At 41.2% G+C, this 276,311-nt stretch overlaps 9 protein-coding genes, 1 long non-coding RNA gene and 102 other non-coding genes across 128 annotated transcripts; 106 read left to right on the top strand and 6 right to left on the bottom strand.

Annotated features, from left to right (window-relative positions):
* The first annotated feature begins 357 nt into the window (after window positions 1-357).
* Window positions 358-7,272, top strand: LOC114136385 (uncharacterized). The gene is made up of 11 exons (XM_028004251.1): window positions 358-448; window positions 563-792; window positions 1,382-2,445; window positions 2,551-2,764; window positions 3,013-3,594; window positions 3,753-3,965; window positions 4,070-4,332; window positions 4,796-4,921; window positions 5,453-5,715; window positions 5,960-6,217; window positions 6,306-7,272. The coding sequence occupies exons 2-11, from the start codon at window positions 675-677 to the stop codon at window positions 7,090-7,092; spliced, it is 3,888 nt and encodes a 1,295-aa protein (XP_027860052.1). The 5' UTR covers window positions 358-448; window positions 563-674; the 3' UTR covers window positions 7,093-7,272.
* Window positions 7,273-10,327: 3,055 nt separating this feature from the next.
* On the top strand, window positions 10,328-10,399 carry trnag-ucc (transfer RNA glycine (anticodon UCC)). Its single transcript has one exon. It is a non-coding gene; the product is annotated as a tRNA-Gly (tRNA).
* A 3,992-nt stretch (window positions 10,400-14,391) lies between these two features.
* Window positions 14,392-44,037, bottom strand: jcada (junctional cadherin 5 associated a). 2 transcript variants are annotated; one of them, XM_028005009.1, is made up of 5 exons: window positions 43,914-44,037; window positions 30,803-31,315; window positions 25,060-25,989; window positions 20,393-23,871; window positions 14,392-18,335 (listed from the first exon to the last, which is right to left on the bottom strand). In XM_028005009.1, the coding sequence occupies exons 2-5, from the start codon at window positions 31,171-31,173 to the stop codon at window positions 18,301-18,303; spliced, it is 4,815 nt and encodes a 1,604-aa protein (XP_027860810.1). In that variant the 5' UTR covers window positions 31,174-31,315; window positions 43,914-44,037; the 3' UTR covers window positions 14,392-18,300. The 2 variants fall into 2 exon arrangements, with proteins under 2 accessions (XP_027860810.1, XP_027860811.1); XM_028005010.1 differs by lacking the exon at window positions 43,914-44,037 and adding an exon at window positions 34,876-34,984.
* Window positions 44,038-78,541: 34,504 nt separating this feature from the next.
* On the top strand, window positions 78,542-86,330 carry LOC114136567 (uncharacterized). The gene is made up of 2 exons (XR_003593836.1): window positions 78,542-79,936; window positions 83,763-86,330. It is a non-coding gene; the product is annotated as an uncharacterized LOC114136567 (long non-coding RNA).
* Window positions 86,331-87,954: 1,624 nt separating this feature from the next.
* Window positions 87,955-101,081, bottom strand: mtpap (mitochondrial poly(A) polymerase). Its single transcript, XM_028005675.1, has 9 exons — window positions 100,880-101,081; window positions 99,316-99,482; window positions 98,978-99,211; window positions 98,657-98,881; window positions 97,704-97,915; window positions 95,603-95,829; window positions 91,983-92,075; window positions 91,005-91,078; window positions 87,955-88,781 (listed from the first exon to the last, which is right to left on the bottom strand). Exons 1-9 carry the CDS (start codon window positions 101,058-101,060, stop codon window positions 88,443-88,445), a joined length of 1,752 nt encoding a protein of 583 aa, XP_027861476.1. The 5' UTR covers window positions 101,061-101,081; the 3' UTR covers window positions 87,955-88,442.
* Window positions 101,082-101,791: 710 nt separating this feature from the next.
* Window positions 101,792-111,485, top strand: map3k8 (mitogen-activated protein kinase kinase kinase 8). The gene is made up of 8 exons (XM_028005585.1): window positions 101,792-102,435; window positions 102,933-103,301; window positions 103,389-103,559; window positions 105,680-105,941; window positions 106,695-106,801; window positions 107,705-107,857; window positions 109,516-109,762; window positions 109,850-111,485. The coding sequence occupies exons 2-8, from the start codon at window positions 102,960-102,962 to the stop codon at window positions 109,972-109,974; spliced, it is 1,407 nt and encodes a 468-aa protein (XP_027861386.1). The 5' UTR covers window positions 101,792-102,435; window positions 102,933-102,959; the 3' UTR covers window positions 109,975-111,485.
* A 4,002-nt stretch (window positions 111,486-115,487) lies between these two features.
* On the top strand, window positions 115,488-115,559 carry trnas-gcu (transfer RNA serine (anticodon GCU)). The gene has a single exon. It is a non-coding gene; the product is annotated as a tRNA-Ser (tRNA).
* A 483-nt stretch (window positions 115,560-116,042) lies between these two features.
* On the top strand, window positions 116,043-116,114 carry trnag-ucc (transfer RNA glycine (anticodon UCC)). Its single transcript has one exon. It is a non-coding gene; the product is annotated as a tRNA-Gly (tRNA).
* A 107-nt stretch (window positions 116,115-116,221) lies between these two features.
* trnag-ucc (transfer RNA glycine (anticodon UCC)) lies at window positions 116,222-116,293 on the top strand. The gene has a single exon. It is a non-coding gene; the product is annotated as a tRNA-Gly (tRNA).
* A 456-nt stretch (window positions 116,294-116,749) lies between these two features.
* On the top strand, window positions 116,750-116,821 carry trnag-ucc (transfer RNA glycine (anticodon UCC)). The gene has a single exon. It is a non-coding gene; the product is annotated as a tRNA-Gly (tRNA).
* Window positions 116,822-117,447: 626 nt separating this feature from the next.
* Window positions 117,448-117,519, top strand: trnag-ucc (transfer RNA glycine (anticodon UCC)). The gene has a single exon. It is a non-coding gene; the product is annotated as a tRNA-Gly (tRNA).
* Window positions 117,520-117,621: 102 nt separating this feature from the next.
* trnag-gcc (transfer RNA glycine (anticodon GCC)) lies at window positions 117,622-117,692 on the top strand. Its single transcript has one exon. It is a non-coding gene; the product is annotated as a tRNA-Gly (tRNA).
* A 466-nt stretch (window positions 117,693-118,158) lies between these two features.
* trnag-ucc (transfer RNA glycine (anticodon UCC)) lies at window positions 118,159-118,230 on the top strand. Its single transcript has one exon. It is a non-coding gene; the product is annotated as a tRNA-Gly (tRNA).
* A 102-nt stretch (window positions 118,231-118,332) lies between these two features.
* Window positions 118,333-118,404, top strand: trnag-gcc (transfer RNA glycine (anticodon GCC)). Its single transcript has one exon. It is a non-coding gene; the product is annotated as a tRNA-Gly (tRNA).
* A 113-nt stretch (window positions 118,405-118,517) lies between these two features.
* On the top strand, window positions 118,518-118,589 carry trnag-ucc (transfer RNA glycine (anticodon UCC)). Its single transcript has one exon. It is a non-coding gene; the product is annotated as a tRNA-Gly (tRNA).
* Window positions 118,590-118,691: 102 nt separating this feature from the next.
* Window positions 118,692-118,763, top strand: trnag-gcc (transfer RNA glycine (anticodon GCC)). The gene has a single exon. It is a non-coding gene; the product is annotated as a tRNA-Gly (tRNA).
* A 103-nt stretch (window positions 118,764-118,866) lies between these two features.
* Window positions 118,867-118,938, top strand: trnag-gcc (transfer RNA glycine (anticodon GCC)). The gene has a single exon. It is a non-coding gene; the product is annotated as a tRNA-Gly (tRNA).
* Window positions 118,939-119,041: 103 nt separating this feature from the next.
* Window positions 119,042-119,113, top strand: trnag-ucc (transfer RNA glycine (anticodon UCC)). Its single transcript has one exon. It is a non-coding gene; the product is annotated as a tRNA-Gly (tRNA).
* A 695-nt stretch (window positions 119,114-119,808) lies between these two features.
* Window positions 119,809-119,880, top strand: trnag-gcc (transfer RNA glycine (anticodon GCC)). The gene has a single exon. It is a non-coding gene; the product is annotated as a tRNA-Gly (tRNA).
* Window positions 119,881-119,982: 102 nt separating this feature from the next.
* On the top strand, window positions 119,983-120,054 carry trnag-gcc (transfer RNA glycine (anticodon GCC)). The gene has a single exon. It is a non-coding gene; the product is annotated as a tRNA-Gly (tRNA).
* Window positions 120,055-120,156: 102 nt separating this feature from the next.
* trnag-gcc (transfer RNA glycine (anticodon GCC)) lies at window positions 120,157-120,228 on the top strand. The gene has a single exon. It is a non-coding gene; the product is annotated as a tRNA-Gly (tRNA).
* Window positions 120,229-120,330: 102 nt separating this feature from the next.
* trnag-gcc (transfer RNA glycine (anticodon GCC)) lies at window positions 120,331-120,402 on the top strand. The gene has a single exon. It is a non-coding gene; the product is annotated as a tRNA-Gly (tRNA).
* Window positions 120,403-120,683: 281 nt separating this feature from the next.
* Window positions 120,684-120,755, top strand: trnag-ucc (transfer RNA glycine (anticodon UCC)). The gene has a single exon. It is a non-coding gene; the product is annotated as a tRNA-Gly (tRNA).
* Window positions 120,756-120,858: 103 nt separating this feature from the next.
* Window positions 120,859-120,930, top strand: trnag-gcc (transfer RNA glycine (anticodon GCC)). The gene has a single exon. It is a non-coding gene; the product is annotated as a tRNA-Gly (tRNA).
* A 276-nt stretch (window positions 120,931-121,206) lies between these two features.
* On the top strand, window positions 121,207-121,278 carry trnas-gcu (transfer RNA serine (anticodon GCU)). Its single transcript has one exon. It is a non-coding gene; the product is annotated as a tRNA-Ser (tRNA).
* Window positions 121,279-121,559: 281 nt separating this feature from the next.
* trnag-gcc (transfer RNA glycine (anticodon GCC)) lies at window positions 121,560-121,631 on the top strand. The gene has a single exon. It is a non-coding gene; the product is annotated as a tRNA-Gly (tRNA).
* A 107-nt stretch (window positions 121,632-121,738) lies between these two features.
* trnag-gcc (transfer RNA glycine (anticodon GCC)) lies at window positions 121,739-121,810 on the top strand. The gene has a single exon. It is a non-coding gene; the product is annotated as a tRNA-Gly (tRNA).
* Window positions 121,811-121,923: 113 nt separating this feature from the next.
* On the top strand, window positions 121,924-121,995 carry trnag-ccc (transfer RNA glycine (anticodon CCC)). Its single transcript has one exon. It is a non-coding gene; the product is annotated as a tRNA-Gly (tRNA).
* Window positions 121,996-122,097: 102 nt separating this feature from the next.
* trnag-gcc (transfer RNA glycine (anticodon GCC)) lies at window positions 122,098-122,169 on the top strand. The gene has a single exon. It is a non-coding gene; the product is annotated as a tRNA-Gly (tRNA).
* Window positions 122,170-122,276: 107 nt separating this feature from the next.
* On the top strand, window positions 122,277-122,348 carry trnag-gcc (transfer RNA glycine (anticodon GCC)). The gene has a single exon. It is a non-coding gene; the product is annotated as a tRNA-Gly (tRNA).
* Window positions 122,349-122,461: 113 nt separating this feature from the next.
* Window positions 122,462-122,533, top strand: trnag-gcc (transfer RNA glycine (anticodon GCC)). The gene has a single exon. It is a non-coding gene; the product is annotated as a tRNA-Gly (tRNA).
* Window positions 122,534-122,635: 102 nt separating this feature from the next.
* On the top strand, window positions 122,636-122,707 carry trnag-ucc (transfer RNA glycine (anticodon UCC)). The gene has a single exon. It is a non-coding gene; the product is annotated as a tRNA-Gly (tRNA).
* Window positions 122,708-122,988: 281 nt separating this feature from the next.
* On the top strand, window positions 122,989-123,060 carry trnag-gcc (transfer RNA glycine (anticodon GCC)). The gene has a single exon. It is a non-coding gene; the product is annotated as a tRNA-Gly (tRNA).
* A 102-nt stretch (window positions 123,061-123,162) lies between these two features.
* On the top strand, window positions 123,163-123,234 carry trnag-gcc (transfer RNA glycine (anticodon GCC)). Its single transcript has one exon. It is a non-coding gene; the product is annotated as a tRNA-Gly (tRNA).
* Window positions 123,235-123,507: 273 nt separating this feature from the next.
* trnas-gcu (transfer RNA serine (anticodon GCU)) lies at window positions 123,508-123,579 on the top strand. Its single transcript has one exon. It is a non-coding gene; the product is annotated as a tRNA-Ser (tRNA).
* Window positions 123,580-123,684: 105 nt separating this feature from the next.
* On the top strand, window positions 123,685-123,756 carry trnag-gcc (transfer RNA glycine (anticodon GCC)). Its single transcript has one exon. It is a non-coding gene; the product is annotated as a tRNA-Gly (tRNA).
* Window positions 123,757-123,859: 103 nt separating this feature from the next.
* On the top strand, window positions 123,860-123,931 carry trnag-ucc (transfer RNA glycine (anticodon UCC)). The gene has a single exon. It is a non-coding gene; the product is annotated as a tRNA-Gly (tRNA).
* Window positions 123,932-124,039: 108 nt separating this feature from the next.
* trnag-ucc (transfer RNA glycine (anticodon UCC)) lies at window positions 124,040-124,112 on the top strand. The gene has a single exon. It is a non-coding gene; the product is annotated as a tRNA-Gly (tRNA).
* Window positions 124,113-124,219: 107 nt separating this feature from the next.
* trnag-gcc (transfer RNA glycine (anticodon GCC)) lies at window positions 124,220-124,291 on the top strand. Its single transcript has one exon. It is a non-coding gene; the product is annotated as a tRNA-Gly (tRNA).
* Window positions 124,292-124,393: 102 nt separating this feature from the next.
* trnag-gcc (transfer RNA glycine (anticodon GCC)) lies at window positions 124,394-124,465 on the top strand. The gene has a single exon. It is a non-coding gene; the product is annotated as a tRNA-Gly (tRNA).
* Window positions 124,466-124,567: 102 nt separating this feature from the next.
* trnag-gcc (transfer RNA glycine (anticodon GCC)) lies at window positions 124,568-124,639 on the top strand. The gene has a single exon. It is a non-coding gene; the product is annotated as a tRNA-Gly (tRNA).
* Window positions 124,640-124,916: 277 nt separating this feature from the next.
* On the top strand, window positions 124,917-124,988 carry trnag-ucc (transfer RNA glycine (anticodon UCC)). The gene has a single exon. It is a non-coding gene; the product is annotated as a tRNA-Gly (tRNA).
* A 103-nt stretch (window positions 124,989-125,091) lies between these two features.
* On the top strand, window positions 125,092-125,163 carry trnag-ucc (transfer RNA glycine (anticodon UCC)). Its single transcript has one exon. It is a non-coding gene; the product is annotated as a tRNA-Gly (tRNA).
* Window positions 125,164-125,268: 105 nt separating this feature from the next.
* On the top strand, window positions 125,269-125,340 carry trnag-gcc (transfer RNA glycine (anticodon GCC)). Its single transcript has one exon. It is a non-coding gene; the product is annotated as a tRNA-Gly (tRNA).
* Window positions 125,341-125,626: 286 nt separating this feature from the next.
* Window positions 125,627-125,698, top strand: trnag-ucc (transfer RNA glycine (anticodon UCC)). Its single transcript has one exon. It is a non-coding gene; the product is annotated as a tRNA-Gly (tRNA).
* Window positions 125,699-125,979: 281 nt separating this feature from the next.
* Window positions 125,980-126,051, top strand: trnag-ucc (transfer RNA glycine (anticodon UCC)). Its single transcript has one exon. It is a non-coding gene; the product is annotated as a tRNA-Gly (tRNA).
* A 455-nt stretch (window positions 126,052-126,506) lies between these two features.
* On the top strand, window positions 126,507-126,578 carry trnag-gcc (transfer RNA glycine (anticodon GCC)). The gene has a single exon. It is a non-coding gene; the product is annotated as a tRNA-Gly (tRNA).
* A 277-nt stretch (window positions 126,579-126,855) lies between these two features.
* On the top strand, window positions 126,856-126,927 carry trnag-gcc (transfer RNA glycine (anticodon GCC)). The gene has a single exon. It is a non-coding gene; the product is annotated as a tRNA-Gly (tRNA).
* A 102-nt stretch (window positions 126,928-127,029) lies between these two features.
* trnag-gcc (transfer RNA glycine (anticodon GCC)) lies at window positions 127,030-127,101 on the top strand. Its single transcript has one exon. It is a non-coding gene; the product is annotated as a tRNA-Gly (tRNA).
* Window positions 127,102-127,203: 102 nt separating this feature from the next.
* Window positions 127,204-127,275, top strand: trnag-gcc (transfer RNA glycine (anticodon GCC)). The gene has a single exon. It is a non-coding gene; the product is annotated as a tRNA-Gly (tRNA).
* Window positions 127,276-127,378: 103 nt separating this feature from the next.
* trnag-ucc (transfer RNA glycine (anticodon UCC)) lies at window positions 127,379-127,450 on the top strand. Its single transcript has one exon. It is a non-coding gene; the product is annotated as a tRNA-Gly (tRNA).
* Window positions 127,451-128,141: 691 nt separating this feature from the next.
* On the top strand, window positions 128,142-128,213 carry trnag-ucc (transfer RNA glycine (anticodon UCC)). Its single transcript has one exon. It is a non-coding gene; the product is annotated as a tRNA-Gly (tRNA).
* Window positions 128,214-128,326: 113 nt separating this feature from the next.
* On the top strand, window positions 128,327-128,398 carry trnag-gcc (transfer RNA glycine (anticodon GCC)). Its single transcript has one exon. It is a non-coding gene; the product is annotated as a tRNA-Gly (tRNA).
* Window positions 128,399-128,500: 102 nt separating this feature from the next.
* On the top strand, window positions 128,501-128,572 carry trnag-gcc (transfer RNA glycine (anticodon GCC)). Its single transcript has one exon. It is a non-coding gene; the product is annotated as a tRNA-Gly (tRNA).
* Window positions 128,573-128,674: 102 nt separating this feature from the next.
* On the top strand, window positions 128,675-128,746 carry trnag-gcc (transfer RNA glycine (anticodon GCC)). Its single transcript has one exon. It is a non-coding gene; the product is annotated as a tRNA-Gly (tRNA).
* Window positions 128,747-129,027: 281 nt separating this feature from the next.
* trnag-ucc (transfer RNA glycine (anticodon UCC)) lies at window positions 129,028-129,099 on the top strand. The gene has a single exon. It is a non-coding gene; the product is annotated as a tRNA-Gly (tRNA).
* A 103-nt stretch (window positions 129,100-129,202) lies between these two features.
* On the top strand, window positions 129,203-129,274 carry trnag-gcc (transfer RNA glycine (anticodon GCC)). Its single transcript has one exon. It is a non-coding gene; the product is annotated as a tRNA-Gly (tRNA).
* A 276-nt stretch (window positions 129,275-129,550) lies between these two features.
* trnas-gcu (transfer RNA serine (anticodon GCU)) lies at window positions 129,551-129,622 on the top strand. The gene has a single exon. It is a non-coding gene; the product is annotated as a tRNA-Ser (tRNA).
* Window positions 129,623-130,077: 455 nt separating this feature from the next.
* On the top strand, window positions 130,078-130,149 carry trnag-gcc (transfer RNA glycine (anticodon GCC)). The gene has a single exon. It is a non-coding gene; the product is annotated as a tRNA-Gly (tRNA).
* A 107-nt stretch (window positions 130,150-130,256) lies between these two features.
* On the top strand, window positions 130,257-130,328 carry trnag-gcc (transfer RNA glycine (anticodon GCC)). Its single transcript has one exon. It is a non-coding gene; the product is annotated as a tRNA-Gly (tRNA).
* Window positions 130,329-130,615: 287 nt separating this feature from the next.
* Window positions 130,616-130,687, top strand: trnag-ucc (transfer RNA glycine (anticodon UCC)). Its single transcript has one exon. It is a non-coding gene; the product is annotated as a tRNA-Gly (tRNA).
* A 281-nt stretch (window positions 130,688-130,968) lies between these two features.
* trnag-gcc (transfer RNA glycine (anticodon GCC)) lies at window positions 130,969-131,040 on the top strand. The gene has a single exon. It is a non-coding gene; the product is annotated as a tRNA-Gly (tRNA).
* A 102-nt stretch (window positions 131,041-131,142) lies between these two features.
* Window positions 131,143-131,214, top strand: trnag-gcc (transfer RNA glycine (anticodon GCC)). Its single transcript has one exon. It is a non-coding gene; the product is annotated as a tRNA-Gly (tRNA).
* Window positions 131,215-131,487: 273 nt separating this feature from the next.
* trnag-gcc (transfer RNA glycine (anticodon GCC)) lies at window positions 131,488-131,559 on the top strand. Its single transcript has one exon. It is a non-coding gene; the product is annotated as a tRNA-Gly (tRNA).
* Window positions 131,560-131,846: 287 nt separating this feature from the next.
* trnag-gcc (transfer RNA glycine (anticodon GCC)) lies at window positions 131,847-131,918 on the top strand. The gene has a single exon. It is a non-coding gene; the product is annotated as a tRNA-Gly (tRNA).
* A 286-nt stretch (window positions 131,919-132,204) lies between these two features.
* trnag-ucc (transfer RNA glycine (anticodon UCC)) lies at window positions 132,205-132,276 on the top strand. Its single transcript has one exon. It is a non-coding gene; the product is annotated as a tRNA-Gly (tRNA).
* A 287-nt stretch (window positions 132,277-132,563) lies between these two features.
* trnag-ucc (transfer RNA glycine (anticodon UCC)) lies at window positions 132,564-132,635 on the top strand. Its single transcript has one exon. It is a non-coding gene; the product is annotated as a tRNA-Gly (tRNA).
* A 281-nt stretch (window positions 132,636-132,916) lies between these two features.
* On the top strand, window positions 132,917-132,988 carry trnag-gcc (transfer RNA glycine (anticodon GCC)). Its single transcript has one exon. It is a non-coding gene; the product is annotated as a tRNA-Gly (tRNA).
* A 281-nt stretch (window positions 132,989-133,269) lies between these two features.
* Window positions 133,270-133,341, top strand: trnag-gcc (transfer RNA glycine (anticodon GCC)). Its single transcript has one exon. It is a non-coding gene; the product is annotated as a tRNA-Gly (tRNA).
* Window positions 133,342-133,454: 113 nt separating this feature from the next.
* Window positions 133,455-133,526, top strand: trnag-gcc (transfer RNA glycine (anticodon GCC)). Its single transcript has one exon. It is a non-coding gene; the product is annotated as a tRNA-Gly (tRNA).
* A 102-nt stretch (window positions 133,527-133,628) lies between these two features.
* On the top strand, window positions 133,629-133,700 carry trnas-gcu (transfer RNA serine (anticodon GCU)). The gene has a single exon. It is a non-coding gene; the product is annotated as a tRNA-Ser (tRNA).
* A 282-nt stretch (window positions 133,701-133,982) lies between these two features.
* trnag-ucc (transfer RNA glycine (anticodon UCC)) lies at window positions 133,983-134,054 on the top strand. The gene has a single exon. It is a non-coding gene; the product is annotated as a tRNA-Gly (tRNA).
* Window positions 134,055-134,335: 281 nt separating this feature from the next.
* Window positions 134,336-134,407, top strand: trnag-gcc (transfer RNA glycine (anticodon GCC)). Its single transcript has one exon. It is a non-coding gene; the product is annotated as a tRNA-Gly (tRNA).
* A 102-nt stretch (window positions 134,408-134,509) lies between these two features.
* trnag-gcc (transfer RNA glycine (anticodon GCC)) lies at window positions 134,510-134,581 on the top strand. Its single transcript has one exon. It is a non-coding gene; the product is annotated as a tRNA-Gly (tRNA).
* Window positions 134,582-134,862: 281 nt separating this feature from the next.
* Window positions 134,863-134,934, top strand: trnag-gcc (transfer RNA glycine (anticodon GCC)). The gene has a single exon. It is a non-coding gene; the product is annotated as a tRNA-Gly (tRNA).
* A 107-nt stretch (window positions 134,935-135,041) lies between these two features.
* On the top strand, window positions 135,042-135,113 carry trnag-ucc (transfer RNA glycine (anticodon UCC)). Its single transcript has one exon. It is a non-coding gene; the product is annotated as a tRNA-Gly (tRNA).
* Window positions 135,114-135,394: 281 nt separating this feature from the next.
* trnag-gcc (transfer RNA glycine (anticodon GCC)) lies at window positions 135,395-135,466 on the top strand. The gene has a single exon. It is a non-coding gene; the product is annotated as a tRNA-Gly (tRNA).
* A 281-nt stretch (window positions 135,467-135,747) lies between these two features.
* trnag-gcc (transfer RNA glycine (anticodon GCC)) lies at window positions 135,748-135,819 on the top strand. The gene has a single exon. It is a non-coding gene; the product is annotated as a tRNA-Gly (tRNA).
* A 113-nt stretch (window positions 135,820-135,932) lies between these two features.
* On the top strand, window positions 135,933-136,004 carry trnag-gcc (transfer RNA glycine (anticodon GCC)). The gene has a single exon. It is a non-coding gene; the product is annotated as a tRNA-Gly (tRNA).
* A 102-nt stretch (window positions 136,005-136,106) lies between these two features.
* Window positions 136,107-136,178, top strand: trnas-gcu (transfer RNA serine (anticodon GCU)). The gene has a single exon. It is a non-coding gene; the product is annotated as a tRNA-Ser (tRNA).
* Window positions 136,179-136,460: 282 nt separating this feature from the next.
* trnag-ucc (transfer RNA glycine (anticodon UCC)) lies at window positions 136,461-136,532 on the top strand. The gene has a single exon. It is a non-coding gene; the product is annotated as a tRNA-Gly (tRNA).
* A 281-nt stretch (window positions 136,533-136,813) lies between these two features.
* On the top strand, window positions 136,814-136,885 carry trnag-gcc (transfer RNA glycine (anticodon GCC)). The gene has a single exon. It is a non-coding gene; the product is annotated as a tRNA-Gly (tRNA).
* Window positions 136,886-136,987: 102 nt separating this feature from the next.
* On the top strand, window positions 136,988-137,059 carry trnag-gcc (transfer RNA glycine (anticodon GCC)). The gene has a single exon. It is a non-coding gene; the product is annotated as a tRNA-Gly (tRNA).
* A 107-nt stretch (window positions 137,060-137,166) lies between these two features.
* On the top strand, window positions 137,167-137,238 carry trnag-gcc (transfer RNA glycine (anticodon GCC)). Its single transcript has one exon. It is a non-coding gene; the product is annotated as a tRNA-Gly (tRNA).
* Window positions 137,239-137,509: 271 nt separating this feature from the next.
* On the top strand, window positions 137,510-137,581 carry trnag-ucc (transfer RNA glycine (anticodon UCC)). The gene has a single exon. It is a non-coding gene; the product is annotated as a tRNA-Gly (tRNA).
* Window positions 137,582-137,694: 113 nt separating this feature from the next.
* Window positions 137,695-137,766, top strand: trnag-gcc (transfer RNA glycine (anticodon GCC)). The gene has a single exon. It is a non-coding gene; the product is annotated as a tRNA-Gly (tRNA).
* Window positions 137,767-137,868: 102 nt separating this feature from the next.
* On the top strand, window positions 137,869-137,940 carry trnag-gcc (transfer RNA glycine (anticodon GCC)). The gene has a single exon. It is a non-coding gene; the product is annotated as a tRNA-Gly (tRNA).
* A 281-nt stretch (window positions 137,941-138,221) lies between these two features.
* trnag-ucc (transfer RNA glycine (anticodon UCC)) lies at window positions 138,222-138,293 on the top strand. Its single transcript has one exon. It is a non-coding gene; the product is annotated as a tRNA-Gly (tRNA).
* Window positions 138,294-138,396: 103 nt separating this feature from the next.
* trnag-ucc (transfer RNA glycine (anticodon UCC)) lies at window positions 138,397-138,468 on the top strand. The gene has a single exon. It is a non-coding gene; the product is annotated as a tRNA-Gly (tRNA).
* Window positions 138,469-138,573: 105 nt separating this feature from the next.
* Window positions 138,574-138,645, top strand: trnag-ucc (transfer RNA glycine (anticodon UCC)). Its single transcript has one exon. It is a non-coding gene; the product is annotated as a tRNA-Gly (tRNA).
* A 281-nt stretch (window positions 138,646-138,926) lies between these two features.
* On the top strand, window positions 138,927-138,998 carry trnag-acc (transfer RNA glycine (anticodon ACC)). The gene has a single exon. It is a non-coding gene; the product is annotated as a tRNA-Gly (tRNA).
* Window positions 138,999-139,279: 281 nt separating this feature from the next.
* Window positions 139,280-139,351, top strand: trnag-gcc (transfer RNA glycine (anticodon GCC)). The gene has a single exon. It is a non-coding gene; the product is annotated as a tRNA-Gly (tRNA).
* A 107-nt stretch (window positions 139,352-139,458) lies between these two features.
* Window positions 139,459-139,530, top strand: trnag-ucc (transfer RNA glycine (anticodon UCC)). The gene has a single exon. It is a non-coding gene; the product is annotated as a tRNA-Gly (tRNA).
* A 281-nt stretch (window positions 139,531-139,811) lies between these two features.
* Window positions 139,812-139,883, top strand: trnag-gcc (transfer RNA glycine (anticodon GCC)). Its single transcript has one exon. It is a non-coding gene; the product is annotated as a tRNA-Gly (tRNA).
* A 281-nt stretch (window positions 139,884-140,164) lies between these two features.
* On the top strand, window positions 140,165-140,236 carry trnag-gcc (transfer RNA glycine (anticodon GCC)). Its single transcript has one exon. It is a non-coding gene; the product is annotated as a tRNA-Gly (tRNA).
* A 113-nt stretch (window positions 140,237-140,349) lies between these two features.
* Window positions 140,350-140,421, top strand: trnag-gcc (transfer RNA glycine (anticodon GCC)). The gene has a single exon. It is a non-coding gene; the product is annotated as a tRNA-Gly (tRNA).
* Window positions 140,422-140,523: 102 nt separating this feature from the next.
* trnas-gcu (transfer RNA serine (anticodon GCU)) lies at window positions 140,524-140,595 on the top strand. Its single transcript has one exon. It is a non-coding gene; the product is annotated as a tRNA-Ser (tRNA).
* A 282-nt stretch (window positions 140,596-140,877) lies between these two features.
* On the top strand, window positions 140,878-140,949 carry trnag-ucc (transfer RNA glycine (anticodon UCC)). Its single transcript has one exon. It is a non-coding gene; the product is annotated as a tRNA-Gly (tRNA).
* A 281-nt stretch (window positions 140,950-141,230) lies between these two features.
* On the top strand, window positions 141,231-141,302 carry trnag-gcc (transfer RNA glycine (anticodon GCC)). The gene has a single exon. It is a non-coding gene; the product is annotated as a tRNA-Gly (tRNA).
* Window positions 141,303-141,404: 102 nt separating this feature from the next.
* On the top strand, window positions 141,405-141,476 carry trnag-gcc (transfer RNA glycine (anticodon GCC)). The gene has a single exon. It is a non-coding gene; the product is annotated as a tRNA-Gly (tRNA).
* Window positions 141,477-141,583: 107 nt separating this feature from the next.
* trnag-gcc (transfer RNA glycine (anticodon GCC)) lies at window positions 141,584-141,655 on the top strand. Its single transcript has one exon. It is a non-coding gene; the product is annotated as a tRNA-Gly (tRNA).
* Window positions 141,656-141,926: 271 nt separating this feature from the next.
* trnag-ucc (transfer RNA glycine (anticodon UCC)) lies at window positions 141,927-141,998 on the top strand. Its single transcript has one exon. It is a non-coding gene; the product is annotated as a tRNA-Gly (tRNA).
* Window positions 141,999-142,111: 113 nt separating this feature from the next.
* On the top strand, window positions 142,112-142,183 carry trnag-gcc (transfer RNA glycine (anticodon GCC)). Its single transcript has one exon. It is a non-coding gene; the product is annotated as a tRNA-Gly (tRNA).
* A 102-nt stretch (window positions 142,184-142,285) lies between these two features.
* trnag-gcc (transfer RNA glycine (anticodon GCC)) lies at window positions 142,286-142,357 on the top strand. Its single transcript has one exon. It is a non-coding gene; the product is annotated as a tRNA-Gly (tRNA).
* A 281-nt stretch (window positions 142,358-142,638) lies between these two features.
* trnag-ucc (transfer RNA glycine (anticodon UCC)) lies at window positions 142,639-142,710 on the top strand. The gene has a single exon. It is a non-coding gene; the product is annotated as a tRNA-Gly (tRNA).
* A 103-nt stretch (window positions 142,711-142,813) lies between these two features.
* trnag-ucc (transfer RNA glycine (anticodon UCC)) lies at window positions 142,814-142,885 on the top strand. The gene has a single exon. It is a non-coding gene; the product is annotated as a tRNA-Gly (tRNA).
* A 278-nt stretch (window positions 142,886-143,163) lies between these two features.
* Window positions 143,164-143,235, top strand: trnag-gcc (transfer RNA glycine (anticodon GCC)). Its single transcript has one exon. It is a non-coding gene; the product is annotated as a tRNA-Gly (tRNA).
* Window positions 143,236-149,181: 5,946 nt separating this feature from the next.
* On the top strand, window positions 149,182-219,400 carry svila (supervillin a). Of its 16 annotated transcripts, none has more exons than XM_028005702.1 (43): window positions 149,182-149,248; window positions 178,922-178,985; window positions 180,514-180,593; window positions 181,244-181,307; window positions 181,421-181,563; window positions 181,638-182,355; window positions 184,686-184,769; window positions 186,339-187,202; window positions 187,613-187,780; window positions 188,391-188,425; window positions 190,625-190,689; window positions 191,611-191,747; window positions 193,098-193,181; window positions 193,526-193,814; window positions 195,521-195,589; window positions 197,242-197,692; window positions 199,046-199,208; window positions 200,227-200,359; window positions 201,929-201,982; window positions 203,580-203,654; window positions 204,437-204,493; window positions 205,438-205,603; window positions 205,727-205,807; window positions 206,486-206,572; window positions 207,280-207,457; window positions 207,551-207,723; window positions 208,015-208,170; window positions 209,414-209,550; window positions 209,657-209,804; window positions 210,679-210,824; window positions 210,949-211,124; window positions 211,819-211,969; window positions 212,059-212,338; window positions 212,694-212,848; window positions 212,950-213,055; window positions 213,190-213,397; window positions 213,512-213,645; window positions 215,475-215,630; window positions 215,785-215,928; window positions 216,361-216,482; window positions 216,556-216,711; window positions 217,795-217,815; window positions 218,564-219,400. In XM_028005702.1, exons 1-43 carry the CDS (start codon window positions 149,227-149,229, stop codon window positions 218,648-218,650), a joined length of 6,987 nt encoding a protein of 2,328 aa, XP_027861503.1. In that variant the 5' UTR covers window positions 149,182-149,226; the 3' UTR covers window positions 218,651-219,400. The 16 variants fall into 16 exon arrangements, with proteins under 16 accessions (XP_027861503.1, XP_027861513.1, XP_027861498.1 ...); XM_028005712.1 differs by lacking the exon at window positions 149,182-149,248 and adding an exon at window positions 151,815-151,964; XM_028005697.1 differs by lacking the exon at window positions 149,182-149,248 and adding an exon at window positions 160,115-160,137.
* A 12,293-nt stretch (window positions 219,401-231,693) lies between these two features.
* Window positions 231,694-233,759, bottom strand: LOC114137143 (tripartite motif-containing protein 16-like). Its single transcript, XM_028005715.1, has one exon. The coding sequence runs from the start codon at window positions 233,694-233,696 to the stop codon at window positions 232,029-232,031; it is 1,668 nt and encodes a 555-aa protein (XP_027861516.1). The 5' UTR covers window positions 233,697-233,759; the 3' UTR covers window positions 231,694-232,028.
* Window positions 233,760-234,360: 601 nt separating this feature from the next.
* On the bottom strand, window positions 234,361-236,524 carry LOC114137144 (tripartite motif-containing protein 16-like). Its single transcript, XM_028005716.1, has one exon. It carries the CDS (start codon window positions 236,457-236,459, stop codon window positions 234,798-234,800), a length of 1,662 nt encoding a protein of 553 aa, XP_027861517.1. The 5' UTR covers window positions 236,460-236,524; the 3' UTR covers window positions 234,361-234,797.
* A 1,318-nt stretch (window positions 236,525-237,842) lies between these two features.
* LOC114137145 (uncharacterized) lies at window positions 237,843-258,512 on the bottom strand. The gene is made up of 6 exons (XM_028005717.1): window positions 258,216-258,512; window positions 257,347-258,117; window positions 256,880-256,939; window positions 249,802-249,978; window positions 243,545-243,726; window positions 237,843-238,093 (listed from the first exon to the last, which is right to left on the bottom strand). Exons 2-6 carry the CDS (start codon window positions 257,509-257,511, stop codon window positions 238,057-238,059), a joined length of 621 nt encoding a protein of 206 aa, XP_027861518.1. The 5' UTR covers window positions 257,512-258,117; window positions 258,216-258,512; the 3' UTR covers window positions 237,843-238,056.
* Window positions 240,880-242,589, bottom strand: LOC114137142 (tripartite motif-containing protein 16-like). The gene has a single exon (XM_028005714.1). The coding sequence runs from the start codon at window positions 242,560-242,562 to the stop codon at window positions 240,895-240,897; it is 1,668 nt and encodes a 555-aa protein (XP_027861515.1). The 5' UTR covers window positions 242,563-242,589; the 3' UTR covers window positions 240,880-240,894.
* Window positions 258,513-276,311: the final 17,799 nt, after the last annotated feature.

The following is a 276,311-nucleotide window of genomic DNA, read 5'->3' on the forward strand; positions in this document are numbered from 1 at the left end:
CTGACACTCCATTTTGGGTTTTCATAATAATCATCAAAATTTTAAAAATCAAAGACTTGTATAATATCACTTTGCATAATTATTATATATATATATATAATATGAGCTTCACATTTTGAGATGACTGGCAAGAAATATTGCACTTTTACACAATCTAAGTGACACACTACCTAGTATATAAGACGAGACTGATGACGTCACTGACATGTGATGTTGTCGTGCCGACTGGCCGTCAATCCAGTTCCTAACAAATTTCTAACATTCCTAACAAAGTCCTAACAAGTTCCTAACAAAGTCCTAACAATTCCTAACAAAGTCCTAACCAATCCGAACAAACTCCTAGGATTTTGCGTGTTACGTCATCACGTATGACATGCGCAGTGACCTGCGCGGAAAGAAACGAATGTTGTTGCTCCTCCGTCTCCTACTTTTTGACTGTTTAATCGAGGTAAAATGAGTATTTATGGTTAATAGTTTATTTATATGGTGGATAGTTACTGTCCACCATAAAAAGATACTGTTGCTTGGAATATTATTCTAACATCTGCTGTGATTTGTACAGTTTTAAAGATGACGAAGACAGGAAAACCGGACTCTTACTGGGCTGGTGTTATGCAGCTGTATGCTCAGGGCAAGTTCCGATTTACCACCGGGAAGAGACCTGGAGCCAGAAGATGGAAATCTGTCATCCAGCGGATAGACACATGCCCACTGACTCCTGCCTTCAACCAAAAAGTCAGGACAATCGACATATTTGGGAAAAAAATTCCCTGCAACTGTGGTTATCATACGGTAAGTTAATTTCTTTTATTGTATACAATAGATTAAAAAAGGCTATGTTGCATACCAGTGACTGTTGACATTTTTAAGTGTTTCACTTAAGTTTTTGTTATTATTTTGTTACCTATCTTAATATGTAAGACAAAAACAGACAATAATTCGAAATGGCTATAGAACACCGGAAAGAATTTAATGATTTATTACACAAGTTTATTCAATGTTGTTTTTCCACAGTCAGCTGAGCAGGCAAATACAACAGGGATTGAAGCAGAAAGCATGCCAGGTGCAGGGAGCAGCACAGATGTACCTAGGGCTGCTGCAGATTCAAGCCCACAAATCAGTTCAGCTTTAAAAACAGTTAATCCTGCTATGCACAGGAGCTCAAGCATAGTTGAAGCTGCAGCAGATCCAGCCACACAAAACATTTCAGGTGTAGGCACAGTTCCAGCTGACCAGACAGCGCAGAGGAGCTCAAGTTCAGGGAGCTGCCAACTTCCCACTATGTCAGTCAGTCAAACTCCAAATCAGATAAAGTGTGCATTATGTAGTGAAGATGTCAATGTGGAACTTTTCTCTGAACATTTGTCTGACTTTCATGCAGAGCAATGTTGTGAACATTGTGGGAAAAAGGTCATGGGTGCAGTTGGTTTGCTTCATCATATTGAAGAAGGTCATGAGCCACCAGGCAAAACATCACCATCTATGCCAGACCAACATCAAGTATTTAAACTACATGGGATACCAGCAACTTCACCCCATAAACCAGCAGCATCTCCCCAGAAACCAGCACTTGAGCCACAACAGTGCCTTGCAACAGTGCAACACCCCCAGCCAACTCCTTCAGTTGCTTCATCTATTCCCCACCTTAGGCCTCCGGAGGTGAATTGGGTCAGCTTTCTTCCCAAGCAGTTTTTGCGGGTCATCAAGCCAGCAGACCAGCAATGGATTGCACAGTGCCTTTATAATTCTACTGGACAGTTTAAACAACACTTCTCACAAAACTGGTTTCATCCACCCTCTCTACCAAAGATAATGAATGCACCTCCAGATCCCCTGGTCTACTTCAGGCAGAGGATGTTTTTATGGGCACCTATGCGGATGTGGGGTATTTCTCTTAAGTGTCATCAATGCAACACCAAGATGCATCACTCTGGGATCTACACAAAGGTCAGAGAAGTTATAGATCTTGATTCAAGATATTATTTGATTGGGGGAGATTATCCACGGTGCAGTAAATGCATGATTCCTGTTTGTCCATGGAGCACAGAGGTGCTAAATCAGTTAGATCCTGCCCATAGAAACAGGTTTCCAGCCATTCTCACCACACAACTGGCTCTGGACAAAAGGTGTGTGACTTTGCTGAAACCACGCACTGTTGGAAATAGCTCCAGTTACGTGCAGCAAGCATTAGAAGAACTGCACAGTGAGGAGTGGGCAAAACGCACCATCGATTATCTGACTGACTGTGAGCTTCACAAGAAGAAGAGCGCGTTAAGTAGGATCCATGAAGTGGTCTATCAGAATCCACCAGAGTTTAGCCCCCTTCCTCTTGCACAGTGGTTTGAGACTGTGCATGCCAATGAAATACTCTGTCACTTGTCCGAGATGAAGGGTGTCATCACGTCAACATATGGAAGGATTTTAAAGCTTGATTCAACCAAAAAGGTACAGTAAAACACCTCTAAAATATGTTGTTATTCTGATTATAATTTGCATTCCAAATTCTAATCAGATTATAATTACCTTTTTTTTTTTTTTTTTACCAAACAGATCACCAAGAAACTTGCTGGTGGAATTTCTGAGACCGCTACATGGATGACAAACATCACCAATGAATATGGCCAGGTTCTGAACTGTGTGCTGACCACAGGTGAAGGAGCAGGGTTGGAGGAACTGTGCCAAGGAATTGTCATGCGCTTCCGGAATGCTGGGGAACCAGAGCCACAAATCCTTTATGTTGACAGAGACTGCTGTAGTGAATCAGGTTTGTGATTTTTAGACCTCGTTGCACTTCACTGTAACATTTGTTTACAGTTCAAAGTTTAAAATATTTTAGGGTCACTTTAATTATTTTATTAAGAAATGTATTTTGAACAAGGTATTGTGATCTATGTAGCAGTTATGTTTTATGTAGCAACATTAATACAATCAGCTGTGAGTCATAAGGTAAATTAACTGCTGTAGAATTGATTAATTTGTGTTTTATTTATATATTTATTTTTGCTTAAACAGGTGTGCCTCCAGTGCTTGAGTGGTTTCGACCATGGAAAACTAAAGTGAGGCTTGACATCTTTCATTACATGAGACGATTCACAACCGGTCTCACCACAGAACATCATCCTCTTTATGGAACTTTCTGCTCCAAGCTGTCCTGCTGCATTTTTGAATGGGATCAAGATGATGTCAGCTGCCTTAAAGAAGCAAAGAGGTCAGAGCTGAAGAAAAAATATACTGGTCATCCTCCCACTGACGCCCAAGTTTTGGCCAACATTAATTCGAGTGAGCTTGCTAAACATTGCAGAAGAAGGACAAGAGGGGTAGAAGAAACCCGGAACCTCATTCAGGAATTATTAAACTCCATGTGGGAACTGACTGACACCTTAGGTCTCCGCCTGATCAACCCTGAGAGCATGACTCATGTGTGGCAAGTGCAGCAGAAGCACCTGCCATGCATCCAAGATCCACCTGGTGTTGAACTGTACACCAAGCTTCGCTCAACACAAAAGGGAGACAAAGAAGTTCAAACCTTCAGATGTAGCAGGGGCTCGTCTTCAGTTGAAAGCTTTCATCGACACCAGTGCTCCTTCATACCAGGTAAACTGTGAATTGGTATATTTGATGTCATTCATTTTTGTAACACCAGAATTTTAACCTTACATCTAAAAATGAGAGTAAGCATAATTTCTGAAAAAAATTCCATAGAAGTTATCATTTCATAAATGCTGCCAATCTTTGCAACTCTGTTTTTTAAGGATGGAGAAGCAATGCCATGCACACTCAAATGTATATGCTTGAGGGTGGATCCAGATGGAACATGAAAAGAACCCAAGAAGCTTTAGATATGAGTCGCAGATCGCACAGTAAACTCTATGATGTTCGTCTGATGTCCAACCTCAACACTCTGAGCAACAAAGTGCTGGGTCATGCCCTCTTGCCAGAGTTTGTTCCCCCAGGCTGTCCCACAGGTATTGGACATTTACCTAACAAATTCCACAAAAATGCTGATTTTTGTACAGCAAATTTGCCACTTTCAAATACAATTGTCAAATGTCCTTTATGTTCCTTGAAGGTGAGCGGATTGCTGTGGAGTATCTTCTTGCACAGTCAGACAGAGGAGACCTCTTAGGTCCCCAGCAGGACAGCGAACTGGGAGTTATTTTGCCAGAGATGCCAGCTAACGCTCAGGAGGACAGTCCTGATGTCACCATCAGTGACGTCACTGACATTCTCTCAGAGAGCCCCCACGACATCCTACAGTGTGAAAGCCAGTTGGAAATGCCATCCCCTAACATTCTTTTTCTCCAGGAAGAATCTTCTCCCATGTCATCTCAGGTAATGCTTTAATTACATTACACTTGTATTTAGTGAGTAATTTGTCTTATTAACAGAGCAAATTACCCTCATGTGTTCCATGCTTCTACATTGGCATTTACAATCTATTGTTATAATTTATGAGATTATCATCAGTAACTGAAGATGGTTGTTATTGAATAGTTTGGTGATGATCATGTAAATGAGATGAACAAAAGCAAAAAAAAAAAACATTTCAAACTTTTATGTTATAAATACTGTAAGAGCCAAAAATGTCAGTTTGTAACATTGTTTATTATTGTGTACGCCATTTTCATATTTAGATATTTTCTTAAAAATAAGATTCCATTGTCACGTTAATATAGTGGTTTACACTGAAACAAATAAGCAGCCACTATAAATACCTTGCCATCATGAGTGCAGAGAAAAAGGTTTTTTTGGGGCGATATAAGGAACATTTGCTGTCGCTTCTGTGTGTTTACAGGAAACCAGTATCGACTCAACCCCTGCCTCTCCCACTCATGCTGCTGCTTCAGTCGGAGGTCAGCTTACTGATGACCACTCCTTTAGTGGACCAAGTAGCTGTTCCCAGGTGGACCAAGTATCCCAGGTAGAGTGAGACCTATGTGGGTTCATTTTGTTTCATTACAGCATGCAACACTTTGTTTGGTTGCTGGATTATGTTCAATAGACAATTTTGGGATGTAGTTGTTGTTATAAAATCATATTTCCAGATTAGGCTTTGGCTTAGCTTGATTTACTTTCCCTTTTCCATCTTTCTCAGCATCTAAACATTTTTTCTTAATAAATCTGAAACAGTACTTGATTTTATGCTTTAATCTACTTTATTTAAACCAGTAGTTCCCTTACCTGGTCCTCATGTACCCCTTCCCTGCATGTTTTTGGTGTCTTGCTTGCAAACAGCTTACTTAAATGATTAAAAGGCTTCTGCAGCACTTGTTTGGGACCACTGTTTTAGACTAAATTATTTCTTTCTTTTTCTTTTGTGGCATGTTGGCCTTTTTCTTTGGTAGAAATACGGATTATCCAATCCGATCAACCATCAGTTCCAGGAAATTGTTTCAGATAACATAAAGAAATGACTGTGTGCATATCTGTATCTATGTATTTTTCTTTTAAGGAGACCCGGTGTGACTACAGAGGTTTTCCTGGATGGGAGGCAGTTGACAGCTTGGCAGAGTACCTTTTGAGCCTCAACAGAACAATAACTGCATTGTCAACAACAGAGGTAGAAAATGTCTTGCAGCTGTATTCTAACCTGCATGCTATGGACAAGCAGCCTGCCAAATACACCTTAAAAACCAAGAAGAGCACGTTACCAGGACCTTGGAGGGCTTCCCGGAAACGAAGTGGCTCTGCACCTGGTCAGCAAGCAGCTGAAAGGTAACCTGTCTAATATTTGACACAATGGATAACTTGATTGCATATTCACTGATGGAAGCCAAGTCATGAATTGCAAATACAATATTTTTTTTCTCTTAGCATTAAGCTTAGGAGATTAATATGGGTTTGCTGAACTCATCAAAATGAGAAGAACTTTTCTACTGCATTTCATTACTGCTCCAATCAAATCAGTGTTAATGAGCTTGTGTTTTTCTGCTATTTGAATGACCTGTTTGTTACACAGACTCTTCATGACCCATGGCCAGGCTGCCCAGAGACCTGACGCAAACAGAGTGTCTGAGTGCGTTTGCCTCAAGCTGTTGAAAGAATATCAGCAAGCAAGAAACCGACCAAAAGACAGCAAGGGGAAGGTTTTACCCATCCCACAATCTATTGTTCAAACGTACTGCCACTTTAAACAACTACTTGAGGACTCCAGGCCCATACAGGACCAGACCAACTTGTTGTTGGTCACCATCAACAATACCACTGTGTGTGCTTGGTAAGATGTCCTTTATTTTTAACAGATATTGCACTTTAAAGATGGCTTGATTTTGAAAGGAAACAATTTATGTTGTATTATCTTTCAGGCTACATGAGCGGCAGAAGAGAACAGACAGGGACACTCTTCTCCAAGGTGTGAATCTTCCTCCGAAGGTGTCCGTGGCTGACGCCTCCTTTCCAGAAGCGAGACAGCTCCCCTCCCTTCCTGTGGAACATGGACATAAAAGCATGGAGTTTAAGGAACCTGAAAACAGAGAAGGCGAGGCACTGATCCGTCAACGGGTTGGTGGTAAAGCTGGCTCCGCCCAGCAATGTCCTCCTTCATACCAGCCAGGACTCTTTTCACAGGCCCCAGTTCCTGCCAGCTTCCTGTGTCCACAGACTAACCAGCCACCATCATCTGCTTGGTCCTACTGTGAGCAGAACCAGATGCCACAAGCGCCATCCACTTCTTTGGGTTTCTGCTACGGTCCACCAGCTCCAGTTTTGACCTCATTTGGACAAGGACAGTTCCCACCCCTGCCATCTCCTCTGGGTCCATTATATCAGTACTATAGACCACCACTTCACTCATCAATCCCAGCAGCTGCTGCTGGTTCAGCATCATCATCACCATCAGATCAGGCTCCAGCCAACATGAATCGCTACAGGAAGTGGAGACAGAATAGGGCAGAATTAGAAGACCAGGAACGCCTGGCAAGAGGGGAGCCTCCCAAAAAGCGCCAATGGAAGCAGGACTACCACTATCAGTGTTCAGTTTGTGGCCAGGCGAAAAACAAACGCACTGGCCATACACAGATTAAGGGAAAATGGTACTGTCCAGCCTCTGCACAGACCATTTTGGAATGGAAAGAGTCTCTTGGGAAGCAGTGACTGTTTGAAAGATTTTCTTTTTAGTTTTCATCTTTTAATATCTCATCATTTTTGTTCTCTCTGTTGCTATCTGTATGTTTTTAGTGAGCCTTTAGGTGCTGCTTTATACATGTTGAGGTATATTGTTAGTCCTCTGTGAATGTAGTTGTGTAAGAGTGAATAAATGTCACTGATCATTTATTTGTGTGTTCTATAATTTTGTTGGCCCTCTCAAAAGTGATACTATCAACAGTATAGTAATTCAGTAATTCAGAATTAACAGTAATGTGGATGTTATGCTATATTGAACTTGAAATTAGTGTAAAAAATGCTTTGTGGAGCATAAAACAGGTATTATTACTACAATAATACAATAATATCTGAAGCATGAACTTAAGAAGAAGCTTCAGATATTTCCTCTCTCTTTTTTCTTTTTCCCCCCCTTTCTTTCCCCTCTCCTTTCTTTTTCCCCCACCTCTAGCAGTCCCTTTTGCCCCATTTTACATGTAGTGGTTAAGGCGATGGACTAGAAATCCATTGGGGTCTCCCCGCGCAGGTTCAAATCCTGCCGACAACGAAAGGAATTTTTTATTTTTTATTTTTTTTACCAATCGTGTTGAACCTACACACCCGTATGACACCATCTTATCCATTTTCTATTTTTAATCAATCAACAAATGTAATTTTCATGACATCACTGACAAACAATGTTAATATTTCAAAAGCTAAAAAACATGTATGTCTAAGGTAAATGCCCCACCCTCTCTTCAGTCAACATGAGGGAAAATATGGCAACCCGATGACACGAATGAATAAAATACCTCCTAATACTTAAGGTTACGGGTATCTTAGAGCTTAACTAGCATATTTATAAAAATTAAAAATGAATAGCTTTGTCTCTACCTTACCACTTGTTGCATGGCAGCACTTTTCTCTTCTGACAAAACAAATTACGGTAGGTGTGTTTTTCTGGCTTTCCTAAAGAAAAAAAGAAAATCAGATATTAGAATGTGATCACTTTTATACATCATTTTACCCACCAGCAGTCATTAAGAGGCGTTTACAGTCAGGCTCCACTAGATGGAGCTGTAGCAGCAGTATTTATTGCCAACTTTTCCAAGTATTTTGGGAGCAATGTGTCATATGGCAAAGTGAAGCAAACCAAAAACACACAAATTAAACAACATATGGCTTTTTATTAAAAATTGAAAACTTTATATACATTTTTAGCTTTGTCTTGTTTTTATTTGTTTTTTTTTATGGAGCACCAAAGGTATTCTAGTGGTCTAGACCTGCCTTTAGGTGAACAGGAGCCAGCCCATACACAGGTTTGTGAACATTCAATAAAATCCTACAAATCCAAAGGCCAATTGTGTTTAAGAAACTCATGTTCATGTTTTCACACTCCTGTTATCAGGTGGCCATGATTAGTGTTTCATACCAACTTTAATAGCAAAGACCCAAAATGATTCTGTGTCGTTTTTCAGTCAACTTGACTAAAATTCTTTTAAGCTAAGTTACAAGTTCCATCTTAATCCATAATGGCTGCAATGAAGTGTTTAACAAAAGTACCAAATTTTTAATGAAAAATACTGTTGATATCATCTAAATAGCAATGAAAAATAAATCTTGGACAGAACATGCAAAGAATTCCAAAAAGAAATGATAAAATAATGTTTTTTGTAGTGTCACAAACTGGGCTGCTGTTGATAATGCTGTGCCGAGACCTTAAACTAGCAGTTTGTGCTTGGAAACCTTCCAATTTATCCAAAATAAAACGATTCAGAAGAGGCTCTACTACTTCTTAGTGTGCTTCGTGTTCTGGATTATGAGTACAAGGCAGGAATCTGGCTCAAGTGTTTAGTAAAAATGTGTTGCATGTGGCTTTGGAGCTATCACACCATTTATGCCTCTTGTCATCTCCAACAATCTCCATCTTTCTACTTTAGTTTACAAAACAAAATATTAATACCACGACTTCCATTAGTGAGAAACACAAACATTGACTTTCCAGAAAGCCACCATGTGGGATTATCCTAAAAACCACAATTTCATGGATTAGGAATTAGTCAAATATTTTATACTGAGATTACAGTATGAAATACATTACTGATAACCTTCATTCTCTCTGTTATATAATGTAAAATGTCACTATGCCAAATGCCTAAATATTATTCTACCATAGAAACTTGATTGCACTTAAATTTATATAAATATTTATTGCGCACCATTTAGGTGTGGGCGATACTGCCAAAAAATGACATCACCATGTATATTTTTAAATACCACGATAACGATATCACAGAAGATACTCCAGAAAAAACAATTACATTTGGTCAAAAAATATGTAACATCGAAACCGTTGTTGTTGTTGTTTTTTTTTTTGTTTTTTTTTTTCCTTTGCAAACAGTCCCCAGAATTAAAAAATATATATTTATATGAAGCAGCAGGGACCAATACAGCGCGCAGCAGCAACTTAAAATAAGAAAGGGGTTCTTTATTATCCAAAAGAACTATTTTCTTTTGCAAAAATAAAAATAAAAAAATTTCAAGAGCAAAAATACAGTCTTTTGTTACGTAAAGAGTCTGTAAGATATTAATTTAAAGCTCCTAACCAACAACAGCTTCAACAAAATGGCGCATTAATAGCGTTGCTACGATACAGCTTCACGGAAAACTGAAATAAGACCGACCGTGTAAAAACGGCTGCGGCACCTCGACAAAACAGAGTGACATTATGTCAGCAGCGTTATTACTTTAGCTTTTAAATGGAAAGTAAAACATTAATTACCGAAAATCCTTCATCTTACCGTAAACGTCGTCTTTCCCAACCAGTCCCGGTCTTGTGCCGTCCTTCTCTTCCGTTTTCCCAGGCCAGAGGCGCTAAACAAGAGCTTTTTTTCAACTGTCCGTATTTTCAGACCTCTCTCTGTTTAGACCTCAGTTTAGACGCCCCTGTTTTTAGACAGATGATCTTTATTGTTTTCCTTTAAAAACAATTTTTTAAAAATACGTATTTAGCAAAAAAGATACAGTACGTCTGGACAGCTGTACAGAACTGCTCAGTCATTTGGAGACAGAAACATTTTACTTTAAAATGTTTCAATTTTTGCTACAAATTGAAACGTTCTTGTTACAAATAAACTATCGGAGTTCCTCCAGACTCATTCTCATTCTGCACCCTCCCTCTTCTTTTCCCTCAACCGAAAAAACGGGGCTATTCCATCTTATTGTCGAGGATTACAGTTTCTTTCATGCGATGGTGGTATAGTGGTGAGCATAGCTGCCTTCCAAGCAGTTGACCCGGGTTCGATTCCCGGCCATCGCAACTTGCATTTTGTCCATTTCTCCCCGGCTTCTTTTTAATGTAATTACTAGTGCGTCATAGCCGTTTTTACATTAGTCAGACTTTGATGCGGGTTTTGTCCTGGCATTAGAAAACGTTGTTTTTCAATCGATGAGCTCTTCTAAACGAAGTTGAAATACTCGTTGTCTCCAGCAGATGGCGCAACCCAACAGAAAATATCAGCAGTAATCTTCAATTAAACTGCAATGACTTGACAGAGTGCTTGGCGTTATCTAGCCTGAGGCAATCTAGTGTGTGAGCAATAAAACAAACGTTTGGTTTGAGACAATAGCACATTTTTTAAAATATTTGTTTAAAAACATACCTATTTTAAAGCTTACAGAGTTGAGCATAGCGCCAGAACGTGATTAATCTGGTAATTAAAAAAGAAAATCAAATGACAGCACTAATTTAAGAAAATATGGATACAGCTAAGTGAGTGCGCATACTTCACTTATTCTGTAAGGGAAACACTTTTTTTTTTTTAGATTACAGGAGTCACGTGATCGACAACCGGCTTTTACTTCTGGCGGAAAAGACGGAGAAGCCGACAGGAAGTGGTAGAAGGAGGGGTTTTTTAACGACTTGTCACGTGAACAAACTTATCCACGTGTGGTTTTAACTCATATTTAATAAAAACATGGCAATTGTGAAATTGTGTATTTTCAATATTAGCGGAATATAGACAAAGTTTTGCGCACAATTGTTATGGAAACGGAGCTAATGCGGCCAAGTTTGAAAGGGAGAGGAAGGAGACTTTCAATAAATACATTTGGAAGGACTCCTATGATATTTAATAGTGAATATTGGATCACACTCCTGCTTGATCTACTGTGCTTCATATTACCTTGGAAGATTGAATCCCTCAGGTATGATGCAGAATGCCGTATGATTGGCAGCGGAGTCACGTTGAAACATTTCTCTGTTGCTTCAATCATGTGAAATAAAAGGCAATAAAGTTTTAACCTCCAAATAAAAGAATAAAACTAGACTACACTGCAATATTTAGATATACTGGGGGGGGGGGGAACACAAAAAGCTGAAAAGCCAAAAGTCATTTTTAAAAGCTGCTGTATTCAGTTTACTTGCCTCATGCATAAAAGCGCATGAAAGATGTCGCATTTAAAGACCGTCCTTCCACATTAACAGCTTCATCAGAAATAATAAATCATGTGGCATATAGGCTGCAACGCTTTGATGTGAACGGAGAGGAATCAAAGCTCCACCTACATGTTTTCTGAAAGTGTTCAAAGCAGTGATTCAGCTTTTTGATGCTCTTTTAAATACGGGGCTGCAGCCAGTGGGGGAGGAGCGGCGCTGTCAGCCGCATTCTTAATTGGAATTTTATCATGTTTACGCTTCTTTTATCCCGTTTTTGATTGAAACCAAACACACTCCAGGCTTCTGTGACGTGCAGCATTCAAAGCTCGCTCTTTTTGTAATGCTCATATTTAGACAGGGATGCTGTCAGTCCAGGTTCGTCTTATCTAACAGGCTTTTAGACTGTATTTGTCAAGAAAACACCTCACACTGTTGCAGTTTGCGCTTCTCTGCACGGACGCAAGTGCATTTATTGGACATCCAAAAAAATGTCATGTTTTGCTATTTTTCAGACTTCATCTCTGCAAAATGTCATTAAGCCAACGCTGCATTCCAGTTCCCTTGGAAGTCAGAACTCCGATCTTGGTTTGACGTCAGAAATGTGGTCGGAGACGTCAGGTTTCTAACATGGCGACCCCCATAGACATTGTTCTCAAATTCTCAATACTCCTTACAAGCATTATTTTAAGCTTTACCTTTCATAAACAAACGCCACTTTGAATCACTCTGATTTGACAGTTCCAGTCAAGAATATGCATGACAGTTTAAAATGATTATTGTAAATGGCCTTACTAGTATTCTGTGCTTCCTCATGTAAATAAAGAGTATTTGTTGACACGACAGTCGATGCTTTTATCTTGAAAGGGCTTGAAACAGATGTATGTACGGCACGAGAACAATTAAAAGGAGACATAAACAGTCAAATTGTTTCACTCATGGACATCTTAGAAAAAGAAAGAGATGGTGTCATAAACTTATATACAGGAATAAGGGAAATCTTTACTCCCTGCAGTGACACAAGGCGACTTATAGATGCACGCGAAGCCGTCACCAATGACATTATCAAAGTTGCATATAAAAAACTGTCAGGCATAGATAACTATGACAGTGAGAAAGTGAAAACACGTCTACGTGAACTTAAAAACTATAATTATCTCTTCTAACTTTTGGGCAGTTCGAGTCAATTTTAAAAGACAGACATCAACTCATTTGGCTCCTTTAACTGCCATAATGTTTAACACTGTCTCTGGTTTGCGTGATCATGTGTGGCTGGTCTTATTTCTTATTTTGAAATATTAATCCATGCTTTTATTACAACACGACTGGATTACTGTAACTCCTTATATGTGGGTGTCAGCCAGTCTTCTTTGTCCCGTCTTCAGCTGGTCCAGAATGCGGCTGCTCGGCTCTTAACTGGATCGCGGAAGAGAGAACATGTTACCCCGATTTTATATTCTCTGCACTGGCTGCCGGTACATTTCAGAGTGCATTTTAAGATTCTTTTATTTGTATTTAAATCTTTAAATGGCCTTGCTCCCTCCTATCTCTCTGAGCTGCTACATATACACTGTCCTCCTCGAGCTCTTAGATCAGCGAGCCAAATGAACCTGGAGGTGCCGAGGACTTCCAGGAGGCAGAGAGGAGACAGGGCGTTTGCTGTTGCAGCTCCCAAACTTTGGAATTCTTTACCTATGTTGGTAAAACAGGCCCCCTCTTTAGCAATTTTTAAATCTGCTCTTAAGACTTACCTTTTTCGGTTGGCCTTTGATTCGGTTTGAGATGCTGCTTTTCTGTATTTATCTGGGTATGTTTATGTATTATATAGAGTGTTTTACGTCACTGCATTGTTGGTTTTGATGTGTTTTAATTTTGTTTTTATTTGTTTAATTTTGTGATTGTACAGCACTTTGGTCAGTGGTACTGTTTTAAAGTGCTATATAAATAAACTTGCCTTGCCTTGCCTTGCCTTGCCTTATGCTGCTGTTTGGCCATGTCACTTTTGGAAAATAGGTCTTAATCTCCATTGCGTTTTTTTTTAAAGGATACAAAAATACATTTGTGAGCAGAGCAGCAAGGTTGAGTCAAATACTTACCGATACCAAGGAGCATAGTCTGCCATTGACTCTTGTTTGGTGACACTCATTGGATCGGAAGATGAACTAGTGATTTTTAACTCCATTCATGTAACAAGCAGTGAGGTCACCGGCTTGGTCACATGCTACAGTGAGATGGAGTCCCTTTCTTCAAACAGCACATTTCTTGCAAGTGAGACTGGCACAACCGGTGCGCCCAAGCTGATGCTACGAGTCTTCAAAGAGGTTGAAGTCAGGAGTGCAGAGAGCCAATTCCAGCATCTTCCCCCAAATGCAGAAGCAATTGCTGATCAACTTCGCTCGGTGGGGGAAGAGAACAGAGAAGAGAGTTTTCTCCCTAAGAGTGGAGATATTGCTCCTGACTTTAGAATCTCATCTGGACGTCTCCGAGTCTGCACTGATGTCACTTTTAATGACAGCAAGCCTTGCTCTTCCAATTAGAGGTTGAGACCTTCACACTGCTTCCACCCAAGTTGCTTAAGGATTTGGCAACCCGCATCCAACTCTGCTGCTCAACTAATAAATTCATTTCCCTTACAAATATAAATAGACCTTTCAACGGTGAAAGACTTATTGCAAAGAGGCAACCAAAGAAATAACCAACTGAACCCATCTGTCCTTACCTTGTCTACTATTTGTAGATATATTTTTGGGAGGATTGCAACATTCTTTCAAAGGACATTACACTAAACTAAGTTCTTAAGTGTGTCATTGTTAAAAAGTGTTTTTGAGAGTTCAAACTCTTTGTAAAAGACATGAAACTGACACACTGACAAAACATTTCATGCAAAGACTTTTATTTATGAACAGTCTGTAGCACGGGTACAACAGCACAGATTTGTCTCGATTTCTGATCAGCCTCAATAATCATACCAAGTACGGACAAATACTGGGCCTCCGAAAACATCTCCGCCTTCACAATAATCTAAAAATACCTTGTTCTGTTTTAAATATGTAGCTTAACATTTTGTAAAATAAAATATACATTGTATGAAATATAACAGTTGTTTATTGGATAGACTATATTGTACCAAATGCAATTATTATATTCAAATACACCTCCTCTGTGGCTTGTTGCGTTGTTACATGCACCGAAATAAAGAGGGGAGGGAAGGAGAGATGCGGCACTTACAAAAAAAAAGCTGTACATACTTCTGTATGAAAATAGAAAATATCAAAGCAGGATGTGCACCAGTTGTCTAGATTATGTTACAAAGACGTCGCGGTACAAAAAGACCTAACGGGGATGAACCGGATAACGCCTCACCTGGAGCACGGAGGTGCAGGAATACTGAGCTGGAGCCCGGACCGACCGGCACGGAACCTGGTTGTGAACCGCCGACAGAGCTGCTTCCAAGCAAGCCTCACGCCGGTCCAAACAGGCTTTTACCACACAGTTTAATACAGCTGGATCACAGAGTAATATGGTTGCACAAGCAAAGTGGATAATAGCATTTTAGCCTTGAACTTTGCTAGTTTAAAAAAAAAATCCAAAAAAAAAAAAAAAAAAAAATTCAATGCATAGCATAAAGTTCGGTTTGGCATGTTTGTCCATTTTTTTTTTCTATTGCTAACCAACTGCCAGGTCTACCCGCAACTTTTACAATACTGATATGTCAGCATCAACTTATGATACCGTGACTAGTATTCCAACAGCAAGATTCTGTACAGCATCGTTACTAAGCGTCTTTAGCTTAATACTATTATTGCCTAAACAACTTCACGTGTCTTATCTGTTGAGATGAAATGGAGTTGCTGCTGCCCAAACTGGACAGGGGACACCAGACAAACATCTCCACTGAGACAGTGTGTACAAGGCACACTGCGATCTGCAGCGCTACATCTCTGTCTTTCTGCAAAAAACAACACAAACGCAACAAACTGGCGAGGAAATCTCAACGGTTCCAGTCGGATGTTTGCATAAACCCATCCCGGGCTTTGAATATCAGAGCACTTTTTTGGGCGTTTAATGATTTATTGTAGCCACTCTGTGGAATATTTATGCAACATACAGGTTCAATAATTTTTAAAAAAATAAGAAAAATAAGGTGCATAAGTTCTATGCTGTCTTCGTTTGGCAGCACTCAACGGAAAACCAATACTAAGAACAATGGAAACGTCCAAGGGAACAACCAAGAATTGGAAAGTTTTCGGAGTCATTTCTACACAACTAGGGCTGCTGTGGTGGTGCAGGGGTTTAGCACAACCCACATATGGAGGTCTTAGTCTTTGTTGTGGCCGTTGCAGGTTTGATGCAGGTTGCAGGCCTGATGACCTTTGCCGCTTTGTCTTCCCCCTTCTCTTGTTACCCACTTTCCTGTCAGTTCACTATCAAATAAAGGCCTGTAGAGCCAATGCAACCTTTAAAAAAAGAAATTCACAACTAAGACTATTTGTTTCAACAAATATATTTAATTTGTGTGTAAGTTATTCGGATACGACTCCAAATCAGTTTGCCGGGTCACTGTACCCCTCGGATCAACGAAAACTGGTCAGGAACAACCCAGACACCAACAAAACTCAAACCCACCATAAACTGGATATTGCTGTATTATCGGTGTAACTGTTCATAATTGAAAGATTTTTACATTACCACTGATTAACAGGTTACCAACCAACAATTATACCAGTCTGCATATTCAACACCTTCAAAACATGGCTGTTTTTTCCCCGCTAGTTTCTCACATGAACAAATCAAATAAATTCTGGAGAATTTTAGGGTCAGACAGAACAAAAACTGAGCTGCGCTTCTATTGCAAACGTGGGCAAAACTTCGTCAATATCGCTAAATATTGACAAATCTTGTGAAATTGTGTTGAAAAGACACAACTTTTGAAATGTTTTCATTGACTAAAAAACACAAAATCACGCGTGAATATGTTTATTCACACAATATTTATAAAACATGTTACCCCATCATCCTCCTACCACTTCCTGCCGTTTTCTTCTTCATGGTTTGTGCCAGCGGCTACATCTGCTTGTTGATCATGTGGTGCGAGAAAAGTCTTTCCATTGCAGTTTCGCTACTGCCAAATAAAAACACCTCATCCTAGCACCAAAACCTTTCATCAAAAATTAGTTGTTTTTTTTAACTTGCCGCATTTCCATTAAGTGAAAACGTCAAATTGCGCAATTATATGATACTAAACATAGAAGGGGCAGCAACACGATGCTGTCGCTCTGCTGCCAGTGGTTCTGGTGTGTGAAGAAAGAGAGGTAGTTCCAAATTCTACAAATGCATCTCAAATAACAACTAGACGACTGAAACTTGCTGACAGTAGCTTGATGCACCAACACTGATTTTGAAATGGAAGAAAGATGGCTACCAATAAACGCCTTTAATGCCCTAACATCAATTAGAAAACAACCATTGCTGGTAAGAGGCCAAAGTTATGCCAAAAACGTGGTTTTGGCCATGACAAGTTTCTGCTTGAGGTAAATTTAACCAAAGATTAGTCAAAGCATGTGGATACATATGAGCCTGCAAACATATAATTTGACCCTTTTATTCAAACCCAGGCACCTAAATCCCTTTCTAAAGTTAGTCGCTCTGGTGGAAAACCTGGTTGAAATAAATCATTAAAAGCCCAAAGTTAAGATGTAAACTTCTCGGCAGAACTGCATGTACAGATCTCTTAATGCCACACATTACGCATGGAATGACTTTTTTTTTTCTTGGAACAGTATGCGGTTTAACTAAAGACATTTCTAACACAGTGAGGCTGCTGATACTGCGAGCGAACAAAGGGGGATCGCTCTGAGCGTAATCTCCGAGTACGTGAGGAGATTACCAGGTGTTTGGGAATAACACGGAGCCAATAATCTCCGCAGTGCAAATCTAACACTTGTACCTAAAGGTAGAGCTTCAAAGCAAATGAGATTAGCTCCTTGAAATAGACTTTACTACTGGTATTATGCCCTGTATATGACGACTATATTGCTCTTGAGTGAAACTATTCAAGGACCACAGTGTTTCTCTTTGCAACCCAAACTCTTTTAGTACATTCTCGATCACACACGTATAGGAGGGGGGAACAAAAACGGTTAGGAGTTTCATTACTGCTCATACACGTAAGGATTACACTTTGAAAAACAAATCTAATCTCTCAACATACATAAGAAAATATACATTTCAATGTATTGTCTTAGATTGATATTTTTTTCTTTATAATCTTAATAAAATCTTATAACTCTTTTATTTACATTTGGTGTAGGTTAATACTGATTGTAATGCAATACTGTCACCTTGTGGGCGTGTGTGGTTTTTTTTTCTGTTACATTTCTTTTGCTCGCTCGATAAACAGAAGCACTCTTACATTCAGGTTTCGACAAGGAAGCTCCCAAGAAGTGCGGACGGGAATCAACGACACACATTCTTCTGAAACGGAAAGACGACTTCTGAGAGGAGGAAGTCCACTTGCTTGAGTTCTTGCCTCTTGGTTTAGAGGCGAAGACGACGGGGTGACATGTCTGATACGACCTAAAGAAGCAGCACCCAGCTGTAGCTTTTATTGGCTGTAAAAATGCTCTTTCAGCACCAGGACAGTCGGTTCTTGGAGACGTTGGAAGGAGGTGGGAGGGAGAGCCGACTGAGCTACGAGGCAAGATGGAAGTCTTTGTCGGTGGTAAAAAAGCTGTTAATGGGAGAAAAAAACAGATTTCCACAGTGGTGAAGGCAGTGGTTGGAGGTCACACCCTTTCTACTCGACTGGGGTCGTATGAGTCTGATGAGAAAAGGAGAGGAAAGAAGAGATGAGAGGGCATTCCTGAAAACGAGGGCAGACATTCAGCAAATGGGACCTGAAAGGACGAGTTCAACAGTGTTTGCTTTGTTACAAAGAGAAAGAAAGAGAGAGAGAGACAGAGCTGGAGTCACAGCCTGGTCAGATTGGGTCCAATAGTCATCTAAAAAGATCAGATTTGTTTTTATTTCATTTCATCTACAGAAACGTGTGTTTCCATTTCATGCCGAGGCTAACTCAGTAAAACGTCGGAGAAAAAATAAAACAGACACTGTCAACTATGATTCTCTTTTCATGGTAGCAAATATTAGCAGGATTCAGGGCCTGTCCACACTGACCTGGATATTAATACTCCACTTGCTTCTGGGTTTAGGTATACACAGATCATCAGGCTTTCCAAAGTAAACGTTTGCTATGATGACCTCAATGATGCAATGTCACAGGGGCCAACATAGAACATGCCCACTAGTTTTTCTGTTTACCTTTTCACATTTTCCTACTTTAGCCAAGCAGTGGTTTAGCTAGGCTCAGCATCTTTGTTTGAATTTTAACATATGGTGAACCTCTGGTACTCGCAATGACTAAGGACTACACCCACCCATGAACTCCCAAAATACTCGAGATTACCTCTAGACACACTCTGAACTGCCTATTTTACAGTCTTCCTCATCTTTGCTCTTGGGGATACAACCAATCCGCATCAAGGAGAGTGAATGGCACTTTCAGATTGGCTGCTTTGCAAATGCCGGCCAACAGAATGCCAATCTTTTAGTTACAGGTTCCCGTAACTAAAAGATTAGTGTAGTGCAAAATGAACCAGGTGCAAAATTAACCCACTTTTCAGACAAAAAACATCATACAAACAGTCAAACATGGTGGTGTTGTGTGATGCTCCGGATGTTTTGCTGCTTTGAGACCTGGACGACTTGCTGTAACGAATGGAACAATGAATTGTGCTCCCTTGCAAAAACCCCTTATAGGAGCCAAATATGTGTATTTTTGGGTGTGGTCACTAGATGGGGCTCTGGTCTCCAGTATATAAGCCAAGGGGTGACAGGAAGTAGACAGGTGTTGAACCCGGAAGGGCATACAAGTTTTTGACAGTTGTGGTGGAGTCATTTTTAATGCTGTTGCCATGCGGAGTAACTGGATTTGTGCACAACTGGTTTCATCTGAACAGAATAAATTCTGAATTTGCTCTTCGAAAAAGACCCCTGGGATTGACTTTACACACCCGGAACAGCGTACGGTACACACGCTCAGCATGTCATAACAAATGAGCAACGGATCAACACTTAACTAGTACAGCATTAAACGGGCTAGTATACCCCTAATTGTCGAGCCACCATGCAGCAGGACAACATTCTGAAGCACACAAGCAAAACCACCTCTAAATAGCTTACCACAATGCAATGGGAAGGCTTTGGACTGGCCTAGTCAAAGGTTGGACTTGAATATGACTTAGAAGCTATGGGATAACTTCAATCAAATAAGTTCATGCTTTTTATTGAATAAAACAATTCTGCAAAAAGGAGTGGGCCAATAATCCTCCACAGTGATATAAAAGGCTCCCTGTCAACTGTCTACATTTTCACAAAGGGCCAGGTTGGGTTGGGATAGCATGTTTCTCTTAACATTTTTGCAGCACTGTATAACAGTGACTGCATGCAAAAAACAAGCACATTTCCACAGCCACTAATAATACAAGACTTCATGTCAGACAACGGAGTAGGACAGATGGCAGTCATTACTTCTGCAGGAAGGGCATTGAACCTTTGGACACTTTACTAAGTCAATTAATCTAAAGTAGGTCTGGTGATGATGAAGCTATTTTTCAAGATGACAATGCATCCACCCAAGCTGCTGGGCAAAGAGCACCGACGTTATTCTTCACATATAACTTAAAGAGAATGGGTAATATCATATACATGTAAAAAGTAACAAACATGACATATTTATGTTTTTATAATGGATGACTCACTATGATGGGGACATGTATGTATGAAAAGTCATAATCCTCTAATGATTTTCACACCCACCTGAGACAGAGAGCATTTCTTCATCCTCCACATCAGAGGTGCCACAGGTTCCGGTACTGAAGCTCAGTGGCAGAGTGATTTCTCTCTTGGGAACGCTGCGAGGTTTAGGAAGCAGAGGAGGCTTCTGGAGCTTGGTGCGCTGCTTTGGTATTGGTAACTTTCCTTCCTCTGCATGTTTGGTAGTCTCAGCTGTACAGACCAATGCTTCTGGCACGTTCTCCGAGGTGTTTTCAACATCTTCTACAATTCTCAATTCCATCATTCTTTCCTCAGCTTCATGTTTAAAATGCTCTTCATTTATCTCGATGCTTGCCTTTTGTCCAGTTTCATCGGTCATGTCATGTACCACCTCTAAATGTCTTTGCTCTTCCCTACAGATTTCATCAGCCACTTCTTTTGGTTCTTCAAACTTCTTTAAGCTGACACATTCATCCTGGCTTTCCTCTTGACTTATTTTTCGATTCTCTTCCTGCTCCTCCTTGTCAACGCCTTGCTGCGCAACATTCTCCCTTGTCTCGTTACAAACTTTCATTGTTAGATCTTCTACTACTTTAGATTCTGGTTCCTGTACAGGCTCTGGGGTTTTCAGGCTAAGACGTCTTATTCTAGACACAGAGTCCAGTTCTTTAAGACGGGCCATTCTGTCTGTAGTCAACCCAGTCGAAGCAGCAGCAGATGAAGCTGCAGAACAGTTCAGCTTATCTTGCAGCGATTCAATAAGTTTGCATGTTCCGCCTCTCCCTTTCTTCTCCCCACTACATATGCTCAGTGATAAGGTCTTGTCTGGTGTGACGGGTAGGGACAGAGGAAGCTTACTTGGTGGGAACTCGGGGATGTCTAGAACTGATGGAGTTTCTGTATCCTGATTCTGCTGGCCATCATTGTGGTCATTTGTGTGCTTTAGTCTGTCTTCTTCCTCTTGCACCACTCTAGACCCTGTCTCCTTGATCTCCTCCATATCTGGTCCCTGGACTATCAGGGATCCCTCTTGGACTTGCACAATCGCTCTTGTTACTTGCTGTGTTTCTTCATTGGAACTTAGCTGTTTGTCAACCAAAGCAGTGTCTATTTCAGGCTCGTCGTCATCAGACTGTTTGTCTTCAACACATAAAGCCTCAACTGGAACAGTAATACCTAAGATCCTTGCAGCCCTCTCCTCTATAGACTCATTTTCAGGGATTCCTTTTGCAAATTTCACCTCATACAGGTTGCTGAGGTCTTCCGTAGGCAAAGTGTTAGCTTTTTCCTGAATAAGTAGGCTCTCTAAGTGCTTATCTGCTATTGTTGAGTCATTTTTATATGTTAGAGGTTCAGAGAGCGCATATCTTTCATCATTATCATCATCTCTAAACGCATAAGACACCTCCATTGTCCGTCTTGTAGTATGTAGCAAGTTGCCTTTTTCAGGCGATATGCAACTTTCCCTGTCTATTCCGCAGACCTTTGACTCACCACCATATGGTGAGAGGTCTGATTTAGAGTGTCCTTTCAAGTTACGATCAAGTTCTTCTCTTGAATTGTGCTCAAAGCTGCCACTACTTCTCACAAGAGCTGTCACGGACTGACTATGATCTTTATGATTGAGTGGAGATGGGACTGAAAGTGAGCGCTGCATTGGCTCTCCAGGACCACCAGGAGTTTCTGTATAGACAGTAAGCCCCACATCCCTCAACAAGGACTCTTGAGGAACTGGGATGTCCTGCCTGTAGAGATGGTTTGAATCACTGCAAGGGGGGACAAAAGACAAGAGAAAATTGTTGCTTCGGGTTGGTTTGGGAAGAGGGGACTGCTTACTTGTTAGTGGGATGTTATTGGCCTGTGGCTTGGAGAAAGTTCCACGCATTTCCATCGATTCTAGATCAGCACTAGAGGCAAAGGACTTTGATCGCTTTTTTATATTATTGGGCCTTTCGATGTGCATTGGTGGGAGACTAATTGCTTCCCGGCCTGGTTCTGGCCCACCAGTGAAATGTTCTCCTGATTTAAAACAAGCCAGTCTTTCATCCACACTGTCATTTTTAAATCGACTCACATTTGGTCTTTTGCTAATCGTATCTTCCATCTCTTTGTTAATAGTCTCCAATTCACCAATTGCGTCACAGGGTCGTCGGTTCACTGGCTTCAAGAGAAATTGCCCAAAGACCAGTTGTTCTTCACTTTCAGGTGGACTGCTCTTCTTAGGAGAAGATAACTGATGTTCTCCCTGATTATGTGTCTTGGTAGGAGATGATGAGTCCTGTTGTGTGTGCTGAAGTGATTCTGTTTGTGTTGGGCTTAGGTTAAGACGGGAGAAGGCGCTGTTACTGGAAAGATGAAGGTTCTTTTGACCCGTCATTGGGTATCCATAAGAGGAGGCACTATCCATAGTTGTATCTGAGGCTGAATGAAGAGCCTCCTGTCTCTTGGTGGGGCTTTGGGTTTCTGGACTTTTAAAACCTGTCACGGGTGAGCCTGTTTGGGTTTCCTGGTTACGGTATTGGTTTCCAGGCCAAGATCCACCATAGCCTAACTCTTTGTCCTCATTTGCTTGAAGTACCCAGGCGTCTATGACCTCCTTTCTTAAAGGAGCTCTTTTGTAATTCCTCATTGAGGACGTGCTGGTAGTGTGGTAGTGAGAGTAGTGTGACTTGATAGGTATCTCATTCACAGACTTGCTACGGATGTTGGGGCTTTCTTTGAGACCTACAGCAAAAGTGTCAGTGTTCGTAACGGTCAGGTTTGGCATTGCCTCATTATTGTTCTGATCAGCTGCTAAGCCTTTATTAATGTTTGTCGGCGTGTGAACGGGGACGGACACGAGGCAGAAAATGGTTTCACTCACTCTTCTTTTGGTGTTCCTTTGGATTTCTTGTCCTGACTCTGGAACAATTGTCTTTACTTGTGTGATGGTTTCTGCAAAGACCTGGTCCGAACTGGACCCCTGACGAGAAAAGGTCCTTGTTAATGGGAGCTGAAAAGCTGAAGAGGGGGACGACGGCGATGGTAGAGTGTTGAGATGTCTGTTGTTGCAGTTTTGGTCAGGTGCTCGGAAGTTACTTATAGAGTCTTTGTGCAAATCACTTCGCCACCTTTTATTTTCATTGTCCACATTGCTAGAAGACGTCTGGTTATTTTCACCTGCCAGTTTGGCAGAGACGAAAGGCCCCAGTGGCGGGGGCAAAAAGGCACTGTCGTCGGGTGCAGGCTCTGATACGGTGACGCTGGGAAGCTCATTACGGATGTGGCGGATTTTGTCAGCGTCCGTCAGAGAGTTACCACCCAGAGCTGAGGAAATGTGACGAATGCGAGGATCATCAAAGGAGATATACTGAACTCCTCCTCCTGAATACTCCTGGGTCGAATACACAGGGTAAAGCTGCTTCTGGCTGGATGAACTTCTGTCTCTGTGGGGACCAGGCCAGGAACAAGCTGGATGCCTGATGAACCAATGAGATCCATCAGGAGCCACTTGTACCTGTGGATACATATCCCCTCTGTACCTAAAAGTTAAAGGAACAAAGAAAACATGAAAATCAATACAACGGTTTTATGAACAGATACACTTGAATAAATATGTAGCACTATTCTGCTGCACATTTAGACATATAAAGCATCAATAATGAAAGATTATTAATAAAAAAATGTTTCCGTCTCAAATATCTGATTGGACTACTGTATTTTTTTATCTTTATGCATTAAGCCCACACCTTGTTACAGCTGACAATGTTTTCATCTGAATTAGTCGATTGAAATGACTGACAATTTGGCTCTTGAGATAGTTTAATGCAGTTTTCGTCAGTTGGACAAATAGAACAAGTTGCTTGCCTGCTTTTTAATCTTAGCATTTTGAAATTTTATTGGCTTATGTTTAAATTGTCTGATAATTCACTTACATCACTTTGATACATGCATGTATTATGAGAAATGCACTAGGAACTGGTCAAATTGTTTCAAATCGGATGTGGATTTTTGAAACCCATTCGATGCTGCTGTAGCTAATACCACAGTGTTAGCTAGCAGGATCTTTTGCTAATCAACACTATGGGTGCAGCAGATTACAAAATTACTTATAGCAGACTAACAACAGTCGATAGGATTTGCATTTCATGGGGACTCTCGTGTCAATCTATTAAAATACCCTGAATTGGACCATCTTAGCTTTACTTCAAGTTTTATATTGAGATCTTTTCCTTTTGTTCTTCTCTGAGAAGATAATGTAGAACCCGCTGCACTGGTTAGGCTGTAGAGAAAACATCCTGTCTGTAAGTGAAAGGCAGAGGTTAACACACATGAATGATGTTCATGTGTGTTAGACACAGACTGAGGCTTAAGGGGCAAAAACATATGTTTGAAATTATTACTAAGCTGATTCAAATATCTTGAATGAGAAAGGACTATGCTGAGATGTTATATAATAAAACTAAACTATGATCCTTGTTTCTGCTTAATAAATGAATTTTCATGAGAATGAGACCAAATTTAAATAAAACAGATGACAGACAATTAAGTCAGGTCCTAAAGTTTTAACCAAATACCTGATAAAAAGATCATTGTAAAAAGTGTCTGTTGTTATTTTTGTGATTATTTTCAGACATTTAAATCCAACAGTGGCTCTTTTAAACTCAGCTCTCCCATCTTTAAGTTTAATAATAGAATGCAAATGTCTTATGAAACAAGGTGATAATAACCTGTACTCAAAAAGAACATCTCCATATCCTCGGAACGCCCCTCCCATTATTGGAGCTCTTTTATAAGACGGAGGAGGGATATACCCCGGAGGCCGAGAATCCTGTGCAAAATAGTCCAACTGAGGGTCTTTACTTCTCGATGTGGGGATGGGAGTTCTGTCTCTTGCCATGGGGGTCACTGACTCTCTGCCGGACAGAATCTCGCAGCTTCCCCTGATCTGCTGGTGCATCTCGTAAGAAGGAGGTCTGGGGGGTCGGGTGAAGCGGGCCTTTGGTGTGATTGAGAGTTGGTTGGCACTGGCCGGCCTCCCGTTTTCTGGCCAGCGAGGTGCTCGGTAAAAGTCTTGGTGGGTCAGCGGGTGGCCGTTGACCCGCCTGAACATTTCCTTACCAGACAATGCTATGTCCACGTATTGCAGGCTCTCGGGCTGCAACACTCTGGGCAGAGACTGGGACTTAGCTTTGGTCCTGGGGTGGACTACCATGCCCTCCGGCGTTCTGGCATGGAGTCGCTGCTGCTCCTGTCCCCAACGCTCCGCCTCGCTCTGAGACATCTGACGGCCGAAGCTCACAGCTGGGTGCCACTCCTCCGTCCCCAGGCTCTGGCATTTCCTCTCAGTTGCCATCCTCCATTCCTGGAGGGCGGCCTCCCTTTCTCTAGAGCGGCCCTGTGTCTGGGCCAGGGCTTGGGCTTGGGCGTGGGCTGCCCAGCGCTGCCTTTCCTGAGCTGCTCTCTGACGGTCCTCCACAGAGAGCTCTTGACCTCTGGCCTGCTGAGGCCCTTCTGGCCTGCTGTACCCTCCCTGTCCCTTTCCATGGGGTTCCCTGATGTCAGCGTAGTCCAGCAGCACGCTGAAATCCTGTCCTCTCCTCCTCCAGTATGAAACATCCTTGGATTGTGGCTGTGGGCCTCTGTTGCCATCACAAAACCTTGAAGGAAAGCCAAATAAATGAAAATGTCAGAATGCCTTCTGTGAACTGAACAAAAAGTGGACAAGATTCGAGAGGTTTCATACGCCCGTTATAGACACTCTGTAAGACTTTTTGGTGAGAATCTTTAGTCAGTGCTGATAGTAGTCATTATAAAATGAATACCTAGAAAACAACAATAATGCAAAAGAAAAAAGAAATAATAAAGCTATACTACGGCTGGACAATAAATCAATAACAATTTGTATTGCAATAGATCAGTATCAATATTCTGATAGAATATTAATTAATTTCACTGAACTCTGATCCAGAACTGCAGAGCATTCTGAAACAGGAAAGCTCAAATCAATTTGGCATTTCAGATATTTAAAACAAAAAATGTATAAATAATTACTGATATTGATATGAAATGCTAGTATCGTGGTACGTTTTTTCAGCCATATCTTTCAGCCCTAAGTTATACTGAACAAACTTTTGTCATTATCACAATAGAACCACAAAATATCTTGATAGAACTGTAAATCCAAATCGCCCACTCCTATTTGGACAGCTAATTTCCTTTAAAGGGGCAGTATTATGTACTTTCCTGGCATAAGGTGCCATTTTATAGCACAATTGCTTTCAGTTGTTAAACAAATGCTTTATATACCAAATATGATTTTTGTATTCACTCAAGTTGACTATTAGATTACATATGTATTAGATTTGTTTGATGACCTGAAACATTTAAATGTGACAAATAAAAAAGAAAGTCCATAAGAGAACAACAAATTTTCACAGCAATCCAGGTACCATCATATTGACAAAATACTCAGAAACATAAACAGATGGGAAAAAAACAAAATAAAAAAAAAAACAGAAATCCTGTCCCACTAGATGGAGACAGATGCCTATAAATAGCCGTGTAATGTTAGGTAATTGAGCTTTCCTACGAGCACAGTGAACACATTACACAATGACACACTGTGTCTGTTACTCCTACACCGCCGTCCTGAACACATCAGGGCTTCAGACGCCGTTTCACTGACGGCCTTTCTGTCGCAATTTCATTTTTTCGCTCCCCGCCTCAAACAGCGAGCCAAATTTCACTCCGATGACGCTCGACCGCGGGCCGCATGGGCAACAACGCAACACAGTCGTTTCAGACCGTTCCTGGTGATCCAGACTGACTGGAAATGTAAACAAGACGCAAGCGCACATGTGCACATCCTCCAGAGGCCTCAGCTGCCGAGCGTCCTTGACATTTCCATCTGCGATCATTACCGGCCAATGAATGTTTACTGGAAGAGATTGGGGAGGGAAGAGGAGGATAGAGGAGGGTAGGGGCGGAATGGGGCCACAACAGTCTGGTAAATCTGAGGATATTTAATGATGAGTTGCCATCATCATCAGTCTAATTGGGTTAAACAGAACTGGTCTGGAGGGAGTGTAAAGATAGGTCTGGTCCTTATCTAAACCAAAGCTGCCAGGCTAAACACGTTGGGGCCGAAGATGGATGAACAAACAACAGATTGAAATTGCGGAACATATGTCTGTAATTCCCACATTCCCAACAGCAACGGCATCCCAGCTACACGATACAACAAAACAGCTGAGAAAACGCACAACCACCGAGGCTAATTATGGGTTACATGACACATTTCAGGAGTCTGCCTCGGTAGCAGTTTGTTGAGGAAAAACTCAAATTTGCCCTAACAACACATTTTGGGGGGGAAGTAAATCCAGCAGCCCGGACTAATTATGTAGACAAGAAAACAGCTGTATTGACTTTAGTCTTATTTACAGTGAACAGATGCAAATATACAAGATCAACAGCTTTGCTATAAAGTCCCAGACTGGCTAAAGTGGGGCAACATCCCTGGAAAATATCCCACACTCCAGCGTCTCCCTATCAGAGAGGCTAAATATAGCCAATCCTCCATCTGCATGTTTAAATATTCCCTATAAAACTGCTGTTTAATTCATGACGTATCCATTATGGAGGCAGGTGCATTACGTGTGAAACACCGGGAGCCAGTTAGGCATATTGGTTTATGTGAGTGGAAAACACGGAAGCGGGGAGGAATCCTGACAAACCTGGCAACCTGTGTAAACGTGGGGCGCGCTGAAACGGGGGGTTGAGGGGAGCAGCGCGGGTTTGCCCAAAAGCTGTGATTACAATTCCAAGAGGTCCCACAAGGGAGATTAACACACGAGCATACATTATTCCTCTCCTGCTTAAAAAATAAAAAAACGGCCTTAGAAGAAGAGGAGAGATGAGAAGAGAAAAGTAATGAGACGAGTTTACACACAAGGGTGAATTTTAGAAGTGAGCGACGGATCAAGCTGGGGTGTTAAGAAGTTTCGCGTCATGATGTGAAGTACCCACATGCCTCTATTATCTGTAATATTACAACCACCAGACCAAACAGAAGGAATATTGTCAATTATCAAAGTTTTTAAAGACATGTCCTCTTTACTCTGATACTCCTAAATACAATTCCGACCAATCAATTGCCATAAGAAGCCACCTAATTAGTAAATGTCTTCCGCCTGCAACACAAATAATCGTTCGACCATAGCACACAGTGCTAAGTAGTGAAACATACTTTAACAAAGCTTCGAGGCAGATGATTTGCCTGGAGGAATTTTAATAATAGAGGCTCTCAAATCATTCAATGAATCACTGCAGAACTGGTCTGATTAGTTGCAGTGGAGTGGCTGTGAAGAAGCGGTGGACGGGTCTGTCAGTCAAACCTCTGTCATGGCAGAGCAACAGAGGATGGTGAGTGCTGCCATTATTACTTTATGTTCTGTCTCAGATTTGTTTCTCTTTTAGAAGTGTAGCTGTGGTGCAGTCAAAGACAAGGCCAACGTCTGAGCTATTGCTGCCAATCACTTTATGCTCTCTTAGAAGTCTGAGGAACTCATCAATCAGGTCAGATACAGTTGTGGTGAAGTTTAAAAGCAATTTTCCAAGGTTTTAACATCCAACAGAGCCCTGCTCAATCCATCACTCAAAAATGGTAAAACCGCAGTACATCTGCACTTGGCCTTCCATGTACACCGGCTGGCCAGGCAAAAACAGAACTAATTAGGGAAGCAGCCAAGGGGTCCAGGTTATTCTGGAGGAGGAGCCGATATCCACAGCTCAGCTGGGACAATCTGCAATTATTAGATGTGCACTCTGCTAATTTGTTTTTTATGTAAAAACTGGGGAGATGAAAGCATTTGTGGAAAGAAAGCCATTACAATTTTTGCCACAAGCAATGGAAGAAAGCGTTCTGGTTAGATGAGACCAAAATTAAATTTTCTGGCTACATATGGAGGGAAGCTGACAAAGCACATCACCTGAAACACAGCATCCCTACTGTGAAATCATCACCATGGTGTGGAGATGTGTTTTTTTTTGGGTTTTTTTTAATAACAGATCAGAGTTAAACATGGAGCTAAAGTTAATCCTGTGGTGGAGGTTTACCTTCCACCAGGAGAGCAATTCAGAACACACAGAGCTACAGTGGACAGGTTTAGATCAGAATGTATGCATGAGTCAATCTAAATCCACTTCAGAGTCAGTACCAAGGATTTTAAATTGATATTCTGGCGCCCTGCATCCTGTCGGACTGAGCTTGACCTATTTAGGAGGACGAATGGATAAAAAGTCTTCAGACATGCGAAGCAAATACAGACTGCAGCAAAAGTGGCTCTAGAAAACAGAGTTGGGTCAATAAATGAATGCCACAATTGTTAACTTTTAATAAAAAAAGTTAAATATTTTTGCTAAAGTTAAATAAAAGTTATGCCCTACTTTGTGTTGGTCTGTCATACAAAATTAGTGTTCAGTAATTAAAACTATATATGTAATTTTTATAAACAAATTTTTTTCTAGATATTTATAAAAACTCCCGTATGTCATGACATTTAATGTCAGACAGATCATCTGAAAAACATCAAGCTCCGCCTCCTTCCTGTGGTCCTACAGCCATCTGCAGAAATACACAGCCAATCAGAGCTGGTGAATCTATTGTCACAACAATAGATTCTATAATCTATTGTTATTGTCCCAATAACTATTGAAATAAATGTTGTTTGGAGATCATTTTCAAGTAACATGTCGACAGACCTTCCAGCTAATGACAGCATTTCTTCAAGATCAATAATTAATTCTGTAACAAAAACTCCACACTGGACCTGGAAGGTTTTTTAAGCATCCAAAATAAAACACAATAACAAAAACAATAAGTAAAACACACACACACACACAACCCAAACCATAAAGATAAAATAGATTAATTTTGTCTCTGTAAACATAACTACCCTTTATAAAATATAAATCATCAGTATAGTAGTTATCAAGCTCATTTTAATTTATTAGGTGATTAATTGAATAATTGCTTATTACGAAACTCAGATCATAGTCTCCGCATTGCTCAATTATGCTACAATTTTCCATAACATAGGAATGCTAAAGCTGGTTAGCTTGGCTGCTGATGACGACGGTATAAACAGTTTTCCTGAAACAGTACATTGTTTCTCCACCATTAGCACACTGAGCAATGCGTGCATGAGCATGACTAACAATGCTAAGACCCTCCTCTTTTCTATGATTGGCTGTTTCTATCCAAGTGGTGCATCCCTGCAGATGGCAATAGGATCACAGGGAGGAGGCAGAGGAGCTCTAATTTTTCACAGATATCTATCTCATGTTGTACTGTCAGGATACGGTGGACAGTTTTAACAAATATGTAAATAAAGAAAACCACACCGTTTATGAAAATCACATACAGAAATATGTTTTTACAGTACAGGAAGCCATCGTAGCATCAGGTCTTACCCGCTGTCCGACGTCAGCGACTCCCCCAAGGAGTGGGTATCGGTTTGGCCCCGGTTCTCACCGTCTCGTTTCGGCTGGCTCCCCTCCCTGGGTTCATTGTTGTTGCTGGGGCAGCCGCCGACGTACACCTGGGGCTGCCTTGTTCCGCCGCTGTTCCCCATGGCCGACGCGGGCCCCCGCTCGTAGCCGTTCACTGTCCTGGGGCCGGACCTGTTCTCCAGGATTTCGTGGTGTTTGCTGTAGGACGGTGGCGAGGAAGAGGGTGGTTGACGGGCAGATGACGATGCGGGGACTGGCGTAGGGGTGGAGGAGGCGGCATGTCTGGGCAGTTTGTATCCATGAGAGATGAGGAGGTCCTCCACGCTGTACATGGTGGCATTTGCTTCTGCTGGTGCTGGTGTTTCCTCCCACCCCCTCTCTGCCTTTAGGAAGGTTGCTTTTCAAGGCGTCTCCTCTTCTTCCCTTACACACACCGGCAGGATTACCGGCACAGCTGCACAGCGGAGGCCATCACTGGGAGAGAGACAGACAGAAAAGAGGTTAGTGTGAACACACTTGAAGAGAGACAAAAGGGGAAAAAAAGGTGAGGGTAAAACTATTATCCTCGAAATCCGTGTCCGAATGTTGTCAAGACCTTTATGGAAATTTGAGACAACGGCGGGGAAAAAGAAGGCGCCAGGACATAAGTGAACCCCCGCCAGCTTCCCAACTGTTCCCTCGTCTCCTCCTGTGCGGCATCATCAACAGCTGCAAGAGGAGTTTCAGATTCTGTGCCGTTGCGTTAAAAAGCAAGGCCACTGTTTGCGTTTGGATTCCCACAGACTTCCAGCTGGTACCAGCATTCCCAAGCCCATGTTTTGCATCACCAAAACTGCTGGAGGACAGTATCCCTCTTGTGTTCACCTCAGCATCACTAAAGTGTGTCCGCAAGCAAGAGCCTGTGTCCAACTCCCGGGACAAAGTGGAGCTTGTTCAAAGCACTGGTTGGACTCCATCAGGGCTGCCCCCTTGTCCCTGATCCTGTTTGCGAGGTTCACGGGTGGAAAATTAGTCGCAGAGAGTACACGGGTCTGGTTTGAGACTTTAGGGGTTTCATTTTTGTCCTTTTCAGATGATATGGTTCTTTTGGTGCCTTCAAGCTATGACCCTCAGCACCCTTCCACTGCAGCTGAATGTGAAGGGTTGAGGTAGCGTAAAATCATGACTTAAAAGCATGACTTTCAGTCTCACATCATTGGAGACATCTCTTAGATCAGGTAAAGACTTTGACAGGAACGTTGCACCCTGTGATTGTTTATCAGTCTTTCCATTGTAGATTTGCTGCTGTGCTTGGGATCATCGATGTGAAGTTTGCTGCTGGTAGAAATTTCTTCACACGCTTGGTGACGATCACTTAAGTGAATAAATTAGCAGCACCTAACTACTACTTTCCCTTACAAATTCTACAGAAAGAGCCAAGGACTATTTCGTATTTTCACAAATAGCTTTTTCCATTCTGGGGTTCCATTTTTGGTCAGGGAATAATAACTGTGCGGAATCTGGTGTGTCAAGCTACGACCAGATCTTTTTTTTTTTTTTTAATTAAATATGTCCTCATATGTAAAACAGTAGAAATGAAGGGTGTGTTAGAAGAACAGCTACTGGAACATTTTCTTTTTCAATTCTAATTCATTCGCTAGCAGCAAATACTAAAACAACTGCCTTATTAAACAGGAGAAAGTTGTAAAGGATTCAACTACAAAAATCTCTTCCTACCCATTAAGTAAAGCCAAACAATAAATGTTTTACAAAGTCATAACTTATACATACTCTCTGTGCCCCCCCCACAAAAATTACAATGACTCTTATCTTGAAGGACTAATGAATGATTGCATTAGGGATACCCAGTGTGCATCCTCTCATGATGTAATGCCCTTGATGAAGTCATGCTTGATGCCTTGTCAGAGGCAGAGATGCTGCTGCAGCCCACTCATTCATGCAAACAACCTGGCTGTCCTCAAAAAGAAACGGCATAAAAGAAAAGCGGCGTGTGACTCGCTGCCAGAATCAAACGCTGCGCAGACGGTTTTAAAGCCAATCACACTGGGATTGTTAAAAGGCAGAGCCAAATCGCTTGTTCTCACCCATCCCTCCTCCGTCCCCCATCTTTTGAAAAAACAGACGGCTGACGCAGCCTCGACAAAATGTATTCAGCTGCAAACTGATTAGCATTTGTTTTGCTCGTCTGTGTTTGTTTAGCCATCATAGTTCCATACAGGCAGAATGAAACGGAGCTATAAAAAGCCATCTGAGAGGGCAGCATGGCTTCCTCGTACCTGAACCCCGGGACAGCCCGCTAGGTGATTAGGTGATTAACGGGATCCGGCACCGTGAAAACGCCGCTCCCTTTGTGCGTCTGGCTCTCTAATACGATTATCTCTTCTTTTTTTTTTCATTTAAAACCTTAAACCTGTTAGTTTTGGAGGATTGACTCTTGGCGCTTAGCCAGTTAATACTTTTGTTGAGTTTAACTCTTCCCGTTTGTGATTTGAGTAATCCCCTCAAGAAGAGGCCGGTTCGGAGTTTCTAAGGACCTTCCTGTTGAAGCAATGTCAATGCTAAAGAAACAAAGGGGAGGGGCTGCAATTAATTTGTTTACGGATGAGTGCGCAGACATAGGATGCGCAGCATTTTACTCATCATTATTTCCTGAACTTCAGCTGAACTTGTGTTGGGCAAAAAAAAAAAAAAAATATGGTCATGATTCCTTTGATCTGACATTATCTCATGGAAACGCTACAAATGGCAGTAAAAGATCATGAAAGATAATGATAGTGGGAAAAATAAACACTGAACTTGACACTTTGACTGGAGACAGAGACTCGTTACACCTTAAACTGGCCATGACCAGGTTCTTCTCACAAGAATTTTGACAGAGGAGCCAAAAGAATGATTAGAAGAGCCAATGACAACTTCCAGTGAGCTTTAAAAATATCTGGAATTAGCAGGGACAGTTTCTCAACCCAATCACTGCACAAAACTCCACTGCCGAAGGAAAACTGAGGAGAACTTGGTTTCAAGATAGCTTTAGAACATGCAAATAAGCAAATGAGATACTAAAACTAGTTATGCCACAATGAGACCAATTGTAACTTTTTTGGACACGTTTGGAGGATGAAGCATGACCCCAAAAACACCATAGCAACAGTTAAGGTTGGAGGTGGAGAAAAATATCATGGTGTGGGCTGTTTTTCCAACATGGAAAGGAGAAGAAACCAAATCTGGTTTGGTGAAAGGAAATAAAGCTAATGGCCCAGTCAAACTCCCGACTCCAGGTCAGCAGGTCTTTTGCTGATCTTCATTTCAGCAAAAGATCTGAAGGTTCAATTGTGTGCATTCAGGTCTCCAGTCATTGCACACAATTTGAAAGTGTATTCACAGAAGCACCAGAAGCATTTAGACTAAAATGACTCTTTGTGTGGAAGAAAGGGTCAAAATGACACAGTAGTATTTCATCCATTGTGTCTCTCCAAACAGGAAATGTAATGAGGTTCTCATGACCAAAGAAACATTTGCCTAAGTATTGAATACATTTCAGTGAGTATGTTCAATACTTGCACCATTCCATTGTTATTGCACATTGGACTAAATTCAGTTGATTTCTTATATCATTCTGTCTTTGACTGAGCCATATTATTAAAACCACGGTTTGGGTTGTTACTTAAATCTGATGCGACTTTCATGTCAACAGTCCCATTAAGATCATATTTCTTGAAAAAAGTTGACGTATTCAATATGTATTTTCCTATCCCTAGCTGTTGAAAACTTTCTTCAGTTGAAATTTAATTTCAGAACAATCTGCAGGTTTGCCAGCAGTAGATGAGGACTATCATTCCAAACAGGCAAAGGCTTAATAAAGAGAGTTGTAGGTCACCTGTCCTTAATGTTACCAGATATCAACCTGCTTTAACCAAGGTCAAACAGAAGGTCACAACAAAATAAATCTAATCTACAATAAAAACTATTATAACCCTGGTTCTAGCTCACAGCCCCTGGGTTTCCCTCTAGCCGAAACCCAAATCTGAGCCACTTACCCCCGGAGTCATCACTAAATGAGGATTATCTCCAATATCGGTGAAAAGTTGAGTATGTCTTCCTCTAAGAGTTGAGCTGTTGTCGTACGTCCCGTCCACCTTCCCTCTTCCTTTCCTCCTCCCCCCTCTGCCAGAATACCGTTAATGCCATTACACAATGGAATTACCCGTTTTATATCACATAAAAATCGTGATTCATGCAACAGTCCACAACAATGGCCAGCTTTCATCCCCCAAAACACAACAACATTGTGTTCCTCTACAATGCCCGCTTGTGTGAAAAGACACCACAGCCATCCGGATTTGGCATCGGGGAGACAAAAAAAAAAGAAAAGAAAAGAGGGGAAGATGGATTGGCAGTGTCTTTAATGATATGGCTCAGTCAAAGACAGACTGATATAAGCATATGGATAACACATGCAGCTATGTAAACTAAAAATATATCTAACCATATGTGGGGCAGCAGCGTCCTTACAGGATTCAGTAGGAATGGGTCAAATGAAGGGTTGTCAGGGGTTGTTAGGTTGATAAAAAACCAGGGAAGCGGCGAGGTTTTGGCTGAACGTTTGAAATGTTTTGCCCAGGCTGCAGGGGTATGACAGGTTGCAGGTTGACAGTTTGGTGTCAGCTACTTATTCCTGGCCCCGGCAGAGACGAGGGGCATGGTGAGGAGCCCGAGGGGTGCGGGGGGCAGCCTGGGTAGGACAATGCAGCACAGATGCCTAAATCAGGCCCTCGGGGGGAGGAGCTAACTACAGAGCAGAGTCGGCATGTTTAAGCAAACATCCGAGAATAGACTGATAAGGCGCATAATGTGGCGAAGGATGGCTGAATGATTTAACTCACTGACGCTTATGTTGTCATATTGCATAAACTACATGAAACAGTCAAGAAATCCTGACTGAAACTGAAGGAGACCGAGCAATGGATCTCAAAGGAATCTCATGTGATAGACCAACACAGACTTAAGTGAGAAATCGAAGGAGAATGATGCATAGTTTGAATAGTTTCAATTAACAATCAGGTGTAGAAGGCATAAATTTGTATTAGCTAGGAAGAGTATGGCAAAACTCTTCCCAGAAAGGGAAGGGGGAGTATATGAAAAAACTCTCAACTCAGACAATCAGTCAACAGGAAAACTGTTGACTGATTTAAGATAAATCTTTTTTTTTTTTGTAAATAATCCAGAACTTCTCAAGTGGCATAGATTTAGCTTAAAAATCTTTGGTTCAAGTTCTGAAAAAAAAAAAAAAATCTATTAAGCACCTTTTTTTGTCCAGTTATTACTCATTTAGTCCAAAAAATAACCAACAGATCAGCCCTATGCTGTATTGATGTTCGGTAAAACAGATAGGGCCGAGCTTTTCACATGTTGATGTTAGCAGTATTTTTATCGGCAGATGCATTCTTTGCCACACTACAAGAATTCAATGTTATTGCATATTAGGAATTTTTTTTTTAGTGAACTGTTTTCTCACTTTCTTTTCTAAAAAGGACATACTTTAAAATATTTATAATATTGCGTAAAATAAGCTTAAGTGGTTCAATGATACATCTGCAATTTTTTGTTAGAATAATCAGTAAAATAATAATAGTTACTATTATTATTATTTAAAAAGTCATTGATTGCAACTGAGGGTGTCACGGTACAACTTTTTCACTTCCGATACGATACAGATATTGCAATTTTGAGCACTGGCCAATATCGATGTTGACCCGATGCAATATCAATGCAAATCATACATACGTTTGTCACTTATTTTGTACTGTGGAATGTCACAAAAGGCTTGGTCTAGCGATATTCAAAGAGAGAACAATAGTCAACAACAGATTATTTTTTTGTCATGACAAACGTTTTGATTTATCGTTGACACACTAATTTTCAAATAATGCTTCAAACCTCCCAAAACTGTCTATCCTGTTAGTTTTGCTATTTCTTGAAAAAAACAAAACAACAACTACGTGCTTAAACACTGTTGCCTGGAACCAAAAAAAAAGACAACTAGCCCTCGTTCTAAAATAACCTCAGAGAGCCGCGCCTCTTCAGCACATTGTTCCTGGTCTCCTTGGATCTCTAAGCGACCCGAATGGGTGTGCACTTGGCAGGACTCTTGTGCTGCATCTGCTCAGAGTGTACAGGCGTTTCTGAGGCATGACAAGCCCATCGCACTCTGCGAGCAGCGCCGCTTGGAAGACTGTTTATCTACGTGACATCACTGTGTCCAGCGGATGGGCCGCCTCGCTTCCTGAGGAAGCGCGTCTGTTTTCAACTGGAGGGTTGTCGCAAGTGTTTCCAATCAGGGACTTGTTTGTCCCGAGGGGAAGAGGTCGGAGGCATGGTTTTTTTCTGTTTTCTGAAGAATAAAGCGCCTGAAGTGGTTCGAGTCATATTTCACTAAGAGCGACCCTGCGTTTGTTTCCCCCTCTACAGGTACGGCAGTGACTCAGCAGCAAAACGTGTGGTTTACCCAAAGATTCATGTGCCCTCTGGACACTTGCCATCCATCAAGAGAGTCCTATTGATCTCGGCAGACATTACAGTTTGGCACAGATACAGCATGACCTACTGAAGCAATGAAAATTTACCATCACATCAATCCAAAAAAAGTTAAATATAAAGCAGAGCTCACCACCACGTTGCAACCCCATGTGCTTTCTCAATAAGGCACGCCCTCCTAGACAGAGCAGCACTAACGGCACCATGAGCTAATGAACAAAGGTTTAGCCAAAAAAATAAATAAAAAGACACACCCACTGGCATAATTTTACTAAACATACTCCATGGCACCAGTTGTTTTGCTTTCATGAACGGCAGACAATAGTGTGTGGGCCGCTGAGATATTCCCTCTGCATCATTTCAGTCCAAAACTTATTACAGTCAGACTCTACTGGCACAGAAATCAAAGGCAAGATGGGTTAGAGAAGAAAAAAAGGGGGGTTGGAGTCGGGGTGTGTTTTAGTGAGGCGGTGGGTGGGGTAGATTTATCCCACCGTATTCCAAAAGATCACAAGTCTGCAAGATTCATTTTAGGCTTTGGAGAAGCAGCCCAGTCTTGGATTTGTCTTCCAGGCTCAAGGCAGAGTAAAAAACAGAAGGATACTGATGATGTGACGAGAATTGTGTCAGTGGAATTCTCTTCCATTGTGCAACGAGGCTTAGCTCGGTCCAGCTCTTACGCAGCGATTTGACGTCAAGAGATTTTCTCCGTCTGTGCGCATCCTAAAGGGGTGTGAAAGGCATACTGCATCTTAAAAGTGTGCAGCTCATGGTGTGAAATACACTTTTTCTTACCCTTACTGTGAAATCTAGCTTGCATAAAAATAACTGAGAAAAACCAAACAAATCTAAGGGAAACATGACAGAACAATAAAGCTGCCATAATCTAGCTCAATTAGTATATACACCCTTAATCTAACTCTTTGTTCATGCACTTCTTCAGGTGATTTGAGCATTAGATTTTCTTTAGCACAAAATTATCAGCATGCATAGTTGCTAATAAAGGTTCTCCAAATCAAATAGATTTTGAGGACATCTCTTGTCCACAGCTAACCATGTAGACTTGCTGCAAGATTTAGTTCTGGACTCGACTACAACATTCCAAAAACTTTAAACATTCTCTTACATTATACTTTTTTTATTTGGTTGTATGATTCAACTCAAACTGGTGCTAGAGAATCCTTCTTCATCTTTGGCTTTCTGGTAGACACCTGAAGGTTTTGTATCTAAAGTGACCGATATTCAGAGCTGCTCATAATTTTATTGACCTATAAAAATATTAAAGGATGGGGAATTATGCATTTTCCAGTCACATAGTGCCATTTTATACTATAATCAAGTAGTGTGAATATTACATTCACTTGTTATGAAAATACTATTAAAAGAAAGTCAAAAGAAATTTCACTTTGCATCTGATGCCTTAAAATTGGCTTCTGTCTCTTTAAGAACCTTCCGACACTGCTGCTTTTAGCACACCATCACAATAACGCTTCTTCATGCCATCCAATGATGTTTTCAACCGTTTTTCGGAGAGTGGTAGTTTGCATGAGCTCAGCAGACGTGCAGTTCCTCTAGGTGTTGGCTGATTGCTGCTGCTAGTTTAGAGGAGCTGTGTGAGAGACTCCTGACAAAGGGGTGCTGTGTGGGGCAGGAGTTTGGCTGTGAACTGAAGTTCCAAATAGGAAGTGCATTGTAGGAACAAGCGCTAAGGCACCACGTAATGGCTGCCACGGAAGATTCAAGAATTCCTCCAACATAAATGAATGAGTGAAAGTGGTACTCTGAGCATGTGTTTGATTCTGTACCCACCGTTCACCCCCATGATTTACAGTGGGCATGGAATGTCTAATGAAGCCCAGTGGTATTTTGGTCCAGAAATTTCAAAATGCCAAATGACCTGTGCTTGCATCGCGTTCTATGTAGTCCAAGGGACTCTACAGCCCTTTACCCTACAATTATTCACACACTGATGGCAGTAAGCTATGTCGGAGCCACAGCTTCCCTGGGACTGATTGATAGAAGTGAAGCTGTCAATGCCATTTAATTGACACCACGGATCCCTCTGACTACCTTCTTTGCTTGCTGATGGTGAAGTGTCTTGCCCAAGGACACAACAGCAAAGTGACTGAGATAGACTGTTCAAATTGGTGACCCAAAAGTTAAAGGAAGAAGCCCTACTTCCTGGTGTAAGTCTGATTTCATCTGACCATAGCACAATTGGCCAAAAGGTTTTGGGAGGTTTAAGGCAGACCTGGGTATTTTCTTTGAAAGAAAGGCCTGTTTTGGACTCCAAAGAGCAAAAGATTGCCGTCACCTGTAGAACACAACCAGCGCTTGGCTCGTGCAGTTTGATGTCTTGGATGCTTCCCGTGGCTTATATGCTGTGGAATTGTTTTGTGTTCTTCTCCCGACTGAGACATTTGTACAATGAGATCATTTCAATGCTTTGTAAGCTCTCTGGAAAGAAATGGCTGAGGGATATCTTTCACAGGAAAACTGGTAAAAGTTCTAAAATGACTTAGGGTTAAATAAGAAAAACGTATTTTTTTTTCAGCATAAACTTTTTGAGAGCTGCTTTAACTCTTAAGTATAGATTACTAAGCATGCTAATCTCCACCACCACACATGGCCCGTAGGCTCCACCTGCCCTGAACTACTCCGAGCCCTGCGCCTGTTCCAGAGCCTGCCAAATGGGCTTCATGGTAATTAGTGTCTGTCAAGGTCTGGGGCTCTGCTAGAGATGACAGTGGCATGGTTTATCAGCCAGAAACAGTATGATCAAAGGGGCAGCACGCTCTGCCTTTCTGCTAATCAGATGTGGACTCGGCATGCCTCCTGCTCAGCACCACGAACGGGAAGGCAGCAAACAATCCGGCAAAAATATGTCCTCCCCAACACAGAATTGCACTCATGCCTCATCAGCAGCAACTTTCACAAATCGGGAGTCGACATGCTGCAAAAACAAGCATGTTTCACCTGAGGAAACGAGAAAAAAAGGCCACATGAGCGCATAATAACAAACAGGCTGGACCATGTCGTGGAACACTGTTCCAACGTTGGAGGACGAGCAGAAATCAGAAACAAACACCGCCTTGGTCCCCCCCCCTTCAACCAGCAGCCGGGATCCAACAGAATTTACGCCGAGCTGTAATTTTATACCACTGATTCTGCCTCCTCCCACAGTCAAACGTCAGGAGCTTTCACACGTTTCTGGCTGGCTTCATCCGCCAGAAGCCCGGCTGCGTCACCTCTGCTCTGACATCACCATGCGACATCAGGCAAGACCTCGGAGGGGGGATTCCAGTAGCCGGGAAAAACATTGCATGACTTTCAAAGGCTACGGCAACCCGGTGGCAGACATGCTTGTTCTACCGATGTGACACTACGGATTGGAAAAGAAAGGACAAAGCTGTTTACCGCTGTAGAAACCATGCACACGTATCATTAAAGAACTTATCTGGCTACTAGGAGCATTAGTGAAAACTGAACCCATGCCATTCATTTCATAGTCATGGAGGGCCCCTCCACTTTTTGCTGACCAGGCCTTTTCCTCTCACTGCTGGAAGGAATTAATGAGCTTCTTCCCCTCCTAATACGCTCCCCATCCCAGCAGGCTCCACGCCCTTCTTCCTCAGGGCAACTCGCAGGGTCTCTTGTTCCCACAAGATCCCAGGTTTAGGAGGTGTGCAAAACATCCCTCCAGCAGCACCTCTGTACAAGCCTGTACTTCAATCACAATTTAATATTCAAGATGCCAACCCAGGAGTGCTGACGTGGGCTACATTTCTGTAACGGTTTAGCTGTTTCACTCCCCACTTTCTACAGCTCACTATGGAGATCAGAAAATAATGTCTGTGCTGACATTTCCTAACAGCTTTTGATGTTGGCTCTCTCAGCTGTGAAAAGTCCCAGTGAGCAGGAACGGATCACTTCTGGCTGATGTTAAGAGTCATACTGTAAAAACAGAACCAAAAAGCCTCCTGTAAGTATCGGCTCTTTTGTGAAAGCACATGTACGAGTGATCAAGTGAGAGAATGTGAGGAATGTTTCCAGTTACAGAAGCAGTACTGGAATAACCAAATAATAGAACAGACTAAAATGGAAGTAATGGAACAGACTAAAATTATGAAAATCTGTCCTCTAGAGGTCCCCAAGGGTCCTGCACACCTTCCATTTGAAAATGTCACTTTTCCAGATTTAAATTGACAAGACGCCGCAATCACTTTTAGGTCCACTTAGAAAGTGTATACTAAAAACAAAACAAAAAGAAGGTTTGTTAAAACCTTCAGTTGATCAGGCATTCATTGTGAAACCACAGACTAAGGATAGATGGATGGAAAGATGGATAGATGGATAAACAGTTATAAACAATTAAATGGCCAGATAGATGAATGAAAGGGTAGACAGACAGATGGATGAAATAATCAGTTTGATGATAGATGGACAGATGGATGGATAAACAGACAACTGGATAATGGAAGGACTGATGGATGAATGGATGGTTGGATGGAGAGATGGATATAAACAGTTTGATGGGTGGACAGATGAACGGATGGTTGTATGAATGAGCTGACACTTGAACGGATGGATAGACGGATTGATAGATAAATCGCTGAATAGCTATACAGATATAAGGAAACATACAGATGGCTGAACGGATAGATTGATGGATATATGAACTGATGGAGAGATGCAGGTGGATGAATGGATAGAAGGAGAAGCAGAAAGGTCACATTGACAGACGCACATATGGATAGATATGACACTTCCAAGAATTTATGTGTTTTCTCTAAAAATTAACGCCTGTTATCAACTGTTCTTCTGACCTTCAGAGGTGCTTGAGCGTATAAAGGTGAGTTTTCAGTAACAACCTTAGAAACTGAAGATGCTTTACCTAAAACTCAAGACCTAATGTAGATATAGATAGAAGCTAACATTATACTCATTGACAATACAAGGATCAAAGTCTAAAAATAAAGATACTTTTCCACGCTCCCATTTTTCTTCTTCTACCCTCATCCCCATCTGAAAAATATCCGAATTTTTAATTGACTTCTTCCACGCCTGGCTCCTGAATTACTGAGCCATTGTAAACACAGACACAGAAGGAAGATCAGAGCCAAGTGTTTTAGGTCATCCACCCTTGAGTGATATTTAAATCAGCAGCTAAATTCAGGGCCGAATTCCGGAGAACCAATCACATCTTTAAGCCGTTTCTCCACACTAGACAGCAGGGCGGCTGCTTTAACTCGCCCCGCGTGCAAGCGAGTGCGTGTGGAGGAAGGAGAGGAGAGGTCAAGCATCATTATCACGCAAACATGCTGCAGGTGTGACAAAGTGACAACATGCAAACATCAAAGCAGCCTAAACTTGGCACACCGTTTTGCCAGAGGCGGCTATTCAGCAGCTCATTTCCATCGCCATTTGGTCGCTCCCCCGCATCCGGCCAGAACCGTACGCGCAGCCGGGGCCGAAGGGGATGGTCGCCGCGTCATTAAGGGAATGATTGATGGGTTCGGGAGAGATGCTAACCTCGCGCTCTGGTTCCGTGGCAGGTCGGTGTCTGACTGCGGGCCACCCCGAACAAGCGCGCTGTGAGCAGATGTGGAGAGATGGCGAAAGTCCCTCTGAATATCCGTCTGAATAAGGTTTCACCGAGTAAACGACATCCCGATCAGATCGACCAAAGTCATGAGTGCACCAGCGTATCGGAGAGGGTCCCTGGTTGAATTCGGCGTGTTGGTGCTCCAGCACACATGCAGTGTTTTGATGACAGCGGTGGTTTTTTTAGAACTCTGCCTCCATCACAGAAACAGTGAGAGCAGGATACAAGGCAGAGCTGTTCCACAAGTTAAACCTGGATGTCACTAACTGTAGTTTGGAGTAATTAAACATTAAGCCCAATAAAGTAGCGTTTTAATTCCACTCTCCAATCAGTGTTCAGTTTGATTTTAGTCTCTAAGCGTGAGCAGGGGGGGAAATAAAACCGCGTAATTTTTGGAGAAATTAAGTGTTTCTCCGACATATTCGGGCTAAGGCTAGCCCGGTTAGCTCCATCGGCAATCTTTAACCTTCAGCTGATGGGAGCGCGTCCGCAAACAGCAGCTGCAAGTTTCAGCTGAGAGAGAAACGGAGAGAGAGAGAGGGAGAGAGGAAGAGACGGGAGGGGGAACAGACCGCCATCCTCTCCAGCTGGCGTCGCCTCCTGACGCCGCGTCTGTCCGGGGTTAGAGACGGTTTCATTCTCCGGAGGATCAGGAAAGGACAGCGAGTAAGGGCACGCGCTCAGTCCGAGACAGCTGGCTTTAACTTGTGGGGAAAACCTCTGGAAGGTTGTTGAAAGCAGAGCGACTATCTGCTTCCACACAGCAGCGGCAGCAGCAGCAGCAGCTTCCCTCTTCAGTCGCTGCATGTGTCGTGACACGAGGACAAAAAAAACAACAACAAAAGAAAAACATAACACACAAACACGCGCGCGTGCAAACCCCCTACAAATAAATGTCAGGATATAGAGCGTGGCTCGACTTGGAGCCACTTTTACCTGTGAAATGCGTCGCTGCGTCGCCGCCTAGTCCCCAGCTTTCAACCCAGCCGCTGGTCTGGACGGACTGAGCTGAGCTGGGATCTGCTGAGGGAACAGCCCCTCTTTACTACAGCACAGCTCTGTGGAAACATCCCTCTTCTCTAAACCGGTAGGCAGCTGGATTCTGCCCAGCAATAAGGTCACTTTACTTCCCGCACTTCAGGACAAAACCTTAAATGTATTTCAACGCACGCACGCGCAGCGCGGAAAATCAAATCTTGCACAATTTGCATGCCTGACATGACATTGATTGATGTTGGCCCTTACTGAGGTCGGAATTGCTTGATATGAAAAAATAATAATAAAAAAGTCACCTTCACTGAATGTTTATCATCAGGGCTGATCCAAGATTGTGTGGGACCTGGGAGAATTTTACTAGAGGCCACCTTTAGTTAATGGTGCGGCATTTTCTGAAGTCAGAATTAGAAAGGTAAAAATCAAAAGGCAGGTTGTAACATGTAACATGAGAAGGTTTTTGGCATGTTGGTACTTGAAAACATGAATTTAGAGACTTTTAAAATGTTTTAATATGTTATTAAAAATCCTTAGAAGGCTCCTAAATTTTAACTTCTGTCATAGCAACAAGCCAAATGTGAAAAAAACCAAATCTGATATTCTGTTGCCAGTTTTGGTTGTGTTGTGGCACCACAAGAGTATTAATGGGCCCCCATCTGACCCACTCTTGCAAACTTTTCTGGAAGCCCGACCAACATCCAGTTGCATTTTGTAAGTATTCTGATTAACTAACTAAGAAACCTCAAGTCATTGTATGATAAGCAATTCCTTTGTCACATCTTTAACAATTTAATGTTTAGTTTAGTTGTCTCTTGGAGACTTGACATTGATTGGGCCAGAGTTCTGAAGGAAAATCCTACTTGGCGAACCATGCGCCTTTGTGGTGCAGAATATGCGCAGACCAAAATTACACAACTTATTGCTGTCATAGGAAACATTCCATCATGTGGAAGGTTCATTTAATCAAATTATGTTGAGTTTTGAAACCCTAATTTATGCTTATGGTTGATAATTTTTCTTTTGACAAGTAGCTATATGTTTGTCTCCTTACAAATTTCTTCTATTGTTTTTTTGTCACACTTAAATGTTTCACATAATCAAACAAATTTCATTATTAAAGTCAGGGTGATTACAAAAAAAACCCCCTCTCCAAATAATAATTTCTTTTATTAGGGAAAATCTTATTTAAACCAATCGTTTTCCTCTTCTTTTGATTTCTGCAACCTTGTAGAATAGATAACTTAAATTGGACGTGTCTGACAATTTAAGCAGTTGTGACACACTTGTCGTGTCTGACAACTTGAAGCACTCTAAGTACACCTTAGAGTGAAAAACATTCGAAAAACAAGTTAGAAACAAAGTCACTAACATCTATTAGTCTGGAAACGGTTGCAAAGATAGTTGGAAAGTTTTGGGACTCCAGCAAACTGCAATAAGAACCATTATCCACAACAGGACTGTTCACGCTGCAGATTAAAACTCACCTTGGATAATGATTGCGGAGGAAGCTGGTACCACTGAGCGAGCCGTCAGTCTATCTGCCAATCATTCATGGATAATGCAGTTTTTCTACAGCTGCCTGGAAGGGAAATATTTGGTACTTTAACATAAAGTTAGCCAATTTCACTGGGGCCCTCAATGTGAAACTACAAACAGTTGTTTGTACAGACTAATTTATTATAGTCTGTGGTGGAGAAGAACGACTAATATGACGTCTCAAGCTTACACGCATGAAACTGATTTATTGTAAAGTTAAATTTGATCACTAACTCCTCATTTAGAACAAACTAGCAAAATAAATTAACCTCCCCCCCAAAAAAGACAGCTGCTGTTTGTTTAATTTTCACTCCTAATTAGCTAATTAGCTAATGCTAATTAGCTAATTGCTTAATTGTTTAAGCACTTTAGCAATGTAGCTAAATAGTTAAAACACTCCATAGTTACAGGAGTGCTTAAACTAGCATAGGTTAGGCACTGTTTGAGCATAGGAGTGCTTAAACAATTGTTTGTTAAAAAGCTAACAATTAGCTTACTTAGCATTAGCTTAATTTATGAGAAAAAAAAGCAACAATCTGGTGTTTTGAATTTTTCAGTGGGGTTTCTCATTTTTTCAATTTTCAAAACTCATTACTACTGATCGTCAGCTATTGTTTTACTAATTTAAAAAAATCCTGAGTTCTAACATTACATTGTGGCCTTCTCATAATAAGCAACAAGTGTTCGCGTGCTCCACTGTTATTACAAAAAGTTATTTGCAACAGTTAATCAAGCCTTTCTTATTTGTTGGTTCTCCGCGCAACTTTGCCAAAACCTACTTCACGCCCATCTGGCTCCGAGCTCTTCAGAGCTGGAGACCCAGAGGACCTGTAACCCCCCCTATAATATTGACACAGGTGCTCCATATCACTGAATTCCTCCAAATGTAGGAGGGTGGGCTTCAGTTGTCCCCGGCTGACCGCTGGGGTTTGCTTTGACCTCCCGTTTGGACTGATCGCAGCTGTTACTGGGCTTGTTCTTAACAATAAGAGTCGTGTTTACATAAACGGTGGTTCGCTTTGAATCGCCTGCTACTTGATTATGTCGCTTCCTGTAAAGCGAGCCATTGTTGCAGTTATTGGCTTTTACATGTCCTGCAATAGAGGAAGAAAAACATCCATAATTACCTCATAGAAGCAAAGAGCAACACGTTGGTAATTTCTTAAAATAGAAGCTCTAATTGCTTTATTAGCGCCGTTTTGGAAAGGGGTTTTTATTGGAGTCAGTCGCAGGGGTGCGTCTCTCTGCGCTTGTTCGTACAGTAGAGGCCTTTCCTGCTACGCCGCCCGGCACCCGACGCCCCAACACCACAAGCCATGTCTGTTTTCTATTGTGCCACACATATGCAGCTCATGTGTTGCGCAGAGAGAAACGTGGTGCAGAGAGACGCTGATGTCATCTCTCTTTTAGCCAGCTGTGGCTTTTGAGGCTGAGCATTTCTGGGCTCTGGGAGCAACTTTGCCCACAGCAGGCTGTTGCCTCTCCCCAGGTTCCTGGAACCCCCGGTCTAACATCTTGACTCCATGGAGGTGGGAGGAGGGGCTTAAATAGATATCACCCTACTCCTCCAGTCATCCAGCAGCACCTTAAAGGAATTTATGGATTTATGTAGCTGCGTTTACATTACTGATGTGCGCAAATCTTTGTAGATATTCTGCTAATGTTGAAAAGACTTGTATTTCCATTGAATACGAAATAAAATGAAAATCACAAGCAGCTTATTGTTCACACGATAAGCCATTAAAAATCATGGTGGTGATGGATGTAAACAGAGATATATTCATAATTCATGCAATGCGTTAGCGCTCTTCATCTATCAGCCATGTTAGGAGACGTTGCCGTGTTATTGACCAAATATTATTCAAGCGTTGGAGCGACAAGCCCCGCCTTATGCGGCGTTTTGTGGAAATTGCAGTCTGTGATTTTACAGAAGGGTTATGGATCCAACGCGTTCAAAAAACACGCAACTTTTTATGAACTATGTGATGATATGAGAGCTCTGGTGGAACCAGCTACACATTGTCTGTAAAAAGCAAAAACAAACCAACATCCTCGTACTACTTCCTGTCGTCATCTGCTTTGTCATTTTCGCCAGTAGTAACATCCGACTGTTTTCTTTGCAGTTTTGCAAAATGTACCCATTTCAATAAGACCAAAGGACCACCTCATTCTAGCGCCAAAACTTTTTATTTAAAAAAAGTATTTTTTTTGTTTTTTCAAAATTGCCATGTTTTCATTAAGCAAATTTATTTTTGAGATGTCAAATTGCGCAATTATATGGTCAATAGATACACAGCTACTGTTGCAGTAAGAAAACTTAGCAAAATTAGCATTGCGTCCTTTCCCAGGAATCATCTCAAGTCCTCGAGGGTTTACAACTTTAGATTTTTGTCTGCTCCAACAAACTTGAATCAGTTCATCAGATCCTTAGACTCTGAAGAACTTGACCACATGCTGAAGCCATTTGATCCAAAGGTGTTGGACTCTGGACACCCTCGAGAAGGTGCAGGGCGTCGGCCTAGGAGCACTGCGGTTTGACACCCAACACCAATCTCTTTTACAGCAGAGATGGAAAGGCCGAACTTATTGAGGAATAGCTTTAGGGCCAACTGCGTCTGTCGTGGGTTTACAAATCAGAGGTTTTCAGACTTCTTCTCTTTGGGCATAACCGACCTCTAAATCAAAGAAAGCATTTCACAGAGCCGAGGCTGGAGAGCTGATGCTGCTGCTTCACAGTCGGCTGCAAATCACAGCGAGGCACGCTGCGCCGCCGAGTCCTGTCTGCTTTTTATTGTCCATGTTGTGCAAGGGAGATGCTAGTGCAAACATATTCACATTCTTAGAAATGTATTACAGTTTATCTCATTACATCCACAAGCTTCAATATATTTGATTCTGTTTGTTTGTGATAGACCAACTCAAACTAGTGCAAATTGTGAAGTGGAAGGAAAAGGATAGCTGGTTTTCCTGGAGTTGTGCAAATGAAAATCTGTCAAAGTTGGTATGTATTTGTAACTCACCTAACGTGCAAATGTCTTCATGTGTACATTAACATAAACAGCATAAGACCAGCTGCTCTGGGAAGGTCTCCACGGTTTGTTGGAGAACAATGTTGAGCAAACAGTGTCAAGAACACCAAGGAACACATCAAACAGGTCAGAGAGAAACTTGTGGAGGAGTTTGAAGTAGGGTTGGGCCATAGAACAACATGTCAAGTTTTGAATTTCTCCCAGTTTAAGTCATCATGTCAAAACGAGAAGAGCATGGTAAAACTTTACACCTGAATGAAAGGCGTTACAGACGTATCAGTAGGTGATGGTCCAGGGCTCAAAGCCTGCATTGCAGATATACTGGATTTACAAACCATTTATTACAGCATTTTGACCCCAGTTGGATCTTTGTCAGACATTGACAAACATTTCTCTACCTTTAAAACCGGAAACATACAAACACATGGTTTATGTGACTGACGGGGCAAGGAGATCATTAGGCAAAGATGAAGATAAAAGACCCATGGTAATATTGGAGGAGCTGCAGAGTTATAGTTCACCAATCTGATGGTTGAATAATCCAAATAACAGATTAAAAACAAATAAATATATTTATTTTGAGCTCATATGTCTATTTATTCAGTGATTTAGCTGCAAAAAGGGTTTCTAAATAGAAAATGTTGCTTATTTTGTTCATATAGGTTTTGATTAAAAAATTAACTTGATTAAAAATTGTCTCCTACCATACGTTAAAAGCATGTTCATGTTTTAGAATGGCACAGTCAAAGTCCAGACGCCAATTTTATTGACAATATGTGCTGACCCTGATTATCAAACATTATGACTGAAGAAAGGGTCAAAATGTCTGTTCCTCCACGTGCTAAGACCTGCAGCTATAATGTTGACTGAATATAAATGCATGCCACACTTTTCAGGTTTTTGTTAGTTTGTCAGTATTATGTACAGTCAACTTTTTTTGAGCTTCACATTATGTTACAATGATTTTCCCTCATCAAAAACATGCCCTAGAGTGTTGCCTTCATTCTTCCATGCATGTGTGAGAAATCCTTTAATCTCCATGGCAACCATTTAGGTGTGAAAAACATCTGGGTAGACCTAGTACCGTCTTCAAGATGCCGCTCCTCTTTGGATCCTTCCAAACTACCATCTCATTCCCTGCAACTCCCTCACTCAGCTCCTCCAGACTAGCCAGCAGCAATTAGCAAACACCCAGAGGAACTGTGCATCTGCTGAGCTCATTATAGGAGCTACTCCTCAGTGAAAAGCTGGTGAAAACGTTAAAGGGTTAATAGAGGAGCCATGTTGTGATGACTTTCTGAAGGTGGAGTTTTAAAATTAGCAGGAGTTTCTAAAGAGAAAAAGGCCCAATTTCAAGGTGTTAAATTACAAAGTCAGATTTCTTTTAATTAATATTTGATTTATATCACATTTTTATAACAACTTAAGGTAACAGTCTCTTGATTGTGCTATGAAATGACCCTCTGTGCCTGGAAAACACATAATACTGTCCCTTTAAATCCCACTGATATACTTTTGCGGTACATACTGTGGATTTTTGTACGTAGAACTTCTGACGCTATCGAATTTAGTTGAGAAACATCGCATGTCATGCCCATAATTTCAGTCTGAATGTCCCTGTTATTATCTCCAATCAGTGAGCGGGGGTCACTGTGTTAGTCAGCTGCGCTCATATCCAAGGCAGCATGTGGAGCAAGGCTTGCTACAGTGGCTTTAAATAGCTCTGCAGGTAATGAGCTTTAGAACGCTGTAACAGTAGCAGTCCCAAAGTCAGGAGTCCAGCCACCTTTAAAAAGCTCAACGCAAGCCAGACTGATTACCGTCATGGGGGTTACCATGCCACCTGGCAAACACCGACGCTCTCTGTGATCAGCTTAATTTACGACCAGAGCTGCCGTTTGTCTCTCCATTTGTTCTGAGTCCTGTCAAATACTTGATCACCGGCGGCACCAAAATAGCTCTGCTGGGCAGCCGAAAGCAGCAGGGCAAGCACAACTTTCTTTTTAACCTCATCCTGATGGTTCTCTATCAAAGCGAAGGCCAAACAATGAGTTCCCGCCGCTGCAGGCCTGCGCAGAATTTATAAGCCGGACATTTTTTCATGCAGAAAGAATGCGCTAAACTTGGCCGAGCCATAATAACTGCGCGTTTGTGAGGGCCTCTTGGACCAAAATTGTCCATTTCCCATCAGAATCCGTCAGCAGACCTATAATTAGGTTTATTTTAGGAACGTCGGCATACGGAGCGGTCACTCCGCCTGCCGAATGGATCTGGCACAACCACAGGAGCTGACCTGTGAACCCAAACAATTGTGCCGCAAACACAAAACTGATTCCGTGTTACATTCCTAAATCCGTCCACTGCCAAACAGGATGAATCATGAGCACAAAAAAAAAAACGTTTGCAAAGTTTTGGGCTGTGGCTGTTGATTATGAGCATGTGTTCCACGTTTGCGTCCCTGTTACACTGTTGCCCTTTGTCTGCTGGGAGAACGTCTAAATCCAACCGCGCCAGTGACCCGTCATAAGATGCGACTTTGTGTTGGGAGGAATGGCAACAAGTGAGCTCACTGCGTTTGCAACCCCTAAGCCGGTTATCTAATCTATTCAGCGTCTTCCTCCGGAGAGCTTTTATTTTTTCTGGGCTGCCAGCCCAAAGTCCGCAACTGTTCAGCTACTAGCTAAAACTGTGGAAAGCTGTTCGGGGACAAAACAGTGATATCCGAGCAGGAGCAACCAAGGATACGCACAGAAACCGAACCTGGAGGCCTCTACCTGCTGAACACGGCGGCCAGCAAAGCGAATCCCCCAAACAGCTGGGCTCTGACGGGGTCAAGTGCCTACCGTAACTCGGGCCAGATGTGAGGAGGACCTCGCCGTATGAGGTCTGAACCCTGGTACCGCACCGCCCAGAGAGGGTTCTGCTGAGCAGATCTGAGGAGGCTTGTGTGCATAATGTGTGCCTCGGTTCGGCGGTGGGTTCTGGTTATTGTTGTAAGGTTGGAGATCAGCAGGCGAGAGGGCACTCTGGCCACTTTCAACACATGAGGATCATGTAAAGCCCCCCTCACCTCTGAACCACCGGTGTGAACAGCTGGATGGTGTTGATGCAGAGGTTCGCTTTGATCCACCTGGATCCGGATCCGGGCAGACATCTGTGCCCGTACGGTGCAGGAGAGCTGCTCTGGGAGAAGGCCAAGCTGTTCGCCGAACCTGTTTTTATTACCTTCAAGTGGATGTGAAGTACTCTCCCACCAGGACTGGCTTAACCTGCTGATAGGCCCACAGAACAATAAGTTAGCAAAGGGGCCGCCTCCTGATCTCACTGGCTGCCATTGGCCACAAGCTTTATTAAATAATCTTTAAGGATTCTGGGTTTTATCCTGTAGAAATGTCTTCAGATGTGGGAACAAGTAGCTTCCAGTGTACTGTACTGCATGATACATTACAGTCCTAAAGCGCTGTATGAAAGACAGATTAGGGCTATCAAAATCAAGTTATTTGTTACGGCGAAGGAAGAAAATAACAACAGATTGACTCACAATCATCTCAATTTCAGGAAGTGCAGTATCGCAGTTGCAAAGGACCACTTGGGCTCAGTTATTAAATGTACATCATATTTCAAGTGTTGACATTCATGCCCTGTCCGTCAATCATATTATTTGGCGTTTTGGATTCACCCCAACGGCCCTGGATACACACACCTTTAAAAGGTTTTACATGTCATTACACAATGTACAAACAGGTTGGCTGGACGGCCTTGGCTACTCATGGACTCTGTCATTGGCATACTTTTATTTGTAAGGCCGTACTAGGATTTCTTCTTCATATTTGTTAGAAATATTGTCTTCGTTGTCAGAACTTGTTTTTGCTTTCGGTGCCGAGAAGGTCCCAGCTGAACTTTTAAATAAATCACTTCAGCTTTCTGCTCCATCTTCTTGGAACCAGTTTTTGATCTCAATGGGATGCTCCTGGTGAAATAAAAGTAAAGTAAACCACAATAACAACAACACAAATCCATCTCATATATGTTGGTATGTATGGTTGAGATGTTAAAGTTCATGGGAATCAGTGGGGATGATTTGGTCATTTCTATTAACCATAACCACTGCCTATCTTTACCAGTCTACACGTCAATAACTTCAGCGAATAAAGTGACAAGTCACAGAAAAAGGGTCCAAAATCTTGGACACTTTAATTAGGATGATATAACTGAAGTTCAAAAACTGTATATTTTAGTTGTATTTTTTTTAATATAGTTTTTTTTTTAATAGTTGGGGTTCAGGTAAATAACACATAATTACCTTGTCATATTTTTAAAATTTCCTGTCAACTTTAAAAAAAAATTTAACTCAAAAACATGGCAGGCCGCTGCCCTAGCATCCCTACCACCAAACTTATCAATTTTTCCAGTGGGAACCCTGGACTCAAATGCATAAAGTGGTTATTGTCAATTAAGCTAAATATCTTGCCATTTCTAATTGCTGTGAAGCGTCCTGACACTTGACTTTTTCTAGCAGAGCAGTTGTCAGTTATTGCTGGGAAAAAGTGGGATGTCGAGTTTCAGCTGCAGTGAAGTCGTGTCTGTTTTTTGTGCCTGGAATGTATTGCATGATGGATACAATGTTAGATTGCGTTGCCAGTATCGGTTTGCTTCCTGTTGACAAAAATGTGTGTTTTGTGAAACACTTCCGTCCATCAGCTCTCAGTCGACAAGGACATTAAAGCGCCGTGGGGGCTGGAAAAAAAAGGCCGCAGAGCACTGGGAAGGAGTCTACATCAGTAAAATCCTTGTAGTTAATTGCTTCTTTCAGTGGATCTCAGATATTTAGCCAAGGACTGCAAAACAGTGAGCCATCTGGCTGCGGACCTCATCAGCTTTTCTCCCTTGCTTTTGCTAAGATTTCATTTAATCTGCTTTAATCTGCTTGTTTAAAACTGGTCGCAATAATTGGTGGAAGTGGAGCCAATAGAGTAATAATAATAATACAACAAATCCGCTCCTCCGTCAGGCTAGCCGGAGATTTTCTTAAGGAGGCTGTGAGGTCAGAGGACACTCTTGGTTTAAACTTCTCATTATTATGTCACCATCAACACAATCCAGAACTCCTGGACTCCTCACCAACTCGGAGTCTTTGCTCTGAGGATCTGACACATCGGATGAGCCTTTGCTACACTCAGTGAACTGATAAAGCAAAGGGTAATCGCCCGCTGTTTTCTCCGGCCTCCTATACGTTGGGGGAAGAGATGTTTGGCGAACGCGGGGCCGAAGACCCCGAGGGCGAGATGTGTGACCTCTGTTTGCTCGTGAGTCACGCTGATAAGTGCTTTCATGCAGAGATTGTGGCTAATTTAGTATGTCCACACTGAGACTCCTCATACCAGAAGTGACATTGTGACATTTCACCAGGGGTTGGTCGTTGGTCGTCCAGCTGAGCAAATGAAAATGGCCTTATCTTAGTCCAAAAAAATAAAAAGGGAAAAGGATCACGAGGGTGAAAAAGTGACATGCGTTCTTTTTTTCTTCATATTTTTCTTGTTTTATGTTTGGGGCATTTGAATTAGTAGTAAAAACAGTTCTGTTAAAGCTTCAGTATGTACCTTTTATAAAACAACAACAAAAAAAAGGGTTTGACATATTTGTTAAAACTGTCACCATGTCGTAACAGTTTATGAGACAAATAATTTGTGAAAAATCAGTTTCCTAATCCCTGAACTACTATTGCCATTTGAAGAAATGCTCAGCTTTAGACCAAAAACAACCAATCAGAGCGAGGAGGAGGGTCTTAGCGCTGTCAAACAAACTCATGTACTCGCTGCTAAATACGACAATGCCAGAGAAACAACTCAAAATCACAGGAAAACCATTTATCTGTAGTCATCGGTGGCTATGCTAACTAGCCTGAGCATTCACAGGCTATGATAACTGTAGCATAGCAGAGAGAAAGGGGGGGTGGAAGACAGTTGGCAGGGTGTTTGACAGCACTAAGACCTTCCTCTTGACTCTGATTGTTATTGTTGTTATTAGTTGTTGTTATTAGTTAGCACTGGGAGAAGGCAGAGTAGTTAAATTTTTTTCACAGATTATCTGTCTCATGCCAAACTCTCAGGACATGGTGACAGTTTTAACAAATATGAAAAACCATACATACTGCAGCTTTAATAATGGCCTTTTTCACCACATACATACAGTCATATTTCATTAAATTAGCAAATGTGATGCAGTGAGGCTCATTTCATGTGATAAAGTCTTATTTAATTAATGGCTGTTGCATTTTGCCAATTGAAAATCAAAACACCCAGCAATTCCTAACTTGGGATTCAGTTCACTGCACATATTAGGATGACGGATTTGGTCGAGGCTGGTGACTCCAAAAACTCCCTCATTGAGAAAATGCTTGGACAGTCTTGGCAGAAAATGCAATGAAACTTTGTGTGTTTTTCCACCCCAGTGTCTTGTTTGTCCTTTCAGTATTGGTAGACTGTTAAATGGCGAAACACACAGTCCCAGAAACTCAAACACGTGGTCAGGGTAATATAGCCTGTCTCCTTTTACTCACGGGACCAGTCTGGAGCGCAAACAGCTCCAGACAGGCAGAGTAGAGAGGAAAGGAGGATTGTAACAAGCCTGAGGAAAAATATAGTCCTATTGTTTAGACAGATCAGGGTTTCCAGTCAGCAGGAAGTTTTATACATTTGCAGTAACGTGTAATTACACCACAGCGAGCCTAATTACCAGGGTGATTATGTAGAGAAAGTGCATTATTTCGGGGCCACGTTGTGGAGGTCGCGAGGGTAACAAGCACAGAGCTGCAGAGAGGAGAGTTTCTTCATTTAGGAAAACACGCATGTGTTTAATGATGAATCAGATCCAGCCAAACATCAAATTATGTAACTATATCAGGGAAACTGAATTGTAAGAAACAGTCATTTAAATGCAACTTTGTAAGTGGTCCGCAAACCATAAAAAACAATTCCAAGATTGTGGATGATTAACCAGTAGAGTGTTTTTGTGAGATGATTTTTTAAATTATTTGAATATTGTAATTGAGTGTTAAGGCCTGCGGTGTGAACATAGCCTTAGACACAATCACTTGAATGAATGTTGCATGACACATATTCCTTTCAGTCTTTTTGACATCTCTGCATGTTTTCTGAAAGGCAAGGTGGGTTGAAGTCAACCTTCTTTTCTCTTCCGTTAGCCACCAAGCAAGGAGCAACAGCCCTGTGACTGATGAGCATGTTGGGCAAACTGATGTTAACACATCAGGAGCCACATCTCTACATGTGACAAAGCTACTAATCAAGACAACACTTCTCAACTTCAATCGCATGTAGAACGTCTTTTGATTAAACCTCAGTTATGTGAGAGTTTCTTTTCCTCCTTTCCTGATCAGTAAGAAAGCCGTGGTTTATTTAACCAAGAGGCGAGAACTGGAGGACAATGAAATGTTTGTGTATTTCCTACCAAAACCAGCGGAACAATTCAAAATGGCCGAAAGGTGACGATGGTGTGTTTGTCAAACAAAAAAAAAAGGCAAACACGAGGGTATCCGAGGCGTTTTCACAGATGGTTTAGACATCCAAAAGTTAGGATTCACTCTCCTGTGTATTCCTTACAGTCTCCATTATCGCTCAGAGAAACTACACAAGAGCACAAGCACACATAATGACATCCATCCTTCCCTGAGGAGGCATTAGGGATATGATTTGCTCCGGAGGGGCCAACAGGCATGAAAGATGAATGAGAGACAGGGCTTGATGGAGAGTGCATGCACGCAGGTACACGCACGCATACACACAAGCACACACTCGTTCACTTACAGAAACACAAGATGAGCAGAGATGGTTGAGATTCCTCAGCAGGTGCTCTCCCTTCTTGACATGTTTGTTCTTTCCCCCAGCCTGAGTGCTTACAGAGCCGGGAAAAAAGTATTTTGTAGATTATAGATTTCTTCTGGGTTTCTTTCTAAGCTTTACACAAATCAACAGACTTTGAAATCAGGCAAAGATACCAAGTTGTAGTTTTCAAGTAATTGTTTCATTTCTTAAGGGACAAACAGCCAAAAAAAGAACAAAAAACTAGTTTGTTGGAGAATTAACTTTGGCTCACTTTTCTTTGCAGAGTCCCTTCATTTCAGACACTTTTGAGACTTTTCAGACTTGATTGGTATGGTAAAGATTATGCCAAAGCATTTCAAGCAGCTTCATGTTCAGACTTTGACTGGGCCACTCCAGTCATACATTTGCTTGTTGTCTTCTTAGTTTTTGAGAGGTGGACCTGATCATAGTCGTGTTGCATGAAAACGTGTGTGAATTTCAGATCAATAACCTGACAACATTCTCCCTCGGGGTTTTCTGGTAGATAGCAGAATTTATGGTTTTGTCAATTGAGACCAATCGTTCAGGTCCTGAAGCAGCAAAACAGCCCCGGGTCATCCCACCACCACGACCTCCACTGGACAGCAAATACAGGAAAACTGTATTGGTTTAACGGTAGATGTGCACCTTTCACCTTTGTCTCTTCAGTTTGCAGAACATTTTCCTTAAAAGTCTCAGGGATCCTGAAGACGATTCTGCCAACTGTTTGACGGGTCTTTGTTTTCTTATTTGGGGGATGATTATGGCCTTAAATTCTCAAGTGTGTCTTTGCTTGTACAATTAATATGTTTACTGTAAAAAAGTAGCTTTATCACAAAGGACGTCTTGGGTAAACATCTATTTCAAGACATGGAAAATTGGAAATTTTTTCCATGCTATAAGTAAAATAATCTGTTTTTAATTGACTTAAAACAAGCCTCTATATCTTGCCGAAAAGTAACTTGTAAGTTAGTTTTGTTTTATTTCAGGTGTAATAAGATATTTTCACGAGAAACTATGAAAAAATTCTTAATAAGGTTTTGTATTTTTGCAGAGTATCTGAACTACGCTCTCAAATGTTCCATAATCGCCCCATCCTGCCCATCCAAGGAGCAATTCAAACCAACTTTCATTTCAACATTAGCAGCAGAATCAGACCTGGCAGCATGGAAAGCACTTCCCATAATGCAACACAAGGCCCATTCCTCCTAAAGTCTACCTTTCATGTTTGTCTTCCTCTAAGGAGATAGAGAGGAAACGACCACAAAGCATGGAAGAGAACGACAAGTGCCAGGAAAAAAAACAAAACACCAAAAGCGAGAGATTTCTGAGCACATATCTCTCTGAAGTAAGAGAAATATATCGTGATGTATTCCGGAAGAGTTCCAAAGAACCCTGGGGAGGTAAAAATGAAGGGAAGAAGCTGAGTGGAGAGGACTAAAAAGCATTTGTTGGGTTTTAGAATGTGTTCCTGAGAGGAATTTAACCTCTGTGTGCCGTCGATGCAGCACAGCACCGGAGCATTAAATATTAAGCAAAAGGTTAAGTTTGTAACCTAGCCCATTCCTGAATCATTGTTGGCTCTCTAACCCAGGGGCCGGAGAGGCTATGGTCTGAGTCAGACTGTACCATCTCTCCGTCTGCCTGCTAGCGCCTAGCAGGGTTTGTCGGTGCAGATGGGACGACACAGTGGGGAGCTCCGCCGCTGTTTCTGGATGCTCCATTTTGGTTTTGGTTTATGCGCCGAGCCCAACCCGGTTTAGTCTGTTTTCAAGTCTGCGGTCCTTCCGCAACGGCGCTCAACACATTCGCATCGACTCGTCCAATAGCGTCGTCGCTGACCCGTCGCCCGGGTCAGCGAGGGTCCGTGGCCGTGGACAGGAGGCAGCCTGCAGGGTCAGACACGGCGCAACACCGCTGAATCATCCATCCAGCCATTACTCAGAGAGACACGACCAAGGCTGTGGAATACATATCAAAGTGTTGGAACAATGCAGCATGTCTGCTCTTAACCCCAGTAGTAATCCCTTCAGTACTCTACCACTAAAGTGTTCACACATCTTGAACTTTTGCACATTTGATCACTTGGCAACCATGAACTTGGATGAGCCTAGCTCAACACCAAGTACTCCGTTTGGGGCATGTATGTCACACTTTTCACATTTTTACATATGTTTATATATAAAACATTGACGTCTACAATTATCTGCTATTTGTGTTGGCCTCTCACATAAAATTCGAATAAAATATATGACAGTATGTTAAGTTCTGGTATGAATATTCCTGCAAGGAACTGCATGCATTTGCAAACTGGTAGACGTACCATTTGCAGAGAATAATAATACACTTACTCAACTCTAGAACATTTCTGCTGCTTACCTGAAATTACTCCGATGTATCAAACACCAGCTGTTATGTCAGAGGTTATTATTCTACAAAATTAAAGCAATAATTACCTCAAGTCCAAGTGATAATTCACTTGACCGCTGCAAATGCAAATGAATTTTGTTGCTTGATGAGGAAACGCTGCTCTTTAGTATGGAAATTTATGCAGTAGGTGATTATTATGCAATCAGATCATCTGCCCAGTAGGGACAGCATCGAGTGGTTAGGCCTATTGTAACTCACACAACAAGCACAAAATGTTTCCACTCTTTATTTGTTGAGTTTAACCCTGTGATTGAAGCCAGATGTTCTGCCTTCATCCCGGAGCTACACATGTAATAGATATGATCTGATCTTCATACATCTACAGAACACATACTAGCTTTTGTGCCTCGAAGTCAACATGCCGAGTCGTCCATTCCTGGGAAGATTGGGAACTCTCTTTAACATTTTTTTTTCTGATCATCAATACTTTTGGTCATTGTAGAACAATAGACTCCCTATTGTTTAGAAGAAGCTTTATAACCCTTAACAGAATGAGTGGCAACAGCAGTTGCTTTTCTTCGATCTTCTGGCTGATGCGTTTCCTGCCTCGGATTGTTTGGACTGTCGGTCACTTTCCTGACGGCCAGTCTGTGTCTCTCTGGCAGTTGACTGCTGTCTGTCTTCATAAACATTTTAACAGCTGGTGATTTAAATGAACATACCAAGGTGACATCAATAAAAAAAATATCTGGAGGTTACTCACACTTTGGTCGTCTCAGGAGACATTTAAAAAAAAAAAAACCCACACATAAAATGAATTTAAAAGTCACGATAACATCCCAGCAAGTAATAATTACAAAAGGATTGCTGGTGTGGTAAAGATTAATGTTTCATATCTGATACATCTAGGTAATATAAAGTAAATTAATATCTAATGGTGGAAGTACAATGTGGAATAGTTTGTTTACAGGTAGAAAATGAAAGTAGGAAGAGTCAAAATGGGTGTGTGAGAACTGACCTGATTACAGGTTTGGAATTAAATATTATAAAATGAACTTTTATGTTATTTGTCTGTTAAAGATTACTTATCCGGCTTTAGGTTATAGTATTGGCTTCTTTTAATTCCTTACTTTTAAAATGATCAATTTCCTGATCTTTTTGTCATAAGGTCACACAGTTATACTGCACCATATAAAATTTACCACACAGTTCATTTTACTGTGAGTTTTTAGCTCATATTTCCAACAGCTGAGGTCTCCTAATCATGTCTTTACTTCTTTTACTGCTGATGTAGCAGCTGTGGATGCAGTGGGACTCAGGGTTGGGGTAAACGGGTGTGGAGTCAAGCCAATGATGATTCTAACAGGCTCCTCACTAACAAACCCAAACTAAATCCTGACTGTTAAGGAAACTACTTAGTATTCATACTGTTTATTGTAGAGCTAAATGTGTCTGCATTTAACTTGGCCTTGGCTGATTTGATCCGTGTTATTTTACGAACATACAGAGTAGAATTAGATTTCTTATCCGTCTGTGTTTATCATTTTCACCAAGTCTGGGATTAGATTCCATTATGTCAGAAAGACGCTGTCTGATTGGCCAAATGTTCAGAATCATTGGAATTCTGAACATTTGGCCAAAAGCTACGACAGGCCTGTCGGTCCTGTCGTAGCTTCAGGTTGACGGGCCTAATTATAACTCCGGCTCCTGGCCAGCCGGGAAAGCAAGGACTTTAACGCAACTTAATTGTAGAAATGACGCTATCTGGTGTCCCAAAGAGCTCACAAAGAAGTAACGGCCGCGCCTGGAGATGGAATGACTCTTGAGAGCTCGTGTTTCAGTCCTAGCAGAAGCACTCCTCCGTTCCAAACAGATTTACACCCAGGCGTGATTGCAAAGAGATAATCACATCCATTCCTCTCCTATGGGACACGTTCGGCACGTGGTTGCAATAGAAAGCCACGCTAGAGTCATTTTTGTAAACAATCAAAATGGCTGCTGCGGATGAGGAAGCTGTCTGACGACTTTCCAGTTAGTTAACGTTTGACGGTTCATGAGTCTGAACCTTCATGTGAGCTTACATGAACGTCAAAAACACTCATTAAAGAGAGAGTTTAAAAATTCAGGAATTAGTTTGTTTGACGTGCAAATGCAATCAATTGTTCTTTTATTATGAAAAACAAGACAGAGATGTCATGGAAAAGTGGCGTACCAGGTCATGATGCAGCAGGACCCTGGAAATACCACTCCATGGATGTGAAGGTAAAATAAGGTCATTTTATTTATATAGCACATTTTTAGCAACAAGGCGATTCAAAGTGTGAATTAGAAGTAAATACATCAAAACAACAAATCAAAGGAAAGAGCGGAAGAAAAAAAAAAGAAAACAAAAAGCATAACCCCATGTTTAAGAATAAGTAGTTTGTGATTTATAAATTAGCAGGGATTTCTCTGGATTCTTGTCCAAAGGTAATGAGTAGTTTATCTAGATGAACTAATAGGAGTTTCAATAGATTCTAAGTTTGTTCTAATTCTTGTTGTGGGTTTAGTGAAGTATACTAAATGTTCTAAAAACATTTAGCATATAGAACATTAAAGATGTATTAAAATTAACGAGTATTTTTTACAGAATTATTGACTTAAAACAAGCTCCAATATCTCGTTGGAAAGTTGTAAGTCAGTTTGGTCTCATTATTAGTGCACTAAGATGGTACCTGATGACATTTTGTGTTTTTGCGGTGCTGCTGCAAAATTCCTTGTTTAAAGTTGCAGGAGTGGAGTTGCTGATTCTCCACTGGTGCATGTGCTGGTCATGTGTGTTGTTGCACATTTCAAGATTTAAACGTTGGAGGGCAGATCTGGGTTTGACTGGCTGGCACAGTCTATTTTTTTGCTCTGAGGCTAGCAGGCCAGCAGGCGCTCAACCTGTGATCTGAAGCCAGCGTCAAACTATCCAAACAAGCCACCTCCAACATCTCCCACCCCACCGCGATGAGCAGCCGTTTATCTGCAGTCCAGCTGCTGCCCAGGGACAGAGGCGGGAATTCTGGTCACACCATGTTTAATTTGTCATCCTGGTGTTACTTTTTTCCCCCCAAAATAAGCCCTCCAAACAAAAAAAAAAAACCCTGACTTCTCCGAGAGCCAGCTAGAGCAAAGTCATATCAATACCCCACCTGCAAGAAATTACAACATTCCACTTTTACTTGCCTTTTTCTGAACGCCCCAGCCTAGAAAGCCCAGAGAGCTCTAACTAAAGCGTTGCCATAAAATGCGAGGACCACCAACGTGGCAAGGCCCTTTTGGAGTGTCGGTTTAGTGGTTGCTTTGTACCCCGCCCTCCTCCTCCTCCTCCTCCTCCTCACTCTCCCCCTCCCCTGGGCCGGTTCGGGTGCATTACAGGGTTTTACTGTCCGGCGGCTGCAATTTTTTGCTGATGTTTGGGGAAAACGGGACCAAGAACAAAAAAAGAAAAAGAGACAACTATGAAAATATTGATCCATGTGGTTTGTAGAAGTGGGTGGCAGTCAGGTCGATTTTGTGATAACGCCGCTTCCTGAGCGGCCGTTTATTCAGGCTGCTTTTTGACTTAGCACTGCGATGAAAATATGAGATGAAGTAACATATTATTTATCAATAGGAGCAGCTTCATAAACACAGGAACACTGAATTTTTTATTTAAGATTTTAAATTAAAAATGACCAGAAACTGTTCTAAGGTCTGGATTCAGTTTGGGCGATTGGATGAATTTATCGCCTATCAACCTTCAACGGTCTTCTTTTCTTTTGGCTTACTTTTACTTACTTTTTAATTAATAATGATGTTGACTGAAGCCAAAAGACGCAGCTCATGGAAAAAATAACTAATGCCGTTTTTAATGGAGCACACATACTTCTTCCAGCTGCAAGAAAAACCTTTTATTTATTCCCAGGGAGCCTCCAAATGCTATATACTCAGATTTATAACAGAATGGCAGCACCTACCTACGACTAGGTAGGTGCTGCTTCCAAAAATGAAGTAAATTTCTGCCACAAAAAAATGCTCAAATTTTGAGATTAATCTCAGAAATTTACTATGAAAAAAAACTTGGAAATTTTCAACTTTTGAAACTCAGAAATTTCCACGTTTTCTTTCTAGAAATTTTCTAAAATTGATCTAAAATTTTCTGAGTTTTTCTTGAATTTCTGAAATGTTCTTGTTTTTTCTAATCGCTACATTTCTGAGTTTTTTTGGTGAAAATCTATTCAATCTTTCTGTGCACAGTGGCCCTAATTTGGCCTGTCTTACTGTCCTGTGTCCAGAAAGTACATTTATCTAAACTTTAAACGCAATGTTTGGACTGTGGCAAAAGCACATAGACTAACTTTCCCCCAGCTTAATCGTGCTCACGAGACGTTCCACTATTTATACGTCTTATGGACCAAGAATGAAACAAGCACAAAATTAAACAAAAACTAAAATAAAAATGGTCTCCTCTAGCAAAGGCGTGCACTATCATAAAAAAAAAGTAAATAAAAATCTCTGCGACAGTTTTAAGTCTTTTCAGGCAATTTGGTACATTCAAAATCAGCACGACGGAAAAATCCAAAAGCTTCCTTTGACACGGAAAACAAGAAACGAACAAGAAACTAAAATTGGTAGTGTACTGTACAAGTGGTCCAGTGTCACCATTTTAATCGCATAAACTGAGAAATGCATCTCTACACAAAACAATCTGTTGGCTGCTTCATTCGAGCCAACAGAGCAGGGCCATACAGAGTTTCTAGTAGGAATTTACCTTTCGGTACATCCGTCTGCATGTGACCTGTCAGGTCTATTCCACAAATGGAAATCTGGCGTGAGAGAAGCAGCGTTTGCGAGGGAGTGACGCTGGCTGAAAAGAGAAACAACACACACACACACGCGTACACACACATCCTACAGAAAGGAGAAAGGAGGATGTGATTCCAGCTGGATTTCGTTAATATGTCAGCTGTCCTTAATGTGAACGCTACCTTGGAGTGATGATTTAAGCAACTCTCTGCTGCTCCCTGCAGCTTAGGAAACTATTTTATATGTCACTGCCCCCCCACAGACACACACACTCCCACAGACACACACACCCCCACACACGCCAACTACACCAGCCTTTATTTGCAAAGCAGAACATTCTCATTTAGTTCAGATTTGCAATCAGGCGTAAAATACAGATGTGGATAGATTTGTTGTCACCCCTGGTAAAGATGTAGAAGAAGTCTTAAAGGGACAGTATTATGTATTTCCAAGGCACTGTCAAGAAAATCCGAGCTCATCCCGCTTCCCCATGCTGGAGATTTAAGTTTAACAGTAATAATAAATAAAGTTATCTTTAAAATGAATGACTCAAGTGACATCAAGGCCCAACAGTAGACTTAAGTGTCAATAAAATAAATCTAGTTGTGTGTGTTGTTTTTGTCTCATGCAAACTTTGCTTTAATTCTACTTTTTTCTATCTAATCATAAGAAATCATAGTCAGTCAGAGAGATTCATGAAACAAGAAAAGCAGGTTTCCTGGAAAAAGAGGAAGTTTCCAGCCTGCAGATTTATAAAAATAGCTGAGACTATTTTAAAGCATGAAAGTTTTAAAAAATTAAATCTAAACATTTTGAGTAATTTGATAAGACTCAAAGTAAAATACTTATATTAATATTGATTTACTTGTAATAATACTTACACTTATATTTGTGAGAACACTTATAAGAAAAACAAGCAAATGTAACTTTGGTATTAAATAATTAGAATCATGGATTATTCTTGGTTTCTTTTCAGAAAAACATCTGTAATAACTCACATTAAGATTATAATAAGAATAATTAATAAGTTATGGTTATAAAATTATAAATGAATGCTAAATCAGAGAAGCTAAAGAAAATAAATGTGATATAAATGTGATTTTGACATTGAACTTGAAATGGTGTAAAAAGGTGTAACTGCAATTAAACATCACTGATATGTTGGAGGTAGATGGTAGGTGAAAGGTGACAGGCTAAGGGAGACAGGGGAACTAACAGGAGAGCAGAGATGATCAGCACCTTATTTGGACATAGGAGGTTGAGCAACCCTGAGACATTGGCACAGACATCATGACATGATGTCTCTTAAGACAGTGACGGATATGAGATCATCTGTCTAAGCAGACGGATAAACCCTATATAAGGTGGGTGCAAAAGAGGAACCTTTTGTTGGATCCTCCGGGCAGCTTCGAGCCAAGATCGAGATGGACAAAGAACTCTGCAGCTGAAGAAGAGCCGGGGCCACGGAGCCGAAGACTGTCCTGCTCATGGAGACCAACCCGTCTGGCCCACAATCTGTGGCTTCGAATCGCACTTCTCTCATCGGCTGGGTTCTGACCCCAAAGACAAAGATGAAGACAAAGGCAAAGACAAAGAAGAAGAACTGGTGCCTTTTTTCCTGCCAGCACCAAGTCCTGTGTGACCTCACCATCCATGCGGAGAAGAAATTCATCGGACCTGCGGAGATCCTGGCCTTCGCCGATCAACATCTTCCTCCTGCTGCAGCACCTTCTTCATCATCAAGCCAGGTCTGGGGTTCGAAACACCAAACTCCGTCCGTCTCTCTCAAAGGTTCCCTTTTTTAGTTCTCAGTGTCAGCAGTAGGGAAAGATAGACTAGATGATTGATTTTACTTATTTGATTATTTCTGCTACTGAATTAAGCTGTACTGACCCTTGCAAAAATGCCTTACTAATAAAATATTTAGCATAAAGAAAATCTAAAAGATGTTGTGGACATTCAGTTAATGAGTCACCTTAAAGTTCTTTGATGGTTGTAAAATAGCTGTGATGTTTGATTCTGGAGAGGAAAAAGTGGAAAATGTTTTTAGGTTGCTGGTAGCCCATATGTAAAACATCATCCTTGGGACTCGCCCGAGTCACTAAAACCTACCTGGTTCAATAACAAATGCAAGTTGTAAAATAGAGAACGAGCGACCATTAACAGGTGTGCTCTGTGAAACTAGTTGGCTGTAGGCTGCTCAGTCTGGCTAATTCACAGGGGGAAGAAGGGTGGGACACCTGGATGTAGGCCGTCAGATAACCAGGCGAATCGTTTCTCGAAACCAGCTTAAACAGAGTTTACTTCAGTTCTGGACAGGGTAAATCCCAGCAGATTTAGGAAACTCAACGGACCCGTTAGACGGAGAGCTGGTAGCACATCTCCCCTCTCAGAAGAGGAAGTACGAGAGTGAGAGAGTAGAGACAGAAAGGAGGGGGGGGGGGGGTGTTGCGCAACAACAGCACATAGTGCCATCTCATAGCATAATCAAGTAACTATGTTGCCTTCAGTTGCTATAAAAATGCATTATATAGATATATATATTTATATATATAAATATGACTTGAAAAGAAATTTGACTTCGTAATTTAACGCCTTGAAATTGGGCCTCTGTCTCTTTAAACCCCCCAGCTCTATCTGAAACTCTGCCTTCAGGAAGTCCTCCTTACATGGCTCCTCTATTAATTCTTTAACAACGTTTTTTCCAGCGTTGCACTGAGAAGCAGCTCGTTCCACCAGGTGTTTGCTTATTGCTGCCGGCTAGTCTAAAGGAGCTGAGTGTGGGAGTAACGGGGGGAGGGCTGATCTGTGAGGTGGAAGCTCGGACGCTGGGAAACTGCAGCTCAGAAGAGGAGCTTCGTCACCAAAAGCGGGGCTAGGTGCAGCTAGGTGTTTTGCACAGCTAAATGGTCGCCATGAGAGATTAAAGGATTTCTCAAACATGCATGAAAGAATCAAGGCAACACTCCAGGTCTGCTTTTGAAAGGGGGATAACATTATAACATGATGTAAAGCCCTAAGTAATAGATATTACATATTTCTACTAATTGAAATGAATCTTTTTACAGCAGCACCAGATTAAGAGGTAAATGCTTTTACAAAAACTAAATCAGAGGTTCCACAATTGTCAATTCCCTTCTTGCTAAGCTTTGCACCATCCCCATCTGCCAACAGGATGGCGACTGGTCTTCTCCTCTAGCATTTTAAAGGTTGGGGAGAGGGATCTTTGACCATTCCTCTTTGCACAATCTCTCGAGATCATCATCATCATCATCATCATTCTCTTTAGGTCAATAGAGGTTTTCCGTGACATTTAGTTCTGAGGACTGAGATTGTCATAGTGGAAGGTTATTATTGCGCCTGGTGAGCCATTTCCGCGTTGATACGGTCGGCAGTCTGGGATCATTACTCCGTCGAAAGACCAACGTTTATCTAAACTCTCCTGGTATTTCAACGACTTCATAGTGGCATACAATCTAACAAGGTTCACAGAACAATTTAGGCCTATAGCATTTCCTCATTTCCAGACATCATTTGTTTTACACAAATGCAGCGTCTGTGGCTAAAAAGCTCCACCACTGTCTCATCTAACCAAAGGAAACTGTTCCCGTGCCTTAAGAGTTAAGCAAACGCTACACCTTTATAATTGTGATGGTAGGACAGAAAAGGATTCTGCTGACATCTGAAGGTGGAAGATTTCCATTACTTTATGAAAATGATACAATGGTAGAGCTGCAGTACAAAAACAGAAGAACAAATAACTCAGCTCTTGTGAATATCAAATCACAATATAGCAGCTACATGTAAGACATGCTTGACATCAACTTCAGTTTGTGTCAAGTCATGACATAATGTGGAAAAGTTAAGGAATGTGAAGACTTGCACATCTCTACATCCTTAATGAAAACTAAGGCTGTTTTCACACCTGATAGTGTGGTAGACTTGGATCGATTCACCCCCTCACTTGTGGTGGCCCTGCACCAAGATCTCAAGAAAATATGAAAACCTCCAAAGAAGAAACTGAGTGCATCTTCCTTCTTAACAAAATGTGAACAAAAATGGAGTTGTGTCAGATTTTAGGGGTTGTAAGATTTCTCATTGGTCTTTAGTAAACGGCCATCAATAATTTCTTCAGCCAGCGGTAGACTTGCAGGTTTGCTTTGGTTGTATTGACCCAGGATACCCTGTGCTATAGTTCACTTCTTGCTTTGGAGCAGTACCAGGTCCGGATGGCGTTCACATATGCATTCGAACTGCAGAGTTCGCTTTTTTGGTCCACATCAGAGTTAGATTATGTATTCACACCTCCCCAAGCGAACCAGACTTTCTACACAAACGAGAATTTGATTAAAGCAGATTTAACAGAACTGTTGTGAATGCACCCCGAGACAAATGAAACCATAAAAAAAGACAAACAGATTCAACTGAAGGAGATTCACCTCTCCTTCACCCATCTTTATCCAGCTTCCAGACGTCTTCCCTGCTTCTGGACTTCCTGGCAAACTGTGAACTCTGTTGCGTCCCTGCTGACTGGTCAGCCTCAGTGGTGAGGGAAACATGTTCCTGTTGTCTCTGTGGGAACCCTGCTTGTAGAAAGCTGCATTCCAGGAGATAACGCCATGGGAACATTTTCGATAGGTCTTTGTGCTAAAACCAACCTGGCACCATGCTTTAAACTGCCGGACAGCTTGATTCTGTCACTACGCGCTTTTTAGGCTGACAGCTACTCTGAAGAAGTACAGTAACCAAAAAAGGCACCCATCATAATTACGGCGCAGGCTTTTAAGTTTCACACCCACATGCCGGTTGTTTATAGAGCAAAGGCATTCCATTTGTCATGTGAGTTGAATAAGCTACCATGTAGGTCGGAGGAGGGAGCATGTTGCTTCTTGGCTGTTGCGGTTATCACCTTTCTTGGAATAAACGTACACTCATTACTCACACTGAGACTGGTTTCAGGAGCTTATGTTAAGTGCCAAGTCTGAGTTGGCAAATGTTTGACAGGAAAACAAACAGAAAAAATACATTTCCATAAACAATGTATTAGAGCCACCGTCGCTCTCTTCCCCTTCCCAAAAAACAACTGGTTGGAGCGCTCTTTTGTTCTTTTTTTTAATCTGGAAAACTGAATCCGCTTCAATCTGCTGCTCCGGTAGGGTATGAAACCGCAGAGAGTTTGTTGTTCCAGAGGTGGGGAGGACATTATACTAATAAACTCCTCTGGGACAAACAAAGGGGAGTCAAGTCTGAAAGGCTGCATGCTGGAATAAACGCTAAAGTTCATCTCGTGGTAGCAATCTGAACCGCAGTGTTTGGTCTAACCATAACGTGAAACCCACGCCGCCCTGAATGTGGCTCTGGCCAATACGCAGTCAGGAAGTCTATAATCTAACAGGGGCTCTGTTATGTCTCTGAGAGGGCTGAGTGGAGGTTAGATGTTTAGTGGAGGTAGAGGTCAGGGGTTACTCTCAGAGGGCAGGGTGTCCACGTTTGGAGGTTAATGCGAACAGCCTTTTTTTGGCCTTGGGGGTTCCAGCGTTTAAGGATCCAAAGGGTTCAGAGAACTCCTTTCAAGCATCTCTCTTCTTTCAACAAATGACAGAAAGCTACACCTTCAGCTGAAAACTCTGGCGAGGAAACCTCTGAGGATCATGTGTAGGAGGCCAGAGGCAGAGAGGGTATCATTACGGCTTAATTACAGCAAACGAGCAGGTACGGGAACCCTTCTTCATCCTGCAGACAACAAAAGGGCATCTGCAACCTCAAGCACCCACACCTTCTACACACTAGTCTGACTCTGCAGATTGCTCACACATGTTCCTGGCTGACCGCCACACACCAACTAACTAACCCTCAGAAGGCAAGCAGGAGCGGCGAGCGTCACGGAGGACGTATAGGCCGAACCGAACTGGAGTCGACCGTAGAAGCGCACAGTGTGTAACTCTGGCCTCCAAAAACAACAAAGACAGACTGCTCCACATCAGCAGGAGGAGAGCACAGCCTCCCCAGAGAGCGGCAAACGTTTAACTGAAAGACACGGAAAGACGACTTTGCCTTCCGTCTGCACACTGGTGGGGTGGGAGGGGGAGGTTGAAAAACTGAAATGAAGTTGTAATCTTTGGATCTAAGGAGGAATGATCTACAGTCAGAAACCAGCGATCAGGCCCAAACTTGGAGTGTGGTGATGGACTCAGACTGGAACCTTCAGAGACACGTAAAGACAGTTACCAAGTCGGTCTTGTATCACCTGAAGAACAAGTCCTTCCACTGACAGAATATACTTTAAAATACTGTTGTTAGTTTATAAAACACCACAATACGATACAGTAAAGACCTGCTGTTGTTGTATCAACCGTCAACCGTCAGATCTTCTGGTTCTGGTTCTACTCTGCATCCACAGAACCAGAACCAAACATGGAGAAGCAGCATTCACCTTCTATGCACCATAAATCTGGAACAAACGTCCAGAAAACTGCAAAACAGCCGAAACACTGAGTTCCTTTAAATTAAGACTACAAACCCACCTGTTTAGCGTTGCCTTTAATTAGTAGCAAGTGGAACATTGCTCAACATATTTGGTGAGTATTAATGATTTTGATGGTGGCATTTGACGAAATGCAATGTTTGTTGCATGTTTGTCGATTGGTGACTTTGAACTGCCTTCCTGCTGAAGTGTGAAACGAATATATAGTACGTTATAATAATAAGTAAATTGACTTGACTTTTAAACTGCGAGGTGAGACGTTGCGTACAAGAATTCATCTGTTTTTGTCATAATGTGGTTAAAAACTTTTCGCAGCTGATCAAACAAGCCAACCAGGCTTCAGTTGAACAGGAGATAGACAAGGACACCAACCGGCTGAGCTGAAATAACCAGAAAAAAGAGAAGCACATCCATGTAGACTTTTTTCAGTCTGGGGATCTTCAAACAGGATGGTTTCCACATGACACAGTGAATATTGAGATACAGAGAGCTGGAGTTTTGGATTTGGGATATATTAGTTTTAAAAAAGCCAGGAGATATTTGAGAGTTAAAATCCTTCTCTTCCCAAACCGCATCCTTCTGCTAATACTGGTATTTCTTGTAACACTCACTGCACACATTCATTCCAGTTTGAATAACCTCCTGGCTGGGTTGACGTTTTTTCTAACAGACATGGAGTAACCGTTCATACCATAGTCATATGCTAGAGAAGAAGGTGTTTTCTGTGTACTTAAAGAAAACATAGCTTAGTATATTCATTAGACAACATGTGCTCATGAGGCCAAATATGGAGAGAATTGTTTGTGCAAAGCCATAACCGAACTATACCTCGACATATCTTGTGATCTTTTTGTTAATACCACTAATATGGTAATCCATTTGTAACATTCCAGAGAAACATCAACGTTCAGACCTACTTACCCAGTGTCTTTCATTTATAATGTTCTTGCTTTGACTTTTTGATGACAGTCCGTCAACTTTGATGCATTTGCTCCTTTGTGAAAATGACTTGTTCTGAGTGACGTCAGAAAGACCTTTTTATGGATGATAATGTCAGCAACACTACTATTCATTGTTGGCAGCCTCTTCAGACAATGACAGTGATGTCATTTCTGAATTGAAACACAGCAAGTCAGCACTCATAAAAAATACTCTGATATTAATAGCTAACGACCTGATTATTTAGGCGTTGCCAGGCCTATCAATATGCTGAAGACTGGACTTTTACAGGCATACAAATATTCCATTCGATCAGTTTTAAGAAAATTGTAGTTGGTGATTTTACAGAAGAGCAACGGATTCAACACTCTGGAGTGACACATAACTTTTTATTAAGTGTGTGAGCTCTGGGGAACCAGCTGCACATGGTCCAAAAAAACAAAAGCAAACTATCATCCTGCTGCTACTTCCTGTTGTCTTCTTCAGCATTTCCATCTGTAGTAAATGTTGACCATGTGACTCATGTGATGCAAAAAAAAAAAGTGTTTCCGATGCAGTTTTGGAAAATTTAAATACAGCTGAAAAACCACATCATCCTAGCACAAGAACTTTTAATAAAACAACAACTGAACATTAGAAGACGAAAAGGATGATGCTGTGGTATGTTTTTTTTTTTATCAACTTTATCACGTGAAAAAGTAATTCTTGTGTGATTTTAATTGCGTTTCTCATTTAATGGAAACACTGCAATTTTGAAATTGCGAACGTTTCTTCGGCATTAGCGGAATAACGGACAACCTTTAGCACACATTTGTAAAGGAAACACAGGTGGTCTTCCACATCCATTTCACAGTCACATGGACTATTGGAAGGTCATCTACCGTCACCAAAACTGTCTTTGGCAAACTTGGTACAGCAGGAACAACATACTTTAAAATTTAATTCATAAGTCAGTCAAGTCATGTTTCTACACATCTAATGCATTTTGTTATTAAATTGGCTCTGATCTAATCAATATTTTAAAAACCACCAATATATGAAATTAGAACAAACAGTTGGCAGACAGCAGACCATGTTTTAGCTTCTTTTAGCTAATTATTCTGGTTTACAGTCCTTCAGCTTTATTGCTTCTGTTTGCCGTTCCCTATAGGCCATAAACCAAGAGCTGAGAGCCACTGTACAGCACTTATGGAGCATCAATATTGAATGCACCTCCTGCAGCAACAACGCAGTGAGAAAGTAAAACAAATGTGTAATATTTTTTTAAAATGGCAGCACAGAGTTTCGTGTTTTGAATCGGCGTTATTACGCAGTGAATATCTTACCTATAGAAGACAATGCAGTCAGCGTCTTCACCTTAATGAAACAGCGATCAGTCCTGGGCTTCATATGGAGCTGTCAGATTGGGAGTGAAGCCTGGAGCGGGACGGGTGCAGATGGAAAAAATTGTGTAATCAGTGCTTTGTGGTTGACTTTAACAGACTGACATACCGCTGTTAAAGTGCAGAACTTTATTTGCTCTCAGAGCTTGGCAGCCTTCCCGGGATGCCTCCTGGTCCAACACTGTTAATAAAGAACTGGGCTGCCACACATGCGGACGACGCCGTTCTTAAATATTGATTTGTAAATGAAGTGATTTGTGGATTCCTGATAGAATTTACCTTTGATGCTGAGAGAGAGGAAACTCACCCTAAATCAACGCGTCCCACGTAAAATTCTAGAGCAGCAGCACTGATTCGTACGGACAGTGACCCTACAAAGACTGCGAGCATCTGCAGAGCAATCAGAAACTCGTAGAGAGCTATCTGAGTGAAACGAGCAGCAGTAATGGAAACGCGTCATGCTCTCGGAGTGCAGGAACTTTCCTTATTTAGAGTGAGATTAATGTAGGCAGAGCAAGAGAGTGAGAAATAGAGTCTCACACCAAACGAGTGAGTTAGCAACCCAGGCTAACAGCTAGTTAGGGTTTTCTACAACTGGTAAGGAAAGTTAAGTTTGGTCAGGAGGAGTGACCTGACACTTTGGAACATCCATAGTTTACACCTATACTTTATACTCACAACATGGCGCTGAGTTAAATGACATCACCGGTTGATATCGCCATATGCATTTTTTCACCAGTGTCAAAAAAATCCAGGTGAGACGATATGGCACCAAAACAAACGCTCGAATCTATATCGCTAGCAGGAGAAATTACTTACGGTCTTTTGCCAAAGACAAAAGAGAAATTCTACGATGCTAAAATTCTGCTAAAATTTCACATTTCACAAAAAAGGGACTTGCGCTCAGAGTCTTCTTCAGAGGTTTTTTTTTGTAATTTCTCGGTTATTCTTGGTGCAGCGCCGCCACAGGTGAGGAGGCAAACCGGTTGTCAAAGGGTGTGTTTTGTTTGGCACAGTGCAGTGTGACAGCGAACCGCAGCAGCTGAAAATGGAACAAATGTTGCAACTTTGGTCTCTAATCAAACCAAGTCTACAGGACTATCAGGTGTGAAAACACCCTTAAAATGTGAAAAAAGGAGCAAAGTAAGTGAATACTTCCAGTGACTGTAGCAGAAAGGACAGATTTTATAAGGTAAGATATTTTCCGTTCACAACTTCTTAACAGATTTCCCCTTAATTATCCCCTTTACCAACTAAAACAGTTATAATCAGTCAGTTGTAATCCCAGCTTAAATAAAACAGACTTCCAACATCCAGAATAACCAGGAGCTTTCGGGGAGATGCTAAATATGCTGCCTTCAGCTGTTTGCTGACAGTGATGTATGAAAATGCCACACCATGTATATTTAATCAGCTGCAGCTTGACAAAAGCTGTAATTCAGGTGAAGATTCAAGGTCACATCCAGCATGTTTTCTGGGTTTTTCTAACGTCTCTCACACATGTTTCACATTCACACATGAATGGTATCGAAGTGACATTTTCCACCAGCTTTAGAAAATATCTAATGAGGGAAAATAACCCATCAGCGACAGAAGGACTATTCTGGAGTTTTGCGTTGGTGGTATATTTATAGAGGGCCCCAGCCTTTAGCAATAAACCTCCTGTTTTATCAATTGTTAAGAATAGAAAGAAGAACAAAACGGCTGCCCCTCCCACAAACACCACCCGCTCCCTCCCTCTTCCATCGCTTACTTCTGATGCGGTTATTGATATCGGCTGTTGTGAGACGAAGAGTTGTGTCACCTGCCTGAGTCTAAGTTCAGGGAGAGGACAGACTCTGGGCTGAGTCGACAGCCGGACCCGACGGCCCATAAGCGCCACCGCTCACTGGGTCTCTCTCTCAACTCATCCAGGGACTGACCTCCGTTTCATCCCTCGCCATCCATCTTGCACTTTGTCAGAACTGGCCTATCGACATTGTTCTATGAGCCTTTTTTGTTTTTTGTGCTCAACAACCAGCATGAAAGATTTCAATTTCTTCCTCCCTTTCCTTTAACTTTGGACCACATCCTTGTTTTCATTTGCAGCACAGGGTGGGGAGAGGGAGTCGGTCAAACAGCAGGGGTGGGTTTCATGTAACAGAAAGGGGCGCCAAAGGGTAAGAGTCACTCTCTCTTCACTTCCTGTGAGTACATCATTGAGGCACAGCCGTGGATTTTCCGAAACATAGATGGCAGAGGAGATGTCTACGACGGTGTATTAGTTCCATGGTAGGGAGCAAGAAAGAAAAAGGAAGAGTACATTTCTGCCAAAAAACAAATTTTCTGAGTTCATAAAGTCTGAAATTTTTGACTGTCAAATGTCGAACATTTTTGACTTTTGGATTTCTGATTGGATTTTATAATTGAAAGAGGTTGAAAACAAGCAACACAATTTTCAGAATTGATGTAAATGTACTTTTCTTGTTTTGTTTGTTGCATAAAATCTGAACAAAAACCATTGAAGTTGACAAAAATGTGAAAAATGTCAATAAACGAGATCACTTTTGATTTTCTGAGATTAAATTCTGAACGAATCTATGATCGTTATTGAAACCTTTATGCTTTGGTTTATGGCGTTGTGCCATCAGTGGAGTGGAAAAAAAGAAGAAGAAGAAGAAGAAGAAGCTGGTCAGTAGGCTCAATATCAATTAGTGCTTCATGTTGGGATTTGCGAGGGAAAGGGGGAAAAAAAACTCCTCAGAAGTCACTTTGGAATAAAGCTTTTTCCATGCATCAGTGCGGTTATTATCCAAGAGATTTCTTTTCCTCTCTGTTCCTGCACTGAGAATAGGAGACTCGAACGCGCTCTCCCAGTATCCAAAATATCAAAGCGTTAGCATAATTACTATTTCAAGCAGAAGAGACCCAACTGTCTCCCCTATCCTCTCCGCCGTTTGCCGGAGAAAACTTCAAAGGCCTTTTATTCAGGGTCCCTTTAATAACCCATCTTTTTCTCTGGTTAGACAAAGGCGGGCAGATGCCAAGCTGAGGACGTGGAGCACAAAAACAGGCCAAGTGGTCAAATGCGCATGGAGCGCGACTGTAAGATCCATCGCACGGCGAGTGGTTGGGTTATGGGAGACCCCAGAAGAGAAGCGCTGAAACAGAAGAGCTCGTTTTTTGTTTTTTTTTTGGCGGGGGAAGCAGAATATGTTGTCCTTTTTGGTGTTTTTACGTAACAGCCGTCATTACTCTGTTGGGGGCTGAAAGCCCATTAAGAGCCGTGACTCAGCTGAGATTTGTCTCATAATGTCAGGGGTAATGGGCGAACGTTTTCTGAATGTGTGTTTGGGAGTGGGTGGGTGGGGAGGATAACGAGCAGGGGTCATTCAGGTCAAGATAAATATTCTTTTTCTCCTCCTTTCTGCCGGCCGGATTCATCCCTCTGTCACCTCTCACCTCCGACTCGTTATCTCGCCCTCCCCAGCCCCGATGCTATGCCGCAAACAAAGGCTTTGAGCAAACAGCAACGGGTTTTGCGTTGCTTTTTCGTTCCCACTAGCCCCTCCGCCCGTTGATAGCAAACTCTGCATCTCTTTTGGTCTAACGTCGGAGGCGAGGGTGGAAAATTCCACAACCGTGAGACAGCTTTGCTTCTGAACAGCCTCATTCCAAATGAAAGGCATGTGTGGAATTTCATACCAAATGGGAAAAAAGTAGGTGATGAGGAAGAGGAGGAATGTGAACATCTAAATGAATAATGTCAAGGAGTCTCAGAAAGCAGCAATCCACAGGCACTTCTTCTTCTTGATTCACTCTCACCTCTTCCTTACTCGCATCCCCCCTCCCTCTGCCAGTTTTTTGGAGAATAAAGGCATTATAGAGAGGTGGGCTGGGCTGCACATGCCCCAAATGCCTATTTAATCAAAAGAAAATAAACCCAGGCCAAATCCACATTTGGTGTCTGCTTAAGATGACCTGCCTCGCTAACGGAGAAATGAAAACCTGCTGTTGGAGTGTGGAGTGTTTTGGCCCGCGCCTCTACCCCCGCGCCTGCTACCTAAGCACAGCTGAGGGAGGCACGCCCTGCAGTCACAGCATAAAAAAATGAACACTATTACTCTCGTTTTTACGTTCTTACTTGTTGTCCTCATGCACGCATGGAAGGATTGGGAAATGGATCTGCTTTGCGTCGTACATGACGAGCAAATCCAAAGTGTAGTCTCTTTCCGGAATCCCCCGGCTGTGTCCTCATCAGCTGGATCTGCATTCACCCTCCGTTCCCGGCAGCTTTCTGAGGAAAAGTCCTCCGTCCATAAGAAAAGCATCAACACCATGCTGTTACCCTGTCTTTGCCTGCATGGCCTCTTCCTCCCACATCCCAAACAGTGCTATCCTGTTACCTTAATGATTCCCCTTGGAGGAAAGGCCAGTCTCTCTTGGTTCCCCCAGTAAGGTTTCTGTCTTCAAAATGCTTTCATTCTCTCGACTTTCTTTCTGACCTACTTGCCATCCATTGCTGCCCAAAGGGCAAAGTAATGAACTCCACTCTGTCAGTAGCAGAAACACACAGTACAATGCCAACACTGGCCTATATGGAACTCCCAGTTGGATGTTGGGATGCTCTGAGGTAAAGGGATCCTGATTAGCTACTATAGGCCCCAAACCCCAGAGTCTCAACTTGATGAATAACCTTCAGACGTTGTTTGCTATTGCAAGGTTTCATCTCTCTGCAGAAGCAGTTAGAGATGATACAGTTTCCTAAAGTGGGGTTCTACAGAGTATATTTTTCATACTCCAATCCAATTCTTGCGTTTCAATGGCTGGCATAGAAACGTGATGTTTTTGTGCATCGGCTGAGCTTATCATAGGAACTAATTCTCAGTCCAACGCTGGTAAGAATGGTGTTAAAAAGCTTTATGGAAAAGATGTTGTTGTGATGACATACTGAAGGCGGAGTGTCGGAAAGAGTAGAAGCTTCTTAAAGAGACAGAGGCCCAATGTTATGGTGTTAAATTGTGAGGTCAAATATATTTTTTAGTCTTGTTTGATATATATGGCATTTTTATAACAAGTGAAGATAACAGTTTCTTGATTGTGATATAAGATGGAACTATGTGTCTGGAAAATACATACTACTGCCCCTTTAAACAGCAAGTAATATGGCTGATGAACTTATAAGTGTTTCATATCGGTCGATATCAATAATTATGGGTGTCAATAATTATTGATTTAAATATTTGAAATACTGCCAAGCTAGTGCTACCTTTCCTGTTTTTTCCCAGTTTATACTTCATGTCACTGTTTATTTTGAAGCAGTTGAGGCACGGTGGTGAAACCTGAAACTGCTGCTGCTCAAGCTACTCAACAGGTGGTTGCTAGGTAACTAAAGAGTGAGTGAGTTAGTTGAGCCCACCAACCATGCTCAGCTTGATGTGAAAGGTTGAGCAGTTCATCTGCCTACATCTCCCATAATGCTGTGCGGTTCTAGATCAGATTTCAGTGACTATTCTATATGTTGAATATGGAATATTCCATCAGGTAGCCTATTGCGATATACTGTATATTGTTATTGATTTATCATCTAGCCATAGTTTCTTCCTTTTTGTTTTTAGGAGAGAATCTAACACTGTTTGCATAAGATCCCAGAGTAGGAAAGACACAAAAAATAAATAAATCTGAAAGGGAAAAGAAGGCGAGGAAAAGGGGGGAAAAAAGATTTGGTTGTGCTGTGGTTCTTGAGTGGGATGTCAGTCTGATAAGGCCATTAGTATGACCCGACCCTAAACAAGGCGCGGGATGACAGAGCGAATAAGCACAAAAACGACAACAAACAAACGGACGAGTAGGTCAATCACAGTGGTCAGCCAGGCAGCCAGGACATCATCCAATCAGCCGGCCGGGCTCCAGATGATCTCTAATGAGCTGGCAGCAGCCTGGGATCCACGGGGGCCCCGCCGCATTCCTCTGGCTCTAATAAGACCCCCATCCTGCTCTGGGAGCTGATAGCGGCTTCATTAACCACACCGTGAACCTGCACAGGAAGCCGATACAGGGCTTTAGAGGGACTTTATTATGCAACAGGAAGCAGATCCAGTTTAATGGGAGCACACAGGGAAGGTGGGAGACGGTGAGGCGCGATGGGAGGGGGGGGAGGGGGAGGGAAGCAGAAGAAGCAGTTTGCATTTGATCTCTCTCCTTTTTTCCCCCCTCTGTTCTCCACACTGTGGAGGTGGAGGAAGAGATTACTAGGAATGTGTTGTAGGAGCAGGGCAAAACTCCCGGGGACGTGTTTACGTTTGCTCTCTTTTTCTCGGATTTGTACGCAGTGGCTGTAACCTCCTTTCTGTTGTGTGGAGGGCGTCTGATGCATGCAAGCAGATGTGGTAAGAAAGAAAAAGAACACACAACACAAAGTGTTTTCACACGTTTAGGGAATTTGGGTTAACTCTTAAGTGCCGATACCTCCACCAGTCGGTTGGGCGGTCTATATTTATCCGACCTTTCTGAGCAGCCTTCTCGCATCAGAGAGCAAGAGGTGGCGCAGGATCTGTGCTCCCAATTACAGCAGCGAGAGATAAAACGTGCAGGTTCTGCGACAAAAAAAAGAAAAAGGAAGTCGCTGCGATGCCGCGATCAAAGCCACGCAGAATCCGTGCTCCATTTTCTGCGAGTGAAAGCCATCTCTCTGTGCTGCACACATCTGGATGGCTTCATGGGACACTGTGGGGGGTGACCTAATGCGAGGTCCCACAGGAGATCCACACACACACACAGTGCAGGTCTGTGTACATCTGCCAGCTTACACACACTGCTGTCTTTGTCCCTCCCACTCTCACACCCAATATTGTTCTCCAGAACTACAAGTCCTCACTGCATTTTCCACCCAACATGTAGGAGTGCTGTTTAGCACTTTGATTAATACCAAAACATCTGTTAAATTTTGGCTAAATGCTCTAAAAGTACATGAGTTGAACTATGTCAGGCTGAACACTTCATCCAAAATACGTTGCCGGTCAGTTTGGATGACTTCAGTTATTCCTACTCGCTAATGCTGTAATAATAAGAGAAAACATTTGCTACGATTTTTGTAAGAATGTTCTTCTGATTCTGAGAATTATGAAGTGTTACTGCTGCAGATTGGTTGGACCCAAGATGGAGGCAAAGTGAGAGGCAAGAAATAAAACAAGGATATTAAAACTTGAGGGGGCAGCTTTATGCAGACACATAGTTGCATTTTATAGCATAAAATCACTATATTACCTTCAGTTGTTATAAAAATTATCTATGTATCAAAGAAATTTGACTTAGTAAATTAACGCCTTTTGTCTCTTTATGAAGCTCCTGCTCTTTCTGAGACTCCGCCTCCAGGAAGTCACTACAACATGGTTCCTCTGTTAGCCCTTTAACAACGCTGAAGAAGATTGGAAGCTTGGAAGCTGCAGCTCAAAAGAGGAGCTTCGTCCTCAAAGGTGGGGCTAGGTCCACCCAGGTGGTTTGCACAGCTAAAAGGTTGCCATGGAGATGAAAGGATTCCTCATACATGCATTAAAGAATCAGAGGAACACTCCAAGTATGTTTTTGATGACGGAATAACATTATAACATGATGTAAGGCTAAAAAAAAGGTAAATTTTTACATAATACTCCCTCTTTAAAATGTCATCATGATCTTGGTTTAAAGTGGACTTATTGTTGATTCTAATGCAACTTCAAACATTCATTGACTTTAATTGGGTTTGGCATAAAACCTCTAACATGCTTCTCTGTAGCTCAGCTATTAGCAGCAGCTTGAAGCTCAGTTCTTGTCTGTAGGTCCATGGAAACCCAGATTCTTTTTTTTCTGTCAGTCTTGGTTCATTTCTGCCACTCCTACTCATGTACTGATTTCCAATTTGCACTTCCTCAGGAACAATGAGGGGGCAGAGGGGAAAAAACATCTTCAAGGTTAAAAGTTTTCTACAAAGAACACATGAAATAAATTGTGCACAACCCTGGAACTTTTAAAAGGAATTCTGTAGTTGTTGTACAGGTGGAAGTCTCAATTTATACAGCAAGAAAAAATAAATAAATAAAACTGTAGATGAATATCAGAGAGAGGGAATGAAGTCGTTTTGTTTTGGATGACAAAAATAATTGGAGAAAAAAAATGAGCCAAAAGTTTCTGACCAGAAATACAGAGATACTGAATTTGAATTGAATCAGCAATGAATGCCATTATGTCTGCAAGGCGGCGCAGGGAATAAAAAACCCAGGTGCATCTGAATAAATTAGAATATCATCCGAAGGTCAATCCATTTCAGATGTGAAACTCTTATATCATAAAGAGTCACTCATTTTTAGGGTTAGAAAATAAAAGATCCCAAACCCTGCTTTTCAAAAAGTCTATTGCATAATTCCAATACAAAATATTTATTTTTATTACATAAATGTTAAGCCCCTGTTGTGTGGCCCTCCCACACAGGGGTCAGTTCTTGGTCCTCTGTACATAAACTAATTGCCTGAAACCATTCTTGGGTCAGGTTTTCAAATGTATGCCAATTATGCTCTTGTATAGACACATTGCGTGTTATTGTTTATATCCAGAAATTTTGCCCACGCACACAACGCTGGAGGGCAAAGAGACGATTCTTTTACTCGCCATCCATGACGAAGCAGAGCAATTCGGTTCACAAAAGGAAACCTGGAGATTTAGGTTTTATTAATTTAGTGCAGTGTGCCACAGTAAAGGGGAAAATAACGCAGAAACGTCACTGAAGAAGAACTCCAAACCGCTTGTATTTCGTTTGTTTCTTATTGGTCAGTTTCCATAGCAATTGACAAACAACAGCGCCACTAATGTATCAGGACTCAACACCGAAAAACGCGCAAACATTTCCCACACAGAGAACAGAACATTCGGTCCAATACAGTGTAATATTAGCAGGTTTGATGTTTATTTTGTGATTATTAGTAAGTGATCATGTGACACAGCTATGTTTGATAAGCTAATGTAAACATCTACTGATAATCTGTCAGAAGAGCCGATGTGTGGGTTGCCTTTTTTTACTTTTAACTGAACCGAAACATACACCGAATTCTGCAGCACGTCTACGGGTTGAGGTTGTCAAAGTTAAGCTAGCATAACTGACTTCCTTCCTTCTCCCCTGCTATTGTTTTTTTTAAAACGTTTTTTCTAACCTTGTTCCAGTTGTCATAGTATTAACAATTAGCATCAAAGCACTGCATCCCTCTTTCTTTCATATGTCACCCGTAGATTTAAGATTTAATTTGTTATGTTGTCAATGTGACAGATCTTGGGTGTGTGATGTCACGCTCAAAGAACAAATAGACACTTTGGAAAAGAATATCTTGTTTTTTATCTCCCATCTGAAAACGAGTGCCATGATTTTAAGCATGGCCAAAATATTAGGTACTTTGTAATAAGTCTGTCTTTATAAAAGAAAAGACAAATCTCAGTTTTGAATGAAATTTTAGCCAATACGTTGGCTAAAATGATAGAAAAAGTCTCCTGCAACAAAAATAAACAAAACAGAGTAGCTGTTGATTCTGAATGAAATGTGTCAACTGTTCAGCTACCGCGAAGCAATATTGATTTTGATTTAAAACCTCACAGTTATTAAGCACACGTTAAACTGTTGTCTCCAATCCGAGTTTGAACTTGAACTGACTTTGTGACGGGAGTCCAAACGCGGGTACGTGTGTCTGCTCAGGCAAGAAGACCGGCGAAGAGAGCCAAGGCCGGAGCAGACATGCAGGCTCTGACACAGCTGATAAGGTTCTCTCTGGCCGTGGCGCAGACTGTAGATTAGGCTCTAATGGAAAAGAGGGGAGACAAATCAGCCTTACGGAGGCTGGGCCGGGGGGCGTGGGGATACGGCCAACGTTATTATCACCACCACCCCGACGGCGAATCCTTCACCTCTTCTTCACTCGCACTCTCCTTGGAACAGGCTTGATAATGGAGTCTTCCTGGTCACAGATGGCCCAAACGGCCCGGACCGCCCCGACGCTGGCTCACCGAGCCAAATCTGAAGGGCCCCTATAATTTAGTTACGTTGTAATTAAAACTTCTAGCAAGCTGCTGTTACGCATTAGTTATTTTTGGCAAAGTTGTTGAGGGTTTTTAAATACTTGAGTTGTGATACAATCTGGTACTGGAATGCTTCAAGATGGTCTTGCCTAAAAGGAAAATCTGAAGTTGGTTTTAAAACAGACCTCACTCCGCACCGCCAAGCAGATTGTCGGCATCTATACATGTACATGTTCCGTCACACAGACATTCTCTAATTGTGGCATGAAGACGCTCACGAGGGCTTGATGCACCACGGCGGGACAGCAGTTTCCATAGATACCCATGACTCACAGCAGGGATACAAAGATGATGTATGTCTGAGTGCAGTGCTGTGGTAAAGTAACGTCTCAGCAAAAAAAATAAAAACCTGAGATATTTCAATGGGATTTTATCTAATAAATCAACATAAAATAGTGTATGATTGTAAATTGAAAGCAAAATATCACTTTTTTTTTTTTTAAAGAAACTTTGTTTAAAATTAAATACTTGAAAAGTGTGATGTATATTATTTTCATCCCCCTGTTTACTCTGATACCCTTAAAAAAGTCCAACACAGATATTCACGTCTTGGTCTCTCGGTCAGGTAGGATCAAAACGTAACTTTTTGACCTACATGAAAAATTCTATGCGTTTTGAAAACTACGCTCTGCACAAACCACTGTAAAACCTGGTGGTGGCAGCGTCAGGCTGTCATGAGGATTTTTGTCAGCAGGGAGTTTCAGGGTTTTTATTTTTAGAAGATGGATGGAGAAAATGTGAAGTAATCACAGAAGAAAATGTGTTAGGGACTTTAAAAGACTTGAAAGTTCACCTTTCCTTTCCGTCACAACAACCCTAAACACAGCCCGAGGTAATGATTAAGATCAACTGATATTCAATTGTTTTTGGGTCTTTTTTGGTTCTACAAAGAAATCACTTCTAGGTATAATGCCCCCCCATTGTGTTTTCTTCCTTTCGCTTCCCAATTAGGGGAAGACTTTTTGTTGGTCTACCATAATTCGCTGAGATTTTAATGTCTCAGCAATTAAAGCCGCTGATCTAGTGACAGGTGAATGCATAATGCTGTTGTGTGGTCTGATTAGAAAAGCCTTTGTGATAAAAAACCAAAACATCTGCTAACACTTTGTAACTTGCCTGAGCCATAAACTCCCCAGGCTCCAGTGAGGCAAACCAGCTCCGCAATCAAACAATGGTTCTGTTGGTGGGTACAGTTGGTTCTTGGCACCGACTTTCACTGTAAAAGAAATAATGGTTTTCGATTGTTGGAGGGTGCGCTTTTGGACTCTTATGTTACTTTTTCACCTCACATCTCTGCTTTCACACAGCAAACAACGCTAACCTACAGTGGGCCTCAACGTGTGGCGAGTGCATTCATGGGCACTCCACAGAAACCGCAAAAGCCAGCCGTAGCGCCGATGGTGCTGGGACACTCGTCTCCAAAGCATGGAAACCCACATCACTCACAATGCTGTGAGGACAATTCATGGAACTGCGAGGGGAAGTCCTTTGGAAACGATTTCTCCCCTTGGCTCAGGTCTACGTGGAGTCAGCGAGGGGAAGTGGAAGGAGTGGCGCAGCGATTGGTTAGCGTGATAAAACGACTTCTGAAAGTCCTCCAGCTGATAAGGCCTCCAGAACAAACACAATGCGCTAACACTCTGGTCTTCCAACCTCAAACAGCTTTTCCTTGAATGCTAAAGTGTTCTTTGAGAGGGGCTTCAGCCAATATCCCACTTCTCTCCCCCACCTTTTTTCCCCTTTAACATCTTTCCTCACATTCCTCCCATGTTTTTCAAAACCTCAAGCCACCGTCTCATATTCTTGCCGCCTCTGAAGGCGTGTTAAAGCAGCAGCAACGCAACCTCTGGCCATTGGTCTGGCTCTGAAAGGGGTGATCCATCTGGCACTTCTCACCAGTTTTCTTAATAAATCAGAAACTGGGGTGGGTCACTCTGAAGACACCCTGGGCAGAGGTCATTACTGGGAAGGTCAGGCATCGCAGTTTTGTGGTTCCCTTGCAAACAGAAGTGCTCTATCTCTGGAAGACGGTCACATAAAACCTTGACTTTATAACGGTTGGGAAGAGTTGGGGAAAAAAAGGCTATTAACCTTGACGACAGTACGGTGTAACCTTTTGGCAAGTGGCCACAGATTCTATCTGCCCCTGTAATTATCCCATAAACAGCTCAATAAATGGGGGAAACGCTATTGCAGAGAGGTCTATAAGTGCAGAAAAACAGTACTTTACATTTTCTAAGCTATCAGCAGTGACTTGTAGCTGGTTTTAAATCAACCCTGCTATCACCCCTGCAGTCGCATTTCATCCAGATCCCTTGAGGTGATGGTTTCTCCACCCAGTGCCTCGCTAACTGCCGCGTTTCGTAACCGCTCCGTTGCTCCGGCAGTCTGAAACGCACCCATGGAAATAAACAAACCTCAAAGAAGCCTGCCACTCCGCGAGGAGACGAAAGCAGATGACTTGAGATAGAGAGCAGGGCATGCTGAATTTGAAAAGCGAAATTGAAGCTAGACTCGAGGAGACGGGGACATTGAGTGAAGTTCAAAGCGAGCCTCTCCTCTCATTTTTTATTTTTTTTTTCTGAGCCGTGGCCGGGTGGCAAAGGGCGGAGTGGCAGCTGGAGGAGCGGCGGAGGTAGTTAAAAGCCTATCCTCTCACCCCTCGGTTGACCTCCCAGTGAAATTAGCAAAAAAGCAGCTGTGGGCACTGCAGTACACTCCCCACTCCTCAAACGTTGTCCCAAGGGCCTCAACCGGACATATACAAACACACTCAGGCTCTCTCTTAGGACGGGAACCTGTAGATGCACTCGTAACACATAAGACCCGGAGGTCTTTTTTTTTACCCCTCCCCTCCATTATCTCCCACACAAACACGCTCAGAGGAATAAAAGCACATGGGTGACCTTTCCGACTAACACCAACTCTTACTTTATGGGATTTAAAGGCAGACACTGAAAAGTGGAGTTAAAAACCGTCTTTCTGTCAGGGAGTTTAAGCAGATTGTCTCATCTCCCATATTCAGAATGGAAAAAAATCAGCCGGTAGGTTTTTCTGAAGAGTTAATCCGTTCAGCAGACGTCACCACAGAGCTGGCTGACTTTGCCTTCAATGAACCAATAATCGGCTCAATAGCTCCATGCTAATGTTACGACAGCTGACAGTTTGATGTCATTGTTTCAGAACATTTTCTGCTTAAAATGCCCAATTCCAACTGGAGTATTTAATTTAGAAAAATGGAATTCTGACTGTTTGCTATAAAATGTTTGTTTTAAGGACTACATGGTGGAGCAGCTGGTTAGCTGTTGCAGAAACAAGGTTCTGGATTCAGTTTATAGCCTGGGGTCATTCTGTAGGGAGTCTGTACTCTCTGTGCATGTGTGGGTTCCCTCCAGGGACTCCGGCTTTCTCAAAAAACACGATTGTTGGATTCATTTGTGGGGCTGTGCCAGCTGTTTCTCCAAGCTTAGGTACTTGCCAATTCCAAGTACCAATACCGAGTAGTTAATAAGTTTGTACTTATACATCAAAATAGTTTGGAAACATATTTTATGTAGAACAGTGTGGCTGTTCTTCTTTGACATACGCTGGTGCATACATTAGAATAAATTACAAAATAACACAAGTTTAGCTTGATTCCTTTGTACGTTTTTCTGAAACTAGCAAACATTTCAATTAAAAATGCTAACTGTAACACATTCAATTAGCGCCACATGTCTGGAGACAGAAGAATTTTACCCTGTTCAACAAGTTTCTGCTGCAACAAACAAAAAGTTGTTCTGTTATCCTGCTAGCAGCAGCAATCTTCTTGAACTCGGCTTCGTGTTTCATCTTCAAATAACTGATATCCATCAATAAAATCTTGCACAACTCAATGCCTTTGAAAATGCTGTATTAATTTATTAAATCAAAATTATTTTTAAGTACAGTGGGGCTAGTGATTCTGTTAAAAGAATATGTCAAAAATTTCAGGCATACTTACAGTATTTGTTTTAAGTAGTTGGCGCGTCAAGAGAGTGCAGGTTTCAGGTTTCTTTTGCAATATACGTTGTGATGTAAAACATATTCAAAGATGAGAGGATCCATTCTTACTGTCTTACTCATTTCTTTCAGTAAGTCTAGAAGATAAGAGATTTGCTTTATAATAAATCAACTGTTTATGAGAAGTATTAGATTCAACCTTTGAACTGACACAGATGAATTAAAACTGAGTAAATTTAGAGATAGAGGCAATGAAGCAGGTGTTATCCCAGATATAATACCAAAAGCAATCAGGTATATTAAACCTGAAGCCGTTATTCATAAAGAGAGAAACCCTGGGCCTCTAAAACTCTCTAGTGGGCATTTGTTGGCCCGATTTTGGCTTTATTCAAGGTCAAAGCAAATCAATACCAAGTTATTGAGTAGTCACCTTTATTCAACAATGAAATGTCCTGACATCAGTGGACTCTTCCAGGGCAACAATATCCCCAACGGCCAGGACACAAGGGAGCCAAAGAATAGTTGAATCAATATGAACATCCCAGGATGGCCTTTATAAACTCTTCTAGCAGCAGCCGACTTCCCTCTTTGCTGCATTAAGCTTTTTCATCCTGTAGTTACCCAATCACACTGTGATGGTTAAAAACAAAGGCACTCTCTCCAAACTTTTTTTTTTTTTTGCAGTTTGCAAATATTTTAGGGAGAATTCACATTTTGACATGCTGGTTCTGACCTCATTCTGTAACAACATGGTGGAATGTGTGATGTGTGTCTTTGAACATTTAAGATTAGACTTACATAACCTGCTGAAAACCAAGTTGTTTATGTGTCAGAAGTTTAGAACTATGACATACTTTGGTTTTACTGGCTTAAAAACACGTAGCTGTTGCTCAAACTCACAAACTGGTTGCATGTGCTAATTGCTAAAACAGCCTATCAGTTCGTATGTGATCTTTACTGCACTTCAGACGTAGTTTAGCTGACAGAAGACGGCAGGAAGGCAAAAAAGGCTTCTTCTTTTTTTAACACTTGCGCAGTTATTTGGACCCCACGAGCTTTTTACTTTGACCGCGGTCTCCGCGTGCGAGGTTTTTTTTTTTTTTGTGGTTTCGGGAACTGACGTCTGATCCCGCTTTTCTGGTGTCCGACCGTGACCATGTCCGCATTCCTCCTGAGCGACGTATGAAACGCCGAAGTGCCCAAAAGCTGGACCTACAAAAACGCGCGAGACCGACTGACCGCAAGAGGGTTAAAAAGATTTTTTTTTTTTATTGAACATAGCAAAATCACCCTTCAACTGCTTTAACTCATGAGCAGATCAAATTACTTAAATAAATTAACTTTTCCCAATACTTTACTTAATTTGCAAGATTCTGACAACTTGCCCAAAACAGCACAATTTTATAAATTTAAAACATTTCAGCCGGATTTAAAACCATGCTAACTAAAACTTATGCTAAATCCTGAGGAGAAAAGTGTCCCAATGTCTGTTTAGGGTAAAAACATTCCAATTCTGCATTTATTTAAACATATTTATTAACAGTTCTGTAATCCACATGGAAGATGGTAACTGCTTATATGTAAGGTTGTGTTTGTTCCTTTGGAGCTTTGAGGTGTTTATGCTTTCCAGTAAAACATCATTATTTCTCAATTTAACTTGCACTAGTGTTACATAAAGTATCTAAAAAATAGTAAAAACAACGTGAACATGAGTTTTTCTGATGACCTCATTTAAAACCAACTGTCATAAACGGGTCTGATGCAAAGTTCACAGCATTATTGTTTATTAAAATAAAGTAGGAACTCTACAGTAGTATACACAGCTAATATTACTATATTTCAACTCATATTCACATACAGGGGAGCAGGGACACCCCCATCTGTCCATGTCAGGGACTGCGGTCCAAGTTGCAATCTGCAATTTTCCCACAAGTTCAGAAGAATAAAACCCAGCCCCAAATGTTTGGGTGAAGTTCTGATAAAACGTGAAGATAGCCTCAGGCGTCCTAGCTCTTCGGTTCCTCGTTTTTGTTCTTCAAAGTTTCCAGTAAGCTCTTTATCCTCTCGCTAGCCCCCTCCTTTTTATACTTCTTGCGGCCTTTGATCCCCACCACCTTGGAAGGCAGGAGCAGGGTGGCGAGCCCCCAAGGCGTGGTCGTGCGGTTCCCGCTGCTGCCTCTCTGTGTCCTGGTCTCGCTCTGCTGGAGCAGCCAGGCGCTCTCTTGACACAAAGCCACGAAGCGGTCCAACTGGGAGGTGTTGACGTTCTTGCTGACGTTCAGAGACGTCTCGAAAGGATTTTGGATGTGCAGCGGCGCCATCTCTGGCTTGTTCTGCTCTCTGCCCTGGAGGAACGCAAAGCAGAATGGATTTGGTTCTAAATGAGAATTCCTGAATGGTGACCCATTATACGTCTATAGGCGACACAAAACATGTTCATTACACTTTTTGCACAAAATCATTCTTGGATGAGATTGGTTTCTAGATGATAAATCAACAACAAAACACCAGGTCACCAAACGTGCTAGAGCTCGTCTTGGGTTGCTAGGTGACAGGCTGGCCTTCGCTGGGGTTGCTCGGTGAGGGGCAGCGCCTGTTGATTTGTGACGAATTGTGGAGGTTTTCGAAACTACTCACTTTCCAGATATCAAAAAACATTAACGTGCTGCCAAAAATCGGCTGGGTTCTTTTGTTTTTTTACAGCACTTTTCAGAAATAGTAGAACCAAATTGAAGCACAAAAAGGCGTGACATGAATTTTGCAGCATAATAGGGGCTGTACTATGTGTTTTCCAGCCACATAGTATCATTTTATAGCACTATGAAGTAACTATGTTCCCTTGAGTTGTAAAATTATGTAAATTTCAAATATGACTTTAAACAAATTTGACACCTTGAAATTGAGCCTCTGTCTCTTTAAGGAGCTCCTGCTCTTTCTGAAACTCCGCCTTCAGGAAGTCATCACAACATGGCTCCTCTATTAATCCTTTAACAGCGTTAAAGCGTTTGTTTCACAGAGAAGTAGCTAGTCTGAAGGAGCGGAGTGGGTGAAGGCGGCTCTGTGAGATGGAAACTTAAAACCTTGGAACTGCGGTAGATTAAAAGATTTTTCAAACATGCATGAAAGAATCAAGGGAACACTCCAGTTATGCTTTTGATGAGGGAATGACATCATAACATGATCTAAAGCTCCAAAAAGTCAATTTTACATAACACCGCCACTAGGTTTCACTAAAACCAGTTGAGCTTATTGACATAGCAGCAGCACATATATATAATGCTGGGGTTCATCGCGCCCGGCAACCGTCCCAGTGTGGGTCAGAAAGCGGTCAAGAACCTTCCCCGGTACCATTTGGCTGTAATCTGCTGAAGAGGCAGAATGAGATGAAGAATTGTAGCACAGTAAATTTGATTGATGGCCGCAGCAGCACTGGTGAATGCCTATACACCTCGGTCATGACCACAGCGTACCTGCAGGCGTCCTCAGCTGTGTCAAACCTCATATTAATCTCATATATTAGGCAGGATGGCCCTCTGTTCAGAGGGGGGATCAATTTATTAAGCTCTAATATGGTCCATGAATGGCCTGGCCACCACATTAAACCCTCCCCAAGACATTATTTGTCCTGAGAATGATTATGTAATAACCAAGCAGGAGGTTCACTACCTCTTGTGAACGTGGTAATTGAATAATTTCTTTGTGGTGATGACTTTCCAGGATGTACATGAATGCAGCACAAAGCAGGAGCTGTCTTTATAATTTTAGAGTTTGAAATACATGTCTTATATGTTTGACCTCGGCTGTTTGTCACCCATGTGACAGTGTCACCCATGACATGGGTGACACTGTCATGGAGTCACCCATGACAGTGACTCCATGACAGGAAGTTAGTGGCAATGCTTTATATATATATATTTTTGTTCTATAATGTTACATGCAACACATTTATATATAAAAAGTTAAGTGTGGTGGCAGAGGAAATGTTCAACAAAATGCTCCAAGGAACTGTGGAGGACAAATACTGACACCTAGTGGTCAAGAGGAAGAAGGGAGGTGACTGAGGTCAGAGGTTTGGGTCAAAAATGTGAGATTTATATTAGATTTTTTGAGAATGACGCTTAATAATTTATATTTTATAAATTATTAAATTTATAAAACTGGGAACAATTACAATTACAGTAAGTTAATGAAAAGAGTCAATATTCACAAAGTGATATATTTATTTAAATCAGCTTCTGGACCAAAGCCTGCCTGATTGTGAGTCATTCTTGAGCTATCACTTCTTGGAGGCTTTTTATTTAGATATCAGGTATTTTTAAACGGTATATTATAATAATAATTATTATTATTATTATAATTAATAATAATTATTATTGTTGTTGTTATTATAACAGCTTTATTTATAAAGTAATTTCACATGAAGTGCTGAACAATTACAAGGAGATGAAAAAAAGTAAAACAATGCAATTTCAAAACCGATAAAATACCAAAAAAAAGCAGTAAAAACAATAGGTCTAAAATTAAAGTGAATCATACTTATAGTTGATTTGCATTGGGTTGTTAAATACCTTTCTGATATTTATGGACATTCTGCTGAACGGAAACATGGCGTAGAACTCAAAAAAGTCTCCCAGCAGTTGCTCTGAAACAAAACAAGAGATTCAAAGTTAGCATAAAAACGCGCCAACAGTCGCTCTGTAAACCACAGAAAATGTATTTACTTCTTCAAGTTTGAATAGGAATATTATTAATGTGTGTGAATGTGGATGAGGAGGGTGACTCTTTAAGATCCGATTCTCTAAATTTCAAGACTAGAGGGGGTGTTTTCACTTTTTATAACTGTAAATACTGTATCACTATGAAATATGCTGAAAGTTTTGATAGGTATGAATTTACAACTAAATATATTACATTACAAGAGCTGCAGCTAATTTTACTCATTGAGTATTCAACTGAGTACTCTGTTGATTAATCAGATAAAAAAAAGGTCATTTTTTCATTTATCCATTTCAACTTACTCGATAAATTAGAAATACGTATGATAATGCTTACATCTGTAAATATAATGGATGCTTTTTAAGTATAATGCAGTGTTGTTCTTATAATGCTTATAAAACAGATGTTTTTGGTAACGACAATCAAATGGATCCTCATGTATTGATTACAACACAAACAAAATTTAGAAAACAAGCGGTTGAGTCAAAAATGGTTTCTATTATGTAATGAATTCAATACTTAATTACAAAACAAATCTGAATTTTCTGATGAATGTTTGTTATGAGGCTTTAAAGGGTTAAGCCATGCGTGTGATGGAAGCTTTGTGTGATCTATGACGCAGGTTCAGCGTTGCTGTATGCAAGATATGTTTGTGTCTCTTCCTGCCTCTGACTCAATATATTACACATAGCCTGTCCTCTCATCCTCTGCTGTGTTCTCTAGTAGGAAGCCTGGTTTCACATGTAATAAAACGTGCTACGTCTATAAAACGCACGCCGCCGTCCGTCAAAGTGACGTGCGGCCCCGATCGGACGCCTCTCCGCGCTCACCCAGCGTGTCCGTGTTGCTCTGCAGCTGGATCTTGCTGAAGTCGGTGGCGAACGTGCAGTCGTTTCCCTCAATCACGCTCTCGTCTGCGGGACCTTGACAGGGGAGGGGGGGGGGAGCGAAAGAGAAGCGGGGGGACAAGGTAAAATGACTCGCCTTTACACGGCGTAAACAAGTCGCAGACGGATGTGCGTCTGAATCAGAGTGTGTGTGTGTGTGTGTGTGTGTGTTCGACGGTCAGCGAAAACACAACGGCCGAGCTGTAAGTCACGCTGCTGCTCTCCGTGTCCCAGTCCAGGGCCGGCCTTGTTACCCCGTTTCGTTCACTCCACACTGAGGCCAGGCTGGGTGCGTGTGTGTGCATGTGTGTGTTTTAAGCGCTGTTTAAATAGCTGCCAATGCGCCGGGGAGGAGGCCTGAAGGAGGCGGGGTCGTCGACCTTTCCCGAGCGATGGAGCTTTTATTGTCCTGTAAGCACTCTGTGTGACGGAGTCTGAGCTAAGCAGGCCGTGAAGGGAAGGGTGTGTGTGTGTGTGTGTGTGTGTGTGTGTGTGGGAGGGGGGTATATTACTTCTGGAAAGCAATTATCAGACAGTCAAGGTGACAGAGGAAGAGCGAGGCGGCCATGTTGATGTGGACTCAAACTCACATCAGCTGTGTTTCCATTACAAATGCAGGCAAAACTTTGTTGATATTCTCTAATGTAAAAACAACAACAAAAAAACAGAGTTTCCCAATTCTGGTTTCTCTATTCAGTAAGAAACACAATTAAAATCACACACGAATATGTTTGTTTATGCGATAAGTTATTTAAAAATAATAAACACGCCCGTCACTGCACCATCTGAACCAGGATCCGCATCGTTGGCTTACATGCACTGAAGAAATACTTTGTTCTTATAAGTATAACGTATTTATTTACATTGATTAAAATACTACTTGTTAGATAAGAGGACTTATTCTCCAAAACAATCACGTGAGCAAGCTTATTTGCGAGTGATTTTAATTTAGTTTCTTTTTTAATGGAAACAACACGAAATTCTGTTTTTTTTGACGTTAGCGGTATATAGACAAAGATTTGCGCACGTTTGGAACGGAATCGCAGCTGCGGATTCACACGACGAGCACAAAAGCTCATCAGACCCAGCAGCGCTGGAACTCCAGAACCGTCATGGCGTCCGCTCTCACAGCGGCTGAGGAGAGTTCAAGGACTGGGATTAGGAGGGCAGGTTTCCTAAGCCTCCGCTGCTGCTGCTGCTGCTGCCGTGGCGACAGAACTCCATTTGAATTCAATTTGCAGCTGTCTGCATATATTATGCGGCTGCTCAGCTTTATCGGCGGACAGCGTGATCTCTGCTTCGACCGCTCGTGTCTGTGGATGGGACGAACCAGACGAGGGAGGGGATTTAAATGAGCCTGGCGCCTCAGAGAGCTGCAGCGCTTTCTACCACTGAGGACAGACAGGAGGGAAATTAAATAACGGAGGAGGAACTTCAACAATGCTGAAAGAGAGCGACTGTAATGCTGCAGTTTAATGTGGAATTTACCCTTTAGCCTTATAGAGCATTATAGACTAACACAAAAGCTACTTTGAATAACATATTTCAACAGAAGGTACTAAATGTCACTCCTGGAGAACTTTCCACAAGTATTTCCACCCCTGACACTTTTTCACATCTTGCCACCAGCTTCCATAGAACTGACAGTGGCGGTGCACCAAACACAGATTTCTGACCCATCGCCGATCTTTACTTATCAATTTTGGCCAATACAATTTTTTTTTTGTCTGAAAAGTTGCTAAATAAAGTGACAAAGTTGCTGAGTTGGCCACCCTATTTAAAAACAGTGTGAAATTGTAAAACAGATTAAATGATACGTAGTTTAACATTTTCGCCTCATAAGCATTTATCGTATCGTTTATCATTTACAGCGATAAATTTTCTATCATCAAAAGAATTTCGATTTCCTGTCGAGTTTTGCTATTTTTTTCCACTGTTCATTCAATGCGAGTATCAAATATACATATGTCAAAACGTTTTCAAATATGATCGAATGAAGTTATTGTGTGCTAATAATACCACTTTATCTGACTGGTGACCTAAAGAAGCAGATTACAAATGGGATGTTTTTCAGGAGCGGTATTTGTGTTTGTGGGGCTCTAATTGCTGTGACACACAGTCACAGACATATGGTAACCTAAAAAACAAGTAATGAATATGTCTTATTAGAACTTTTGCTGTTATCACAATAATATCACAACATATGGTGATAAAACTTTAAATCTATGTTGCCAACTCATAGTAGGAATAAAAGTGTGGCATTCATTTGTATTGAACCCAAGTAAATATTTTTCTAGAATCATTTTTTGCTGCACTTTCAGCAAGTGTAACAGAAAAATATCACTGCTAGACCTAAATCTAGTTATGAATCTGCACAAACGCTTGAAAAGTGGTATTTATAGACGACCCCCATCCAGACTGATAAAGTTTGAGCTAAAAACGGGCTAAACGTTGTCTAGATGCGCCGAGCAGGTAGAGAAACCCCAAAAAACTTACAGATACAACAGGAGGTGGTTACGCAAAGCGCTTCCTCTAGGGGACGCAGTTTACAAACTTGACAAATACTGTCAAGTCAAAAACTTTAAGTTTCTTAAAGTTAAGACATTTTCTTTTTCAACCGGAGAAAACTTGAATGACTTTGTAGCTCAGTTAACCACTGAGAGTGGCACTGCTATGGAAATTAAGGAGAATTCGGAGAATAGTGTCAGTTCAAAATGTGGAATAAATATTAACAATGAAAAACAAAGGAGGAATAAATGTGAAAATATTTCAGGGGCTGAACCTTTTTTTTGTTTGTTTCAGTGCAGCAGATGATTGGATAAATAAAAATATTTACCATTTATCTAAACTTACACAGGAATACTTAACACCATAGCAGCTCCAATACGTTTATGTTTTGAGATGAATTAATTATGCCTGTGGAATTTCACACTTAAATTATGGAGCTAAAACGCCATAAAATGGTGTGTTCTCACTTTCACTTTCTCATAAATACAATTTCTGGCCGACAAATTAACAAATTAAGATTATTAGCTGGGGTTTTTTTTGTGCTAAATTATTAACCCATTTGTTTATTCAATCAGTAAAAAACCCCCAAACCCGCAGCCGTCTCCCATCTGCTTATTGGTTACATGATGATTCTTCCTACTTTAAAAGGAGAAGTGTGTGGGTGTTCTGGGACTCCCTTCTTACAGAAATTACCCTACACCCTTCTGGCTTACAGAATTACAGATTTTTGTTTTGTTTTGTTTTTCAGATGTATTATTATTGCGCTGAAAATGGGGTACTGACACCATGAAACAGAAGTCTAACTGTTGTTTTTTTTTTTTTGTCCCCATGTCATCAAAACAGAAAACTTAACTTAACTTCTGTGAAATCTCAGAAAAGAACAAATGAAAACAGGAATAGAACCGCAAAAGGATGTGAAAAGCAGACAAGAAAAAATTAAACGGGAACGAATTTCAAAGTCTTTGCAAAGAAGAGACAATATAGAGGAAAAACAAAAGAATTGCTCCTCTGAACTGAACTAACTCCGGTGAGGCTCTGGGCGTGTGCGCTGGTACCTGCCAGGTCCCGCAGCCGGTCCAGAGTGGGGATGATGGGGGGGCTTCTCTTCTGCAGGAAGAACAGCACCATGACGGTCAGGGAGAAGTTGGTGATCCAGGCGCCGGGGATGCTGCTGGTGACGCCGTGGGCCCGCGCCCAGCAGCGCACGGTGAACACCAGGCTGCGCACCCGCGGGTCCAGCTCCCCGTACAGGTACAGCAGCTCTGTGCTCTTCATCGCCACCCTGTGGTCAAGCGGAAGCTCGCATTAGAGCACTGGATTTAACCTCAGAGGTTTGCTAGAGAACATGAAGAACAAGGAACACAGCGGACATGTCAGGGAGGACAATGTGGAGATGATTAAAGCTGGGTTTTTTTGTTAAAGTATGTTTATTTTTTTATTTGTACATATTTGTTAAAACTGTTGCTAGGTTGTGACATAATCTGTGGAAAACAAAAAAGCTCCTTCACGATCTACCAGTGCGAATTACAGAAATACACTGTTTGGTCAGAAACAACCAATCACAGCTAAGAGGAGGGTCTTAGTGCTGTCAATCATCCTCATGTATGCGCTGCTCACACCTCCCCCTTTCCCTCTGCTACACTATTAGGGTAGTCTGTGAATGCTCAGACTACCTAGCAGAGCCACAGATGACGGAGATAGTAAACGGTTTTCCTGTAACGGTGATCAATCTTTACATAGCAAACCATCGCAGCATGGTGACAGTTCTAACAAATATGGAAAAATCTTAATTTTGTAAAAATATTGCGGCTTTAAACGCCTCGGTTTTCACAGTTCTCACAAACAGAAACTCTCCCACATCAGTGAAATGGTTTCTGCATGTTTAGAAGGACTTCTTTAGAAACTGATTGAGTCACTTTCAGTAACTTGCACATGAACAGAAATGTCAAATTAGAACAAAATCATGTGCCAGACTCAAATCAAATTGTGAACATCTTGACAACTGATGTCAAAAGACGTTCTGTGTCCAAAACTGACGGCCTGATTCATTTTACAAAGAAGAATGGAAGAAAACTGTGGTTTCCAGATCTGTAGCGGTGTTGCACTTTCCAGGTTTTTATTTGTTAGAAAAGACAAAACTTTGTTTTTTGTATTGTTTCCTTCCTCATCATATTCAGCCACCACTTTTATCTTATAAAAATCCTAATAAAATGCAAAAACGATTTGATAAAATGTGCATACTGAAGGAGGGTAAACACTTTTACACATATATTTTAAATCTCAACCTCTAACACTGCAAAAAGACAAAATGCTACCAAGTATGTTTGGTTTACTTTTTAGTACAAATACCTTAATGCACTTTAAATAAGACATTTTCCCCATGATTCCAAAATAAATACAGATTTTTTTTTTAATTAAATAAAATAAGAATTTGCTTTATTTATTTATTTTTTCATTTAAAAAGCTCCAAAAGGTTCAAGTTTGGAAAGGATGGAAAACCTGCTTACTTCTGGAGGACTGAGTTTAACGAGGACAGTAAAACTAAAACAAATAAAATAAAAAAACACCACCAGGGAGCAGCATTCTGTTCATTCTGACTGCTACTGCTGACTGTTCAAGTTCAAATGCACACACACACACACTGAGTGGCCTCTCTGGCAGAAAAATGCCACGCTTCAGAGATCTAACAGCTCGATTTGAGAAAAGTCCCTCTCACATCCACCCACAGCGGGTGGTTCCACTCCAGTTCCTCAGAAAGAGCCGAGCGGTTTTCAGTACGTTAGCAGGTGTCTACGTGTTTGTGTCACACGCCGGCTGATGAAAAGATATCTTTAAGGCCAGAGGGGGAAGTCATGAAACTTGAACGAGCCCTCCCACCCCAATCCTTCCCCACCCCGGCTCCGGCCAACCCGTTGGGTCTCACCACGGCTGGAGAGAGAGAGAGAGAGAGAGTGAGGCTTTGCAGCACTTCCTGAACAGTGTTGGTTTCTGTTTGGGGCTTTTGCAAAGGCGGCAGGTTCTCCTGGGGGGACGCTGCTATCACCAAGTCACTACTGACATTTCAATATGCCTGAGTGAAACTGAACTTTCTGTGACCGCACAAGGGCCGGGTCAGAACTATCCCTGACTGCCATTTTAACGAGCTGCACGCCGTACCGGTTGTTGGCCGTGAGGTCGCACTGGAAGCCGGACGGCTGGTGGGCGAAGCGGACCAGGGGGCAGCGAGCGTTGAGAATCTTCTGCACGCCCACGCAGCCGGGCCAAAAGTGGTCCACGCATTCCCCGATGACGGACAGGATGCTCTGGGTGACGTGGCGCTCCGAGTTGGTCCGTTTCATCTGGTACTCGAGGCTCAGGCCCGATTTGGGCTGCAGGCATACGGGACACACAGGATTAATTACGTCGAAGCAAAACATCAGCTACGTTTGTCTTGACCCTAAAGCCGCTGTCATGCTGTTCTCATTTATAACATTTTTGAAAAATACGTGTTAGATGAGTCTAAATGTGAAGAAATGAGACCAGTTTTCTTTTCCATCACAAAAGTTTTGTGGGTGTTATTCTGTAGGGTGTGTGTTTATTGGGATGAAGGATATAGAATCCACAAGTAGCTGATAAATCAGCCCTGATTTCCTTCATTTTGGCAGATCGGTGATCAGCCCACACTTCCATATGAAGTCAATCTTTATACGGCAAAGTCTAAAAATCAACCACTGTCCTCTGTTGCTACGAGAGAAGCTTAACTGTTGGCCCCGCCCACCAGCTCATGTCTGCACGTTAGCAGTTAACAATAAAGACCCCACTGTTGCCAACTCAGCAACTTTCTTCCTATATTTAGGGACATCCAGACAAAAAAATAAAATAAATTGGTGTCAGATAAAACCTTTAAGTGTCACTGAAATGGATACTAGTGTGATTGCAGTATTAGATTTTACAAAGCAACACCTATAGATCCACCGAATGGATTCACTGCATGGATCCTCTGTAATCTCTTAAAATTCTGCAAACTGAAGACACAAAAACTGATGAATGCTAGTGGAATGCTAATAAAATCCACATTCACACAAATATTCGCTTAGCTTTACAGGCTAAAGACGCAGCGCCAGCATCACCGGTTTAAAGTTCCAGCCGCTGATGCTGTCCAGGTCCAGGAACATGTCCAAGTCGCAGCCGAGCTTCCCAAAGCCGTTCACTGAGGAGCCGAACGGCCTGATGGTGCATTCTGGGAAATAAGCGGCGGCGACGTCTTTGAGCAGAGAGCAGACGAGGAAGCGCAGTCTGCTGTTTTCCTCTGTGAGCTGGTAGGTCTCAGTCAGGGCGCCGATCTGATCGTCTACCTGGAGAGACATGAGAGCGGGAAGAATCCGATCGGTTCTGTCAGAAACGCAAAAAAACCAAACCAGCGTCTGGTCCCTGATGAGCCGCATGCTTACGCTGTCCTCCCTGGAAAGCCTCTGGATGAGCTCGTTGATGGAAACGGTGGCTTGAGGTCGGCACGGCAACCCCGGCTGCTGGGCTGGCGAGGCCGCCAAGCTCTGGTTGCTCAGCGACAGCAGTCTGGATTTAAATGGCACCATGCATTCGTGGTTGACGCTGGGGATGGCGGCTGACTCCAGTAAAGAGGCGACGCTGTCCCGGCGGGCAAACTCCACCACGGCGTAGACGCCCTGAAGGACGCCAACCCACAGCTCCGTCACACACACACACACAGGCGGAGCTTAACCTCACAACTTAAAACACACGCACACACTTGGCGGCGTCTCTTACTTACGTAGCTTTCGTAAAAGAAGTGCTTGTTGATGTCTCCGTGCTTTGATAAAAACTTGAGGAACTTTTTCTCGTTGGTTCTGGACGGGCAGCTGATCAGAACCGACTTCTCCGCCTGTTCCTGTCGGTCTGCCATGAGCTCGGACAAAGACTTGGGCTCATCTTTTTCTCCTGGAGGAAAAACAACCACAATCACAGGCTTTTCCTCAGGAGACCACAGGTTTCATTTAGGGGCAGACATCTGTGTAAAATAGATGTCTCAGAAGTGGATCGAGACATTCTGGACCATTTTTCCCCCTTCATCTAATTGGATTTTATGGCATATGTTTAGTAGACAAAAAATACCAAACAACACGTTACTGAAAGTTCACAGTTTAAGACGATACATACAGCAAGATGCTGTGGAATGTTTTACTTTATGCTTTTGGTTGTAAATATTTAAAGATCTTTTTAGATAGAACAGAAACTTTGTTCTTACGCTTATTTAAAGGTTAATTGCAGCAAGGCCTGTCGCATTAAGGAATAAATCGATGATGAATTAAAACAAGTCCAACAATTTCCATTTGCATGATATATAATTTTTCTCTTTTCTTTCTTTCTAGCAAAAATTGTTTGACTTCAGTCTGGAGCTCTGTGTGTGATGGGCCTAACTACGTTTTGGTTGTGTAACTGAAGGTTTCATATTATTTGAAAAATAAATATTTGATTTGATCTCTATATAATTGAAGGTGAGAAGCTGATTGGTCAGCAATTAATACATTCTTTACATTTAAAAAAACTAATTATTTATTCATTATATATACAGTACAGATCAAAAGTTTGGACACACCTTTTAATCCAATGAGTTTCCTTTATTTTCATGACTATTGTCATTGTAGATTCACACTGAAGGCATCAAAACTATGAATAACACATGTGGAAATATGCACTAAACAAAAAAGTGTAAAACAACTGAAAATAGCCCTTATATTCTAGATTCTTCAAAGTAGCAACCTTTAGCTGTGATTACTGCTTTGCACACACTCTGCATTTTCTTGATGAGCTTCAAGAGGTCGTCACCTGAAATGGTTTTCACTTCATAGGTGTGTCCTGTCAGGTTAATAAGTGGGATTTATTGCCTTATAAATAGTCATGAAAATAAAGAAAACCCATTGAATTAGAAGGTGTGTCCAAACTTTTGGTCTGTATTGTGTATATATATATATATATATATATATATATATATATATATATACTTACTTGTTGGCCCTCGGTGCAAATTATATACATGGACTTTAGATGTCATTAAGAACAGACTTCATGAGCTCTTCTTCAACTAGCTATTTTCAAATGATACCTTCAATATTTCATCTAATAAGCTCTCTCTGGCGGTCGCAAACCATGCCGAATTATATGTGTACACAAACCGTATCTTAAAGCGGTTTGTAATGTTTAAAACACTACAAGCCGCGTAAACTAGAGCCAAGTGGAAATAAAACGAAAGTTTTCTCTGCGGACTCTGTCATGGTTTCTCCTTGGCACAACAGCTGAACTGCAAAGTAATGGATTTAACACGTTATATTACTAACCACTGTCGTCTCCTTGAGCTCCCTCGGTGTGAGCGACCACCGGCTCAGTTCCTACACTCCTTCGGAGTATAGTTTCGATTGTGTTTAGGCATTTCACCACGGGGTTCCTTCCTCTCATATGTAACCTGTGCACAGTGAAGGGAGACGCCATTGCTGTTCGGAAGGATGACGAAAAGCGCATGCGCGAGGAGAAGACGTGCGTACAGCAAGCGAGAAGTACCATACGCAATTTATTTGATACGACAATACCTAACCGGAGAAGCGATTGTGCTACTTATGAATGTAGAAAAAGTTATGAATTCATTTATGTTACATTGAAAGTCATTCTACGGTAAGAAATGTATTCATAAGTATAAAAAAAAATTAAAAACTGTTGTCAATCTGCAGTCCCCAAGGTCCCACTGTTGAATGCTCAAATAAAAAGATGGATAAAGTTAGTTTGTTTAATGCTGAAGTTTATAACATTACAGCTTGAAAAGAACGAAACAAGTATGGCTTATTTGAAGGGACCTCCAGGATAAAGCCTCTTATCGCTAACACCTCTTATATTAGCAAATATATATAAGGTTGTTTTAAGTAAATAATTATTAAATAGAACATTTGGCAGATATTTAGAATTCATTACAGGAAAACCATCTACCAGAATAATTATACCTGGGTGTAATAGTTCACATATCTTTGTTAAATTATTAACAGTAGTTTCCTGATCTCTTTACAAGCTGGACCTTTAACCCAAAACAGCTTTTTGATTTTGGACGATAGTTTTTGCTATCGCTGGTCGTATATTCATCAATTTTCTTTAGATATAAACTCCTAATTCAACACTACTTTTATGATTAGCCTACAAGTTGTTGTGTTTTTTTTTTTTACTTTTTCAAATCTTTATTCAAGACCCCTGACTCATTTTCATCTCCTATATCTTGCTGAAAAATTACTTTTAAATTAGTTTTGTTTTATTTCAAATGTGCTACGATATTTTCACTAGTGACTAGACAAAAACACTGGATAAAACTTTGTGTTTTTGCAACGTGTATATAATACTGTCTGACTACAGAGCATCTACATTTCTTTTTATTTGCGTGGGACTTCGTTCCTTGAAGACCGTCCAAGACATTAGACAACTGTATTGCAGTCGAAGTAAGGTTAATGCTGCTGTTTCTACCATTTCTGCGACTCTTCGACCAAACACTAATTTATTTCCCCACTTCTTTCACATCTTCACCCTCGATGCCCACAAATGCGGAGGACTCCCTGCCTTCTCGTATTTCTTGACGTAAAAGGTCGTTGCCCAAAAAGAAATCGTCTGAGCAAAAAGAAAAAGAAAAAAAAAAACTCTTGACTTTCCATCTCTAAATACCAAAGAAAAAGCAAACCAAAACCTACAAAGAGAAAGTATCCTCCCACCCGGCGTCATCTCCTACGTGCAGTCGGCTTATAACTTCCTTTGTTTTCTTCCTTTAGAAGTCAGCAGTCAGACTCTGATCACGCGTCAGGATCCGCCAGACGTCGGAGGCGCAGCAGCGACGCTGATGATGAGCTCCTGTTACACATCTTAGGTAAGTTGTTGCATGTCTTGATTGAGTTATCTTGATGACATATATATTTTTTTCATATCCGGTGTTGTATGCCAAGTCTGAAGGAGATTTATTGTTAATGTGTTACAATTTCTACATCCAATTCTTCACCTGTTTTGTCTCTTAGGCGGTGGTTTTTCTCTTTTTCTTTCCTTCTTCCTTTCTTTCTAAGGATTCATTCTTTGTGTTTCTGTAGAAAGCAGGTGTTTATCTTTAGTTCGCTGTAAATCGGTCAAATTTCGTCCCTCCCCTCCCTAATGACTCCCTGTCAGTCTGTAAACGGAGGGCTGACCTTCGCTGGAGTTTCCCAGCTTTACTCTGAAACTGCTCTCTTGCCTTGGAAACTCTCCCTGTTGCTCCTCCCCGCTGCGCGCCTCAGTCAGGCTCTGTCCGAGCATGAGTGTTGGTGTCGGTGCACGTCCTGCAGGCCAGACCGAAGAGAGCCAGAAAACCAATGACCTCCTGATGTCTGATTTCAGGTCGAGAGGGAAGAGACAAGCGCCACGATGGATTACAAATATGACACCGGACTGGAACTGCTGTTGGCTCACATGAACGTAGAGGACATCATCAACGCAGCAGAGACGCTCTATCAGCTCGAGGAAGAGGAGGAAGAAGCGGGCTTGTCGTTTGATGAAGAGGGGCTTTCCCAGGAGGAGATGGACGAGAACGAGGAGATCGGGGACGGAGTGGGTCCCGGGAAGGAGCAGAAGGACTACGCCAACGGACTTGGGGGTGTCCGCTACGGGACGGTGCAAGACATCCTGTCCTTCGTGAACCTCCTGTCCAACATGCAGGCTGCGGCTCTGCAGCACCTGCCCGAGGAGATGGGAGTCCTGCTGAACAAGGTGAGGCTCGCTGCGTTCGCCCGCAGGTCTTTTGCTGACGTTTAGTGTTTCCTCTCAGAAGTTTAACTTTGTTTTCATGCTGTGCAGAAGGACATGGCTGTAAAGAAAGGCCGCTATCAGATCAACCTGGACGTTCTCCTGTTTCCATGGAAGTTGACCTACAAGAATCCAGGCTGTGGTCTGGTGCCCAAGGGCTCCTTTGGGAAAGTTCACTTGGCTCAGGATATTACGACCAGGAAGAGGATGGCCTGTAAACTGGTGAGTGCTCGCTGGAATTTGAACTGCGCCTGATTCCTTGTAACTCTCTCTCTCTGAGTGCCAAATATTTCCTCAGCCCGAGTGAAGTGCAGCTTGCACAGAGACCAGTCATGTGTGCACAACTCAGCTACGGTTTCCTTTGAATTGAAAGAGGAAGAGAGCACAGCGCTCTTTTGAAAGCATACGAAAAGGGCAAAGTGCTGTAGCAAGACTGGACATTCAACATAACTTCCCACAGCAGCCCTTGTTGTCTTTTCTTCTTCTTTTTCTTCAACAGTTTCAGTGAAAATGGCACAATTTCCACAAGACATCTTGTGATCTTTATATGGGTGCAACGATACCTACGTGCGTCTGTGGCGCTGTGGTTGTGGAGGGGGCGTTGTTTACGCTTTGGTGCATGGAAAATATTGACAAATGAGGAAGGAGCAGTTTCCTACCTTCAGTTTTATCAGAATTTCATGTTGACTCTGCACGCTGCCGTGAATACGCTGGGAAAACGTCCTGGAGCCAGTTCCTGGGGATATCTGAGTCATAACATGGAGGTCATAAAAAATGCTGTCATAATTAAATGCACTTTGCTAATAACATTATGCAGTGTTGCAATGTAGTTGTTGTTTTTTTTTCTTCTTGTGCTTAGGGGAAACTATCAAGGCAATCATGCATGTAGACCAGAACAGCTGCAATTCTCTATTTTATGAACGCATGACATCGACTTTAACTGTATTCCAGTTGTAAGTTGGATTGGATTTATCATTTTTTTCTGCTAGTTAACCAAGATAACTACTATTAGCAACATAAGGTGACAGCAGTATTTCATGGCATTTTCTCCACTTAAACACATTATCAATGCATTCAATACTTAAGGTTGTGTAATATTATGATGACTTGCAATTGACTTAATGAAAATATAAGTGATCACACTGGCACTATTCCCGTCTTCAAATTGTCCAGTCGTTCCAAAATATAACGCAGCACAGGTTGTTTAGCTGCAGTTCGTCTTAGCAGGAATTGCATAAATATTAGCTGTATTCCATATTTAAATAGACTAGGTTTCAAGTTATGTTTTAAAGTCACAAAATAAAAAGTGATGTGTAATGGAGGAAGAAGGAAAATAGTGGAAAAAGCACCAAGTGTCCTGTAGGTGCGTCACCCACTTTGGACTGTGTTGTGTTGGTAGAGAACCTTTGGCTTTCGAATCATATTTAGTTCAGGAGTCGTTCTGGGAGATTCATTTGAATTGAAACTGGGAAACTCAAATGGAATGTGTCATTAACAGTTGTTGTTCATCGCTAAGCTAAATTATCTGGCCTGGCTTAGCTTCCTTCCAAGTTATTTAGAGACGTTAAATAACAGGTTGGGGAAGCAGCCACTTTTCTCTGTTTGGTATGAAGGCTGAAGAACTGCAGCTTCAATCTTTATACCAAGACTGAAGCTGCCAGTCTTGATATAAAGATTGTGGCTTTGCAGCTAGCGCTAGCTTTGTTACTAAACTAACTCAAAATAAGAAAAGCTGTAGGTAAACCAGAATCTCTGACTAGCTTAAACTGAACACACACATGCATACACGCACGTGCACAAACATATTAGCTTCTCCTCTAAATGCTTGTGCTCTGCTATGCTAATCAGTGTTATTGACCTAGTTTCCGACTCCTTACTGAATTTCCTATTTTGTTGATTTTTTTTTTTAAAGAAACCCAACAAAGTACTCCTTGTAAAAGCTTTTTAAAATGCTGCTATTAATCTATAATAATTTTAAATTGTGTCATAAAGTCACAGTTTTCCCTCAAGTTTTAAACATTTAAAACATTTAAAATGGTTATATTAGTTAAAAAGTTGTCAGTTATATCCCAACATAAATGATACTTTAAGTGTTTTAGGAACATAATGTCTTTATCGTCTTTATATTCGACAGTTCAGCAGTCCCTGTTTGCGTATTTAAATACATTTGGCTAAAAACCTTGCTCTTACTTGACGATCTCTTCTCCTAGCATTTCATGTTTTTGCAAGTTTGCATGTCAATTTATTTACCAAAAGCCTTGTGCTTCTATCCCTTAAATTGAGCAAACACATCCACTCCTGCTATTGATTTTAACTTCGCGTTCAACCTTCCTCCCCCACAGATCCCCATTGAGAACTTCAAAGCAGCCGATGTGGAGTTCCAGGCCCGATTCCGCCATGAGAACATCGCGGAGCTGTACGGCGCCGTGCTCTGGGACCAGACCGTCCACCTGTTCATGGAGGCCGGGGAAGGCGGCTCGGTCCTGGAGAAGCTGGACAGCTGCGGGCCCATGAGGGAGTTCGAGATCATCTGGGTGGCCAAGCAGGTCCTGCGCGGGCTGGAGTACCTGCACTCGCACAAAGTCATCCACCACGACATCAAACGTAAGAGACACAGGAAGCGAATGCTTTGCTCTTGACACCTGTTGGTAGACGTCCTGAGCTTGCCAAGGCCAATCTGCTCAGGAAATGACCAAGCAGCGTTGTAACAATATCCTTGTTTCGCTTTGCAGCGAAGCCGCAGACGAGTATAGTTCATGTAACTGAGAAGGAAAAGTGACACATTTAAGACAACCAGAAAGCAAATCTTCAAATGCTGCCGGGTGAGACTGACAAAAATCCGATGTTCACCATCAATGCCCAGAATGTAGAGCGTAAAGAAGAAATATGACGAAAGGTAGCTACCCAGTGCAGCTGGGATCAAAGGATTTCACTCACAAACCTGTCAGCCTCATGTCTTAAAAAATCCCAGTGTGGAAATTCCAACCTCCCTCTCAGGCAGAGCTAGCGTCCAGAAAAAGGACTAAAGGTCTACGATAACAGCCAGCCTGTCCCTCTGGTTTGTCTCTGTAGTATGCGACACTTTCCTGCTAATGATCAAACTCCAAGTCATTTTCTCTCAAGGAGTGTTTTGCTGGCAAGAATTAGCTTTACCAGAACCATTCACTTCACTTCCTTATCCACATGCCTTTAACACACCCGACGTCCTTCTCATTTCAAATCAGCACAAAGCGCATTCCAAAGCCTCTAGGTTGGAATGTGTTGGCTTTTTCTGCAGAAATTCCGAAATTACTAAAAAAAAGAAAAGCCTCTCCCCGATTTGCGACGTCTCTGAATCATTGCGTTCTCCTTTCTCAGCCAGCAACATCGTTCTGATGTCGGACAAGGCCGTGCTGGTGGACTTTGGTCTGACGGTGCAGATGACAGAGGATATGTACACCCCCCGAGACCTCAGAGGAACAGAGGTAAGAAAAAACAAAAACAAAACCCTGACGCAACCTTACAGGATGCAAGCGCAAGCTTCTTTCGAACACAGCCTCTTTCTGTTGCTGCTTCCTCGAATCAAACTTGATGAGTGTTTACTAGAAAAGTCAGCAGGCGTCTTGTTTCTGACTCGGGCTCGATTCCCACCCTCACACAAGTTTTTGACTAATTCGTCAATAAACCTGTCTGCACTTGTTTGCCCTTTTGCGATGCTCTTCTAAAGATCGAGCTCAACGGCCGGCAAGCTTTACAGCACGGCCACCGCCGCACTCGCTGACCTCACCGCTGCTAATAGCAGTTTTGTGTCTGCCCAGGACACTCTCGCTTTGATCTGCAGGAGGTTTTGGGAAGAGTCCGAGGGATTTCTCAAACGCCCGTCTCTCCCGACAACATACGCTCCCTGCTTTTCAGATGTTTGAGCCTGTTTGTGTGTCCCATCTGCACGCCGAGCCTCTCGCGGCTTGGCTTGCGGAAAGTCCCAGGGCAGACACCCAACAAGAGAGAGAGAGAGAGAGCCTGGTGATTACGGCGAGATGCTCAGACACACATTAACACGGGAGAGCAAGCTGGAATTTCCAGCAGAGAAAAACAAAGATGAACTCAGCTGCTGTGTTTGCTTTTCACTCGAAGGCCAATAAACATTTGGCACTGAACATACCTTGACACACAAACACATACACACAGAGCGTGGGCCTAAAGGTTAGCTTGTTTATCACAGAAAGCCCCTTCTTGTGTAAGAGGACACTTCCTGTTTGCTACTTCTCTGATAGTCAGAATTCAACAGATGATCACTAAAAGTGGAACAACTTTCACTTCTCGTTCTGTCGTTTTGGGTCTGCAGCCCACATGTAGCATTTATGTGGTTTCACGTTCTTTTCAAACAGATGTATATGAGTCCAGAACTGGTTCTGTGTCGAGGACATAACACCAAGACGGACATCTACAGCCTGGGCACCACCATAATCCATATGCAGACTGCTAGTCCTCCCTGGGTCAGGCGCTACCCGCGCACCGCCTACCCGTCCTACCTTTACATTGTGAGTACTCTTGCTTATTTCATTTGTTTTCCTCATTTTTGTCATGTAATCACAGATGAGCACAAAGTAAGTCTCAAACAGAAGGGTTTGGAGAAAGTTCACAGTACAGTGGCACGGGGATTTGCAAGGAGCAAGCACATCTGGAGCAGAAATCCGTATATCCACTGGGGCGACTGTGACTCAGTGGGCAGAGGCGTCAACTTGCAATCGGAAGGTTGTAGGGTTGATTCCAGCTGCCTGCTGGTCAAGTTGACCCCAAGTTGCATCTGTGAGAGCAAATGGGTTAATATAACTGTACTGTGAAGTGTTTTGTGTACTCAAAATGACTGGAAAAAGCACTAGATGAGATGAGTCCATTTACCATTTAATCTGGCATAGCATCAGCTACATCCAAAGTGCATGCAGGGGTCCTTCAACCCATGTCTCAAGGGCCAGAGTGCTGCACCTTTTGCATGTGTTCCTGATCCAACACACTGGAATCAAATTACCTCATTATTTGACTCGGGTGTGTGGAAGCAGAGATGCATCTGAAAGTTGCAGGACACCGGACCTCGAGGCCTGCTCTATCGATTGAACACTTTAAATACTGAGGAAGCAACTTTATTAGCAAGCCAACATGTGTTTGGCTTGTGGCCTTTATCAGGATCCTTACAAAACACCAAAACAGTTTGTGCTTAAATAAAACCAGTTACTGGTGACATGAATAGTGGAGTGATAGGCAGCTGCTGCACCATCCGACAGTTAAATCATTTGCAATAAGATGCTTTTCTGATGCATCAGTGGAGATTGACAGAGTTCAGTACTGGGTTGCGTCTGTGCTAGCATAACGAGAGTTTTTTGATAGGATTCCAGGAAAATCCAGGCAGGTATTCGTCATCCTTAGCGATGAAGGCTTTTATTTCCAGAATCAGCAGATTCTGATTTAGCCCCACATTTTTAGAACTGTTCTGGACTTAGACATTTTGTCAAACACAACAGTCCAATCCTAACCCTACTGTAACAATATCATGCTTGTCTCAGTACTTTGGCCTAGTTATTATGCTCATCGGCCTCATTGTCTGGTTTACAGACTAAAACTGACCTGTTTTTGTTTCAGGCTAAATTCTTGTGTCTAGACCACCAAAATGCCAGACATGTAGCTGCCAAACACAGTTCATCCAATGTTGATTACTGAGAACAATTTTTTTTGCTATCATTGCATTTGTCAATATTGGAGAAGCAAGATAAAGTCAAGCTCGGCGACGAAACTCGCGTGGCAGACATCACTTGCTGCGTTTAGAAGCCTGACGTCAGTTTCCGTGACTTATTTCACACTAGATTGTGAGGAGATAAGATGAGTTTGACCTATTGCACACTTAGTGAGTCAACGTCACTTCTGCTTCTTTGCGCGTCTACTTCTTCCATTACATGGTTCTGCTTGTTAAATGGTTACCTTTTTTTTTATATATATACATATATATATTCAAACAGTTACTCACTTCCCCATGAAACCCGTCATGGAGCATTGGTTACCTCTGCAGTCTCAGCCCGTTGTTCTGTTTTTAACTTGTCAGACAAATTGCTTTGTTTGCTGGCGGATATCTTTTGGAACATTTTCACACCGTTTGGTCTGGCTGCGGTTTAATGAGACGTGTCCTGTGTTCTGTGTGTGCCGACAGATCCACAAGCAGGCCCCGCCTCTGGAGGACATACCGGAGGACTGCAGCGCGGCCATGCGCTCCTTCCTGGGCCGAGCCCTGGAGAGGAACCCCGCCCTGCGGAGCTCCGCGTCCGAGCTGCTGAAGGACGACGCCCTGAACCCCCCCAGGGAGGACCAGCCGCGCTGCTGGAGCCTCGACTCGGCCTTGGAGGAGGCCACCCACTTGTTGCTACGGCAGCCCAGCCAGCACCACGACACCACGCAGGGTAGGCCCTTTGGAAGTGCGCTCGAAACCGTCGTGTTATCAGAGACGCGACTGGATTTTAACACGTGCTCGCCTTTCTCCTCTCCAGAATCGTCTCTGTACTCCGAAGACTCTGGCCACTTAAGGAGGAAGGGTTCGCTGTACATTGACCTGGGGGCTTTGTCAGGGTACGGCAAACTGGTGACAGGGCCGCCTACCTCTGAGTACGGCTAACGTTTTACCTCCAAGAGACTGCTGTTACCAGAAGCCGAGCTGTGGTTACAGCCGGCCGCCCATCTGCTTTAAACCTTTGAGTCGTAACTCAAAGTGAGCTGCAGGCAGCGTGACTCATGAGTAAAATGGAAGAGACATGGCACCCAGGTTCAGCAGACTCTGTAAATTAGGTGGAAGCAGATGTTGTGACATGTTTTTTTTGTTGTTTTTTTTTTTACACTCGCAGCCTTTAAGCCTCACGTTTAAACCATAAAGAGATGTGAAAGGACAGAAGCACATCGGCTTGAAGTCTCGCATCTACTAGTGGGTGGAATTATCTTTCCATAGACTGTCATTATGCTTCTATGGGGGAGTTCAGTTGACCGATGCTGCAACAGTGACTGTTTTTTTTGGGGGGGTTTTTAGCAAGAGTTTCCTATATCCTTTACAGCTAAAGTGGGTCAATATATGTTTTATTTAGAAATTCTCATTAATCCATTATTTTTATGTACTCGTCAGGAACAATTCTGACTTCCTGAATTCATTTTTTTAAGCTCATGTTGGAATCCTATTCCCTTGACCCTTTTTTGGGACTATTTTATTCTCCATCAAAAACACTTTCCTTTGACAGGCTGCTTAGAATGGGGTTATTTGTTGTAGGTAGCTCTTTAACGAGGATCCCGACCAACACAAAAGCTGCGAAGCGGCTTTAAAAACAAAGCAGTTCTTTGATAGAAGGCAACCGAAAATGTCTGAAAGACTTTTCCCGAAAAGTCTGGTTTATACCAAAAGACAACAAGCTGTGTTTCCATTCCAAATGTGCACAGAGCTCTGTCAATATTCCGCTGATGTCACAAAAAACGCAATTTAGCAATTGCAGTATTTTGATTAAATAAGAAACATAATTTGAAAAACATGCTAATGAGTTTGCTGAAAACTCCTCCTACCTCTTCCTGTCATCTTCTTCATGGTTTCTGCCAGTAGTAACATCCTGTTGTCGACCATGTGATTATGATGCACAGAAAAAGGGGTTTCCATTGTGGTTTTTTGCAAAATAGACCAATTTTGATATGGCCAAAATAACAACTAATCCTAATTTTTTATCGGAAAATGAATTTTTTCTAAATTGACGTTTTGAATTTCTTTTCAAAAGGTCAAGTCTCGCCTTATTATGAATGGAAACGCAGCTACTGAGGCGCGGCCCGAGGCTTTCCTCAGGCAAACAAGCAGTACAGAGACTGCTGAAGAGGCGTTGAGAAAAGCGAAGGGTTATTTATTATTTACTTTTCTTTTATTGTCTCTGTGGTCGGAACCTCGGCACAGCTTCTCACCGGCTCAACAGACTCACATCGTCAAGGCACGGACCGTGCAAACCGAAGACGATCGGCTGTGGTGACGTAACGTCGGCTTTTGCGAGTTAAAGCTCTAGTCTTACGGCGTTTTAAGCTTTCCGCCGGTCGTTTTCGGAGGCTCCGAAAACTGCCTGCAGAATCGTGACTTCAGCAAGACTCTGCAATGCAAAAAAAAAAAAAGGTGTGCAGCTGGTGTGAAGCTGGCCTGGAAGAGATGCCAGTTTATCTCTTGGAATGTAAGCTATATGTTTACGTATGTGTGAATTACACAGGCATGTACTGAATCATTCTGTAGTTCGATTCTGGACTTCCTCTTGTTGATTCCTATGGAATATTTATACCAACCTCTCTGCCCCTCCACTCGTCGTATGCAAAACAGCTTCTGAAGAATGCATATGTGATTTGTGTTGTGCACATCTTGTTGGACAATGTTTGCTATACCCACTTTTTTAGGTATTAATCATAGAAATTACCCGGTGTTTGCAATGTGTTTATTTTGTATGTTGTAAATACAATAAAACAAGTTAACAAAAATTTTAAAAAATCCAGCGTCACTGTATTAGTCATCACTAAGTCGAACAACAAATGAGTCATTTTTTTTCAGATTGTGTCGCATCCATCCATCCATCCATTTTCTGTTCACCCTTGTCCCTAATGGGGTTGGGAGGGTTGCTGGTGCCCATCTCCAGCTACGTTCCGGGCGAGAGGTGGGGTTCACCCTGGACAGGTCGCCAGTCTGTCGCAGGGCAACACAGAGACATACAGGACAAACAACCATGCACACTCACACTCACACCTAGGGAGAATTTAGAGAAACCAATTGACCTGACAGTCATGTTTTTGGACTATGGGAGGAAGCCGGAGTACCCGGAGAGAACCCACGCATGCACAGGGAGAACATGCAAACTCCATGCAGAAAGACCCCGGCCGGGAATCGAACCCAGGACCTTCTTGCTGCAAGGCAACAGTGCTACCAACTGCGCCACTGTCGCATCCATCCATCTAAAATATTCTAATAAGTTTTAGGACACTGTGAGTTGATCTATTCTATATGTAGAAGGAGTTGCAACGAATATATAACGAGTTTATATTTGTCACATTACCACCAGATTATTCAGTTCAAATGTGGAAATACTTTATTGAGCCCAAAGGGAAAATAAATGCTGTAACTCAAATTATTCAGTCTTGAAAGACATTTGGGTTCTGATAGTTGTAGCAGTCTGTATTACAGCAGCTGCATTGTCCATGACTTTCTTGATTAGTGCAAGACAAACAAAAAGTAGCACGTGCGCAGTGAAATGAAAGTGAATTTATGTTTGGTTTTGGAAATAAAAATCAGAGAAAATGGAGGTTTCGTTTGTCCATACTTTGCAAAATAGCTCAATTTCTGGCTTTACGTTCAAGGCTGATGTCCTGGTTGAAATCTGTGACGAGATCGATCTCCTCCACCTGCTCAATGAGCTACTGCTGCCGTCTGAAAAAATTCAGAAACAACCAATCAGCGGCCAGGAGGCGGGTCTTAGCTAGATCACTCAAACTCATGTACTCACTGCTAAGTGTGCTAATGGTGGCAGAAACAACTTCTCTTTACAGAAAAACGTTTATCCGCCGTCATCTGTGGCTATGCTTTCAACAAATATCTAAAAAATTATATATATATATATATATATATATATATATATATATATATATATATATATATATACTGTATATATATATATAAGGGATTTCTTTTTTTTTTTTTGCTTAAAACATATTTTGGAAAAAAGGAGGATGTGATTTTCTCTTTTTATTTTTGCCAATATCACTTATATATATATATATATATATATATATATATATATATCCATCCATCCATCCATCCATTTTCTGTTCACCCTTGTCCCTAATGGGGTCGGGAGGGTTGCTGGTGCCCATCTCCAGCTACGTTCCGGGCGAGAGGCGGGGTACACCCTGGACAGGTCGCCAGTCTGTCGCAGATATATATATATATATATATATATATATATATATATATATATATAAAATGACAAGCTATTCTTTTAGGAAGGTATATATTAAAAACATCTTGAAAACAATATAATCTACTCCTTCCAACCAACTTCTCTTATCCAAGAACCTCAATCTACAGGATAAAACCAAACTACTGGCTGTAATCAAATAGTGACGTCGGACCACTTTTTTCAGTAACAAATATTCTAACGTTTTGCTACTTCATATCCAGTAGAGTTTTGAAAGATATATATAACTAAGCAAAAACCACATATTTTAGCAGTCAGAAATATTATGTTTTAAATTTTCCGATAATTAAAGTTGTACCAGCTAACATTATGCCAAACCATCAAGCCAGATGTCCAACCCTCATGTGTTATTTCTAGTCCAGCACTAAGAAAACAGATATGTTTATACATATAAATACATAAATAATGAACAAAAATGTCAACCTTGAATCATTCAACAGTGCGTTTCAATTGGATCTGTCGTCATGAAAATTATTGTGATTTATATGACATACATGTGATATACATGTGTGTAAGTCACACATATGCATGTGTTTTGCATCATATTCATATATTGATTGTTTATTTGCAATAAGCCAGGGGTGTCCAAAGAGCGGTCTGGGGGCCATTTGCGACCATCAGAACAATTTTGGCCGGCCCTTTGTCAGCGACTCGTTTCTGTAGGATACTCAGTGGTTGTAAAGAGCTTTGGTAATTAATTCCCCACACCTCTGAACAATATGTTAAATATGGCAAAAATGCCATAAGCGAGTTATTTTCCCTTTCTTTTATTCTGGCTTGAAAACTACATTCTCTGGTAATTTGGTAGAAATGCAATAAGACCAAGATGGGAAGAATGTGTGCAGTTTTCCTGAAATCCCCCAAATATCAAGTAGATTATAGTCATAGTCAAAGTATGAATAATGTTTTACCAAACATTACGTAGCTTATGTTGCTTTGTCTGTGTCCATATTTAGTCATGGCCAATATCAGCTAGTGATTTTACATCAGGGAAACCCAGAACGTGAAATATGGAAAAGGGTTTTCTCCTATCTGCATTCTGGGCCTACACTTCCTCTTTCTAAATTCATCAAGAGCGTGGGCGGGGAACTCACAGCTGGAGGAAGCTGATTCTCCAGCCGGGGTGAAAGGCTGCTAGCAGCTGTAGCCTCCCGCTGAGCGCTGCAGTCCCGTTCTGCCACCTTCTGGTCACAGGCGGGCACTACTTCAGTGATAAATCACACAGGTTCCTTTCAACATGTTAAAAAGCAATGTGTACAAGTTGTTCTGACATTGTATTCTATGACACTTACACTGTTTTTAACGAGTCATCCTGTAAGAAGCCAAATAGAGAATTATATGGTGTATAGCAGAAGCTAACTGCAGTTAAAAATTACATGAGCTAATATACCATGAGATATATCAGTGTAAATATCCTATTCAATAGTGTATCACAAAAATGTTAAAAACATAATTATTAAATTCACCACAAAGTAATTAAATGAATCTTGGAATTTTGAAATACGGTAAATCAATAATTAAATGTTCTGTGAAATAATTGAAGCTATCAATTCAAAACAGTGCATTTAAAACTAACTTTATAAAAATGTCCTTTTAAAGAAACCTTCCATGTAGTCTTCATGTTTTTACTCATTTTACACAGAAAATTTACATTCATGTACTGTATATACATTAGAGGGAAGATGGAGGTATAGTGGTCAGCACAGCGGCCTACCAAGAAGTTGATCTGGTTCGATTCCCAGTCATCGCAGAATATTTGAGGTGTAATAAAGGAAATATATTTCTGGATACATATTTTTGGACTATATAAGGTTTGGTTATCACAATGGTGGTAGTGGTCAGTATAACAGTTAACCCGGGTTCAAATCCTGGAAATCTCATAATTTTCCTGGTATAATGAAAGATATATTGTATACATGTTGTCAAATTTTGCTCTAATACTGTTTATACTGTGGAAACGTTTTGCACAAATTCAAAGTTTACAGTTGAAATGGTTGTATAGTGGTCAGTATGGCTGCATTCCCAGCAAATGACCCGGGTTCGATTCCCGGTCATCACAGAGCTTTCTCTATATAATAAAGGAAGGATGTATATGTTGTCTATTTATGTTCAAAAACTGGTAATAGTGTGGAAAATGTTCTCATAATTTTAACTTATTACAGCGATGGTGGTATAGTGGTCAGCATAGCTGCTTGCTAAGCAGTTGACCGGGGTTCGATTCCCGGCCATCGCAGAACTTAGTCTATTTTATAAAGGATGGATGTATATGGGCTGCACAGTGGCGCAGTTGGTAGCACTGTTGCCTTGCAGCAAGAGGGTCCTGGGTTCGATTCCCGGCTGGGGTCTTTCTGCATGGAGTTTGCATGTTCTCCCTGTGCATGCGTGGGTTCTCTCCGGGTACTCCGGCTTCCTCCCACAGTCCAAAGACATGACTGTTAGGTTAATTGGTCTATCTAAATTCTCCCTAGGGGTGTGTGTTGTGTGTGAATGGTTGTTTGTCCTGTATGTCTCTGTGTTGCCCTGCGACAGACTGGCGACCTGTCCAGGGTGTACCCCGCCTCCCGCCTGGAACGTAGCTGGAGATAGGCACCAGCAACCCTCCCGACCCCATTAGGGACAAGGGTGAACAGACGATGGATGGATGTATATGTTGTCTATTTTTCCTCTAAATTTGGTAATACTGTGGAAAGGTTTCTCATTATTTTGACCTATTACAGCGATGGTGGTATAGTGGTCATCATAGCTGCCTTCCAAGCAGTTGACCCGGGTTCGATTCCCGACCATCGCAGAACTTTCTCTATTTTGTAAAGGAAGGATGTATACAGTCTGTTCTCTATTTTTCCTCTAAATCTGGCAGTACTGTGGAAAAGTTTCTCATAATTTTAAATTCTTACAGCGATGGTGGTATAGTGGTCATCATAGCTGCCTTCCAAGCAGTTGACCAGGGTTCGATTCCCGGCCATCGCAGAACTTTCTCTATAGAATAAAGGAAGGATGTATATGTTGTCTATTTATGTTCAAAAACTGGTAATAGTGTGGAAAATGTTCTCATAATTTTAACTTATTACAGCGATGGTGGTATAGTGGTCAGCATAGCTGCTTGCCAAGCAGTTGACCCAGGTTCGATTCCCGGTCATCGCAGAACTTTCTCTAATACAGGAACGATGTGTACAGTATGTTTTCTATTTTTCCTCTAAATCTGTTAATACTGTGGAAAATTTTCTCATAATTTTAGCTTCTTACAGTGATGGTGGTATAGTGGTCAGCATAGCTGCTTGCCATGCAGTTGACCCGGGTTCGATTCCCGACCATCGCAGAACTTTCTCGATTTTATAAAGGAAGGATGTATACAGTATGTTTTCTATTTTTCCTCTAAATCTGGTAATACTGTGGAAAAGTTTCTCATAATTTTCACTTATTACAGCGATGGTGGTATAGTGGTCAGCATAGCTGCCTTCCAAGCAGTTGACCCGGGTTCGATTCCCGACCATCGCAGAACTTAATCTATTTTATAAAGGATGGATGTATATGTTGTCTAGTTTTCCTCTGAATTTGGTAATACTGTGGAAACGTTTCTCATAATTTTGAGCTATTACAGCGATGGTGGTATAGTGGTCATCATAGCTGCCTTCCAAGCAATTGACCCGGTTTCGATTCCCTGTCATCGCAGAACTTTCTCTAATACAGGAACGATGTGTACAGTATGTCATCTATTTTTCCTCTAAATCTGGTAATACTGTGGAAAATTGTCTCATAATTGTAACTTATTACAGTGATTGTGGTATAGTGCTCAGCATAGCTGCCTTCCAAGCAGTTGACCCGGTTTCGATTCCCGGCCATCGCAGAACTTTCTCTATAGAATGAAGGATGTTTATGTTGTCCATTTATGTTCAACAACTGGTAATAGTGTGGAAAATTTTCTCATAATTTTAACTTATTGCAGCGATGGTGGTATATTGGTCAGCATAGCTGCTTGCTCAGCAGTTGATCTGCGTTCGATTCCCGGCCATCACAAAACATTCTCTATTTTATAAAGGAAGGATGTGTACAGTATGTTTTCTATTTTTCCTCTAAATCTGGTAATACTGTGGAAAAGTTTCTCATAATATAGACCTATTACAGCGATGGTGGTATAGTGGTCATCATAGCTGCCTTCCAAGCAGTTGACCCGGGTTTGATTCCCGGCCATCGCAGAAATTTCTCTATAGAATAAAAGAAGTATGTATATGTTGTCTATTTAAGTTCAAAAACTGGTAATAGTGTGGAAAATGTTCTCATAAATTTAACTTATTACAGCGATGGTGGTATAGTGGTCAGCATAGCTGCTTGCCAAGCAGTTGCCCGGGTTCGATTCCCGGCCATCGCAGAACTTTCTTGATTTTATAAAGGAAGGATGTATAAGTTCTCTATTTTTCCTCTAAATCTGGTAATAGTGTGGAAAATTTTCTCATAATTTTAACTTATTACAGCGATGGTGGTATAGTGGTCAGCATAGCTGCTTGCCATGCAGTTGACCAGGGTTCGATTCCCGGCCATCACAAAATATTCTCTATTTTATAAAGGAAGGATGTGTACAGTGTTTTGTCTATTTTTCCTCTAAATCTGGTAATACTGTGGAAGCGTTTCTCATAATTTTGACCTATTACAGCGATGGTGGTATAGTGGTCATCATAGCTGCCTTCCAAGCAGTTCACCCCGGTTCAATTCCCAGCCATCGCAGAACTTTCTCGATTTTATAAAGGAAGGATGTATACAGTATGTTGTCTATTTTTCCTCTAAATCTGGTAATACTGTGGAAAAGTTTCTCATAATTTAGACTTTAGCTTCTTACAGCGATGGTGGTATAGTGGTCATCATAGCTGCCTTCCAAGCAGTTGACCCGGGTTCGATTCCCGGCCATCGCATAACTTTCTCCATATTATAAAGGAAGGATGTATAAGTTGTCTATTTTTCCTCTAAATTTGGTAATACTGTGGAAAAGTTTCTCATAATTTTGACCTATTACAGCGATGGTGGTATAGTGGTCACCATAGCTGCTTGCCAAGCAGTTGACCCGGGTTCGATTCCCGGCCATCGCAAAACATTCTCTATTTTATAAAGGAAGGATGTATACAGTATGTTGTCTATTTTTCCTCTAAATCTGGTAATACTGTGGAAAAGTTTCTCATAATTTAGACTTTAGCTTCTTACAGCGATGGTGGTATAGTGGTCATCATAGCTGCCTTCCAAGCAGTTGACCCGGGTTCGATTCCCGGCCATCGCATAACTTTCTCCATATTATAAAGGAAGGATGTATATGTTGTCTATTTATGTTCAAAAACTGGTAATAGTGTTGAAAATTTTCTCATAATTTTGATTTAATACAGCGATAGTGGTATAGTGGTCAGCATAGCTGCTTGCCAAGCAGTTGACCCGGGTTCGATTCCCGGCCATCGCAGAACTTTCTCAAATACAGGAACGATGTAGACAGTATGTCGTCTATTTTTCCTCTAAATCTGGTAATACTGTGGAAAGTTGTCTCATGATTTTAACATCTTACATCGATGGTGGTATAGTGGTCAGCATAGCTGCTTGCCATGCAGTTGACCCGGGTTCGATTCCCGGCCATCGCAGAACTTTCTCAAATACAGGAACGATGTATATAGTATGTCGTCTATTTTTCCTCTAAATCTGGTAATACTGTGGAAAATTGTCTCATAATTTTGACATCTTACAGCGATGGTGGTATAGTGGTCAGCATAGCTGCCTTCCAAGCAGTTGACCCTTGTTCGATTCCTGGCCATCACAGAACTTTCTCCATTTTATAAAGGAAGGATGTATAAGGAAGGATATATAAGGGCTGCACAGTGGCGCAGTTGGTAGCACTGTTGCCTTGCAGCAAGAAGGTCCTGGGTTCGATTCCCGGCCGGGGTCTTTCTGCATGGAGTTTGCATGTTCTCCCTGTGCATGCGTGGGTTCTCTCTGGGTACTCCGGCTTCCTCCCATAGTCCAAAAACATGACTGTCAGGTCAATTGGTTTCTCTAAATTCTCCCTAGGTGTGAGTGTGTGTGTGTGTGTGTGTGCATGGTTGTTTGTCCTGTATGTCTCTGTGTTGCCCTGCGACAGACTGGCGACCTGTCCAGGGTGTACCCCGCCTCTCGCCCGGAACGTAGCCTGAGATGGGCACCAGCAACCCTCCCAACCCCATTAGGGAAAAGGGTGAACAGAAAATGGATGGATGGATGGAGGATGTATACAGTATGTTTTCTATTTTTCCTCTAAATCTGCTAATAGTGTTGAAAATTTTCTCATAATTTTAACTTATTACAGCGATGGTGGTAAAGTGGTCAGCATAGCTGCTTGCCAAGTGGTTGTCCCGTGTTCTATCCCGGCCATCGCAGAACTTTCTGTAAAAAAGCAAGGATGTAAGTATATGTTGTTGTTTTTTCCTCTAAAACTGGTAATAGTGTTGAAAATTTTCTCATAATTTTAACTTCTTACAGCGATGGTGGTATAGTGGTCAGCATAGCTGCTTGCCATGCAGTTGACCCGGGTTCGATTCCCGGCCATCGCATAACTTTCTCCAGATTATAAAGGAAGGATGTATATGTTGTCTATTTATGTTCAAAAACTGGTAATAGTGTTGAAAAGTTTCTCATAATTTTAACTTCTTACAGCGATGGTGGTATAGTGGTCAGCATAGCTGCTTGCCATGCAGTTGACCCGGGTTCGATTCCCGGCCATCGCATAACTTTCTCCATATTATAAAGGAAGGACGTATATGTTGTCTATTTATGTTCAAAAACTGGTAATAGTGTTGAAAATTTTCTCATAATTTTAACTTCTTACAGCGATGGTGGTATAGTGGTCAGCATAGCTGCTTGCCATGCAGTTGACCCGGGTTCGATTCCCGGCCATCGCATAACTTTCTCCAGATTATAAAGGAAGGATGTATATGTTGTCTATTTATGTTCAAAAACTGGTAATAGTGTTGAAAAGTTTCTCATAATTTTAACTTATTACATCAATGGTGGTATAGTGGTCAGCATAGCTGCTTGCCAAGCAGTTGACCCGGGTTCGATTCCCGGCCATCGAAGAACTTTCTCCATATTATAAAGGAAGGATGTATATGTTGTCCATTTATGTCCAAAAACTGGTAATAGTGTTGAAAATTTTCTCATAATTTTAATTTAATACAGCGATTGTGGTATAGTGGTCAGCATAGCTGCTTGCCAAGCAGTTGACCCGTGTTCGATTCCCAGCCATCGCAGAACTTTCTCTATTTTGTAAAGGAAGGATGTGTACAGTATGTTCTCTATTTTTCCTCTAAATCTGGAAATACTGTGGAAAATTTTCTCATAATTTACAAGTAATACAGCGATGGTGGTATAGTGGTCAGCATAGCTACCTTCCAAGCAGTTGACCCGGGTTCGATTCCTGGCCATCGCAGAACTTTCTCAAATACAGGAACGATGCATACAGTATGTTGTCTATTTTTCCTCTAAATCTGGTAATACTGTAGAAAATTGTCTCATAATTTTAACTTCTTACTGCGATGGTGGTATAGTGGTCAGCATAGCTGCTTGCCATGTAGTTGACCCGGGTTCGATTCCCGGCCATCGCATAACTTTCTCTAAAAAAGGAAGGATGTAAGTATATGTTGTTGTTTTTTCCTCTAAATCTGGTAATACTGTGGAAAATTGTCTCATAATTTTAAATTCTTGCGGTGATGGTGGTATAGTGGTCAGCATAGCTGCTTGCCATGTAGTTGACCCGGGTTCGATTCCCGGCCATCGCATAACTTTCTCCAGATTATAATGGAAGGATGTATATGTTGTCAATTTATGTTCAAAAACTGGTAATAGTGTTGAAAATTTTCTCATAATTTTAATTTAATACAGCGATGGTGGTATAGTGGTCAGCTTAGCTGCTTGCTAAGCAGTTCACCCGGGTTCGATTCCCGGCCATCGCAGAACTTTCTCTATTTTGTAAAGGAAGGACGTCTACAGTATGTTCTCAATTTTTCCTCTAAATCTGGAAATACTGTGGAAAATTTTCTCATAATTTACAATTAATATAGCAATGGTGGTATAGTGGTCAGCATAGCTGCTTGCCAAGCAGTTGACCCGGGTTCTATTCCCGGCCATCGCAGAACTTCCTCGATTTTATAAAGGAAGGATGTATAAGTTGTCTATTTTTCCTCTAAATCTGGTAATACTGTGGAAAATTTTCTCATAATTTTAACTTATTACAGCAATGGTGGTATAGTGGTCAGCATAGCTGCTTGCCATGCAGTTGACCCGGGTTCGATTCCCGGCCATTGCAAGACATTCTGTATTTAATTAAGCAAGGATGTATACAGTATGTTGTCTATTTTTCCTACAAATTTGGTAATACTGTGGAAAAGTTTCTCATAATTTTGACCTATTACGGCGATGGTGGTATAGTGGTCAGCATAGCTGCTTGCCAAGCAGTTGACCCGTGTTCGATTCCCGGCCATCGCAAAACATTCTCTATTTTATAAAGGAAGGATGTATACAGTATGTTCTCTATTTTTCCTCTAAATCTGGTAATACTGTGGAAAAGTTTCTCATAATTTAGACTTTAGCTTCTTACAGCGATGGTGGTACAGTGGTCAGCATAGCTGCTTCCCATGCAGTTGACCCGGGTACGATTCCTGGCCATCGCATAACTTTCTCCAGATTATAAAGGAATGATGTATATGTTGTCTATTTATGTTCAAAAACTGGTAATAGTGTTGAAAATTTTCTCATAATTTTAACTTACTACAGCGATGGTGGTATAGTGGTCAGCATAGCTGCTTGCCATGCAGTTGACCCGGGTTCGATTCCCGGCCATTGCAAGACGTTCTCTATTTAATTAAGCAAGGATGTATACAGTATGTTGTCTATTTTTCCTATAAATTTGGTAATACTGTGGAAAAGTTTCTCATAATTTTGACCTATTACAGCGATGGTGGTATAGTGGTCAGCATAGCTGCTTGCCAAGCAGTTGACCCGGGTTCGATTCCCGGCCATCGCAAAACATTCTCTATTTTATAAAGGAAGGATGTATACAGTATGTTCTCTATTTTTCCTCTAAATCTGGTAATACTGTGGAAAAGTTTCTCATAATTTAAACTTTAGCTTCTTACAGCGATGGTGGTATAGTGGTCAGCATAGCTGCTTGCCATGCAGTTGACCCGGGTACGATTCCCGGCCATCGCATAACTTTCTCCAGATTATAAAGGAAGGATGTATATGTTGTCTATTTATGTTCAAAAACTGGTAATAGTGTTGAAAATTTTCTCATAATTTTAATTTAATACAGCGATGGTGGTATAGTGGTCATCATAGCTGCCTTCCAAGCAGTTGACCCGGGTTCGATTCCCGGCACTCGCAGAACTTTCTATATAGAATAAAGGAAGGATGTGTACAGTATGTTCTCAATTTTTCCTCTAAATCTGGAAATACTGTGGAAAATTTCCTCATAATTTACAGTTAATATAGCAATGGTGGTATAGTGGTCAGCATAGCTGCTTGCCAAGCAGTTGACCCTAGTTCGATTCCCGGCCATCGCAGAACTTTCTATATAGAATAAAGGAAGGATGTATATGTTGTCTATTTATGTTCAAAAACTGGTAATAGTGTTGAAAATTTTCTCATAATTTTGACTTCTTACAGCGATGGTGGTATAGTGGTCAGCATAGCTGCTTGCCATGCAGTTGACCCGGGTTCGATTCCCGGCCATCGCATAACTTTCTCCATATTATAAAGGAAGGACGTATATGTTGTCTATTTATGTTCAAAAACTGGTAATAGTGTTGAAAATTTTCTCATAATTTTTATTTAATACAGCGATGGTGGTATAGTGGTCAGCATAGCTGCTTGCCATGCAGTTGACCCGGGTTCGATTCCCGGCCATCGCAGAACTTTCTCAAATACAGGAATGATGTATACAGTATGTTGACTATTTTTCCTATAAATTTGGTAATACTGTGGAAAAGTTTCTCATAATTTTGACCTATTACAGCGATGGTGGTATAGTGGTCAGCATAGCTGCTTGCCAAGCAGTTGACCAGGGTTCGATTCCTGGCCATCGCAGAACTTTCTATATAGAATGAAGGATGTATATCTTGTCTATTTATGTTCAAAAACTGGTAATAGTGTCGAAAATGTTCTCATAATTTTAACTTATTACAGCGATGGTGGTATAGTGGTCAGCATAGCTGCTTGCTAAGCAGTTGACCCGGGTTCGATTCCCGGCCATCGCAGAACTTTCTCTATTTTGTAAAGGAAGGACGTCTACAGTATGTTCTCAATTTTTCCTCTAAATCTGGAAAAACTGGAAAATTTTCTCATAATTTACAATTAATATAGCAATGGTGGTATAGTGGTCAGCATAGCTGCTTGCCAAGCAGTTGACCCGGGTTCGATTCCCGGCCATCGCAGAAATTTCTCTAATACAGGAACGATGTATACAGTATGTTGTCTTTTTTTCCTCTAAATCTGGTAATACTGTGGAAAATTGTCTCATAATTTTAAATTCTTACAGCGATGGTGGTATAGTGGTCAGCATAGCTGCCTTCCAAGCAGTTGACCCGGGTTCGATTCCCGGCCATCGCAGAACTTCCTCGATTTTATAAAGGAAGGATGTATAAATTGTCTATTTTTCCTCTAAATCTGGTAATACTGTGGAAAAGTTTCTCATAATTTAAACTTTAGCTTCTCACAGCGATGGTGGTATAGTGGTCATCATAGCTGCCTTCCAAGCAGTTGATCCGGGGTTCGATTCCCGGCCATCGCAGAACTTTCTATATAGAATAAAGCAAGAATGTATACAGTATGTTCTCAATTTTTCCTCTAAATCTGTAAATACTGTGGAAAATTTCCTCATAATTTACAATTAATATAGCAATGGTGGTATAGTGGTCAGCATAGCTGCTTGCCAAGCAGTTGACCCGGGTTCGATTCCCGGCCATCGCAGAACTTTCTATATAGAATAAAGGAAGAATGTATATGTTGTCTATTTATGTTCAAAAACTGGTAATAGTGTTGAAAATTTTCTCATAATTTTAACTTCTTACAGCGATGGTGGTATAGTGGTCAGCATAGCTGCTTGCCATGCAGTTGACCAGGGTTCGATTCCCGGCCATCGCATAACTTTCTCCAGATTATAAAGGAAGGATGTATATGTTGTCTATTTATGTTCAAAAACTGGTAATAGTGTTGAAAAGTTTCTCATAATTTTGACCTATTACATCGATGGTGGTATAGTGGTCAGCATAGCTGCTTGCCAAGCAGTTGACCCGGGTTTGATTCCCGGCCATCGAAGAACTTTCTCCATATTATGAAGGATGTATATGTTGTCCATTTATGTCCAAAAACTGGTAATAGTGTTGAAAATTTTCTCATAATTTTAATTTAATACAGCGATTGTGGTATAGTGGTCAGCATAGCTGCTTGCCAAGCAGTTGACCCGTGTTCGATTCCCAGCCATCGCAGAACTTTCTCTATTTTGTAAAGGAAGGATGTGTAAAGTATGTTCTCTATTTTTCCTCTAAATCTGGAAATACTGTGGAAAATTTTCTCATAATTTACAAATAATACAGCGATGGTGGTATAGTGGTCAGCATAGCTGCCTTCCAAGCAATTGACCCGGGTTCGATTCCCGGCCATCGCAGAACTTTCTCAAATACAGGAACGATGCATACAGTATGTTGTCTATTTTTCCTCTAAATCTGGTAATACTGTGGAAAATTGTCTCATAATTTTAACTTCTTACTGCGATGGTGGTATAGTGGTCAGCATAGCTACCTTCCAAGCAGTTGACCGGGGTTCGATTCCCGGCCATTGCAGAACTTTCTCCATTTTATAAATGAAGGATGTAAGTATATGTTGTTGTTTTTCAACTAAATCTGGTAATACTGTGGAAAATTGTCTCATAATTTGAACTTATTACAGCGATGGTGGTACAGTGGTCAGCATAGCTGCTTGCCAAGCAGGTGACCCGGGTTCGATTCCCGGCCATCGCAAAACATTCTCTATTTTATAAAGGAAGGATGTATTCAGTATGTTTTCTATTTTTCCTCTAAATCTGCTAATAGTGTTGAAAATTTTCTGATAATTTTAACTTATTACAGCGATGGTGGTATAGTGGTCAGCATAGCTGATTGCTAAGCAGTTCATCTGGGTTCGATTACCGGCCATCACAAAACATTCTCTATTTTATAAAGGAAGGATGTGTACAGTATGTTTTCTATTTTTCCTCTAAATCTGGTAATACTGTGGAAAATTGTCTCATAATTTTTAATTCTTACAGCGATGGTAGTATAGTGGTCAGCATAGCTGCCTTCCAAGCAGTTGGCCCGGGTTCGATTCCCGGCCATCGCAGAACTTTCTATATAGAATAAAGGAAGGATGTATACAGTATGATCTCAATTTTTCCTCTAAATCTGGAAATACTGTGGAAAATTTTCTCATAATTTACAATTAATATAGCAATGGTGGTATAGTGGTCAGCATAGCTGCTTGCCAAGCAGTTGACCCTAGTTCGATTCCCGGCCGTCGCAGAACTTTCTCTAAAAAAGGAAGGATGTAAGTATATGTTGTTGTTTTTTCCTCTAAATCTGGTAATACTGTGGAAAATTGTCTCATAATTTTAAATTCTTACAGCGATGGTAGTATAGTGGTCAGCATAGCTGCCTTCCAAGCAGTTGGCCCGGGTTCGATTCCCGGCCATCGCAGAACTTTCTATATAGAATAAAGGAAGGATGTATACAGTATGATCTCAATTTTTCCTCTAAATCTGGAAATACTGTGGAAAATTTTCTCATAATTTACAATTAATATAGCAATGGTGGTATAGTGGTCAGAATAGCTGCTTGCCAAGCAGTTGACCCTAGTTCGATTCCCGGCCATCGCAGAACTTTCTCTAAAAAAGGAAGGATGTAAGTATATGTTGTTGTTTTTTCCTCTAAATCTGGTAATAGTGTTGAAAATTGTCTCATAATTTTAAATTCTTACAGAGATGGTGGTATAGTGGTCAGCATAGCTGCTTGCCAAGCAGTTGACCCGTGTTCGATTCCCGGCCATCGCAGAACTTTCTATATAGAATAGAGGAAGGATGTATATGTTGTCTATTTACGTTCAAAAACTGGTAATAGTGTTGAAAATTTTCTCATAATTTTAACTTCTTACAGCGATGGTGGTATAGTGGTCAGCATAGCTGCTTGCCATGCAGTTGACCCGGGTTCCATTCCCGGCCATCGCATAACTTTCTCCATATTATAAAGGAAGGACGTATATGTTGTCTATTTATGTTCAAAAACTGGTAATAGTGTTGAAAATTTTCTCATAAGTTTAATTTAATACAGCGATGGTGGTATAGTGGTCAGCATAGCTGCTTGCCATCCAGTTGACCCGTGTTAGATTCCCGGCCATCGCAGAACTTTCTCAAATACAGGAATCATGTATACAGTATGTTGTCTATTTTTCCTCTAAATTTGGTAATACTGTGGAAAAGTTTCTCATAATTTTGACCTATTACAGCGATGGTGGTATAGTGGTCAGCATAGCTGCTTGCCAAGCAGTTGACCCGGGTTCGATTCCCGGCCATCGCAGAACTTTCTATATAGAATAAAGGAAGGATGTATATGTTGTCTATTTATGTTCAAAAACTGGTAATAGTGTTGAAAATTTTCTCATAATTTTAGCTTCTTACAGAGATGGTGGTATAGTGGTCAGCATAGCTGCTTGCCATGCAGTTGACCCGGGTTCGATTCCCGGCCATTGCATAACTTTCTCCATATTATAAAGGAAGGACGTATATGTTGTCTATTTATGTTCAAAAACTGGTAATAGTGTTGAAAATTTTCTCATAATTTTTATTTAATACAGCGATGGTGGTATAGTGGTCAGCATAGCTGCTTGCCAAGCAGTTGACCCGGGTTCGATTCCCGGCCATCGCAGAACTTTCTCAAATACAGGAACGATGTATATAGTATGTCGTCTATTTTTCCTCTAAATCTGGTAATACTGTGGAAAATTGTCTCATAATTTTGACATCTTACAGCGATGGTGGTATAGTGGTCAGCATAGCTGCCTTCCAAGCAGTTGACCCTTGTTCGATTCCTGGCCATCACAGAACTTTCTCCATTTTATAAAGGAAGGATGTATAAGGAAGGATATATAAGGGCTGCACAGTGGCGCAGTTGGTAGCACTGTTGCCTTGCAGCAAGAAGGTCCTGGGTTCGATTCTCTGCCGGGGTCTTTCTGCATGGAGTTTGCATGTTCTCCCTGTGCATGCGTGGGTTCTCTCCGGGTACTCCGGCTTCCTCCCATAGTCCAAAAACATGACTGTCAGGTCAATTGGTTTCTCTAAATTCTCCCTAGGTGTGAGTGTGTGTGTGTGTGTGCATGGTTGTTTGTCCTGTATGTCTCTGTGTTGCCCTGCGACAGACTGGCGACCTGTCCAGGGTGTACCCCGCCTCTCGCCCGGAACGTAGCTGGAGATGGGCACCAGCAACCCTCCCAACCCCATTAGGGAAAAGGGTGAACAGAAAATGGATGGATGGATGGAGGATGTATACAGTATGTTTTCTATTTTTCCTCTAAATCTGCTAATAGTGTTGAAAATTTTCTCATAATTTTAACTTATTACAGCGATGGTGGTAAAGTGGTCAGCATAGCTGCTTGCCAAGTGGTTGTCCCGTGTTCTATCCCGGCCATCGCAGAACTTTCTGTAAAAAAGCAAGGATGTAAGTATATGTTGTTGTTTTTTCCTCTAAATCTGGTAATACTGTGGAAAAGTTTCTCATAGTTTTCTCTTATTACGGCGGTGGTGGTATAGTGGTCAGCATAGCTGCCTTCCAAGCAGTTCACCCGGGTTCGATTCCCGGCTTTCGCAAAACATTCTCTATTTTATAAAGGAAGGATGTATACAGTATGTTCTCTATTTTTCCTCTAAATCTGGTAATACTGTGGAAAAGTTTCTCATAATTTAGACTTTAGCTTCTTACAGCAATGGTGGTATAGTGGTCAGCATAGCTGCTTGCCAAGCAGTTGACCCGGGTTCGATTCCCGGCCATCGCATAACTTTCTCCAGATTATAAAGGAAGGATGTATATGTTGTCTATTTATGTTCAAAAACTGGTAATAGTGTTGAAAAGTTTCTCATAATTTTAACTTCTTACAGCGATGGTGGTATAGTGGTCAGCATAGCTGCTTGCCATGCAGTTGACCCGGGTTCGATTCCCGGCCATCGCATAACTTTCTCCAGATTATAAAGGAAGGATGTATATGTTGTCTATTTATGTTCAAAAACTGGTAATAGTGTTGAAAAGTTTCTCATAATTTTAACTTATTACATCGATGGTGGTATAGTGGTCAGCATAGCTGCTTGCCAAGCAGTTGACCCGGGTTCGATTCCCGGCCATCGAAGAACTTTCTCCATATTATAAAGGAAGGATGTATATGTTGTCCATTTATGTCCAAAAACTGGTAATAGTGTTGAAAATTTTCTCATAATTTTAATTTAATACAGCGATTGTGGTATAGTGGTCAGCATAGCTGCTTGCCAAGCAGTTGACCCATGTTCGATTCCCAGCCATCGCAGAACTTTCTCTATTTTGTAAAGGAAGGATGTGTACAGTATGTTCTCTATTTTTCCTCTAAATCTGGAAATACTGTGGAAAATTTTCTCATAATTTACAAATAATACAGCGATGGTGGTATAGTGGTCAGCATAGCTACCTTCCAAGCAGTTGACCCGGGTTCGATTCCCGGCCATCGCAGAACTTTCTCAAATACAGGAACGATGCATACAGTATGTTGTCTATTTTTCCTCTAAATCTGGTAATACTGTGGAAAATTGTCTCATAATTTTAACTTCTTACTGCGATGGTGGTATAGTGGTCAGCATAGCTGCTTGCCATGTAGTTGACCCGGGTTCGATTCCCGGCCATCGCATAACTTTCTCTAAAAAAGGAAGGATGTAAGTATATGTTGTTGTTTTTTCCTCTAAATCTGGTAATACTGTGGAAAATTGTCTCATAATTTTAAATTCTTGCGGTGATGGTGGTATAGTGGTCAGCATAGCTGCTTGCCATGTAGTTGACCCGGGTTCGATTCCCGGCCATCGCATAACTTTCTCCAGATTATAATGGAAGGATGTATATGTTGTCTATTTATGTTCAAAAACTGGTAATAGTGTTGAAAATTTTCTCATAATTTTAATTTAATACAGCGATGGTGGTATAGTGGTCAGCTTAGCTGCTTGCTAAGCAGTTCACCCGGGTTCGATTCCCGGCCATCGCAGAACTTTCTCCATTTTGTAAAGGAAGGACGTCTACAGTATGTTCTCAATTTTTCCTCTAAATCTGGAAATACTGTGGAAAATTTTCTCATAATTTACAATTAATATAGCAATGGTGGTATAGTGGTCAGCATAGCTGCTTGCCAAGCAGTTGACCCGGGTTCTATTCCCGGCCATCGCAGAACTTCCTCGATTTTATAAAGGAAGGATGTATAAGTTGTCTATTTTTCCTCTAAATCTGGTAATACTGTGGAAAATTTTCTCATAATTTTAACTTCTTACAGCGATGGTGGTATAATGGTCAGCATAGCTGCTTGCCATGCAGTTGACCCGGGTACGATTCCTGGCCATCGCATAACTTTCTCCAGATTATAAAGGAATGATGTATATGTTGTCTATTTATGTTCAAAAACTGGTAATAGTGTTGAAAATTTTCTCATAATTTTAACTTATTACAGCGATGGTGGTATAGTGGTCAGCATAGCTGCTTGCCATGCAGTTGACCCGGGTTCGATTCCCGGCCATTGCAAGACGTTCTCTATTTAATTAAGCAAGGATGTATACAGTATGTTGTCTATTTTTCCTATAAATTTGGTAATTCTGTGGAAAAGTTTCTCATAATTTTGACCTATTACAGCGATGGTGGTATAGTGGTCAGCATAGCTGCTTGCCAAGCAGTTGACCCGGGTTCGATTCCCGGCCATCGCAAAACATTCTCTATTTTATAAAGGAAGGATGTATACAGTATGTTCTCTATTTTTCCTCTAAATCTGGTAATACTGTGGAAAAGTTTCTCATAATTTAAACTTTAGCTTCTTACAGCGATGGTGGTATAGTGGTCAGCATAGCAGCTTGCCATGCAGTTGACCCGGGTACGATTCCCGGCCATCGCATAACTTTCTCCAGATTATAAAGGAAGGATGTATATGTTGTCTATTTATGTTCAAAAACTGGTAATAGTGTTGAAAATTTTCTCATAATTTTAATTTAATACAGCGATGGTGGTATAGTGGTCATCATAGCTGCCTTCCAAGCAGTTGACCCGGGTTCGATTCCCGGCCATCGCAGAACTTTCTATATAGAATAAAGGAAGGATGTGTACAGTATGTTCTCAATTTTTCCTCTAAATCTGGAAATACTGTGGAAAATTTCCTCATAATTTACAATTAATATAGCAATGGTGGTATAGTGGTCAGCATAGCTGCTTGCCAAGCAGTTGACCCTAGTTCGATTCCCGGCCATCGCAGAACTTTCTATATAGAATAAAGGAAGGATGTATATGTTGTCTATTTATGTTCAAAAACTGGTAATAGTGTTGAAAATTTTCTCATAATTTTGATTTCTTACAGCGATGGTGGTATAGTGGTCAGCATAGCTGCTTGCCATGCAGTTGACCCGGGTTCGATTCCCGGCCATCGCATAACTTTCTCCATATTATAAAGGAAGGACGTATATGTTGTCTATTTATGTTCAAAAACTGGTAATAGTGTTGAAAATTTTCTCATAATTGTTATTTAATACAGCGATGGTGGTATAGTGGTCAGCATAGCTGCTTGCCATGCAGTTGACCCGGGTTTGATTCCCGGCCATCGCAGAACTTTCTCAAATACAGGAATGATGTATACAGTATGTTGACTATTTTTCCTATAAATTTGGTAATACTGTGGAAAAGTTTCTCATAATTTTGACCTATTACAGCGATGGTGGTATAGTGGTCAGCATAGCTGCTTGCCAAGCAGTTGACCAGGGTTCGATTCCTGGCCATCGCAGAACTTTCTATATAGAATGAAGGATGTATATCTTGTCTATTTATGTTCAAAAACTGGTAATAGTGTCGAAAATGTTCTCATAATTTTAACTTATTACAGCGATGGTGGTATAGTGGTCAGCATAGCTGCTTGCCAAGTGGTTGACCCGGGTTCGATTCCCGGCCATCGCAAAACATTCTCTATTTTATAAAGGAAGGATGTATACAGTATGTTCTCTATTTTTCCTCTAAATCTGGTAATACTGTGGAAAAGTTTCTCATAATTTAGACTTTAGCTTCTTACAGCGATGGTGGTATAGTGGTCAGCAAAGCTGCTTGCCATGCAGTTGACCCGGGTACGATTCCCGGCCATCGCATAACTTTCTCCAGATTATAAAGGAAGGATGTATATGTTGTCTATTTATGTTCAAAAACTGGTAATAGTGTTGAAAATTTTCTCATAATTTTAATTTAATACAGCGATGGTGGTATAGTGGTCAGCATAGCAGCTTGCCATGCAGTTGACCCGGGTTCGATTCCCGGCCATCGCAGAACTTTCTCTATTTTGTAAAGGAAGGACGTCTACAGTATGTTCTCAATTTTTCCTCTAAATCTGGAAATACTGTGGAAAATTTTCTCATAATTTACAATTAATATAGCAATGGTTGTATAGTGGTCAGCATAGATGCTTGCCAAGCAGTTGACCCGGGTTCGATTCCCGGCCATCGCAAAACATTCTCTATTTTATAAAGGAAGGATGTATACAGTATGTTCTCTATTTTTCCTCTAAATCTGGTAATACTGTGGAAAATTGTCTCATAATTTTAAATTCTTACAGCGATGGTGGTATAGTGGTCAGCATAGCTGCCTTCCAAGCAGTTGACCCGGGTTCGATTCCCGGCCATCGCAGAACTTTCTATATAGAATAAAGGAAGGATGTATACAGTATGTTCTCAATTTTTCCTCTAAATCTGGAAATACTGTGGAAAATTTCCTCATAATTTACAATTAATATAGCACTGGTGGTATAGTGGTCAGCATAGCTGCTTGCCAAGCAGTTGACCCGTGTTCGATTCCCAGCCATCGCAGAACTTTCTCTATTTTGTAAAGGAAGTATGTGTAAATTGTCTATTTTTCCTCTAAATCTGGTAATACTGTGGAAAAGTTTCTCATAATTTAAACTTTAGCTTCTCACAGCGATGGTGGTATAGTGGTCATCATAGCTGCCTTCCAAGCAGTTGACCCAGGTTCGATTCCCGGCCATCGCAGAACTTTCTATATAGATTAAAGGAAGGATGTATACAGTATGTTCTCAATTTTTCCTCTAAATCTGGAAATACTGTGGAAAATTTCCTCATAATTTACAATTAATATAGCAATGGTTGTATAGTGGTCAGCATAGCTGCTTGCCAAGCAGTTGACCCTAGTTCGATTCCCGGCCATCGCAGAACTTTCTATATAGAATAAAGGAAGAATGTATATGTTGTCTATTTATGTTCAAAAACTGGTAATAGTGTTGAAAATTTTCTCATAATTTTAACTTCTTACAGCGATGGTGGTATAGGGGTCAGCATAGCTGCTTGCCATGCAGTTGACCCGGGTTCGATTCCCGGCCATCGCATAACTTTCTCCATATTATAAAGGAAGGATGTATATGTTGTTTATTTATGTTCAAAAACTGGTAATAGTGTTGAAAATTTTCTCATAATTTTAACTTATTACAGCGATGGTGGTATAGTGGTTAGCATAGCTGCTTGCCATGCAGTTGACCCGGGTTCGATTCCAGCCCATTGCAAGACATACTCTATTTAATTAAGCAAGGATGTATACAGTATGTTGTCTATTTTTCCTATAAATTTGGTAATACTGTGGAAAAGTTTCTCATATTTTTGACCTATTACAGCGATGGTGGTATAGTGGTCAGCATAGCTGCTTGCCAAGCAGTTGACCCGGGTTCGATTCCCGGCCATCGCAAAACATTCTCTATTTTATAAAGGAAGGATGTATACAGTATGTTCTCTATTTTTCCTCTAAATCTGGTAATACTGTGGAAAAGTTTCTCATAATTTAGACTTTAGCTTCTTACAGCGATGGTGGTATAGTGGTCAGCATAGCTGCTTGCCATGCAGTTGACCCGGGTACGATTCCCGGCCATCGCATAACTTTCTCCAGATTATAAAGGAAGGATGTATATGTTGTCTATTTATGTTCAAAAACTGGTAATAGTGTTGAAAATTTTCTCATAATTTTAATTTATTACAGCGATGGTGGTATAGTGGTCAGTATAGCTGCTTGCTAAGCAGTTGACCCGGGTTCGATTCCCGGCCATCGCAGAACTTTCTCTATTTTGTAAAGGAAGGACGTCTACAGTATGTTCTCAATTTTTCCTCTAAATCTGGAAATACTGTGGAAAATTTTCCCATAATTTACAATTAATATAGCAATGGTGGTATAGTGGTCAGCATAGATGCTTGCCAAGCAGTTGACCCGGGTTCGATTCCCGCCCATCGCAGAAATTTCTCTAATACAGGAACGATGTATACAGTATGTTGTCTATTTTTCCTCTAAATCTGGTAATACTGTGGAAAATTGTCTCATAATTTTAAATTCTTACAGCGATGGTGGTATAGTGGTCAGCATAGCTGCCTTCCAAGCAGTTGACCCGGGTTCGATTCCCGGCCATCGCAGAACTTTCTATATAGAATAAAGGAAGGAAGTATACAGTATGTTCTCAATTTTTCCTCTAAATCTGGAAATACTGTGGAAAATTTCCTCATAATTTACAATTAATATAGCAATGGTTGTATAGTGGTCAGCATAGCTGCTTGCCAAGCAGTTGACCCTAGTTCGATTCCCTGCCATCGCAGAACTTTCTATATAGAATAAAGGAAGTATGTATATGTTGTCTATTTATGTTCAAAAACTGGTAATAGTGTTGAAAATTTTCTCATAATTTTAACTTCTTACAGCGATGGTGGTATAGTGGTCAGCATAGCTGCTTGCCATGCAGTTGACCCGGGTTCGATTCCCGGCCATCGCATAACTTTCTCCATATTATAAAGGAAGGACGTATATGTTGTCTATTTATGTTCAAAAACTGGTAATAGTGTTGAAAATTTTCTCATAATTTTAACTTCTTACAGCGATGGTGGTATAGTGGTCAGCATAGCTGCTTGCCATGCAGTTGACCCGGGTTCGATTCCCGGCCATCGCATAACTTTCTCCAGATTATAAAGGAAGGATGTATATGTTGTTTATTTATGTTCAAAAACTGGTAATAGTGTTGAAAATTTTCTCATAATTTTAACTTATTACAGCGATGGTGGTATAGTGGTTAGCATAGCTGCTTGCCATGCAGTTGACCCGGGTTCGATTCCAGCCCATTGCAAGACATACTCTATTTAATTAAGCAAGGATGTATACAGTATGTTGTCTATTTTTCCTATAAATTTGGTAATACTGTGGAAAAGTTTCTCATAATTTTGACCTATTACAGCGATGGTGGTATAGTGGTCAGCATAGCTGCTTGCCAAGCAGTTGACCCGGGTTCGATTCCCGGCCATCGCAAAACATTCTCTATTTTATAAAGGACGGATGTATACAGTATGTTCTCTATTTTTCCTCTAAATCTGGTAATACTGTGGAAAATTGTCTCATAATTTTAACTTCTTACAGCGATGGTGGTATAGTGGTCAGCATAGCTGCCTTCCAAGCAGTTGACCCGGGTTCGATTCCCGGCCATCGCAGAACTTTCTATATAGAATAAAGGAAGGATGTATACAGTATGTTCTCAATTTTTCCTCTAAATCTGGAAATACTGTGGAAAATTTCCTCATAATTTACAATTAATATAGCAATGGTGGTATAGTGGTCAGCATAGCTGCTTGCCAAGCAGTTGACCCTAGTTCGATTCCCGGCCATCGCAGAACTTTCTATATAGAATAAAGGAAGAATGTATATGTTGTCTATTTATGTTCAAAAACTGGTAATAGTGTTGAAAATTTTCTCATAATTTTAACTTCTTACAGCGATGGTGGTATAGTGGTCAGCATAGCTGCTTGCCATGCAGTTGACCCGGGTTCGATTCCCGGCCATCGCATAACTTTCTCCAGATTATAAAGGAAGGATGTATATGTTGTTTATTTATGTTCAAAAACTGGTAATAGTGTTGAAAATTTTCTCATAATTTTAACTTATTACAGCGATGGTGGTATAGTGGTTAGCATAGCTGCTTGCCATGCAGTTGACCCGGGTTCGATTCCAGCCCATTGCAAGACATACTCTATTTAATTAAGCAAGGATGTATACAGTATGTTGTCTATTTTTCCTATAAATTTGGTAATACTGTGGAAAAGTTTCTCATAATTTTGACCTATTACAGCGATGGTGGTATAGTGGTCAGCATAGCTGCTTGCCAAGCAGTTGACCCGGGTTCGATTCCCGGCCATCGCAACACATTCTCTATTTTATAAAGGAAGGATGTATACAGCATGTTCTCTATTTTTCCTCTAAATCTGGTAATACTGTGGAAAAGTTTCTTATAATTTAGACTTAAGCTTCTTACAGCGATGGTGGTATAGTGGTCAGCATAGCTGCTTGCCATGCAGTTGACCCGGGTACGATTCCCGGCCATCGCATAACTTTCTCCATATTATAAAGGAAGGATGTATATGTTGTCTATTTATGTTCAAAAACTGGTAATAGTGTTGAAAATTTTCTCATAATTTTAATTGAATACAGCGAGGGTGGTATAGTGGTCAGTATAGCTGCTTGCTAAGCAGTTGACCCGGGTTCGATTCCCGGCCATCGCAGAACTTTCTCTATTTTGTAAAGGAAGGACGTCTACAGTATGTTCTCAATTTTTCCTCTAAATCTGGAAATACTGTGGAAAATTTTCTCATAATTTACAATTAATATAGCAATGGTGGTATAGTGGTCAGCATAGATGCTTGCCAAGCAGTTGACCCGGGTTCGATTCCCGGCCATCGCAGAAATTTCTCTAATACAGGAACGATGTATACAGTATGTTGTCTATTTTTCCTCTAAATCTGGTAATACTGTGGAAAATTGTCTCATAATTTTAAATTCTTACAGCGATGGTGGTATAGTGGTCAGCATAGCTGCCTTCCAAGCAGTTGACCCGGGTTCGATTCCCGGCCATCGCAGAACTTTCTATATAGAATAAAGGAAGGATGTCTACAGTATGTTCTCAATTTTTCCTCTAAATCTGGAAATACTGTGGAAAATTTCCTCATAATTTACAATTAATATAGCAATGGTGGTATAGTGGTCAGCATAGCTGCTTGCCAAGCAGTTGACCCTAGTTCGATTCCCGGCCATCGCAGAACTTTCTATATAGAATAAAGGAAGTATGTATATGTTGTCTATTTATGTTCAAAAACTGGTAATAGTGTTGAAAATTTTCTCATAATTTTAACTTCTTACAGCGATGGTGGTATAGTGGTCAGCATAGCTGCTTGCCATGCAGTTGACCCGGGTTCGATTCCCGGCCATCGCATAACTTTCTCCATATTATAAAGGAAGGACGTATATGTTGTCTATTTATGTTCAAAAACTGGTAATAGTGTTGAAAATTTTCTCATAATTTTTATTTAATACAGCGATGGTGGTATAGTGGTCAGCATAGCTGCTTGCCAAGCAGTTGACCCGGGTTCGATTCCCGGCCATCGCAAAACATTCTCTATTTTATAAAGGAAGGATGTATACAGTATGTTCTCTATTTTTCCTCTAAATCTGGTAATACTGTGGAAAATTTTCTCATAATTTTAACTTCTTACAGCGATGGTGGTATAGTGGTCAGCATAGCTGCTTGCCAAGCAGTTAACCCGGGTTCGATTCCCGGCCATCGCAGAACTTTCTATATAGAATGAAGGATGTATATGTTGTCTATTTATGTTCAAAAACTGGTAATAGTGTCGAACATGTTCTCATAATTTTAACTTATTACAGCGATGGTGGTATAGTGGTCAGCATAGCTGCTTGCCAAGTGGTTGTCCCGGGTTCTATCCCGGCCATCGCAGAACTTTCTGTAAAAAAGCAAAGATGTAAGTATATGTTGTTGTTTTTTCCTCTAAATCTGGTAATACTGTGGAAAAGTTTCTCATAGTTTTCTCTTATTACGGCGGTGGTGGTATAGTGGTCAGCATAGCTGCCTTCCAAGCAATTGACCCGGGTTCGATTCCCGGCCATCGCAAAACATTCTCTATTTTATAAAGGAAGGATGTATACAGTATGATCTCTATTTTTCCTCTAAATCTGGTAATACTGTGGAAAAGTTTCTCATAATTTAGACTTTAGCTTCTTACAGCGATGGTGGTATAGTGGTCAGCATAGCTGCTTGCCATGCAGTTGACCCGGGTTCGATTCCCGGCCATCGCATAACTTTCTCCAGATTATAAAGGAAGGATGTATATGTTGTCTATTTATGTTCAAAAACTGGTAATAGTGTGGAAAATTTTCTCATAATTTTAACTTATTACATCGATGGTGGTATAGTGGTCAGCATAGCTGCTTGCCAAGCAGTTGACCCGGGTTCGATTCCCGGCCATCGAAGAACTTTCTCCATATTATAAAGGAAGGATGTATATGTTGTCCATTTATGTCCAAAAACTGGTAATAGTGTTGAAAATTTTCTCATAATTTTAATTTAATACAGCGATTGTGGTATAGTGGTCAGCATAGCTGCTTGCCAAGCAGTTGACCCGTGTTCGATTCCCAGCCATCGCAGAACTTTCTCTATTTTGTAAAGGAAGGATGTGTACAGTATGTTCTCTATTTTTCCTCTAAATCTGGAAATACTGTGGAAAATTTTCTCATAATTTACAAATAATACAGCGATGGTGGTATAGTGGTCAGCATAGCTGCCTTCCAAGCAGTTGACCCGGGTTCGATTCCCGGCCATCGCAGAACTTTCTCAAATACAGGAACGATGCATACAGTATGTTGTCTATTTTTCCTCTAAATCTGGTAATACTGTGGAAAATTGTCTCATAATTTTAACTTCTTACTGCGATGGTGGTATAGTGGTCAGCATAGCTACCTTCCAAGCAGTTGACCTGGGTTCGATTCCCGGCCATTGCAGAACTTTCTCCATTTTATAAATGAAGGATGTAAGTATATGTTGTTGTTTTTCAACTAAATCTGGTAATACTGTGGAAAATTGTCTCATAATTTTAACTTATTACAGCGATGGTGGTATAGTGGTCAGCATAGCTGCCTTCCAAGCAGTTGACCCGGGTTCGATTCCCGGCCATCGCAGAACTTTCTATATAGAATAAAGGAAGGATGTATACAGTATGTTCTCAATTTTTCCTCTAAATCTGGAAATACTGTGGAAAATTTCCTCATAATTTACAATTAATATAGCAATGGTGGTATAGTGGTCAGCATAGCTGCTTGCCAAGCAGTTGACCCTAGTTCGATTCCCGGCCATCGCAGAACTTTCTATATAGAATAAAGGAAGAATGTATATGTTGTCTATTTATGTTCAAAAACTGGTAATAGTGTTGAAAATTTTCTCATAATTTTAACTTCTTACAGCGATGGTGGTATAGTGGTCAGCATAGCTGCTTACCATGCAGTTGACCCGGGTTCGATTCCCGGCCATCGCATAACTTTCTCCATATTATAAAGGAAGGATGTATATGTTGTTTATTTATGTTCAAAAACTGGTAATAGTGTTGAAAATTTTCTCATAATTTTAACTTATTACAGCGATGGTGGTATAGTGGTTAGCATAGCTGCTTGCCATGCAGTTGACCCGGGTTCGATTCCAGCCCATTGCAAGACATACTCTATTTAATTAAGCAAGGATGTATACAGTATGTTGTCTATTTTTCCTATAAATTTGGTAATACTGTGGAAAAGTTTCTCATAATTTTGACCTATTACAGCGATGGTGGTATAGTGGTCAGCATAGCTGCTTGCCAAGCAGTTGACCCGGGTTCGATTCCCGGCCATCGCAAAACATTCTCTATTTTATAAAGGAAGGATGTATACAGTATGTTCTCTATTTTTCCTCTAAATCTGGTAATACTGTGGAAAATTGTCTCATAATTTTAAATTCTTACAGCGATGGTGGTATAGTGGTCAGCATAGCTGCCTTCCAAGCAGTTGACCCGGGTTCGATTCCCGGCCATCGCAGAACTTTCTATATAGAATAAAGGAAGGATGTATACAGTATGTTCTCAATTTTTCCTCTAAATCTGGAAATACTGTGGAAAATTTCCTCATAATTTACAATTAATATAGCAATGGTGGTATAGTGGTCAGCATAGCTGCTTGCCAAGCAGTTGACCCTAGTTCGATTCCCGGCCATCGCAGAACTTTCTATATAGAATAAAGGAAGAATGTATATGTTGTCTATTTATGTTCAAAAACTGGTAATAGTGTTGAAAATTTTCTCATAATTTTAACTTCTTACAGCGATGGTGGTATAGTGGTCAGCATAGCTGCTTGCCATGCAGTTGACCCGGGTTCGATTCCCGGCCATCGCATAACTTTCTCCAGATTATAAAGGAAGGATGTATATGTTGTTTATTTATGTTCAAAAACTGGTAATAGTGTTGAAAATTTTGTCATAATTTTAACTTATTACAGCGATGGTGGTATAGTGGTTAGCATAGCTGCTTGCCATGCAGTTGACCCGGGTTCGATTCCAGCCCATTGCAAGACATACTCTATTTAATTAAGCAAGGATGTATACAGTATGTTGTCTATTTTTCCTATAAATTTGGTAATACTGTGGAAAAGTTTCTCATAATTTTGACCTATTACAGCGATGGTGGTATAGTGGTCAGCATAGCTGCTTGCCAAGCAGTTGACCCGGGTTCGATTCCCGGCCATCGCAAAACATTCTCTATTTTATAAAGGAAGGATGTATACAGCATGTTCTCTATTTTTCCTCTAAATCTGGTAATACTGTGGAAAAGTTTCTCATAATTTAGACTTTAGCTTCTTACAGCGATGGTGGTATAGTGGTCAGCATAGCTGCTTGCCATGCAGTTGACCCGGGTACGATTCCCGGCCATCGCATAACTTTCTCCATATTATCAAGGAAGGATGTATATGTTGTCTATTTATGTTCAAAAACTGGTAATAGTGTTGAAAATTTTCTCATAATTTTAATTGAATACAGCGAGGGTGGTATAGTGGTCAGTATAGCTGCTTGCTAAGCAGTTGACCCGGGTTCGATTCCCGGCCATCGCAGAACTTTCTCTATTTTGTAAAGGAAGGACGTCTACAGTATGTTCTCAATTTTTCCTCTAAATCTGGAAATACTGTGGAAAATTTTCTCATAATTTACAATTAATATAGCAATGGTGGTATAGTGGTCAGCATAGATGCTTGCCAAGCAGTTGACCCGGGTTCGATTCCCGGCCATCGCAGAAATTTCTCTAATACAGGAACGATGTATACAGTATGTTGTCTATTTTTCCTCTAAATCTGGTAATACTGTGGAAAATTGTCTCATAATTTTAAATTCTTACAGCGATGGTGGTATAGTGGTCAGCATAGCTGCCTTCCAAGCAGTTGACCCGGGTTTGATTCCCGGCCATCGCAGAACTTTCTATATAGAATAAAGGAAGGATGTCTACAGTATGTTCTCAATTTTTCCTCTAAATCTGGAAATACTGTGGAAAATTTCCTCATAATTTACAATTAATATAGCAATGGTGGTATAGTGGTCAGCATAGCTGCTTGCCAAGCAGTTGACCCTAGTTCGATTCCCGGCCATCGCAGAACTTTCTATATAGAATAAAGGAAGTATGTATATGTTGTCTATTTATGTTCAAAAACTGGTAATAGTGTTGAAAATTTTCTCATAATTTTAACTTCTTACAGCGATGGTGGTATAGTGGTCAGCATAGCTGCTTGCCATGCAGTTGACCCGGGTTCGATTCCCGGCCATCGCATAACTTTCTCCATATTATAAAGGAAGGACGTATATGTTGTCTATTTATGTTCAAAAACTGGTAATAGTGTTGAAAATTTTCTCATAATTTTTATTTAATACAGCGATGGTGGTATAGTGGTCAGCATAGCTGCTTGCCAAGCAGTTGACCCGGGTTCGATTCCCGGCCATCGCAAAACATTCTCTATTTTATAAAGGAAGGATGTATACAGTATGTTCTCTATTTTTCCTCTAAATCTGGTAATACTGTGGAAAATTTTCTCATAATTTTAACTTCTTACAGCGATGGTGGTATAGTGGTCAGCATAGCTGCTTGCCAAGCAGTTAACCCGGGTTCGATTCCCGGCCATCGCAGAACTTTCTATATAGAATGAAGGATGTATATGTTGTCTATTTATGTTCAAAAACTGGTAATAGTGTCGAACATGTTCTCATAATTTTAACTTATTACAGCGATGGTGGTATAGTGGTCAGCATAGCTGCTTGCCAAGTGGTTGTCCCGGGTTCTATCCCGGCCATCGCAGAACTTTCTGTAAAAAAGCAAAGATGTAAGTATATGTTGTTGTTTTTTCCTCTAAATCTGGTAATACTGTGGAAAAGTTTCTCATAGTTTTCTCTTATTACGGCGGTGGTGGTATAGTGGTCAGCATAGCTGCCTTCCAAGCAATTGACCCGGGTTCGATTCCCGGCCATCGCAAAACATTCTCTATTTTATAAAGGAAGGATGTATACAGTATGATCTCTATTTTTCCTCTAAATCTGGTAATACTGTGGAAAAGTTTCTCATAATTTAGACTTTAGCTTCTTACAGCGATGGTGGTATAGTGGTCAGCATAGCTGCTTGCCATGCAGTTGACCCGGGTTCGATTCCCGGCCATCGCATAACTTTCTCCAGATTATAAAGGAAGGATGTATATGTTGTCTATTTATGTTCAAAAACTGGTAATAGTGTGGAAAATTTTCTCATAATTTTAACTTATTACATCGATGGTGGTATAGTGGTCAGCATAGCTGCTTGCCAAGCAGTTGACCCGGGTTCGATTCCCGGCCATCGAAGAACTTTCTCCATATTATAAAGGAAGGATGTATATGTTGTCCATTTATGTCCAAAAACTGGTAATAGTGTTGAAAATTTTCTCATAATTTTAATTTAATACAGCGATTGTGGTATAGTGGTCAGCATAGCTGCTTGCCAAGCAGTTGACCCGTGTTCGATTCCCAGCCATCGCAGAACTTTCTCTATTTTGTAAAGGAAGGATGTGTACAGTATGTTCTCTATTTTTCCTCTAAATCTGGAAATACTGTGGAAAATTTTCTCATAATTTACAAATAATACAGCGATGGTGGTATAGTGGTCAGCATAGCTGCCTTCCAAGCAGTTGACCCGGGTTCGATTCCCGGCCATCGCAGAACTTTCTCAAATACAGGAACGATGCATACAGTATGTTGTCTATTTTTCCTCTAAATCTGGTAATACTGTGGAAAATTGTCTCATAATTTTAACTTCTTACTGCGATGGTGGTATAGTGGTCAGCATAGCTACCTTCCAAGCAGTTGACCTGGGTTCGATTCCCGGCCATTGCAGAACTTTCTCCATTTTATAAATGAAGGATGTAAGTATATGTTGTTGTTTTTCAACTAAATCTGGTAATACTGTGGAAAATTGTCTCATAATTTTAACTTATTACAGCGATGGTGGTACAGTGGTCAGCATAGCTGCTTGCCAAGCAGGTGACCCGGGTTCTATTCCCTGTCATCACAGAACTTTCTCCATTTTATAAAGGATGGATGTATATGTTGTCTATTTTTTTCAAAAACTGGTAATACTGTGGAAAAGTTTCTCATAATTTTAACTTACTACTGCGATGGTGGTATAGTGGTCAGCATAGCTGCTTGCCAAGCAGTTGACCTGGGTTCGATTCCCGGCCATCGCAGAACTTTCTCTAATAAAGGAAGGATGTAAGTATATGTTGTTGTTTTTTCCTCTAAATCTGGTAATACTGTGGAAAATTTTCTCATAATTTAGACTTAATACAGTGATGGTGGTATAGTGGTTAGCATAGCTGTTTGCCAAGCAATTGACCCGGGTTTGATTCCTGGCCATCGCAGAACTTTCTATAAAGGAAGGATGTAAATGATCTCCAAAATCTGGTAATACTGTGGAAAATTTTCTCATAACTTTTACTTATTACAGCGATGGTGGTATATTGGTGGCACACGCTCACCAAAACTGGACAATGGAAGAATTTAAAATGTTGCCTGGTCTGATGAGTCTCAATTTCTGCTGCGACATTCAGATGGTAGGGTCAGAATTTGGCGTCAACAACATGAACGCATGGATCCCTTCTGCCTCGTAACAACGGTTCAGGCTGATGGTGTGGGTGATATTTTCCTGGAACACTTTGTACCAGACTCTCTGAGGAATGTTTCCAGAAACTTATTGAATCTATAAAGAAGGTCCAACCAGGTACTTCCAAGCTGTACCTAACAAAGTTTCCGGTGAGTGAAGATTTCCAACATTCCTTCCTCAGCAAGATTTACCAACACTGTTTTCTGTAAATTACTAAGCCTCTGTAAAAATATATTTCATATGCCGTTCACATTGTGAATGGATACATAAGTGTGTAAATACTTAAGAGTTGTGAAGTTTTTACTTGGCACGGCTAATTTATCCCATGCAGCCAATGGCAACATGCGCAGCTGAAAATGCATCCAGCTGCTTCATATTACTCCAAAATACTTTCTTTGAAGCCAAAAGGGGAAGAAATCTTTTTTATCATTATTATTTATTTATTTATGTATTTTTCTCCTTTGTCACCAGTGTTTTGTTTGTTTATTTGCCAAAGATATTTTTCAACAGCAAAAAGTGGTTGTTCTGCTTCAGTCGCTTCACGAGGGAGCGGGACTCTTCACGCAGCGTGACCTCGGTGAAAACGTTTGCGTTACGTCACGCTTTCTGTCCCGCGTCCAAACCGTCTCCAGCGGCTTGTTGCAACTCCACGATAATCGCTTGCAGATGGGGATGTTTCGCTCGCTGGCTTCGACGCGCTTCTGGCTGATCCTGGAAAAACAGAACAAGAAACCCGTCAGTGACAAACGCAGGACGCCGCTCTTATACGTGGTTTCTCTATATTCTTCTCTCTGTGCTGCTTCACCAGCCCCCGAATGGCAATGTTTATGTTCATTAGTCTGTCGTAAATTAATTACATTTGTGAGGAAACTTGTGATCTTACCAAAACGCAAACTGTCATCCCAAATTCAGAACAGAAACATCAATCCGCCCACCAAAGTCATTCTGTTGCTTTGACTTTTCAGTTTTGTTTGCTCTCGTGAGTTGAATGCTGCAAACCAGGGTGATTATATATATATATATATATATATATATATATATATATATTCATTTTTATTTAGTGTGACTCTTTGTTTTTTTTTTTTTTTTTTGACAGTTTTTATTCGTTATTTTAAGTTAAACATTGCTTCGTTTTAGTTTAGTTCTTATTACTCACAGTAGAAGTGTGGGGCTTTTTGTTTCATATTTTGTCTCCTTTCTAGGTGCAGAATTCAAAAATTTCAAAGCATTTTTTTTTGGGATTATGTATCAATTCAGTTGTGAGTGCTTAACAGAAGACACTGCTTTTAAAAAAAAAGATTACAATTTACAAGTGCATTCTTGTAAAGGTACATATTTAAAGATGGAGCAATAGTTCCCCGGTGAATCCCCCATTTTTTTAAATATTTCTAACCTTTTAATCGGACACTTTAACTACAAGCTAACGTTTAGGTGTCACTGGAGGCGGCCGGAGTTGTTACTAGAGGCCACTGAAAGCACACGCTTGTAAAATTCAATCACATGTGCTGCAGATTTATGGGGTCAGTGTGGAATTGAATTGAAGCAGCTGTGGGATCCTTTTCATTCTGCTCAATGCAAAAACATCATTTATGAATTAGGAGACTTTCTTGGGCAGAAGACTGAATAGATGGAGACATTACAGTTTACTTGAAACAATGTTTATTGGACTGTTGTGTGAGTTCTGATGTCATTTTATTTCTACAGAAACAGAAGAACCCTTATTTCTCTTATTAATGTAAAATCTGTGTATTTCACCCCTGTGGAAAAGGCCTTGTCTTAAGTAGAGATGTGTAAGGATCCACTAAAGTGGAGAAATCTTTTCCTTCTACTTTACTTTAGTTCAGTTCTTCTTAGTGATTCTATTTTTTAGAATTTAGCCTAGAAGAGTCATTTAGAAATGGCATTTTCCCCCCTCAGGTTATTTTCATTTAGTATTAAAACTTGTTTGATGATCTGAAACATTTATGTTGGAGAAACAGAAGCAAAAACATAATCTCTAAGGAGGCAAATACTTTATTTTTTCTTTTTTTTACTGTAATGTATTAAACAGTACAGTAAAACACTGGCACATATAAAAGTTAGCCAAAGTCTGTTATTCTGAGTTTGACTAAATGTACAAAATGACAAAAAATGAATGCGGTGGAAAATGTAGTCCTGAAAACGGAGCCTTCATCTCATGAAGAACAAGCAAAGAAAGCTGGACGACAAAGTTCAAATCTACTCAACCACTCTACAATCAGCCTCTCTGACATCCACAAGTACAATCATCAGAGTGTTTTATTGACCTGGAACAGCCTCTAATTAAGCAATCTCTTCCATCCACTGTGATTAAAACAAGATCTGTAGAATGTTGTAAATTCCCAGCTTTCGAAATGCATTCTCACCATTTCTACATGTTGGTAGCAGGTGGCATCGAAGGAGATCAAAACCTTTATTAAGCACATGGACGACGGGACCCTTTAACCCTGAGAGTCATCGGAAATGCTAGCCTCCTTAGCAATAGCATCACACAAACACAAACAGTAGAAAAAAAGCTAATTAGAGCTTTTGGAAATTTTGTAACAGAACAGAATATGAAATCAAGACATAAGAACATTGAAGTTTATTAGATGTTTATTAGACATTTCATACAATAAGATTTCAAGGGATGATCATGCTTTTTTCATTAAAAACATGGTAAACTTGTAACAGCAACAAAACACAAAGACTAACTCAATTCCCCAGCGATGCGTTAGCATGGTTACAAGCAAACAAAATGGAGTCCGGTCTGGCCAGCAGCCCAGAGCAGGAGTGAATGAAAGAGGTTTTGTTAGCGTTGCTAGCTTTGACCTCATTACTGCAGCTAATGCTAGTCCTGGAGCTGAGGAGAGGCATAATGGGGTCAGTTCAAGAATGTACACTCATTTGCGGCAGTGAGACAAACCCACACAAACCCGGCATGGCCGCTGGTCAGAGCCTCCTGTACACACAGGTCAGTGTGTCTAATGTGTGAAGTATCAAAAAGTAACATGCAAAGTAGGGATCATATAGTCAAAGTAACCTTTTTTTAGGTCATTTGAATGACCAACTTCCTTGAAAACAAACAAGCAAACTAAAACAGTGTATCAGTTTCCTGCCTGACCTGAGGTGCAGTTATCTGTGTATTAGTGTGTGATCTCTACCTGCTCTCCAGCTTTGTGACTTTCGAGGGGTTCGTATGAAATCGGCAGGTTTGGATTCCAACATTAGGTAAGTGTGAAAGTCTGTCAGTGTTTTCCTGTGTGTTTTAGGCCGAAAACCAATGGTGAGAGCAGATTCACGATGCGTCCTCTGCAGAGGGAATAAGTTCTAATGTAAACCTGAATATACGAAAATAAAATCTGTTGGAGAAAAAAATATGTTTTAATGAATTTTTGAGAACATTTCTAGCTTATTTGAATTTGCTTTTACAACATTTTAAGGAGTAACTTCCAGATCCATCTCCAACCAAGAAATTTGACATTGTCTGCATTTCTTAGTTCATACAGAGCACTGGAAAAAACAAAGAGCCCACTCCACTGAACCCCATAGAAAAACACCAAATATTGATTTCTGAACTCTTCCTGAATTCAAATATTAGTATTGTTGTTTCTAAATGAACATGAACTTGTTTTCGTTGTATTACTTGAGGTCTGAAAGCTGAAAGCACTGCATATTCTTCATTATTTTGACCATTTATCATTTTCTGCAAATAAATACAAAATTTTTGCTGGGAATTTCGGAAACATGTTGTCAGTAGTTCATAGAATAAAAGAATAATCTTCATTTTACTCAAACATAAACCTAAAAAGAGTCAAATCAGAGAAGCTGATCATTCTGAGTGCCCTCTTAACGTTTTCCAGAGCTGTATTTCACTTGTAAACATTTATTAACTGAACACAGTAATAATAATTTACAACCTGCTAAAATCATATCGTTATGTCTACAAAATCTCAATTTTGTTAACAGTTTGATCTCACTAAGTCTTTTTTTTTAAACTAACTTCAAGTGAGCTTGTTCAAACTTCAAAGTGTACACATTTTTAAATATCATGTATTATTATTCCACTTAACAACTCACCACTGTGTGCCGGTCTGCCTCATCATTTGCCAGTGAAATGCATTGGCGTTTGTGGTTCTAATAAGACAGAATGGGAAATAGCTCATGGGGTAGGAATACTTTGGAAAGGCGCAACACTCCTTGTGTGTGTGGTGTGTGTGTGTGTGGGTGCATTTGTTTGTAATACCTTGTGGGGACCATTTTCCTGGCACATGCTACGTTGTGGGGACCCACTGTTCCTTGTGGGGATCGAAGTCTGTTCCCTCAAGGGAAAACGCTGTTTTTGGGTCAGGGGTCAGATTTGGAACTAAGGTGTGAATTGAGTTTTGGATAGGGTTAGGGTTAGGATAAGGGTAAGGTTTAGGCTATAGAAATTAATGGAAGTCAATGGAAAGTCCCCACAAAGATAGCCACGCAAACATGTTTGTGTGTGTGGGGGTGTGGGGGGTGTTAGCGTGTGTGTGTGTGTGTGTGAACACCTTGGACCCGTTGTCCTGGAGAGCCAGTGAGAGTCAAACCAAGCTAGGCTATGTAAACAAGAACCGTGGGATTCAGCTCCAGCTCTGAGAAGGAGCGGCAGTAAAAAATGAAAGTGTCACGGTTTGGACGCTGCAGTGGCAGTAAAGCGTGGGGGGGGGGATGACTAAAGCCAGTAAAGGATGAGGTCTGGCGATTCTCATAATTCCATGGCAGATTAAAATGTGATTTAAAGCTTGGCTCACTCCAACTGTTTCAGAACCACAGGTTCATATGTTTGTGGATATTTAGCATACTGAGAATAATGTAGAAGTCCATTTCCTGAGCAAACCCAAACATCGGCATCAGACTACACCTCCAGTCACTGAAGTGGAGGAACTCTTCAGGCTCCTTACGACCCTGTGGGGTTTTTCTTAGCAACATCCTCAGGAAAAACAGAACTAAGAATAGCAAAAGGTTGCTCCCCATTCTACATCCTTCATCCAACCGCTGACATAATGAGCTGGTTGTCAAACATTTCCAGAGGCTCTTCCAAATTTATTGATTCTTCAGAAATAAATTTGAATGAAAATACGAGTCGACTCAGCATGTGACCGGGACTGAAAGTCAGTTTCAGTTGAAAATATTCATGTGAATCTTCTATTCGATCCTCTCTGTACGCAGCAAAGATGAATCACAAGTCAGTAAATTATTAATCAAAACTGGTCCATTCAGAATATAAATATTCTTTATTGTCCCAAAGTGAGGAAATTCTGCTATCGCAGTAGCAAGTTGAGGTAACATTAATATTCACTTAAAGGTAAAACATATAGGAAAACAAAAACAAAATGCGGCAAAGACAAATGAACAACATCAGAAAAATACTACTGGGCAGTTATTAAAAAAAGTATTCCACTCAGATTACTAGTAATACTGGAAGCCAGGTTTTAAAATAAAAAAATAAAAAAATAAATAAAATTGTATTTAATCACATTTTTGTTTTTTTTCTTTCTCTTAGTTGCATCCAGTTGAACCTTTTTCTTAGTGCCATCCTGGAGTTCACATGAAACAACACACAATGATTGGTAAGTAACCAATGATACAGAACATATGGACAGGGCCGGAGTAAGAATTATGTGGGCCCCTGCGCTGCAGCCTGTTTTGGTGCCCTATCTGTATGCAGTCCTATACATCAAATGGTATAAATTTCTATGTTCTATGAATTTCTATGGTCCCCTGACCACGTTGTTCCAAAAAAATATATAACTTCAAATATTAAAATGCTTTTGTATTTCAACATTTTAGTATTGTTTATATTAATGGAAAAAAAACGGGGCCCTGGAAACACACCCTGTGGCTGACAGGCTGAATAGAGATGACTTCAGAACATTATTTTTGTGTTACAAAAAGAAACAATAGCCATGTTTGTTCCTTCATGTCACAGTTCTGTACAATGCTGCATTCATACCTAACATAAATTCAAACAAAACACTGGAGTGTGTCACGTAAACATAAAAATAAATAAATGTGGAAAAAGCTCATGGGGTGTGATTATTTTTGCAAGGCGCTGTAAGTCATAAACCACCTGACCCAGCAGAAAATGCAGAGGGCCCGGGCCGGGCCGGGCCGGGCCGAACCGGACCCAGCCCGGCTTCTGTGCATCTGATTTACAGCTTTTCATATCTGACTCCTGGTATCTGAAGAATGCTCCGTCCAACAGCATTGCTCTTGTTTCATTCAGAACACGCAGCGGCAATCAGAACGTCGTGTGTGGCGTTCCTTCTTTTTCACAACAAAGAACTAATTTTTCTTTCATGACTGACAACCAGCAGGCACCAAGAAGCAGAATAAATTTGCAACCACAGTGCTGCATAACTTAGAACGTCATGTCAGGATGGTTGTCCTCCTCTCCTCTCTCTCTCTCTCTCTGTGTGTTTCCCATATGGCTGCTTCAGTTTCATGTTCACTTCAAGCACATCAGCTATTCTGACTGCGGTAGGGGATCATTTGTTTGCTATTGGTCAGTTTCCCTTGGCAACGTACTCTTAAAATCCGCTGCTGTGGAGACTATTCAAAGGAGACAAACAGCTCAGGTGATGAGTCAGTCTAACACAGCAACTTCTATCTGACTGGAAACTTTCAGATAGTGAGGCCTTTTTCACAACAAATCATCCGTTGCCTTGAAGCAGTTTGCATTTTACAAGGCCCTTAAGGGGCCAGAGTCAAAGATAGGGAGTACCTTTTAAACTGAATGTTTGTGCAGGTTTGTTTTTTGTTCTTGTTGTTTTAGTGGTCAACATATGTGGCCATTAGAAGCACACTGGGGACTGATTGGCCACTTTACCCAAGCTTAGCAGGAAAAGCCTTGAAAAGTGTTTCTGCAGGCGCACAAAATAGATTACCTCACTGAGCGACCCAAAACAGTCAGACAAATGAGAAAAGCAAAACTGGAGACATTTCAGAAAGTAGACTGAAAGTTAAAATAAATGCATTTCTTTTATTGTTAAGTAGGAACATCCTGTTTGTCTGACCATATGGAGCTACAATCAGGCTGAAGAGGGAAGTCAGTGAGTCAAGCGAGGCAGACTACAGAGTCACTGGAACACTGATAGTCTTCAAAATAAAAGTTCTATAAAATGAATTAATTGGACTTCTGCGGCAAAGATTGCAAACTGTGTAAGTGACTGTACTCTAGTAAGTAAGAATGTAATGTTTATTCATAAAATCATGAAATCACAAAGCGCTGTGTGATAAAATTATACAAAGAATAAAACAAACATAAGAATCAATAAAATCCTGACATAAAAGCCTGGTAAAATGATAGTGTTAATATTAATAACTATAACATACCTAAAAAATAACCTGCATTTCATAATAAACCATATTTAGTGAATTCAGATTGTCCTGCAAAGCTGAAAAATAGATACACACATGAACACATTTTTTTTGCGGAAAGAAAATTCCAAACTAGAGTAGTTTCTCACCAAAATAAAGTTAATTTAAATCATTGAATCCAGTAACACATTTTCCGTTAGAGGCCGATAGTGAGTAGAAGACGGCGCACGAAGCTACTAATTTCTGTAATGTAGGTTTAATGGTGGTCAGGATTTTTTGTCTCTTGCTTGACTCTGATCAGTCATCAAAAGGTCAGATACAAAATGTATTTTTCTTTTATTCATTAAATGCATTAAAATGAAGAACTTTCCTCGTTTTACGTATAAAAACACATCAGTCAACCCTATAAATTCAAACTTTGGCCGATTATACTGATTTATTCCAAGAAGGGTCGGCTTCTGTTTATTGTTGTTGTTTGTTAAGTCAGTTTAATTCAATGCACTTCAATTCAAAAACGATTTCTTTATCTCAAAGGGAAATTGTTGTAACCGATATCATTTGATATCATTTGATACCGATTCAAAGTCAATTCTAGTGATTATCTCTATGTTAGTTTGTGTGTCAAAGACATTTTGCTGCAGGCTTTTATTGCAGTATGTAAAAAAATGAAATCACGAGGATTTTGTGATCAATAGTCTGTTTTTGGTTACAGATTTTTAAATATTTTATGACAAACGTAAGAACAAAAAAAAAAAAAAAAGCCTTTATTTTGAAGGTCCTGCCCGGTAAAAGGTGCTGCGTAGTTGCTGTGAGTTTGACAGAGTGGTTGAGGACTTCGCAGCTGCTGGGCTGTGCCGTGAGTTTCTGTGAGTGAGGTGTGCGTGAGCGGATTGTCCGTTTGCTGCAAGAGTTTGTGTTTGATGGCTCGACTTTGAGAAACCGGCAGTTTCCTCTGAGGGAGAGTCGGTAAGTGGAACTAACTGCGTGTTGACGCGCGCGAATTTTATAAGGGCTCGTGTTGAAACGCCAGAAAGCATCATAGCAACTTTGTCAAGTCCAAATTGGGTTTGTAACCGCGAGGGAAAGGTTGAGAGAGATCCAACTGTCGTAACGTGAGATGTTTGCTGTCCAGGTTATGCTAACTTGCTCCGTCCGTTTGGGTTTGAGTCGCGCGGACACTGTTTAAATATTGGAACACGCGCTGCTTTTTAAAAAAAAATTATTTATTTATTTATTTATTTATTTGTTTGTTTGTTTGAGCACGACAGCTTTTAAGTAAATTGTTAACTTCACATGTGTGTGCCCCCTTCACTACAAGACGCTTTTAAAATTTGCTGACAGTGACGACACCGGCGCAGCTAAAATTAAATAAATAAAAAGGGGGACTAAAAAGTTTGCACAGAGACGACATTTGAAACTAGACTCAAGGTTAATAATGGACATTTATGTCTGAAGGCAGGTAACGGTAACAGATGTGTATTATGTTGCAAATTTGCATGACACCCAACATCATAGCATAGAGCAGTGGTTCTCAAACTTTTTTCAGTGATGTACCCCCTTAAAAATATATTTTTAGTCAAGTACCCCCTGACACGGGCAAAACATTTTTGGAATAAAAAAGAGGTACAGTGCTGTAAAATCACTGTCTGATTTATTAAAGCCAAACAACTTATATCAGTGAACCTGACAAATACATCCATATTGCAAACATTGCATGGTAAAACAAAAAAGAAAAACAGAAGATGGTGACCACCAGGAAGGTATAAAACCAGTCAAAACTGAAATATGCAAAACGCTGCTAATTTATATTGGTCTCTGTAATGGTACAAAATTAGATATATACATAAATAATAATTCAGTGCATGAACACACATTTATATTTTATCGAACTTTTTACAAACTAATTTTTCCCAAGACTTATTATGAGGAGCCTACGGATTTTTTAAAGATATTTTGAAAAGCTTCACGTACCCCCTGCAGTACCTCCACGTACCCCCAGGGGTACGCGTACCCCCATTTGAGAACCACTGGCATAGAGAATGACGCCTCTTCAGAAAATCACGCAAAAATAATAATAAAACAATATATACATTTTTGCCAATAATAAGGAAAAGAGTGGGAAAATATGCTGGATTGCATTTTACTTGTTACAATATATTGTATTGAAAGGAAACATTTTTATCCATACATTAAAACTTAGCAAAACGTGCCTGTAAATAAGACACAGCAGCGTTTTTCTTCTTTCAATGAGTTGCAGTTCAGGAAATGTAGCCCCCCAACAAAAACGCTGTCAACTTAAACACTATATTATAGTTTTAATTCCCTAGCAAGAAAAAGTGAGAGAGCGGTAAAAACTAAAAACTTGTTCCAAGTCAAGTATCAAACTTCAGCAGTGTTTTTTTTTTTTTTTTTGTTGTTGTTTTTTTTATATACTTTGTTTTGTACTCTGGCGTAATTTCAAAATGAACAGAAATATTAACCTAAAGACACATTTCTTTTTTTATATGTATATAAAAAACAAAGCATCATAACCCCCCACTGCCTCATTAAACAAACAAAAATAAATATTCTCAGACTCTGCTTAATGTTTTAGCACACAAATGTTGCAGGATGAGGTTTGAGAAGCTAGATGTGTTGTACACAAAATATTAAGTCATATGGGATATAAAGGCGCAGCTATATATATATATATATATATATATTTTTTCACCACATGATTGCATTGCTTGCCAATTGGAGACTGTTTAATTTCTGCAGCAAAAATATTTAGTGAAATTACCTCACTACCACACTCGTATCGAGGTACCTCTACCGGGTTTGTTTTACCATTCTTCCTCTTGTTTGGCGGGTAGCCTGGGTTTCACCCGCTGCCAAACTAAATACCATGTTGGTAATTATGAAGCCAACTTCATGTTCTTTCCCTACTTCTTCTCTAACTGCACAAAGAAGCTAATTAACGGCCGTTCCTCCTTCCCCAATCCCTGATGATTTAAAGTCAGTGAACCGAGAGGGATTGCGACAACACTCCACAACTTTGTGCATGATCATTCTAATGGGCAGAAAGCAGGCTCAGACTGCCTAATTACATGAAATTTGTCGGTTTTTTTTCCTTTTACAACTTCTTTGTTAATACGTTCAACGTGACAATAGCCAATAGTTTAAATTCCTCTTAATGGGTCTGAGTTAATGTGACCTGCTGATAAATGAGTGAATATCACTAGGAAGAATGCTTATTTTTTCATGTTATTTTTTCCCCCCACCAACTGAAGCTACAGTGTGCAAACTTTTATAAACGATAGGTTTTTAAAATAAATTTGTTAAAATTGTTTGTCAAGACAGTAAAACAAGAGACAGATAATCTCTTGTTTCTGCGGAAAACAAATTAACCTGTGGTCCTACAGCCATCTGCAGAAATTCACCGCTCCTAGTCAGAAGCAGCCAATCAGAGACAGGAGGGAGGGTCTTATCAAGGTCAGTCATGCTTGTGTTCGTGCTTCTCAATGTGCTAATGGCGGAGAAACAACTCTGCTCCATCATCCTGGTATCATGGGTCAAACCCTTCCCCTTCAACTATACATCTCATGCAAAGATCAGATTCTTAGGTCTGAAATTACATTACATATTGAGAAAGAATCAATTGGTGAATGCAACATTATTTAAAAATGATTACTGTTACTTGTGTAGGTGCTTTGATGACATAGGCACCTTTTTATGTACAGCATAGCAGCAAGAGACGCACAACTACTGCCTGGGTGTAGTAGAAGCAGCATCTTGCAAGATCTAGAATACAAGTTCTGGACTCCAGTTAAATATGTTTTGGAAATCAAAGTTATTGCCTCCTGGAAAGAGGGAATGTTTCCTCTGAAAAATAAGGAAGTTTGTTGATGATTTTGAGTATTTTTAGTGCGAACAAACGGCTGAAGAGACGGAGTTATTGTCAACAGTACTTGGTGTTTTCTAAGTGGCTCCACTGCAGTGCTGAATTATTGCATGTTTTATTGAGCGTTCCCATGGACTCCACCTTCTGTGTTCGAGTGAAAAACTAGCAGTAGAGGTTGGTTACATAAGCCCGCTGGGTGTTGCATCATTACTTTGGGGCCCCGGTTTGAAGAGTTGGGGCTTCAGGGGAACCCCAACCACCCTCCCACAGATTCCTTCACCCTTTCTGGATAAATCTGTCCCTCTAGGAAATGTGGCTCAGTTCTGCCAGAGAAATAATGCTCCACCTGTAGCATCACCAGAGTTTATATACAGTATATATTTATTTATTTATTTATTTTTTTTTTTTTTTTGCCTTTCAGTTTGTTGCAGCTCGCTTGGGTGGGCTTGGTTGTCATGACATCAGACAGAAAACATTTTAAACTGGAATGACTTGCAGATTTTTTTTTTTGTGCCTCAAAATTGACCGCACCTCTTAAACTTAATGCCAGTAAATCATCCGCCCCAAAAATATCAACAATCCCCATGAAAAACTTTGTGGCCCAGAGTTGATTTGCAGCTAAAAGTTGTCTAAGTGCCTCAATCAGAAGATTTAGAATAACCCTTTCTGTGTTTTTTTTTCTTTTCTTTTGGTAGGGATTACTGAGATCTGGAACCTTTTTAAAAAATGTCACGAAAGGGGAAAACTGTGCTTTCATGTGGTGGTGTCCTTTCTTCAGTCTACATCATGTTGCAATCACTGCTCTTAGAAAACGTTTCCTCTGAGATTTTCACCCTGCATGAAGCCCCTCAGATCTGCTCATTTAAGTTGGTGTGACACGTTTTTTTTTTCCTCTCAAAGTTCTCCTCTTAAACCTTGTCGTGCATTCCTCAAATATCTAATAAAGTCAAACCGCTGTAAACGCTTTCAGAATCGCAGTTCAGTGTTCTTCAGGGGAGATTACTTGTTGTTGTAGGTCTTCTATCGTCTGATACTCTGATTTGTTGTCCATCTACCTTATTAGTTGTCAAAAACTAAATCATTTCAAGAAAAATGAAGATTAATAGTAACATTGGAAATGGAACATTTGGGGAAAATACCTCCATATTTAATCACCATTATTATTATACAGTTTGTTTTTAGCAGTTAGTGAAAATGCTGCTACAGGAACAAATTAAGTCTGGGTTTTATTTTAGCATTAATCAAACCAGACAAAGTTGACACTTTGCTAGACAATGTTCACCTTGATGAACAGTATCTTAACATTTATCACTGTTGCAAGTTGTCATAGCATTGGAATGTATTTTGTTTCCACACGTTTAGAGAATTATTATTATTTTTTTTTTAATTTGAGTTTTGTTTTTTCCTTTTTAAATAAAGAGATACTCATATGTGCTGTTAAATTTAAAATCTGCTGAGGAACATTATTCTCCCGTTGTGAATTTCCTTTTCAAAGACTTGGGCAAAATACTGAAATTGCAATATGTCTTCCAAATAGGTACAACTTAAATTTTAAGAAATAACTCAACATTTATTGAAGCATTACTGTTTGTGTGCCAATACCATTGACTTTAAAAATACATTATCCAGGTTGGCAGATGACATCGTTATCCAGGTTCTAATATAAATAAAGCAGAGCCCTAACTGGCACTGACAAATGTCCTGCTGCTAGCATCATATGTCTTTTCAAATATTCGGAAGATTAGACCTCAGCAGCTGCTGTGCTGAAACAATGGCCAATATGTTGCCAAGTCCACATAAACGCATCTAAAGACTGAGGTGGCCCAATTGTGTCAGCGAGTGCTTTAGTTCAGCCCCTGATTAGCTTTTACCAGTGAGTTTCCTCACATTCATATCAGATTATTTGTGTCGTGTGTTCTCTTGTTACACCTTTTCTTGGGTTTTACATGGACTTGTTTTTGTTAGTCTTGTTGAAAAATGTCATTGGATGGAATGTTTACTCCCTTTGTTTCCAATGAGTTTCCATTGTTTCTCAACATAGTTTGGTTCAAGTATTGAAGTAACTGTAGCTAACAGAATGGTGGCTATGAACATAAACAAACAATGAAAATCATGCAACTTCCATTGTTGTACTGTTTGATACTTTGGGAAAACTTGGTATTTAGTTGGGTGGCACTTGTTATAAAAATTTTAGAACCACTGGTTTATGTAACCTTGGATGCCTCCATTGGGAGTTTCATGACATTTTTTCTCTCCCCCAGTCAATCAAAATGAGATAGATTGGGGGCATCAATAGGTGTTGTGATGCCAGTAGCTCCACTCTAACCATATCATCGTCCTGCGGCGCTACAACTGAAAGGGGTCAAGGAAACGTGTGGTACTGGTGGAAACGAAGCACATGTATACCATGACTGGCTAACGGCTAGCTCCTAATGCTAAAGTTTGTCTGTTTTGATTCTTCCTTGGTAGTAAACCAAAGGGTTATTTCACAGGATATTGTGGGACCTGGGCTATACTTTGCTATTTTCAATCTGAATATCTCAATTGTCCAATTCAACACTGAAAAGAAATTCTTTACACATGTCTGTTTTTTTTTTTTTTTAAAAAAAGGAATGTTTTAGGTCAATTCTGCACTGTTTTTCTGTGTCAGATTGGGAAAAGACAAAAAAACAAACAAACTCAAAGACCGGTATCGGAAGTGAAAAAAGTGGGTTGTTGCATCTCTGTTTGTGTAGTCTCATTGCCTAGCTTGCATGTAAAAGGCACACCCGCCTCACACAGACCTGTCTTTGGTATCATGTACTGAAACTGACAACAACAGACACGTGGCGGTCCTCTCAACCCTGCGTTGTAATCATCTGCAAGAGATTTAGATTGGGCTCCTGATGTAGCTTGTTGCTCCAAGAGCAACTGGAGATTAAAATGAGTCATGAAACGCTATACTCTCGAACAGCTGGACTGAATTTGCTGAAAGACGTTGCAAATGGAGGATCACAGTTGTTTCAAATCTGACATGTGAAAGTTGGTTTGCTTAGTCACTTCAGATGGGATACTGAAAAGAGAAAAGGAACACCCATCTGGACCTTTACCAGGCTGAATCAACCAATTGGAAAAAAATAAAATAAGCGAAAGGAATGGTCTTAGACAACATGACGACTGACGCCGCCAACTGGGTGAGGTCATAGCTTGAAGCGTTCTCACGTGGTTCCTTCCAGAGTCCCACTTCCCTCATGTCTAAATGGTTACAATAGATCAGAAGAGGCATATGAGTTGGATATGAGCCGTATCAAGTTGCCGTGTTGAGCTGTTAGCCATGCATGAAGTCACACCTACACCTGGTTCTGCTCATCACGCGGGTGCTACTGACTGTTCTCATATAGCAAGGCTAAGGGTTAGCATGCCGGATGTTTGACATGGCATTAGTGCATGGTTGTGTGGATAACCTTGATGTTGCCATTTCCTACATCCCACAGCAATATGTGTTTATCTTCCACATCTGTTTGCTCTCATTTTGATTTAAATGGTCCGGTTGTTACTTCATTTGGGAGTGTCGGACACATTTGACCAAGACGGTCAAATGTTCCTTTCACTAAATATTTCCCAAAGACTCCACCTCATTGTTTTTCCTGCCACATCTGGTAGATGCTGGTTATTTAAACCGAACCAAACCTCTAAAATTTTCTTTTGCATTTAGTTCCACAGTAACTGCATTAAAACTTGTTGCACATATTAACATTGATGGTAGCAGAAAAAATGTGATTCAAACTCTTATGGGGTAATATGTCCCCTAATATGTTGTTGTTGCTTTGATCTCCTCTTATGTTATGCATTTTTTTTTAATACTTTGTTTTCAGCTGCTGGGTCTTTAAAATTTTATTATTTTTATGAGTGGGAACTACAGACCACCACATACGCTAGCCCTTAACTAGCTAGCTAGCAATTTAAGGGCTTGCAAATAGTGATTCCATCTTTCAGTGTCTTGTTTTCTTAATACTTCTGCGAAGTCTTTCATTTTTTGTTTATGAATGGGAGCTACGAATCACCACATAATTTTCCTTCAGGATCAATAAAGTATCTGTCTAGAAAGTAAGTATCTAGCTAGCTTGCTTCCTACCCAGATGGTAATTTTTTTAAATAGTGATTTCAGCTTGACGGCTTTAATTCAGAAATACTTTATTTATCCCAAATGGACATTGTATGTTAGAAATTTCAGTTACTTGAGTCATTATGGATCATTATTACTCTGAGCACGATCAGCTGCATTTGATTATTTCATTTTATACAGTCTGACATGGTCCCAATGCAAACTGATGTGCTGCACAAAGACTTCAGACCTATTGCTTATTTTTAACTCTTGTGCCTCTTGGACTTTGCATATTCAACATAATCAAATGGCCATCTAGGTAAAACTACAAGATACTGTAGGGAAATGCAGTAGCACTCTGTGAGGCAGCACATCTGAAGAAGTACTTGAATAAAGATGAAAACTTTATCAATCCTCCTTTGTGATTCATAAAGTTCAGATGAGGAAGCATCTCACTTAGGGTGCTAATGGTTTCTTTTCATTGCTTATTCAATATTTAACTTTTCTGGTTGCATCACAGTTCTCAACTTTATACCAGTGTGAAGATTTAACATGCTATAAATTTTATTTTGTACCCCACATAGTTTCAGAGGGAGGAGACAACCTACCATTTATTTTGTTATGACTGTTGAGTCTCTGCCATGTGAGAAAGTAGTCCAGCCGCTGACCTTTTTCTCTCTTTTTGAGTCAACAAATCTAATGGAATAAATGAAAAGAAACCCTTTCACCCGCTTCCTTTTTTCTTTCCAGTTTTCTTGGATTTCCTTTTGGTTCTCATTAGAACCGATTCCCAGTTCTGGTTATTGTGGCCGTATTGTCCTTTGGCGTTAGAAACACACCAGGTGCGCGTCTGCTGGCTGGGATCCTATTGGCCCGCTCTCAGATGCCGGCACGTTTCGCACCGTTCTACCCGTTATTTCCTTACTGGGACAACACGAGTGACGCCACCAAACCCAGCCCTCGGTTCTGTGGGCTGTGGTCGCTGGTGAGCCGTCTGTCGCCTCTATAACGATCACATGACTTCAAGTCTGTCGAGCCTTCATCCTCTGTCAGTCTTTGTGTTCTCTTCATTCACGAAGGTCTTTTTTTTATAGTTTTCTTTTTTCCTTCCCAATGAATGTATTTTGTGTTAAATAATCATTTCTACAAAAGAAGAAGCAAGAACACAATGAAAGGTACAGTCTTTTCTTCCCTTCAGCAGTTCATTTAATACACTTTGTCAGCTTCTGTTTTTTTTATTTTTTTCATTTTGTTCTCTTATTGGTGAACTTTTAAAGCCATTTTTCTTGCCAGTATCCTTGGCAGCAGGCTGTAGTGTGGTGGGAGACTGGGTCTGCTTAGTGTAACGGTTATTTTGCTGCTGCTGAGCAGACATGTGGGTCAGAGCAATGTAGACAGATGAAGCTGAGACCAGCAGAGCTGATAAAATGGATGAGGGGAGGTGGAGGACCGGAGGTGTGTTTGATGGCTGCTGTCAAGATAAGGTTGTGATGTGAAACTGGTTTTCTTTTGGGCAATGCTCACTTTTTGGTTTATTTTCTTCCACTTTTCAAAGCTGCTGTTTCAGGATTAGCCATATGGATTGTTCAGACTCCTTATGCTACCTTTAGCCCTTCTTTCAACACCAATCTCCTTATCTGCACTCTTTGAAACTCTTATCTACTTGTCCGCTGTCTATTTGTGGTTAGAGAATGACACTCTGATCCCTTGAGAGCAAGTAGAAGTTTGGGTCATTGTAGGTCTGGACCTTTACTTTTTATGTTTCAATCAGTGCGACGAAAAAGGAGATTGTGGAATGCTAAGCAAGAGACACGAGCTTTGATCAATCGGACTTATCTGTTTCTTTATCATGTGTTTTAAAGAACGAAGGGGTGCTGGATAACCTTTTAGACTTTAATATAACTGAATTAACTAAGCATGTCCAGTTTTGGGACTTTTTGTCGCAGATAATATAAAAGCACCAAAAAATTGGGCAATTTTTCTGAGTGGATCTGGTTAATTGTTGAAAATATTTTTTGATGGTTTATTTAATGTGTTGAAACTAAGAACTGCAGTTTTTTTGTTGGTTTTTTTTTTTCTATAAACTCCTCAACCAACCATGAATGACTTTTGTGTAAAAGATGTAATAAAGATGGAGAACATATTTTGATCAAAATGAGCTCAATTTTAGCATTTTTTTCTAGCATTCAAAACTTCTGTGTCTGTCAAAAAACCTGAATTCAGTCTTATATTTAGAAAAAGGATACAGAAAATCTCGTCAAACATGACATTCTTTAAGAAACTTCTCTTGCTCCTGTTTAGTATTTTCATTTGGCTCAGTTAGCTGAAGTGCTAGGCTAATGCTAAGTCAGTTTTGATGTGACTTGTTGATAATTCTCGGCCTAACTTTTATAGTGGGATATTTTTGATATCCAAATATTTAAGTGTGCGTGGGAAACGTAATATACAAATAGTTACTCAGTTTAATGTCTGTCAAATATGACTGTCATCACTAATTAAATGGATTTCTGATAATTCTGGGGGGAGTTTTTTGTAATTCTGTTTTTAGATGGATCTATTGATGAATGAGACGGGTATCATTAAAAAGAAAAAGTACCACTAGTCAGTCAGTCTTGTGTTAGCACTTTTTCTTCTCTTTGCCTAGAAATTGGTTTCTTGGATGGGGAAAAAACTGTAAATCTTGAATGTCATCTATATAGTTTCTGATGCTGCTTGTATACATGAGTGCAGAACAATCTCAGAGATGCAGTTAGACCTCCCATGTGACCGCTCGGTGTGTTTTACAGAGTGTGCTCTTTGAAGCAGAAGCTGCTGAGTATGGGTTTGCCTGCATGGCTGAAAGTCATCAAAGAACCCTGTAGTGGTACACACATTTCCAGTTTTCCTGCCTCTGGGAACGTTGTTGTGGTCTTTCTGCAACTGTTTATGGAAAAACAGGAGTCAAGCTCTTATGCGCGCAGTTTTCTGTGTCATGCTGATATTTTAGAGCGGCCCAGGCATGTTAGCAATCAGCATTTAACTCTCTCTCTTTGTAAGCTAAGGGTTAAATTAAAATCACATTGTTAGCCAGTGCTTTGCTTGCTTTGGAAGAGCTAATTTCTCCAACACTAATTAGCTGTGGACTAACTGAACCCTGCTGCTTTCAGTGCCTGGCCCTGTGCCTGCTGCTGCGGTGTGTATCAGCTGAGAAAGCATGGACCCGTTTTACAGTTTACTCTTCTTAAGGAATTAAGTCTTAAAAGGCAAAAGTCTGGGATCTTTCAAATTGTGGTTCCTTAATGTCAACACTGGGTGGTGCTGTTGGCTATCAAGCACCAAGCTAAACTGGAGGTCGGTGTTCTATACTGATACTGTAGTTCTGGAACCTAAAATCTTAAAACACACAAAACAGCCTTTACTGCAGGCTTTTCAGCCTGGTTCTTTCCTTATACCTCCTTAATGCGACTGGCTGTTTCCTGATCCTCTTCCAATGCCTCCTGTGTCCTCTCTTCAGTGGTCAGCTGAAACTCAGGCTCTTCCTTATCTTTGGGTCTTTGTCTGTTTTGAGTCTCTTCCTTCCTCCTGCATCTCTCCATTGTTCCAAATCTGTGTTTATGAGCCTTGGCACACTATGATGAATGTGAGGAGGTGTTTATCATACTTTTTGTGTTCTTCAACAGGCAAACTGATCATTTGTGTTTGAAAGAGTCTTTAAAATATATGTAATAATAAAAAAACATCGACTTTTTTTATTTTTCATATAAAATGGTTAATAAACCTCAAACTGAATTGACTAACTAGGTATTTAAAGGGGTAGTATAATGTAAAATCACCTTTTTGTTTTTTTACTTTTCATCATATCAGTCTTTCATCAAAGCATATCTGAAGTGTTGCTTTGTTTGAGAAATCTTTTAATCTCATGTAGCAACTATTCAGGTAGCTTCTACTTGGAAGAGGTAGGGCTGCGATTCCCCCACTCAGCTCCTTCAGACTAGCCAGCAGCAATTAGCAAACACCTGGTGGAACTTTGCATCTGCTGAGCTCATATGTGCTACTTGTTAGAGCAACGCTGGTAAAAACGTTAAAGGGTTAATAGAGAAGCCATGTTGTGATGACTTCCTGAAGTCAGAGTTTGAGACAGAGCAGTTGCTTTTAAAGAGACAGAGGCCCAATTTAAAGACATTACATTAGGAAACATCTAATTTAATAGTATTTTCAGTTATAACTGAAGGTAACATACTGTATTTACTTGATTATGCTACACAATGGCACAGTGTGCCAGGAAAACGCATAATGCTGCTCCTTTAAGATTTTAAGCTTTAGTGTTTTCTGGTATTCACGGCCTTTGAGGAGGACAACTATCTGTGAATAACAAAAATTTGTGCGTACTTCACAACCCCTCTGAACGTGTGTACAACTGCCTATTTTAATAGCTCAAACACCAGATACATCTTGTAATGCATTAATACCCACATTGGAAACAGTCTTGGCACTACCTTAGAAAAATCTACAGTGTTCCCAATCTCCACTCAGCCAATCAGAGGCAAGCAAAATAAATACAGCTCTTGGTTTGTCTGCTTTGCAAATGTCGGCCAATAACATGTCAAGAAGCTTTACGGCAAGTAACATTTTCCTCTAAACATTTGAGATGCTCTACAAAAAAAAATTATAGGAGAATGTTGACCTTAAAGCTCAAACATAAATAGTCATGGTTAATATTAATAATAGCTTGCACTTACTGCACTTGACAAGGTGACATGCTGACCGCAACAAAATACTGTTTAGCAAGACAGACCTCAGTTTAAGAAAGGTTGTGGTTTGAGATCACAAGATCATTTGCTTTATATTTGCCTTGGTCACATCTACTGTTGGAAAATACTGGAAACAGAATCACACCTTTTTTTTCTTACTGTATATGAAGTGGAAAGTCTTTTCAAAATGTTTATTTATTTTAAACAAAAAACAAAATATCTCAGCAGTTCACTCCATTCACTATATATATATAATTAAAGTTCATTGGGTATAAAGTGGTCAGAAATAGTTGTTTTTCCATTAGCCTTTAAAAGCAATGATATCCCACTTTAATTGACCTCCTGCCTGTAACTTTGGTGACTTGATTGATCTTGCCTGCCGCTGATGGAGTGGGAAAGCACCGCTCTAAATTTATCACCTGCCCTACCACCCTCAACCCCCCCGGCCCCTCGGCTCATAACTGCCTCACATCTCGTCACAACACTTGCGCCCCCCAATGGGGTGTTGTAGATAGAAAGTGGGTGGGGGGTGACAGCAGGGTTGGATTTGTTGGTCCATCTTTTTGTCCCTGTAGTCCTGTCTCTCAAGCCTCCGGAGCTCTGACCTTTCAGTGGAAGATAAAACAATCCTGGAAAAACTTTGTCCGTCACAAACAATTGAGACAGAGGTTTAATTAAGGTATGTAAACTTGAATTAATGACTGAAGAGTAAATCCGTTGCTCCATCTACATTTTTGGCAGCTTAAATGGCGATTTGACATATTTATTAGGATATCCTTGTAAAATATTGAGTTTTGGATTTCTTTTTTTTTTTTTAAAACGTGCCCTGCTATTATTTCCACTTCCGCTGAAATAATTTTTTAAGCACTTCTCAGTTCCTGGTTTTATTTGTACGGTTTAGGAATTTAAAATCAGAACTTCTCATATTAAAATATTTAAAGAGCAAAACAGAGATTTGACTGGCGGGGTGCGCCGAGCTCCACCAAGCGTGATTGACTGGATGTGGAAAGTACAGCTGTTAATTGTGCTGCACCTGCTCTCGCTCTGTCAGGACAGGCTGACAGAAATAGAACGCTGCCTAACAGGGCAGCGCGCACCGCAAATATTTTTACTCAAGTTTTTTCCATCCGTGTAAATTGTCAACTTTATGATTCTTAGAAAATGACTTCAAACAGCCCTTCCTTTTTTTAAGTTTGCTATAAGCTTTAAAGGGCTGGCTTGGTCTTCTAAGTGAGCTTCTCTGGGGTTAAACAGTGGATGGTTGGCAGCCACAGCTGACATAAATGAAAAGTTAGAGAAAAAGGAATAAACATAATGGTCTCTTGTGAAAGTGTGGGCAGTTGTTACCTGCAGGTGTCTTGCATTTTACCGTTTACAGTTGGAGTTGTTGGAAACATTGCTAAAAATAAGGTTTCCATATGTCGGGTGAGCTTTCCACTACTGAGGATTTCTCCACTTTTCTACCAACTCTCTGAAATGACTGCAGGTAAAGGAACTACAGTAGTACTGATAACTTCACAGAACCTCCTTTCAAAGTGTCTGAAATATCTCTTTAAATAAAAAGTTCTAGTACACTTAAATAAAAAAATGTAAAAGCAAATAGAAATGTATTTATTCTAACTGCAATTTAAAAAAATTTTTTTACTCAAAATAATGTTAGGCCTATAATAGTTGCATTCAATGCAATTACATTCGCATGACACATTATTTGTATTTACCTTTCATTTTGCCAGGCGTTGTCACACACTCCTGTATACACCATGTAATCACAAAGCTCTGAGTGCCGGGGTTATTTTTACAATCTGCTCTAAAAATACTCGAGCCCCAGTTCCCAGTGACTTAATTGACTGAAGTCTGATCTGATTTCCGACTCTGTAGGAGGAGGTGAAGCGCAGCGGAGATGTTGAATGACTTCACTCATACACATGTTCAGTGTTTGTCAGTTTTCTCAGCTGTTCTCAGCTCACCATGGCATGATTTGATTGGCTGTGATCCAGAACCACTAATACTGGAGGTTTTATGTCACGGATAAATGCCACGGTTATGTTGTGAGGATAATTATCTACTTGAACTTCATGTGCGCTAGCTTATTTAATGGGGTGAAAATGGGTAAATGTGTCAAAGGGCACAATATGTTTAAATTTTACCTAAGGGCGAGGCACCAGAGGCAAATCCAGCCTGAGTGGAAAGACCTCATAATGTTGCTGAACCTTTTTTGTGGTTGTTCTGGTTCGCACATAAGCTACATAAGTATGAAAACATGTTTACCTTTTTGCTACAGTGCTTCAGTGTTATAATGTATTTTAATGTTGCAAATTTTTAGTAAAGCAAAGCCCTTTAGTTAAAAAAAAAAGAAAAGAAGAAAGTTCTCAAGTTGCCCCACCTTTTGGGAACTGTGGCTTGTTTCATTTACTTCAGGAGACACTGTAAAAAAACAATTACTGGAACTAGACTCAAAACTGTTAATCGGTTTTTAACAAAGAAAACACTGGTAGAAAATTCTCAGAACTATGTTCATGCAGGACCCTAGGAGAGCCGTGTAAAAATGTGTAATCCAAATACAAACAGCCTTACAAATTGTGACAGTCCTTTATTCATCATAAAAAATTAACATTTAATTACTTATTTTAGACCAACTTTAACTGGACCTTTAATGCCATCTGGAAGAGGCTAAAGCATTCCTGTTTACATACACACATGGAAGCAAACATTTCTCATTGGTGTTGAAAACTTATGCGAGGTGACTTTTTGGATTACTTTATGGAAATGATTTCACTTTACTGGAGTTCTGCCTGGACTTGTCTTGACTTCAGCAGATCAAGCATTTCAGGTTTTCTTTCCAGCACTAAGTTTAAAGCTCTAGAGGTGACACGCAGCGGGTGAATAGAAACATAGGTAGCAAATAGACTCTCTAATAGAAGTCACTAATAAAATCCACACAGGTACCTGATCCATTGGTGACAGTTGTATGGTGTAGGAGAAGCATTCTACAGAGCATATTGTTCATAATGTTCCAAGCTTTTGAAATGGTAGCGTGAAATGGTAGTGCCAAATACTCAAGCTATATTAAGAGCATCCTCATTGTATCGGCTCTGGAGGAAAGGATTCTGATGCCGTTGCTCCTCTCCCCTAACCATATGTGCTGTTCATCTCTCTAAGGTGCACATATGCTTATTTAAGAGCTGAGGTGTGTGCAGACCTCACTATAGATGGTTCCCCAGGGCTTTGCTTGAATCAGACAAATGAGTGTTCTCGAACTTCAGGTGCATTGGATTCTTCTCGGGTCACATCATCGAGGAACAGATGGTGCTGTATTAGCACACACGGGTGCCTATCAATCATTACTGCGGTTTCGAAAGTGTCCAGACAGCTGACTGTCATCATGACCTCAGTGTTGATCCTTAGAAAGGAGAGAGCATTACAGTAGCTGAGGCCAAGTGCCAAATATAAGCCCTGGTGGGTATCAAACCAAATCACACGAGAGCTCATCAAGCATTTCACTTCAATGCCATATGACACACTAAAAACCTCTCGTCTGTCTCTAATGTTGAAAAAACATTGTCGGTGGGGATTGGTGTTTTCTGTGTGAAAATTAACAGTTTGTTGGTGTTTTTGGCATACAGCTGTAGACTTTCAAATACTTGAAGCTGTGATGAATGTCTGCAGAGTAATACGTGTTTAAGAGACAAGATGGAGCAGAGAAGTTGAGTGAAAGGCTTTTGGCCTGAAAAGTATTGTGCTCGACTCTTATGTAACTGAAGGGTTGGTCTTTGTTAAAGCACAAGCACTTTTTACATTAAGTTTTGCTGTGTCTTTGATAATAAATCTAGCTCCTGAAGTTTAGTTTTAGTTATTTGTGTGAGAATGAACATGATAAATGTAGAGTGTGGGGCTGGGTGATAATTGTGTTTAATGGCTTAAGAGACGGTTGCCTTAAGAGTTTTTATGCAGAGACTGTCACAGATGCATCAGTGATTCTGTATAATAATGAAATATTGGACAGACAGAAAACCCAGTGTCAGTTAGAAGTGTATGAAATGGCATTCAAAAATCAGATCAGAAATCTTAAATTCTAATGGGCACAAAAAGTTGCCAGTGTGGTATTTCAAATAACTTTCATGGATGACGTTTGTTTATTTTTAATGTGGTCACAATGATTTAAGAACATGAGTTACCTGTCTACTATTGAAAGTACTGAAAATTCTTTTTTTTATTTATATTGAAAGTAGATTTTCATACCAAGCGACACTTAAACCGTTGGCAAGACTTGACTTTCTGTCTCTAATATGAAGTTTTAATAGCAATGTTGTTGCCGATGTCTGGTCAGATTGTGCAAAGGTAAGAGCTGCCACTACCAATTTTAGTCAGTTCATATTTCTTTTTGCAAGGTGTAAATGGGTAAATAAGATAAAACCATGATTTTCTGATGATATCTCTTTGTTATAGTGACATCAGTGAACTCTTCTTAGGAAGTACAAAAATATTTCTAGAACATTACCAACTTTATTTCCTCTGACTTATATTTTAAACTTCACTGATGCTAAAAATACCTGACAAGCCTTCGATTAATAACAACTTCCACATTGAATATTGTGACAGTCGGTCTGGTGGGTGTATCTCAAATTCATACTGTAGTAGGTCAACTTTTATTACCAGGGCATTATGTCTCTTACGGTTTCTGTTAGTCTGAATGTCGACGCCTCGCTGTACTCTTGCTGAATGCACAGCTGACATCTCATTAACACTCAGCTCCCAACAACATTAAGCTTTAGTTGTATTTAGGCCTGCTGTTGTTCTACAGTCATTTGTATCTCCCTATGAACTCATAAAATGATGCTTTCATACTGTCCCATCTGAGTTGAGAGGTGAATTTTATGGCGTGATGGCAGGAATGCCTTCAGCTCCCCCTCTCATTAAACTTGGACCCAGTTTTGGCCTCAGTGCTTTCATTCCATCTTGGCTTGTTTATAATCAGTATGCTAGCATTCACATCAGCAATCCTAAATCCTATGGACATTGATTGCCTGGATTTTATGAATGTCTGTATTATGTGTAACTGGTTTCAAAGATCAAATGCAATTTTATTTGCCATGAACCAAGAAAGAACTAGCCAAATAAAATGTTTAGTTGTTTATAAAATCATAGTCACAGGTGTGTTAGCTTGTTTTATGTTTTTCTCTGGAGTAGTAAGGTTATACCTTCATCTGAACCTCAACTTACGATCACATTGCTTATATATTTTTCCTTGACCATTATCAACCAATGGTGAGGACTGAACTGAATATAGGATCAATGTACTATTGGAATATTGTACCGTTTTAGTCAGTTCAGTTGTGTTTTTTTTTTCATACTTATTTGATACAAACTAAGGCGTTTTGTTATAGTAAGTTGGTTTGAGTAAGTAAGCAGTGAAACATTAAAAACAAAAGATTCAAGTAGGCTACAATCCTGTTTCCTCCGCGCTCACAGGTGTAAACACAAAGAAAAAAAAAACATTTTCCTCCGCTCAGAGAGGATCGCTAAACTTTCTCAATTCAAGTTTTTGTCTTCTTCTTGTTTAATAATCCAGAAAAAAAAAGGTCAAGTGTGACTAAACAGCACCAAAAATACGCTGAGCAAAGAGACGGCCGTCAACCTTCGCTTGCTAGTGGTGATGTGCTAAGCTGGTCTTTGGAGAATTAATGCAGTTTTGACAGTTCTGTCTTGCTCTTCCTTGGCAAGACTCTACACTGCTAATAACAGGGTAGGAACTGCCTGTGATTTCTAGGACTGATGTCATCTCTGAAGCACAGGAGTCACACAGATAAACGTTATGTATCAGACAACCAGGTGCTTGGTGTATAAGAATGCATCAATGTACTAGTCTGAGCAACACTGACTGACACTGTTTCCCATGATGTAATGCCCTTGCAAACCGCATCATTGAGCAATTGTTCATCCTTCAGTGTCAATCTCTTTATGGGAATATTTCTTGCATTAGTAAATTCTAAGTTTCAGAAACTGGGACTTGTACCTTGGTGTAATAATGGTCTGTGTTGATGGAGTGTCTCAGCTGTATATTTCAACGTCCAACTTAGATGAAGGTACCCAAGATGTTAAAAGTCACAGTAGTGGCAGTACAGAGGAAAATGTGGATTTCCAGTGCAATATTTACAAACTTCATTATTACACGTTTGCCTAACATTGTACAGCCATAGTAACCTCCAAAGTCCTCTGTAAAGATTGTAGGGAAATGGGTGGGGGGGGGTTGGAATGTCTCAATTGCAAATACTGTTGAAATAAGAATTATAAGTAAAGATGCACTAAGCAGACCTTTGCTGTCTGATCTTAATTTCTGGTCTCTCTTTGAGGTTTTGGGGTTTGATTTCTTTCTGAAAATTTACACAAAACAACATAGAAACCAATATATTTATATATTGATTTATTTTAATAGCTAAATAGCATTTAATAGCATTTGACACTGACATATTCTGGTTCAGGAATTTGCTTAGAATCAAACAGAAAATTAAGCACTTACACTGTATAACATTTGTGGATTACATCAGGAATCAACTCTCATAACCAGTCAGGTCTGATCAAGGGATATTTGGCTGTTTTCATGCTCTGGGTGATTGACTGATGAATCAATGTGAATTGGTTGGCTGTTATAACTTTTTAGGTAAGATACAAACCAATAGAGTAGTGTATCGAAGAACAGGGACTTTTTTGTCAAAAGATAAAGTCTCATGGGAATGGACAGAAAGCACATGAGGGGTACCTCAAAGTTCAATCCTCTGACCCAACCTATTCAATATCTATATGCTCTTAAGAAATCAGAGTAGTTGCTGTCACTATGCAGATGATGCACATCTCTACATTATGATGTCACCATGCAACTCTGAACCCACCAAAGCACTGAACAGAACGATGTGTTTATGTGCCGTAACTTTTTCCAGCTGAACAGAACCAAAATTGAAGTTATTGTCTTTGAACCCGAAGAGGAACAATCTAGGGTCTGCACACAGCTTCAGTTATTACAGCTAGAAACAAGCAATCTGGCTGCAATGATAGACCCGGACCTGAACCTTCAGAAACGCATAAACACAGTTCCAAAGTCGGCCTTCTGTTCCCTGAAGAACATTTCTGCGATTAAATAATGCTGCAGCAGATCTAGAGAAACTTATCTGTGTGTACATCTACAGTCAGATTGATTACTGTCCACTTTGAAACAACAACGGAAGAATTACATTGTCTTGTATCAAACTGAGTCTTAAACAGTTACTTGGTGTTGCACTCGGTGTTCTGTCTGTGGAATTTTCTTTTGAACTATGGCGATTAACTAAATTTGTTGAAAATGCTAACCATTATTGTGAGCTTCTCACAGCTTAAAAGAATATCTTTTAAGTTGGGTGCCATCTACCTTCTCGACACTAAACGTCACAAAATCCTGTATCGCACATAAAATCTGCTGATCAACGTATAACAAGCTGATTGTTTTATAATGACTTCCCATCTGCATCTCAGTGGGACTTGACAGGCGGGTGATGTGTCTGTCTGTCCACGGTCTGAGCCACATGAGCTCATCTGTGGGAAGGAATCAGACCTGCCAACTCAAAGGTTTACATAGCCTGTTCAGTCAGTCTGAGCTGTACTCCATCTCCACACACCTGGCTACACTAATTTACGTGACTCTAAAAATTGAACAATTTAACAATGTGATGAGCCTGATGTGTGTCCGTGCCTTTGAGGCAACGCAAGACCATGACTCACATTTACAACCAAGGACTTCTGTGCATGTAATCACAAACAAGGAGCAGACTCTTTTCATGTTGGTCTTTCTGTCATCTTTGGCTTTCATTGGTGGACAAGTTTCAGTTCATCCACTAGATTCACACAATAAGTCATTAAATTCATGGCAGCAACAAATGTAAACAGTTAAATGGAATATGTTCATAATTCAGTCATGGAGCTAGCGCTCACCTATCAGCCAGTCAGAGGTCTCCCTTATTGTCATCAGAATAGTACTGGAAAATATTGTGATAAAAGTCAGTCCATGTCGCCTACTGTGTGTTGGTGAATGCACTTTGCATTGGTTTTGCCAGCAGCACCTGAGAGACTGTCAACTTCCCCACAGTGACTAAGAAACAGGAATCAATCTGTCACTCTTGTGTAGATGTAAAGGCAACCTAAGGATTTTTCTTTATTTCTCCAAGAATGGGGCGAAGAGGGCCAAACATAAATACCAGCAAATATAAATTTTTTGGCTAAAACTTGCCTGTTGCTTCATAGTCATCACATTTTATTCTACGATGTCTTCAACAACAGTTTGCGTGACGACATCATTACTCTGAGGACCCAGTGGAGCTCGTGTTCTGCTACTCTCATCACGGCGTTCTCTCCCCGACTTTGTTTTGCTGTTCCTTGCTTACCTACCCTTTGCCCTTCCCACCATCTCCTCCCATCTGCATGCTGCTCCTTTCATTCGGTCCCTGCTGAGAGACGACTGGAATGTCTCATTTGCCTGAGAGGGTCATTTTAGCCTTCTCCTCTCGGATCGCTCCGTTCCCACTCTCGTCCCGCAGAGACTAGTCTTTTCCCTCCCTTTACCGACGCTCTGCACCGGTTTCTTTGGCATCCTGCTTGCATGTGCGAGCCAAGGGAAGGCAGCTCTCCCAAGAGACGCTCTAAACTGTCTCTTTCACAGTTTTCTTTTTTTTTTTCTCTCCCGTCTGCCCCTGTGAGGCTTGTTCTTAAGCGTGCATGAAGACTCTTCCCACTTTTAGTAGAAGCGAGAGATTCTAATTTTCTTGCCCTGCCTAATGAGCTTACCCTTTGCTGAGCAGCTTTCTGCACTGCAGCTCGTTGTCGTAGAGGGTGCTGCTCGGTGGGAGGGGAATCAGGAAAACAGGGGAGCGGGTCTGAGAAGAGGCAGAGCCCCTCTGTTTGTCTACCAGGACCACCTCTGCCTGAGCAGGGACTGCGGCTTGGACGTAATCTCCCCCCCTCTGTCCCTCTTTCTCTCTTCTCTCTTCCTCCCTCACTACCTGACTTCCACCCTCCTTCTCCCTCACCGCCTGTCCTGAACACTGACAAAGTACTTTTGTAGCTGCATCACCTCTCTGCTCCTCTCCCTTCTCTTCTGTTCCTTCTCTTTCACTTCTTTGTGTCCCCGGACTTTTGCTGCGAAAATGTACCGGAATCCCTGGATCTCGAATTACCTGACTCATGTGAAGTTTTGCAGCCAAGGTAAGGGCAGTGACTCGGAGCTTAGATTTAGAGACCAACTGGGAGCATGGGGACAGGTTACTCTGGTTGTGGGTTGGGAATCTGAGCTTGTGGAAGTTGGCAGGCGACAAACTGCAGACTCTCTTCTCTCCCTCTGTCCAGTCAGCCGGCCTCGCACTGCAGCTGCAGCTTCCAAGGACACTACGCAGCAATGCAAAGACACTCAGAGTACTGCAGGGGTCTCTGTTTTTACTCAGTGGAGGGGGGTAAAACTAGACCAAAAAAGTTTAGGACCATCGTTAAACATTTACTCATCAACTGTTGTCCACTTGTATTGGAATGGACCACATATTGACTCTTATCAATATTCTATGGGCCTTATTTTAAATGTCTCATTGTTTTCCTGTGAATAAACTCTTTCAGTAACAAGATTACTCATCACAGCAGCTTTTAAACAACTTACTTATCCGTCCCAACTGCTGCATTCATTGGCAGCAGCAAGTTCACATTTTCTAATGAAGAGCTTCACTTTAAAAGCTGTTGGCGGAGTTTACCTAGGAAATCCATTCATGCCAAAAGAAATCTCTATTAGATATTAGAAAGATGATGCTTTCATCTTAATTATAGGTTTCAGAAAAAGCAACTAACTGCAGACCTGAATTCTGATGCACAGAACAGCTTTCTTGCATTTCTAACACTTTGTGTTTGTCAGTCTCCTTTCGTCCAAGCAAATGTGATTATTGGTACACAGATGAATCATGATCTAAAAATTCAATGGCAGATTAGAATATCAAATATTCTGTTAATATTAATAAACGTCATCGAAGGTACATCGGTATGTTTCAGTACAACAGAAACTTCAAAGGATTTGTAAAGTTATGCCTGACAATGTATATGTAAGCCATGAAAACATTTTTTTGTAAAATAAAGTAGCTAAATGTGGTTTCCATCAGTGATTGTATACTCTTCTGAGTTACCAATGAGTCTTCATCACTGACTTATGAATGACATATTTTGTCCCTTCAAGAGTTTTTGCTCCAAAATGCTTTTATAAACACTGCTATAATGTGCCAACATCACCTAGGAAACACACCTTTGTGGTTTATTCATATAGGATTATCTGATTCAAAATGTATAAAAGCAAATATTCTATAAACTCTCAAATCTCTTCTGAAGATCTTTGCATAGGGGAGTGTTTGCTAAAGTCTGAAGCTAATGCTAACTCCTCTCATTCCTATTTTGATATGACTTGTTAATTCTAACATATTTTCTTGAGTTTTGCAGTTGATGATGGTTACTCTTATTGATTGTAAGGTTTTCCACCATATAGCTGTCTCTTGTCAGAGGCCTTCTCCTCCATTAGTATCTTTTCATCAGTGTTCTTTTATTGTACGCATCGTTATAAAAGTTGGGAAAACTTATTTTGAGAAGGAATAAATATCATATTCATTAGTTAATATCCACATATTAAAAAAATTCTAGGGTATTTGAGGAATTACAGTGGATTTCTCTGTCAGCATTTTCCACATCCCAGCAGTCATAAAATGTGCTTCCATCAATGTTTTTTTTTTAACATCTACAAAAAAAAAATCAAAATTACTTTCTTAGTTTTGCAAAAAAAAAAGTACACTCACTTTAGGTGGTTATTGGCTTTTTTTTGGAAAGAGCTGATGCACTGAAGGAAAGACTGAAACATATTTGCTGAATAAGTTCCAACGTAGAAAACAGGGCTTGGCCCTGTGCCTTACCAGAAGCAGGCTAAAAATGTCTAATTCCAAACCTCCATCTGGGAGGTTAGAACTCTCTCCGTTTTTCGAAGATGTGTGGTCCATGCTAGTTTGCGACCTTTCTTATTTTATGTAGCCTTGTTGATTCGCTTCAAACCAGTGGATGATGAAAGCATGTCTAATTTGCGTTGTTTTTTCTGCAAAATCTTAAAGGTTCGCTCATAATTCCCATGACATTTGGATGGAAACATTGCTATAGACAAACAGGAGTTTAGCTAGTTAATGTTTGGGTCAAATGTTACAAATTTGACAAAATATCACATAATAGATGCATATTAGTATTTTTGATGTGATGTAGACTGAGATTTTTCAGCTGTTACTAAAATCTATGTTCCTCCAGTGCTGCTTGTCATTTGGAAGGTTCTTGTTTTGTAAAATCTTGGACTGGCTGTGTACATATATACACACTTTTTTTTCTCAAAGCATGGCACTGTAGACTAATGAGAATGACAAAATATTGTTAAAGTAGATCCAGATTGCTGAAACATGTTTGGTAGCTCTCCTGCTGTCGATGCATCTCACTCTATCTACCTGAACAGAGCTGCTCCTCTAGCCAGAAACGGTTGAAAACCTTCTTTGAGAAGTATTTCCTCTGTCAGTCCCTTGGCCCTAACTTTTACTGCAGTGTTATTCATTGACCTGATCAACAACAGCTTTTAAGGATTTTAGTATTGAGGAATAATCTGGGGTTATATTGACTTGGGAGTCTCTGAGTAGCAGGCGAGGCTTAGCCCTATTTCCCTTAGATGACCCGCTACCTTCTACATTAAGGCTCAAACCGATGCGAATGAACAATGTTGTCTAGTTCATCACTTGTCAAATCTGTGGAATAATAGATTCTGTCTGCTGCCACTTCTGGTGTGTGTTTGGTTATGCTAGACATCTGACCAAACACTGCTCTGTTCCAGTATCTGAATGCCTCTCATTCCCCCCATTCTCTGTAATATTTTCTGAGTGGGAGCTGAGTGTTGTTCTGCCTGTTCTGTGCTTATCTGGAGGGGAATCCACAGCAGGCGGTCCACAGTTAGAAGCTTTAGTGTGAGCACTGAGGCTGGAGGGGGGACATGGGGGGTGTCCTCAGGCTTGTTTTAAGGCTTTGAGGTAGAATCATGTCAAAGTAGTCCTCTGTTTTCCATCAAGAGTGAGCCACGTGGCCAAGCTAATTTTATACATGGACACACAGTTGGCTTGTTCATATCTTTGTTAAAGTTAAAATTTGATGTCACTGTATCCAATTTTAGATTTTTTTATTTTTATTTTTTTGCCTCCATGAAAGCTTTCATACTGTGTGTGGATGGTTTATTCAGAACTTTCTGGACCGTTAGAGTAGGTGAGCAACTGTAAAGTTTGTGGCTGTTTTTAGGATGAGGCTTTGCACTTTGGCATGAACGCCAGTTGACTTAGCGGCATGTTTCCGGTTTGGCTCACTGTAATTCTTTGAATAAAATGTAATCCTGTGAACTCGGACTCTTGCTCAGAACCTGGTGGTTCTGCTGTTACAACACTCGTTAACTTTTAACCGTGGTGGAAGCATGTGTTGACATCTCGTATTTTAAATTATTGGTGCAGTAAAATCTTGTGGTGCAACTTCTTTGTGGTATTTGTTAGTGAAGTCTACTTTATCAAGTGGTTCTGATCCAGCCTGGACTGAAACAATTCTTCAACAATTAGAGATTCTTTAGTCAACTATGGGCTGTTTAGTTCAGCCCATAGTTCCACAACACATTCTGTAACTTATTGCTTACACATCAGTTAACTTCGTCCTTTTCCATCATACAAGTTGAGATCACTTGAGTTCATATGAGCTTTCGGAGCGTGCAGGTGGGATTGTAGATTTAAGAGGGTGTGGCTTTAAACTCATGACATTTAATTAATCAATATAAATAAGATACTGCAAGTGTTTGAGGTTCTCCTTTAGCTGCATTCAGTGGTTGAAATGCAACTAAAATTTTGATTCCATCCTCCAGTCTGAACCCCCTATTTCAATCTTTTCACCCCCCTCAAAAAAACTCAGATCTGTACCTTTTCCATATGTGGTGCTAAATCAGATGGTTTTAAAAGCACCTGCAGTCTGATCATGTTGTTGTATCCAACTCTCTCTCTCGCTGCCCTGTGAAATCTAGATACTTCAGGTTGTAAACTGTTCACAAAGGAGTCTGATTGCACTGACAATTTATTAGCATAAATTGCTAATAAAACATGAAACTAAACAAAAGATTCAGCAAAAAACCAAAATAAACATCAATACCTTATGTGTGAATGTAACCTTAATCACTGGTTCAGCAGTTCCTTAGTTCATCTTACAGTTCATAGCCGTTATGGGAATGTTACTACCTTTACGACTGTGTAGTATTGGTGAGTCAACTTCCTGTGGGATGTTTGAGTTCATTGTGAGGCATAAAAATAAGCTGAAAGTCACAGAGACTTGTGAAGCCTGATGGCTGCTGATCTTTAAAGGTGTTTATGTCCCTACAAATTCATCCCAAAGTCAGACCATGCAGCAGAGAAGCTGCTATAAACCAGAGAACCTCTTCTCTGACTCTACACCATCAGTCCATAAATGACCTACATCCTGATTCACCTGATGTCGTATGTAAATCTACACTGACTGTTATATTCAGTTTTTGTCTGGCTTTTTTTTTCAATTTTGTATCTGTTTTAGGACTTTAAAACATACTTTAATTACACCTGCCTGTGTACATTACCTTCCCTCCCTGGCAGGTTTTTATTGTAATTAAGAATGTGTTCTTGAGAACTCACCTGATTAAATGACGTTTAAATAAAACTAAAAACTAAATTAATATTGAAAGCTAGCATTTATGAATTAGCTGTTTGCTACAATTGCATGTGCGATACCCCTGTTGCATACTTTGACTTTAACTTTCACCATGCAACACAGACATTTTAGTGACTACACTTAATGAAGAAACTGACTGTCTATGACTTACCAAAGTATTTGAAACATCCATTGGAATTTTCTCAACCTAATCTTGTCAGCAAAGAAACCAAAACAAGCAAACAAAAAAAAGCTTGCTCAGATAACCGGGATTATCAGTCAGGATCCACAGGGAGCAAGTTTTTTTTTCCTAACCAGTATTCCTCCCAGCTGAAACAATACTCGGCTACACCCTAATACATCCCGACATAAGACCCTCTCTAAATTACTCTCCTTATTTTTCCCCAAATATTGTTTTGCTTTGCTGGGTTTAAAGCAGTAACCTGATCTGGAAAAGAGGGCAAAGGCAGTACCACTGGAGAAAAGATATTTTGGGGTTGAGCAACTTTATAACCTTTATAGCCACTGCTTACAACTTTATGAGTCACTTTAGTCAGGGAAACGGTCTTACGGGCCACCTGGGATTGATCAGATGGAGACAGTCGATCTAAAGCCCTTAAATAATATTCAAAATTCTTAAACTTTTCCACCCACAAATATTTTTCGGGAACTCTTATGATGGTCCAACACATATCATAATCAAAGTGGGAAGAAGGAGGTTTTTATTTTCATTTTCCAACTTTAAAACCTATGACATGGCCAACCACCTGAAGTGATGAGCCATTGATCAGATAAGGTTCATGGCATCTCTGACGGAACTTCAGATATCTAAAACGCGGATGGAAGAATCGGTTGACAGGATGCTGATTGGGCACTCATTGAAAGGTTTGCAATAGAAGAGTGGCAAAAATGAATTCAGTTATAAACTTAAATTTATAACACTCTCCAAACACTCTCCATCCAATATGATTAAGCTGTTCAGCAAACATTTCAGTGCACAACTGGTAAGAGGCGTACGCCAAGAAACCTGTAGATGTAATTACACTCAGGTGTTGACAGAGGAGAGCATTTGGGGGATGGGGAGACGATGAAAATCATGAGTCATTTCCCTCTCAAACGTTGCGTAATTTAATAATCCACTTTGGGATCATTTTTAAATCAAATCCTGCAACGTAAAATTCCAATAAAATGCATTAGAGTTTGTAGTTGCAGTGTCAGTGTGGGGTGTACATGCTTCAATGATTTGTGTGCACGTGCATGGCGAAAAACTAACGGGACAACTTTTTCGTTAATTAATGAGGCTTGTTTGCCAAGAAGCAACACACTGACTCTTTGGTTCAGGTTAAGCTTTCCAGTCGGCGTGTTTCAGCCCATGAAGACCTTCGGCTGAAAGGTTCTGCTATTCAGACTGAAACTAATGAATGAAAACGGAGTCATGCCTAATCGTTTCGTCTGCCCACAGAACTCGGGAGTGAGACCCCCGTTAAAGCCAGCAATCCCAGGCTTCTACAGAAGAGAGCGCTGAGGTAAGAAGAGAGGCAACAAGTTTTATAGAAGTTTATGTTCAATTTTCTTCTTTTTCTTCTTCTTTTTTTTGTGTGTAAACCAATAGAAAGCTAAACAGACATGCCGACAGATCTCTGGATTTATTTACTTGAGTGTTGCAATATTCTCCTAAACTTAAACAGTTGCTTTGGTAAATTGTAGTTTTGCTAGCAGCCAGCTGTGCATGAGCTTTTTTAGATGAAAGGTTGTAAATATCTTCAAAACATTAAGTTACAGAAATGTTCTCATGTTTGCTCAGTGGTTCCAAATGATTCTTCAGTGCCGGGTTAGAGGGCCATCATTAACTGTGTTTCTATTACCACTGGTTGTAAAACTTAGTTGATGATCCGCTGATGTAGAAAAACAAAATCGCAATTGCAGCATTTCCATCAAATAAAAAAAACGCAGTTAAAATCATACATGCATAAGTTTGTTCACATGTGAAGTCATTAAAAAAATTAGGTAACACTTTATTTGACAGGTTGTGAATAAGACTGTCATTACACAGTCATAAACATGACGTAACACCTGTCATGAACGTGAGTAAGTCTTCATGAATATTTATGACTGTTGTCATAAAATGTCATTTGGTAAATCATGACACTTTTAATACAAAGTCTACAATGTCTTTGTTATGACAACCTGACATTAACCAAGAATTCATGAACTGACATAAATTTGTTATAAAAGTATTACTGATTAAACTTTAGCTTTAATAACATAAAGCTATGTAATTTTTAATGTTTAACCTAAGCTGAAAGACCACCTCAACCTAGCAGCAAAACTTATATAAAAAAAGAGTTTCTTTCGAAATGTCCATGTTTCCATTAAGCAAATTTATTTTTGTAATTCCATTATGAACAGTTTTATGGTCAATGGGAATGCAGCTATTGTTGAATCCTAGACTTTGATCTGAGAAACGGGCGACTAGTTTAAGGAAATGCCTCCTGGTTGCTGTGGGATGTAATTTACCATAACACAGTGTGATGTTAATTCATGCAGCCAGGCTTTTTGGAGTTCCTCCTGGAGCTGTATGGAGCCCCTTTGGAGACACCAACCCAATCCTGAACTTTGCAAACCATAGCATAGATAAAGGCAGCATTTCAGAATCATATGTTGAAATATTTCAATATGAAAACAAATACTGGCTAAATATAAAAGTACCTAGTATATGTATCTGTTCACAACCATTCTTGGTATAATAGATAAAATCACAAGATCTTGTTTTCTTTTTTTTCTTCCTAATCCTGTTATTGGACACGTCCTGCCAAGCCTGCTATAACTCTGCTGCAATTTTGTGCTTTTGTCTAATATTATTAAATGACTTTTTTGTGTTGTGACAAAAATGATTCTTTGTGTCAGTGCGAGGTTGAAGGTTTAATGATCAGGGTGTACAACTAAAAGTTGACTGACTCTTCCTGATCTTCACAGCACCACCGAAAGGGTGTAAAAAAAAAAAAAAAATGTCTCACACCTATTTCAGTAAGAGTTGATCATTTTGTTCCTCAGCTTCCCGAAGGAATTTTCCTACGAGGAAAAAGACGATCCGGCCAAAAGCACCAAGGATATAGATGTTGGTCTCCCCAAAGGTAAATAACATTGGGTTATTTGATCCTATGTGTCTTCATTGGAGGAGGGTAGGGCTGTAGCCACACATGAAATTGGGTTTTGCCTAAGTACCTGAAAAAGATGCCATTCACTTTCAAAGTGGAGGCTATTTTTTATTCGTTTGTGCAAGTGTTGTCGTCTCGGCTGATAATCTTTTCATCAGCTTGTCAGCAACACAGCCACTTAAGAGCCTTTGTTAAATTAAAATAAGAGTCTTAAACAATAATACAAGATCTCAACCCTTTATATCTAAGTCAAGTAATAATATCTGAAACATGTAGACATCACGATCTCATGTCACGAGATTTTGTTTTATCCAACTATTAAAGGAGCATGTCTTGTATTTTAGCTTTGAAAACAATATGTCATATTATTATTAGGTCAGGGGGGCAATTACATTTTCAAATGGGGTCAGATTGGGTTGCTTATAGCTTCTTTTTTTTTGTCTCCAAATAGTTGGGATTTGAAAATTCTTTTTGTATTTACTCAGGTTATCTTTGATCTTTTGAAAGATAATTCTGACAACAAAGCAAAAAAAAAAAAAAATCATAGCACTGTAAATGTTTCAGTATTCAAAAGCAACTTCATTTAAGATTCTCATTTCCTAAAATTAATGCTCTCTTCTTTTAAGTGTCTGAGTTAAGGAAACGTTTTGAAGGCATTACCACAAGTACAAGTGACTGGGAAATGAACAGGTAAGATCATAAACCCACTCCCTCCATGCTGCAAGAGTCTTTAAAAACAGTATGTACTCAGAGCTGAGTGATAACATGTCTGGATGTTGACGGTTCTTTCCTTTCCTATGAAGAAAGGAACGCATCGCTCGAAGACTGGAGGGCATTGACGGGGAAGTTCATCAGTCCCTGCTGCCCAACTTGGTGGCCAATCGGCTTCTGGAAGAAGACATGCCACGTTACACCAGGGCGTCCGACCTCTGCGAGTCTCATGCTGGTGAGTATTAAGATGAATTATTATACAGATGAATTACTAACTACAGAGAACATTATGTGCTGTTCTCTGTGAAGTAACAGTTCAGCGGTACGGCATGGAAGGCTTTGAGAACCCAGACCAGCCTGTGAAGTTTCCCGATCGAGAGTCCAGAGGTCAGTTCAGATCCGACACTCAGTCCTCCATGCACACCGAGCCAGTTCACAGTTCACTACCTACCACTGCTGCCCCAGAGCAGGAGTCCAAAGCTGCACGCATTGCCCGCTACAAGGCAGAGCGCCGCAGGCAACTGGCCGAACGCTACGGCATCTCCTTGGATCAGGACCTTGACCCGGATTATGCGACACGCTACACCCGCATACGGAAAGAATCCGACGGCTCAGAGAGCCGCAAAAGAGGAGAACTTTTAAGGGATGAAGGCAGGGATGCCAACCTGAGCGTCTACAGTGGTGCTGTGGTCGGTAGCCCGAAGCCAGGCAGCTATGCGACACCCCAGAGACACCCTGACCCGGTCTACGACGTGGCTCACACCAGGGTGGACTCGTTCTCCGAGCGGGAGCGGCTGATGAATCTGGAGAACCAACGCCGAGCCGTTCCGCCCGAGTCCACCACTTCGTACATGGATGTAACATCATCGTTCTCTGCCAGGATGCCTGCTAAAGACCCTGTGGCATCGCTGCCACCCAGCTCACCAAAGATGAGCAGGCATTCCTCACTTTCCTCACCCAAACATGCCGCATTTCCTGGGGATATGTTCATCGAGCAGCAGGCACACAGCATCCTCAGCAGGCAGGGGTGAGTACTCTTGATATCCTCCGGGGAACTCCTTGCATGTTTCAGTAGGATAGGCTTGTTTAATAGATAACAGTAAGAAATTTCTTCCCCTTCATCCCCAACTATACGGGGTTGAAGGAGAGCACCGTTGTAGCTTTCTTAAATAGTTTTACTTGCTGTGATTACATGAGCCAACTTTTTTTAATGTGTTTGTCATTAAAAACTATCTATACTCTACCTATATCTACATACTGTATGCAATATATTTGCATGTTACGGTTTTATTTCACTTAGGAAACATGTTTTGTTCTTTAAGTTCCCAAATGAGCCGCTCCTGGCTAAGTTGTTTCATAAGAGCGATTTCCATGGCTGTTGGGACGATGCCAGCCTCTGGTTTTGCATTCATCTGTTGCTCTAAAAGTGAATCTCTGCTTTTGGAACAGCACAAATGTCAACTTTACTGGCATAAATTCTTAAGTTGGGTTTAATTATTTCATAGCATAGTAAGTGAGTTGGGGCAAGGTCATTTTTACAGTGTCAGCCAAATGATCCGAGGTGCTCGAGGGACCAGAATGAACTTTTGCTTTGAATTCTGTTTTTGTTTAGAACTGACTCGCATGCTCAAAGTTTTCATTTCAACCAGGGAATATCTCCTTAGCACTAAGAGATGATTGTTCTGCTTCCACAAAAATCGTAGAATTCAGCCAGTTTGGATTTACGTGCAGACGTAAGTGTTGAAGGAATTTGTGAGCACCTCTAAATGTTCCTGATGTGTTGTAAGAGCTCCCTGACCCAACCCAAACATTGACCAGCCCATAACCCTGCTATGTGCAGCTACAGAACAAACCTATGAAGATGCATTGCTCTGTTCTTCACACGACCAGACTGTCGGTGCTCATCCATCTGCGCTCATGTCCGCTTCACCCTCTCAATCTGTCCTCAGTGTCCCTCTCAGATTTCAAAACTTGGCTGGGAAGCAACTTCCTATGGTGCAGGGGTGGATGTTTGTTACAGGCTGCCTCAGCGCGACTCCACGGTCACACCTCTGACCCACAGCTGGGTTTGATCAAAACCAGCCCAGCATAAAGATACAGAAACGAAGAAAACCTCTTCTCCCGGGATCCGTGGGGCTAATGTGGGGAGAAACAGTTAAGGATATGTTTGATTTGAACCTGAACCTCAAAAGTCCATTTTGACCTTCTCAAAGTAGCTTTTCCGTTTGGACAGAAGTATATTAAAGAGGCAGCATTATGTAAAATACTACTCCTCAGTGAAATGCTGGTTAAAAAAAACATTAAAAGGTTAACAGAGGAGCGATGTTGTGATGACTTCCTGAAGGCGGCGTTTCAGAAAGAGCAGGAGTTTCTCAAAACGGCAGAGGCCCGATTTTAAGGCGTTAAATTATAAAGTCAAATTTCATTTGATATACAGTGTAGCATTTTTTTTAATGACAGATCAAGGTAACAGTTACTTGACTATTTTATCAAACGATGCCATGTGACTGTAAAACACATAATTAAGGGGGTTTTCCCACCCGTTAGTCTGGCAACATTTGCTACAATTCCAGTTGCTGTGGTTCTCTTTCACACTGCGCTGTGTCCAACCAACCAACCAACCCCTTTGAGTAACCTGTTCACCCCCTTGAATGTGGGATCTCCAGAGCAAAATCCACTGAAGGAAACACAGACCCCTCTAAAAAAAAAAAGACTTTTGGCACAAGTTCCTTCTTCACAAATTATAAACAAAAACGGAGTGGTGTCAGATATAAGTGGTTGTAGGATTTCTCTTTTTCCTTTGGCAAGCAATTACTCTCCTGGCTTGACTAAGATATATATAGTGGAAGCTCGGGTTATACACAGACCTAAATATGTGACTGTGCAATAATTCCCCACCTGCTATTTATTCTAAACGGGACGGGATATTCATCTGATCTGAATTAGTCTTTTTGGTCTTAAGTCCTAAGTTCCTCCAACTGAAGTCCATTTATCTTCAGCTGTGTGTGACGTTATTGTTCGTGACTTTGTTTAATCACGAGAAGGAAAATGATCTTTCTGTGTGTAGAAAATTATATTTTACATGAAAGGATTGTGAACATGAAGACCACAGCTCCTTACATAAGAGATTGGGGGATTTCATTGTAGCTAAGGTATGTTCTAAAACCACAGAAATGGTGAACTCTGTAACCAGGCAGAGGTTGTTTTTTCTTTTTTTTAATTCTGGTGACCAGGTTCATTCCTACTGTGGTCAAACTCAATGTGTGTGTAATGTGGTGGTGTGTAGACCGCTGCAAACTTTTCCCCACATACCTGGTCACTCACTCGTGTTTCCCACTGGATTTCTTTATGGAGCAGTTCAGGAGTGGCCTTTAGCGCTGATTGGTTCCTCCAGACTGATGCTGAGGGTGACACCCACACCCTCATCAACTGGCCTTCAAGGTACACACACAAAGGCTGGTTGTGTGTCCCCCTCCCCTCATTGAGCCGGACTAAAACCCAAACTCACCAGGCTTCATGAGCAGCTCTTCTGAACCTGTCAGGGACCCAGGACTGTCATACCATTTACTCAGTTTAGGCTCCATTTAGTTCCCTAAATAGAAGAGAAATTGGATCACCTGACATCATCATCTTCACTTTCATAAGCCCATCGGACCATAACTCCATCTTCTTCACGCTTCATTTGCCTGGTATCTGGTTAATATTTATACAAAATATAACTGACTGAAAGATTTCTATTGTTACTTACCCTCTGCTCTTATATGTGTTGATTGTGCAGTTTGTGTGCATCCTACTGTATACAGTGCCTTGCAAAAGTATTTATATCCATTTGCTCTTTACATTCTAATCACTTTATAAGCTCAAGATTTACTGCATTTTATTGTGAAAGATCAACACAAAGAAATGCATAGCGGTAATTAGGAAGTGGGAGGAAATGTCTACATGATTTCCCCACCTTCTTAAAAAATAAAAATCTATCTTGTTTTCAAAAGTCACTTAATTTGTAGATGAGACATGTTGGGAATAAAGTTGGCAAAGTTTAACACAATGAAAGCTTTTAAATGGTGGTGGCAGCATCATGTGGTGAGGAATGGAAGGAAACCTCTTGGATACTTTAAATTACTGGAGAATTGACCATTAATTCACCTTCCTACAGTAAAGCACTAAACGTACAATCGTACAAACGTACTTTCTATTTCTACAATAGAAATAGAAAGGAATTAATGTAGAATTCCAGTAAAACTCTCCAGTTGTTTGTACTGTGAAAAAAATTGAAAAGGACAAGGAGTCAATACTTTTTGCAAGATACTTTCTCATTCATGTATTAAAAATCATGATTTACATCCATTGTTAGCATTTTCTGACTGCAGTGGATTCTGTATCGTCCACCTTGATGAGCCTCAACATTGTTTTTAAGTAGGGGTGCACCGATTGCAGTTTCCTGACCAATCACAGATCTTTAGACTTGCCAATTCTAATATTGGCCAACACAGATTTCACTTACGGTAATTTTTTTTGTCTGATAAGTCACTAAAAATAGCAGCAAAGTTAACCCACAAGCTGGCAGCAGTGGGGTGACAATCAACTCAACTGACCACCTCGTTTGTGGGTCTGTCAATCATTCCTCTCTCACAGCAGAGCAAAAGTGGACAGTGACTGATGTGGAAATCTGCCAAGAGCCAATCTCCCAAAATTAAGAAAATCTTTGCTGATTTCTTGGTGTACCCCTATTTTCAAGCCATTTACCCACTCTGGTTATGCTCAATATAGGATGAAACAAAGTACTTATTAATGATGATGTTGTAGTTTGTTGGTTACTTTCTTTGTAAAAGATGCACAATAATGGAATGGGAATAACAATATATGTATTGATGAGCCTGACTTGGCAATGCAGGTTTTGGATTTTCAGCCAGGCTGACTTAACAATGTTTTTCCATTATGAGTTTGTATCTGCTGCTGTTTTTCCACCAACATTTCCCAAATGGTAACTAGCTCTTTGTTTCCCTGAAGAATAAAAGTTAGGGAGAGGCTTGCCAGAGAGGATGGGCATCAGAGAAATCCAGAGCCGGAAAAGTTCACAGACATCTCTGGATACCACAGACCGCTTCAGCACCGACCCCAGACTTCTGCTCCAAGCCGCTACCACGGAGAGCCAGCAGGCCCCCAGCAGACCTACTTCCACTCCTATCACGATCCTCAAGGTCATTTCAGCAGATCTAGTCACAAAGGAGGAGAGGATATTGGTGGTTACCCAAGTTACCTGTCTATGACCTCTGGTCCAACGATCAGAGCCGAGCAGGACCAAGAAAAGTGGACCGTTCCTGATGAGACTGAGGAAACGGAAGGGGTGAAAACGGAGGGTCTCCTGAGGAGCAGGAAAGCTGTCTTGCCTTCAGAGATCCGTCGTAGGGAGAGAAGTATGGAGGACCCACAGAGAGGAAGAAGTGAGGAGGAAATGGGAATGTACAGCCTCAGCCAGGCTCGGGATGCTGCTCTAGAGGAGCACCCAAGATCTGGACTAACGGGCAGAGCCAGAACAGAGAAATCTGAGCACAGCGCCTCTCTGCACCCAACAGAGTGGAGACCTCGAGGGCAAGAAACTGTCATTTATGTTCACAAAGTACCGACGGCAACCCACATCCATCCCCATGTAATCCAAAGCATCCCCACCTCCAGGACTGCTGTCAACCACTTGGTGTCAGATGTTAGTTCAAGTCAAAGGAGCACTCAGCTGCAAGACTTCAGAGAAGTCCAAGAATGTGATGGTGTTGGGACCAGAGAGAGTCAACAGGACCATCGGGTGTCTGTGGCCAAGCTCAGGAACTCGTACATGGAGAGCACCACCACGCCTCCAAGCAGGCGCAGGAACGACCTGTAGGTGGAAAAGCTGAATGTTACATCACCGCTGCTTACCGCCTGGCTGCTGTGGAAGCTTCTTAACTAACATCAGCTGGCCACTAACACTAACAAGCTACTAAATTATGTGTGTGAAGTTGACATGAAAGCATATTTAGAGCTTGCAGTTACTAAACTCTTAAAACCGTACGCTAATCAACTAACTAAGCTAACACTAGGCTTCGTGTGGAACGATTACGTCCTTAATCCCAACTGTGCCTGGTTCTACATCAGCCCAGCTTTCACTGCTAACTTTCATGCATGGCATTGCTTCTGTGCTGGACTTGAAATAAAGGTGTGTCTAAAAAGACACATTTGTGCCACCATATCGCTTTGTTCTCCATTGGGCTCTTTATCTGGTGACCCCTCTCCCTTTGCACTCCCTCCAGTGATCTTAAGGATCCGAGTGAACATGGAGTCTACCAGGCACCCTGGAGAGGTGCTAGGGAAAGGGGGCACCAGCCTCTGCTCTATATCTGTCCTGGGGAGAGTCGAAAGACCTCAGAAAGGTTTAGGACTCAGCCTGTCACTTCTGCTGAACGGCAGGAAACTCATAGGTATTTCTTTACACTCGAGAATGCATGACTCGGAGAGAGGATGCTAAATAAATGTTCATGACTGCATGTTAATCAAATTAAGATAATCAGATATGTTATTTTTAATCCTGTTCTGGTGAGTAGTTCTGATTTTCTTATTTGCACTGTATTGTCAACTATTTAATGTTTGAATCCATAATGAGAATCTTATGTTTGTTTGGGTTTCCATCTGACCCAATAGGAGTAACTTGATAAACGACCATGAACACACTCTTTAATTTTGCCCCTCACTCTAACAACATTAGGAAACAAGGAAGCTTAACGACCAAACGTTCCTCTAATTGGATTTTGGCAGCGATCTTGACGTGTGACCACAGCTCAGAAGCATGAATTGACCATTGTGAGAAATAAGAGCCAAAGATCACACAAAAGCACGGACTTCCTTAAGGCCGTTTAATGCTCCTACTCAGTCTGCTTTGCTGTTGCCTTGTTCCATTCATTTCTTCCCTGCAAACCAGAAGCAACTAACTTTCTTTGCCTCTTCTTTCACAATCAGTCTCTACTCTTATTTTGTTGCAACTTGAAAAGTAGCTTTTACTGATTTTCTCTTTTTTTCTTTACACTTTTGAAGGTCCTGTGTGAGCTCAGACTTTGCCTCCGCAGAAGGTAAGTCATGTTTCTGTTTGATTCAAGAGAGATTTCTGAGTAGATCCTAAATATCAGAACAAGCTAAGTTGATAGATTTTCACTGTTTTCAAATATGTGCTTTCCAAGGACTTGGTGTATTCATGAGTGATCTTTCACTCATGAAAAGTTTTCATTTGACTGTAGTTCACACAACAGCTGATGGTTGACGGATGAAATGGAAAAGGTGGAACGCCACCAACAATCTTCCCATGTGTAATGTCTTCTGACAACAAGACATGTTCTGATTAACATTAAATCAAATGGTGTAAATTTAAGCAACTGAATAAGATGAATTGGTTTCTCTAAAGCTGTGGTCAAGTGTCTTGCATTGTCTGTTAGAGTTGGGCTTAGTCTTTCTCTCAAGCATAGGAGTTAGACTCTTGGTGTTTGTTTGACTGTAGGATTGGACTGGAGATGGATAGATGGCTTTGGGTCTCGTTTTCCATTACACAGGTCCTGTTTCAATCTGTGAACTTGGAGCTTTATCAAAAGGCAAAGTTCCAGATTTAGTGCTCTTCTGGAGCCCATACCCCTTTATCAAGACACTATTTAGCTGGTAAATGCATCTACGGTTGTAGCAAAAAGGTTTGCGTCTCAAGGATTGACAACAGAATCATCGATTTGCATCTCACCAGCTACTACGGTCTCCATTAATTAATTAATTTTTTGCTTGGATGAGGTGGGGGTTTTTTTTTCGGCTGCATCAAAATTTTGCAAAACTGCTTTTTCGCATCATACAAGTCATGTAGTAGACAACAGAAAGTTACTACTAGCGTAAAAGATGAAGACAGTTGTGAGTTTCATCATTCACCTAACATTGACAAAGTTTTGCTCATGTTTGTAATGGAAATGCATTGAGTGACAAGAGGGACGGAGCAGACTGGAGTTGAGGTCCTTCAGTGTTTCCAGCAAGACGCTGCATATCTTCTATAAATCTGTTGTTGAGTGTCATCTTTTCTGCTATTATTTCACATATTTTAAGGCAGTAGGACTATTTTAGTTTGCACAGAGATTTTTATTTCATAAAATGAAGGGAAACACTTTAGAGTCGAGTTTCAGAGTCATTAACGGTGCTCACAGTAGCATAACACAGCAGCTACTCTCAGGGCAAAAGCAACTCATCTGGTTCTCATAAACACACTTTTCAGCCAGGACACTTTTGTACTGACAAGATTTATGTGCAGCTGAGTCAATCAAAGGAAATAGTTGTTTGGTGATGTCATGTGTCTTGCACAACGGGTGTGTGTGTGTACGCAGTAATGACGCACACACCTGCAGATCTCAAGTCTTAATGTTTAATGGTTTATCTTTGCTGCCAGCTATAAAATGACATCTTTTCATGGAGACGTATACTTGGAATAAATGTAAAGATTATCCTGTAGTAACACTAGTTTGATTATATTTTGCACATTCCATCTAACAAGTTCAGGTCTGAACTTTAGGAGCTTCATAAATCGACATACACACGAGAGAAATAGTTAAAGCTGACATCTGCTAGACTTTATCCAACTCATGGAATTAATAAACAAACTTTTCCTGCCCCATGATTTTAACCTTGGATAATTGATCCCAGCACAGAGTTGGGGGGTTTTTTTCTTCAGCATCTGGGCTGAACAAACATGAAAGTAAGTGTCCTGAAAGTGTCTGAACTGCAGCTCAGGAATCTGATTTTATGCTGCTTTCATCAACAGTTGTTTTTGTGAAACTAAAACAATGAGAACTTTACGATTTTTAAAGAAAACATGTCTGTGATTTGAAAACGGTAACTCGGATCTCAAATGAAGTGCAACAGCAAATTCAACCCCACTGTTCAATATGCTGTAGGTGGCTTATGGGAGTGATAATTTCCACCTGCTTCCATGCACCACCAACATGTTTTTAACACCTACTACTTATATTGATGTTGATTTACAGTGCTCTCATTTACAAAGGCCAAACACCACATGCACCATAGCGTTCTCATTACTTTATTAACATACCTGAATGAATCTGCTCAGAACATTAGTGTGACCAATTAACATTTTTATAGTTCCTCACTGAAGAGGGATATCAGTAAATATTTTAGAGGCAACAAATCTACAGTAGTTTTGCTGAACCAAATGATTTGTTTTTATTTTTTCTATCGGGTAAGGACAGATTTTCCAACCTTTATTCTTTGTGCTTCACTGTTTCGTGTAGCTGATGATGAAAAGCTGGACGATCGAGCCAAACTGAGCGTGGCAGCGAAGCGCTCTCTTTTCAGGGTGAGTTGCAGCTCCTTCCTTAGTGCCCTTTGGCCTTCTGGTTACTTTAAATTACATCCTGGTTTCAAATGCAGAACTCGCAGACATGTGCTATTAATAAAAGACACAAATATCAGCTCTATCTGATGTTGTGTATTGACTGTTTCCATGTACGGGACAGACTGAGACACAGTAGTGCATAAATAAGTGGAAAAACAAGTATGCATTTTATTTTATTTTTTAAATTACGGTTTGGTTGGTTTGCATACTCTTTCCATTTTTGATGGATTAAGCAGTTCTCTGTCACATGTCCAAAGTTTTAAACATTGTTTTAGAACCTAACCTTTGTTTAAACTACAGATGCACCTATCTACTTTTTTTACTTCCGATGCAGATACGAGTTTTGGTATTGGTTGATAACAGTCTGATACAGAAAATTCTAAACATAATGTAAGATAAATAATGAAGCATAATGCTGCTCAGAGCACAGAGCTTAGAATGAGACTGAATAGATCCACTTTTATGGATCGGGCACATTGTCACCAATACCTGATCTAGAATTTTTTTCAATATTTGGACTAAAACAAATATTATTAGAACAGTGTGTCTCTAGCCTGATATGACTAATTTGGGCCCCATGTTAGTTATGTGTTTAAGTGAGATAAGTGAAAACTGTGAGTTTTCTGCCACTTCACATTACAGGCTCTACTTTGTGTTGATGTGTTTCATAAAATCCAAATAAAACACAACAAGTTGGTGGTTGTTATGGGTCAATGTGCTAGCTAATTAAATAATAAGTTCTTACTCTGATTTCTGATCTTGCTGATATAATAAAATTGATTTCTTCCCTTAACATTGTCTTCCCATTTGAGATGATCCTACATGGCTTACTGTATTTATTTATGATAATCTCCTGTGTTTTTTTTTTCTTTTCTTTTCCAGGAACTGGAAAAGAACATTGATGGAGGAATTCCCAAACCGCGCTCCAGGAATGCAGCAGTGGACAGAAGACTGAGGCGGACACAGGACCGATCCAGGACTCAGCCGGTCACCACAGAGGAAGTAGTCATAGCAGCTACGTGAGTTCTGACGCTGAAACGCCTCACACAGAATCCTGTTGAGCGAAATCCAGCCGATCAAAAGCTGGAACAACATGAGTCCATCAACATCAGTCTGAGGACAAACAGCCAGGCTCTCAGACGGTTGGCTGTGTGCCATTAATAGATCATGTTTGAGTTCAACTAAAACCAACGTAATGTAAGAGTTTGTCATCCAAGCTAATTAACATCCATGTTCAAGATTTCATTTTCCTTTGACTTTCATTATTTTCAGATGACATTTTTTAGTGTTCACACCCTATTGAATCTTTTTCCCTTTATAAGCACAAACTATTATGTTTTACTGGCATTTTATGTGACAGGCCAACATGAAGTGAAAGGAAAATACCTCAGTGTTCATCTTTTTGGTTACGTCTCTACAAGCTTTCCACATCTAGACACTAAAATATCTGCAAAATATTGAAAGTTCAGTCAGATTTCAGCATGATCTATGAAAATTAATTCTGTGTTCTTCCCAGATTCTCTGAACAATTTGGATCTGGACTTTGACTAGACCATTGCAGCACATGATTATGTTTTAATCTTAATCAGTCGTGTCCAAATTATAGCTGAAAATACTGATTGGACACTTTTTTGTTTTTAATTGAAAAAAGCAGAAATACTTCCCAGCAAGAGAGTAATGTGAAAAAATGTAGAACTAGAACTTTATCTTTTCTCAGGAATTACAAATGATCTTAAATCACTTTTTCTTTATTTAGGTATTTTAGTAGCTGGTAGGAAAGGTTTCAATCATATAAACAAATGTCTGCATCTACCACATGTAGACTGCAATTATGGTACACAAATGATTCCATGAACCAGACTTTGGATCTAAAATGTTCCATTGTGTCTTGTGTTGTACTTTAAGGGTTTTTGTCCTGTTGCACATGATCCTTTTTTCAGCTCTGTTCATCTAATTTGCGATTCAATCGTCCCCACAGCATGATGCTCCCATCACCGTGTTGGCAGTTGGGGTTTGTTCAGGGTGAAGGGTTAGTATGATGTTTGGTCACGGACCAAAAATGAAAGTGAAGAGGGTGAACACAAATACATGGAACAATTTTAGACTTATTGTTTTGTTGGGTTTTTTAAAAAATGTGATACCATGCATCACTCTCTTAAAACACATGTTCTAATATGTTGGCTTTCCCATGAAATTCCAAAGAAATATATTAAAATTTGTGTTCATAATGTGAGAAAATGTTGAATTTTCAACTTTTTACGCTTAGAAGTCACTGTAGTTCTATCATATTTAAATAATATATGCATCATCTTTGTATTTTCTCTACCACCTGTGGGTGTGTGTGTGTGTGTGTGTTACCCCTGACCTAGTGCCCCCTCTCAGACTGACCCGACATCTCTAGTGTGTGCTGATAGCTACACCCTAGTTTGCAGCAATACCCTCCCCTCTCACAGGTACACAAATGCGTGTGTGTGTATGTGTGTGTGCACGAGCATGAGAGACTGAGTCATCCTTAAATGTCTCTGCTGATTGTGACTGGCTCACTACATCATAACACCCTTCTCACATCTGGATGGCTCCATGCAGGATGCTCTCTGTTATTTAAGCTTTGATGCCCTCCTGTGTTATGAGGGGAAATTGCATGATTACTTTATATATTGTACTTTGTCTGGCCTATATAACTCACTGTGCTTGTGCAACAAACATATAAACTTGGTTTGTGTTTGAACAGACCTGTAATATAATGCAGTATGCTGCTTACCTTCATGAGCTCATCTTCACATTATCCTCCCCTCAGCCTGCAGGCGTCCCTCCAGCAGAGCTCCGCAGCCCGGCACCGAGCGCCGGCTTCTCAGGAGGCCCGAGGCTCAAAGCAGGCGTCTGTGATGGAAGGAAGAGTCGAGACGGCGGGTCAACACCCCGAGGAGCCGGACGTCTGCACCCTCAGCCTGGCGGAGAAGATGGCTCTGTTCAACCGACTCGCTCAGCCGGCGAGCAGAGTCACCCGAACCCGAGGAGACAGCCGCCAGCGCCGAGCCAACGCTCGCTACCAGACGCAGCCCATCACCATGGGAGATATGGAACAGGTGGGGGAGGTTTCTCTAGTCACTCCGTTTGACTTGATTATACACCAAAATGTAGGTGGTAGGTTAAAAAGTTGACAAATTTGTAAATATGAAGTTATGTGTTGATTGAAGACATTATTTACAATTGCCAAAAGCTGTTAAAAGAGGCAAACCTAAAAAAAACAAAAAATCAATTAAAATAAATTTTGTACTTTGATTGTTTCGTCCGAATTAAAGTGTAATGTTTTTTTATCCTTTATCCATGACTTGTCACTTTATTCGCTGAAGTGTTTTAGCGTGTAGACTGGTAAAAACCAGGCAGTGGTTACAGAGTCCCAGTGAATTAAATAAAAAGTCACCTGACCTCAGTCTCTCTCTGTTCACATACTGACCATACTATGTTGCTATTTTGCTTCTAACTGTTGAAGTTAATTTTTACTATCACTGTTACTGGTGTATAAAAAAACTTATAATAAACAGTGCTTAATCTGGTGGGACAAATAAAGCCTGGTAGCCTGACAGGCTTGCAATACACTGGGGAAAATCCTACTCACCCATAAGTCAAGTGCTAATTACTTTTAACATTAATTTGTGCAATCATAGAAAGGATGTAGGTTTCAGATATTTCTCTTGCTTTGTCTGCTCTTTAGACTTTGGGTGAGATTTTTCAAAGTACCTTCAAAGGTGAAGATTTCTAACCACTTTAGGATTTACTGAAGATTTTGAAATGGCATTACATATGCAAGAGTGTAGGGCTGCAGGCCACTCTTCTGGTGGCTGATGTGCAGCTGCTAACTGAACCAAAGTTTTATGAGGTGCGAGAGCAGCCTTGGAGGTTTTAATTTTGGACAACGTGTTGCTCTGTGTGTGAGAGCAGTTGCTGCAAAACAGGGTTTTACTATTTCAAGACAATGAATTGACATTTTAAACCTGTTGGCACTTAGCATGGTTAGCATTGTAAAACTGCTTAATCTTGGTGTATTCCTTGGAGACTGTGGATCCCTGAATTAATGCTAAGATGTCCATGAAGCTTGCCAACCTTTTCAAATCCAGTGTGCTCTGTGGCAGAGGTGGAAAACTTATGAAAATAAAACAACTTTGTTAGACTCTATTCAATCTTCCCTTCACCTGCTTAAAGTTTCACTTTCTTGCAGCCCAAATCAGAATTGCCTGTACATACCGTTAAAAAAAAACCAGTCAACTTTTAAATTAGTGATCTGCTGACTTTCAAATCTATTTTTTTAGCTCTGGCAATGCCAATACACATTTGAGCAGAGTCAAATCTGTATTAATAACATTCAGAATACTCTTTCACCTACTTTCTGGAAAAATAATAAAAGGTACTTTGGTCACTTTGGCCAATTCAAATTTCCTGTAAGACAAATCTTAGGCAAATCTTCTTCTTTTTCTTATGCAATGTTTCATTGTTCAATTTACCTACTAGGATTGAGACAATTATGTTTTCCTTATTGTTTTCTTGTTTTATCTTAACAGTTCTCTTGTAAATAAGATCTTTGAAGTTTGATCTCGGTGGGACAACCTGCATAAACAAAGGTCAAATAAATAATAAGTGTGGAGTAAGACACAGATTTGTCCCTAAAGAAGTAGATTACAGGTTTGTCAAGTGTTGTACAATGAGAAGAGATGGCAAAAATAAACCCTTTTTGTGCATTACTTTTGATCAATATTGAGTTTACAAAGCGGTGTTGTGGCTGTTTGTGCTATAGGAGCTCTCAGATTCAGACAGCATAGACGATGAACAGGATCTGTGTGACAGCCCAGTTGAACAACTCCAAGTAAGATTCCTCTGAACAGTCGGTGCGTTTGCATCAGAGGACGACACGTTCTCTAGTCAGAAATGGCCGCGCGTTGCACGGTTTCGCCCGTCCGCGTTGCTGTGATTGCATCAGGAATGTGCGCCGCATGGCCTCGCTTCTGATGAAGTGCCCACTCGGCGCTGATCATTGCCTGTAATATGGAAAAGCATTGCTGGTACCTGCATGGATGTTCCTGCCAAATGTAGTGCATCACCAGGAAGGGAGTTAAAAGGGACCTTTGTGGTGGAGGGAGGAACGAGAAAAGTTAATCTGGAAGTAACTTCAGGGAGAAAAAGGAAATGAATAAAAAAAAAAAGAAAAACAGATTTCTCACAGTTATGGTTTCTTGGTTCTGTTTTTTCTCTTTCTGCAGGTTTAGAGGCAGACTTCCACAGTTTTAATTTGTGTTTTCTCCTCTACTCCCATCTTCTTTTGTTTTAAATATTTTCCCCACCTTTTCTTCTCTATTTTTTGTCTGTCTGTTATATTTGAAATAAAGCCAAAGACATTTCTAATAAAGATTTATATATACAGTTGAAACTAAGTATTTACATACACCGAGCCACAAATATTCAAAAATGTTTTCACTGTCTGAAGTTAAATCAGACCAAAGTTTTCTTGCTTTAGCTTAATCAGAATTATCAAAATTATTTCTATTTGCTAAATGCCAGAAACGTTGTTAAACAACAAAGTGTTGTTTTATGTGATAGTGATAGTTAATCTATCAGAACTTTTTGTAAGGAAACCCGAAAGATTTGACCCCAGTGATGGTTTAATACCGACCAAATTTATTTTAACTTTTTTTTTTTTTTTTTACCCCTCCAGGGGGTCTTTTGTGGGCTCTAGTGTCCCTTATATGACAGTAGGCTGACAGGAAACAGGGAAGGAGAGGGGGGAAGACATGCGGCAAATGTCGTCGGGTCCGGGAGTCGAACCTGCGACGGCCGCGTTGAGGACTCAAGGCCTCCAAATACGGGTCGCACTAACCACTACGCCACCACGGCACGCCCTTTATTTTAACTTTTGAATTCAAGGAAAGTTGGTAAAAAAAAAAAACAATTCTAAAAAATGTCCTCTCCGAAATGGAAATAATTATGGTAATTCTAGCGAAGTTGAATAAAATAACAGTTTGGTCTAATTTAACTTGGGAGAGAAAAGTTTATTTTTTCAGTGTATGTAAATATCTGGTTTCAGTTGTAGTTCTAATGTAATGGGCAGAGATGAAAAAGGGAGAAAGATGGGAAAAATGTTTAAAGTAAATGGGAACAGAGGAGAGAAAACACGTTTTCTGCCTCTAAACCTGCAGAAAGGGAGAAACAGATTTCTTTTGGTCTCTACGAATGTTTGCTGTTGCTTCTTATTGGCTGTTTGGTTTGTTGTATGATTTTTGAATGCATTAGTGAAGCCAAATGCATTGTGTGGAGGGAGATGACTTGTGATGTGCAGGACAGGCTGCCCTTTGATGCTCAGGAAGTGCAGTGAGTCAGTCCGGCTGTGATTAGTCAGCGTGATTCTCCTCAGCTGCCTGAGTGTGCACTTTGTTTAAGCTCTCTTTTCAGCTACTTTAGCAAAACTGACCCACATCTTGGTGTGCTTTCTTTAATCTCTTTCCACTCCACCTGCTTTGACAGCTTCAGAACGGTGCAGGAGCTCTGTACGGAGCCACTTCGGCCTCCTCCGCTCCCAGACTCGGAGCCACCGTCTCCTCGGACCACGCCGGAGACATCCACATAGCGAGCGCCGCCGTCCATGCCGAGCCCAACCCAGACGCCTCGGACCTCCGCATGGACACGGAGCGACTCTCTGACCGGGGGAACGACGCGATGGACCTGAAGGTGGGGAAGAGGAGGCTGCCCTCTCCCGAGACAGCGGTCAGGCAGGTGGCTCTGCCCCAGCCGCACACTGGGAGGGAGAGATGGTGGGAGGAAGAAGAACAAGAGGAGGAGGAGGAGCAGTGCTGGCGTCCCAGAGGCAGGGACAGCTCAGAGAGCCACACGTTCCTGGACAGAGAAGAGCAGAGGCGGCATCCAAGAGAGGAAGGACGACACGCAGACAGCCACAGGATCAGAGCCATCAGTGGAGGTAAGAACAACTCAGACTTTGGTTTCTCCTCAGGCTTACTGTGACACACCCTCTGACTTTTTAAAAGTTACACTAGGAAAACTATATAATGGATCACCTACCTGAACAATTACATTTTGTGAGAAATGTTATAAACTTGTTACTTTTTACAGAGATCAAACAGAGGTTTTGCTAAGAATCAGCCTTGGAATATACTGATTTGAAACAGTTCATGAAACTTACATTTAAGTGGACATAAGACCATTGCTGTCTGTCTGACTTGAGGGCTGAGAGCCAATCAAGTTTTAACAAGAATTTAACTTCATTTACACAAAAAGACGCAACATAACTTTTAAAAAAAAATTAAAAATCACCAAAATTGGTTTTGTAGCTTTTTTGATGTGTGAAGTAAGCATCCTACTTGTTCAGTTTTTATTTATGTAAGTGCAGAGGCCTCAAAATGTAGTTTGAGAATTTTTTCAACAGCTACAGAAACTGCCTGTATTCAACACAGTTCTTTCTATTGTAATTGAAATGGCATGTTTAAATAGTTCATATCCAGCTCTATATACGGTAAAATTCATCGTTCTGATGTAGCTTTCTTTGTGCAGTTATTTTTAAGGTACCATTTACATAAACATGGAAGTTTTCCTAATTGGAGACTTTCTGCAGTTTCACCTCCAGGTCACATTTAAACACCATGTGGATGTTTGTTACTAATAATGCTGATTTGTTACTAAAAAAGCTAATAATGTTGATCCAAAGTAAATAAACTAGATACTCCTATTCAGGGTTGCTAGATAAGTATAAGTAAGTAAGGTACTACAGCATTATTGACCTGAATCTTAGAGCATGGATTCCCAGATTTATATATAAAAAAAACTAAACTAAACAATATCTAGAATAGTGTAGCTGTAGCCCATTCAAGCACTGGTTTACGTTTCACTCAGCAGTCAGCCATGTCTTTTCCCAGTCACACTTCCAGTGTGTATTTGGGGGAAACAAAAACTTTACATTCAGACTGTGGTTTCCAGGCTTCCTTCACGTCAAAGCAGCCGTCACGTTCAGTCAAACACTTCAGGGTCTTGATGCAGAATGTCAGGTTCCAAAAACAGAAGTTAGTTAAGCAGCCTGTCTTGGAGTTGCTCAGGTTGTACTTAGAGGGGAAAATCTCAGGGTTTCTACAATGTGGGACGTTTGATTACAGTTGTGGCAGAGACACGAAATCCAGTGAGCGGTGTCTCTGCTTCTTCAAATGCTGCTTTTTTATGCCCATTTTCATGGTGTGATTTTTAACATTGCTGTGCTTTCAATTTATTGATCCTGTTTCCTCTTTGTGTGTGTGTGTGTGTCCTTGTGCGTCCGCTGTCACAGAGCTCCCAGACTCCACCGCAGTAACATCCAGAGATGCATTCGGATCGGCCATAGCCGAGCCTCAGCCCCCAGCAGGGGACCAGTCGGTCGGCCCGGTCCAGCTTGATCCAGAGGAAGAGATGACCGACGTGACGATTGGCCGACACATGTCCATTAGAGAGAGGTAAGAGCAGCACGGAGGTCAGAGTGGAGAAACCCCTTTTACTCTCACAATTATTGTGGATAAAAATTTTACTTTTTGTTAGTTTCTCATATTAAGAATATTTTTTTTTGCTTTCCATGGAATTATTATCTTAAACACAGGCGTGTCACATGTTTATGTAATTCTAGTTATGTCACATTGAGGCTCAGCCTGCTGGTTAGAGGATGGGCAAAGATAAACAGTCAAGCTCTAAATTGATTGGTGACATAACATGTTAACATCTGTGTGGTGTCTGCCCGTTCTTACACGTTTCACCCACTCTGACCACTTCAGGACCTGCTTGACTCAGCCCCACTTCCAAAGCAGTCAGTTAGTGATGACAGAGTCAGGCCTACTCACTTCCTGTTGTTGGCATTGATTTGGACGTCTGGGGACAGAACAGGATGTTGTCCTCTGTGTCTGGAACAGAGCGCTTGTTGTGAGGGGCATGCTGCCTTCTCTGTGCTCCAAGTTAAAACTCCTCCTACTTCAATTAAGTCCATAATAATACAACTTCTGTCATTCGCGTTTTTTTTTTTTTACACAAATTAATCATGCCGTGTCCTCCTGGTGCAGATGTTTAGGTTTGTTTGTGACGTGCTTGGCATTGGCCACCATATTGTCCTTTTGTGCAATTAAAGTGTCAATTTAATTGCAGATAGTGCAATTAACTTTACTAAAAATGTTCACCAAATTACACAACTAGTAATAATACAGGAGTCGTAATGCTTAACCGTTTCCAATGTTAAAGTTGAATCAAATGTTTTGGATCAGTAGGTTATGTTTTGAAATTGTAAACATAATTAATATAATGATCCTAAATGTACTAAAAGCTGTTTTCAAAGCTTACCAAGCTGCAGTGAGCTAAAGTGGCAGATTTTAAATAAAAGTGGATCTTTTGAACCCAACTAGCATAGTGCAGAACATGGTGTGTGTGGGGTGTTAATTCATATTAACAGTGCCTCTTGCTCCTCCATACTGTGTTCCTCTACCCCCTCAGAGTCGCCTTGTTAAAGAAGAGCGGTGAGAAAGACTGGAGGAACAGGATCAATAAGAAGCAGGACGTGGCGACGGTTGCCGAGGGCGAGCAGCAAGCTCAGCTCTGGGAGGCGGAGCAGAGCTTCGGGAAGAAGGTAACCGCCTCACTGCTGAGTTAGCGCTTCAGAGGGCCACACTGAGACATCATATGGGTCATCTGGTTTAATGCTGGAGAAACTGTGTTCTGTTGATGCGCCGTTGTTGCAGCAGTGACATTTGGAGTTGGTGTACGCCACACCATCTCTTAATTCATCAGCCTGTATCAACTGGTCATTAACAAGGATTTAAAGAGATTCTTGAGCATATGTTGCTGACATGTTGAGAACTTTAGAATCAAAGAAATATCACTGGCCATTAAATAAAGGGTTATGGAAATTAAACTGGCAATGTCATGTGGTAATAGTTTGAATATCTCTAAACAGAGAGGTTGTGTATTGTCCATGTCTGTCTTTCCTCTTCTCTGTCTTATACAGCTGGTAGATGTTTTGTTGTTCTTGTATCAAAATCTAATCACTGATTTCCATTCATGAGAAGAAATGATTTAATATCCAGAGGATTTTATGACAGGTTGTCATTCGATAAGTATGGAACCCTATTGGTGTCTAAACTGAAATGAAAATAAATTGAATATGAAGTTCTCATTTGAACATGAACAATTCCTTAAACTTTCTAACAGCACATGCTGAAATACTTGAACTTTTTAAAATAAGAAATTAGGCAAATGTAAAGTATTATTTATGTGTAATTCTCAGCCCAGAACTGCCAAGTGACCCAAAAACTTGGGGCCAAATTGTGAAAGGAAAATAATATCCTCTTCCTAGGATTGAGATCAGCATAGTAAACGTGTAAACTTACCAGTAAAAAGTATGCTTAAAGCCTCAAACATAACTGTGAAAACTCTTGGACTACCTGTTGTGTGATGCTAATGTCCAACTGTCCTGATAAATGTAGCCTTTGTATTCTCTCTTGCCTAACTTTTTCTTCTCTGAGCTGCACGTTGCCTGTAATCTGTCAATGTCTCGCTCCGGCCTGCATGTCTTTCACCTTTTAAAAATAAAATAAAAGCAGATTTCTGTCCCTGCATGCTTCCTGTTTTTCTGTTTCTCCACCACTGGTGTGTTTTTGAAGGGAGGTTTTAGGACAGGCGCAGCACATGTACCTCTCTGTTTAGACATATTCTCTGTGGCTTCTTTGGAGCAACTGCTGTTGTTTCCAGCTGCTTATCAGAGCTTAGCCAGCTCCACCCGAACTGACTGACTGAAGTTTTTTTATTATTATTTTTTAGCTGATTTAAGGTTACGTTTTGATTCCTGTGTGTGTGTGATGTCACTCTGGGGAACACTCTGGGGAAAACATTTCTCAAATTTAACAAACGGCCTAATTTTTAAATTGGGGACAGATGAGTGAATACACAGAGGTTAAATAAAGGCTAACAGGAAGTACAGTCGGTCTTGTTTTCTATCCTCCTATTTATCCAGGCCAGTGGATGTCCTTCATGTTTCCTGTGTTAGAACAAAAAAACAAAAGTAGAGATGAGATTGACAGAAAATACGCAGTCGAGCAAGACTTAAAATAATTTAAGGATTTTGATCTACCTATGAGGTGCATGTCACGGCATGAGAGCTTTCAGAAAATGTCCCTTTTCTTCGGCTGCTTCTCTGCAGGATGATGATTCTCTGATGATGACTGAGGATGTTTCTGTATCCAATCCGTTTCTGGTAAGGGCCAGTGTGTAAGAACTTTGTGGCCAAAGCACTCTGCGGTGAGATTCATCAACCCTGTTCTGATCAGAAGAGTGTCTAAAATTTACAAAATTCTTTTTCTTTTTTTTTTGTCCTGTTGATAAAAAAATCAACCTGGTGTAACAGAAATCCAGCCTGCAGAGTGTGTTATCTGGTGGTGGTACCGTTTGGTTCTGGGTTGGTTCCTTTTATTAGTGTTGACAATTTTCTCACTTTGGGTTCATCATTGCACTGTCTGGTGAGTTGGCGTTTGTCACACACAAACGCCAAAGTCAGTGATAGTCAGTCCTATCACTGACTTTAATGGTTAACATTTTGATCTGACATCTATTTATCTATTTATGCATTCATAATTAATTTTCAAGTGCATGGATAAAATCAGAGGGTATTGATAAAATACCCCTGATTGCAGGGGGTCACAAATCAAGAACATAAACTATGTTTTTAATCATTTTATCAATCATTTTGAGCTACGTAGCTTGTATTAGCCCCACTTGAGAAATTAATTAATAAAAAGTCACTTAAACTGACTTTCTTAATTTTTGGTCAGTTAATAAAAATATGACATATGTGAAGATAAAAATGTTTTTATATCAAAAATTGTTGGGAAAACTGGGACATGTCTCGTATGACTTTAAAAATGTGATATATATTAATATGCATGATGGGATTTCTTCTTTTTTTTGTCACCAGTAATGATGTAATTTATGATTTGACCATTACTAATTCCTTGTCTATTTCATTAAAATGGAATACATTTAAAATAACAGAAAATAATAGTAAAGTAACTTAAAGTATAAAACATTGTATATGTTTAAGTGGGTGCTACTTTATTTACTCAACATTCGACACGCTGCACTCCTTCCTATCTTTGTGCTCCATCATGGTGTTAGCTAGGTTAGCCCAGCATTGCATTGTCTAAAACCATCATAGCTTTGTTTTTGTAATGGAAATATGAATTGACACAAAAACCTAGTCTGTCTGCTTCCATTGATGTTTTCACACTCAGCAGTTTGCTGAAGTGCTAGGCTAATGTTAGCATGTTTTACTTGCCGTTTTCATAGGACTGTAAATTGTCTTGTAACATATTTCAATTCGGTTTATCAGATGGAAGTTATAGCAAAGGCCGTTTTCCTGCTTCATTAACTCTACACTTTGCTTTGAGCATTATAAAATTTAACAACCATTCCTTCAGCTGCTCTCATTTAAAGTGGCTCCACAAATCAACTTCAGCACTTCTAGCTGAGGGTGATGCTGGCAAAATCCAGCAGTGGTCCGACAATGGGCACCGAGCTGCTTTAAGTTGTTTTAGTCGGAGCTCCGATCCCAATCATTTTTAAAAAGCCTCTCTAATGCATATTAGTATCTGTTTTATTCCAGATGGAAGTGTATATCTATGTAAATGTCAAACTCTAGAAATAAGGAAAGCTACTTTTAAGAACAATTTCTTGCTAGTGGCCTTTATCAGACTTGATTTCCTGGCTAACATGACCCCAATCAGGATACAGAGCTGCACGTATCAGCTGTGTTTTCCTGCTATAGCATGTATTTCCTCTTTCTGCGCCTGCTGCAGGAGCCTGTCCTTCCTGCTGCTTCCTCTCCTCCTGATCCTCCTTTCCATACTTCCCTTGACGACACGGCCAGCCAGGTAGGAAATCCCAGCAGGTTTTTTTTAGCCTTGCTTGCTTGTTGGCCTGCCTGCTGCCCACATACCTGATCAAACCAGTGTAAGCCGTACACACATGCCTGTACCAATTCATGAACAGCTTACAAAGAGAGAAAATAATCGGATTCCCACTGATTATCTGGTTCTGCTCTGTCATGCCAACTGCTGCCATAGACAAAAAGCTATTTTCACAGCAAAAACACAAAATCTTACCAAGTATTTTAATGCAAATATTTTTGGTGCACTTAAAATAAGACAAAACTAACAAGTAATTTTTCAGCATCATACAGAAGTTTGTTTTAAGTAAATAATTCCTTAACATTAATTAAAAAATACTTGTTTCATTGGCAGATTATCTCATTTGTAACATGGGGAAAATAACCTCTAATATAATAATTTAGAACATTTTCATCAGTATTAAGGAATTATTGACTTAAGCTACACTCACATCTTACTGAAAAACTACTTGTAAGTTAGTTTTGTCTTATTTCAAGTGTCATAAGATATCTGCAGTAAAAATGACCTGATAAGATTTAGTGTTTGCAATGTTTTGCTAAAGCACATAATGGTCATATTGTCCTGCTGCCGTTTTATCCCATCTATTGGTGACTCCACTGCTCATCATTGTGAATTCAGCATCACGGACCCTGCAGCTTGCGCTTCATATGCAGCTCTTAGGTATTTCCCATATTTCCATCCTCATCTGTTAATTTCGTCCTCTCCCATCCATCCATTCATCCATCCGTCCATCCATGTGATTGAAGGCCACCAGATCACCCAGACCCTTGCAGGTGGATGACAGACACCCATGGAGAAGGAAGGTGACCCTGTCAGAAATAAAGATGTAGAGTCTGTGCAACTGTTGAGTTTTCTCACTTTACAATAAAATTATGCAAACACAAAATATGCCCATTAGTTGACCAATGGGAGAGGTTCTGTGATGCTGTTTTGCTGCTTTTATTACTTAAAACTTGTTAGTGACCAGATTCATCGCCAGGTGTTCAACATCTTGTAAAACTGATATTCTGTTGAGACACAGCAGTTTGGTGTGTATTCAATAATTTTATTTACACTTGGCAGCTGATTTCAGACAATTCTTTTTAAACCAAAATTGGTTTGCATTTATTTATTTTATATCTCCTTTGATTCACTGTGTGATTTTTGAATGAGATTATATATATGACTATGTTTTCTATTCTGGTGACTTTTAAGGAAAGTTAAAAAAAAATCCTTTTTAAAGTCACATATTTGAATAAATTGAATTTAAAAAGAGAGAGAGAAGAAAAAAGAGAAAAAATTGGACTATTGTTGTTGAGGTATTTAAAAAAGATTGACCACCCTTATAATTTTCCCATGAATTGTTCTTTCCAAATCAAGGTGAGATTATTCTACTGCAATAAAAAAGATTTTTTTCTACTCATCTTTGCCAGGAGTGCTAATAAATGTGTATTTGGTTCCTCTGAGAACAAGTACAGTGAGAGAGGGTTTAACACTGTTGGAGGTGATTGTGAACATTGTTTTATGCATGTATTTAATTTCACCTAATCAGTTAAATACGGCAAATTCCAGTTCGAGTCCCATTGACTTTGTTGGAAACAATGATCTTGTCTATAAGACGCAGCTTTGGTTCCTGTTTATTGGGTTAAATTTGGTGCACTAATGGAGTTATTTACAGTTTGCTGCATGCAGCCGGTATTGGTTCCTTAGTTTTACCTCCATGTGTCGGTTGTGCCGAGTTCATCCGATTCTCCTGTGTTTTCCTCAGAGAACAGCGGAAGCTGAGATGGAGAGCCAGAGTCTGGAGGCTCACATGTCCATCCAGGAGAGGAAGCAGCTGATTGAGGCGCGGGAGGAGGCCTGGAAGACCAAAGGTCACGGAGCTGCCAATGACTCCACCCAGTTCACTGTGGCTGCACGGATGGTGAAGAAAGGTCAGAGGGCAAGCTAAACATCTCTATGGATCTTTTGTTTTTTTACAGTTTGTCAAATACATATTCAACAATGCAGAAGATGGAAGCATCTGATTCCAGGTTTGATCTTGTGTGTTCCTGTAGGGCTGGCCTCTCCCTCTGCTCTCCTCTCTCCCCTCCACTCCAAATCAAAGAACAGTCTGGCTGTCTCCAAACCGCAGGAAGGTCAGTCTGACTTTCATTATAACAAACACTTATTGCAGTTTTTGCTCTTCACCTCAAGCCTCTGATTACCTGTTATGTAACACTAGATGCGTTTCCATTACAAATGAGCAAAAAACTTGGTCTACATTCCAGTAATGTTGAAAAAACACAATTTCGCAATTGCAGTGTTTCTGTTAATTCTTCATTAAATAAATAGAGATAAATAACAGTAACAACATGACTTTCACCTCAGCTAGTGTTTAGTATGGAGCCTTTTACTTCCTGGAAAAACATCAGATTTCCATCCAGTTTCTTGGTGAATGTCTGATTGAAATAGTTTTTATGCCGATGTTAATTGATTGTTTTGTTCTTTTTCAAAAGACATGGAGGAATTCCCAGGTTTATTCCCCTTTTTCTATTTTCCATCATTATTCAAAATAGAAATGTCACCAACACAACCATGAGGTTTCTATTGGCTCTGGAAGCCCAATAGAAACCAGCCTGTTGGATGGTTTTCACCTCAATGAATGTGCATGACCCTAAAGTACAGAACGGCTCATATTCACCTGCAGGAAACATTTCAAACACTCAGATCAACATACTGTCCATCGTGCTTGGTGATTGTCTGAGGTCTACATGTACAGACTGCTGCATTTAACAAGAAATGTGTAACGTGTGTTTATGTGTGTGTCTGAGCAGCGATTAAGGCTGTTCCAGATCTGAACCTGGAATCGGACGTAAAGCTAGAGAAGCTCGAGTCGTTCCTTGGAAAGATCAACAGTAAAGGTACGTCCTATTCTAAACTAAGGTTAACAAACTGCTAGTAAGAAGCATGGAGAAAAAAAATGACACTTGTCAAAAGTGTTGATGGGTAGTAATTGTGCAGTTTTTTAAATAAAAATAAAAATTTTGTTGATGTGATATTTAAGGAAGCACTGATCCTTTTTTTTTTCACTTCCGATACCGATATTTAACATTTAGTATCAGCCGATTCTAATCCAGAGACATAAAGCTGAATTGACTGAAAACATTTCTTTTTGAAACACAGGCATAAATGTTCTGAATTACACATTTATTTGATAACTCTGCACATCACATTTAAATACACCAAAAGCTTCACAAGCTTGGTCAAACATATAAAAATAACTTTAATTTGATCATTTAAGAGTAGAACCGCCAATTTAAAGTAAATAATGAAGAAACTGAAACTGACAAAAACAATATGGTGACTATTTTGGTCAAATATGTAAAAAATAGCAATAAACCTTCTTTCAAATGCTTCAGAAAGTACAATTAGGAATTCTAAAATATAATGTAAACACAAAGCATAGGATTAGACTGAACAGATTCGCTCTTATGGACATTGTCACAGATACCAGATCTAGAATTTTTGATATCGGGACCAATACAGATATTGATCTCTGATCGGTGGATCTCTGGGGATATTTAGAGCAACCCAAGTGAAAACGTACGGGTGTGATGTCTCTCCTCAGTGCCTGGCCTGCCAGAGGCGACCGTCTCTGTGACTGAGAAGAAAGTGAAGGAAGTGATGACCCTGGAAGACGAAGCTTTTTCCAAGTTCTACCGCCACATGGACGAACATCCTGGCAGCAACAACAGGGTGGAGATAGACGACGACTTCGATGCCATTTTTGACCCCGAGGTGCCAAAGTAAGCTTCAACTGTCAGGAGACCGAGCTTTCAAAAAAAAGAAAAAAAGAAATGCTTTGACCTTACTTTGACCTTTCATCTCGGTCTTTCCAGATTGACTTCGGCGATGTTGCAGCACAAGAGGGCGATGCGGCCGAACCGCAACGTTCAGTCGTCGAGGAACCCGCTGAAGAAGCTGGCAGCCAGAGAGGACATCAGACACGAGTACACAGAGCAGAGACTCAACATCGGCCTGCTGGAGAGCAAAAGGATGAAGGTGGAGAAGAGTGAGTAAGGAGGGATTGTGCATCTATTTTTTCTTTAACTGAAGCTCTTTTATTTGAAAGAAAAAACATCTAGTGTGTATGTTTGGTTTATTTTCCTGTAGTGTATTAGTAAAAACTAGCATTCTCCTAGTTGGCCTGCTATTTTGAACATAATTTTAAAGACGCAGCTCGAACAAAAATGTCTCATAATTTCATTATGAGATTTTTCTTATAAAGCAAAAAAGTGACTCAGGAATAGTTAGTAATCAGCACTAGTTCTGTACTCATCTTTGCTCGTTGTGCTCTCTGTAGTGAACAAGAACTCTGGCTTTTCTGAAGTGGCTCTGGCCGGTTTGGCGAGCAAGGAGAACTTCAGCAGCGTCAGCCTGCGTAGCGTCGGCGTCTCCGAACAGACGTCCAACAACAGCGCCGTGCCGTACAAGAAGCTCATGCTGCTTCAGGTCAAAGGTCAGTCAGCTCTGAATTTACAAACAAACCTGCGCTGACGACATCTGCTTGATGTAATTCTCAAGTTTATAATAGTCTGAAGAAGTGAAAACAAGGCATTTGATCTCAGCAAGTCTGGAAAACCACAGGGAATAAAACAAGTGGATAACAAGATAAAAGCATTTTAGGATTGTATTTCTTATCCAACTGTAACAGTTGTATACCTACCTAGAAATCCATCCTTTCATTTGTTCATTTCATTGATCAACATCCATCTATCTAGAAACAACCAATCAGGTCCAGGAGGAGGGTCTTAGCGCTGTCCATCATGCCCATTTGTGTGCCACTCACCCCTCCTCCTCTGCGATGCATCTTCTTTCTGACAACAGCCTAAGGCTAGCTAGCATAGCCACCGATGACATCAGATGACATTTTCCTGTAGCTGAGTTGTTTCTCAGCTACAGCTAGTAGCATATTCATGAGGATGATTGATAGCACTCTGGTTGTTAGTCCTTGGGAGCAGTGCATCTCTTCAGAAGGCATTAGCAGCACAGGGAGGAGGTGGATTAGCTTGGTCTTTTAAACTGTCACAACAGTGACAGTTTTAATAAATATGGAAACATATTTTTTATAGAAGCTTTAAGAATACATCTGAAACCTAACCGCTAACATCATTTTTGAATATCGTTGCACAAGTCAGTCACATTGAAAACTTTGAAAGCTTATTAAGGCTTACTGATTTGAACGGAAAAATAAATGCCCTCTAATTCAGTCGAAGCCTGAAGGATGCTGCTTCCTGGGCGTCCTCTGCTGATGACATCTAAAAGGAGAGACAGGACTCGCTCTATTTTGGCGTCTCTCTTTTATCTCCCTCACACGTATGTTGGCAACAGCTGTGGCTCTAAATCATTCTCCCCAGGTCACCTCACGCCATCCTGGGCTGATCTGCTCCTCTGAACCCCCACTGCCCATAATCCAAAGCAAATCCAAAGCAGCAGGGGCTTTGTTAGGTTATCTGTCCCAGCCGAACAGCGGTAGGATTCACAGGCTCAAATTTAGACCACAGCCTGTGCTGACTTCCATTAGCTGGAAGTCCCCAAAGTTTTAGTGCTAGATGATCATTAGACATATTTACCGTGTCAACTTCATCGCGGCGGGCACAATTTAGGTCTGATGGCTCTTGTGTGATAATCCATGCGGCAATGAGCAGAATAGCCACTGATAATCCACCTGTCGGGGTGTGTGTGTGTTTGTGTGAAACCAGGCCGACGGCATGTCCAGGTCCGCCTAGTGGAGCCCAGAGCTTCCTCTCTGAACAGCGGAGACTGCTTCTTGCTCGTCACCCCACACCACTGCTTCGTCTGGATCGGAGAGTTCGCCAATGTCATAGAGAAAAGCAAAGTACGGAACCGGAACGTGGAGATCAGTCTGTTGAGCTTCGCTTGCTGTTTTTTTTTTCTCCCTTTAGGCAATATCAATCATCTTTGCATTTTGTTTTTCCTGAAAGGCGACAGAATTGGCCAACTTCATCCAGACTAAGAGAGACCTGGGCTGCCGAGCAGACTACGTCCAGATGATAGACGAAGGCGCCGGCGCACACAGCCATGCAGTCCAGGAGTTCTGGAAGTGTCTCGGAGGACAGTCGAGTTATCAGTGTGAGCTTTGGATTAAACTGTCAAATTCCGGTTCAAAGCCACGGTTCTCCACTCTGTCGGTGTCTATTAAACTTTCCGCACAGTTCTGGGCAGAGGAACATGGCGGACAAGCAAAACAACTGAATTATAAACCTGGTGGACCACCAGGCTTTATTTGCGTCCCTACCAGTCTGAGGATTGTATGTTTATTTATTATAGGTGTTCTTGCAGTGATAGCAAAGACGAGCTAAAGAGAACTCTTTGGTGAAATGACTGGAAGCACAAAGACAACATAATATGATCACTATATTTATATAGAGGCACTGAGGTCAACTCTGTAATCACTGCCTGTCTTTACCTCTCTACAAGCAACTGCAACAAATTAAGTGACAACTCATGGATAAAAGATCATAAAGTTCTGGACACTTTAATTTGGATAAAACAGCCGAAGTGCAAAAAGTTATTTTAATTGCATTTCTTTTATGTTTGCCCCTTTATAAGACTTTGTAGTTGGTGTTTTGGGATTGTAAATCATGTCTTCCAATAACACATAGTGATATTTGCAAATTTTCTGTCAACTTTAAACATTTTTTAACTCAAAACTGCAGTTGGCTGCTGCATGACTGCTCTAGCACCCCTACCAGCAGGCCTTAGCACATTTTCCTGTGGAAACTCTGTTGCATGCAGTTTATTGGCCCTAGAGTTCAGAGAACACGGACTACAGCGGGGACACGCCGCAGCATATAAATGCTGCAGAAGTTGTCGGCCTGATTCCACGTCTGTTTTTCTGTGCGGAATGTACACGTGTCAATCATTAACCAAACATAGCATAAGTTTGTCTAGAAGAACGCTCAGTGATGGAACGCCAGCTGAATCCCTCTGTTTGTTCTTGTAGCAGCAGGAACTCCAGACGAAGACGAGCTGTATGAAGCCGCCATCGTGGAGACAAACTGCATCTACCGCCTGATGGGTGACAAGCTCGTCCCAGACGACGACTTCTGGGCCAGAATGCCCCGCTGTACACTCCTCAACCCCAAAGAGGTTAGATTACCATTAGAATCAGAACAAATATAAGATTAATTCAGACAGGGTCTCAAGTGAGGTCCTACAGTTTTAGGATCACGATGGAGACCTCTTCCTGTCTGTTCTTCGGATTATTGTGCAGGTTTTGGTGTTTGACTTTGGCAGTGAGATGTATATCTGGCATGGGAAGGAAGTGACTCTGGCGCAGAGGAAGGTTGCTTTCCAGCTGGCCAAGCATCTCTGGAACGGCACCTTCGACTACACAAACTGTGACATCAACCCACTGGACCCAGGAGAGTGTAACCCACTCATTCCAAAGTAGGGGAACACACTTTAACATTTTCAAACCTATACACCACTCACTGTTTCAAAGTGTTATGCAAAATTGACTTTTAAGAGCTTTCTATCATGATATAATGTGATTCCATGGTTAAACACATACATGGTCCCATTGCTTTGATCCATTAATGCATGTTTGACGGATCCTTGGCTATCCTATGGTATCCTATGGCAACCATTTGGGGAGCCCAGCCGAGCTCCCACCTACAGAGCAGGAAGTAGAATGTTTTAGATGAGGGTAGGTCAAACTAAATCCAACTGAGTATCAGATGAATGAGCTCAATACGAATGAGCTGAAGCTAATTTGAGAAGAATGGGCAAAAGTGACTCTAGATGTCCAAAGAGAGTGAAGACGTACACCAAAAGATTTGATTCTGTAATTGGGTGGACGGATGCAACGACACACAGATGCTGGCTGAAGTATTGTCTCTTAGGGACGGAATACAAATGGATGCCACATTTATTAGATTTTTATTGCTAAAATATTGTGAACTATATATAATTTTCCTTCTTATGCTTTACAAATGTGCTGTACTTCTTGTTTTTGGATCCAAATTTCCAATAAGACGCATTAAAGTTTCTGGATGTAACGTAAAAAAAAAAGTCTAAGAAGTTTTAAAAAGCTTAATATTAATGACTAAAATCTGGGCCTTGTCATTATCTGTGTGTGTAGAAAAGGCCAGGGCCGGCCCGACTGGGCAGTGTTTGGCCGCCTGACTCAGCACAATGAGACCACCCTGTTCAAGGAGAAGTTTCAGGACTGGAGTGACTCCAGGAAGACGCCCAGTCCCAGCACAACAAACGATGACATCGCGGACCACAAGGTGTCACATTCAGAGCATTTGATGTTCTCCTGTTCAGCAAGTCTGCATATAAACTCTGTCTTCTCACCTTTTTCCTGCATCTTTCCCAGGAACAGCCTACTTCAGATCACCCTCGTGCATTCAACGCCTCCTTGATGCTTTCCCTCCATCAAGAGGCGGTCTGCACCATTTTAGACGGGTTCAACGTGGGGCGGGGCTACGGCCTGGTGGAGGCCGAGGAGTGGCGGAGCTACGAGATCAGCACTCTGGCAGTGGAGGTGTGGCACATCCTGGAGTTCGACTACAGCCGTTTGCCCCGCCAGAGCATCGGCCAGTTCCACGATGGCGACACCTACGTGGTCAAGTGGAAATACATGGTCAGCGCTGCAGGTCAGTGCTGCCGTCATGGATTGGAAATGATTTAAAGGGGCAGTGTTATGTAAAATTAGCTTTTTTTGAAATTTACATTATGTTATGATGTTTTTCCCCTCATTAAAAATACCTGGAGTGCTGCCTGGGTTCTTTCATTCATGTTTCAGAAATCCTTCAATCTCCCATAGCAACCATTCACCTGTGCAACTTGTTTACTCGAACCTAAACCCAGCTTTGAGGACAAAGCTCCTCCTCTGAGCTGCAGTTTCCAAGTTTCCGCCTTACAGAACACATAACACTGCCTCTTTACATCTGAACTCGTGCTCTAAATAAAAGATCTCAGATTAGAGTGGTTCCTACACTTTCTCATCAGTTGGGAAGAGACAGAATCCAGAGCAGCAGAAGACCGCCGGAGCTGGGAAGGAGAAGTGCTGCTACTTCTTCTGGCAGGGCCGCAACTCCACCGTCAACGAGAAGGGAACGTCGGCGCTGATGACGGTGGAGCTGGACGAGGAGCGGGGAACGCAGGTCAGTGTGTTTTCTGGTTTAACCTCTGTGTTCACAGTGAAACTCCGTGTGAACATGCTCATTTTAGCTTCACACTAATGTTCGCCTTGACTTTCCTCCAGGTTCAGGTCCTCCAGGGGAAGGAGCCGCCATGTTTCCTTCAGTGTTTCAAAGGGGGAATGATTGTCCACTCAGGGAAAAGAGAAGAGGAGGAGGAAAGTTCACAAAGTTAGGCTTGTTTAATGATATCAGACATTTTCATTTTTCTTATATTAAAAGCTCTATTTTTCCTTTTATATTCAATCATGTAGTCAATATTTAACCCATTTGGTCTCACAGCAGTGACTGTCTCCTGTTCACAGATGACTGGCGTCTTTACTGCGTGCGGGGTGAGGTGGAGGTGGAGGGCCACCTGCTGGAGGTGGCTTGCCACTGCAGCAGTCTGCGTTCCAGAGTCTCCATGGTTCTGCTGGGTGTCAGCCAGGCCCTCATTTACTTGTGGCACGGCTGCAAATCCCAGACACACACTCGGGAGGTGGCACGCGTCGCCGCCAACAGACTCAAAGAACAGTGAGTGGAAATTCTGCTTTCCTGAGGACATTTTTCCCGAGAAGTTGTTGTTGAAATATGAACAGGTCTGGTAGTGTAGCCTGCTTTTTTTGTTTGTTTGCTTTTTTTGTGCAGTTGTCCTCTGGAGACCGGGCTGCACAGCAGCAGCAGAGTGACGATATGGGAATGTGACGAAGAAGCGGAGCCGGCGGGGTTCTGGGAAGCCCTGGGCAGGAGGGACAGGAAGGCCTACGACTGCATGCTTCATGGTGAGTCAGCAGGTCTAATTGGTAAAAAGAATCACATAATGGCACCGCATTTGAAATATTATCATGAAAGGCTATTAAAGTTGAATACACCTAATAATGTGCTTTTTACCTAGAGTTTTGTTGCAGATTTCATCTTTTTCAAACTACGACCAAACCAACTTTAACACATTTTCAGTCAGTTTCTGCATTTAATCTTCCTCGGTAGAAGTCATTCACATCTTTGCTTAATATTTCCTCTCTCTCTGGCAAAACTTCTCCACATCTCTGACTGTGAGACTGTCTCGTCCACAGCCCTATTTAGGAGGCCCTGAGTGTTTCATCCGATTAGGATTAGGTCAAGACTAAATCCTTTCAAAAATATACCTTTGTTTTCCTTTGCTAGGAAGCGAAAGATGGAAGTTTTCAAAAACAAGACAGACACCTGAAGGTTTTGGGGCAGATGTAACTGTTTGGAATTGTTGGTGATTTCATCCAATTTTCTCAAACATTAAGTTTCATCTGAAGAAAAGTAATCCCAGATCATGATGCTGCCAAAACCCTACTTCACTGTGTGTGTGGTTCTTTAGCTGATCAGTTTACTGCTTATAACCAAAAGTTCATATTTAGTTTCATCAGCCACAGCAGCTACACAATTATGGCATAATCCAGGAACACTGAAGAACTTAACTTCTTAACATTTGTATCAGTGTAACGTTCTTCACATTTACATGATTCACATACCAACAGTGAAGCCAACAAACAAAAGCTGACCTGAATCCAGCTGCAGCATCTCATGGAGTTACACTGTCTCCCCTCTTGGTCAGCAGGTGGAGCTATTGAGCTGTTTAGGTCCTCTTTGCTGCTCTGGTTACAAAGAAAGAACCTGTAAATTAAACTATTAGTCAGTCAGCTCTCAGCCTGGTTCTATTGTAAAAAGTCTCTGCATTCATGAGGATCTAGTCCGCAAATTTTACAATCCAAAGAGCCATTTTGGCCCTCATTCCAGCTAAATAAGGCTCCATTAATTCCACAAATGTTACATAATGTTTGGAAAAAGAACAATTTCTAATCTACTATAGTAAAGTTGTCATTTTGAAAGAGCCATCACTTTTCTATGTATTTTTAGTCTCTAAAACAAAGAAAATCATTAATCATGTGCCAAAGGAGGACAGACTTTTTTTTTTTTTGCTGAAATCTACAACCTGAAGCAGCGACATGGTGGCAGCATCAACACTTCACAAGTCAAACTTTTAAGACCTTTTTAATGCCACCTTGAATAAAATTTAGGACAGAAAAAACACTAGAAACATTGAAGAAGTTCGGGGATCCTGCATGTGTCACACAATGAGACAATTTCAATTTAGTTTTTGTTTATTAGACATAAAGTGATAACGTGCTCTCTGGTTGAATAGCTGTATGAAACCATCAAAAGAAAAACAACCATTATTTACCAAAAGAGGATATGTACAGTATGTTTTCTTTTGTTTTGATGTACATGGAAAATAAAGAAAAACACAAATCACAGAGTTTCCAACTTGATGACTTGAAAGATTGCTCTACTGGTGCTTTTCGTTTCATTCTGTTGTGGGAACCTAATAGTGGAAGTTAATAGAGGAGCCATGTTGTGATGACTTCCTGAAGGCGGAGTTTCAGAAACAGCAGGAGCTTCTTAAAGAGACAGAGGCCCAATTTCAAGGCATTATTACAAAGTTCAATTTTTTTAAGTCATACTTGATATATATGCCATTTTTGTAACCACTGAAGGTAACAGTTACTTGATTGTGCTGCGAAAAGATGTTATGTGGAAACACAGAAAACTGCCCCTTTTAATAGGAACCTTTGCTGCTCAGATCTCGGCAGGTTTAACTTCACGCCTGGTCTGTACCAGCTGAGCAGCAGCTCTGGAGAGTTTGCAGTCGTGGAGTTTCTGTACCCAGCCAGAGACCCGGAGCAGGTCAACTCCATGCCGTTCCTTCAGGAGGATCTCTACGGAGCCTCACAGCCAGGTAAACGCAGCCTGGAGCTCTGGCTACTCAAAGATCCTCACTCAGCTTCTGTGGCGAGGATTTGTGTCTACGTCTGACCGCTAGCTAGTAGCCAACTTTTCAAAGTTCTCCAACAATCCCGACTCATCTGATCCTAAATGCATCTCTCGTTCAGCCCTGTTCCTGGTGGACAACCACCATGAGGTGTACCTGTGGCAGGGCTGGTGGCCTCAGGACAGCGAAAGCACCGGCTCGGCCCGAATCCGCTGGGACTCTGACAGAAAGAGCGCCATGGAGACGGTGCTGCAGTACTGCAGAGGTATTTATAGGAAGCTGCGTTTGCATTCCACATGTCCACAAACTTTGTTAATATTCCACTAATGTTGAACAAACACAATTTTGCAGTTGCGGTGTTTCCGTTGCATAAGAAACGCGATTAATGTCACACGTGAATAAGTTTTACACAATAAGTCATTGAAACGCCGTCCTCCTACCACTTCCTGTCGACTTCTTCTTCTTTTCCACCAGTAGTATCACCCCGTTATTGGATCGCATTTCAGTGCAGCTGAAAAATCACTTCATCCAAGCGCAAAAACGTTTTCTCAAACTAGAGTTTGTTTTTTTTCCGAAATTGCACAGTTTCTGTTAAGCAAATTTATCTTTGTAATTTCATTTTGCACATTTTTCTGGCCAATGGAAACACAGCCAGTGTGAGGAAGCGTTCTGAAACAGACGGCCTTTGTTTCCCCAGGGAAGAACGAGAAGAAGCCTCCAAAAGGCTACCTGATCTACGCCGGTCTGGAGCCGCTCACCTTCACCAACATGTTCCCCTACTGGGAGCACCGGGAGGACGTGTCCGAGATCACAGAGAGGGTGGGACGCTTCTCCACGGCCTCCACAGCTACATGCTTCACCTGTTCCTGATTCGCATGTCTCCTGTCCTCAGGAGGCCGAGGTGTGTAACCAGATCATCCTGGTGGAAGACGTGTTGGCCCGCCTGTGTAAGACCACCTACCCACTGGCTGAGGTCCTGGCCCGGCCGCTGCCCGACGGCGTCGACCCGCTGCACCTGGAAGTCTACCTGACTGACGAAGACTTTGAGGTGAGAACCGGAATTCTGCCCCCAAATCGTTTTGTTTGTCAGATGTGAGACGTGAAGCCTGACTCATCTTTAATGTCTTCAAAACCAACAGAAGGGTTGGTGAAACTGAAGACTGACGGGTTTTAGGCACCAGACTGAAACATTTGACTTCATACTGTAAATAACAAAGTCGTCACTCGGTCTGTCACAATAGCAAATTTTACTGGATGATAAATTGTCCCAGAAGTTATTGCGATGAACAATAATATTGTTGTTTTGAGACTTTTCAAGTAATGTAACAGTAATGGGTTAATAATGCAAGATCTCATTCTTAAAGATATATTCAACGCTGGACCTGGAAGACAATTTAAATATCCAAAATAAATAAAACAGAAACGGCAAGTGAAATGAATTATGAAATCTCTACAAACATAATCGTCCTTAAGAAAAAGAGTCTAGTTGAGACCAAATCACCAGGCTGAAGACTTTTATCATCCAGTTTTTGGTAGAAAGAGAGAAAAGAGAAAAATGCTAACTTATGAAAATAGAAATGATTTCACTCATGTTAATTGATCATGCGATTAATTGATTTATTGCTTATTGCAACATTTCTAGTCATCAAACAAAATTACAGACTTCCAGGAACGGATTAAACCTTTTTAGATTATCTCTCATTACGAGAACAACTTAAGTGTTTTAATTAGGTTTTATGTGACGAACAAATGTCAAATAATTCTGAACTGAAAACACCTTCAGCTTTATTCACGTCCTCATTCCAACCTTTCCTGCTTCCATTTTCTTCTTCCAAACAGACAGTTATACTCTTTTATACATTGTTCTTTCAGCAATTTGGAATTTTTCAAGTCTGCACACTCTGGTTAATAATTAATCGATTACTAAATTAGTTAATTATTTCAATTAATTCATTAAATTAATTGTGATTCATTTGATGAGTCGTTTCAGTTCTATTCCTTTACTGAACCATTGTAGATGAATTTATTCTGTTATAAAAAAAAAAGTCTTTCAGTGATTTCTGGAGATAAATGAAACTGTCCATCTTGTGCCTCTTTGAGCTCATCTATTTCACTCATTCCACTTCTCCAGGGTGCAGGGGCTTATGGGAAGGTGAGTCCATCCAACTGGTGTTAGCATGGGAAAACAGACTGGCTCCATATTGTTAGCATTTCTACTTCCTAACATTTGGTGGTTGTTGTTTTTTTATTATTATTAAATCATCAGTGAGTGAATACAGAACAAACATTACAGACTATAACAGACATTGAGCTACAAAATTACAAATAACTAATTAGAGACGATAATGAACAATAAAAAATAAGTTTAAAACATGAGCATTAAAATGGATCTATTTAGGAAAAAGACAAAATACAGAACATCACCAAGCAGTGTCGCAACAGACATGGGATAGCTTAACATATGTGTGTCAGGATCCCTTAATTTTTTTTATGTTAAATTAATGGATTTTTTATTTATTTATTTTTATTTTCTCTAACATTTATTGTTTTGACTTGTTTAGTGTCAGCAATGTCTTGGGTAAAAGTGGGAAAGAGGAAGGAAAAAAACCAACAAAATAAAACAGACCAAAGAAGAAATAAGTAAATCAATAAAATATAACTTTAAAACATATATATATATATAATAGTAGGTTCTCCTGTTTCCACTTCTTAACATCTCTAACAGCGCGTTTCATTTGCATGCAGCTCACCAGCATTTGGACTGAATCTTGGAGCCATTTGCTCTTTTTTAAAAAATTTACCGGACAATAAAAAGGGACATTTGAGTTTGAAACCACAGATGCATGAGTTTGTGGACTCGGCCTGTGAGTTGTGCCTGACTGCCGGTGTCTGTCCCCCAGAGAGCCCTGGACATGAGCAGGGAGGAGTACGGCGCTCTGCCCGGGTGGAAGCAGGTTAACCTGAAGAAATCCAAAGGGCTCTTCTGACGGGTGACGTTCAGCATTCTTTTTATTTTAGTTTATTTTTTCAACGTTGTTTCTACGCTCATGCAGCAGACGCTCGGGAGCAGCTCCTCCCTAGCCGAAGCGTAACCGCGGCGATGCGGAGGAGAGGCACGTCAGCCTCTCACGCCGCTGATCTCCATCCTCTCTGCGCCCCCGGTGGCTGTGCTGAGGGAGCGGAGCGGCGCAGGGTGCTGGGATCTCTGTGTTAATAGTGCTCCTTTATAATGACACTGTTAATGACTGTACATATGTAGCATATGGAAAGCAGCCTGGGTCCTTCCACTGGCAGCCTTACAGCCATCTGTTGGAGTGGAGGCAGGTCTGTCAGCCTGTTGGACACATTCCACTTCAGACTCTGCTAGATATGGATGTTTGTGCATTACAAATATATATATATACATATATATATATTTATATTAAAACCACAGAGGAATTATAAAAAAATAACAAACTTTAGCTATCAAAATAAAAAATAAAATGTACATTATTGCTGCAAATCTTTGTGTCATATGTGTGTAAGTTAAGGTCACCTTCTACTAACCCGACGAATCGGCTTTGAATGGAGCATTTTTATCCCGGAGGACAAGAGCTTAGATTCCAGACGGCAGCCTGACTGTGACTTCAGTGGACAGTGCCTTGCTCCATGTACAGTTTATACACATCCTGTTTTGGATTTTCAACATTGTTTGTGATGAGATCCAACCAATAGAGAAATAAAGACATGAAGTTTGATATCAATACAGTCTGTGTTGTTTCTTATTAAGTATAAACTGCTTCCACCCTGTTAGGTGGTGTTATGGCCAAAGCCTTTTCCCGTTTGGGTTCAATTAGACTTTTTAATTCTTTGTCTATGAGCCACAAACTCATCGATCTATTACAGTTTTTGAGTTTTCGATCTATTAAAGTTTCTGTTTTTCATATGGATAATTCTCCAAATTTTGTCTTTCAGAAAATTCTGCTCTGATTTAGTTGAATTCAACTGATTTAGGGTTATTTGATATGGACAGATGTTAACATAGACAAACTGAATAAAACGGTAATGCCATTCTGTAACATGATGCTTGTAGTGAATGCTAAAAAATAATTTAAAAAAAGGATGGAGTGTTTAATATAGGAAAATAATGTTCTCAGTTATGGGGAAGATATCTGATGTGACAGTTGTCTTATAAAACAATGTTTTTAAAGACAACTGTGGCCCCACAATTGTTGCTATGATTCAAGAAAACTCAAAACTGGAATGGATGATTAGAATTTTACCCTCAATTTAGGTATCAAAATCTCCTTCCATCCTTTGATTCTGCCCAGAATCAGTTTAAGATGCCAGATTTAAATTTGGTAACTCAAATTAAATCTGGTTGATAAACGGCCTACAACTTTCAAGTTGATGGAATTAATATTGAAACAATCTTTCAAAACTTGAAGTAAGAAGTCATGTTGCTCATCTTGCAAAGTCCAGCAATGGTTTCCTCAGGGTCTGGGTTCTACAGGCTCAGTCTTCCCCTCCTCTAGCTAATTTAAACCAGCTGTAGATTGTTTCACTTTATCACAGCGATATCAAATCTGAGTTGCCAAATTAGTTGATCTGTTTCCGGTGCCTCTGACTGCACACAGCCCTCTTACAGTGAGCAGCACAAAGCAGAAACATGGAGACGGCTGCTCATGCAGAGCCAGCTGACGCCTGACGAGGACTGCTGGGCCTTTGTCTCCTCCTTGTGGCTATGATTATAACTACACCAGCTTACTTTGGTAATTCACTTTCAATAGTAAGCTCCTCTGAGAACTGCTACTCCCCTCACAAAGGCCACTATGTTTGAAGGAATACGAAAGGATTTAGCTGAATGATTAGGAAGCTGAAAGATCTGTGGCAACTTTAGGAACTGCAATAATCCACAACTCAAATGGGAGAATCAATTGTGTACTTCACACTAATCTGGTCTTCATGGAACAGGAGCGAGATGAAAACAATTGCATTTGGGGCCTAAGACTCTCATTTGCAGTCTATGACAATTCATACAGAGGACACTCCAAGCATCTGGAAGGAGATGGTTTGGTAGACAACCAAAGCTGTACGTCACTGTAAAGCAGTGGACGTTCCTGAAGGGCCAGAGTCCTGCAACTTTTAGATATGTGCCTTGTTCTAAAGAAATGGTGAAGCTCCCTCACCAGCATGCAGTAAAGCTCTACAGAGCTCTGAGCTAATATTGGAGTCAGGTGTGCTGAAACGGACATCTACGTTGCTGGACACCGGCTGTTGAGGACTGGAGTTTAAGACCACTGCCTTAGGCATATTGTCCCTAAGGTAAAACATGGTGGTGGCTGTATCATGTTATGGAGATGTTTCTTCAACATGGCCTTGGATTTGGGTCAGAGTTGATGGGAAGATGGATGGAACTAAATACAGGATAATACTGGAAGGAAATCTGTTAAATGAGACCGGTGTGACGAGTTCAGCGGCTGGTGTGAAAATTATGTCAAGAGCCTTATTAGACGTACCTAAACTGAAATATTAATTATCTAAGCCAATTTTTTTTAATTTTCAAAGCTTAATTTAACCCCTATACGATTATTGGAACCTAACAGGAAGTTGTTTGTTTTGTGTCGTCGTCCTCTCTTCACACCTTCGCCACTAAACAGGAAGTAGGTGTAACTCCCAGAGGTAGGGTCTGATTTCACCCAGTTATTAGCACCTTTGTTACAGACTGTAACTGTCAGATTTTTATTTTAAAGGCTGGCAAGCAGCGTCACCAAGTGGTCAACCAAACCTGGAAGTGAGTAACCCCCCAGGGGGCAGTCTTCAGTCGCAGCATTCCAGACCACTGCCACGCTGCGAAGGCGGATCCAAGCCTCATGCAGGTTCCCAGAGCCTGGAGTATGGAAACACGCTGCCGGTTAAAATGCGTGTGCATTACTGCTGGTGGTTGACGTTTATTTCTCGGGACATGAGCTGCATGGATTCAGTGAAACCTCCGATACCTACATGAACTCATAGGTGAAAGCTCCAATCTGCTCTCCAAGCCCTCAAACTTCCCTGCCCGGGTTTCCAGGCTGCTCTCCAACAGTTTGCACTGAATGCTCTCAGATGTTCTCAGCATCGGCCCCTGGCCCATCTGAAAGACCAAGCACAATTACAGGGGAATTTCATGCAATCATAGAAGAACAATATACACACCCGGCCTGTCCACCTAGAGGAGGAAGAAGTTGTGCCTCAACCAAACATGTCAGCTCAAAGCTGCATTGTTAGTTTTCCAAGCACCCGCCCTGCTCACTCCATGCATATAGAAGTTGTTGGATGCTGAAGTCTTAATTGTTCTGTTTCACATGCCTCCTCTGAACTCGACTGGCCCGCTGGAGGAGACTGATGTGGCAACATGGCGTGAATCCACCCACCACCTCCTCCAATCTCTTTGGAACAATCTGAAGTATTTAGCAAAAGTGGGAAGCACACGATACGTTTTGTACACTCTGCCAGGTCTGTGTGTGGTCTTGTATTTGTTGCACTGTAAAAATAATTTTCTTAATACATACCATGTTTTGGGGCCCAAACCCTGGTTTCCATGAGAAGTGTCATTGTTACGTCAGGTTTAATGTTAGGTATGTCCTGGCAATGGTTAGTTTTCTGGTTAGGGTCACGGTTAGCCTGTAGAAATGAACGCAACTCAATGCAAAGTCCTTGTAAAGGTAGAGAAACATGTTTGTGTGTTTGACTCTAAGCTCAGTCTCTTTGCTGACCTCCAACAAGCTTTTCTTTTTATGCATACGATCTCTTTATAGTACACAGGAGAAACAAAGTAGAAACTGTCAGACACACACTATACAAAGTCATTGTAAGAAATAAGTACATTCATCCACTTAACTGCTTTCATGTATGAATATATATATATATATATATATATATATATATATAAATAGTCAAAGGCTCATTAAAGAAATACAACCCAAGACAACTTGTACACTGTGCAAAGGTTTCACAAACTCTAAAACTAGGGAAGCAGTGGACTGAAAACCAACCAAACATGAGTTGTTAGAAGCACCTGATGCAACAGTAATCTGAAGTGAACCTCACCAGCTCCACGCATCATTGTACAAACTACAGCCTTGTACAATGAGCTTGTGACTATACAGTAACAATCTGAAGTTTTTAGCTAAGTGTTTGGAAACTAGCTAACGAGCTAGTATGGTGTAACCCTGGTTAACATAGCCTTCACTAAATATCAGCCTTTTCATAAAATCGCTATAAAATGGATAAATAGGCAAAACATAAGAAAATAAATGAGAATAAATAGGTCTTAAAATAGTTAAAAATACAAAATAATTATAAACATTAGGAATGTTGTATTGTTATATTTTTTGCCAGCAATTAAAATGGTGAAGTGTGAGTAAAATTAGGCCCTCCCTCAAGAAGAGCAGCACAGTACGCAGGACCTGCAGAATCATTAACTCCCAGAATGGAGACCAAGGATAGTCATCCTCCAGAAGACCTGCCCCACCCATGGCCTTATTTAAAACATTTCTTTGAAATAACTGGGTCAAAAAACGCTTCCTGGAGATTCCAATGCCGCCTTTGCCTTCCCCGAAAGCATGAAATTCTATCTTTCAAAAATTCACCATCAAATTTGAAAAAACATATTGAGGTAAGTTAAGTTGCTAAATGCTATCGATGTTAAATTAATTTGTGTTAGTGAAGTTTTATGTAATCTTAGCAAGCTTTTTGTTGAACTCGACTGCAGTAAATAAATACGATTACTGTATATTGTTATAAGCTAGCATGAACTTGCAAGTAACAGTGATTACTGCGGTCGTGATCACGTCTCCCGCCATGAATGTTACATATAAGTTGACGCTAAACTCCTTCACGTCCTGGTTATTGAATAAATGTTAGCGCCATTAAAATAATCTCCATGTAACAGTTACAGTCATATTCAATAAATTAGAATATGGGTTCCAATGAGACGCAATTGTCGCAAGTCCGGCGACATTGGCGGACATTCCCGCCCACAGAGTCAGCCGGACCCCCCCTGCCTGGAAGGTGTTCATTGTCAGCCCCTTTCTGTTAAGAGTTCTCTCAAAATAGCTGGCAAAAAAGTTAAGTTCATGTTTTGTTAGGACGAAAGACTAGATGTTTCCAAATCGCTTGATGTTTGTTAGGTCAGTTTAAAGTCCCTTTTTTCAGGGAAACAATTTTCTTTTGAACATGTTTATTTTGAATTAAATAAAACATTTCAAAGGTATAATAATTTCTCTCATTTTGCCTAATTACATGTAACCCTGCAGGTCATCCCTGGAATTCTGATGCATAGAATAAAATATCTAAATCTAAACTGTCACAGGGGGTAAACACAATTAAAACATGCTTTATCTGCAGCATTGCTCATTAAAATGGTACATTACTGATTTATTAAAACTAAATACGATAGGTACACTTAATGACATTATATAAGCCGTTAGGTATTATGGTCGGCAAGTACTTTTACTTTTAATACTTAAGTAGTTTTAAAAGCTTGTATTTTCTTTTACTTAAGTAAAATAATAATGTGGTACTTTGACTTTTACTTGAGTAAATTTTTGTCTGTGTATTTGTACTTTTACTTAAGTACATTGTATGAGTACTTTCTCCACCACTGTTTAAAAGATAAAAAACTGTAAATCAAAATAGATTAGCAATATTGACTTGAGCTTAAATAGAAATATAACCTAAGTTAAATAAATAGTATCCTACAATACTTAACATTAGGTTTAAATTTGAAAACAGGGATTAAATCAAATATTCTGAAAGAAACAGGGAAACTATTTTGGATTGAGTTTTGTGTTAAATGTATGTCAACTGTTTGTAATATTGTTGTTTCTTTTCTTTTCAACAAATAATAATCCGGCAGTTTAAATTTATACACCAACACATTTCACTGCTCCTGTAGCAGAACCAGCACCGGTCTTATTGTGTGTTCTAGTTACTGGAATCACTTTGTAAGTGTTACGTTAGCTAAATGGTTAGCTAACTAAACACAACTAAGTGCTAACTAGCTAAGCATTTAGCTAGTTAGCTTGCTAAATATTTAGCTAAAAACTAAAGATTTAGCTAAATATATAATTTGCTAACTATTTGAATCTGAAACTGTGACATTTCTAAATTAATGACTAACATGATGGAAAATATGAACCCCCAGTTTTTCACAGGACAGGCTACATAACCCAAAAATTGCTTTATTTACTTTTCTCTAACTTTACTTTATATGTCATGTTCAAAAACATGACATGAAAGTCGGACAGAGTCGTCGCACCTTTGACTGTAATAAAATAAGTTGTCATTAGAAGGTGATTGTGGAGGCCTGGGCCTGTAAAGCTGTGCTGCGGTAAAGGTGAAACTCTAATGTTTGTCATTCATCATTAGATTATGCAGAGGGTAATTAAAATATCCATCAATATTTGCCAGGCCATATGCCACAGGCTCCTCTGCTGAATTCTAACAGCTGAATCAGGAGGGGGGGTGAAACTCGTCCTTTGGCAGGTATCTCCCTGATGCTCTTAACCATCTGTAGACGCTCAGCCATAATGTTTTGTTTATGATAACGGCGTTCATTCAACACAGGCTTCGGTACAAAGTGGCACAGTTGAGCCTCAGCCCAGTTTTTTTTTTTTTTTTTACCGCTGGCAACGAGCCCGCCCAGCACCACTCCTGCTCTTCCTCCTCCTCTTCCTCTCTACATGTAATGACACCAACGAACAATGAGGCAGCAAACCAAGCTGCCCCATAACGCGGCGCATCTCCAGTTTTTTTTTGTTCCGAGTTTCTATTTCCGTGTGGATTACTATTTGCTCTCAGCCTCAGATATGTTTCGTCTCTGAGCTGAAAAAAAAACCCTCTAAGCTCAACACTTCTTGTCCAAAGTCTACAACAGCCACTTCAAACACTTGGGGCCTCAGATGATTTAAAGGAAATAAATTTCCGACAGAAGACTTTTTTTCATCTTTTCCTGCTGCCCGGGGCTCTTAGCGGTGAGCTGTGCTTGTTAACCCAGATTTAGATCTCCGTCCTGTTGGAGCCCATAAAAGAATTATGGATTTATGTAACACAGAGCGCAGGGCAGCCACGTGTCTCAGTTCTGTCTGTCGACTCTGTCCCCTTGTCTCCTGTCCAGTTTCCAGTCGGACGGTCCCTTTAGGAGCCAACAGGAGGCTCCGTCAACACCTGAGGCTCCTCATCTGGACTAATGATCCGACCGCACACCACAGTACGACACGTCCAGAAGTTTTAAGCGTCATACCTCAGATTTATGATGGAATTAACTTTCCTTCTTCGCAGACACTTTGACTTTCAGACAGAAAGTTATGGAGGAGGAAAAGTATTCCTCAGAGTGCTAGCTTTTTCTTTTTTTTTTTCCTGTTTGACTTTGAACTTCTTTTGGCCCTCATTTCATTAATCGACTCCTGACAGCCAAGGAGTCCTGCTCACCTTCATGGTTTTAGATGCTGAAAGGAGACGAGTGAGATGTTCTAAAATCAGACAAAAAGTCTTGAGTGCTAAATTACCAAAATGATAAAAGTATTGCTAAACTCGGCAGGGTCCTGGAGGGTGCATGGGAGTTCGCCCAACCAGTCTACATGTGTTTTGTGGACTTGGGGAAGGCGTTCGACCGTGTCCCTCGGGGAGCCCTGTGGGGGGTTCTCCGGGACTATGGGGTACCGGGCCCTTTGATACGGGCTGTCAGGTCCCTGTATGACTGGTGTCAGAGTCTGGTCCGCATTGCCGGCAGTAAGTCGGGCTCGTTTCCGGTGAGAGTTGGACTCCGCCAGGGCTGCCCTTTGTCACCGATTCTGTTCATCACTTTTATGGACAGAATTTCTAGGCGCAGCCAAGGTGTTGAGGGGATCCGATTTGGTGGCCTTAGGATCTCATCTCTGCTTTTTGCAGACGATGTGGTCCTTTTGGCTTCATCAGATCGTGATCTGCAGCTCTCGCTGGAGCGGTTCGCAGCCGAGTGTGAAGCGGCCGGGATGGGGATCAGTGCCTCCAAATCCGAGGCCATGGTCTTGAGCCGGAAAAGGGTAGAGTGCCTTCTCCGGGTCAGGGGGGGTGTCCTGCCCCAAGTGGAGGAGTTTAAGTATCTCGGGATCTTGTTCACGAATGGGGGAAGAAGGGAGCGGGAGATCGACAGGCGGATTGGCGCAGCGTCTGCTGTCAAGCGGGCGCTGTACCGGTCCGTCGTGGTGAAGAGAGAGCTGAGCCAAAAAGCGAAGCTCTCGATTTACCGGTCGATCTACGTTCCCACCCTCATCTATGGTCATGAGCTTTGGGTCATGACCGAAAGAACGAGATCGCGGATACAAGCGGCCGAAATGGGCTTTCTCCGTAGGGTGGCTGGGCTCTCCCTTAGAGATAGGGTGAGAAGCTCAGTCATCCGGGAGGGACTCAGAGTAGAGCCGCTGCTCCTTCACATCGAGAGGAGCCAGTTGAGGTGGCTTGGGCATCTGGTCAGGATGCCTCCTGGACGCCTCCCTGGTGAGGTGTTCCGGGCACGTCCCACCGGGAGGAGGCCCCGGGGAAGACCCAGGACACGCTGGAGGGACTATGTCTCTCGGCTGGCCTGGGAACGCCTCGGGATTCCCCCGGAAGAGCTGGAAGAAGTGGCCCGGGAGAGGGAAGTCTGGGCCTCCCTTCTGAAGCTGCTACCCCCGCGACCCGACCTCGGATAAGCGGAAGAAGATGGATGGATGGATGGATAAAAGTATTCATACCTTTTGGAAGTTAAGCTTCACTAACTTCTTGAATGGATTTTCCTTGATGATCCTCTTAAGGTTACATTTCTCCTGGTTGCTGGAGCAACACTATTTCCACCACACTTTTTCTTTTCACTCAATTTTCTACAAATATTCTACAACTTTTTCCACAGTTTTCTATATTTCCACTACATTTTGGGTGTTTATCTGTAAACCAAGATCATAACATAAAGACTTGAAATATTTTACCGCATGTGTAAGGAGTGATTTTCACTTTCTGAGATGAGTGATGAAAAATATCAACCCTTTTTCTTTTTTTTTCCCAAGTGTCCTTGAAAATACATAGAAGTTCTGGAAGGAAACCTGTTAAAGATGACAAAGACTTGAGATTCACTTTCCAGCAGGACAGCCCCTATAAACATGCAGCCATAGCTGCAATGATTTAGATAAAACCAGATATTGACAAGTAGAAACACTGAAGAAGTCATGAATGATGCAAACTCCAAAACACAAAAAAAATGCGACAGAAAAACGCTGTAAACAATAAAAAATGTTCCAACCCCAGGAATTAGAAACAAAAGGGAAAAAAGCTGTAAATAGCAGGAATAGCTGGCATGAAATAATTCAAACTGGCTCCACAAAACAGGAGTCCTCCAGGCCACTAGAGGGAGTCTGGAGTGTGTGACTTTACCTATGTAAATATGGTTCTGTTCCATATTATTGCAAAAGACATGCGGTTTCTTTCTTTCTCCAACTTTCATCTGGACATTAAATCATGACATCCCGACATTACTGAGGGTCTGCTGCTCCCATATGATTTGGTGTTTGACTCCCCCTAGTGGCCTGGAGCAGTTCTGCTTTTTGGATCGAGTTTGCAGTGAGTTCCTATTTCCTGCGGGCACAACATTTTTTTTTCTTCTATGTTTGGAGTTTTTTGTTGTTGTTGTTGTTGTTTGCTGCGTTTTTCTGTTGCATTTGTTTTTGTGCATTTTGAAGTTTGCATTCATGCATTTTGCAGATCGTTTCGTTGTTTGTCCCAGACCGATTCTTCCATGAAGACCAGATTTGTGAGGCACATGATTAATATATTCACCATCAAACGTTTCTTCTCCTCCGTCTGATGAATTATTCCTTCAGTCGACCTGTCAATGTTACTCCTAAGTTTCTCTGTGTAGATTAGCTTAGATAGAATCTGACTGGCCAGTCACTACCAGCAAACACTCTCACACCATCCAACCTTCCTGTTGACCGCTGACATTATTTTGTTAGATTTTTTTTTTTAAATGAACAAAGCAGGAAGAAGGTTGATGTTTGTGCTGAGACGGAAACACATGGTGGATGGGGTCAGAGGTCAGGTGTACGATCTGAGGCTCGCACATACAAACACAAAATGCCGTAACCAAGAGGAGAAAGTGAGTTATCCTCTGAGTCTCATTCTCCAGACTGACTCAAAATGTTTGGGGAAACAAAAACACATGCACACACACCCCCACACACACCCCCATACACACTCCAACAGAGCAATGGGGAGACGAGCGTAAACTGGAAACCAACAGCACGTTTCCATCAATGTTATGGTCACCCTCCAGAGACAAACGGCATCGTTTCTAAACACACTCATACACGCGGATCCATACTAAGCTGACAGGAGGCGCAGGATGCAAACAGCTGGCTGCTGTCAAAGTGTAATGAGCACTTAATGAAAGAGGCTAATAAGGACTTAGCTTCAGCTGCGATTGGCTAAATGAAACGAGTCAGAAGAGAGCATCACCAGAGTCTGCAGACCGATAACAGCTTTGACCTACAGCTGCCTTCTAAAGCCGATCCAAACTTTCTGTGCGCGGCTCAAACAATGGGGTCAGAGCATCTAAACACACAGATCCTGTGTGTTTAGCAAATCTGAGCTTTGGAGGAAAGGGTCTGAAAAGCAGAAGAAAATAAATTTGTGCTAAGTCCAAACTGTAATCTATGCCTAGATGGGTTTCATTACAACATCAGTTCATACGGGGGGCGGATTAATGCAGGCCAGCAAGACTGAGTTACATTTCTTCAAGTTTGACACAAACTAATATCTGCCTAGAATCTAGAGTCTAGACTCAGTGGTTTTTACACTGAAACAAATAGAAATGTTTCACATCCCACATTCATACAGAACTATCCTTATATAGACTTAAGCTTTACAGCAGGTTTAGAAGATACATTGTGTCAAGCGAATGATTACCATGTAGCAGAAAAAGGACGACTAAAGAACGAGAACTAGGCCTGTCACGATAGCAAATTATGCTCAACGATTAATTGTCTCAAAAATTATTGCGATAAACGCTAATATTGTTTGAAGACCTTTTTACACTGATTTAATGGAAATGATGTAATAATGCATGTGATTTCCTGCCAAAGATAGATGCACTTTATTTTCAAAAGAATACTAAACACTGGAACTGATAAACAAAATAAACAAAACAACCAAAAACAAAAACAAAATGCATTCTCAGTCTCCATTAACAAAAAATGTACTTGATAAAAACTAAACAACATAAAGCCAAAGTGAAAATAAATACTGCATTCAACCAAAAGAGTGCAGATTATGAAGTCTGTATATTATGTTGCCCTTCAGTAATAATCAGATTTAAATAGAGAAAATGGGCACATCGACTACCTGATGCAATAATTCACACTACATGATTTTTTGCTCCTATTTTCCCCTTACAACAATCTTAAAACGTTGGTCTTTCTAAGATTGTGTGGTGTGTTACGGTAGATCATCGTTGCCGCTCCGATCTAAATCAGGGGTTTTCCCCGACTGGGCGCTTTAACGCAGCCTGTTGAATGTGACAGGTAGCCAATCAGAAAGCCTGGATTTTCCTCCGTGTTTTCTGAGGGGAAATTACAGAGAGGAATCCCAAACAGCTGACACGGCACAACCCGAAGTCCAGTGGACATTGGAGATGATATGTGGAAACAACAATAATGTTTATTCAACATGCAAAGAATATAGAAATGACAAGGGGAGGAGTTGGAGTGAAATTGCTACCGCAGTTGATAAACCCGGTAACTTTTCAGCTGTTCTTCGTTAACGTGACGTAAACAGGTTATAATGATTTTCATTCGGACTTTACGCTGACACTAGCCACATGCTTTGCAGGTAGATTGCAGTAAAGCATTGATTAATGCCTGGTTTTAAAATTAGTTCACTGAACTTGTAGCCATTATTTTGTGCCCATTGTTGGACGCCACACGGCAGGACCGAACCCGATCGAACCGTTAAACCTAGGATTTCTGTCGGCTAATGTGCGGTCTGTCAGGTTTTGAAAATGGGCCGACAATCGGCCGACAGCTCTAAGATCGTGTCCTGTGCGCTGAGCTTTACACTGAGGAAATGAGGAAGGGAGGGTCAGTGGAGAGCACCGGAGTTGAGCCTTTTTTCATTGGTGTCATCAACAGAAAGAGAAAAAGGCCGGAAGAGACAATAATGCCGATAATTAAAATGAGGTTGATAGTTTTAATTTATCGTACGATTAATTGATTTACCGTTTATCGCGACAGGCCTAACGAGAACACAAAATGCATGCCCTGCTTTCTGAAAGGATTACAATGTTGTCATATTTTCCACACAACAGCATGTCCTCTGAGTTATTGGTGTGAGGTTTAAATCAGTAAGACAAAAGTTAGGTTGAAAAGAGAAAAGGTACATATCCTGCTGTTTTAAAGACATACAGAGTTATGTGTGAGAACATTTTCCTCAAAATATCAAACGTTCTCTGGTGAGTTTCATATCTGTCTTGTTTTAGGGTTGAAGAAGGAGGGAATAATTGAAGTTATATTTAGAGTTCTTCAAGAAAAACAAGCAAACAACCAGGGTGACGTTATTTTTGCACTTTCTTGATAATTAATATACTGCATTAATCTAATGAATATAGAGGTACATTGTAGTAAAAAAACAAACAAACTGTGAACCTTTCAAAATATTAGCCCAGTCAAAACTGTATCTCTCTCCTACCATGACAAACATTTAGGTAGTATTCCACAAATTCTAAAAATTTTGATTGCTGTATTATATATATACATTTTTAGATGTTTGAGACACTCTGAAGGAAATGTTTCTGAAATTTAGATGACAAAACTAACAATTTGTTGTAAAAATCAAGAAAAAAATCTTTCTACATTTCTCAGTAATTAAGCTGTTTTTTTTTATGAATCCAAAGAGTCAAAACATCAAACATTTATTCTGATCTAAATCTGAAGAATTGAGAAGAAATCAGCATCAGTTCAAAGTTTAAGTATCTTCTTTGGATCAAAATAAAGAAAAACAGAAACAAGTTCAGTTCACTTTAATAACTGATTTGAAAAAAAAAACTACACGAAAGAACCAGAAGCTACAGTTCTGGTTCTTCCTACCAGAAAATATATTAATAAAATATATTAATACAAAAATTAAAGATAAAATATTAAAGCCCAGAGAATTTTCGATTTTCATATGGAGAAATATTTTTCTGTCATATAAAAATAAAAACATCAGCAGTGATTTCCTTCATGGCTCCAGGAACACAGAGAACTACATTTACAATAGAAAAACCAAGAAGAACAGAACAGCAGAACACAGACATCAGAACCAAGAACCTGATCAACAATTAGAGAGAAAAGATTACATCTATTTTAGTTTACAAAACTCTGCAGAGGCTCCAGGGTTATCAACCAAAATTCCAGCCAGCAGTGGCTGAGTGAATGTGGTCTGGACTCTGTGGAGGAGAGTCATGGTTTCAGAGACTCTGTAGAAGGACAGAAGACCTGCTGTGTGATCCAGGAACACTCCTACTCTGGAGGAACCTGGACCTGAGATGGAGGTCCAATTGTTGTTGTGAAGAAAATTAAAGCTGTTTTGTAGACACACTAAAGCCCAAGATTTGTCATTAAATCCTAATCCACATTCATTCACTCTTCCTGCTCTGCTGATATTCTTGTATGTAACTGATATATGAACTTGTGTCCCGCTCCACTCCACCTCCCAGTAACATCGTCCAGTCAGATTCTCTCTGGTCAGAACCTGAGGCCAACCAGTGAATCTGTCTGGATGACTAGAATAAGACTGATGTTGATTCATCCATGTCACCTTCCTGTTCCCCTCTGATAGTCTCAGCCATGTGTTTGCTGTATTTGGATCCAGTGTGATTTGACATGAATACTTTAAGAACCCAGCTCTGCTCTTTGGTTCTGGTCCTGACAGTAGAACATCCACCTCAGTGACCATCAGTGAGTTGTTTGTCCGTTTGTCTCTCAGGATGTCCTGTAGTTTCTCTCTGAGCTCTGACACAGCTGCTGTCACGTCCTCAAAGTGTCTCAGAGGACGGATGTTGATGCTGGATGAGTGTGTAGAATCGCTGAGTTCTGGCAGTGAGGGGTATTTGAGGAGAAACTGGTTGTGATCCTGTGTGTGTGAGAGCTGCTCCAGCTCAGCGTCTTTCCTCTTCAGCTCAGTGATCTCCTGCTCCAGCTTCTCCTGAACATCTTTGACTCGACTCACTTGAGTTTCCTGCTGGGATCTGATCTGCTGCTTCACCTCAGAGCTTCTTTTCTGGAGGAGACGGATCAGCTGGGTGAAGATCTTCTCACTGTCCTCCACTGTTTTAACAGCAGAGTGATTGATGGCCTCCACCTCCTGTTGAAGCAGCTTCACATCGTTCTCTCTGTCCTGGATTCTCTGCTGGATGTTTCCTCGTCTCTCCTCCAGCTCTCTCTGCCTCTCAGTTCTTTCTGTTGCAGCTGACACTGAGTCATGACCTTTATGTTCCTCCATTAAACAGATGAGACAGACACACTTCTGATCAGTGCGGCAGAACATCTTCATCACCTCATCATGCTTAGAGCACATGTTCTCCTGGAGGTTCTTGTTCGGCTCCACCAGCTTGTGTTTCTTCATTGCAGGAACATCAAGATGAGGTTGGAGGTGATTCTTACAGTAGGAAACCAGACAGACCAGACAGGACTTGATGGCTTTCAGTTTTCTTCCAGTGCAGACATCACAGGCCACATCTTCAGGTCCAGCATAGCAGTGGTCAGCAGCAGCAGCTTGGATTCCAGTCTTCTTCATCTGCTCCACTAAAGCTGCTAACATGGTGTTCTTCTTTAGCACAGGCCTCGGTGTGAATGTCTCCCTGCACTGAGGGCAGCTGTGGATTCCCTTCTGATCCTCTACATCCCACTGGGCTTTAATACACTTCATACAGTAGCTGTGTCCACAGGAAGTAGTCACCGGATCCTTCAGTAGATCCAGACAGATGGAACAGGACAAAGTTTCACTGTCCAGCTGATTCTGCTCCATTTCTGCTCTCAGTCACAGTGACTGTGTGAGTTTCACTTCCTGAACACAGAAACCAGTTAGAGCTCTGATCTATGACTCACCTGTCAGTGTAGAGAGGCAGCAGCCAATCAGCTTCCACCTTCAGCAGATGTTTTCTCCACCCAGCTTCATGTGTTTGTAAGCAGAAAGAAGAAGGAGGAATATCAGGTTTTGATTCCAGGAGGAGGAGGAAGAGGAAGACTCTTATAGTGATAAAATTTAATGTTGGAACATCAACAAAATAGTTTTCATTTCAAACTCACTGAGTCACTGAAATCCAGGTCTTTAAAATCTATTCTAATCTCTACAGGAATGCCCACACCCTGTGTGTCTCTGCAGTGATGTGACAAACAGCCTCAGTAAACAAAAGTAGAGATTGAGGGATGTTTGTCTGTTAAAGCTGCAGTCTGCGGGAGTTTCAACCAGGCAGTTAGCAGAGTGAGCCGAATCAACTGTTTATTATTGCAATTTTTCTCAGTCGATTTCATTCCATTCTCAAATTTTTTAACATTTGCAAAACATTTTTCAAAATTATACAAGCAACAAAACATCATGGATTATTTGCTAAATCCAGTTTCTCTCTCTCAACATTCTTAGTTCATCTCTCAGAAGCACATTTCTATCAATGAACATGTCAGGGCCTCTATATGACAAGTTCTTTTTTAATTCTGTTTGGATAAAAGAGTCAAGAGTATTCATAGCCACTGAACTTACAACTTCCATATTTTAATAAATCAATCAAGTTTATTTGTGCAGCACATTTCAGCAACAAGTCGGTCCAAGATGCTTTACATGATAAAAACAGAAAATCACAAACTTATAAAGAAAACACCACACAGTCAACAATAGAACAAACGTTACATTTTGATAAGGCCATCACCAAAATCATACATATTAATATGTTGGCCAATGTGGAGAAGTATTGTTCTGTCATAAAAATAAAAACATCAGCAGTGATTTCCTTCATGGCTCCAGGAACACAGAGAACTACATTTACAATAGAAATATGAAGAAGAACAGAACAGCAGAACAGAAACATCAGAACCAAGAACCTGATCGACAATCAGAGAGAAAAGAGGAAATCTATTTTAGTTTACAAAACTCTGCAGAGGTTCCAATACCAACTGAAACTCCAACCAGCAGTGGCTGAGTGAATGTGGTCTGGACTCTGTGGAGGAGAGTCATGGTTTCAGAGACTCTGTAGAAGGACAGAAGACCTGCTGTGTGATCCAGGAACACTCCTACTCTGGAGGAACCTGGACCTGAGATCGAGGTCCAGATGTTGTGATGAAAACTAAAACTGTTTTGTAGACACACTAAAGCCCAAGATTTGTCATTATATCCTAATCTACATTCATGCCCACCTCCTGCTCTGCTGATATTCTTGTATGTAACTGATATATGAACTTGTGTCCCGCTCCACTGCATCTCCCAGTAACATCGTCCAGTCAGACTCTCTCTGGTCAGAACCTGAGGCCAATTAGTGAATCTGTCTGGATGACTAGAATAAGACTGAGGTTGATTCATCCATGTCACTTTCCTGTTCCCCTCTGATAGTCCCAGCCTTCCATTCACTGTATTTGGATCCAGTGTGATTTGACATGAATACTTTAAGAATCCAGCTCTGCTCTTTGGTTCTGGTCCTGACAGTAGAACATCCACCTCAGTGACCATCAGTGAGATGTTTGTCCATTTGTCTCTCAGGATGTCCTGTAGTTTCTCTCTGAGCTCTGACACAGCTGCTGTCACGTCCTCAAAGTGTCTCAGAGGACGGATGTTGATGCTGGATGAGTGTGTAGAATCGCTGAGTTCTGGCAGTGAGGGGTATTTGAGGAGAAACTGGTTGTGATCCTGTGTGTGTGAGAGCTGCTCCAGCTCAGCGTCTCTCCTCTTCAGCTCAGTGATCTCCTGCTCCAGCTTCTCCTGAACATCTTTGACTCGACTCACTTGAGTTTCCTGCTGGGATCTGATCTGCTGCTTCACCTCAGAGCTTCTTTTCTGGAGGAGACGGATCAGCTGGGTGAAGATCTTCTCACTGTCCTCCACTGTTTTAACAGCAGAGTGATTGATGGCCTCCACCTCCTGTTGAAGCAGCTTCACATCGTTCTCTCTGTCCTGGATTCTCTGCTGGATGTTTCCTCGTCTCTCCTCCAGCTCTCTCTGCCTCTCAGTCCTTTCTGTTGCAGCTGTGACTGTGTCATGACCTTTATGTTCCACCTCTAAACAGATGAGACAGACGCACTTCTGATCAGTGCGGCAGAACATCTTCATCACCTCATCATGCTTAGAGCACATGTTCTCCTGGAGGTTCTTGTTCGGCTCCACCAGCTTGTGTTTCTTAAATGTAGCTGAATCATAATGAGACTGAAGGTGTTTCTCACAGTAAGAGGCCAGACAGATCAGACAGGACTTGATGGCTTTCAGTTTTCTTCCAGTGCAGAAATCACAGGCCACATCTTCAGGTCCAGCATAGCAGTGGTCAGCAGCAGCAGCTTGGATTCCAGTCTTCTTCATCTGCTCCACTAAAGCTGCTAACATGGTGTTCTTCCTTAGCACAGGCCTCGGTGTGAATGTCTCCCTGCACTGTGGGCAGCTGTGGATTCCCTTCTGATCCTCTACATCCCACTGGGCTTTAATACACTTCATACAGTAGCTGTGTCCACAGGAAGTAGTCACCGGATCCTTCAGTAGATCCAGACAGATGGAACAGGAGAAAATTTCACTGTCCAGCTGATTCTGCTCCATTTCTGCTCTCAGTCACAGTGACTGTGTGAGTTTCACTTCCTGAACACAGAAACCAGTTAGAGCTCTGATCTATGACTCACCTGTCAGTGCAGAGAGGCAGCAGCCAATCAGCTTCCTCATTCAGTAGATGTTGGATCCACCCAGCTTCATGTGTTTGGAATCAGGAAGAAGAAGGAGGAATATCAGGTTTTGTTTGGAGGAGGAGGAGGTGGAGGAAGAGGTGATAAATATATAGTGATAAAATTTAATGTTGAAACATCAACAAAATAGTTCTCATTTCAAACTCACTGAGTCACCGAAACTCAGGTCTTTAAAATCTATTCTAATCTCTACAGGAATGCCCACACCCTGTGTGTCTCTGCAGTGATGTGACAAACAGCCTCAGTAAACAAAAGTAGAGATTGAGGGATGTTTGTCTGTTAAAGCTGCAGTCTGCGGGAGTTTCAACCAGGCAGTTAGCAGAGTGAGCCGAATCAACTGTTTATTATTGCAATTTTTCTCAGTCGATTTCATTCCATTCTCAAATTTTTTAACATTTGCAAAACATTTTTCAAAATTATACAAGCAACAAAACATCATGGATTATTTGCTAAATCCAGTTTCTCTCTCTCAACATTCTTAGTTCATCTCTCAGAAGCACATTTCTATCAATGAACATGTCAGGGCCTCTATATGACAAGTTCTTTTTTAATTCTGTTTGGATAAAAGAGTCAAGAGTATTCATAGCCACTGAACTTACAACTTCCATATTTTAATAAATCAATCAAGTTTATTTGTGCAGCACATTTCAGCAACAAGTCGGTCCAAGATGCTTTACATGATAAAAACAGAAAATCACAAACTTATAAAGAAAACACCACACAGTCAACAATAGAACAAACGTTACATTTTGATAAGGCCATCACCAAAATCATACATATTAATATGTTAGTCAATGTTTCATTTATTATGTAACCGGATGGGTTTTATTCTAGACTTAAAATAACTCAGTGTTTCAGCTGATTTGTTTTCTGGAAGTTTGTTCCAGATTTGTGGAGCATAGAAGCTGAATGCTGCTTCTCCATCTTTGGTTCTGGTTCTGTGGATGCAGGAGACAGAACCAGAAGACTGGAGAGGTCTGGAAGGTTGCTATGGCAACTGCAGATCTTTAATATATTTTGGTTAAATGATTTATAAACTAACAGTATTTAATAGTCTATTCTCTGAGCTACAGGAAGCCAGTGGGGTCATGTTCTCTATCTTTCTGGTTTTAGTCAGAAATCCAGCAGCAGCGTTCAGGATTGTCACATTACTGTCACAAACATAAATATATTGGATTGGAATTTAGTGTGAATGACTATTAGACGTAGGATACAGTTGTCTTCATCCCACTGGGTTTTAACACAATTCATACAGTAGCTGTGTCCACAGGAAGTAGTCACCAGATCCTTCAGTAGATCCAGACAGATGGAACAGGAGAAAGTTTCACTGTCCAGCTGATTCTGCTCCATTTCTGCTCTCAGTCACAGTGACTGTGTGAGTTTCACTTCCTGAACACAGAAACCAGTTAGAGCTCTGATCTATGACTCACCTGTCAGTGCAGAGAGGCAGCAGCCAATCAGCTTCCACCTTCAGCAGATGTTTGCTCCACCCAGCTTCATGTGGTTGGAAGCAGGAAGGAGAAGGTGGAATATCAGGTTTGGTTTGGAGGAGGAGGAGGAAGAGGACGAACATTACAGAGACGGCCATTTTAAAATATCTAAATGATTTTAGGCTTAATCTGGATTCACACAAGCTCTCAGTTCTTGTTCTGTTGGATCTGAGTGCTTTGATCCAGTGGATCACCAAATTCTTTGAAATTGATTACAGCATCTGGTTGGCCTTTCTGGTTCTGTTCTTCAGTGGTTCTATCTCACAGATGGAACTTTTCTGGTCAGTATGGATACATGTTCCTCACAGATCTATGATGTTAACTATGGCGTCCCACAAGGCTCTATTTATGTCCTCTACTTTTTAACTTGTACATGTTGCCGCTTGGTGGCATCATCAGGAACCATGGAATCAGCTTCCACAGTTCTGCTGATGACACTCAGCTCTACATCTCATTGTCTGTGACGACCCCCAGCCAATCACTGCACTTTTTAATTACATTTCAGACATAAAGACCTGGATGGCACAGAACTTTCTCCAGCTCAACCAGGACAAAACTCACAAGTTTAATCATTGGACCAGATGATCAGAAAGAAATTATAATAAAAAAAAATACAAACTGCATCTTTTAAACCTTCAAACCAAGTGAGAAGCCTGGGAGTTCTTCTTGACTCTAAGCTCACTTTTATTCCGCATATTAAACAAATAGTTAAAACAGGATTTTATCATCTACAGTAAGAAACTTCAAACTTCCTGAAAACTGTATAACAGCTCAAAATCTGACTTCCTTTAAATCTAGACTAAAAACCCACCTGTTTAGGATTATATTTGAAACATAATCAATTACAAATTTATTGATGAAACATTTCTTAATGTCGTGTTTTGATTGTTGATTCTATGTTACATTGTGTTTCTGTGTTTGATGTGATGTAAAGCACTTTGAAATGCCTTGCTGCTGAAATGTGCTATACAAATAAAATTTGATTGATTGATTGATTGATCTAATAAATATATCCAGAGTTGGATCTATTCTCTCCCTCACCAACTCTGAGACTCTGATGCTTTTATTTCCAGCCTATAGATTATTGTAATGTTGTTTCTGGTCTCCCTATAAAAACTCTGCCAGCCTTCAGCTGTTCCAAAACTCTGCTGCTCCAGTGCTAACCCAGACCAGAACACAGGCTCACATCACACCTGTTCTAAAATCGCTGCATTGGCTCCCAGTACGTCTCAGGGTTGATTTTAAGATTCTTTTACTGGTTTTGAAATGTCTTAATGGTCTTGCACCATCTTACCTTGCAGAGCTGCTATTACCTTCTGAACCCCTTTTGGATCCTGAGGTCCTCTGGCACCGGACTATTAACAGTTCCCAGAGTCAGAACTCACACTGATGGTGAGGCTTCTTTCCTGTGTTGTGGCCCGTTTGTTTAACGGTCTGCTAGAGAACCTGAGGGCCGCAGAAAATGTTGCTGTCTTTAAGAGAAGCTCAAGACCCGACTTTTAACTGGATTTACTGAATTAAATCATTTCTGCTCAGTCAGTGTATTTTCAATGCAGTTGTGATTTTCCATGTAGGGTCTTGATGGTAATCGTTTGTTTTTGTTTGTTGTTTTTATTGATCGGTATAGGAATTTGATCTGCTTTCAGCAAGAAGGTGCTTTATAGATAAAACTGATTGAATGATAGTTATCTAGACTAGTTACCAGATTATATTTGTTTCTCCGTTAAACCTGAGAGGAGTCAATAGTGTTCATACGGCGGCTGCAGCAGTCTGTGTGAGTCTTTGAAAGCAGGATGAGTCTGTCCTAATCAAATCCTCACAGCTATTGCTGCTCCTGTTGTCTCTGTGAACATTGGGTGTGTTAGAGGTGTGTGTCTGTTTCCAGACCTGAAGGGAACAAAACAAGGAGACCTGTGGTCAGAGAGGAGCTGCTGTGTTTAAGAACAGATAGAAGATGGAGGGTTAACAAGTTTTACTGCTTGGAGTAAAAAGCAGAGCTGGAACTGAAACCTTTGTCTCTTCATTTACAATCAAGAGTTAAATATTTACTCAGTTTATTCTCTGAATCTGATTCCATATGAGAGCTTTGATAAAAACCTCGAACTACACAGAGATCAAATGTTTAGATTGAATTTTAACGTTATTTTAGGAAATAAAAATCTAAATTAGAACAAAAATCAAGAGCTAAATTATCTGTGGATAAAGTCACTGATTGATTGAATGTTTGTATTGACAGGCTAACCTATTGGTTCCTGTAACAAATGATTCTCTCAGTAATCTCTGTGCTGCAGTGCTGGAATTAGAGTGAAACCAAGTGTCACATGAGACTCTGAAGGAAATGTTTCTGAAATTTAAATGACAAAAATCATAAACCTTTCCACATTTCTCAGTAATCAAGATGTTTTATTGAATGAATCCAAAGAGTCAAAACATCAAACATTTATTCTAATGTAAAGCTGAAGATTTGAGAAGAAAACAGCATCAGTTCAAAGTTTTAGTTTCAGTTTCTTCTTTGGATCAAAATAACGAAAAAAGAAATAAGTTCAGTTAATATTTACTGATTTAAACAAAACCAACTTGAAAGAACCAGAACATGAAAATATATTAATACAAACATTAAAGCTGAAATATTAGCGTCCAGGGGTGTTTAGAGAAATATTTTTCTATGATATAAAAATAAAAACATCAGCAGTGATTTCCTTCATGGCTCCAGGAACACAGAGAACTACATTTACAATAGAAATATGAAGAACAGAAACATCAGAACCAAGAACCTGATCAACAATCAGAGAGAAAAGAGGAAATCTATTTAAGTTTATAAAATTGTGCAGAAGCTCCAGTGTTACCAACCAAAATTCCAGCCAGCAGTGGCTGAGTGAATGTGGTCTGGACTCTGTGGAGGAGAGTCATGGTTTCAGAGACTCTGTAGAAGGACAGAAGACCTGCTGTGTGATCCAGGAACACTCCTACTCTGGAGGAACCTGGACCTGAGATGGAGGTCCAATTGTTGTTGTGAAGAAAATTAAAACTGTTTTGTTGACATACTAAAGCCCAAGATTTGTCATTATTTCCTAATCCACATTCATTCACTCTTCCTGCTCTGCTGATATTCTTGTATGTGACTGAAATATGAACTTGTGTCCCGCTCCACTCCACCTCCCAGTAACATCGTCCAGTCAGACTCTCTCTACTAAGAATCTGAGACCAATCAGTGAATCTGTCTGGATGACTAGAATAAGACTGATGTTGATTCATCCATGTCACCTTCCTGTTCCCCTCTGATAGTCTCAGCCATGTGTTTGCTGTATTTGGATCCAGTGTGATTTGACATGAATACTTTAAGAACCCAGCTCTGCTCTTTGGTTCTGGTCCTGACAGTAGAACATCCACCTCAGTGACCATCAGTGAGTTGTTTGTCCGTTTGTCTCTCAGGATGTCCTGTAGTTTCTCTCTGAGCTCTGACACAGCTGCTGTCACGTCCTCAAAGTGTCTCAGAGGACGGATGTTGATGCTGGATGAGTGTGTAGAATCGCTGAGTTCTGGCAGTGAGGGGTATTTGAGGAGAAACTGGTTGTGATCCTGTGTGTGTGAGAGCTGCTCCAGCTCAGCGTCTTTCCTCTTCAGCTCAGTGATCTCCTGCTCCAGCTTCTCCTGAACATCTTTGACTCGACTCACTTGAGTTTCCTGCTGGGATCTGATCTGCTGCTTCACCTCAGAGCTTCTTTTCTGGAGGAGACGGATCAGCTGGGTGAAGATCTTCTCACTGTCCTCCACTGTTTTAACAGCAGAGTGATTGATGGCCTCCACCTCCTGTTGAAGCAGCTTCACATCGTTCTCTCTGTCCTGGATTCTCTGCTGGATGTTTCCTCGTCTCTCCTCCAGCTCTCTCTGCCTCTCAGTTCTTTCTGTTGCAGCTGACACTGAGTCATGACCTTTATGTTCCTCCATTAAACAGATGAGACAGACACACTTCTGATCAGTGCGGCAGAACATCTTCATCACCTCATCATGCTTAGAGCACATGTTCTCCTGGAGGTTCTTGTTCGGCTCCACCAGCTTGTGTTTCTTCATTGCAGGAACATCAAGATGAGGTTGGAGGTGATTCTTACAGTAGGAAACCAGACAGACCAGACAGGACTTGATGGCTTTCAGTTTTCTTCCAGTGCAGACATCACAGGCCACATCTTCAGGTCCAGCATAGCAGTGGTCAGCAGCAGCAGCTTGGATTCCAGTCTTCTTCATCTGCTCCACTAAAGCTGCTAACATGGTGTTCTTCTTTAGCACAGGCCTCGGTGTGAATGTCTCCCTGCACTGAGGGCAGCTGTGGATTCCCTTCTGATCCTCTACATCCCACTGGGCTTTAATACACTTCATACAGTAGCTGTGTCCACAGGAAGTAGTCACCGGATCCTTCAGTAGATCCAGACAGATGGAACAGGACAAAGTTTCACTGTCCAGCTGATTCTGCTCCATTTCTGCTCTCAGTCACAGTGACTGTGTGAGTTTCACTTCCTGAACACAGAAACCAGTTAGAGCTCTGATCTATGACTCACCTGTCAGTGTAGAGAGGCAGCAGCCAATCAGCTTCCTCATTCAGTAGATGTTGGATCCACCCAGCTTCATGTGTTTGGAATCAGGAAGAAGGAAGAGGAATATTAGTCTTTGATTTGAGAAGGAGAAGGATGAAGAGGAAGGCTCTTATAGTCATAATCTTAATGTTGAAACGTCAACAAGATAGTTTTCAATTTACAATAACTTGGAAAATGAAAGGAGAGAGTGAATGATATCTGTCTGTATTGTAACATCAGTCCATGGGAGTTTTAGCAGGCAGATAAAAGAGTGAATTGAATTGACTGTATTCATCCCCACTGAACTAATAATCCATATTTCATATTTCAATCAATCAAGTTTATTTGTGCAGCACATTTCAGCAACAAGTCGGTTCATATGTTATGTTTTTACATAATAAATCTAAGAATCATTTAAGAAAATCACAAAGTTAAAAAGAAAACACCACACAGTCAACAACTGAACAAACATTACCTTTTACTGAGTGGATTCACCAAAAATCATACATATTAATATGTTGGTCAATGTTTTGTTTATTATGTAACCAGATGGGTTTTTAGAACTCTGTGTTTTGGCTGTTTTGCAGTTTTCTGAAAGCTGAAAGCTGCTTCTCTGTGTTTTGTTCTGGTTCTGTGGCTGCAGAACCAGAACCAAACAGATAAAACAGCTAAGGAGAAAGTCGACTGGTCATAATACTGCAACTTTCAACATGTTGCTGAAGGAGTTCTACAGAGAAACAACATGGCTGCTCTTAAACGGAGCTAAATAAAGTCTTCCCATCAATAACTGTTTATCTCCTCATGTTTTGATCTGAGAAACAACTCAGACGTTACAACTCAACGTTACCGTAACGACTCAGTGTAACAATGACATCAGCCATACTGACCGATCCCGGCGTCTCGTCTTTCCGTTTGTGCCGCCGCTGCAGTCCAACCTGAACCTGATCCCGTCCATGTCCCCCCTCCCCCACCTCCTGCTGTCCTCGGAGACTTCCTGTCTGTTCGGCTCCACCTGCATCTGCACCTTCCTCTCCTCCTCGCCGCTGCTGGGAGCCACCCGAAGCGCTGACTAACTGACCACAGGAACAAAGATTTAAAAGCTGCAAACTCCTACTGGCCGTAAAAATGATGAAGCGGCCTGTTTTGGTTAACTGCGCTGCCCTCCCACCACAACTGGCTTTGATTTGTCAGTGGAAACCAGATGCAGGTGACGCTCCACGCTCTGTTCCAGGGAGGCGGTAAATCTAACCCAGGTACGGGCCCTGGAGCCGCTGCAGCGAACCTGATACTCACTCAGGTCTGGACCAGAACCTGCAGCAGTACCTGTGACTCCCCACAGGTACCACCACTACCGCCCCTGCAGCACAGCACCGCTTCAGAACCTGAACTCTGCGTTACGACTCTCATTTGTTTTATTGCCACCTTGTTAGCACTAATTCAGCCAGGGAGGCGAAATGATGCAAGCCAAGGCAATCGGCTGAGTGTGGGTCGCTTTCATCGTGTTTCCATTTAACAGATCCTGCTCTGTCAGCTTTAAACGGCTTATCAGGTGGAGAGGAGAGGAGGAGAGACGCCGTTGGACCTGACACACAGAAAGTGGTGTTTAAAAGCAGCACAGTTCCTGCAGGGCAAATACATCACTGGATCCTTCAATTAAGATTCATTTATAGCTCCACAGCAAGGAATTTCTCTGAAATGAAAGCAGATGCAGGATTTTCTAGATAAAGGATCCACTGGAGAACTCGTCTTCTGGTCTACTTCTGGTCTTTGTCCCATGTCTGTCCTCCCACAAAGGACTCTTGTCTCTTGATTTGGACTTCATCCAGGAAGGTGGACCAGGCAGGAGCGGAGCCAGACTGAGACCACTGCTCACCCAGTGTGGGGGGAAGGGGGAGGGCAACGACTGATCGGTACCATGGTGTGTTGAGTCCATTGAAGGTAGAAAAAAGAGAAGGACTGAATCTCCACCAAAAAAGAGAAAAAATCAGAAATTTTCAGGGGGAAAAAAACAAGGAAATTATTGATTTTGAAAAGTTGCAACTTTGCCAGAAAAAACTTGGAAATATCTGAGAGAAAAAAACCAAACAATGCAAGATTTGTCTGCACAGACCCAGAAACAAGTCAGTATTATGTGTTTTCCAGCCACACAGTATTATTTTATAATAAACCAACTTACCTTCAGTTTTTATAAAAGGGAATATCTAATATGACTTAAAAGAAACTTAATTTTGCAGTTGAACTCCTTGGAATTGGGCCTCTGTCTCTTTAAAAACTCCTGCTCTTTCTGAAACTCCGCCTTCAGGAAGTCATCACAGCATGGCTCCTCTATTAACCCTTTAACAAAGTCGTTACTGGTGTTGCACTGAGAAGCAGCTCCTACAATGAGCTCAGCAGATGATCACTTTCACCAGGTGTTTGCTAATCGCTGCTGGCTAGTCTGAAGGAGCTGAGGGGATTTGTGAGCTACAGCTCAGAGGAGGAGCTTCATCCTTCATCCAGGTATTTTGCACAGCTTAATGGTTGCCGTGGAGATTAAATGATTTATCAAACATGAAAGAATCAAGCCGACACTCCAGGTTTTTTTTTTTTTTTAAATGAAGGAATAATATATGCTGTAACAATAAAAAAAGTAAAAGTTATGTTAATACTGCTCCTTTAATGGATTTTAAAAAGATTTGTTTACCTGTTTAAATGCATGTATTACATTTTTAGTATCTTAATACACTAAAATGTGAACAAATTTGTGTAATCCAAATCACTTCTTGTGATTCATGTTTTTATGTATTGCTTAGAATTTTCTGAATAATTTCCTACTTTTTAATAAATATTATATCAGGTATGTTAAGAAAAACTTACACAGGAAAGGATTCTGTTCAAGGTGAATCTCTGTTCTCCAAAGGCAGTTAAAAAAAAAAGGTTTATATAATCACGGTTCAATATTGACCAAAATAACTGATTACACATTTTTTTTCCATAATCAAGCAGCTTTTTTTTTTTTTTTTTTTACAAAGATGACCTCATTTACATCCTGTCAGTTTCAAAGTTAGCAGCCAAACTGAAAACCTGCTACAAAGCAACATGTTCCCTGCTCTGAGAGGGAAAAAGAATAATTAATCCTTCTAAAAGTTACATTTTCTGGTAAAATAAAACAAAACAAATATACCGTGTTATACTCTATGCTTCAGCAATTTTAGTCTTCAGTTGCTCGTGTTGTTGCTACCTCACTTTTATTTCAGAATTTCTCAAAAATACAAAAGTAAGCACTTTCCTCAAATAAACACACAAAAAACACCTAATGTGACGTGTGTGGAGGACAGTTATGATCCACTGCACTTTATAACTTCCCTTTGAGCTGCATATGAAATAAAACGGTGTATTTTTACATGTTTTATAACCTGCCTGGAGGGGGATCTTCTGTGTGCCGCTGCCTCAGTCTAATTGGAGACATCCTATTTCAAAGAAAAGTGTCAAAGTGCTGACAAGGAATCCGGATCGGATCCGGATCACCTTCCTCCTCCGTTCTTTGCCTCTCTGACGTGATTCTCCCTCAGAGTTGTCCATCAGTCTCAGATATTCGCTCAGACGGATCAGATGAAACGTCAGACACGGTGACGTGGCGTAATGAAGGAATCAAGTCACAAGGAAACGTTTGTACAAACATGTCAGAGTGGAGAGGAACGAAAAAACAAAAAAGCAAACAACCCAAGTGTTTAATGCAACATGACAGAAAACTCCTCAGGCGTCAAATGCCCAAATTAACCTGAGCGTCACTCCGCTTGTCGAGCCTCCTCAACGACTCGTCGGTATTTTTAAGTCGGGATAAAAACCTGAGGAATGGAACAAGCATTAAAAAAAAGAAACAATGACTCGGTTTTCTCTGGCACGGCGCTGCGTTCCGCAGGAAAAGAGGAGAAACTGAAAGAGAGAAGGGAGGAAGAAAAACGGAGAAGGGGAAATAAAACGAGCGCAGCTGCTTTTCTGGCGCGGCGGCAGCGCGGCTCATGGCAGCACATCCAACATGTCATCTCTGTTTAGACACACCTTGGAGAACAAGACCTCCTTCCAAAAACAGGGAGGGGAAAAGTGGCGAGACCTGCGCCAGCGGCGCTGCCTCCCGCTGCGTTGATGCCCGCGCGCGTGACTCACAACATGCGCGTGCGTGGTCTGCGCGCGTGATCGCAGTTCGGAGACAGACACCGAGCGGCTCACCGGCCAGGCTGCTGATTTCTGCTTTCCTGACGGATGATGATATTATCTGCTCCACTGTTCCAATGAAAACTGATCATTATTCAAACTGCTGGCAGATTTAGGCTAAAAAAACAAACTATATTGAACGTTTGAAGGAGCATTTTTTGATATGAAATATTTTGATGACATGTTAATAATTACAGATTTCTGTGTACTTGTTTTATATTCTTTGGTGCTTTTCTGTCTCGTTTGCTGTCAGAAATAAAGTTTATTGTTGAAGGAGAATTATTGCTAAAAACTGAAACATTTGTTCCAAAGGAAAATGTTTGGATGTCTGATCTGTCTAAAACAAGTAATATGATTTATGTTAAGAAATCCTGATCCTAAAGACAAATCCTGTATGTTAGAACAAAACTCTCTGTATTTAATGTTCAACCTGAACTCCAGTGAACAGTTCTTAATAATCCTGGTCCGTTGGTAATCTGGAAAGGAAAAGAATCATCATTACTGTAAGTCAGACGGTTGTGATGGAACTGTCAAAAATCTAAGATCTGGGCGTGCAGTGGTGGCGTAGCGGTTAGCGCGACCCGTTTTTGGAGGCCTTGAGTCCTTGACGCGGCCATCGTGGGTTCGACTCCCGGACCCGACGATATTTGCTGCATGTCTTCCTTCCCCGTTTCCTGTCAGCCTACTATCATATGAGGGACACTAGAGCCCACAAAAGACCCCCGGGAGGGGTAAAAAAAAAATCTAAGATCTATCTTGTATCCAGGAAAGCTGATGTGTGGAACCGATCAGTGATTATAGTAGCTGTTAAACTGAACCAAAACCGATATGCCTTAATTTTATTTTTATTTTCTTATTTATTTTTCTAAAATGAACACATTCGTGTTGGATGATTTACCTTTTTTGAGCCTGAATGGATGATAAAGCTGCTTTTCTTGACCCACTGGGAGTTAAATTCTGCTTCCAAAAATGATCTGATTGGATGCTAGAAAAGAGTACTGTTGTGTTCAAGTTGTGCTAAAAGGAGTTAGCCTGTCAGCATCTCAATGCTAAAGACCAATGCTAATGTCAGCGTCTACAGTCCACATTTCTAAAGAAGATCCATGAATGATCAGGAGTTTCTGAAACACTGGAAACATGAAAGGTATTAAAATAGAACTTTGCTCAAATCTGATGGTTGAATGACCTGAATGACAGATGAGAAACAATAATAAATATCTCTGTTGTTGCGCTCATGTGCCTATTTATCAATTAATTTAGAAAAAATAAAAAGGCTTTTTTAAAATTTGAAAATATTATATATTGAAACAAGACTGATCAAGTACAGACCCAGCAGTTAACTCAATTATTATTATAACTGAGTCTCACTGCTAAGTTAAATATTAAATATTACAAAAGTGACCTTCTGCTTCAACTTTTGTAAATGTTTGTACTATATTTACTTTAGCTGCCAGTGAAACTCCAGACCCTCATGTGGCGTTGAAATTCCTGAGTCAAGAGTCATGTCACAAACTAAGCCGTCACGGCAGCCATATTTAAGATGGCAGGTTAGCAGCAAGAGAGAAGCCTTGGTGTCGGGAGGTTGTGTGAAAACCGAGGTGGGGGTGGAACGTGGAGAGGAGCCAGGCTCTGGGAACAAGACGGTCACCCCATGCAGGAGGGATGAGCAAAGCCGCCAATCAGACAAAAGTCTGGACGCAGCAGAATCCCGCTCCCCGCCTGGCCTCAGGCTGAGAGGGATAACTGAATTACAGCAGCAGCAAAGAGCTAATCTCACTTCCTCTGCGGGGGTCACATGTGTGTACACTTGTCGTCCTTTCTGCAGGCGGCTGCGAGCGCTCGTCTGTCGGCCTGAGCGCATTTGCTCAGGCTCAGCACGGATTTTTGGAGAGCGCGTCGCCCCGGCGGCGAGAGAGCATGTTTACTAGATGGAGATGGAGGCTCACGTCCAGCATTCCTGCCGGGAACAGAAGGTGAGCAGTAATGGAGGTAAGAATCGTCAAGGTGTCAGTGTGGGAAAGAAAACGGTGTGTGAACGCAGCTTGTTTTTATTCCCCACATGCGTTCACGTGTTTCAGCCTCCCTGAACGCGTCACTCAACCTGACGAGACGCCGTCTGACGAGACGCCGGCTCCGGAATTAGCAAAAGACTTTGGAAATTGTCAGTTGAGAAACAGATTGAGTTTTTTTTGTTTTTTTAGAGAAATGCTTTTTTGCTTTACTGCTTTGGTGTTTTTTGTTAACACACTTGAAAATGTACAAAAACTGGTTGACGGAGCCAGTAGGGATCACATCAGCCAGGTGTATTCATACACGACAAGCCAGAAAGACATTAGCTTAGAGAAGCAATTGTTGCCGCCCAATAATCCCAGAGATGTTATATTGGCATTTCCAAACATTTTCTATTCCATTAATCCAAAGCGATGCAGGTTTACTCAAACATCTGTGAGGATTTTCCTCCCAGAAGTGGACGTCACACACCGGCAGGTCATGGTGGATCTGAAGGGACGTTTCCATAAGCAGCCGGTCGGATCAAAGGGACGCTAACACTGACTCCTTAAACATAAACCGAGTTTCAGCATCAAACAATAGGTCTTTGCTGTTTGTTATAATCTGGTGCATAACATCCAGCTGCAGTCTCAACTAATCACACACACAATCAGTTTTTCCTTTAATCACTTCTTGTAACCAAGAGAGCACCAGTAAACATGTGAGGTTTGGAGAGCTGGAGCTTGTTTCTCTGTCAGCAGAATTTCCCTTTTGAACTCACAGCTTCTGCTTTTTCACAAGCCAGAGCTAAAAAGCACATCTGATGACACCAGTTATATACTTTGGCTGAGCAAAGAGTTCTACAGAGATTATGTTGGAAAAAAAAGAGATGAAAACAGAAAACTGGAGTCCTAACAAAAGGGCATACCTTTCATCGCCGTACCTTTGGCTTCGGCCTCACCTTGGATCCCGGACAGAAAAGCGTTGCTGTTTCCCATCCTGCTCCAGCAGCGTGTTCAGGACTGGCTGACCAGGTTAGGCTGGAGCCCGGGTTCTCCGCCAAACCACTCTGAAGCATAGCGTGACGGTGTGTACTTCTGTCATCAGGGAGGCTGTAGTTTTGGTTTGGCATCAGCGCCTGGTGGAGGTTACAGGAGAGGATGGAAGGCGTAGACCAATCGGCTAGAAAAAAGAGCATGTCAGGAAAACCAAAAGCATTTGTGATTGATATTATACATGAATCAGAACATTTACAATTACAAATTTGGGTAGAACATGTACATGTCTTACTGTCTTGCAAAAGGTTTGTACAAAAATGAGAGCAAAATAAGGTTTTTATTCTGTCCGTCCGGAATAAAAACATCTTCACATAGTTCATAGAGGCAAATTTGTCATTTTTGCACTCTTATTTTTGTACAAAAATTTTGTAAGACAGTAAGACATGTAAATGTTCTACCCAAATTTGTAATTGTAAATGTTCTGATTCATGTATAATATCAATCACAAATGCTTTTGTTTTTCCTGACATGTTCTTTTATCTAGCTGTCTGGCAAACTGAAAATAGGAGTGTTTCAACTTAGAGACAACATTTATATTGCCATTGGCGATGATGCTATGAAATGTATTTAATGGCAACTCGAAGGTCACAGCAATGTGTCCGCTGACTTCTGACAGGCACTTTCTCTGCTTCAAAATTGGTTGAGTTGCTTTTATGTCCTTTGAATTTCTCTCCACATCGTTGAGATCTACTTTCATCCATTCACTTCTCTTTCCGGGGCAAAACTTTTTTTTTACAGTCACGGTTCCTTTCTCACGAGCCGATAGCAGGTAGAGAGCGCAGCGCACAGAGGCCTTCTGTGTGCTTCAAACATCCGGACCGAACCCGGCGAGATAAAAACGTCCCGTTAATCTAACCTTGAAAGCTGCGGCGGCGGAGAGCCCCCCTCTGCCCCCCCCAGACCTCAGAAAGAGAAACAGGCGGATTATTTCCATTTGAAAGAACATGCCAAATTACACAAATCTGTTTTCAGACGCTCTTTTCAAAAGTGGCAACAGATGGAGGTCGCTGTGAGCTGTGAGCAGGTTGGAGACGACGGTGTGCCGTGTGTTTATCAGCACACACACAGGTAGCCCGAGAAGCCATTATGCCGAGCACAGATCTTATTCAAGCAAACACTCTAAGAGACGGCTGCCTAGGTGTGCGCCGTCCTTCACACATTTCCTTTTTTTTATTATTTGAATACAGACTCTGGACTTCATATGTAGCAGCTGCTGCATAACTTATCTCTGCTGGAGGATGGAACAAAAGCCAGCGAGTGATTAAACAACTGAGGAAGGAAAGTTGGGCGCTAGGTGAGAGCTGGGAGAGATAGCTTAACTCTGTGGCTTTATTTTAGCTCCGACAAAACAACAAAATGTGGTTTCATTGGCTGAAAACAGCTTGAAATGGAAGTTCTTTGCTTTTAACCATGAGATACATAGAAGAAGGCGACAGAAGTAAATACAGGTTGGTCTCTCAGCGGTCTGTGGACCGTCACCTGTCTGTCACATGAAGATACAAAACAGACAACCACAGAAACTCACAATTCAGGTAACCAGTCAGCATAATGTGGATTTAAAAATTTTTTTTTAATAGACATGCAAACTCAATGAGGAATTACCCCGGATTTCTACGCTATGCCTGGGTCATTAGAAACTGATGTCTTACAGAATGCTGGGAAAACTCACAGTGACCCAGAAAGGTCGACGACAAAATGCAACAACAAAAGTTACAGAACAACAAAGAGCCACAAAACAATGGCAAAAGCACAACATGAGTTATTTTAAAAGTTATGCTAAGATGAAGTTTATGCTTGTGTTTGTTTGTCTTGTGTTTTTTATTACTGATGTGTTGTTGCTTTGTGGCTTTTGCATTTTGTCGACGCTTCTGTCCGAAGACATTCCATGACCTGAGCAAACACTAAATATTTCATATTCTTCTGATTTCACCAGATTTCCTGTAGTGATCACTCTATCTGACTTTAGATGGTGCATTTTAAGGTTTGCAGTATGTAAATAGGTTATACATGCACGCTGTTTTCAGCTTGAATAAATAACACTTTTATGTCGCTAGTTACTTTCAAACCATCATCCATAGACCCCTGTATTGGGCTCAAATACTAGCTTTTCAAATCCATTCATTGCTTTAAATACAAAGGAATGTTGCTGTATTAAACCTGTCATTATGAGCATCATATCCTGTAGATCGATGTGTTTTCCACATCAGACACTGGAGGATCATCTGCTGTGTTTCCACCCAGAGGCTGTTCTGCTGCTTAACCTGTTTTCTTACATTTCATTACATCACACTTGTTCCAAAGTCTAGTCTACAGCTCACACTCATTAAGGATACACTTCTACCTCCTGAGGTGAATTAGCCTCATAACATTGTTGAGTCACCTTCACTCTACGTCCATCCAGCTGATGCCAAACATAAAGACCAGTTATATGATACGACGCAGCAGCACACATTTTACTGCGGCACGATGGCTATGATGTCATTTTCAGCTTTAGGGAAGGCTTGGAATAGTAAATATAAACTACTGAAGCTCCATCAAACTTCACTCTTCATGGAGTTTGATCCAAGGACATTAAGATGACCAGTCACTGCTCCAGAGCGTGTGCTGACCTCCTCACAGGATGGGTGATAATCAACAACCAGTGGCCGACGAGAGTCTGTTCAGGTGAGGAGCAGGGAGATGACAGCCTCTTGAGGAAATACTAGCCTAGCCTGAAGGTACTGCTCAACCTTCTCCAATCTGGACAACTGGATTGGAGAAGATTGAGCAGAAGATTGAGATGTTCCCTGTCTCGGGGCCAGTCTGAGAGCCCCTATCATCCAGGTCAATGGAGACCATGGACTCATAATTCCACATCCAGTCCAAGGATTCAAATAAAGACAGGAGATTTAGAAACCGACTAGAAGAAGAAAAAGGACTGGAAACATAAAACCAGAGCTGCAATGGAATGGGTTAGAACAGTACTTCTCAAATCCAGTCCTCAGGGCCCCCTGCTCTGCATGTTTTAGATGTCCTTCTATTCCAGAACAGCCTATTCAAATGATTGCATCACCATCAAGTGCTGCAGAAGCCTGTTAATCACCAAAATACTCAATCCAGGTGTGTGGCAGAAGGGAAACACCTAAAACATGCAGGGCAGGGAGGCGTGAGGACCGGAACTGAGAAACGTTGGGCTAGAGCAGGGCTGTCAAACTCCAGTCCTCAAGGGGCGCTGTCCTGCAACTTTTAGAGCTGCCTCTGCTGCACCACACCTAATTAGGTCATTAGCAAGGCCTAATGCAAGGCTCTGGAGAACTGATATACACAAGGAGGAGGTAATGAAGCCATTTCATTCCAGTGTTTTGTACCTGTGGCACATCTAAAAACTGCAGGACAGCAGCTGGAGGACTGGAGTTTGAGAACCCCTGTCCTAAAATAATGACCTGAGTCATATTTTGCCAAAAGTGATTTTGGCAACAAAAGAAAGAAAGAAAGAAAAAAAAGATACCTCTTTATTGCCAAACGTTAATTTAGCTAAAAAAAAAAAAAATCATTTTTGGCAAAAAATGACATGCCATTATTTTAGGAAGGTGAAGATGTTCAGATATTCATGTGAAAGAACGGCACAGTCAAAGTCCAGACTTAAATCAAAATAGGAATCTATGACAAAGATGGAAAATTGATGTTCACAAACGTTCTCCACTGGATCTGACTGAGCCTGAAATAATTTGCTTAGAAGAACAAGAAAAGTTTCAGCTTCTAAATTTGCAAAGAAAAATCGCAAAACATCTGCATCTGTAATTCCAGCGAAGAGCCGTTTTACAGACACATGCCACACTTTGGGTTTTTAACATTTTTATAGTCTATCAACACAGCGATGGATGTTAGTCTATCAAGTAAAATCCAACTAAAATCCACAGAATGTTGTAGTTGTGACAGATGTAAAATTCCAACCACATGAAAACTGTCGCGAGGCAAACAGACAGGATGAAACCTGTTAAATAAAACTTCCTCTGGGTCCGGGTTCTGTGTGGAGGGACAGAATCCACATCATGGTTCCGTGAAGAGGAAGAAAAACCAGGAGAAGCTGGAAGCTTCTGGTCCGACACATCAAAGATTCCACGAAAAACAGCCGAGATGGTTGAGTTATGTGTGGAGGTGTGTGAGGGGTACTTTCCATCCTGCATGCTAAACCTCTCAGGGCCTTTTCTGCCAGCTCTCACCACATGCAAGCCAGCCACACACACACACACACACACACACATAGTTTCAGCTTCTCAGCCTATTTTGCATCCTTCTTCTGGAAGACTTTACCTTTCTCTTAGCATGCAAGTCCAATTTCCTGGACGGCAGGAAAAGATTCTTTTCAAGCCTTTTCAAAGCTTTTTCGACACGCAATCCATTCAGCTGCAGCAACATATTGTCTAATAAATGGTGTGTGTGATGAAAGTGGGCTGTAAACTGACAGAGGGGCTGGCTGTGTCTGGTTATATCTGCCTTAATGTGTCTAATCTGATGTCAATGAGAACGGAGCCACCTCTGAACCCGGGAGCGGAGGTGCTGATCCAGAACCACCATATGGCTCCACATGGCACCTACGGCTCTGGAGAGGCTCCAAGCAGCCGTCACCACTTCCTCTGTGTGTGTGTCTGGGGGGAGGGTGTGTGTGTGTGTGTGTGTGTGCCAATGTGGACAGACGAGCTGTAACAGCTGTCTGGTACCATTGGGAATTGTTGACCTTCTTGTCTCTCAGGTGATCGCAGCTCAGTGCAGTTTTGTCCTGCATCCCTTCATAGAAACGGTTCAGTTATTTTCACAAATTTGTGCAAACTTTAGTGGTCAGGTGGAAGCAGAGACGAGACGTTTGCCTGAACAATACGTTGGAATTAACTACCTGGAAAACTGTTGAACGTGTCAGGAAAGCAAAACGAAGGGAAGCTGAGATCGTTTCTGTTACAAATGTTTGGAAAACTTTGTTGATGTTCGGCTGACATCGGCGTTTCTATTAGAGTTTCTCTTGATTGTTCACACACAAATACTGGGCGGCTTAACACTCAATGGAAACAACATGAAACTTCTGAACCAATTCTGCTAAACTAGAAGCACAACTCTTGCTTTACACACTTCTTGTGAAAACACACTCTTTTTCCAAAAACAATCCACACAGTTTTCATGAGGAAAGTCTCTGACTGCCCTCCTGTGGACACTGACTCGTCATATAAAATAAAGTATATTCATATTGTATATGTGTTTGTGTGTTTTGAGTTGAAAAACAATTTTTAAAAATATTTTACATCACACTTCTGTATGTACTGTCTGTAGTGAGTAACAGTGAGTCGTTATGATGAATGGAGAGCAGGTGTTTTCCATTCATCATAGTGTTTTTCATTTCATCAACTGGTTCTTATAATTGTCTATTCATACGACAGCTTGTCATCTGAAAACAAAATACAATTTTGCTAATTGCTGCTGGCTAGTCTGAAGGAGCTGAATGGGGGCGTGGCTTCTCTGTGAGGCGGGGCTAAGTCCACCCAGGTGTTTTTCACAGCTAAATGGTTGCCATGGGGATTAAAGGATTCCTCAAACATCCTTGACTGAATCAAGGCAACACTCCAGGTATATTGTTGATGAGAAAATGACATTATAACGTGACGTAAAGCTCAAACATTTTACACAATACTGGCCATTTAATGAATGAACTTCAGTTGTTTTAATTGTTTTAATGCCCAACAGAAAAATAAATGGCAAAAAAAAAATAAATGGCTGAAATTTCAGACCTGTAAAGTATAAACAGGCTTGTGCCGTTTAAAACCAAACCAGGATCTGTAAAACATGAAATCAACAAATGTGGAGTTGCTGCTGAAGCTGAAGATGTTCTGCTGCTGCAGCTCTGACCCGGGTTCTGTTCTGTTACCACAGGGTGTCTCTGTGGAGCAGCCAGGAAGCTCTGCAGCAGAGAACCACGGCTTCACTGGACAACACACACCGTTCAAACACCACAACAATCTGCATGCGCTTCAGTCCGGTCAATATTTCTAAGACAGAAATGATTCGTCCCTCTGACAGATTTATTTAGATTTAAAATCCTTTTCATTCCACCAAAATGTTTTCTTCCTGGAAATGAGACAGATCTCTGAAAACACAGAGAAACCATGTGAAAGAAGGATCAATTAAAACCCATCAGTTTTTATTTCCTAACCATCCAGACCTCTCAGGTCTTCAGAACCAAACATGCATTCAGATTCTGTGTCCAGTCCAGAAACGTCCAGAAAACTGCAAACCAGCTGAAACACTGAGTCCCTTTAGATCCAGACTGACCTGAGCCGGAACATCAGAAACTGATTTCAAACCTGTCGTCGTTTTTCCGTTCCTTTGCTGCTGTAATGTGGCTGTTCTATTTCCCTTCTAGTTGTGTGAAGCACTTTGAGTTACCTTGTTGCTGAAAAATGTTACATGTAAATGTATGACTGTATAATGATTTACACTGTTCTCAATAATCCTTGCAGAATTTTTTTTTTTTTTTTTAAGAGTTACTGCAGTAATGATAAAACTTGTTCTAATTTCTGAGCAGCTTTTTACTGATTGTTTGAGGAGCTGCAGGTGTGTGAGGCTGGAGGGCCTCCGTCCCATCACCCTAATGTTGAGCTTCCTCCTCAGTTCCACGTTCATGTCAGATCCAGTCAAAGGTAACATGTTGGTCAAATCAGATCATTTCAACGTGAAATCTGTCAGAAGTTTGGATCATTTTGTGAATTCAAATATTTTTTTTAAATTGTACTGAAATTCTTACTTCTTTTTTCTTCTTCATTTTTTAAGATAATACTTCATAATTTCTTGAAATAAATTAGATTCTGAATTTGAAACAACGGGCAATATTTATCAGCAGCCACTTTTTAAATCTGCTTTTGCTTAAATTTGTTTTACGTATTTAGTTATTTTGTTTCTTGAAGCTTTTTGTGATTTTTACCTTGAAAGTTAAAATGAAAATACATTTTTACTCACCGTGTTTAGACCAGGCTCATCTATTGGATGATCTTTGGTAGCAGAATCATGACTGTAATCCTCCATGTTAAACAGATACGGAAAATAATCATTTATTACAGACAAAACAAGAAATGTTTTCAATCTAACCTCACAAAGAGGCATGTCAACGTCTCCCACGACAACCACAACTCCACCCTAAGTTGCTAAACAATCTACAGTTAGTTATCAACTAATATTTTGCATGCAAGACTCATTAAAAATCACAGTTTTTAACTTTTATGAAGTTGACATTTTCATTCTTATATTCATGTGTCTGCCTCGTCATTCTCTGCTGGACCAAATGTCAGAATATCAGGTTTTCCTGCTAAAATCTTTAGTTAAATTTCAGTCGAAAAGCTGTTTGATTACAACTGAAATAATTATAAGTGCTAATATTTAATACCTTCCAGAACTACTTTGTACAGTGTGTTTCTCTCTTTGCTCACCTTCAGACTGCGAGTGAGGGGATGAAAAAGGAAACGGCCGATACTGGTTGGTGCTCTGTGATGTTTGGAGCTGGGTCCAGTTTCCCAGACTGGTGGGGAACAGGTGCGGCCAGCAGTTGCTCTTTTTGAGCCGGACTGGAAACGGAGCCAGCACCTGTTCCACATTCCTCTCTGGTCATGTTGGAAAAAAGAAGAAAAAAAAAAAAACCCGGTGGCGTTTTATAAATGTTGAACAGGAAGTTCAAATCCAGCTAAAGAAACAGCAAAATAAGAATTCACACGTCTGGTAAAACTATCATTCCCAGTCTTGATTTCTCATTAATGATGAGAGCGTTCATCAGGTTCTTCCTCATCTTGAGCAGATTGATTTATACTTTTGGATCAAAGAAAAAAACAACACGTTTTCACTGGGTCGTTTTGTTCCAGTTCCTGCTCTGCTCTGGCCACAGCTGTGCACAACTGTCCAGCGGCTCTGATGTCATGCATAATGGCTGCTGGAACCCGATCTGAGCGCCGCGTCCCGCCCTGCTGCTCACAGGCTGCAGGGTGAAGGTTAATGCAGGGGCCACCTGCAGCACATCTGACACCGTCCCACAAAGGAGACCTGAGAGGAGCGAGGGCAGCAAAGCTGCATCAGGAGAAAATTCATGAACAACATAAACAGACTAAACTTCAGCTGAGCAGAAACAAGAAAGATTCTTTGGTTGGATCACAGGTTCCTAAACTTTTCCAGGGGCCCCAGAACAGCGTTGACCTCACACACAGGCTGTGCTGCAAAACAAGTTCAGAAACATCAACTTTTAGAAGGTTTTTTATTTATTATTCAACAATTATTACATTCATTTAACATAAATGCTGCCTTGTATCACCTGATGTTAGATGACCAGAGGCGGTTCTGGCCTGTCTGCTGCCCTGGGCGGTGATGTTGGGATGATGATGATGATGATGATGATGGCTTGAATCAGCCCCTATTGACATTCAGATCTTCCCCTCTTTCTCTTTTTTTTATTTTCTATCCCAGCCTGAGGAGCAAAGCAGCTCCATGAATTTTACTGGCAAAAGGAGAATATTGAGAATATTTTATGGATTAGTTCATATGTTTCTGGTAACAATTTATCAATTCATTGTGTATGCTAAAAAAAAAAAAAAGCTGAAACACATTTTGAATTTCATTTAGACTTGCAAACACTGGAATAAAAATGTTTGTGATTGAAATAGAAAATTTTAAATTTTAAATTTTTTCTGTGTCCATGTATGGTGAGAGCAGAGAGGGAGTCCTGACAGTTATGGCTGAATCCCACCTGATGCTTCATGGAGCCGCTCTGGATCAGAGCAGCTGGACGGAGCAGCGGACCGATGCCCTGCAGCTGCAGGTCTGTTTCTGCTGGACAGGCGAGAGGGAGGAGGAGAAGGGTGGAGGAGAAGGTGGAGGGCTTTTGTGGAGATGCTTAGCAGCAGGATTGACAGCAGACATTCAAGTGGGCGTGATTCAGCGGCTTCTCGCGTCCTCTTGCACTTCCTGTTTGCAAAAAACTTTTATGTTGGTTAAAAAACCCCCCCAAAAAAACCCACGATAGACACAAAAATGTTAGCGAGCTAGCAAGTATTAGCCACTAGTTGCCTCGAGACACAGAATGCAGTAATTTTAGCTTCATGAATTTAAGGCCTTTAAAGGGTGAGTGGACGCCCTGGTGTACATGTGGACTTCATATCTGCAGTTTGCTCAAACTGATGACACAGGGGCTCATTTCACACACGGCCACAGAAACGGATTTTTAGAAGTTAATGACACTAAACTGTGCTTCACTAAATTGTCAAAAGAAACTCAAAATTGTCTAAGAAAACACAAGCTAAACATTTGCGGTAATTGTTAGCCTAGCACTGCTTCAGTCCAGCTCAGGATTTTTCTCCGTTTTGAATTCTGAAATGTTGCAACGGAATCTCAGACCAGGTGGTCCGGTGAGGCTCTTTCATCGAAATTCCAAAACTCAATGTAGAATTACCGAAACAGAGGAAAATACATGAGCTCAGACAAATAGTAGTGTACCTGGGGCCTCGGTTCGCCGGTGAGCCCACCTCAGGGTACATATGCTCGCGCAGATGCACGCGTGTTTGTTTGTGCGTGCATGTTTCCCGTCTGCACTCATTAATCCCCGTCTCCAGCCTTAATGGATAGAATCGGGTTCTCTCCTCCTCTCCTGCTGCTCGGAGAACAAACGCGTTATCATGCGAGGCCCTCTCCTCCTCATAAGACCCTAAATATGGAAACGGTGATTGGAAATTGTTTAGACAACCTGAAATGGTTTATCCCGGGGCTGCGCACGGCTCCCAGATCAAAGCGGAGGAAACATGAATCATGGAGAGTTTCTGTGCGGAAACAAACCCTTCGCCTTACTTTCTTTTCTGTTTTTTTCTCTCTTTCTTCCTTTTGACACACACACTGCCACAAATGAGAAAGTAAAGGAAAACAAAGGGAAAGAAAAGACTGTCTCTCTCTCGGTTCTGATGTGAAGAACTTCTTTGTTTGATCACAGTCTGCTTCTGCTGCCACTTCACTCCCACCAGTAAACTGTCTTGCATTAGTAAAGAGCGCCGAGGCGCCCGCCGTCGCTTGTGGAAACTCAAAGATCGAATTCTTCAGAGAAACATCGTCTTCCTTGCTGGACCGTTTCCCTCCCCTCCATGAAGACCCACGGCTCTCCTCAGGAGCGGATCGAGGAGAGAGGGCATCATCACTGCAGCCGTGTCCAGCCTCCTGGACACAGCCTGCCCGAGACTCCTGCCGTGTGTCCCGGGCAGGAGACACACGGCGGATCACAAACTGCTGAAAGACGAGCCCTGTGGACGGCTAGAGAGGGCCAACGTCTGACAAATGATGAAAAATCTTTCCCTGCTGGTCTGCAACTCTAATGAAAAACAAACAAACAAAACAAAACATTCCGTCTTCTTCTATGGTTTACATTGATGATTGATTGATTGACTCGGTTCTCCTCTGTTCTTGAAGTTCTTTGGCCTGAAGAAGTTGAGATCTTAGCCAGGTCGCGTTTAAAGCTGCAGTGTGTGACTTTTTACAAACACATGTTAAAGCTGTCAGCATGTCGTAACGGTGCAGAATGAGACAGATAATCTGTGAAAAGATGGAGCTCCTCCACCTTCTCCCAGTGCTGCTATTAGCGTATGAAGTAATGCACGGTCAGCCAATCAGAGCCAGCAGGGTTTCATGTAGATAAGCCTCAAACATCCGAGAGCTGCAGCTGATGTTTACAGAGCACAAGAATAGCTTTAAGAACAAACCAGAAAAGGTTTTCTGTGTTTGTACCTGAGATTATCTTTTATATTAAAATTTGGTTTGTGTTCAGGAACACTTAACAGTGACAAAAAAAAAAACAACTAAGGATTTGGTAGAGGAGGAAATACTTTTTCACAGCCCTGAAGATGATGGGATAAAGTCATACGGATACATAATCTTTTTTTAAACATTTACATGCCAGTCATTTGTATTCCTCCTCTTTTCCCTCCGTCAGGCGGACCGGAGTGGCTGACTCACTGGTTTCAGGGAAAAGAAGCGGCGCTGATGTCATCCTGACGGGCAGAGCGGCCCGGTGAACGCAGCGGGATGGCGTCAGGTCCCAGACGCATCACTCTCAGCTGACGAAGGTGCCAGGTGATGTCAGCGCGGGATGAAGCACCGGCCAGCACTCTGGAACTGCTTCACCCAAATCTCAGCAGAACACAGAACGACGCTTGTAAATGTGCGATGAAGATGTTTCAGGATCCTGTCACTTCACAACCACAAACGTCAATATATGGATCAGATGTTGGCATTTTATGTGACAGACCAACACTGAGTAGATTTTTTTTAGACCGTATTCATATTAAACCCACTTTACAGTAGCAGCATTTTCATTGACCATATCATTGCACAATTTGACATTTCGAAAAATAAATTTGCTTAATGGAATCGCGCCTATTTAGGAAAAACCCTCGTTTCCAAAAAAATGTTTTGCCACTTGGATGAGATCGTTTCTCAGCCATATCAACATTAGCTTATTTCGTAAAAGTGAAATAGAAACACTTTTTTGCATCACACGAGTCACATGATCAACAACTGGATGTTACTACTGCCGGAAACAGCAAAGAAGACAGGAAGCAGTGATCCTCCAGATCACGGCGCAGAAGGTTTTTAATGACTTATTGTCTGAACAAACTTATTTTTGTGTGATTTTAATTACATTTCTTACTTAATGGAAATTGTAACATAACAAAATATGAAAAAGTTTGAGTATCAGTATGTTTGCTACACACTAATTAATTCAATTACATCATTTCCCATTTTTGCAATGTTTCAATGTTTGTTAAAGACGAGGGAAGCTGGAGGAAAAGGCAGAATTGCAAAGATACACCTGGGATCCTTTGGAAAGCAGTAAGGATGAACTTCAGCTCAGATGTTTAAAACTCATTTTTGAATCATTAATACATCAGTAATTCATAAAGAAAGACCAAGTGCAGTAAATGACATCTACATCAAACACAAAGTCCCTGTCCTGGTGTGAGGCTGCAGTAATATGAGCTTTTTTCCTCTTCATTTCTGCCTCAGTCCTTTCAGTACTTGCGTGTTAGTGAACATGAGTCTAAGCTGTTCAGCTGGAGACGTTGCTGCATATTTTCCTCCACAGAACAAACCGCATTCTTTGGCTAAAAAGCCCATAAACGCCTGTTTCCCACAGGACAAAGTCCCACACACAAGCCACTAACATCTGGCTCTGCTCTGGGTTTATATGTCCAGTGACTCTGCACAGCTATCAGGTACAGATTCTCTCTGTTGCTCTGACTGACAGCCGCAACAGGCAATCTGGATTATTTCCATTTCTCTCACACTATGACGCTGAAAACAACGACGGTAAATAAAAACGTGGAGGCTCATGGTGTCCAACTGTGGTGAATCTGTCACAGTTAAACTAGAAATGATATCCATTCACATTGTAGGGAGGATAGAATATTCTCTACAGGATTGTCCGTACTTCATCTGAAAAGTTGAAATTGCGTCATCTTGTTCACAGGAAGGTCTTTTCCTCTTCTTGACACCAGGCTTGGGTTGAACATTTTCGGACAGAGCTCTGTATGCAGTGTTGTGTGATTGGTCAGAATTATGTGGCTGTGTTTTACACAGGAAAGTGATTGGACAGCAATGTTGATATTTTTGCTTCAACTAGTTTGTCTCCGCTATCCTGTTTTTGTGTCCGCAGTTGACATGAACACTTGAGGAAAAGGAGGAGTTCTGTACATTTTTATGATTCCTGTGACACATTGTCACACGGCATCTTCATGCTCACCCAACATCATCTCTTCCTCCAACGAATCAGTGTCTGCCATGGCTTCTGCTGCTGTCTTTTAGTCTGTCAGGAAACTATGAGGTGTACTGAAACAGGAGGGGTGTGTAGGGGTGTGTGTGTGAAACTTGTGCGCAAATACAAACTTCCCACAACTACATGACCGCTCATCAACTGGTCGTCTTTGGGTGTAGTATGGAAAAGTCTTATGTCACCCTTAGGTATGAGTGAGTGACCTGAAGGTCACTGGCGTCTGCTGTGGATGCAACTGGAGGACCTGTTGGTTGACACTACCAGTGATAGAGTTTGACAAGATTTGGCTCCAGATGATGCGGCTTCTGGACTTTGTTGCGATTGACAGGCCTCGTTAATGTTGGATAAAGGCTCTCTAAATTTGAAGCTATGGTTCTGAACCAGAAAAAGGTGGAGCTGTCTCTTCCAGTAGCCTGAAGTGAATGAGTTCACAGAAGGATGGGTAGATGGATCTGGACTGGGACTGTTTATTATAACAAAGGTTCTCGATGTAGCAGTATGCCTTTGTTTGACTATTATCGGACATGGTTTATGATGAAAAGATTGACGATTAACTGATTAATTTCCCGATCAATTCTTTAACAGTCGGAGTCTAACTTCACCAGACAGCGTTAACACACCTTGCTCTAATCGTTGTATAATTCTGCTTTCAGAAGATCAGATGATCAGGACTGTAAAGCATCAACAAGCACTGCTGGTTCTCTATAACAGTGTTCATAAACTAAAGGGGTCCAAGTATAACATCCATTTGCAGGGATATGGAGATAAATAATGATATTTGTGAGCATAAATTTTCTCCGTGCTCTGTAATCCTTCACAAAAACTGAATAAAACAGGAGGAGCTAATAGGTTTATAACGACATCACCTAGACTCGGTTCCCGAGGAGAAGAGAGCAAAGCAGTTCTTTTACAGAACTATGTAATATCTGGCTGTAGCACCAGCTCGGATTAGGAACTGGAACCTCTTTGGTGGAAAAGCCTTATAAAAGCACTAATACCACAAAGGTTAACACCCAATCTCACAGTTCTCCTTTCTTCACACTCTGGACTGCAGTAAAGTACCCTGAGGCCCGAGGCAACAATTTCTCTAGGAGCTCTGTAAAATATTAGGCTTTCAGTCTGCAGGAACATTAGCTTCACTTCATTTGCATACCACAACGCAATAACAAATACAAGACGACAACACCGCATCAACAAATGCATCTTAGAACTGTAAAAGCATAATGAAAAGATAAATCAAACCCAAACTGCTTGTGTTTATTTCTACGGCTAATAGTGCTTCAGGTTAATGCTTGAACACACACACACACACACACCCACATGCCTACACACACACACACGCACACATATCTTGAGGACTTTGTATTGACTTGCATTTATAACTGCATTTCTGCCTAACCCAGACATTTTCCCTAACCACAGTCTGTGTTCTAGCTAGGGACGTAAAGCAGGGACTGCCCTTTATTTTTTGAGTTTCTTCAGGAGATTCATTCTGCACAGTCTAAGCAGCTGAAGCTTAACGAACAATTACAAAGCAAACCTGAAACTTGAAATTTGGCCTGCATACCTCAGCCTAAAACCCTCTGAAACAATCCCAGCACTATCCCAGACCAGGGAACACTGGCAGCAGGATTAAACACTCTTATGAAAACACCTGCGCTGGAAACAGAGCTGAGTAAAGTGGTCAAATGTAAGAGCTGTTAGTCACGTAACAACCTGTACATATCAAATACAGAACGTAGCCTCGTCCACAGCGGTCAAACGAAACCACACAATGATTTTGTGCAAGCAGCGTGAATCGTTCAAGGATTCTGTGTCGCTTTGTGTTTCCCTCCAGACTCAGGCTGCACTCAGTGCACCACCTCTCTCTGCGAGGTTGCCCATCTCTCCCGTATCACGTGTCGCTTTAAATACACCTCTGTGGACGGTTCATTTCATGGTCACTTGAACATACAAGGCATGTAGGATTTAGCGCCTTATTGTGTCACTTCCCGTGTTGCTCAGCTGTGGCCGGCCGAGCTCAGACAGGATTAGGTGGAGGAGAATTTCTGCCCTCCGTGTTTCTGGGCTTCATGGAGGGCAGGTGTACTGGTCACCCAGACTTCCACCCCCCAGACCCAGCTCCCACCTGACCCAGCTCCCCCCAGACCCAGCTCCCTCCCTCCCCACTCCAGAGCACGTTGGAACACCTAGTGCACACTCGATCCGCACTAACTCCTAGAGGTACTCGAGTTTCTGGGAATGAGAGACCGGTAAAAGATCTATCAGCAGGAAAATCACGAGGTAATGACATGCTTAACTCCCCCGGTGTGTGTGCGTGTGCCGGCGTGTGCCTGTGTGTTGCGTTCATGTGGGCTCTCGTTCGTTTTCACATGTGCACAAAATACTGCCGAGGTAAGCCCCCCCCAACCCCCCTGCCCCCTTCATTCCTCTTCCTTCCCCATGCACTCGCCAACTTTTGCCTTGCCTCATTTGCTTCATGTTGAAGGGGCTGATTAAATATTTAAAGTATGGAGTGCTTTCCCTTGGCATCAGGTGTAATTCACCCCTGTAATCTCAGATAGCCTGGTGCACAGCGCAGTAATTATAGCAGCGTTAACAGTGTGAGGTGGGGGGTGGGGGGTCTACGACAGGCGAGGCTTTGTTGTAAATGTGTGCTTACGGTTTTATAGGCCGTTCCTGACTTCATTTTGTGCTGCGAGCAGGAACGCGGCATCTCTTGAATCTGCTCTTGCAGGAATGATGTTGTGTTTGGAGGGAGATGGTGATACTGGTATGTGAACATTGGGGATAGAAAAGATTTAGCTCATTTCTAATTGATGGATGTGATGCAAAGCAGAGGTGTTTGATCTTCTCTAGGTTGAAACTCACAATGCTAAATTAGAAAAGGATCAAATAAAACACACACACACAGATAGATAGATCGATCGATCGATCGATAGATAGAGAAACTGACTCTTTTGAGCTTCTCGTTGTGTTATGATTTTTCCTCTTCAAAAACATTCCTGGAGTTTCGCTTTGATTCTTTCATGTATGTTTAAGAAATCCTTCAAGACGCAGCTCCACCTTGAATCTTCCACCTCACAGAGCACAACTTCCCCCGCCCCCCCTACTGCCCCCTTCAGCTCCTTCAGACTAGCAAGCAGCAATCAGCAAACACCTGGTGGAACTACGCTTCTGCTGAACTCATTATAGGAGCTACTTCTTGGTGCAACACTAGTGAAACCATTGTTAAAGGGTAAATAGAGGAGCCTTGTGGTGTTGACTTCCTGAAGGCAGAGTTTCAGAAAGAGCAGGAGCTTCTTAAAGAGACAGAGGTCCAATTTCAAGGCCTTATTACAAAGTAAAACTTTTTAAGTTATATTTGATATATATAGCATTTTTATGACTGAAGTTACTTGACTGCGCAATAAAATGGCACTATGTGCCTGGAAAACACATAGTACTTCCTCTAAGTGAAATTAGATTTTTTTTAAGGGCCTTCAAAAAATGGTATGACTATAATTTTATCCCATAATATTTTCTGGCTGTCTGGATGTTTGGATGGACAGATTGATTACTTTATTGATTCCCAAAGGGAGGAAATTGGTTTGTCCCAGCAAAGCACACAACAATAATAAAAATAAAAATGCAAAACAAAAATGAACAATCAATAAACAATAACCAGTCATAGATTTAAAGACACACATCACTCAATAAAGCAAGAAATGATAATGATCACTTAAAACAAACAACTACATGTGCTAATGAATTACATGCCATGACTGAGGTAGCATCAGGAACTTTTACTTGCAAACTTGCACAACATGACGTCCATCTAGCGTTTTAAACAGTTCTAAAACCTTCTGTTTCCAACTTAACGTTTGTGAAAAGTGCTGCCATTTATTATTTCAGCCCATAAGTCCTGCTGGTCTTGCAGCAGGGAGTATCTCTGCTCTCTGTTGAAAGCGTCTGCAAGGGATGTTTGGCTTGAACTCGCGTCCTGCTGAAGCTTTTCCAAGTTTGGATGTGGAGGGTGCCAGTTTTCATTTTAAAACATCTTACATCTTCCTGATATAGTGCAGCATCAAGTTTTGGAAATGGAGATTTTTTTTTCCAACATTATGCTGCACTAACAATAACTCTAGATTTTAAATACACGTTCTTTTTTTTATCTTTGGAATCTGGATTCACATTTATCCTCTTTCTTCTTATGTTGAACTGGTTCACACAAAAACACTACTTGTTCATGGAGGTACAAAACATGACTAAACAACGCTGTTGACAATTCTTCAGGGGTGCAAATTAAGAAAATAGTTTGTGGATCTTTTTAAAAATACAAAAACAACACTGCGACGGAATTTCTTGTAACGTATGCTGCGGATGTGATCCAACATTTCCATGATGGTTTGTTGGGAGACGTCCATTTGTTGAAAATTGAACAGGAAAACATAAAAAACAAGAAGAAGTAGTTTGTTCTAAAGTAGGGTTTGCACCATGGAGCAAAGCAAACCCTCCAATCTCAGAGGAAATATGAAAAAGTACTAAACCCAGGTAAGGTGAAGGGGTAGCCAAAAGCACTTTTGACAAAACTTCCACCGTGTGCAGAGAATCTCCACAGACAGGCTCCGTTTTAATCTGTGAAAACAATACGCTTCCAAACATGCAGCGCAGCCCAGGAGCTTTAAAAAGAAGAACAATAGATGGCAGTGTTAGGCACCTCCAAATGTTTGGAGCTAAGCTGCACTGAACAGACAATTCAGCAGCTGGAAGAAAGTCACAGTGGGCGGCTGGTTCGACATCAAAGCATACAGTCACAAAGATACAGAGGAGAGGATATATGCCTAAATGTCTGTTTTGTGCAAAGAGCGAATTGTGACTTTAATCCATTTAGGTGCGTACCTCCTCCAAAAAGGATCCAAAAAGAATGTAAGATGAGTAATAAAGCAAAAGGAACCACATCCATGCTCTACCTTAATCCCACACACTCGTTTTTTGTCACTAATCTGACAGATTTACACCCTTTTATTACCTGAATACACCGCCCTCCACATAATTCACCTCACCGAGGATCCTTTTGGAGCATGTTTAAGTTGTGGGAGCTATTCTTTGTGCTTTCCGAGAGCCCGTTATCTGAGACAACAGCTGAATAGACTTGGAGGGGGTTAAAAAAAAAGAAAAAAAAGGTGCAGCTCAAGCTACCAGTGAAGCAGAAGCAGTTTAGCGTTCAGACCGAGACAGCTGTGAAAGTTTGGTCCTAAATAAACTTTATGGAGTTGTTATTCCATCTGGATTTTAAAATACAAGCACCGTAATTAGAAATTAGAGCATCCTTTAGAGGACATGCTGTTAAAAGTTTAGGGGAAAAAAGACAAAAAATAACTTCCATTTTCACACTTTATCCTCAAGTGAAGCAGAATGAGTTATCGGTACTTGTGGTGTTGGTGGAAACCTTCCCACCGTTTCCATTACGCCGCCTGGGTCGTCCCGCTCTTTTGCCGTTCTTCTCTTGCAAAAACTGATTTGTTCATTTGCTCGGTTGCCAAGGATATTTATGAGTTTTTGGCTGCCAATGCACTCAAATAAATACACTCTCGCTGTTTCCACGGCGAACCGCAGCGATCAATGAGGGGTTCCAGCCTCTGACTAAGCGGAGGTCCTCGTCACGTCGAGCCGCGCTGCCAGGCCGCTCATTAACGCCGCTCACGTGGAAGTGGTTACAGATAAGGATTCCACTTGTCTTGCTTGTTGTAGTTTTACTTATATATATATATATATATATATATACTTGTTGATTGACGAACTGATTTTAGGAGACTGAATGTGGAGAGGTAGGTGGTTTGGCCGCGACTCCTTCCGGCGGGAACAACGAAGGTTTTCTTTGATTGTTTCACGTTCACCTCTCCAACTTCGCGGCCTCGGATGCACTCGGAGGTGCTTTTTCCGCATGTGCTTTCGAAGAGAACATCTCCCCGGTTGTGTTGAGTGGGCGGAGGTGAGTTTTCGTGAAACGGCTGAGTGAGAGGTTGCTTGTTTTCCCTCAAGTCTCCGGGGGATTTCCCCTCTCATCTCGGCACTGTAAACCAGCCGCTGATGGACGTCTCTGTTTGGCAGGTGCTCATATATTTGGCGCCTACCGTTGCCCACAGCGGTGAGGCTGCCAGGGCAGGATGCCTTCTCCAAGAGGGCAGGGGAACATTATATTTCACATTATCTCAGAACAATAGGTCATTTCCTGCTTGCTGCGGGCCAGAGAGGCTGATCAAGAGCTGCCAAGCTCCAGGAAGGGAGCAGAGAGTGCAGGAGCAGGTTGGCGTCTAAAGATGGAGAAGTGATGGTGCTGATGAAATGTTCTTGAGGTGCCTCCAGAGTAAAGTGTAGTCCTGGAGTGTAAATGAAGCATAAATTTGAATAAAATGTGTGTGGAATTTTCAGAGACGACCCACACAGTCCAGAGGATGGGCCCTGTTGAGTGTGTTGATCCGCAGACTTCCTGCAGTCTTTGATGTAATATCAACGGGACGAGGATCACGGTCCTGTTTCCATTCAACGCTTCTTTCGTAAAACAATTCGAGCCAGTTCCACTTCCTGGCCTTGCCTGTCATATTTCTGAAAGCATGAAAGTGGCGAGTAGGGCCTAAAGTTAACCATCCGCTGTTACTTGAGGTAGTGACAGTCCCATAACGGTCAATTTATGAAAGGTTAAGCCAGCTGAGCAGTGAGCTGAAACCCGACTGGGTACAACGTGCTTTTTGTTGCCTTTAACACTCTGCAGATGAATCAAGCCGGAAGAGATTGCTTGACTTTCACGAGTTGCAAAGCAGTTGTGAAGGATTGGACACTTTTCGTGTGGGTTTATATTAAAATACGAAAGAGGCACTTTTTTTTTTTAAACATACATCACTGGCCGCTGATGGACTTCTGATGGGCAATCCGGTAGACGTCCATCACAGATTTTATTAAAGGATTCATGGAGCTGGTTCTCAGTGAAACCGTACCAGTGATCCGAGTCTCTGACACCGGTACCGTTTGAAACCGGGTCTCAGAGTAGAACCTTTCGGGAAGTGCTCCGAAGTACTACACAGGTGGGAAGGCGCACGTTCAGAACGCATGCAGATAACAGTAAAAGAAAAAAGAAAAAAAGAAACATAGCATTGTATTGTGTGTGATACTTAACCTTTTCAGTTGAACACATCCTCTGGAGTATAAGGGTGTTACATGAGCTCTAGGGTTATCATAGAGGTCAGATGGAGGTTAAGGGTAAAAGCCCAAGTGTGTTTCTATGACTTGCGAACATCACAGTGCCATCTAGTGCCCTGGCATGACAACTACAGCTGATCCAAGGTATCTTGGCAGTCTCTCGAACTTTTCTCCAATAAATATCTGAAAACAGCATCAATTTCCAAACAGCGGTTTGGTGTATACAAAGACCTTTTCCATGTTAGGTAAAAATTATACCTGAATTAATTTCTGTTGTATGTGATGCGTCAAAATCAACAGCATAACAGCAAATTCATGTTTTTAAATAATTAATTGAGGCAGTAGAAACTTTATTACATCATTATACATAATAAAAGTTAATATTTGTTGATTCACTAAGAAAGTCCACATTATTTTTCTATGGACACAAATGCAATTTTACATTCCTAATGGGGTAAATATGCTCCTTATTAGTTTTCAATGCTCCTATTTTTGTTTTAACTGAGTCATGTGATTCCCTACATGCAACAATTATCACATGCATTCTTACTTCAGTCAATAGACAGACTTGCCTCTCAAAGACTTTTCTTGGACTTGTGAAAAATATCTTTGAAGGAAAAGTTGGCTTCGTGTAAACAGATTTTCACCTGCAAGTTATTGTGCTTGCATAGAAACTGCAACCAAGTGGGTATAGTTAAGAGTTGGAAGCAGTTAACCTCCTCTGTGTTGTCCTGATCTGTGAGGTCATGGTGTTAACACTGGGCCCTAACCCCGGCTGCACCGCCTCGCTGACTCACCTCCGCCTCTGTTTATCCCAGATTGTTTGGAAGCTGTTAACTCTTTGCAGCTGCTCTCGGAAAGGCACGAGTGTGTTGGTAAATCAGAAAGATTTCAGCATGCTGTTATTGCATGTAAAACAAGCCGGAGTCCGGCTAAGGTCACTGGCTCGCCCTCAACCCCACCCAGATCCATCTGAGCATTAAGCCCGGGCGCCAAAATGCTGCGCAACCCCCTGGAAACACCTCCATACCGACTGTTCCTTCTCCCCCCTTCTCAGCCCCTTTTCTTCGGGTTGCGTAACCGCTCCTGTGTTGTATTATTGAAACGTTTGGCTCTGATTAGTGCAGCAGATGAAAAAGCTAAATGCTAATGTGTGATTTCCCAGGGGGTCGCGGGGGCTTCATGGGCTGCAGGTGTTTGCGGAGGAGGAGGAGGGCTTTTAAAGCACATCAGTGCCAATTACACCAAGCATTGTTTGTGTTTTATGTTACTCATCGGGGCAGGTAAACACTCCGGGTCTGCCTCAGAAAAGGTTTCTTAAGGTGACTGTGGATGCCAGTTGGTGCTGAAGCACTCTTCCTCCTCCCTGCACATGGAGTGTGTGAGCTATTAAAGTCAGTCAGGCATTAAATATGAAGAAATACAGCACGTCTCTTTCACTCTGCTCTCGCAGCAGAGCATGGTATTGATTATCCTCATGGACACATATCCACCCCCTGGTCACAGATCTGTTGTTTTCATCTCAGGATGATGCCTGGGCTTTTACTTTAACAACTGAACATGGCAGACCCAATGTGAATCTGCTTTGTTTTAATACCGGAGCTTATTTTTTACAGGTCTGGTTCATAGGGATGTGCTAACAGCCTCCAGCTTCAAGATACTCTGTGAGAAACTGCTGCTGACTTTAAGGGTGTATTCACACCAGTCCTGTTTAGTTCACTTTAATCAAACTCTGGTTTGTTTGCCTGGAAAGTCCCATTCTTTTGGGGAGGTGTGAATGCACAAACGAACTCTGACGCAGACCAGAATTTGACGCCTCTCCATTTTTGTTTACATTTTGTGAAGAATGAAGTTGTGTTCAGTGTCTTCGGAAGTTTTCATGTCGTTTCCTTCAACGGTACTTGGTGCAGCGCCACCACAGGCAAGGAGGGGAACATGTTGTTCAAAGGGTTTTGTTTGTTTGAACAACCAGCTGTAAATGTAACAGCTGGTTGCAATTTTGGTCCCCAAAACAACGGAACACTTTTCCTCTCCTGATAATTTTCTACTTTTCAAAATTATGACAGTAATCAAGGGAGCCACACTGCCAGACACGTTTAAAAAAAATATATTTTTTTACTTCACTCTGTTTCTTCTCGTGCATTGTGCTCTTTCTTCTCAAACCTCCAGTTGGTCGTAGCAGAGGTCTGCTCATACTGAGCCAGGTTCTGGTTCTGCTGGAGGTTTCTTCCTGTTAAGACTTTTTCCTCTTCACTATCGCTACATGCATTCTCAGTGCATGCTTTAAATTAAACGTGCGTGCTTTAAATTAAACGACAACGCAAGTGATCGTCTTCTGTTGCTCCATAGTCATACAGGAGGAGAGAATGCTGCAAGTCAACGACTTGTTGCAATCTGCTGGTTTTCCTTGGACATACGTGTTAACAGCTAAACCTTGATGTAAACTTTGGCTTCCTTCTACTGCTACCTTTAATGAATGCATTTCAGTTTTCATTTTACTAGTATAGCTGAAGAAATGCTGGTATAAGAAAGATACCAGATAGTGAAAGCGGACTAGTTCAAGCGAAACATCAACACTGCAGCACAAACCTCTGACCAATCACACAACATGTCACAAAGAGCTCTTTGGAAAACAGTCTGGTGTCGAGAAGTGAAGGAAGACGCCTCCCTGAGTACAAAATGATGCAATTTTGTTTGCACAACTACGCCAATGTGAGCTGATTTCAACCCTTCGGTTGAAGTATGGTTACACCCTTGCTCCATTTCCATCCTTCCAGGACAGGCTATTCTTCTCTAAATTTCTGCTGTGCTGAGCAGTCTGTACTGCTGAGCCTCCAGGCCTCCTTTCTCTTTCCCTTCATTTCATTTTCTTCTACAGTACATCGCCACAGATTTATCATCTAGTGCTGTTTTCAGCCCCTAAGCATGGGATAAGCATTGGATCGGTGCGGCGGGGAGGGGGCCGAGTCTGCCGTGAAGACGCACGGTAAGGAAAGAAGGAAGGAGAAAAATAACGGGTCTGAAAAATGTGAGTCATGTAAACGCTGGTGAGGTGAAAAAAGGGGGGATGAGGATAATTGATTCTGACGACCCGAGTCGGATGGCGGTCTTCCCCAAGGGGGAGACGGTGAGTGGATCCCAGCTAGAGTCACTGTCGCGGGGTGGGCAGGAGGGACAGAGGAGTGGAGGTGGGGAGAGTATTTCTTCGTGTTTCACTTTTAAAAATCGAACCCATTCTGTGGTCTGATTCTCCTTAAAGAAATAAGACGCATCACGCCAAGACCCGCCTGCTTTCGTCTGGCCACAGCATCGCGCCTCACAATCATGAGCTACAGTAGGTGAGCTGTCAAAACCATGGTGGATACTTCTCTGTTGCCCTCTTTTAATTCTGGTTGTTGGAGAAAAGAAACAAAAGGGGAAATGTTGGGCCTCCTGAAGACGAATCTCAGTTTTCCTTCCTATGTTCTGTTCTCCACAGAACAGCTCCCCTCCTCTTATTAGTCCCCGCCCATGGCTCCTTGGAGCCAGACTAAATAAATTAATTACACATTCAGATGCCTGCTCACTTGCTGACCTTGTTAGCTTTTCTTGCGCTACAGCAAACAGAAACCTCCTTGTTGGTGTGTGTGTGTGTGTGTGTGGAGTGTCTGCATTGATGGTTGCTATATCTGTGTATGCGTGTGTGTTTGAAGGATCTGTTCGTCCTCCAGCAGGTCTGATTCGTTTAACCTTACGTGTAAGAGTGATCAGTAAATGTAGGTTACGGCTCAGGCAGACGCAGCTCCCCAAAGGCAAAGAGTGGGATGAGCATCCGGTCGTTTCACCACGTTCCCCGGAGCTAAAATGACTACAGAAAGATGCTCTCTGTCTTGTTTGAATTCTATTGGACACACACACACACACACACACAAAGGCAGACATAGAAGCCGCTGTGAGACTGAGGAATGAAGACGAGGCAATGATTAACAGGAAAAAGCTTGAGACAGGACAGACAACCCACTGTAGGTATTAATCAGCCATAGAGGAGCATGGAAGGTAATCCGACAGACGCGAGGCTTTATGCACAGCACTTCCGGGACTTGAGACGGTGAGTTATACGAGTAGAGAGGAGAGGACAGGAGCAGATGGCAGGCCTCCCCCTGGGGCGGACGGTGCCCAGCCCGCGGAACGCTGGGAGCTCTTGACCATCTGGACCAAAAGGCAACGAGCAGCAACCCTGTAGCGGATTTCCCAGTGAAGCATCATGGAAAAAGGAGGTCTGACTTCGAGCAATGTCACCGACAGACATTCCATCAGCTCCGTGTGAGAATAAACTGTCCCATTTATTGAGTTGAGTGACCTGCAAACAAAGCGGATCTGATGTTCCGGTTGCGTAGAGATCAAAGCAATGTCAAATGTTTGCATCTGTCGAAGCTTTCAAGCATTGATGAGGAATGTTTAGGTGCTACAGTGAGAGATAGTTTTCAAAATCCCATGTGGCTGGATGCATTAAAACCAGGCTGTCCAGGGACTTAGCATGTAGGTGTGAAGTGGAAAATTCACTATGAAAGTGCACATCTTTATGAAACATGGTTAACTTTAAAGGATGACCTTCAAAGTCTTCATCTTTAGAACCACAAGCACATAAATAAAAGCTTTGTTCCACTAGAACTCATCAGCGCAGCCCAACTCAGCTCAACTCTACAGTTTGGGCTGTTCTTCATTGCCACTGAACAACAGCTGTAATGGGTGGGGTCATCATACACTCAGATGGCCCCAGAGTTCAGAAAGATGTATGATGTAATCGGTTCCTTACACAAACACTATGCAACAATTGAGAATGTAAGCTGTATTAAAAATTACATGGAAGAGAAATAAAAAATTCTGCAAAGTAGATTATTGTAAGCACAGATCTCAAACCACGTGCCTTGAGGGGCGGAGTCCTGCAACTTTTAGATGTCTCTCTGCTTCAGTGCACCTGCCTCCAAAATTAGCTCATTAGCAGAGCTTTGTAGAGCTTCACTCCCTGCTAGTGAGGCAATTTAGCCATTGAATTCAAATGTGTAGGACAAGAGAAGTCTAAAGGTTTCAGGACTGTAGCCCTTGAAGAATGCACTTTGAGACCACCTTTGTAAGGGAAGTTGCTCTTGTGACGCAACCAATGAATTCAACCCCTAGCTAATCAGTGACCGACAGTCTTCTGACATAGCATTTTATCCCCAACTCCGTACACTTGGAACTCCAGAAAAGTAGGTTCTAAAAATGGAGTTACGATTGAGTGACAGCTCTAATGGGTGGGGTCGTCTATTGCGATGGTTAGTTTTTACAAATACCAGTCGAGAGGGAGTCGCTGTTGTGATGCAACGAATGACTCCACCGTCAAGCCAATCAGTAACAGTCTTTTAACATCAGCCAAACTCCACACATGTAGAATCCCATCAAAGTAGGTTCTGAAAGAGGGACTGGTACCAAGAAATCATTACTAGTGGAAAACTGATTGAACCACGTAGAGCTGAGTCAAGCACCACTGAGTTCAGACAAGTGGACACAGACCAAAAATCGTACATAATGATAAAGTGGAAGCAAAGATGAAACCTGATTGTCAACCTCTCAGATTGAAATTTCTGAATGTCTTCCGTTTACAGTTTTCGACTATTCTATGCAACGGTTTTGATTTTGATTGGTAAAGCTCTTTAGTCAAGGATGGTTTCTTGGATCTGAATCCCATCTGGCCAATAGAGCAAACAGCATTACAGCGAAGAATCTACGGCTTCTTGTCCTCCCCAGTCGCCTCTTTCTCTGCTCCATTTAGAGCTGCAGCCCCGCTTGGATCGATGGCTTTCTCCAAGCCGCCCCGCCATCAATTATTTACCTGATCAGCACTGCTGCTCATTAGATGACTAATCTGGGAGGGTGAGGAGAGCCAGGACGCTGCGTTGAAACCTGAAACCGAGAGGCAGCAGAAGAAGAGAAGGGCGGATCCAGGTCTCCAGATTCATCGAAAGACATCTTTAGGGAGGCACTCGTAGATGTGGGGCAACCGATTTGTATGCCCGGGCTCTGTCACTGGGTAGAGTTGAATTACTTTTGATGAAGGTGCGCAAGTATCGCTGTCAAAGTCCGCATGCGGTCCAAAGCGTCACGGCTGTTAGTGCATTGAGAAAAAATGGCATCAGAAGGTGAATGAGGGGGCCTTCAATTAGCCTGAGTCTGCGAGCAGGACTCAGGTTTCACCCCACCTAAGTGGTTCACAAAAACATCTGTGGTCAGTGTGGGTCACATTTTTACTGTCCCATAAATCTCTCCCCTGGTGTCCCTCCATGTGACTCCAGTTCTGTTATTCCAAGTGTCCCTGCGTGTTGTTTGACGCTCTTGTTTCATTCCTGCCAGCTCCGCGAAATCAGGGTCAACCATGGAAGAGACAACAAAACCCGAACAGGTACA

Source organism: Xiphophorus couchianus, chromosome 21 (assembly GCF_001444195.1).
Source record: "Xiphophorus couchianus chromosome 21, X_couchianus-1.0, whole genome shotgun sequence".
In the NCBI taxonomy this organism is placed as follows: Eukaryota; Metazoa; Chordata; class Actinopteri; order Cyprinodontiformes; family Poeciliidae; genus Xiphophorus; species Xiphophorus couchianus.

Bases quoted from the DNA above. Each gene is read 5' to 3' on its own strand.
- LOC114136385 (XM_028004251.1), top strand. From the start codon at position 675: ATGGAAATCTGTCATCCAGCGGATAGACACATGCCCACTGACTCCTGC. The intron at 2,765-3,012 runs GTTTGTGATTTT...TTGCTTAAACAG, and splicing joins AGACTGCTGTAGTGAATCAG to GTGTGCCTCCAGTGCTTGAG. The intron at 4,922-5,452 runs GTAGAGTGAGAC...TTTTCTTTTAAG, and splicing joins AGGTGGACCAAGTATCCCAG to GAGACCCGGTGTGACTACAG.
- jcada (XM_028005009.1), bottom strand. From the start codon at position 31,173: ATGTACAGCGTGGAGGACCTCCTCATCTCTCATGGATACAAACTGCCC. The intron at 25,990-30,802 runs GTAAGACCTGAT...CTTTCCTTCAAG, and splicing joins TCGCTGACGTCGGACAGCGG to GTTTTGTGATGGCAACAGAG. The intron at 18,336-20,392 runs GTGGGTGTGAAA...TTTTCTCATCAG, and splicing joins AGAAATGCTCTCTGTCTCAG to ACTCATACGACCCCAGTCGA.
- mtpap (XM_028005675.1), bottom strand. From the start codon at position 101,060: ATGCGCTTTTCGTCATCCTTCCGAACAGCAATGGCGTCTCCCTTCACT. The intron at 98,882-98,977 runs GTAAGCATGCGG...ATGTCTCTCCAG, and splicing joins GGCTTTCCAGGGAGGACAGC to GTAGACGATCAGATCGGCGC. The intron at 91,079-91,982 runs GTGAGCGCGGAG...GTTTTGTTTCAG, and splicing joins GAGCAACACGGACACGCTGG to AGCAACTGCTGGGAGACTTT.
- map3k8 (XM_028005585.1), top strand. From the start codon at position 102,960: ATGGATTACAAATATGACACCGGACTGGAACTGCTGTTGGCTCACATG. The intron at 106,802-107,704 runs GTAAGAAAAAAC...CTTTTCAAACAG, and splicing joins GAGACCTCAGAGGAACAGAG to ATGTATATGAGTCCAGAACT. The intron at 107,858-109,515 runs GTGAGTACTCTT...GTGTGCCGACAG, and splicing joins ACCCGTCCTACCTTTACATT to ATCCACAAGCAGGCCCCGCC.
- svila (XM_028005696.1), top strand. From the start codon at position 172,860: ATGTACCGGAATCCCTGGATCTCGAATTACCTGACTCATGTGAAGTTT. The intron at 181,308-181,420 runs GTAAGATCATAA...TTTCCTATGAAG, and splicing joins AGTGACTGGGAAATGAACAG to AAAGGAACGCATCGCTCGAA. The intron at 200,360-201,928 runs GTAACCGCCTCA...GCTTCTCTGCAG, and splicing joins AGCAGAGCTTCGGGAAGAAG to GATGATGATTCTCTGATGAT.
- LOC114137143 (XM_028005715.1), bottom strand. From the start codon at position 233,696: ATGGAGCAGAATCAGCTGGACAGTGAAACTTTGTCCTGTTCCATCTGT.
- LOC114137144 (XM_028005716.1), bottom strand. From the start codon at position 236,459: ATGGAGCAGAATCAGCTGGACAGTGAAATTTTCTCCTGTTCCATCTGT.
- LOC114137142 (XM_028005714.1), bottom strand. From the start codon at position 242,562: ATGGAGCAGAATCAGCTGGACAGTGAAACTTTGTCCTGTTCCATCTGT.
- LOC114137145 (XM_028005717.1), bottom strand. From the start codon at position 257,511: ATGTGGAACAGGTGCTGGCTCCGTTTCCAGTCCGGCTCAAAAAGAGCA. The intron at 249,979-256,879 runs GTGAGTAAAAAT...AACCTCCACCAG, and splicing joins ATGAGCCTGGTCTAAACACG to GCGCTGATGCCAAACCAAAA. The intron at 238,094-243,544 runs GTCAGTATGGCT...AACCACATGAAG, and splicing joins AAGACGAGACGCCGGGATCG to CTGGGTGGAGCAAACATCTG.